The sequence below is a fragment of the Schistocerca nitens genome, chromosome 1, assembly GCF_023898315.1.
Source record: "Schistocerca nitens isolate TAMUIC-IGC-003100 chromosome 1, iqSchNite1.1, whole genome shotgun sequence".
NCBI lineage: Eukaryota > Metazoa > Arthropoda > Insecta > Orthoptera > Acrididae > Schistocerca > Schistocerca nitens.
Genome location: NC_064614.1, coordinates 560,831,314 through 561,067,804, shown reverse-complemented (window position 1 = coordinate 561,067,804; position 236,491 = coordinate 560,831,314). Strand labels below are relative to the sequence as shown.

General features: G+C 40.5%; 1 protein-coding gene across 3 annotated transcripts; it reads left to right on the top strand.

Moving 5' to 3' along the window:
• The first annotated feature begins 47,346 nt into the window (after positions 1–47,346).
• On the top strand, positions 47,347–232,177 carry LOC126254637 (dosage compensation regulator). 3 transcript variants are annotated; one of them, XM_049955329.1, is made up of 25 exons: positions 47,396–47,448; positions 47,534–47,699; positions 79,508–79,610; positions 82,962–83,131; positions 96,850–97,047; positions 115,906–116,045; positions 131,737–131,783; positions 146,985–147,214; positions 151,098–151,259; positions 163,016–163,213; positions 163,307–163,520; positions 163,676–163,915; positions 164,022–164,230; positions 173,729–173,843; positions 186,319–186,413; positions 187,333–187,545; positions 187,638–187,812; positions 189,928–190,104; positions 191,720–191,910; positions 194,309–194,470; positions 206,401–206,505; positions 207,602–207,717; positions 214,140–214,343; positions 217,051–217,151; positions 231,675–232,177. In XM_049955329.1, the coding sequence occupies exons 2-25, from the start codon at positions 47,643–47,645 to the stop codon at positions 231,797–231,799; spliced, it is 3,747 nt and encodes a 1,248-aa protein (XP_049811286.1). In that variant the 5' UTR covers positions 47,396–47,448; positions 47,534–47,642; the 3' UTR covers positions 231,800–232,177. The 3 variants fall into 3 exon arrangements, with proteins under 3 accessions (XP_049811287.1, XP_049811286.1, XP_049811288.1); XM_049955330.1 differs by lacking the exon at positions 47,534–47,699 and having other exon boundaries at positions 47,347–47,448; XM_049955331.1 differs by lacking the exons at positions 47,396–47,448; positions 47,534–47,699; positions 79,508–79,610; ... (1 more) ...; positions 96,850–97,047; positions 115,906–116,045 and adding an exon at positions 131,521–131,616.
• The last annotated feature ends 4,314 nt before the right edge of the window (positions 232,178–236,491 follow it).

Genomic DNA, 236,491 nt, shown 5'->3' with positions numbered 1-236,491 from the left:
ATACTTCAGTTGATGACTGAAAGAAAGAAGTACAAAAATGTTCAGGGAAATTCAGGAATACAGAAATATTAGTCACTGAGGAATTACATTAACAGGAAGTGCAGGGAAGCTAAGACGAAATGGCTGCATGAAAAATGTGAAGGAATCGAAAGAGAAATGATTGACGGAAGGACTGACTCAGCATACAGGAAAGTCAAAATAACCTTCGGTGACATTGAAAGTAGGGTGGTAACATTAAGAGTGGAATGGGAATTCTACTGTTAAATGCAGAGGAGAGAGCGGGTAAGTGGAAAGAGTACACTGAAGGCTTCTATGAGGGTGAAGATTTGTATGATGCGATAGAAGAAGAAACAGAAGTTGACTTAGAAGAGGTAGGTGATCCAGTATTACAATCAGAATTTAAGAGAGCTTTAGAGGACTTAAGATCAAATAAGGCAGAAGGAATAGATAACACTCCATCAGTATTTCTAATATCATTGGGGGAAGTTGGCAACAAATGTGTAGAATGTATGAGACGGGCGGAAAAATATCATGCACACAATTATGAAAACTGTAAGAGCCGACAAGTGCGAGAATTATCACACAATCAGCTTAACAGCTCATGCATCCAAGTTGCTGACAATAATAATATATAGAAAGTGGATGTGTTAAATGATGATCACTTTGGCTTCAAGAAAGGTAAAACCACCAGAGAGACAATACTGACGTTGCGGTTGATTATGGAACCAAGTCTAAAGAAGAATCAAGACTCGTTTATAGGATTTGTCGTCCTGGAAAAAGCGATGGACAAAGTAAATGTTCGAAATTCTGAGAAAAATAGGGGTAAGCTATAGGGACAGACGAGTAATATACAGGGTGAGAACAAAATCTTGTCCTGATTATAAAAATTTATAACAGAATGACCGTTTGACATAATAAGTTAGGTTTGATGCCGTTACATAGGTTAGTGTTACTAGTACTTTTTAAAGACCATTTACGTTAGTAAACCTCAACGTGTGCTACCTTGGTAGCTCGGAGAATGTCGGGGCGGTTTTCCAGTTCCCGCCTGGTGTTTCGTAACATGTGTTCTGTGACAGTACCCACAGCAGCTTGTATCCTAGCCTTCAGTTCGTCGACGTCAGCAACTGGTGTGATGAACACTCTGTTCTTGACATAGCTCCAGAAAAAAAGTCAAGGGGCGTAATGTCTGGAGAGCGGGGTGGTCAGGGTGTTGGACCGTTCCTTCCAATCCACCGATCTGGACATTACTCCCCTCTCCAGACATTACACCGCTTGACTTTTTTTTCTGGGGCTATATCAGGGACAGAGTCTTCGTCACGCCAGTTGCTGACGTCGACGAACTGAAGGCTAGGATACAAGCTGCTGTGGGTACTGTGACAGAACACATGTTACGAAACACCTGGCGGGAACCAGAATACCTCCTAGACATTGTCCCAGCTTTCAAGGGAGCACACGTTGAGGTTTACTAACGTAACTCATCTTTAAAAAAAACTAGTAACACTAACCTATGTAACGGCATCAAATGTAAATTACACTCCTGGAAATGGAAAAAAGAACACATTGACACCGGTGTGTCAGACCCACCATACTTGCTCCGGACACTGCGAGAGGGCTGTACAAGCAATGATCACACGCACGGCACAGCGGACACACCAGGAACCGCGGTGTTGGCCGTCGAATGGCGCTAGCTGCGCAGCATTTGTGCACCGCCGCCGTCAGTGTCAGCCAGTTTGCCGTGGCATACGGAGCTCCATCGCAGTCTTTAACACTGGTAGCATGCCGTGACAGCGTGGACGTGAACCGTATGTGCAGTTGACGGACTTTGAGCGAGGGCGTATAGTGGGCATGCGGGAGGCCGGGTGGACGTACCGCCGAATTGCTCAACACGTGGGGCGTGAGGTCTCCACAGTACATCGATGTTGTCGCCAGTGGTCGGCGGAAGGTGCACGTGCCCGTCGACCGGGGACCGGACCGCAGCGACGCACGGATGCACGCCAAGACCGTAGGATCCTACGCAGTGCCGTAGGGGACCGCACCGCCACTTCCCAGCAAATTAGGGACACTGTTGCTCCCGGGGTATCGGCGAGGACCATTCGCAACCGTCTCCATGAAGCTGGGCTACGGTCCCGCACACCGTTAGGCCGTCTTCCGCTCACGCCCCAACATCGTGCAGCCCGCCTCCAGTGGTATCGCGACAGGCGTGAATGGAGGGACGAATGGAGACGTGTCGTCTTCAGCGATGAGAGTCGCTTCTGCCTTGGTGCCAATGATGGTCGTATGCGTGTTTGGCGCCGTGCAGGTGAGCGCCACAATCAGGACTGCATACGACCGAGGCACACAGGGCCAACACCCGGCATCATGGTGTGGGGAGCGATCTCCTACACTGGCCGTACACCACTGGTGATCGTCGAGGGGACACTGAATAGTGCACGGTACATCCAAACCGTCATCGAACCCATCGTTCTACCATTCCTAGACCGGCAAGGGAACTTGCTGTTCCAACAGGACAATGCACGTCCGCATGTATCCCGTGCCACCCAACGTGCTCTAGAAGGTGTAAGTCAACTACCCTGGCCAGCAAGATCTCCGGATCTGTCCCCCATTGAGCATGTTTGGGACTGGATGAAGCGTCGTCTCACGCGGTCTGCACGTCCAGCACGAACGCTGGTCCAACTGAGGCGCCAGGTGGAAATGGCATGGCAAGCCGTTCCACAGGACTACATCCAGCATCTCTACGATCGTCTCCATGGAGAATAGCAGCCTGCATTGCTGCGAAAGGTGGATATACACTGTACTAGTGCCGACATTGTGCATGCTCTGTTGCCTGTGTCTATGTGCCTGTGGTTCTGTCAGTGTGATCATGTGATGTATCTGACCCCAGGAATGTGTCAATAAAGTTTCCCCTTCCTGGGACAATGAATTCACGGTGTTCTTATTTCAATTTCCAGGAGTGTATTATGTCAAACGGTTAATCTGTAATAAATTGTTAAAATCAGGGCAAGACTTTGTGCTCACCCTGTACAAGCACAAGAGCCAAGAGGGAGTAATAAGAGTGGACGACCAAGAACGAAGCCCTCCGATCAAAAAGGGTGTAAGAGAGGGATGTAGTCTTTCCCCCCTACTGTTCAATCTGTTCATCGAAGAAGCAATGATGGATATAAAAGATAGGTTCCGGAGTGGAATTAAAATTCAAGGTGAAAGGATATCAATGATACGGTTCACTGATGAATCCTGAGTGAAATTGAAGAAGAACTACATGATATGCTAAATGGAATGAACAATCTAGTCAGTACAGAATATAGATTGAGAGTAAATCGAAGAAAGACGAAAATAATGAGAAGTAGCAGAAATGAGAACATCGAGAAAATTAACAGCAGGATTGATGGTCACGAAGTAGATAGTTAAGGAATTCTGCTACCTAGGCAGCAAAATAACCAGTGACACAGACGGAGCAAGGAGGGCATCAAAAACAGAGTAGCACTGGCAAAAATGGCATTCCTGGCCAAGAGAATTCTACTAGTATCAAACATAGGCCCTAATTTGAGGATGAAATTTCTGAGAATGTACGTCTGGAGCACAGCATTGTAGGGCAGTGAAATATGGACTATGCGTAAAGTGGAACATAAGAGAATCAAAGCATTTGAGATGCGATGCTACAGACGAATGTTGAAAATTAGGCGGGGAACGAGGAGGCTCTGCATAGAATCGGAGAGGAAAGGAATATGTGGAAAAGACTGACAAGAAGAAGAGACAGGATGATAGGACATCTGTTAAGACATCAGGGAATGACTTCGATGGTACTAGAGGGAGCTGTAGAGGGCACAAACAGTAGAGGAAGACATAGAACGGATTCGACGCACAGTGAGCGGGAGCAAGCTGCAAGGTAAGGTAAAACGTCATGTCACAAAACGTGATCCTGAAAACACATCACTGCAGGTGAATTCACTGTCAAATATTAAAACAAGAAGATAATAGATCGACTTGTTCTTCAGAAAGCAAACAAACAGAGGTGTCTAGCAATCGGCAGAGGTACATAGCTGCAAACTTTATATGTATGCGTATCTATGAGTGGAAAATTTGTCTAGCCTATGGGAGACGACACATATACACTCCTGGAAATTGAAATAAGAACACCGTGAATTCATTGTCCCAGGAAGGGGAAACTTTATTGACACATTCCTGGGGTCAGATACATCACATGATCACACTGACAGAACCACAGGCACATAGACACAGGCAACAGAGCATGCACAATGTCGGCACTAGTACAGTGTATATCCACCTTTCGCAGCAATGCAGGCTGCTATTCTCCCATGGAGACGATCGTAGAGATGCTGGATGTAGTCCTGTGGAACGGCTTGCCATGCCATTTCCACCTGGCGCCTCAGTTGGACCTGCGTTCGTGCTGGACGTGCAGACCGCGTGAGACGACGCTTCATCCAGTCCCAAACATGCTCAATGGGGGACAGATCCGGAGATCTTGCTGGCCAGGGTAGTTGACTTACACCTTCTAGAGCACGTTGGGTGGCACGGGATACATGCGGACGTGCATTGTCCTGTTGGAACAGCAAGTTCCCTTGCCGGTCTAGGAATGGTAGAACGATGGGTTCGATGACGGTTTGGATGTACCGTGCACTATTCAGTGTCCCCTCGACGATCACCAGTGGTGTACGGCCAGTGTAGGAGATCGCTCCCCACACCATGATGCCGGGTGTTGGCCCTGTGTGCCTCGGTCGTATGCAGTCCCGATTGTGGCGCTCACCTGCACGGCGCCAAACACGCATACGACCATCATTGGCACCAAGGCAGAAGCGACTCTCATCGCTGAAGACGACACGTCTCCATTCGTCCCTCCATTCACGCCTGTCGCGACACCACTGGAGGCGGGCTGCACGATGTTGGGGCGTGAGCGGAAGACGGCCTAACGGTGTGCGGGACCGTAGCCCAGCTTCATGGAGACGGTTGCGAATGGTCCTCGCCGATACCCCAGGAGCAACAGTGTCCCTAATTTGCTGGGAAGTGGCGGTGCGGTCCCCTACGGCACTGCGTAGGATCCTACGGTCTTGGCGTGCATCCGTGCGTCGCTGCGGTCCGGTCCCAGGTCGACGGGCACGTGCACCTTCCGCCGACCACTGGCGACAACATCGATGTACTGTGGAGACCTCACGCCCCACGTGTTGAGCAATTCGGCGGTACGTCCACCCGGCCTCCCGCATGCCCACTATACGCCTTCGCTCAAAGTCCGTCAACTGCACATACGGTTCACGTCCACGCTGTCACGGCATGCTACCAGTGTTAAAGACTGCGATGGAGCTCCGTATGCCACGGCAAACTGGCTGACACTGACGGCGGCGGTGCACAAATGCTGCGCAGCTAGCGCCATTCGACGGCCAACACCGCGGTTCCTGGTGTGTCCGCTGTGCCGTGCGTGTGATCATTGCTTGTACAGCCCTCTCGCAGTGTCCGGAGCAAGTATGGTGGGTCTGACACACCGGTGTCAATGTGTTCTTTTTTCCATTTCCAGGAGTGTAGTTAAGAATTTACATGCATAGGGTATGATGCGATTGCACGACCCAATTGAAGTAAATATAAAGTGTACGCGGCAGCTAACCAAGAATGGGTACCCCTATTCTGTTAGTTTATATGCATTTATGTTTAGATAGTGTTCGAGTGGTAATGAGAATTCTCTAAGACAAGTACACTTTTTCTTTTATGCTGCAGCTGTGATGTTGAACCCTGCTGTATTGCTTCCAGAGGGAAAGAACGGATAAAAGTCACTAATGACAGCCTGCTTGATCAAATACTGACACAAAATCTTGACCACCAAACATAAGGATGATTAGGCTACTGTGGAAATCACTTGAAAGGAAGTATCGAAATATCCGTGTTCACGCGTTACATTAAATTATACATGATCTTAAATTCGTTAGTGAGTATTCTATTACTCTAAGGTACGAGATTACAAGTTCTTAGGAACATGATAAAATATATATCAGCACCAATGTGGGCTCAATGCAATAAAAGTTGAATAACTTTTGAAGATGAACGTAGCTATAGTTGAATTCTTTATCTTGGCGGCTCGCGCATGCCCGCCCAGACGCGGGAGATTGCTGCGTTGCCAGTTGCACACGACGCACGCGCCAATAGAAACAGCGCCATAGTATAGTATAGTTCGCAAGCTTACGTTTAGGGGGGAGCGCGCAGTTTATGAAGTAAAGCCACCACGGCCGCATTAACCCTTTCGCTGCTACAGAGACGTGCTACCCGCATTCCGCGCTGTGCGCGATTTTGTCACTGCACTGCTCGCCTGTGCTGACACATGGTGTTTCCGACTGCTTTGACACACTTATCATTCTATTCCACAAAAACTATTTGGCCCAAAAATTAGATTTTTACACATCTTCTTGACTGATACCTTCCCTCCACTTCCTTTGACTGATTAAACTGCTTTAAAATAAAGCCAAACGCGCCCGGTGTAAATAAAACTTTTATTACATTCGCGAAAGATGGAATATTTCTCAATATTACTTACGACACCTATGTGGTACTTACATTAAATGAAATATTGTTATACAGTAAATTTTATATGAAATTTAGGTACCTTGTCCACATTTCATTCTCAACATTGTGGCAACTAAAATCGACCATACGGAAAGTATACGCTATGGACTTTTACCTCTGCAAACTCTTCAAAATTTCGTGCAATGGTTTTCTACATTTAATGCTGCACAATAACTGGGTTGAACATCGGAACAAAATTACGTCATTTATGGGGAGAAGGTATCAGTCAAGAAGATGTGTAAAAATCTAATTTTTGGGACAAATAGTTTTTGTGAAATCGAATGATAAGTGTGTCAAAGCAGTGGGAACACCATGTGTCTGCACAGGCGAGCAGTGCAGTGATGACGAAATCGCGCACAGCGCGGAATGCGGGGAGCACGTGACTGCAGCAGCGAAAGGGTTAATGAAGAGACAAAGCACTAGAAATTTCAAAAAATTGCATTCAAACGAATAAAATTCGTGAAGTAAGACACTTCGATATTGTTTTTAAATAAAGAAAATATTTAGTATCGCACAAGGTTTGAACTCAACGCCTGAACCGTTATGCTAGCCCAGCTCGTCATGCTATGTCTCTCCATAAGGACTCTAACAGGTCACGCAAAATTCTGACAAACACTGTTGGTATGCCTATGAATTACTCGCACTTCGTCGAAGTACAATAGGAAATAAACAATTACCGCTGTTCTTTATTGCGAAAAAGCGGTTCGTGAAATTGATACAAACACCTTTCCTTGCTATCGCCTGAATTAGGAGCCTTATTGCTTGTTTGGTTTAATTAATTAATAGAAAATGAAGCAATTGGTATAAAGAATGGTTTTTCCAAACTTTCTATAAAACAAAGTCTGCTATCAAGACATAGCTTTTGTTCTATTACTTTATTTATGACTGAACGTTTCTAAAACTGAAGACACTGGTCCCTGCTCTGCTCTGCAGTGCCGGCCTGTGTGGCCGAGCGGTTCTAGGCGCTTCAGTCTGGAACCGCGTGACCGCTCCGGTCGCAGGTTCGAATCCTGCCTCGGGCATGGATGTGTGTGATGTCCTTAGGTTAGTTAGGTTTAAGTAGTTCCAAGTTCTAGGGGACTGATGACCACAGATGTTAAGTTCCATAGTGCTCAGAGCCATTTGAATTTGCTCTGCAGTCGAGATGTGGCAACGTCGTTCTCTGTTCATTGGCTGACTATTTTTTGACGTCAGATGCGCAGAACGAACCTAAACTCGGCCGCCAACATAAATGACGCGCACTTTAGTAATAGTCAAAATCTAACAAGCAGTTTGTCTACTAAGTTACTTAATGAATTCCTTTCCTATCCGCTTCTCGCGTGTGGTGGAAATGTTCTTTTATGTATGATGACAGTAACTCTGTAATGACATTTTCTCTTTGTCTGAAACAGAAAACTGTGATCAATAAACGGAAAAGGGGAAAGATTTTTAGGAAGTAAGTTTACCTCAACACTAGCTCGTAAGGTGATGCTAGATGGAACCTCTAATTTAAATGTTAAAAATACGTCCGATTTAAAAAACTTTAATCCTTGGTAGAAATGTCTGTATGTAAAGACTGTTTCCAACAATTTTGTTATTAGCTTTAAATTTCATGTGTTTGTATAAGTATGCAAATTTTCTACGTGAAGTGCAAACATGACTGATCAAAACGAGTGAATCAGAAAAGTCATGAAGCAATATAGCGGTAAAGTGCAACGCAATTGAAGTGTCACATTCCTGAAATCAATGAGGCACCCACCTAGTGAAAAATTTATGTGCTCTGCATCGTCAAAAGTACGCTCTTCGAGAGCACCAATTTTATCTGCAAACTGGGAGAAGGAGTCCATTGAATAATGCCGCCAAGACCAACTAGCGGAACAGTAAGGCGTTGATGGCGAGGGTATGCGGTACTCACCTCATACTGGGATAGTTACGTCGGGCGTGGATATTCCGGCGGGTTGTTAAGGCGACGCTGCCGTCGGAGTCTGCGTATTACATAGGCAACATTAAGAAGAACCGGTCTCGGACTCGGAGCTGTACAATATCAGTTGGTGTGCGGGCTCGCACGGTACCGTGTACGAGTAAAGACAATGCCACGACTACACAAACGGTGAACAATAGCTGGCCTTGGCAGTGGCAGTCAAATCCAGAAGTGTACCCAACCAACGGCGCCAACAAGAACAATCGATTTTTTCCTTTCTCCTGCAGCCAATAAAGACCTTGTGTAATCCCACATTATTAATAGCGAAATTTACACCAAAAAAATTACAATAAAGAAAGAACGAGAAACAAAAATGACCTTTACTGCTTTTTCTTATCTACTGACCGGAGAAAGGGAAGTGAAAATTTCACATGTATTTGTATGTCTAGGTACTGTAACATTAAGGTAGTTTTTCAAATATGTATCAGGTGGCGTGTAGAACTGTAACGAAACATCACACTTGCACAAGAATTGGATAATCTATTTATGTAACTAATATCTGATTCTCTTTTGTTTATTTTTGTCTTAATGGTAGAAAGCAATATTTAGAGTTAAGTTGTGATCAAAGAGGTTCCCATCATAATTAATTAAACATATCACCGGATGTTCCGATAGAACAGATTAAGATAACAAAAGGCTGAAAAATAAAGGCTCTGCCCGTATGACCTTAGCAATTATGACACACTGCCTACCCCGAAGTATCTGCATTCGTAAATTTTTAGTGATAATGAAAAACTTTATCTGTAAGTACAGTGTGCTGCATATCGTTGTAAATATTACACAGTATGAGGCAGATGTGGCAGTTATTTTTAAGTTGATTCAAAGACGCGTTCTCTGGCCGTTAGATAGCGATAACATCTATGACAACGATAAAAGAAAGCGAGACCCGAGATGATTGCAATGAACAATCCAGTACGGACTAATTAATTAGTAGCTGCTGTCTGTATGTCTGTGTCGAGATCTGAAAGGGACTAGAGGCATGTGTAAAAAATTTACGCACGCCAAGTATTATTAACCTTGTGAATGTATTACATACACTCCTGGAAATTGAAATAAGAACACCGTGAATTCATTGTCCCAGGGAGGGGAAACTTTATTGACACATTCCTGGGGTCAGATACATCACATGATCACACTGACAGAACCACAGGCACATAGACACAGGCAACAGAGCATGCACAATGTCGGCACTAGTACAGTGTATATCCACCTTTCGCAGCAATGCAGGCTGCTATTCTCCCATGGAGACGATCGTAGAGATGCTGGATGTAGTCCTGTGGAACGGCTTGCCATGCCATTTCCACCTGGCGCCTCAGTTGGACCAGTGTTCGTGCTGGACGTGCAGACCGCGTGAGACGACGCTTCATCCAGTTCCAAATATGCTCAATGGGGGACAGATCCGGAGATCTTGCTGGCCAGGGTAGTTGACTTACACCTTCTAGAGCACGTTGGGTGGCACGGGATACATGCGGACGTGCATTGTCCTGTTGGAACAGCAAGTTCCCTTGCCGGTCTAGGAATGGTAGAACGATGGGTTCGATGACGGTTTGGATGTACCGTGCACTATTCAGTGTCCCCTCGACGATCACCAGTGGTGTACGGCCAGTGTAGGAGATCGCTCCCCACACCATGATGCCGGGTGTTGGCCCTGTGTGCCTCGGTCGTATGCAGTCCTGATTGTGGCGCTCACCTGCACGGCGCCAAACACGCATACGACCATCATTGGCACCAAGGCAGAAGCGACTCTCATCGCTGAAGATGACACGTCTCCATTCGTCCCTCCATTCACGCCTGTCGCGACACCACTGGAGGCGGGCTGCACGATGTTGGGGCGTGAGCGGAAGACGGCCTAACGGTGTGCGGGACCGTAGCCCAGCTTCATGGAGACGGTTGCGAATGGTCCTCGCCGATACCCCAGGAGCAACAGTGTCCCTAATTTGCTGGGAAGTGGCGGTGCGGACCCCTACGGCACTGCGTAGGATCCTACAGTCTTGGCGTGCATCCGTGCGTCGCTGCGGTCCGGTCCCAGGTCGACGGGCACGTGCACCTTCCGCCGACCACTGGCGACAACATCGATGTACTGTGGAGACCTCACGCCCCACGTGTTGAGCAATTCGGCGGTACGTCCACCCGGCCTCCCGCATGCCCACTATACGCCCTCGCTCAAAGTCCGTCAACTGCACATACGGTTCACGTCCACGCTGTCGCGGCATGCTACCAGTGTTAAAGACTGCGATAGAGCCCCGTATGCCACGGCAAACTGGCTGACACTGACGGCGGCGGTGCACAAATGCTGCGCAGCTAGCGCCATTCGACGGCCAACACCGCGGTTCCTGGTGTGTCCGCTGTGCCGTGCGTGTGATCATTGCTTGTACAGCCCTCTCGCAGTGTCCGGAGCAAGTATGGTGGGTCTGACACACCGGTGTCAATGTGTTCTTTTTTCCATTTCCAGGAGTGTATAAAGGTTATGTGTGAAAATATGTTCAGGACAGTTTTAAGAAGTTGTTGAATATTTATTCATTAGTCCAAGAAAGTCTATCGTAACAAATGTTTGGACGCTCGTGACGACTTGCAGGAACACCTGTAATAATGGAGGGGGACACCGACGTGTCACCGCAGCTTTGAAGAGGTATAACAAATTATCTGAAGAAGATGCATAAGAATATTCTTAACTTTTATATCTGTTGTTGTTGTCGTGGTCTTCAATCCTGAGACTGGTTTGATGCAGCTCTCCATGCTACTCCATCCTGTGCAAGCTTCTTCATCTCCAAGTAACTACTGCAACCTACATCCTCCTCAATCTACTTAGTGTATTCATCTCATGGTCTCCCTCTCCGATTTTTACCCTTCACGCTGCCCTCCATTGCTAAAGTTGTAATCCCTCGATGCCTCAGAATATGTCCTACCTACCGGTCCCTTCTTCCTGTCAAGTTGTGCTAGAAACTCCTCTTCTTCCCAATTCTATTCAATACCTCCTCATTAGTTATGTGATCTACCCATCTAATCTTCAGCATTCTTCTGCAGCACCACATTTCGAAAGCTTCTATTCTCTTCTTGTCCAAACTAGTTATCGTCCATGTTTCACTTCCATACATGGCTACACTCCATACAAATACTTCCAGAAACGACTTCCTGACACTTAAATCTATACTGATGTTAACAAATTTCTCTTCTTCAGAAACGTTTTCCTTGCCATTGCCAGTCCACATTTTATATCCTCTCTACTTCGACCATCATCAGTTATTTTGCTCCCCAAATAGCAAAACTCCTTTACTACCTTAAGTGTCTCATTTCCTAATCTAATTCCCTCAGCATCACCCGACTTAATTCGACTACATTCCATTATCCTCGTTTTGATGTTCATCTTATATCCTCCTTTCAAGACCCTGTCCATTCCGTTCAACTGCTCTTCCAAGTCCGTTGCTGTCTCTGACAGAATTACAATGTCATCGGCGAACCTCAAAGTTTTTATTTCTTCTCCATGGATTTTAATACCTACTCCGAATTTTTCTTTTGTTTCCTTTACTGCTTGCTCAATATACAGATTGAATACATAGATATAAAAGTTGTTTTATTCAACTTTTATATCTATGTATTCATATCGAAAACTTATTACTCATTTTTTTCTGCATTAGCTACGGAGACTTCAGGTAACCGAAACCTCTCCTTTATCCGATAATATATTCCAGAATAATCTTACAAAAAACTCTTTAAATAATATTTCTCTTAACATTTCCAATAATTTTCCTACAAATGGCGACCGAACAGTGACCACGATCTCCAAAAATTTTACGTGTAAGAACAACAAAATTAGAAAGCAAACTGACAGAAATTCCGTGACGCTTTTTGCACAAACTTCACGTGTCTCTAATTTCGGTCTGTGGCGTTTTTAAATTATTCTGAACTCCGGTTATACTGTTAACCCTGTCCACGGTTTCCTTTTGATCTTAAATTGTGGACAAAAACTTCTGAGCTAGCTTATTTAAGTCAATAGACAAGTCTGTGCATAAATCTTTCGCCAAATCTCCACGCAGATCCGCGCGTAAGTTTGCGTTCAAATCGTCAAACTTCTCTGTTAAGTCATTCTGCAAGTCTATGGGCCAATTATGCATGTCCGGACAAATAGCTTTTAATATTACTGGCATTTCGGACATTGGTGACGCGCTAGCGCCTTGCGTATCTTTGAGATTTCGTTCGCTCGTGATTGGGTTCTGTACACGGCGACATCGAACAAATAGATTTTTCGGAATACACGGAAGCGCGTCTTCCGCTATTATCTTGGGAAAAAATGCTCCCTGGGGTCGCTTGTGAGTTGATTTCATCTACTTTGATAATGTTACATGGCCCATCAGTACATTTCCCTTCCCAAATGAGTTGAGTTTTAATAAAATTCATGACTAAAACTCAGTGGCGGATACAGAAAATCCTCAAGGAGGGGGCGCTAAATAGATTTTGAGTTCCTTTTACCGTAATAAAAAATAATCAAGTCACTTGCAAAGTTTAAGAAAGTTTTATTTAAACTGATTATACACATATACATGACAATGCCATCTTATGGTATAAAAAAGTTACAAATGTGGTTCTCTTCCTTAAATGATGAATTCTATGCGCCTATTCTTCCTGGCAAATTGGTTAATTAAGGCGATGGTGGCAAAGCGAGTGACCCCCACATGTATCTGCCACTGCTAAAACCGCGGATATCCGACAGCCTGTGGTTCACATGCATTTGTCGTCTGGCTATGCACAGCGAAATGTTCTACATCAATGAGTATTTCGCTATTCTGAACAACAACTTTACTGACTGGTTCCATATTGACATATTTAAAAAAAATTCTTCGTTAAAATATATTACAAGACTTTTAAAAACTATATCTGCAATTTACACTTTGTCCAGATGGCAACTAATTGTTGCCTGCCTTATGCTCCACGTAATATTGAAACAATTGTTTAGAACAACAACACTACTTCTGATAATAATAACAACCACAGTTCCACAATTTTTAGAACAGGGTATGGTCTGGATTTAGTACTGATAGAGACGGTGCCGAACGTAATCACGCCAGCTTAATAACTGGATGGTTCCTACCATTGTTGCAAAATAGTTGTCTGCATATTTTTCGCAGTTTACCTCCAGTACATTATTAGGATAATTTTCCTCTGTAGCATTTATTTATTTATTTATTTATTTTACGTACTCGCCTTTACTACTCGTCTCATTCATCCATAGTAGTTGCAAACATGAAACACAGAAATAAAGTACAATTAGTACACTTGCATTGTGTGCAATATTCACTTTTATCTACTCACTTATATGTTCATTCAGCACTATCCGGTCACTGGTAGCCAGATGAAGTTGAGGCGACGTCAACTATTTATTTTTTCCTCGCAGTTTGTACAAATAAGGACGTCTTTGAAGATATGTGGAAAGGGCGACAGACCGAACAGCTGCTATTGTTGCGTTCACCTGTAACACTATCAGTTAATGATTAATGTCTTGTAAAGTAATGTTCGCAGAAGTTACCGCTTTGCCTCGTTTCTTCTTAATAACAGGAACTTCGGAATCTTCTTCTGCGGCCTGCCTTTTACTATATAAATAAATTTCCTCTGAACGTGTCACGTCGATAAGCCATCGTCTTCTTGATACACAATTTGTGTAGAAGGAATGATAATGGATGTTGGTTTCTCCTTGTACTAAATAAAACTCCACCCCAAACTTGTAATAAACACTGTATTGAATATTTTTTGATAAAAGTTTGCACTTTTCTCTTCGCGTAAAAGACGGAGCGTCTCCAAAAAAACATCCTACCATGGATGCTTCCGAAACAAGAGAAGTGATTAATGAAAGAAAACTGTTAACAAATGAAGATAAAAAAATTGAAATTACTGAGATTACATTTATTCTATACCACATGTTATATGTATAATCTTGTTGGCTTATTTTCCTATAAATCATTAGAAAGAGGGAGACAAACAATTAAAAAAATTAGTCTTTTTGGTATCCCAGTTTATGTACACTACGAAACACAAACACATTGTAATCGGAGAAATGGATAAATGCCCACTTTGCAACGCGAAAAAAATGCGGTAGAAAAACGCCAGGATTCTGTTGCATGAATGGAAACATTCAATTAGCAGCACTGGAAGCTCCTTCGCAGGAATTTTTACATTACGTGACCGGTGAAATTCCAGAATCAGAACGATTTCTTCAAAATATGTAAACGTACAACGCCTACTTCCAAATGACATCTTTCGGTATCACTTCAATCAACACTAACAGAAACGAAATCGATTACGTTTTGTCTTTTTTTCCATTCAAGGACAAATCTATCACAACTTGGTCTATTACTACGACTACTCAACAAAGATCATAAATTTCTGCTACTACATTTCATCGGAAATGAAGAAACAGAAATTGATCAACGATGAACAAATACCAGTAGATTGAGATGAGTAGTAGTCCAAGGTGTACAGATGATCTTACACAAATACAATCAACTGATTCACATTTTCAAAACAGCACTAGACCTAATGATTTCTGATGACTATAAAGTTATAATTCGAGACGACAAAAGACCACCTGGAGAACACGAACGTCGATTTAATGCACCTCAGATAGACGAAGTCACCATCGTAATTGTGGGCAATGAAAACATAAGCCGTGATATAATTGTACAACGAAGAAGAGAACTACAACGCATTGCACAATCAAACCGTTCATATGATGCTCTCCAATACGTACGGAGATAGCGGATATCATTTTAATGTGAAACAAATCCAAGTGGAAACAGGCGTACAAACAATCAAAAACGTCACCTCCAAGGAGTTATATGTCTACCGCTTAATGATCAGAGGCAATGAAACATACAATTAAATTCTCAACACTCGCCGTTTATTCCAACAATTCTTGGTAGATACATATGCAAAAATAGAAGCGGACGGATGCTTTACATACGACTGAATCAGAAGAAATTACGCACGGAAGAATACATCCACCTTCGAGATGCAAACGTAAATTACGGAAACACCGACACATTGGAAAAATGATAATCTTGTTCTCAGCATACATAGGACGTCCGCGACACACGCACGAATACAGTCAAGATGCCATGACCTACACAAGAAAACATGGACGACCTCACCTCTTCATAACATTCACACGCAACTCAACTCGTCAAGGGCACAAATCGAAGAACAACTAAGATACGGACAGGGCTCCATGCATCGAAGCGTTGTAATATCCAGAATTTTCCGACAAAAGCAAGTGAGATTTATTGCAGTAATCACAGAATACCACATCTTTTGAACCGTTAGGTGCTGGATGTACACAATCGAATGGCAAAAAAGAGGACTCCCTCGCTCACACAATCTCATACGCCTACACGAGGAATTCATCCCCCGGATATCGACAAAATCATCCAGGCTGAATTTCCCAATCCACAAGAAGATCGGAACTGTACGACATTATAGTGAAAAACATGATTCACGGACAGTGCGGGCCATGTATGAGTGATAGTATATGTACAAAAACGTACACAAAACCATACTTGGACGACACACAAACCGGAGTTGATGGCTGTCCTAAATACAGAAGACGATCACCCGAAACGGTGGCTTCACAGCACATTTCCGAATACGAGGCAGCACTTAACTGTAAATAGATACTCAATGGATAATACCACATAACACACTACTTTCCAAAAGGTTCCAGGCACACATAAACGTATAATACTGCAATTCAGTGAAATCCACCAATTATGTAAGTATGTGAACAAAGGCAGTGCCAGGACAGTATTTCAAATAGCCAAGGACAGCGAACAACAAAAGAGAAATGACGAGATCCTTATGTACTAAACGGAAAGATACATCAACAATAACGAAACAGTGTGGTGGATTTCCTGTTTTCCTATACGCGAACACAAATCATATTTGCAACATCTAGCAATACATTTGGAGAATGGACAGAGAATTTACTTTACAAAAGACGCCGCCAGAAAAATTGCAAGCTAACCACCTCAGAACACAACATTAAAAGCTCTCTATCAACTGTGTCACACGGATCCGTTCGCGAAAACATTACTATAGTGTCGACGTCCCTAACTGTTATACGCGAAACACAACAAGAAAAATCTTTCAACTGCGAAAACAAGGAATTCCAGTAGAAGACCATCCAGGAATCATGAAACCTGGCGCACTGGGCCGAGGATATACCGTACAGCCAAATAACGCCGAATGTTTCTGTCTCCAGATGTTGCTACACGAAATACGTGGACCAACAAGTTTCACTGATCTCAAGAGTGTTGACAGTTATCTACGCCTGACGTACGGAGAAGCATTCCAACGCTTAGGATTACTGGAAAGCGACAACCACCGGGAATTAACACAAGAAGACTCACTCACACCCTCATTTGAACAATGAGAGATTTATTCGCCATAATTCTAACAACATGTAACCTACCGAATGCAAAACAGCTATGGGACTCCTTCAAAGAAACTATGATGACATCCTGTACCAAATCCGACCAACTCATCCTAAATGTTTAACAATAAACAACCAGACTTTAGTACAGCTTGGGATGCAAGCACCAAGAAAAGATGCCATCAGTATGTTAGCTTCGAAATTACAAAGGAAAAAACTGCACCGACGGACTACTTCAATACATTGTTTCCAACAAACCACTCCTGAATGGCAATCAAAAGGAAATTTACATCGTTATTATCAATCGGATCGACAACAACACTGTCGGAATTGCTCGAACAGTCCACGGGTATACTGCCGGTTCATAGTGTCCAACGGGCACAATATTTCGGCGATCTGACATGTCGCCATCGTCAGGTGCGCTGACAAACTGAGCTCTTGAGGGCGGGTGGCCGATTTAAATCCCCTCCCCCCGCGAGCCGCTCTCTTCGCCGACCGCGCCCGCTCGCCGGCGGTCGCGAAGACGTGGGCGTCGGAATCTGTCGTAGCGTCGATGTGGTTGCTATGTCCGCCCTGGTCGCCAGTTCGTACTTCTTGCTGAGAGTCTTGCCTGACGATGGCGAAATGTCTGATCGCCGAAATATTGTGCACGCTGGACAGAAGACTCTCAGCAAGAAGTACGAACTGGCGACCAGGGCGGACGTACCAAGTACATAAACGCTACGACAGATTCCGACGCCCAAGTCTTCGCGACCGCCGGCGCGCGGGCACGGACGGCGAAGAGAGCGGTCCGCGAGGGGAGGGGATTTACGAGGGCTATCCACAAAGTACATTACGCTTTCGTTGGTGTCATGGCATTCCGCCGCTCAGTCGGCATCCTGCCGTGCTAGTGAGAGGTTCGTGCTGTACTCCGTTCAGTTACTGTAACAGTTTGAAATGTCAGCGTTAATTGAAAATGCCGCGAAGTGTGAAGTGCGTGCTGTAATAAGGTTTCTGACTGCAAAAAACTGTACACCGATAGAAATCTATCGGCAGCTTTATGAAGCGTATGGGGACAACATAATCACTGAAGGTGGAGTGCGTCAATGGGTCATAAAATTTAAAAATGGCCGAACTAACGTTCACGACGAAGAGCGAAGTGGAAGACCCAGCATAGTGACTGCCGAACTTGTCGAAAAAGTCGATGCCGCGGTCCGTGAAAACCGTAATTTCACAATAACGGAACTCTCTATGAGTTTTCCACAAATTTCACGAAGTTTGTTGCACGAAATCATTACCGAAAAGCTTGGTTACCACAAGTTTTCTGCAAGATGGATACCAAAAATCTTGACAGAGATTCACAAAAATCAGCGAATGGCTGCAGCGTTAACGTTTTTGAACGCTTACGAGAAAGATGGCGACTCATTACTCAATCGCATCGTTACTGGTGACGAAACATGGGTTAAGCATGTGAACTGTGAGACAAAATTGCAATCAATGCAGTGGGGGCACACAAATTCCCCCCAAAAACCCAAGAAATGCATGCAGACAATGACGGCGAGGAAGGTGATGGCGACTGTCTTTTGGGACAGAAAAGGTGTGATTTTTGTGGATTTCCTGGAAAGAGGCACTACAATAAACTCTCAAAGGTATTGCCAAACTCTGCACAATACAAAACAAGCGCAGGGGAAAGTTGGGCTCAAAGATCTTGCTGATTCACGACAACACCCGGGCCCACTCGGCAAATGCCACTCGTGAAGTTCTCGAATCTTTTAAGTGGGAGTTGTTTCCTCATCCGCCGTACAGTCCCGACCAGGCACCGAGCGACTTCCACTTATTCCCAGCAATGAACAAGTGGTTGGCTATGCAGCATTTTGATGACGACGCACAACTTCAAGAAGAGGTAACCACGTGGTTGAAGGCGCAGGCGGCCGAATTTGACGACGAAGGAATTTCCAAGCTCGTCCATCGCTACGATAAGTGCCTTAATTTAAATGGCAACTATGTAGAAAAGTAGTATTTAAGTGTGGCTTTCATCTGCATATAATTTAAAAAAATTCCAATACTTTATTTATTTTTAATTCCAAAACGTAATGTACTTTGTGGATAGCCCTCGTAAATCGGCCGCCCGCCCTCAGGAGCTCAGTTCGTCAGCGCACCTGACGATGGCGACATGTCTGATCGCCGAAATATTGTGCCCGTTGGACACTATGAACCGGCAGTATACCCGTGGACTGTTCGAGCAAAAAATACGCCGGGAGAAACTGAAGAATCACACTGTCGGAGTTGTTTATTTTTACGCACAAGGCGGCACCTGGAAAACGTTTCTAATAAATCTATTGCTGGCGGAAATACATTCTAAACAACACATCGTACTTCCACTGACATTATCAGGCGTTGTTGCCACATTTATGGAAGGAGGACGGAAAGCCCATCCCGCCCTACAACTACCGCTGAATATCCGGAGAACAATTTCCGCGTATGTAAAATCTCAAGAGCATCAGGACGGGGTGAACTTATAAAGCAAGCTTAATTTATCTTCTGGGACAAATGCACAATGGCACATAAAAGTCACTCGAAGCCATTGACAGAACATTACTGGATTTGCGAGGAAACTCTCAAGTGACGGGAAGAGCTCTACTCATACTATCAAGAGATTTTCGACAAACACTTCCATCTATCCACAAGTCAACACACGCAGATGAGATCAATGCATGCTTTAAAAAATCATATCTCTGGCCAAACACACAACTACTGTGACTAACAAAAGATATGAGAGCTGAACTATCGAAAGGCGAAACAACAGTACATTTTGCTCAACATCTTCTACAAATAGGTGAAGGCACATATTCTACTGATCGGACGACCGGCCTCATTAAATTCAACAGCGATTTCTGCAACATAGTTGAGCCGTGGCGCTCGTTACTGGCGCGCCAGTCTCTTGGATGTCCATTATCGATCCTTCGATGTTTCTTATCTTTGCTTGCGTTGTTGTTTTCCGCATTCGCGGGGCGTTTGGCAGTCGACGTTTGCTCTGGCTACCTGCTGAGACGGCGCAAGGTACGAGGTGGGAAGCAACCACATATATGTGGAGTTGGTTGAACGCGGTCTGCCGGTTCAGGATGGACGATATGTGTTGGCTGCCTGCCTGTCTGCTCTCCTGATTTTGCTCGCCATGCCTTGTGACCTCCTAGCTTGGGTTGCTGCCTGGTGTATCCTACACGAGCCTACCGGACGTCCAGCAGAAGTTAAGCAGCCTTGTGTTTCTTTTAAAGAAAAGGAGCAAATGTATAAGACTTTTTGTAACCAATTTTGGTGGCCTCTTAAGTGTGGCCTTAGCGTTTACACTGCCTTTGGGGAGAGCTAATTCTTTTAAATTTAAATAGTTGGGGTTCCCTGTCCTTATAATCTTTTGGGGGTTTTATTTGAATTTTCTCTTTGGGGTTCCTTCCTTGTGCTTGGTTAAATGTTTACTTGTATAGTGGGAAGTGACACCTGACTAAAACTCGGAGAAGGTGTTTGATGTCACTGCCGCCTCTGGCATTCGTCTTTTCAATTAAGTGTTGTCATCCCTTCGAGCGACCTGGTGTCACTCCTCGTTAATTAATGCTGGTTTATGTGAACTTAATTTTGAATTGGCCATTTGAATTAATATTTTGGAGTGCAGTATAGCACTAAGGCAACCTCATTGTATACCACCTTGTGCCCCAGTCTAGTACCTTAATTTTCAGTGGCACGAGTTAGCTCCACTACCGGTTTTACTGATGTGCTCCCTTCAAAATCTTGTCTTGTATAAGTTTGCCCCATGTGTGTCTGGGAACATAGAGATGAGCTTTAGTGTGACTTCAGTGCTAGTCAGTTAATGGAATCTTCATTTTGGCTTGGCTTCCACTGAAGAGTTTGAGTGGAGCGTAGTGTGTTTGATTTGTTATTTATTTAATTACTGTAAGTTTGTTTAATAATGGGGAGCAAGACATTTAAAGACTGTTGGTATTAACTCCCCTAGTTGCTGGGTGTTGCTAATTCGTTCCAAATGGCCTACTACTTATTCAATGGCAAGGCTGTTCATTAGTTCGTTACTGTGAGTACAAATTCACGCTATTTATTTGTTGCCAAAATTGTTAAAGTGTCTGTGTCGTGATTCAATCACTAGCTACGTGTTTGAGCTAAATTGATATAAATCTTACATTGCCTCCTTAAAATTTGTTGCCAGCAGAAACCCTTAAGAGAACTAAGTTTTGTCACTGCTTATGTTAACCTTTACTGGGAACAATATTTCATGTAGCTAAATTTTGTCTTAAAATGTGTATTTCTCTGATGTAATAAACGAGTGATAAAAGAAAAAGCAAAGGGGCCTGATCCTTCCTATTGTGTCCGGTTTGTAACACGTATCAATAGTCACTGCTGGAAACGAATTCATCGACCAAATTTATCCAGACACTGTTCACAACCATACCAATCCAGACTGGCTATTTGAAAGAGTAATTTTGGCAACTAAAATAATATTGTCGATGATATCGGCTTTAATATTCAAATGAAACTTTCTGGTGAAGAGGGAATATACAAATCGATCGATGTGGTGGTAAACGTTGAAGGAAGTGTGCACTTCCCCATAGAATATCTTAAAAGATCGTAAATGTTCAAGAAAGTGTGAACTTCGATACAGAATACCTACATTCTTTGCAAGTACCAGAAACGCCATTACACTGTCTTCAACTTAAAATTGGGTCTCGATAATACTACTCAGAAATCTCAACTCAACAAAACTATGTAAAGGAACAAAGATGATCGTAAAACAGTTATTGAATGACACAGTCGAAGTCAAACTTATGACTGGAAGGTATGAAGAACTTATTATTTATATGCAGAATACCACTGATTGTTACTGAACTACCATTCCAATATAAAAGACTGCAAATTCCAATCAAATTATCCTACAGTTTTACAGTAACAAAGTGCAAGGACAAGCTTTAAAATACTGTGGCATCAATCTTAAAGACTCCTGCTTCTCTCATGGTAACTATACGCAGCATGCTCCTGAGTAGTAACTTCCTAAAATTTGTACATACATACTCCAGATAACAAAATGAAAAATGTTGTTCATAAACAGGTATTGTAAATACTCTGAAGTGCCAAAGAAACTGGTATAGGCATGTGTATTCAAATACAGGGACATGTAAAGAGGCAAAATACGGCACTGCGGTTGTCAACGCCTATATACAAGTTGTCAGACCGGTTACTGCTACTACAATGGCAGGTCATCAAGATTTAAGTGAGTTTGAACATGATGTTATAGCTGACGCATGAGTGATGGGACACAGTATCTCCGAGGTAGTGATGAAGTAGGGATTTTCCTGTATGTCCATTTCATGAGTGTACTGTCAATATCAGGAACCTGGTAAGACTTCAAATATCCGACATCGATGTGGCCAAAAATTATCCTGCAAGAACGGGACCAACCACGACTGAAGAAAATCGATCAACGTGACAGAAAAGCAACCCTTCCGCAAATTGCTGCAGATTTCAATGCTGGGCCATCACCAAGCGTCAGCGTGCGAACCATTCAAAGAAACATCATCGATATGGGCTTTTGGAGCCAAAGGCCCACTCGAGTACCCTTGATGACTGTACGACACAAAGCTTTATTCCTCACCTCTGCCCATCAACACCGACATTGGACTGTTGATGACTGGAAATATGTTGCCTGGTAGAACGAGTCTCGTTTCAGATTCTATCGAGCAGATTGACCTCTATGGGTATGGAGACAACTGTATGAATCCATAAACCCTGCTTCTCAGCAGGGAACTGTTCAAGCTGGTAAAGGCTTTGTAATGGTGTGGGGCATGTGCAATCGGGGTGATATGGGAAGCCTGACACATCTAGATATGACTCTGATGGGTGACACCTATGTAAGCATCCTTTCTGATCACCTGCATTCATTCACGTCCATTGTGCATTCCGATAGTCTTCAGCAATTCCAGTAGGACAATGCCACACCCCAGACGCCCAGAATTGCTACAGAGTGGCTCCGGGAACACTCCTCTGAGTGTTACTCCCCAGACATGATCATTATTGAGCATATCTGGAATGCATTGGAACATGCTGTTCAGAAGAGATCTCCACCCCTTTGTACTCTTACTGATTTATGGACAGCCCTGCAGGATTCATGGTGTCAGTTCCCTCCAGTACTACTTCAAACATTAGTTGAGCCCATGCCACATTATGTTGCTGCACTTCTGAATGCTCGCAGTGGCCCTACACGGTATAAGGGCGGTGTACCAGTTTCTTTGCCTCTTCAGTGTAGTTAGAAAATGTTTTCAATAAAATATTATTACCTCTTATACATTAACAAGTTCTGTAAATAGTTAGAATATGTTTTCAATAATTTTTTTACCTCTTATACTTTAAACTTTATCCTTTTATTTCAACTACCACACACCCTCATATCAACTCCTTGAATGAAGACAGGTACTCCAGCCAGTTTGTTATAAAAAAAGACACTTCCTACAATTACTCCCTATGCTGCCCATCTTCTGAGTAACCCATCCTACTCAAGTGTCCCACTTATAAAAGCTGGAGGTGTGGAGCAGGTGATCGATCCCCATTATGCCAGATGGTAGGGGAGAGGGAGAAGGGGTTTCTGCTATTTTTAGTACATGTAACACCTATAGAGTTATGTCATGACATTGAATATAAGTCTCACAATTGCCGATATGGATTCCCTTGGGTGATCTTGATTAATTCCCAGTGGTTCCCTGAGGTAGAGAGAGTGGGGTACCAATGAGTCCAAGTGTATAATCTGACACCAGGCATGTAAAATGACGCCAGATGTGATTAGAGTGTTATCTCATGCTGTACATTCATTGTCATCTATTAACAGCTGTCGTAGCTGTGATCACATTTTGGTCAACAACTTTTACAAATAGGCGATAGCACATATTCCACTGACCAGAAGACTGGCCTCATTAAACTCAACATTGATTTCTTAAACAGACAAACAAAACAGTATTGTAAAATACCTTCTTTCACAGTCTCTGTGTAAAGACAAGTTTTCAAGTTATAATTTCCTGACAGAGACAGGATCAGATGCTTCCTTTTACCCTCTCGTCATCCTATGAGTTCGAAGACAACCAACACCAGTACAGTTCTCTGCTGTCAACAATTCAGTAATTAAGACGTTTGGCGAGAAAACTCCATAACTATTATTTCAACTGAGTAAGAAGTATCAATTAAAGATCAGAAATGATGTCCATGTACTCGCCAGTGAGTCCTGTGACGTCACCTTGGAATTCGCCGACCCCCTATGCTTGTAAACTCGACTCATGAGTCTCTGCTGCAACCCAATTGTCACTAGAGTCTGTTGGTGGGTACAAATGAATTCCACTTGGTCATAAAGGAGAGTGAGTACACGAGTTTGCAATTGTAACTGCAGACTTACAGCATTCCTTCTGCATATGGAACCATTTTGAAAGAGATTTCCGCCATTAGATTAAATGACTATTCATTTGTTTCACAAAAACACGATTTCGGTTTACAGCCATTTTCAAGTGCAAGTTGAAATCTCGCAAAAGTCTGTTACACAAAATGACAGAATCAAATTATATACCAATGTAATGACTGATTGGTTAGCAATAAATATTTTTCTTTTTATATATACATCTACATAGAAAAACAGCTTTGAAGTCTGCTATAAATTTATTTTAATATTTAATATCTATTCAGAGAATGTAGAACAATAATTTTTACATTGAAAGGGTACACTACTGCCCGACATTGAAATTGGTACAACATTCTTCGTTATTCTTGTCAGAACAACATATTTTTTGTAATAATAACCGAATTTCACTTAATACACCAAAGCCAGTTACCAATGTAGGAAAGAAGGACAATTTATTTATTTAATTGATCACATGTGCACTTCCGCAAAATAAATCCCTACATCCAATTTGGTGAGATCTGTGAAATGAATGAATGTATGGTCATCTGCTAACTGCAGATAGTGAATGTGCAATATATGATCATCTTTGAGAAGGTCCTTTGGTCACCTTTGGTGGAACCAAAGAGATAAAATTTACCTGAGCTTTGAGCGCCTGAAATGTGGCTGACCAATATGGTAGCAAGGTGCTCCCCCACCTCGGCGGAGGTGCGAGAAGACCTGAAGAACGGCCATGTTTCAGCACTCTGGCGCTGGATCTTGTGTTGGTAAGACCTGTCTTAGGTGTGCTCCGTAAAGACAAAAGAGTGGAGACAATGGTATGCATGTGAAGTACTTAAGAGTAGTTTAGAATAATTATTTCTCTATTTCAGGAACTTTTGGGGGGAGAATTAAATGTCAGGCAGGTAATATTAAGGGAATAGTAGTAATCTTTGGAAGTGAGCAACGGTCACAATGAAACCATGTGTAGCAATAAGTTAAAATACTTGCGAGTGCTAGTACAAAGTTGAAATACTTCCGAGTGCTAGTACTAAGTTGAAATACTTCTGAGTGCTAGTACTAAGTTGAAATACTTCCGAGTGCTAAAATTCAGCTGAATTACTGGCGTGTGTACTATAAGTTGGAAATATTTAAGAAATGGGTGTACAGGACTTGAAATTAGAGATGAGCACTTCCACATTGTGAGTAATGCGTGAGTCTCAATCTGTATATGAGACAAAGGATAAAGAGAAGTACTCGTCCAAGGTATCAGTTGAGGACTTGCATGTGTGACGAATATGATCGTAATATTAGTTTGTGTGTTATGTTTCCGTGTGACACTAGATTCAAACTCTAATACTCTGAGAGAGAAGCAAGGTGAGCCAGCCGTCTATCCAGCAACGCCACTTGGCTTGCATTACACAGGAAGACGTGTATATATCCTCCAGAGTTCGCAGTAGGGAAGAAAAGTTACGAAGTGGGGCAGTGTCGTGCGAAACTGGGATGAATACTAATTGAAGTGGGAAAGCTGAAAGTGAAGTGATTCTAGCGTTGTGACTATTCTCTGTGATGTATTCTATATTGCCAGTGTGATGTATTTCATGTAACTTAAGTGTGTGTGGTTTGCATGGGAGAGTAGCAAGATAGGTTCAGAGGCAGTGGGTTATGCATGTTCCTTTTCGTACTGCTCGGTCTGGAGGAAATTTTCGTGATGACGGGTGTGAGAGTCGAAGCGTGAGATATAGCAAAAGATCCACCATCCTACCCAGAAAGTGCACTGTAGCATTACATAATTACGAGACCATAAGATAGAGAATCACCAGTGTAAAGCGATGCCCACTGGGAGGAGTTTCTCATGTGTAATTGTTGTATAAAATGTAATGGTGTGTTTAGGTTATCTTTGAATCATAACAGAATTTATCAGAATAAGAAAGATAGTGAAAAGAAAAAGTTTGGTGGCCTTGTTCTTCGAATAGTGTGTAGTAATGATATCCAGAATTTATAATGTGTGCGTCATTCATATTCAGTGCGATGGCCACGTGTTAAACAAAGCCGTTGGGTAAGAAAGAAAATATGGTATTGCCAGAGCGTAGTGGGCAATCAGAGTTGTGTAAATTACTAATAGTCAGATGTGCGTTGTCCATTTCCGTTGCATAACATTCAAACAGGAGAATAATTGGTAGCTTAATTGTGGGTACTAGAGCTCTTAATCAGTCATTGATGTTATTCGAAAAAAAAAAAATCCACTTGCTTGGCAGACCACTCATCTTGCAGGCCTGACTGCTTGATGCCACAGTATGTGCAAGGCATGTGGGTGCCTCTCAAAATTTCGACCCTGCCAGGATTGTGCTGTTAGAGTTTGCTGTTAAGATTTTTTTTAGGGGATTTGTCAAGATTTTTACGTATATTGTGATAGCGCTAAGAAGTAAAATTTTTTGTCTGCAATTTCTTTTTGGATTGATGAGAATCTTTATTTTTTTTAATGTAATTGATTGCTATGTCGTCCAAGGCTGCAAGATCGTTGTATAAATTTTTTTTGTGTAATGTCCGTAGTAACTAGGTCGCAGTCGAGAAGTGTAGTCACCATGGAGAAGAGGGACTGTGGGGTGAACGTAACAGGTGGCATAGTGGAGCAGGAAGTAGGTGTCGACCCTGGGTTAATGAGCGAGAACGGCCAACATTCAGAAGGGGCTGAACTGATCAGCAGACCGCGGCTAGGTGATTTGTTAGGCGGCGGGCTTTGCCCACAAACGGGGGTTTTTCCCGACCACATGGGCGAGCTGGGACTAGGTTAGGTATTCAGAGAAAGTGTAGCTACCCTTAGCGAAGCTACGGTTTCTCAGGCAAACGAGGTGAGCGCACCGAAAGTAGCAAATGACCATCTGCTACTGCAGTTTTTACAGAGAATGGATAGAGATGATAAGGAGAGAGATAGGGAGAATAAGGTAAGATTGGAAGCGATGGATAAAGATAATAAAGAAAGATTGGAAGCTAATAAGGAAAGATTGGAAGTGATGGATAAAGATAGTAAGGAAAGATTGGAGGCAATGGATAAGGGAAATGAAGAGGCAATGAGGAAGCTACACTCAGTTATCGATGATCATCTGTCCGCAGTTAATAATCGGTTAGATGACGGGGAGGAGAATCTGGGTGCACTGAAGCAAGTATGTGACGCCGTGAAAGAAAAAGTCAATAATTTGGAGGTACGAATAATTGCAATAGAGAGTGATAATACAGAAAGTAGGGACGTGTTGCCAGATGAGCGAATCAAAGAGGTAGTGGAGGACTTACTTGTAGATAAACAAGGGGCATTAGACAGCGTGGAAGCTCAAGTCACCTGGCAGGAAGTGACGCTAAATAAACACAGGAATGAAGTTGCGGAGGTTGTGGTCAGAATGAATACGATTAGTGCAGATGTAGGAAAGATCAGTATAACAGACGAGACAGGCTCTGACAGTATGCAGCGAGAGGTTTATGCCGACCAGGAGGAGATGCAATCACTATTACAGTTTAAAGAGGCACAATTAGAAATAAATAGGAAACATAGGGAAGAACTAGCACAGTTGGAATTAGCGTGCAGTAGCGAAGGTGAAACACCACCAGGTAGGTTGCAGAGGGAGAGTGAGGTAATTCAAAAAAATAAAATAGGCAGAAACAGGAAGACGAACTCAGAGAGTTAGAAGAACGGTTGTGTCGGATAAAACAGGTGGCAAACCCAACTGGGTATAGTCCAAGGTCGGAAAACATAAATGCTGAAGAAGAATGTAGGAGGCATTTCGTTTTGGTACAAATGTACACTTGTTTTCCGGATCCTGATAACTACCAACATCCTTGCCTGTGGCTGTCTCAATTTCAAGATTCATTACCTTCATCGTGGGGACCGCTCCTCAAAATGAAGTTTGTGTGTAACCATTTGAGGGACGAGGCTAGAGCGAAAATGCAGGAAGTTATTAAAGACTGTAGTACCCACAAGATATTTTTTGACAAGTTTTTAAATGAATTCTGGTCGAAAAGTAAGCAGGACCAGGTTAAGAAAAGCATATTGATGATGCCAAACTGTAACGAAGGTGGAATAAGAGATCCAGTGGCGTGCTATCAGGAAACGCTGAGACGAAATAGGTATTTGGATGTTCCATACAAACCTGGGGAGCTCATTAGGATCTGTATAATGAAGTTGCCGGTGAAATTGCGCAGAGATATAGCGATAGCAGGCAGAGGCTTAGACGATTCTGCGTCATTTCAGCACTTCTTACAGGAACTGGGTAATGAGAGCAACATTGTGAACGGAGACATGACTCATAGGTCAGAGAGAGTCGAGGATAGGAACAGTAGAAACTATGAGAATGACTGGAGAGCATGGAATCCTGGCATTTCATTCTTATCATAACGAATTGATGGATAGGAGAAATTAATCCAACATATCAGCCCTTAGCATGTTGCCTTAAAACACATGCCCCTGGCACTGAAAATTTTCTATGTAGCAAACATACTCTACTGATATGTAGGAATGCAAATACCATACTTCTGATCATAGAATAAAACACCAGTAATGGCATCTGTTAGGCTGGTCTCTCAGAGCAAAAAGACATTAAGGCTTACAAAAATTTGCGATTTTTGATTTGGAACACTAAAGTAAAAGGACTGTTTCCTCAAAAACCAGTGCTAAAAATGTTATGTAAAAATGTCAATGAGTCCAGTTTAATTAATGCGATTTGACTATTGCAGGTACTTAACACGTAATGTAAACAGTCAACATTGTGATCTGTATGGCATGGGGTACATTTACACTGCTGTTACAGGTAACATCAGCAATGTGATCGAATTTTTTAGATTAGCTGCCATCTGATCTATAGTATGTCATTGTCGTGGTGACAGTTATAATGAAGTGCTGCATATGGTTGTTCGGAATCTGGTGTTAGGAAAAGAGGCCACTGGCACCAAAGTTTCTAACACTTGTGCTGACCCTTTCTCCCAGCTATTATATTCTCTACACACATTTAATATTCATGTAAGCAAAGATTGCTAACTAGCAAATTCTTTACTGCGTAAAGTGGACCATTCAGAGTGAGGCGGATTGTCCATGAAAATGCTGTACTGATTGAGACGATCAAGGGAAAACAATTGCGTGGGTTTCATCACATTTCTAACATCAAATTATGGAAAAGTTAAGGATAGATCGAAAGTAAGCAAGTTAGGGTAGATAGTCAGTGTATTTATTTGTGGTGTGTAATATCAAGAGCTGAGATGGAAACCCAGTTCTAATCAAAGAAGAGAAAGCAGAAAGGTGGAAGGAGTATATAGAGGATCTATACAGGGCGATGTTCTTGAGAACAATATTATGGAAATGGAAGAGGAGGTAGATGAAGATGAAATGGGAGATACAATACTGCGTGAAGAGTTTGACAGAGCACTGAAAGACCGAAATTGATACAAGGCCCTGGGAGTAGACAACATTCCATTAGAACTACTGACAGCCTTGGGAGAGCCTGTCCTGACAAAACTCTACCATCTGGTGAGCAAGATGTATGGGACAGGCGAAATTCCCTCAGACTTCAAGAAGAATACAATAATTCCAATCCCAAAGAAAGTAGGTGTTGACAGATGTGAAACTTACCGAACTATCGCTTTAATAAGTCACAGCTGTAAAATAATAACGCGAATTCTTTACAGACGAATGGAAAAACTGGTAGAAGCGGACCTCGGGAAAGATCAGTTTGGATTCCGTAGAAATGTTGGAACACGTGAGGCAATACTGACCCTACAGCTTATCTTAAAAGCAAGATTAAGGGAAGGCAAACCTACGTTTCTAGCATTTGTAGACTTAGAGAAAGCTTTTGACAATGTTGACTGGAATACTCTCTTTCAAATTCTGAAGGTGGCAGGGGTAAAATACAGGGAGCGAAAGGCTATTTACAATTTGTACAGAAAGCAGAAGGCAGTTATAAGAGTCGAGGGGCATGAAAGGGAAGCAGTGGTTGGGAAGGGAGTGAGACAGGGTTGTAGCCTATCCCCAATGTTATTCAATCTGTATATTGAGCAAGCAGTAAAGGAAATGAAAGAAAAGTTCGGAGTAGGTATTAAAATCCATGGAGAAGAAATAAAAACTTTGAAGTTCGCCGATGACATTTTAATTCTGTCAGAGACAGCAACGGACTTGGAAGAACAGTTGAATGGAATGGACAGTCTCTTGAAAGGAGGATATAAGATGAACATCAACAAAGGCAAAACGAGAACAATGGAATGTAGTCGAATTAAGTTGGGTGATGCTGAGGGAATTAGATTAGGAAATGAGACACTTAAAGTAATAATGGAGTTTTGCTATTTGGGGAGCAAAATAACTGATGATGGTCGAAGTAGAGAGGATATAAAATGTAGACTGGCAATGGCAAGGAAAGCGTTTCCAAAGGAGAGAAATTTGTTAACATCGAGTTTAGATTTAAGTGTCAGGAAGTTGTTTCTGAAAGTATTTGTATGGAGTGTAGCCATGTACGGAAGTGAAACATGGACGATAACTAGTTTAGACAAGAAGAGAATAGAAGCTTTCGAAATGTGGTGCTACAGAATAATGCTGAAGATTAGATGGGTAGATCACATAACTAATGAGGAGGTATTGAATAGAATTGGGGAGAAGAGGAGTTTGCGGCACAACTTGACCAGAAGAAGGGATCGGTTGGTAGGACATGTTCTGAGGCATCAAGGGATCACCAATTTAGTACTGGAGGGCAGCGTGGAGGGTAAAAATCGTAGAGGGAGACCAAGAGATGAATACACTAAGCAAATTCAGAAGGATGTAGGCTGCAGTAGGTACTGGGAGATGAAGAAGCTTGCACAGGATGGAGTAGCATGGAGAGCTGCATCAAACCAGTCTCAGGACTGAAGGCCACAACAACAAAAACGTTGTGCAGGGTCAAATCGAACGTAAGAATTTTCAGGTGGGATATCAGGAAGTATGACGGAATAGACTGGTCGAATGAGTCATAAACAGGAGCCGAAAGAGTGGTGTATGTACGTATTTTTTGTCATATAAATAAGGATCAAGCAGAAACGACGTGATGATTAATGAGTGGATAAAGATGGTAGATAGAGAGAGAAGCGACTTGATAAATAGTGGTGGATAAAGGTGATATTTAAGGAGAGAAGTGACGTGAAGCAGTGTGATTAATAAACAGAGATTCGACGTGATGAAACACCGGTAAATAAAGGTGAGTAGAATTGAATAATGAGGAGATGTCTTAGATGTATGTTACAGAGAGACCTGTGTATGCTGCAATCGAGATTGATGCGAATGGCAAAGGAAGACTAGGAAATGATGGAGTAATGGACGGACGGAGAGCCGAAATACGAATGAAGAGATGAGGACAACTGCACAACGTGAAGGGACATAAAGGGAGTATGAGATTCAGATGGAGAACATTGTGGAATACTGACGTAAGATGTAATATAAGTGTAAATTTAATTCTTACCATAACATTTGCAATATGGCAAAAATAATATTTTTTGTTGTTGTTGAGGCCTGGTACCAGTATAACTAATCAATCCCAAGAATGTGTACAGTTATTTTGCAGGATGAATAATTTGTGTATTTTCTGTTCTTAGATGAAATGTCGCAATTCTAAGTTGATATTTAGCTGGATGAATAATTGGTTAAGTGAATGCAGAGGTAAGCCGATGGAGAGAGGTGCCGGAGTGAAAGGACGTAATTGGAGACTGGAATGCTATCTCCGAAACAACTCCACGAGTTATGTGGTTGAGTATAAGGGAGCAAAGGTAGGGTATGTTGTCGTGAGTGTGATGGTGTTAAGGTTAGCTGACTTCTAGACCTATTCTGTTGGTGTATTAACAGGTTGAATGAGAAGGAAAATGTGGTGTCAGTTGAGTAAGAGTCATAGAGTAGTGTGATCAATGCACACACCCCTGTAAAGGGGATGCTACCAATCCATAAGTAAAACGTTATTGTGCTTTATTGTTTGATTTGGATGTACCTCGATGATGAGTCAGGATATGACGTCATGTGGATGGTACATACATGTTCTAGAAATGTTGTCATATATAATAAAAGGTAAAATATGTAAAGAGATACAAATTTCTGTCTGTTACAAGCACAAAGGTGCATTGTATGTTGTAGATTTAGAATCAACAGTTTCTAATATGTTCTCTGTGATAGGATGTTAAAGTAGTCTACTATTTGATAGTGTGCGATGGGTAATCATGAGCTGTACAGATTGTTTCTTATTCCTTTTTTTTAACTCTTTCATGTTTTGTATGAGGTACGACAGGTACAATCAATAGCGCAAGTGTGGGTTGTGTATACAAAAGGGAAAATGTTGGGCTGTATAGATTGTTTCTTAATCCTTTTTTTTAACACTTTCATATTTTGTATGAGGTACGACAGGTACGATCAATAGCACAAGTGTGGGCCGTATATAGAAAAGGGATAAATGTTGATGTTGTATGTGTAGAAAACTAGGGTGTATGATTTTATGTTTTTTAGAACAAAGATTCTTTTATTACCAATGTATCTAATAGATCATACATGGAATCAATGAGTATTTAAATACTGTAAGAATATTCTTTTGTCTGTAATGTTGCGAGATGCACGGAAGGGTCTGACTGATTGGGTGTTGTAGCGCTGAGGTGCTCACGTAGAACGCGCCAGTACCTGCATAAGAATGCGGAAGGCCAAGCTGACGTCGGCATGGGAGAGGCGACAGGGCCGCTGCACTCCCCACTACACTATTGGTCGGGGTACACTCCACGCACCTGCTACAACAGGTCAACGGCCTGGGGCGACATGCACCTGCCACTGGCCATTCATAAGCTGCGCCACCCTTGTGACTGGAGACAGTATCCCACAGAGGCAACAGTGGGTAGTTTTTCTGCTCAACGGCTTGCGCAGCGGCGGCGCGACGGTAGAATGAACGACACGCGGCTGGGTCCGCGGGGATTTTTTAACAGCAGCTATTAACTAGTACTGGACTGTGGAGCCGTGAAAACAAGATGACTGCTTGTATGTCTCAATAAGTTGGAAAGTGGTGTTTCCACGTTGTGAGTGGAGGAAAAGATTTTGTCTTTAGCAGACAGGACGATTGTTTTGTTTTGTCTTGGCCACTGAACGGTGGGATCCATCAACTTTTGGGAGTGACGTGTTAAGTGTGCTTGGTATACTTAAAAGAGGACAGTTGTCGTTTGGTGACTAATTATTGTCTGAACGCAAAAACTAAAGTGGGACATTGACATCTGCATTTGTAGTAGGAGACATTTCTTTAATTGGTGTGGGAATAAGTACTGTTTGTTGGAACTTAAGACTTTTAATTACACCATGAACTGAAAGGACAGGACCGTGGGTAATAGCAGTTGTAGGGCGATTTCTGGACGACCAGATTCCTGTGGATGGCAATCTGGGAGTGACTATGACATTTGTGTTTAATGTGAGATACAGTTTACTTCTTCAGTGCATGTTCAAAATGCTGATTTGAGTGACCTAAAGACTTTCGTCTGGGTAACCATGGGAGAGCTTTGACACCGAGACAGTGTTTCTAGGGAAACTGTCAGCAACTTTTTGACCCCAAGAAAATCACAGAATGAAATGATTCCATGTGACTCGGAAGACAGGGAACAATTTATTTGTATTTGTAACTGTGTACATTTTTTAAAATGTTTTATTCCTGAACGGACAGCAAGTGTAATTGTATTTCATTAACATATGTGTTTAGAATAGTTAGCGTTTCTTTTTGTTTTTTCTGGGTGATCAAGTTCACGTAGCAGGTTTATTAGAATATTTGGTACAAGGATGCTTTAATTATTAGACAGTGTCGTAATACTAACGTAGTGGCTCTTGTTGTATTGGTTAGTAAGGTTGTCACAGGGGACAAGAGTTTGCATTGCACAACAAATATCGGAATTAACTGATGTATTTTGATGTCGTGGACAGTACTAATCTAGTTGGTGTGTTGACTGACGCCACTTATTTGCGTTATCACAGTGGTGATACTTCACATTGAAGTGTAATGGAGGCTAGTCGAAATGCAAGTTCTTGTCATCTAAATATGTAACAACAGAGAAATGAGCAGTAGAGTAAAATACGAGAGTTACTGGTGGATTCAAGCACTTATTGCTAACTATTTACTGCATGTATTGATCAAAGTTGATGGACTGACTAGCTCAGCAGCAGTTATTTGTACTGGTGGACAAGGATAAGGTTAAACTCACAGTCAAGTAGTGGTGGGAATTGCTTAAGTGATGATAGTTAATGAGGTATGACATGATGTCTTAGATGAAGTATATTACGTAACCAGTATGTTACTTGTGGTATATTTCATTGTTTTTTTTTCTCAGTTTTATTTCTCTGTAGGTTGGATGTACATTTTACAGTAATGGTATGGAGCCTGACATTATACATGTAACTAGTGTACGCAGTTTTTTTTACTTTTGTTGATTTTGTTTCATATTTAGACATTGCTATGTAAAGTTATCACCCCGCAATTTAGGAATGTCAGATTACTTGCTCTGTGTTTGGACGGTGAGCTATTTAAAATTTCATGAGTACAATTAGTATTTTTTATTTGTTATAGAACTAGTGAAGTTTGGATTACTACTAAAAATAGCGGAGATCCCAGTAACTAAGCAAATTTTTATCTCACCATTATTTTTTATTTGTATGATGTAATGTTTTATTTGTCATTTGCATAGTTGTAAATTTGTATGTGTACATTACTCCGGATTGTGGAGAGTACAATAACGCAACAACTGAGTGAATAATTTGGTAAAGTAACAGCATTTGGTTGTCTATCTGAGGTCACCAGGGGCTAAGGTCACCTCCTGGTTATTATAATGACTTGCTACGTTTGTTCTAATACAGATTTCTTTAAAAAAATGTTCGGAACAACCCTCGCATTGCAAGGATAGTAGCGTGCCATTTTTTTCTGCATGTGTAGCCGGTGGTGAAAGGGTACAGTACCGCCCGACATTGAAATTGGAACAACATTCTTCATTTTTCTTGTCAGAACAACATATTTTTTGTAAAAATAACACAATTTCACTTAATACACCGAAGCTGGATACCAATGTAGGGAAAAATGAATTTCAATTATTTAATTGATCACTTGTGCACTTCCACAAATAAATCCCTACATCCAATTTGGTGAGATCTGTGAAATGAATGAATGTATGGTCGTCTGCTAACTGCAGATAGTGAATGTGCAATATATGATCATCTTTGAGACGGTCCTCTGGTCACCTTTGGTGGAACCAAAGAGATAAAATTTACCTGAGCTTTGAGCGCCTGAAATGTGGCTGACCAGTACGGTTGCAAGGTGCTCCCCCACCTCAGCAGAGGTGCGAGATGAGCTGAAGAACGGCCATGTTTCAGCACTCTGGCGCTGGATCTTGTGTTGGTAAGACCTGTCTTAGGTGTGCTCCGTAAAGACAAAAGAGTGGAGACAATGGTATGCATGTGAAGTACTTAAGAGTAGTTTGGAATAATTATTTCTCTATTTCAGGAACTTTTGGGGGGAGAATTAAATGTCAGGCAGGTAATATTAAGGGAATAGTAGTAATCTTTGGAAGTGAGCAACGGTCACAATGAAACCATGTGTAGCAATAAGTTAAAATACTTGCGAGTGCTAGTACAAAGTTGAAATACTTCCGAGTGCTAGTACTAAGTTGAAATACTTCTGAGTGCTAGTACTAAGTTGAAATACTTCCGAGTGCTAAAATTCAGCTGAATTACTGGCGTGTGTACTATAAGTTGGAAATATTTAAGAAATGGGTGTACAGGACTTGAAATTAGAGATGAGCACTTCCACATTGTGAGTAATGCGTGAGTCTCAATCTGTATATGAGACAAAGGATAAAGAGAAGTACTCGTCCAAGGTATCAGTTGAGGACTTGCATGTGTGACGAATATGATCGTAATATTAGTTTGTGTGTTATGTTTCCGTGTGACACTAGATTCAAACTCTAATACTCTGAGAGAGAAGCAAGGTGAGCCAGCCGTCTATCCAGCAACGCCACTTGGCTTGCATTACACAGGAAGACGTGTATATATCCTCCAGAGTTCGTAGTAGGAAAGAAAAGTTACGAAGTGGGGCAGTGTCGTGCGAAACTGGGATGAATACTAATTGAAGTGGGAAAGCTGAAAGTGAAGTGATTCTAGCGTTGTGACTATTCTCTGTGATGTATTCTATATTGCCAGTGTTATGTATTTCATGTAATTTAAGTGTGTGTGGTTTGCATGGGAGAGTAGCAATAGAGGTTCAGTGGTTGTGGGTTATGCATGTTCCTTTTCGTACCGCTCAGTCTGGAGGAAGTTTTCATGATGACGGGTGTGAGAGTCGAAGCGTGAGATATAGCAAAAGATCCACCATCCTGCCCAGAAAGTGCACTGTAGCATTACATAATTACGAGACCATAAGATAGAGAATCACCAATGTAAAGCGATGCCCACTGGGAGGAGTTTCTCATGTGTAATTGTTGTATAAAATGTAATGGTGTGTTTAGGTTATCTTTGAATCATAACAGAATTTATCAGAATAAGAAAGATAGTGAAAATAAAAAGTTTGGTGGCCTTTTTCTTCGAATAGTGTGTAGTAATGATATCTAGAATTTATAATGTGTGCGTCATTCATATTCAGTGCAATGGCCACGTGTTGAAGAAAGCCGTTGGGTAAGAAAGAAAATGTGGTATTGCCAGAGCGTAGTGGGCAATCAGAGTTGTGTAAATTACTAATAGTCAGATGTGCGTTATCCGTTTCCGTTGCGTAATATTCTTGGTAGCTTAATTGTGGGTACCTGAGCTCATAATTAGTCATTGATGTTACTCGAGAAAAAAAAATCCACTCGCTTGGCAGACCACTCATCTTGCACCCCTGACTGCTTGATGCCACAGTATGTGCATGGCATGTCGGTGCCTCTCAACATATACACACTTTCGAGATGTTACCGAGTTTATTACCACCATAAAACATGACATGGGGATGAAATACAATCTCTAAGTGGTGGTTCACTATTAAAATAAAATATAGAAACGTATCATAAGCTATACAACTCGTCGTTAGTCCATAAAAGCAAGTTTGCATGACCAAATGAATATAGAAATAATGCACTTTTTTGTTGCAGTGATATAACAGTGACATTGCTCTGTGTCCACTATTTGCTTGTTGCAGCACATATGTTTTCTCGTGGTGGGGGTGGAATAAACAAGAATACAATTATGTTGTTTGCATTGGACGAAATTTGTATGCTTTCCATCTGTATCAAGAACTATAGTGTGGAACTTATTCCAGATATCTCTCCACCAGTTATGGAACACATTTGAATTTGTGTACATTGCGTCAATTAATTTTCATCTTACAAACTACAGTTTTGCAAAATAGCCTAATTCTATATTACTAAACCGTTGTAAAATTTGTGACTGCAGTTGGTACTGTAAACTTTGTGCCAAACACAGGAAAAAAAATAAATTATCTTCCTCCAGAAATTATGCTGAAGACGCTTAAAATCCAGGTGCTCTTTACTCTTTGCTAGTAATCTAAGTCGGTCACACTGTTTTCCAACTGTGTTTTCGTGTTGGGAGCATTGTTACAAGTAATACCCCCTCTCTTGTCATGGTAAAGTAGTGTAACAACTTTCTTGTCTGTGAATCACCTTTAAAATTCTAGTAAGTACCAGTTTCTTTCCGTTATTTAAAATAAAACAGCATTATCCCTTTAATAAAGCTTAATTTCTGTGTAGTTTTGTACAACATTTCGAACTTACATTTGATATTATGAATATGTTATCTTGGATAATTTTGTCCCATGTCAAAATTGTCCCAGATTCAATTAAATACAGTTAGGCACGGACTCATGATGCAAACTTCAAGTGGAGAATATTTTAAGACACTGCCTAAGGATGTGTTTCCAAGCTTGCTTCAAGGCAACGAAGAAAACATTTTAGAGTTTAGATGTGGTATATATCCTTTTGATACAAATGGAGTTCTGAAAAGATTGCCTGCTACTGAAATGTCTGTGAATGTTAAATGTAACAGTGAAGCACTCCTTGAAATGGTAATTAGTAAGAGAGCAAAGGATACACCTGCTGTAAGAAGAAAAATGATATTGGTAAGAGTGGAGTCTGAAAAAGAAATCACCCTTGCAAATTTGGAACTGCAAGTGCTTGACTCGCCTGTAAATAAGAAGAGGACAAAGGTAAGAAGGCTAAGAAGAAATCACTGGTGTATCAGCTCATTTAATGAGGAGTCTGACTTCAGTGTTCATAATTCTACAAGTGATGAAGTGGACTGTGGTGAGGAGGACTGTGACTGTAATGAGAACCCTACACAAAAAGCCTATGAATCATGGAAAGAAGACCTGAAAGAAAGTAGCTACATTGCTGTCAGAGGTATACTTAGTTGTTGGGGACCACCTGTCTGCTTTGACCCATGACTTAGTTGCACTGTGCCACAGTGTGTTGTACACTGTCATCGAGCCACAGTGTGTTTGTTTTCAAGTGGAAGTGAAATGTTGTAGAGAGCGCAGTGTACAAAGAGGTGGCATGGTCTAGCAGTTCAGTTATGTGGTGGCAATGTGTTTGTGAGGTATGTTATTTTGCCACTTAGTATGCTACAGTTGTCATGATGTGGAGTGCACGAAATTGTGTGGTAGCACAATGGAATATATTGTGCAGGATGTTATTATGTAAAACAGAATATTTTATAAAATTTTAAGTGTACTCTTAGGTGCCTGCATAACCATTGAGTAAGTGGATAAATGTTTTTAGTTAAATCGTGCTAGAAGGTAGGTGGATAAATGTTTATTAATATATCAAACATGTAACTCAATTATTAATAAACGGTGATTCACCTATCTTCACCCATTTTTAATAGAAACATCAATCCCTCTAGCTTCTCCCATGTTTTAATTAGAAACATTGATCCACTTACCTTCTCCCATGATTTAATTAGAAACATTGATCCACCTACCTTCTTCCATGATTTAATTAAAAAAACATTGAACCATTTGTCATGTTTTATAGAAAACTGCTTTTTCCTGGGTTCTGCCTTCTTGTACTACCCGATTCATCATTTCTCATATTAACTTCCCACCATTAACCATGCATACAATTTCTAACTGCAACACACAACAGAAAAGCCACCGACACCATAAATGCACTTTTACTGTACAGTTAAGGTATATAGGTGAACTGGAAATTGGAATACCATTTTTAGTAGCTGGGTGGGGAGGGGGGAAGAGGGGAGATTTACTGGCATCCTGGTGTAGGATTGAGCTATGGAGGTGAATTAGAGATGGGGATACTGGCTTTTGTAGCTGTGTGTGTGTGTGTGTGTGTGTGTGTGTGCGTTTTGAGTGTGATTATTGGTATCCTGGTCTAGGATATAGCTATGTATGTGAACTGGTGACCGGGATACCGGATTTTGTATTTGTGGGGAGGGTTTATTGGTGTCCTATTCTGTACTAGGGTTGAGATGTATAAGTGAACTGGAGATTAGGATACTAGATTTTTTAGTTGTGGAGGAGGGGGTTATTACTATTCTGATGTACGGTTGAGCTATATAGGTTAACTAGAGACTGGGATACTGTGTTCATATAATGTTTTTGTATGCTTTGTCGTTTTTTTCGCAATTTCGAAAATTTTGTTTTTTTTTTTAGAATGTTGCATCTTGAAAGGTGTTGTTTCTGTAAATGAATTTTTAGTTTTCCCCTGCCCATAACCCCATTTTTTCCTGCAGTTGTCCCGCAAATTTCATTGCATTTTGTCAGTGTGTTGGTTCACATGGTATTTTTGTAGGTGTTATGATCGATGTTTTGATTGCCATATTTGATATTTTTGAAATAGGGGTTTTTGGCATGGTGATGACATCATTGGTCAAGGCAGATGGATGGTTTTGTCACTGAAGATGGAACCAAGAAAGTTAGAGTGATGTGCATTGACATAACTACAGAGTTTTGGAAGTGGCCAGCAAAAGGGAAACAAGATGCAATGACAATGATTTTTCAGATATAAAAAGGAGAATAAATGAACCCAGACCAATTAGGAGAGGATATTACTCTGTTTTGGTACTGGCTAGCTTTATTCTTTACCAAACTCATAAAGGTATTTCCCCTGTTTATGTTACAATTCTATGTATAACATTTTCATTCAATAAAATATTCAGTGAAGTACCAGCACATGACATTAACTGTTCTTTTCCTGCTTTACCTTATCTTAAGGAAATTGCATTAATGTTACTTCCTTGTAACTTATGAATAATTTTGATGAATAGATCAAAAAATATTTTCCAAAAAATAAAAGTGTGAAAGTGCAAAAGTTGTGCTACAGTGGGACAGCATTTGCCCATTTAGGAAAAAATAGTTTTTTTCCAAACAATAATCATTAATCATGCCCTCTGTACAATACGTACACAGAAAACCATCATTTCTACCAAAGAATTTTTTGCATTTTTGGGAGCGAAAAGGAAGGACATAAAAACTTCACTATTTAAAAACCACAAAAAGTGGGCCAAAAGTCGCCTGGATTATGGCACCAGTTCACAGTTGTCACCAATCTGCTTTGTTAATACAGGGTGTAACACAGAACATGTAGTTATTTTGTAAGTGACATACTATCAGAAACTTTATAATATTAATCAACTAGAGCATAAGTTATAAAATATGACTTCGTTTGAATAAAATATAGAGTGGTAAAAGTTACGATGGTTTAGTAGTAATTTAACATTGTCTCCTTCCCTCTCAACCTTTAGTGTTCTAGGGTTAAAGGCCATCTGATCCCAATAATCAATCATTTCTCCTTGTCAGTGCTATTTCACTGCAGCAAGATCGTGTACTCATCTACAATACTAACAATAAGTCACGACTGCAGCAAGAACGAGTCGACGAGTATGAAGCAACTGCTTCGCCGCAGTTGTCAGACGCATCTTTCTCGCAGACTGAAGGGAATGTAGGAAGCATGTTCGCATTGCTGCAATAGCGGCGCCTTGATCTTTAAAGTATACAGCCCGAACATCAGACTTGTACTCTCTCCCTTTCTGATCTCTTATAACTAGAGTTCGGATTTTGCATATAATTTTATTACAGTACCTGGTGTTTTATCTCTACGAATTATGATATTTTGGAGGTACTAGGTTACTTTAAATTCAAATTTAAAAAGCATATATTTGCATATTTTTGGCGTTTGAGCATATTATTGTTATATTTAGAGGAAATGGCAGTAAAGATGCATATTTTTGACATTTAGAGGTCATAATGAGGTTCACTTTGTTCCCTGACAACCCAAGGACCTGCCAGAATATTAGGCCAATAAATTCCCAAAATGAGATAGTATGGGACAAGCCATCAGAATAAAAGCCTTTCAGGTAAACGTGGGTAGCTTATGGAGGGACATAGTCTTGTTTTTCCACTTAGGTAGTCTCTTGGATAAGGATGCTAAAGACTTGTGATGGTTCACTGTTGCAAGATGGATTATCAGAGTAGAAACATGCTTCTGTATTTGTTGCCCGCAGTTAATGTGTGTTCAGGTCGCTCATCTGATCTCTGCAGTGCGCCAACAATGTCCTACTAGTTACTGTTGACATTTCGGAATATGAATCATTCTTGCATGTGTTTCCGCGCTGTTCACATCGACTATTTTCTACCTTTTTCAAATTACGAATATACGCAGGCCAAAAACCAATAATTTATGGAAATGGATTGGGAGTGATTGTGCTTTCACAACAGATTGAAAAATAATATTCTGCCAACTATGTGAAAAGAGGTAAGTTCAATTTTGTTTTTTTCTTTTTCTATAATTTTTCCAAGAAATTAAAACAATTATTAAGTTCGTTTGTAAATTTTTGTGCACGTTTTCTATGTACAAAGGAGAAGGAACAAAAAAAACCTTTAGGACTTACTTTGGGCGTTCTTGCAAATTAAAAAAAAGAAATGTTGAATGTTGTGAGAGGAACGAAGTTCCAATTTTCAGAAACTTATTTGCAGTCTTAATTCACTTTTTTGAGAGACTATCTTGCAGGTACACACTGTTCTCTTACATTTTTGTGCTTATTGATGTTTATTCACTTCTCCAACACTTTACGTTGGAAAATTTTTTAACTGGATGAGCATAAAAAGAACAAAGTAACCAAGACACGGTTAAGAACTTCACAGCAACCATTGATCTCCTCATTTTCGAAGCATATGGACGACAAAAAATGAGTTCAATGGAGATCTTTGCAAGGCTTTAATAAAAGCAAACATCCCCTTGAATAAGCTGGAGGTCAATACACACGAAAAGATATTCCTCATGAGTCAACGCTCAGAATGAACTATGTGGACACATTGTATGAAAAGGTAAGGTTTTCGGTAATTTTTATGAATGTAGGTATGTGAAAGTCAATGGATATAATTTGGTATATACATGGGCCAAAATAATAGTCGTTTAATTTAAAAAAACTCGAAAAATAAATTTAAATTATGTCTGAGTGTTTATTTTGGTAAAATTAACACTGTTACTTGAATGTAAAAAAACTAAGTTTAAAGTGAGTGAAGTTTTTCAAGAAAGGAAAAGACAAATGAAGAAATGACTTAAGACGGAGCACGTCATAGTTGGAACACTCTCTGCTGACGAGGCTGCACGAGGACACCCTCGTACTGTGCAAAGAAGTGGAATGAACGACACACGCCACAACTGCATGCACAGTTCAGGAAGCAGTGTGTAAGTTACGCCAATATTGAATAGTTTCAAATAATAGTTTTTCACATCATATCTCGAGCCAGTAATTAGTTTTTCACGTCATGTCACAAGCCAATAATAAAATAACAAAAATTTTGTAAAATCTTTTGATTTTCTTTCAAGGTGCGCTCTGGAGAAGTGAAGATCAGAAACGTGGGGAGAACAAGGATTTGGCCATTGTGACAGATTGTATTGTATTGTATTGTATGGTAACCGAGGACCTAGAAACAACGGAGAGGCTTCGACCCCACCGCAGCCGCAGTGGTCCACAACCCCATGACGACTACCACAGTCCAATTCACCCCTCCTCCACCCCACACCGAACCCAGGTTTATTGTGTGGTTTGGCCACCAGTGGACCCCCCAGGGAACGTCTCACACCAGAAGAGTGTAATCCCCATGTTTGTGTGGTAGAGTAATGGTGGTGTATGCGTACATGGAGAACTTGTTTGTGCAGCAATTGCTGACATAGTGTAACTGAGGCGGAATAAGGGGAATTAGCCCGCATTTGCCGAGGTAGATGGAAAACTGCCTAAAAACCATCCACAGACTGGCCGGTTCACCAGACCTCAACACAAATCCGCCAGGCGGATTCGTGGACCACGTGCTCCTTCCTGCCCGGAAAGCCGTGCGTTAGACCACACAGCCAACAGGGCGGGCTATTGTGACAGATAGTGCTATATATGTGCTGAAGGCTGCGGAGTGTCTCTGGGTGTTTGGCCCTAAAATTATTCACCTCATGTGTCTGGCTTATGGCATCTATCGAGTCGCTGAAGAGTTCTGAGCCACATTGCAAGAGGTCAACAGCCTTATATCTTCGGCAAAGAAGGTTTTCATCAAGGCACCAAGTCGAGTGATAGTCTTCAAGACTTCTCACCTGACTGTCATCTGCCACCTGAACCAGTCTTGACAAGGTGGGGAACATGGATTTCAGCTGCAAACTATTATGCAGAAAACCACAGAAAAGTTGAAGAGGTGTGGATGTGTCTGTAGTTCTGGTTAAATTGAATAAGCAAAGAAAACAAACAACACAGAATTCCATTATTAAGCTTATTTCTCTGTACAGCAGTTTTCAGCTTGAAACCAACATTCACTAGATTACTACTTTCTTGTTCCAGTTCCTAAAGGGCTTTGAAGATAGCGTAAATTTAGCCATACAAAAAGCCAAGGATGCTCTGAAGAATTCCAGCCTATTTTTCATCCGAGCGCACTTGGGTGGCCTTCCAGACCTAATTGAGAAATGTGAGACTAGTAACATGGAAGGCAGTGGCTCTTGTCGAAGGAATCAGGACACAGAGGAAGAGTTGGCCAGGTCTCATTGCTGAGAGATTTAGAAGAAAATTGGACGCAGTTCTTCATAGAAATCCTGGTTGGCCTACCATTCGGAAGATCGCTCAGTTACTGGAAGGAGAGAAACACACTGAAAATCTAAATGATTTCACATCGTCTGATGCTGCTGCTCTTAAATTTCTATCTGTAGTGTCATGTGATGTTGACCGATCATTTTCAAGATTGAAAATATTATTATCTGACCCCAGAAAAAAATTCATGTAGAGAATATGGAAAAATGTCAGTAGGTCAAACAGATTCTAGTTTTTAGAGTTTACCAAACTGATCGTGGAAGTACATATGTTATACTTAATTTTATTTATTGATATATAGCCATTATTGAAAGTATATGATGGTTATTCGTTAATTTTCTCAAGTAAGATGCTTATTTTAAAGAATTTATCTAAGAGAAATTCATAATTAAAGAACTTTATCTGCATATTGAAAGACATATACTGGTAGTAAGAGCATATTTTAACGGCATATTTCGCGGAGTTTTGGCGCATATTTCGTGGGTGTTGAGCGCATATCGATCCGAACACTACTTATAATAATGCAAATTTACTGTAGCAGATAATCATTAGCAATATATCTAATGCTTATCTGAACGTCAGCTGTTCTGTCTCATGAAACGATATGACACTCTCTTTCCTCCTCACTATCACAATGGGTCTTCTGCATTTTATTTTGGAGGTGTTGGCCATTTTTCAGTTTCACCTTTGATATCTACACTCCTGGAAATGGAAAAAAGAACACATTGACACCGGTGTGTCAGACCCACCATACTTGCTCCGGACACTGCGAGAGGGCTGTACAAGCAATGATCACATGCACGGCACAGCGGACACACCAGGAACCGCGGTGTTGGCCGTCGAATGGCGCTAGCTGCGCAGCATTTGTGCACCGTCGCCGTCAGTGGCAGCCAGTTTGCCGTGGCATACGGAGCTCCATCGCAGTCTTTAACACTGGTAGCATGCCGCGACAGCGTGGACGTGAACCGTATGTGCAGTTGACGGACTTTGAGCGAGGGCGTATAGTGGGCATGCGGGAGGCCGGGTGGACGTACCGCCGAATTGCTCAACACGTGGGGCGTGAGGTCTCCACAGTACATCGATGTTGTCGCCAGTGGTCGGCGGAAGGTGCACGTGCCCGTCGACCTGGGACCGGACCGCAGCGACGCACGGATGCACGCCAAGACCGTAGGATCCTACGCAGTGCCGTAGGGGACCGCACCGCCACTTCCCAGCAAATTAGGGACACTGTTGCTCCTGGGGTATCGGCGAGGACCATTCGCAACCGTCTCCATGAAGCTGGGCCACGGTCCCGCACACCGTTAGGCCGTCTTCCGCTCACGCCCCAACATCGTGCAGCCCGCCTCCAGTGGTGTCGCGACAGGCGTGAATGGAGGGACGAATGGAGACTTGTCGTCTTCAGCGATGAGAGTCGCTTCTGCCTTGGTGCCAATGATGGTCGTATGCGTGTTTGGCGCCGTGCAGGTGAGCGCCACAATCAGGACTGCATACGACCGAGGCACACAGGGCCAACACCCGGCATCATGGTGTGGGGAGCGATCTCCTACACTGGCCGTACACCACTGGTGATCGTCGAGGGGACACTGAATAGTGCACGGTACATCCAAACCGTCATCGAACCCATCGTTCTACCATTCCTAGACCGGCAAGGGAACTTGCTGTTCCAACAGGACAATGCACGTCCGCATGTATCCTGTGCCACCCAACGTGCTCTAGAAGGTGTAAGTCAACTACCCTGGCCAGCAAGATCTCCGGATCTGTCCCCCATTGAGCATGTTTGGGACTGGATGAAGCGTCGCTCACGCGGTCTGCACGTCCAGCACGAACGCTGGTCCAACTGAGGCGCCAGGTGGAAATGGCATGGCAAGCCGTTCCACAGGACTACATCCAGCATCTCTACGATCGTCTCCATGGGAGAATAGCAGCCTGCATTACTGCGAAAGGTGGATATACACTGTACTAGTGCCGACATTGTGCATGCTCTGTTGCCTGTGTCTATGTGCCTGTGGTTCTGTCAGTGTGATCATGTGATGTATCTGACCCCAGGAATGTGTCAATAAAGTTTCCCCTTCCTGGGACAATGAATTCACGGTGTTCTTATTTCAATTTCCAGGAGTGTATGTCCAATAACGTTGATGATAACAGCGACAACAAATTTTTTCTAATGTCTATGTTTTGTATTTACAGTCACTTTAAAATTTTGTTTTTACCAGAGTGTGATTCATACCCATGATCAAAAATCTGAATTTCGAATGCCATGCTAAATCTGTGGTAGCTAATTTGGATTTGTCATTCGATCACTGTTAATAGAAAGGTGTATTGTACCTTGTGTCTGTTCTTGTGGGAAATTCATTTTGCTGTTAAATTTTATTAAAGTAGATTCCGAATGACATAAACTTACAGTAAGGAAAACGATATATTCGTCTTATTATTTCATTTCGTTCCGAAGACCTTCCTACGAAATTTTGTGTTAAATCTCATAACTTTCGGCATTTGACTTATTTATTATGTTTTACATTATGATTCAATGTGAGAGTACGACCTATGTTCAGTTCTGGAGATCTACGTTGATAAAGGTCAACAAAAACTGGCGTTACAAGGCGGGAAGCCGAATCTCGTTATTCCACTTTGCGACTGTTGTTTCAGCTTCTATTCGTAGCTTCATGTGCCGTTATATTTATCAAGTTGCCGTGTTTACATGCCTCCAGAAATAAACAAGTTATGAGTGTACAGAAAATTAAAATTTTACTTAATCGTCGTATGTTCTTCGTAAATACAAAGTTACGGTAGAGAAGTCGGGGTTACTGCGTTCGTATTATCGTTATTGTGCTGTAAGACTTTTGAACAAACAATTACTTTAACACTTGCACTACGAAATAAAAATAGGCGTTAAAGGTTTTTTCCTTGCTGTTTATCCTTAATTTCCACCAGTGATCTAGGTAGAGAACATTGGTGACGCATGCGTGTCATCTTTGTTTATGACCTCTTTGAAGTGTGGTGATGATTGCTGTAGCGTTTTTGCTTGTTAGGTACTGCGGCTTAAGATTGTGATTTGTGTAAGTATTATGTAATTGATATAAACAAATACATCTTTGTGATGGAAGCGGTATAATTATCATCTTATTAAGTTTATTATTTCAGCTTCTACCATATAAGTCGACAGGTTGTATTGTGAATAGCAGGATCTGCGGATCCGGTCTCCTGTACATTGCTTGATTATTGTTAAGTTACAGGTAAAAATAAACTGTAAATGAGTACATCAGAAGTAAGCAGCAATGAGGGTGCGCCCCAGAAACTTACATCTAAGGTAATTATGTCAGCATTGAGTGGAAGGAAAACAATTTGATGCTAGCCGCTTTCGTGGATTACTGTAGAGGCATTGGCATGACTAACCGAACAATAGCTTATTTTTTTCTGCCAGAAATTGTATTTCCTTATGCTGTAAAGATTGTCAATATTAGGTGCCGTTTTTTTTAACTATCAGACATTGTAAAAGGGAAGTCTTCCGCGTTGAAATTTAGAGATTTTTTTTACACTTTCGATTCCAATGTTTTACTGTGTGCCAAGCATTACATTTAAAATAATCAGCCAATTTGTTGTGTTTTTATTGGAATGGGTATATTGGTGGCGGGTACTACTTACAGGTTTTACCCGTTGGTCTAGTTCCAATTTGTACATAGGGCGAGGAAAAATGACTGTATATGCCTAAATCTCACGTCATCCTCCAGAAACTAGTATAGTGTATATCGGACAGACGGTAATTTGTGCATAATTTCACCTGTTCTCCAAATTTTACGAAAATGCCACATTCTTCCCAAAGATTTTATCTATCCGTCCTTTCACACTTTCGTATGATTTATATTATCTTGGTTTGTTTTCAGAACCATACTTAGTCATCTGCTATCATGCATGGTGGTTTAAGAATCCAAACACTGTAGTATTCTAGAATTGGTAGCACATGTGTCCAATGTGTAATTTAGCACTGATGCACTGCACTTTTCTAGAATATTCCCAATAAATTGAAGTCCTTGATTCATCTTCCACACTAACAATTTTACTCTTTCATACTATTCCATTTTTACTCTTTAATCTTATTCCGTGTAGTGTAGCATTGCATATATGAATCATGTCAAAATTTCGAAAAGTTAACTATTTCCAGTCTCATAATCGTGTAGGCCTATAATTGTCTTCCTAGATGAATAGTGGTTCATCAGATTAACGGCCTTCACCTTGTTTTTTGAAAATAAAATTATTTCTCACAAACATTTTCTATATAGACGATGTGTGTACTTGGAACATTTGCCGGAAGGTGTAATCTCAGATGTGGGCGTGTGTCTGCCAGCAACTATAGAATGCACTGAGTGGAACTGGATGCTTATTGTAGCTCTTGTTTGTATGAATCACGCTTGCCTCCTAGTTTCTGACACGATCTTAAATTCCTTTTTACCTATATTGGCAATAACTGTTATTAACAGATATTTGTTTAATAGACAGCTACCACAGCAGCAAACAATAAGACGTAAGCTTGGCCATGCCTTTTTGTGTTCAGTGAATTGTCATATCTCTCTGCTACCTCAAAAGCTGGTTACCATAGCCAGTTGCAGGCAACAGTAATGTAACAATGTGATTAGTTGTGATTGTGTTGTTTCTCTGTATGGTGTGTGTGTGTGTGTGTGTGTGTGTGTGTGTGTGTGTGTGTGTGTGTGTGTGTGTGTGTTTTGTACGAGGTAAAGCCTGAAGCTAGTTGCATAAATGTGCAACAGATTAATTTTGCTAGAACCTTCCTGGCAAGCAAACTTCATACTGCGCAGTGACAGGAAGCACGTGAATTTATACAGAACTGAAATCACAACTGTTACTGCTGCAACTGTATTGTGCTTACTGGTCAAGGCGAATATCAAACGTCGCCCACTTCCATGTTTGACTGCCAATTACTTTCTTTTAAGCAAGGGATAGAAAGATGGTTGAATGGGTGGTGGTAGCTAACGTCATATGGTTCACTGTTTATGGCATCACACTGTATCGAATATAGTCCTGTGGTTTGGAGATAAGTACATTGTAAAGAGGTTCAAATGATCTTGCGATTATATCGGATGCAATTTCTCAAAATGTGTAATTTTGAAGATCAGAGAAAGATTTGCCCTGTTACTCTTGGAAAAGAATGTATATTCTTGCAGATTGATATGATGTTGCGTTCTGTTACTGAAGGTAAATATGTTAAAGTAGGGGTAAACTGAATTGTTGTGATACAACCCATTGACTTTCACCAGTGATGTCATAGTTTACTTATGGATATTAATGTCTTTATTCCCGAGCTGTAGATGATAAATCGTTCATCTTCTGTGGTATAGCGTCATCATTGAAAATGTAAAAAATGAATGTGTTTTTAAAAGATAGGGCTAGGTGTTGTGTACAATTTTTGTTGCTTGTATTAAATCATTTGTTTGTTCCAATTCATTCGGTACTTATTTTCATTCTTAACGAGATTGAAATATTTTGGAAGAATTGTTTTTCATTCTGGACAATTTTTACTTTTGTGTTTTTGTTTGACAGTATGGGTTTATCCATTCCTATGAATATGGAAGACTTTAGAAGCATGGTTTGTCAACTGCACTATGGAATACAAATTTTACAGTTGTCACTTTTTTTCGCTGTCCCTAGCACTGCTATTGCTGAGATCTTTCAGTCGATACTAGTACTATTGGAGGCGAAAAGACCAACATACGAAAAGTTTGTATCCCATACTTCAGTCAACCTATATAGGTTGACAGAAGAATATGATACTAATGCTAGCAAAGATGAAAAAAGCGACATACGTAACATTGGCATCCTGTATCTTAGTTGAACTAAGAAGATAGTATCCTGTTCTTCATTTGACCTATACAGGTTAACTGAAGTACGAGACACAAATCTTACGTATGTCGCTACTTTCACCTTTGCTAGCAAGATGTAGGTCAACTGAAGTATGGGATACAAATTTTTCTTGCGTCGAATTTTTCACCTTCACTAAGACTAGTATCCTATTCTTCAGTTGATCCAAGTAGGTCAACAAATTTAAAATGTTTAAATTTAAATGTTTAAATACAAATTTAAATGTTGTAGGTTTTTATTTGCTGTCACTAGTACTACTATAATAATTTTCAGTTGATTCTATTAGTATCGAAGGTGAAAAAAAAAAAATTGTGATATACAAACTTTATGTATGTATGCCACACCCCCTCCCCCCCGCCGCCGCCTCCATTTAGTTCAACTGAGGTACAGGATGTCAGTGTTATGTACTTCAATTTTTTTTTCTTCGCTAACATTAGTATCCTATTCTTCAGTTGACCTATATAGGTCAACTGAAGTATGGGAGACAGATTTTACATATGTCCGTATTTTTGCCTTTTGTTAGTGCTAGTATCAACTGAAGAATATGGTGGTAGTAGTAGTAGAGGCCAAAAAAGCAACACCTGTAAAATTTGTATCCCATACTTCAGTTGACCTGGATAGGTCAAATGAAGAACAGGATACTAGCGCTTGCGAAGGCGAAAAAGTTGACATACGTTAAATTTGTATCCCGTGCTGCAGTTAACCTATAAACATCAGCTGAAGTATGGGATACAACTCATATGTGTCAACTAAGGCACACCATGCTAACATTACTTCTGTCCCTATTTTTTCTGTCTTATGTGCATTAATATCTCATTCTTAAATTGAGCTGTGTAGCTCAACTGAAGTATAGGATACTAGGACTCAAAGAAGCGATATATTTAGTGTTTAAAATATGAATGTACTTGATATGTTTCTACCATCTGATTTCTCTGTCCTGCGTTCTTTTGTTTCTCAGCATTCATCTTTGCTGTTAAATCTGTACAATACATCATCTGTGGTAACTTCTGACATCATTGGTAAAAGCCGATGGACTTTATCCAATTCTTCCGTAATCCGCAAAGTAGGATAGCAGTCGGAAAAGAAAGCAGGCTGAAACCAGAACTGAATAGCAGGTCTCATTCTTGCATTTCTTGGGACATGTGTAAGATCCTGGTTGGATTGTGGCTTCCTTGTTGATGGATCCACATGAGCCTCATACCTCAAGATGCTAGAAGCTGTATGTCATGAGAGTATCAGGTTGTGACATGTGGCCCACAGACTGGCCCAGTTTTGAATCTGTGAGCAGCAGTTGTGTAATCTCCACTCCAAATGTAGTGATACCTCCTCGTGGCAAGACAGGCCTCATAGATACTAGCATTACTTTAGTCATTGGAATCAGTTTGTCAATTGTTTAGGCTTTGAGCAGTTAAGGAATGGATCACATGTCACCAAGCCATTCAGGATCCGTACTAAAGAATATCTTGTGGATCGGGATTTATCAGACCTCAGGGTAAGGAGCCTGGGGTCGACAGAAGTGTCCGATCCCACGTGTCGGCTTTGACCCATGACGTAAGGGTGTTGTGGTGTGTGACGTCATGACGGCACGGAGTTTGGTTTGTGAGTGTGGCGTGTTTGTAGATGTCATCGTTTTGTGGTTTGTTGTGCCCTCTGGTGGTATGTTCAGGGCTTTCGTTTGTGTGGTGTAATGGGCTCAGTTTGCTCTTGGCTCATTATCCAGAACTGTTCGAGTGTTGGCTGTGTTTGTAGTGGAATTCGTTTCAGTGAGTTAACGATTTTGTGGTTTTGTGTGAAGGTTAATGTAGTGTTGTTCGCTGTACGTCGTGTGGTAATTTTAGTCAAATTAATTGGTTGTTGTTTTTGTTCAGGAATGGATATGACGGATAAAATTAATAGTGCATGTCTGAGGGATATGATGGGGAACAGTGCTTTGGAACTGAAAGTTTTTGCAGCTGTTTGATTTAATTGCCGAGGTCATGAAGTGCTCTATTTGTGGTCAAGAAATGAAGTTGGCTAAAGTTTCAGCATCTCGGACCAGGGGACGGTTATATGTGGCGCTGTCGAAAGGGTGACATTTGGCGTTCCATACAGCGTGTTTCCTGGTTTGAGAAGTCTAGGTTGGGCATGCGTGAGATTGTACTGGCGAATTATTTTTGTTATAGATGCTCACACAGTTTTTTCGCACATGAGACTCGTGTGAGTGAGAGGAGTGCGTTTGATTGGTTTTCTTTTTGCCGTGAAGTGTGTTCAGAGTTCATTAAGTACAGGGGTAAGCAGGGGGAGCATGGGGTTGTTGTGGACGAGTCGCATATTGGGAAAAGGAAGTATGGGAGGGGTAAGTCTGTGGTTGGTGTCTGCGGGGGGGCTGCTGTTCCGTGGGGTGGGTGTTCTGAATGTGTTTTTAGGGTTGTGGGAAGGAGGTCTAATGTGGAATTAGTGGAGTTCATTGAGGAGTACATAGAACCGGGGTCCACAGTAGTTTCAGATGCATTTTCTTCATATAGGGGGTTGGGTGAGAGGGGATTCAATCATTTAGTCATTAACCATAGCTTAGAGTTCAAAAATTATGAGATGGGGGCTTGCACAAATACAATAGAGGGGATGTGGGGGGCTGTTAAGTCAGTTCTTGGGAGGGGGAAGAGGCGCTCTTCCAACCTTCAGTCTCATTTAGATGGGTTCTGTTGGCGGAAGAGTGCCCCTGAGGGCTATTGTGTGTGTGTGTGTGTGTGTGTGTGTGTGTGTGTGGGGCTTCCCTTTTTTTTTTTTTAAAAAAAAGAAGGGCTGTTATGAAAATGTTTAGGCCGAAAGTGGTTGGTTGGGGTGGTTTGGGTAGGTGGGTGGGTGGTTTATTTCGAGTTAGTGTGTTTGTGGGAGGGGGGGGGGAGTGTGTTGGTTTGTGTTTTAGTTGTGAAGGATCTATTTTGTTGAAGTTTTTGTTGAGTTGTGTGTGATTGAGATTTTTTTTGTGTTGCATTTGGTTTTTGTTTGTGTGTTTTTTATTTTGGGGTGAGGGGGGAGGTTGGGTTGGTTGGGCAGGGGTTGAAGTGTGGGTGGGTCGGGTCTTTCTTTTGGTTGAGTATTTTTTTTGTTGTGTGTGTGTGTGTGTGTGTGTGTGTGTGTGTGTGTGTGTGTGTTCTAGGGAAGTGTTTTATCGAAATGTGTGGCTGTGAATGTTGGTATTGGTATCAGGAGATGTTTTTGAGCAACATAGGTTAAGGGAAGTGTTTGATCCTAATTTATGGGATCAGGAGCTGCTGTTGACCTATATAGGTCAGGGGAAATGTTCAATCCCAATTTATGGGATTGAGCTGTGTAGGTAAAGGGAAGTTTTGTGATGTCGGTTTTTTCGTCTTTTTGCGTGCTTTGGTATGGGGGTGGGTGTCAAAATTTGTTTGTATTTAGTTTGTCCCCACCCAAAAAAAAACCGTTAGTGTCATTAGGCTTTTTGTGGAACGTGTGTGTGTGTGTTTTTCTATGTATTTTCGTCCTCATAATGTGTACGTAACGTCTTTACATCCGCCATATTGGAATCGTGGTTTATGGTCGTTTCCGCCATATTTGTGATGTCATGGGTCAAAGCAGACGGGCGGGATCGGACCCTTCCGTATTTCCGTAGCCTGGGATGGAAAAAACTCTCATCTTCTTGTCTTCAGAGACCAGAAGTGATTTTTAAACTTGAAAGGGTGCAAGAAATTTTGTACTCCGGAATACATTTTTAAGCTACTTTTCTTCAATTGTAAGAGATTATCAAAAGTTAGTTACATGTACGGATGGGTCTAAGCAGGCGAATAGACTCATTTAGTCAGCTGTTTTCTCTGGTAGTGTTTTTCAAGAGTTTCCTCCCAGAACAGTAACACATGAGGAATTGTCACAGTGCAGATGAGGAGTCGTTACAATAGAAAGTTTCTCACCTTCTCTTAATTTTTGGGTACCCTGCAGTTTGTATTAAGATATACTCAGTAGAAAAAATTCAAACTCTCCAACTTGTCTAATGGCAGGTGCAAAACAAAGGCAAGGAGGTGGTCCTCTTCAGGGAACTGTGACTATCAGAATGTGAGGAATTGATGTAGCTAACAAAGCAGACAAGGAAGTGTGTAGTTAAGGTGTTTGTGATTCAGTGTCAACTGCTGGGACGCTGCCATCTCATTTTCTGAGAGAAGGATCATGCGTAGGGGTAAGAAACGTGGTTGGAGGTGGTAAACCACTAACTGCAGTCAGTCCAATTGACCGCGTGGATATGGTGAATTTAAGCCAGCCACACCAATGGATGTGATGCTTACCAGGTTGATTGTAGGACACTGTCCTTTGATAGTAGGGTGATTCACCAATGTGTGGAATACACTTCCTGTATAACATATTTTGACTGTTTCATATGCTGGCGCAACAGCAACCCTCAGCTTGCCTGGAGATCTGTCTACCATACTAAACAACAACAGAATAGTGTAAGAAATAATTCAAAATTTTGTGATGTGTTGAGTGTTCTGTTTAATGTGCAGAACAGAGGATGTACAAGAACCACGAGTAGGGGGCTAGGCCTCTGTTTTTTTTATTAAGTGGACAGCTATCTACATGTAACAAGTTGTTATAGCAGTTTTATGCCATTGATTTTTGTTCCAGTAAGTAGCATCTCATGTCAGATCAGTGCAGTTTTCTTCAGCAACAAAGACACTAGTGAGTGGAGACACTAATTAACTTCTGTGAAAAAGTGAGCTGAATATTTTCATTGTTACAAGGACATACATTTGAAATGTTTGGTGGTTACACGACGAGCTAACTGACAAATTGGTTTGATCAGTGATGAACCTCACATTCATGTCGACATAGCGTGGCATTGTGAAGGAAACAGCTTACATGTGCTTGTGGGGAATCGCAACAACAATTTGGCTTGCGAAAACAGCCACTGTTAAACTACAAGATCTGTCTGTTGATATCTGTAAGGACACTGACCATGCTCTAGAGCTGTCATCAGGTGAATAGTAACAAAATATTGAATTCATATTGGAATATACAGTGTGTCAGTGACTGTTGACACTGTACTATTGTGACATAGGTGAAATAAAGACGAACAAATTGATACATAATACTTGTGCTCTATCAAGCCAGGGAGACTGTCAAAAATTGGCCCACTAAAGCCACGGTTATGTTTAGATTGAATTGTAAATGTAATTAGTTTTTGTGTAATATTTACAAACATTATGTTTTCTTTCATTATACTCAGTGAACCTGTAGATGAATAATGTTAATGAAATAGCCAAAAAATCTGGTGGTGTAAGATAGCAAGAGGATATTGAAAATCTCACATGGCAAGTGTGCACTGTAGCTTAGGTGGCTTTTGCAGGTCAATGTGAGATTTGTTTCTCAACTCAATAGGTAGCAGGTAGTCATCATCATCAGTTTTCTGCTATATTAGCAGGTCCTTTGCCTCTCCATTCTCTGTGATCCATTGCTTCCTTCTTAAGGCTGCTGTATGTTGTACCGTCCATCACGTCATCCTGTCCCCCCTGCGGGTCCGGGGATTAGAATAGGCCCGAGGTATTCCTGCCTGTCGTAAGAGGCGACTAAAAGGAGTCCATCCCCCTCACGGGGGTAGTCAGCGCCTGCGTCCGGAGACGGACGGTTTCACGACCTATAATCGTGGTCTTTTTGGTTTTTCACTTCTCGTTTCTTCCCTCCTTTTGTTGGTTCCTTTCTTTGCTCTTCTCCACTTCACTGTCTTCCTTACTCTTTCCCTTGACTCCTCCTTGCCTTCTCATTGCCTTTTTCTCCTTGCCTTCTCATTGCCTTCTTCTCCTTGCCTTCTCCTTGCCTCCTTCTCCTTGCTTTCTCATTGCCTTCTTCTCCTTGCCTTCTCTGGTCTCCGCCTCGGCGTTTGAGACAGTCTGTCCTCTTTCTCCCTCTCTCTTCTTTTTCCTCTTCTTCCTTCCTCCCTGTGCGTGTCTGAAGGCCGACCCACGCGTTCGCACGCGTAGCCGGTGACGGGGTAACGCGTAAGTCCCCGCCCTGGGTAGACATGTAAGGCACGCGCGTACCCCCTGGTAAAGGCCAGGCCCGGGGAGGGGTGATTGCCTGAGCTGATACCTTCTGACCATGCCGATTGGTCCCTCCGTCTGTTTCTCGGGAGGTGTGACCTGAGGTGTAAACATTCACCTAAGGCGGGAGTGCCCTCTGAGAGGGTCCCCACAAGGAAGGAGCGCGCCATCGGAGACGCTGGCAATCATGGGGGATTCCTCCGCAATGGATTCTACTCCATCGCTTTCGACTTCGACCCACAAACGGAAACGTGACCAGCCAACAGTGACAAAAATACTACCGCCTGCCCCACAGTTCCTCGTAGTTTCTCGATCTGAGGACGGAAAGGATTTTTCCTCTGTCAACCCTTTCGTTATCCAGAAGGGCGTAGATGCCATAGCCGGATCTGTCAAATCTTGTACCAGGTTGCGTAACGGTACCTTATTACTAGAAACTGAGAGTGCCTTTCAGGCACAAAAACTGCTTCGGGCCACACTCTTGTACACGTTCCCTGTCCGGGTGGAGGCCCACCGAACTTTGAATTCGTCTCGTGGTGTAGTCTATAGTAGCTCTCTCGACGGATTGACTGACGAGGAGCTTCAATCTTTCCTCGCTGAGCAGGGCGTGACGGCTGTCCATCGGGTCATGAAAAAGGTCAACAATGACCTTGTACCGACCCGGACACTTTTCTTAACCTTCGATAGTGTTAAGCTGCCATCGCGCATCAAGGCGGGCTACGAGGTTATTTCTGTTCGCCCCTATGTCCCGACACCTACGCGCTGCTACCAGTGTCAGCGTTTCAATCACACTCGCCAGTCTTGTTCCAATGCGGCTAAATGTGTCACTTGTGGCAGGGATGCCCATGAGGGTGACTGTCCACCTCCGTCTCCTCGTTGTGTGAACTGTCAGGGTGACCATGCCGCATCCTCCCGCGACTGTCCTGTCTATAAGGAAGAACGCTGTATTCAGGAAATTAGAGTCAAAGAGAAAGTGTCCACCTCGGCTGCTCGCAAGCTATTGGCTAGTAGGAAGCCCACGCTGCTCCCAGCGGGGAAATACAGCACTGTCCTCGCCTCTCCTCGGACTACCCGGGAGGTAGCAACCCAGACATGCGATCTGACCTTCAGCACCACGGTCGTCCGTTCGGCCAGTGCTAAGATCGCGCGGTCGACGTCTCCTCTTCGTCCCATCACCCCACAGACACCAGCCCCTTCATCAGCTTCTGCTAAGACGAAGACCCAGAAGTCAGATGCACGGGCCTTCAAGAAGGAACCGTCCCGTGCAGACTTCCTACGTACCTCGACCTCTCAGCCTTCGTCCGGTACTTCCACCAAACGACCATCCAAGAAGGCTAATAGGAAGCACAGTTCTCCTTCTCCGCCACGGCGCATTTCTTCTCCTGCGCCACCCAGTGGTTGCCGCCCCAGGCCGTCATCCCTTTCGCCTGGCCGCACCGCTGGTAGCCGAACATCTGGCCGTTCACCGGCGGAGGAAGCTCCCCCTCCCGGCCATCTTCCCAAGATGGCCGATGAACCTATAGAACCAATGGACGATGACTGTCCGCCTACTGATAGCGGCGGCAGTGCTCGCTCGAAGCCAGGCCCTCAGCGGCCTTCGAGGTGACCCCTTCTCTCATCTTCCTTTTCTTCCGATGGCACTTATTAACTGGAATATTCGCAGCGTTCGCTCCAACCGAGAGGACTTGAAGTTGCTGCTCCGCTCGCATCGTCCGCTCGTCGTAGCCCTCCAGGAAACGAAGCTACGCCCATGCGATCAAATTGCCTTGGCACACTACACCTCTGTGCGTTTTGACCTACCCCCTGTGGTAGGTATCCCAGCTCATGGAGGGGTTATGTTGCTGGTCCGGGATGATATTTACTACGATCCCATCACGTTGTACACCGGCCTGCAGGCAGTTGCCATCCGCATTACTCTCCCCACTTTTACGTTTTCCTTTTGTACCGTTTACGCTCCATCGTCATCTGCCGTTACCAGGGCAGACATGACGCAACTTGTTGCTCAGCTACCTGCACCATTTTTGTTAACTGGAGACTTCAATGCCCACCATCCTCTTTGGGGCTCTCCAGCATCCTGCCCGAGGGGCTCCTTGTTAGCAGACCTTTTCAACCAGCTCAATCTTGTCTGCCTCAATACTGGCGCCCCTACTTTTCTTTCTGACACATCTCATACCTATTCCCATTTAGACCTCTCTATATGTACTCCCCAACTTGCACGCCGGTTTGAGTGGTATGCCCTTGCTGATACATATTCGAGCGACCACTTCCCGTGTATTATCCATCTCCTGCAGCATACTCCCTCTCCGTGCTCCTCTCGTTGGACCATCTCCAAGGCAGACTGGGGGCTCTTCTCTTCCAGGGCGACCTTTCAGGATCAAACCTTCACAAGCTGCGATCGTCAGGTCGCACACCTCACGGAAGTCATTCTCGCTGCTGCTGAATATTCCATCCCTCACCCTACCTCTTCTCCACGTCGCGTACCGGTCCCCTGGTGGACCGCAGCATGTAGGGACGCTATACGTGCTCGTCGACGTGCTTTACGCACCTTTCAACGCCACCCTACAGTGGCGAATTGTATTAATTATAAACGATTACGTGCTCAGTGTCGTCGTATTATTAAAGAAAGCAAGAAAGCCAGATGGGCTGCTTTCACCAGCACCTTCAACAGTTCTACTCCTTCTTCTGTTGTCTGGGGTAGCCTGCGCCGGCTATCTGGCACTAAGGTCCACTCCCCAATTTCTGGCTTGAAGGTCGCGAATGAAGTCCTTGTGGCCCCTGAGGCTGTCTCCAATGCCTTCGGCCGCTTTTTCGCCGAGGTTTCGAGCTCCGCTCATTACCACCCTGCCTTCCTCCCCCGCAAACAGGCCGAGGAGGCTAGGCCACGTGACTTCCGCTCCTCGAATTGTGAAAGTTATAATGCCCCATTCACCATGCGGGAACTCGAAACCGCACTTGGCCGATCACGGTCCTCCGCTCCAGGGCCTGATTCTATTCATATTCAGATGCTGAAGAACCTTTCTCCTGCAGGTAAAGGTTTTCTTCTTCGTACATACAATCGCATCTGGATTGAGGGACATGTTCCCGCATGCTGGCGCGAGTCTATTGTTGTCCCGATTCCTAAGCCGGGGAAGGACAAGCACTTGCCTTCCAGTTATCGACCTATCTCGCTTACCAGCTGTGTCTGTAAAGTGATGGAGCGCATGGTTAACTCTCGATTGGTTTGGCTGCTCGAGTCTCGCCGCCTACTTACCAATGTACAATGTGGATTTCGAAGGCGCCGCTCTGCTGTCGACCATCTGGTTACCTTGTCGACCTTCATCATGAATAACTTCTTGCGGAAGCGCCCGACCGCGGCTGTGTTCTTTGATTTGGAGAAGGCTTACGACACCTGTTGGAGGGCGGGCATTCTCCGCACCATGCATACGTGGGGCTTTCGCGGTCGCCTCCCTCTTTTTATTCGTTCCTTTTTAATGGATCGACAGTTTCGGATACGTGTGGGTTCTGTCCTGTCAGACACCTTTCGCCAGGAGAATGGGGTGCCACAGGGCTCAGTTTTGAGCGTCGCTCTCTTCGCCATCGCGATCAATCCAATAATGGATTGCCTCCCAGCTGATGTATCAGGCTCCCTTTTCGTGGACGATTTCACCATCTATTGCAGCGCGCAGTGTCCACGTGTCTTGGAGCGCTGTCTTCAGCGTTCTCTTGACCGTCTTTACTCCTGGAGTGTCGCCAATGGCTTCCGTTTTTCTGCCGAGAAGACGGTCTGTATTAACTTCTGGCGCTACAAAGAGTTTCTCCCACCGTCCTTACGACTCGGTCCCGTTGCTCTCCCACTCGTGGAGACAATCAAATTTTTAGGCCTTACCTTTGACAGGAAACTTAGCTGGTCTCCACATGTGTCATATTTGGCCGCCCGTTGTACCCGTTCTTTAAATGTCCTCCGTGTTCTCAGTGGTATGTCGTGGGGAGCGGATCGAACCGTCCTACTTCGTCTATATCGGTCGATCGTCCGCTCCAAGCTGGATTATGGGAGCTTCGTATACTCCTCTGCACGGCCATCCATCTTACGCCGCCTCAACTCCATACAACATCGGGGTTTACGACTTGCGATCGGAGCATTTTATACCAGTCCCGTAGAGAGTCTTCATGCTGACGCTGGCGAATTGCCACTCACCTACCGGCGCGATATACTGCTTTGTCGGTATGCATGTCGGCTACTGTCAATGCCCGACCATCCTTCTTATCGTTCCTTTTTTGACGACTCTCTTGACCTTCAATACGGGTTGTATGTCTCTGCCTTGCTACCCCCTGGAGTTCGCTTTCGTCGCCTCCTTCAACACCTTCATTTTTCACTCCCTGCAACCTTTCGAGTGGGCGAGAGCCGCACGCCACCTTGGCTCCAGGCTCAGGTCCGCGTTCACCTCGACCTCAGCTCGCTCCCAAAAGAGGTCACCCCCGGTTCGGTCTACCACTCCCGTTTTTTGGAACTTGGTTCGAAGTTCAACAACATGACTTTCATTTATACAGATGGCTCTAAGACCAATGACGGGGTCGGGTGTTCCTTTATTGTCGGGGCACAAAGTTTCCAATACCGGCTCCATGGCCATTGTTCGGTCTTCACAGCTGAGCTCTTTGCCCTCTACCAGGCTGTTCTGTACATCTGCCGCCACAGACATTCTGCTTATGTCATCTGCTCAGATTCCCTGAGCGCCATCCAGAGCCTCAGTGATCCGTACCCGGTTCACCCTTTCGTACACCGGATCCAACGCTCTCTTCAGCAGCTGGTGGACGTCGGTACGCCGGTTAGCTTTATGTGGGTTCCTGGCCATGTCGGTATCCCTGGGAACGAAGCTGCAGATGCCGCGGCCAAGGCTGCGGTCCTCCAGCCTCGGACAGCTTCTTGTTGTGTCCCTTCGTCCGATTTTAGCAGGGTCATTTGTCGGCGCGTTGTGTCGCTGTGGCATGCCGATTGGGCTGCACTTACCGACAACAAGCTTCGGGCCTTAAAACCTCTTCCCGTGGCTTGGACGTCCTCCTCACGCCCTTCTCGGCGGGAGGAGGTCGTTTTAGCAAGGTTAAGAATTGGACACTGCCGGTTCAGCCATCGCCATCTGCTGACGGCTGCGCCGGCGCCGTTCTGCCCATGTGGGCACTTGCTGACAGTTCGTCACATTTTAATGTCCTGTCCCGATCTTAAAACACTGCGCCTCGATCTTAACCTGCCTACTACTTTAGACGCCATTTTAGCGGATGACCCACGAGCAGCTGCTCGTGTTCTTTGTTTTATCAATTTGACAAACCTCGCTAAGGACATTTGATGATGTTTTTTAATCCTATGCCTGTCAGTCTGTCTTTTATTGTGTTTTCCCTTTTAGTTGTTGTTGTCAACTTGTGCCTCGCGGTGCATTCTTAGAGTAGTCAGGGCGCTAATGACCATTGAAGTTGTGCGCCCGAAAACCACAAAAAAAAAAAAAAAAAAAAAAAAAAAAAAAAAAACGTCATCCTGTATCTGAAATCTCTTCATTTACTCGCTTCCTTTTCCCTTTTACATAACCTTCTAAAACTCTTTTTATCAGTCCGTCGTTCTTTCTTAATATATGCGCAATCCAAATTCTTTTTCTCCTTTTTATTACATCTAGTAACTGTCTCTTCTCTCCCACTCTTCTCAGTACTTCTTCATTTTTTACTCTGTCCATCCAACTTATTCTTTCCATCCTCCACCATGTCCGCATCTCAGAAGTGCCCTGTATCAAATTGTTAACCTCAATTTATGCTACACCACGGTTTTTCATTGTAGATAAGTTATCTCTTACGTGCTGTATATCACTAGATACTATACAGGGTGGAGGAAACCACCTCGTAATATGGGCAAAGCAGGGAAGGGGATGTCAAAATATGCAAAATTTTCTTATGTCACAGAAATGAACTGTTACGGAGCTACTTCCATAAAACGACAGCCAATTTGCGATGAGTACTCAGAGGTGTGTGCATTTGAATCAAGTTGCTTAGGCTAATATCTATTGTGCTAAAGAGCATACTTGAAGATAATGGTTTCAGCTGAACAGTCAAGAGTAGGCAAATTTTAAATTCTCTGCACAGTTGGGTACATTAGACACAAATTTCTGCGGTGTTTACCAGTTGAAGCTATAAACACTGTAATGCCATTAATTTATCTCTATACAGGTTGTTTCCATAAGAGTATGCAAAAATTTAACAGGATGTAGAGGATGCTCCATTGAACAATTTGAGGCTGGGGACCAAGGGTTGGAGCAGCCAGCTTAAAGAGATAATAGGAATAAAATCACTTTACTGTGTACTTTTTTATTTATGTTAGTTACAGTTAACTGCAAATAACATCATTGACGCAATGAATGTACTGTTTGTGCTGTATCTTTCAAAATGTGCTGAAACTGATGGCCATCAACCTCAATGCAAGCATGACATTGCCAAACAAGATTCTGATTTACCCTGACAAATATCCCTGGTGTGCTTCATATCATATCACATGGAGCTGCCATACCAGCAATTAATTCCATATCCACTGGTTTATCATACACAAGTGACTTAAGATGTTCCCACAGGAAATAAAGGGGATTGAGGTCAGATGACCTTGCATGCCATGGAATAGGATCTCCCCTTCCAATCTAGTGACTAGGAGCTACAGCATTGAGATGGTTGCGGACATCCTCATTGAAGTGAGGGAGTGCACAGTCATGTTGTATCAACATCCTCTCGCAAACAGACAAGGGTGCATTCTCCAACTCAGATACAGCTCTCTGCACAAACTTCAAGTACAGGTGGCCATTTAGATGGTCAGGTAGAAGATAATGGCTCCGTGAGATTGTTGCCTACAAGGCCGGGCCAGATATTCACAGCAAAGCATGCTTGATGTTGTGACAAAAGTGAGAGGGTTTTCCTTATCCACCACATGGATATTCCTGCTATTAGAAATACCGTCACTATCAAATGAAGCCTTGTTGTTGGGTCCGCTGCAACATGTTCCAGCACCACCTCTTCAAAATCGAGTGTGCGAGTGGACCACATATGGCCAGGTCCATTGTTTCTTCTTTCCAATGAACCAGTCTCCCGCATTTATCAATAGAGAGAAATAAAAACTTGTGACAGATGATGCCTAAAAGGAAATCATTACCTGTGCACTCTCTTTCAGCAGCGAGAGCAGTCTTTCAGCAGTGAGTGTTGCGATGTGCTTCTCCATACACAAGGTGCATGTCATTGGGTTCTATGAACTGCGTCAGCATTGCTCCATCACATTGTACTCTACGTCTTTGAATAGCACTGAGTAATAACTGGGTCTGTCGTTGATTTGTAGCATGCTCTGTCATGGATGTAAACACGATACAACAGACCACTTTATGGACAAGTAAAGTAAACAAAACGTGCATCATGACTTCCTAGTAATCAAGTCGTCGTCCTTCTTTCTTGCGGGAAATAAAGAATGTACATGTAAATAAGCAGCACATGATGTGTTAACTTGTACGCATGTTTGTTGTAAATAAGCTGGAAAACAGTAATGCTAGACAAAACAGTAGACAAATTTACTTCCGTATCTCCTTAAGCCGGCTTTTCCAACGCCAGATTCCCCACCTCAGATTCCAGTGGCTCATTCTCTATGTCCTCTTACATTTTTATATGCTCTTGCAGAAATACACTGTATATAAAGGGCAATGTCCTGGACTGACTGACTCACTCACTCACTCACTCACTCACTGTTGCCAAGCTTGAACCACTAAGGGTAGAGACTTGAAATATGGAGAAGGTCTGGATTTTATACTGCAGACATTGTTAAAGAAGGGAAAAAAACCATTGCTATTAAGGCGATTTTGAAGCTAGACCTACAGAAATTGGTGTTTGGTTTCTTGGTAAGAAAAAAAGAAATACACATTTCAGCATTTTTGGAAGGTTAAACCCATGGGGATGAAATAGTGGAGAAACCTTTTTTTCTTTTTGGAATATATCATTATTAAAGAACTATTAAAGTATTTTTAAAGCTACATCTATGAACATTGGTTTTTACTGCTTGGTTACAAATTTAAAAAAAAAAGTGTTTTTGGGAACTGAAACCTGAAGGGGGTGAAATTTTTATGAAAATATGTTATTGTGAAAGCATTATAAAATCCAAATCTATGAACATTTAAATTTGGCTTCTCAGGTTGAAATTAAAAAAAGTGTTTCACTGTTTTTTGGAAATTTAACCCTTGTGGGGGTGAAGCTGGAGTTGAAAGTTTTTATGGAAATATTTCATTGTGATTGCATTTTTGAAGCTAAATCTGTGAACATTTGTATTTGGCTACTCTGTTAGAAATAAAATGTACACTTACTGTATTTGGAAAGGGGTGAAATAGGGTGTGAAACGTCTTATGAAAATATTTCATTGTGAAAGCATTTTCAAAGCTAAATCTTTGAAAATTGGTGTTTGGCTTCTCGGTTAGAGATGGAAAAAAAACTACTTCTCAGTTAGATATAAAGAAATATTTGTTACGAGAAGAAAGTTGCTGTGGAAATATCTCCACAAGAATGCAGAAGGCATGATTAACAAAAAGTTTGTACTCTAGCTACCAGAATGGTGTTTGCTCAGAAGTATATTCTGGAAAAGACCGTGCTTATTATGGCTTTAAATAGTGAGGTGTGGCAATTTGTGAACAACATAAAAACTTGATTAAATAAAAACAAAAATACCTCTTCAGGTTGTACAATCTACATGGCCGTAGCAGCAGGTGCCAATATAATTATGATAGGAAGTTGTATTGCAGAAACAATGCTCTAAGAAGATTGCTGACATTTGATACTGTAAGGTACAATGTAGTTGACAGTGAATTATTGTAATTTTCAGTGATGTACAAAGAGCATTAAAACAAGTGAAGATCCGTAAGTGTGAACTAAGACAATGATGGAAAAAGAAAACAAAAATTAAATTTTAAACATATACTTTCTCAAATCACATTTTTATAGCAAATGCTTGAAATTCCTACATCCAACATTTCTACATCTTTGAGAGAAATTACTGGCACACTCTCTTGAAAATTCTGCACTTGTAACATGCGCCCAAACATGTTTGCTTACTGGACAAACTTTTGCACGCTTGTTATTTTATGGCCATAGTTCCACAATGTTGCATTTCTAACCTGTGTTTATCGGAAAATTTCTCTCTTTCAAAGTCCTCTACTCTGCTGTAATAATTGTGTAAAGTTTTACATCTACATCTATACTCTGAAAACCACTGAGAGGTGCACAACGGGGGATGTCCCATTTTACCAGTTATTAAGGTTTATTCCTATTCCATTCATGTATGGAGTGTGGGAAGAATGATTAATTGAATGCCTCTGTGCATGCAGTAAATTACTCTAAGCTTTTCCTCATGATCCCTGTACGAGTGATACGTAAGGGGTCATAGTATATTCCTAGAGTAATCATTTAAAGCCAGTTCTTGAAACTTTATTAATAGACTTTCTTGGGATAGTTTACATCTGTTGTCAACAGTCTTCCATTTCAGTTCCTTCGGTATCTCTGTGACTCTTTCCCAGGGATTAAAAACAAACCTTTGACCATAGTGCTGCCTTTCTCTGTTTATGTTAAATATCCCTTGTTAGTCGTATGTGGTACAGGTCCCACTCACTTTGGCAATATTGTAGGATGGATCGCACAAGTGATGTGTAAGCAATCTCTTGTTTAGACTGATTGCACTTCCCCAGTATTCTACCAATAAACTGAAGTCTACAACCTGCTTTACCCATGACTGAGCCTATGTGATCATTCCATTTCATATCCATACAAAGTGTTACACACAGGTATTGGTATGAGCTGGCTGATTCCAACAGTGACTCATTGTTATTATAGGATATTATGTTTTTTTTTTTTTGTTTTGTGTAGTGCACAGTTTTACTTCTCTGAACATTTAGTGCAAGTTGCCAATATGTGCATCATGTTGAAATCATCTGACTGAATATTTATGCAGCTTCTTTCAGATAGTAATTGCATCATCTGTGGAAAGCCTGATTCTACTATTAATATTGTCTGCAAGGTCATTAATATTCAGCATGAACAGCAAGGGTTCCAACACACTTTGCTGGGGCACACCTGAAGTTACTTCTACATCTCACAATGACTCTCCATCCAAGGTAACATGCTGTGTCCTCCCTATGAAAAAGTCCTCAGTCCTGTCACAAATTTCACTTGATACCCCATATGATTGTACTTTTGGCAATAAGCGTAGGTGTGATACTGAGTCAGATGCTATTCAGAAATCAAGAAACACTTAAATTACCAGGTTGCCGTAATCCAAAGCTTTCAGTATGTCAAGTGCAAGTTGGATTTCACATGATCTATGTTTTTGAAAACGATGCTGGTTGGCATAGAGGAGGTCATTCTGTTAAAGATACCTCATTGTGTTTGAGCTCAGAAAATGCTCTTAAGATTCTACAACAAATTGATGTGAAGTGTACTGGATGGTAGTTTTGTGGACAGGGATTCAATTGGGGTGTGGAGTTTCATTCAGTTTTAATGATTTCAGCCGTTTCTCAACACTACTGAAACTAATGCTTATTTCATTCATTTTTTCAGTGCTACAAGGATTAAATTGGGGCAATTGTCCTGGGTTTTCCTTTGTAAAGGAACATTTGAAAAAGGAGTTAAGCATTTCAGGCTTTTGCTTTACTACACTCAATTTCAGTTCCTGTCTCATTTGCTAGGGATTCTACCCTAACTTTGGTGCCACTAACAGCCTTTACATACAACCAGAATTTCTTTGGATTTTGTGAAATGTCATTTGACAGTATTCTGCTGCAGTAGTCATTGAAGGCACCAAGCATTTCTCTCGTGATAGCCAAATGTGTTTCATTCAGCATCTCTATAGCCCTACACTTTGTTCTACACCTATTATACAGTAATCTCTGTTTCTGTAGAGGTTTCCTTACAGTGACTGTATACCGTGGAGATTCCTTTCCATTATGAGCTGTTCTACTGGTACATATCTGTCCAGTGCGTGGTCAGCTATTCTTTTAAACTTGTGCCAGAGTTCCTCTATGTGCTCCTGACCTGTGCTGAAAGTTTCAAACCCCTCATTGAGCTATGACATTACTGATTTTTTATTTAGTTTACTGAACATACATATCTTTCTGCTTGTTTTAGTTGACCTCCGTCATTGTTGCCCCAACTGCATCATGATCACTGTTACCAGTGTTGATGTGGACATCCTCAAATTTGTTACCATTAGATCCAATATATTTCCATCATGAGTTGGGTTCCTGTCTGTCTGTTCTAGTTTTCAGAGAAGGCATTTAGTAAAGCTTCGCAAGATGTCTTGTCATGCCCACCACTAACAAAATTATGATTTTCCCAATTAATTGTAGGATGATTAAAGCCTCCACTGATGATTACAGTATGATTGGAGAACTTGGGAACAGGTGAACGGAAGTTTTCTCTGTCACTTAGTTGCGAACACTTCGGCAGTTTATCATTATGATTTTAATACTCTGATCTGTGGAAGGCATTTCTTGCAATCTTACACTGATTCTCCTGGATTTTGTACAGCTATTGTTACATGAATTGGGTGGAGGGTCGCTTAATCTAAAACACCGTTATGTGCACCCAGCACTCGATCTGCTACCTGAGTAGCAGCATCTGATGGGTAGTGCACACCTGACCTATTTAGGGGGACCCTACAGTTCTCAACCCTATGACACAAGTTCAGGAAGTTGCAGCCTAGCTTTTCACAGAACTTTAGAAATCTCTGGTTCAGTCCTTCTACTCATCTCGGAACGAAAGGGCGACGATCACTTCTAGGGACAATGCTACAAATTTTGAGCTTGTTGAAACTCCACGCGCAAGGCTGATCTTCTCAAACTTCTCTGCCAGTTACTGGAATGACCCAAGAAAACTTTGGAGCCCAGATCCTTCTCCGTCAGTGGTTGCCAGAATAGCATCTTCAGCATGTTGAATGAGGGTGGGTGTACACACTGAGTGCACCTGGTGTCCTTTACTGTCCTTGTGCCATTTTCTTAACATTCGCCGTATGTTTGAACTGCCGACGATTAATAAACCACTACCTTTTTGCTTTTGCCGCCTCCTGGCAGCGGATAAAACAGGTTTCCCCCAAACAGGTGAAGTGAGTCCCACTGGCTCAGTTTCAGTGAAAGACATCACCTCAGATTTGTTGGTTAGGGGGTCGGTACAACACATTGAGTTCTCTCTGGTCCCTCTGCACCCTGTAAAGGACGCCTAGATCTACCAGTGACTCTCCACTCACAGTCAGTTGGATGAGTAATGACGGATCCTGTACTTTCTGCAGAGGAGACAGGATCCACAGGAGACGATAGTACTTGAGATATCCCTGGTACAGGTATCACAGGTACACGATTCTCGGGAGCTTTTCAAACATACCGATTCATAGCAGCTGTCAATTGTCTGACAGTAGCCAGGGAATTTCCAGCTGCTTATGAACATTAACCAACTCATTCCATGTTTGAGAACAGCATTAAGTTCTTTACGATAATACGTTGCTAACCAGTAGCATCTAGCCCAATGCTCATTGAACATTCTTGCTCAAGAGCCAGTACTGGCATTGTAGGGTGGCACCTCATGCCACATGTGTACCACTCTTTATTGGTAACTGTGATAAATTAGTGCTTTATGAACCCCCAATAGACTAGCTATAGTAAGGGCGCTCTAAGTTGGCCACTGACCCCCAAATGCTGATTGTTAAGTCAGCGCCATTCGCAACACTTTGCAAAAGTTGTGATACTGTAATTGCTTGATGGTGTGTTGTGTTGTTTGTGTGAGCCGATGGCTGATTAATAACAGTAAGTCTGCTTACATTTAAATGCATTATGAAATGTGACACAGAATTGTGTCATTTTTCGTCTACTAATTGTGTTTTATTATGTAACTATCTTTGTTTACAATTCCTTGGTATAGATAAGTACCACTCTTGAACATGACCATCTTGGCAAAGTGCATTTATGTATCTACGAGGGTGACTTTAAAAGTTCTCAGAACGGAATAGGAAAAAAGTACTTACATCACTGAAACTTTTTTATTTTTCAATGTAGTCTCCTTGTAGATTAATGCTCTTGGTGTCCAATGATGTTCCAGTGCCTTGATCCCACCTTGAAATGAGTTTCCTTCAGGCCTGCAAAATAGTTGTCAACTCTGGCTATCAATTCTTCGTTTGAAGAGAGTCTTCATCCACCAAGAAAAAACTCCAGTTTTGGGAAGAGACGAAGTCTGACAGAGCCATATCAGGTGAATACGGCAGGTGTGGCAACAATTCGTGCCTTAGTTCATGTAATTTTGCCATGGCGGCATCATGTGCTGGCACGTGTCAAATCCAAGACTCACGCACCCATCTTGCAGATAATTTTTTCATTTCCAATTCTTCAATTAAAATGTGATATACCCTTTTAGATGACATCTGGCAAGTGTGAGCAATTTCATGCACTTTCAGTTGGTGAGCCTCCATGGCACATTTTGTGCACTTTTACAATGATTTCTGGAATAGTGGCACATCATGGCTGACCACTGCGTGGATCATCATCTAAGCTCTCCTGACCAAATTTAAATTCATTTGTTCACTTGGCAACAGTTGAATATTAAGGAGCAGGGGCCTTCAGTGTATTCTGGAAATTGGTATGAATGTCCTCTGCTTTCGTACCTTTCTTTATGAAGTACTTAATCACTGCTTGAATCTTGATTTTTATTTTTTTATTTTATTTTTTAACAATCTTTGCAAATCACTACTTAGGAACAACAACAGAGCCAGCTCACTGCCACAGCTCTCTTCCAAGAGCACTGACGTGGCACGTGCTTAACAGGCAACAGTCCAGTGAATATCACATAAACAACTCGTTGCGCTAGTGCTGACCTTTCATAGGGATTCTGAGAACTTTTCAAACCGCCATTTTGTATAAAGTGCAAAATTTTATACCACAGCAGCTGAATACTATGATTTGCACACACCCGTGAATTATTGGTACTGGAAGACAAACAATAAAATATTCCCTCTCTCATATCCTCTAAGCTCGCAGTGGCTGTACTGCTTACCCTTCTGTCCCTGAGGTAACTTTACTTGGCTCATGGCTGAATCACCAATGTCAATGAAAATTAAGCACGTCTTAAAATACACTGCTGGAAAATGAAAATTTTATCAACCCGCCAGAAATTGTATTGAAGATGTATACAGCAAATGATCACACCGACATTCATATGCATCTGAGTACAGTCGATAGTGCATATGAAATATCAGTGCTAGTAACCTGTGTATCCTCCTTTGCAATACTGCAGTAATGCGGGATACACTTCTCCAATGGAGACAATCATAGTATGACAAATGTAGTCTTGCATAATTGCTTGCAATGCTATTTTCACCTGGTGCCTCAATTGGACCCGATCTCGTCTGTCTGTCTTGCATATGTTTCATGCAGTCCCAAACAAGCTCAATGGATACACGGATTTGGGGATTGTGATGGACAGGGTAGTTCACACACACCTTGGAGAGCATGTTGGGTGGCATGGAATACCTGTGGACATGCAATGTCCTCTTGGAAAAGTATCTCTCCTTGTTGCTGCATGAATGGTAGCGTGATGGGTTGAAGGACATTTTTGATGTACCATGCACTGTTCAAGGTTCCCTCTGATCACCAGAGGAGAGGGACCATTTTAAGATACGGCTTCTGATGCTGGGCATTGAATCTTTGTGCTTCTGTCGTATACACTCCGGATGATGGTGCCACACACATGTACAATCATTATAGCACCAAGGCAAGGAATAACTCTCATCACTGAAGACAATTAGTCTCCATTTGTCCTTCCATAAGCACCTATTGTGACACCACTGGAGGCAGGCTACACTATGTTGGAGAGTGAGTGGAAGATGCCTTGATGGCATGCAGGATCATAGCCCTGCTTCATGGAAATGGTTGAGAATTGTCCCCCCTGGTACTGCACAAAAAGCACAAGAAGGCAGCATAGCTGTGTGTTAAATTACCAATTCCTGGCTGAATTTGCCCACAAAATTATGATTTATTGCTGGTTATAAATGACCTCTTCAATGAATTTTCTTCCATTTTAAAGATGTACAACTGTCACCAGATGCATTTGAAAATCTAAACAATAATATATTATTATTATTCAGCACAAAAGCTGTGTAAGGATACACAAGCAGTGGCTTGTAAGTTAAGAATACCTTTCATAAAAGTTATCCGAAGTTCAAAGTTTGGTTAGGGCTGAGGAGGTACAAACTTGGGGCCCATATCTCCTACAGGCTGTATAAATAGAACCAAAGGAGATATCAAGCAGGAACTTTGTACATGTCCATTCAAGACATTGTGGAACCTTACCATAAAATTTAATTAGTTTCAGAAATGGTCAAGTGGGAACCCCAGGTCCACTTGCATGGAATGACCCTAATGTCACGATTTCGGGAAAACAAATTTAGTAAACTCAGACTTCTTAGGATTTCTGGTCAGATTAGTTAGTTAAATTTTACTTTTGAATTCACTGAACATTTTTCACACTCTGTCCTTTTCTGTGAAAATGTATGCACCTGCAGATTTGATGAAAACATTTTGAGTGGTTCTGGGGGCCCATATCTCAACTGTGTGTTCTTTCATCTTATATCCTGAAAGAGAATGCTTTAAGCTTCAGTAAATAGTTAAATTTTAAACGCCTGCCTATTTATGGATGACATTACCCCCAAATGGTTTTGTAAATTCATTATTGAATTTTTTTACATTTACAGTGTTGAAAACATTGCCAAAACATTTTTACGCCATTGTTGAAGGAATGTGTGTTTTCTTTGAACTTCCAAATCCTCTCTGGCGTTCATGTGATTAGATTGCTCTTAGGAAGTTTTAAGTGTGAACTAATTTGTGTATTGTCGGTTTTGCAAAATGAATGGAGAAGTGCTGGATGCTTGTTCTTTGGTGGTCAAGGTGGCACTGTCATAAGTCTTTGGCATTTTACTGTGTTGCATGAAAATGCAGAGGCAATTTCCAAAGTGAGTTGGATGTTGGCGTGCTATAGATTGAGGTGACAGTGGATGTTGTACATCTCTTCTTCACTCTTTGAAAAGGTAACAAAAATTGCATCTACCTACTGAAGACAGCATTTGGGGCAAAACAATACGAGCTGGTGGTGTACTGATCCTTCAGCTACTTCCCCAAGGATTTCTACTGCTACTGGTGGGAATGGTGATTCCATAGTTCCACCATTTCTCTGTTCATAAAAATTTTGTTTCCCACTTGAAATAGGTTGTTGCAAGGCAGTGATGCTCAGTCTCACAGATGTCAGAGGTCATAAATTACTGTGGAGTATTGACAGTCTCCTCTACTGGTACATTTCTGAACATGGATGTGATGGTGAAGCAAACTATCAAACCAGGATTATAGTGGAGTGGCACAACTTAGCAGATGAAAGCTGTGAGTTGGCAGGTGCCACAGTGCTGCTTTGTGCCCAGTTATAGTGGGGTCATGGAGCAGTGTGGCAGCCAGCAAGTTCAATCACTGCATGGATGGCAAATGTGCAAGCCGGCCAATCAGTGGCCTTTCTCAAACGATATTAATGACACTGCATGATCAAAAAATTAGTTTCTCATAGCTTTATTCATTAGCCTGCACGATGAACTGCGTATCATTTTGTTAATCATCATAGTTACATTAAACTATTGCAAGAAAGCCAAATAGTTTGCAATGAAAAATAGAGGTTGGTGTGAATTTGCGTGTGGTGCTCATTACATCATATGTTGCAGTGTACCAAATGTATTTGAGATATTGAACCTATTCTTTAAACTGTGGATGAAATCTACAACTCACTCCATTCTGGAGAAAATGGATTGCATATAGCACTCCATTCCACTCACATGCCCACACAGTAACACAAGAATGAAATAATCATAACACTTTTGTATCTCATAAATGGTTTGAGGTACTGAAACAAGATTTTGGCAAATGATAACACGCAGTAAGGAGAGTAGGTTGCCGTATGGTCACCTAGTGCAGTAAAATGCAAGGTGCTGCAGATGTATTTCAGGATAATGCATTTTTCTAAGGGTCATTGACAGCTGGTGAAATGAAAATTGTTACAGGTTCTTAGAAAGATTCACAATAGGATTCACAGCTGTTGTAAGAATTGTGGAGTCAATTACCAAAGCTTAGGATTGCCTCCACCCACTTCACATGGGAGTGTCTTCTAAAAATTGTTTTTCAAATGTTGTAAATTATTTATGTAGCATACAGAACTTTCCAGATGCAGTCAGTGAAGTTGACAGAAAATACATTTGTCTAAAATGCCCAGAAGATTCTGGTACAATGTTTTATAGTTATAAATGCTTTCAGTCGTATTACAAGTAGTTGCAGGTTCCCACAGGAAATTCATTATAATTGATGTTGGGGGAAGGAAAGCGAAAGTGGTAGATTTCAGTTTAGTGTGTATCATGTGATGCAAGAAGGGGAACTTTAAATATATAGCCAGACTCCCCACTACTAAAGGCATCAGGTGTGTTGCCTTTTGTATACATTAGAGGTAAGGCATATCCAGAGATTAGGCAATCCATTGTTGAGGCATTTGTTTCAAATATTACAGTCGATATGGTTTAGATCTATGAAAGACCATCTCAGCAAATGATTTTCCATACTCCTATAATTAATTGAATGTCCCTTTGGACTAATGAGCGCTAAGTGGAGCATATTTTGGAAGCCAGTAGAAACTTCACCAAATTTGCTGCTGATATTGTAATTCGTGCATGTTCTCCATTACAGTGTCATTGACCTAGAAGGATCTGTCAGTGTTGATGAGCAACATACGGTTGAAATCGAGCATGCTATGCAAGGCACTTACCAGACAGAATGAAACTTTTAACGGGGCTTCTATGAAGCTGTCAGAATGAGATGATTTTGAAAACTTTTTCTCAGATAATGAAACATGATTTTCATGTGCATGTCAGCTATGTACTGCAACTTTGTTACCACCTCTCGTTTTAAAACAATGAAAGAAATGAGAGAGTAAGGAAATGTATGTGATTGTAGTTTGTAATTTCGCTGCACCTCATTACATAACTTGTCCAGAATGAATTAGTTGATAATTTTTTCATGGGTTGCACAAAGGATGCCAAGTAAAAGCAGCTGCTATCAAGGCTTCTGCTGATTGCATTTTTTTCAGCAGTGCAACAAAAGAAACATGAGTGCCACAATGGTACTGACTTCAGCAAGAGCTGAATGCTGCCGTTGTTGCCCAAATGCAACCAGAGTAGCCCAAACCCTCTGATCACCACTCTCAGAACTGCACCGCTCTGCTTACAGCACTACTGTAATAATGCACACTTAATAGCACTGATTTGTTATGCCAGTGCTGCACTGGTAGTGCCATGCCTCTCCACTATAACCACAGCGTAAGGTCCATAGAGGTGACATGCTTGTCTCGTAGAATTAAAATGCAGTGGAGTCCCTAACAAAATGAATTTGTCGCCTACAGACCAAGAAATGCATTTCTGCAGGGAAGGATCCATCGTATACACTCCAATAATGATGTCAAAAACAGATGCACTTTTTCATCACAGGAAGATGAAGCAGCAAAGTACTAAAGTTAGACAAGCATTGGACGGTGGTGTTAACCTTTGTAGCTATACTCCTAGTTACATTGCCACAGAAATCCTGTCCAAGGGTGAGAGTTTCACCATAGCATCTAAATGTTTTTCTAAACATGATGATATGTTACCAACTGAATCTTCATTAAACCACCTCTGAAGCTGAGGTAGAAATCTTCCAAAGCTAGCCTCACAAAAGGAGGTCAAAATGCTAATGTGAAACTGATAGACAACTGTGAACAATATAAGGAAAAGATAAATTGCCACTTACCATAAAAATGACATGTTAAATTGCAGGCAGTCACAATGAAAAGACACTCCCGCATCAGCTTTTGGTGGAAGTCTTTGTCTGAAAAGGAAACACACACACACACACACACACACACACACACACACACACACACACCTTCATTCAAATAAGCAGGGACACCTCACGCACACAGGACCGACATCTCCGGACCGGAATCCATTATGGTCAGAGTTGCTGGAGATAGTGGTCATTTATGTGTAAGGTGTACTTGCTTGTGTGTGTGTGTCTTTTCATTGTGCCTGTTCGCAACTTAATCTGTCATCTTTGCAGTAAGTAGAAATCTATCTTTCCCTTATATTGTTGATATTCTGACCTGTCATTTACATTTTTTGATATACAACTGTGGTATAGTTATGATGCAAGCAGACAAGGGCAACTCTGCCATTGTAATGGGCATGACTGATTACAACATAATTGGGCCTGGTGGTCTAGTGGTAGTGTGCGCTGGAAACCAAAAGGTCTCTGGATCGAATCCCAGTTGGACCACTTTTTTTTGTCTGCCTTTAACCTAGCATTCACTTCTCAATAATCTGGAGATTTGCCAGAAAGGACATATGGTTCAAATTCCATGTTAAAACTGCAGGGCCCCTCTCCTCAAATGGTGACTGGGGTAGATTAGGGAAATGCAAGTCGCAAAAGGGAGACTTGCAACATGCCATTGACCTGCATGAAATTATTGTTAGACGACATAATGCGGGATCTACTCTGTGAACCTATTTGCAAGCAACTTAAGGGAGATCCCAAGGTTGAGATGACCAGTGCAACACAGTGACTTCTAATGGAGTACAGAATATGGCATAACCAGAAGACTCATACCACAGATTCTGACAGTATTTGATTATGAATACTCAAGGTACACAAATAAGTTTATGTTCTAAGCCCATAAATTTACAGTTGCATTAATTGGAATAGAACAGGTCTTAACAATCACTGCGCTGATGGTAAAATTTAAACTCCATTGCTGGATCAGGAGGCACCATGTAGAATATTGAACTAAAATCCAAAAACAAGAACACAGTAAGGTATTGGTGGCAGAATGATGTTTTAAGAGAAATTCTGTAATATTGGGCTTGAAAAAGAAACAGATTGAACTCATGTTAGGTCTAATGACAAGCCATGGGCACTCGACACTTTAGAGAAATAAGCTGGTAAATGCAGATTATGTGGTGTAGGGGGTGAAATTGCACCACATTTAATCTTCCAATGTCAAAAACTGGAGGTCAAAAGACAAAGGAATATTTTGGTCACTAATTCCTGAATAGAATGTGTCTAATAAAGACCTAGTATTGGGTTTCCTACTACTATTAAAGGATACTGGCTGGTTTTAGTAGAATGGCAGTGAGTGATACCGTACAATAAACATAATTTTTGTGCAGGCAACATGGGGCAGAGACCACTGAAGACTGTTTTGTGTCCTTGATTAAATTTAACCAAACAAATTTATCACATACATGTGGAGACCTACCTGCTGATGATAACACTAACTAAAAAACTCTATCATCTGGTAGGCCTCAATTATTTGTCTGGAAGTCGGTTTACTTCATCGCACTTTTGTGATGAAAAGATATGAGAGGTGTTAGAAATTGTAAAGAAACCTCTCAGCATGAGTCTTGTCAACTGGTATTGGCACCAGTCATCTTGGTTGCCAGCAGTAGCACGCCTGTGGACCAACAACATTCGTGAGGTGCCCCACCAATTGCCGTAGTATACATAGCATCCAAAGGCACATAACATACGAAGTTGTTTCAGATGCCAGCTGCCACCACATTTGTAACACAGTAGTTCAGTGTGGTTGTAGACTTGCGGCTACCAGCCAATAAAAATTAAAATAAAAGTCACTATCAATTAAAGTTGCCAATTCCTGCCTCCGTACAAGTCATCCAATCAAAATAATCCAGTTATCTTCCTGACAAACTGACTCTACCAGAGGAATGAAATTACTCCTATATAAGATGAGCCTGGCACTGACCCAGCAGTAAAAAAATCCTGATGAAGGCCACTTGCATGAGTGGCCAGTATGTTAGTTTTATAGACATGACATAATTACCTACCTGGAAATGTTTTATTCAAGGTAACACATAATTTTGTGTTGGAGGTCAAGGATCTGTTTCTCATTCCTCATTTTCATGTTGACAATGTGAACTCACCAGTCGTTATAAATTTTTTCTTCTACATAGATAACAGGGTATTCCAAACTGCATAAAATATGCCATTCTTTGACCTCATGCATGTTGCTGGGTCACTAGAAAATAAATTATTTCAAAACAGCATCACTTTAATGAAATGTTCTTTCATGGCTGTAGTTGCCCTTGTTTGTGTAAATACATACCTTCCAAAATTCTAGGAGGATCATTTTTTCACGCCAGTTAGAATTAATGGAAAATGGTCTCTTGAACATTTTAATATTGCAACCTGTCAATAAGATATGAGCACAGTTGCTGTTTCGTAGACCTTAGCATTGCTGCCTTTTTCTATGCTTTATAATAGATGCCTGTTTCTAACTAAATCAAGATTTTTTTTGTGGCATGAGTTAGGATCTTGTTGTGGTATTTTTTAAGTTTTTATAAGTCTATGAAAATTTTAAGGTTTACAGTTTGAAAAGTGTTCTTCGGAGGTGGATATTGTATTAGTAAAGTACCTATGTTTGCCAACAATGTGTTTGATTTAAAGCTGTGACTCTTAAAACGCTAATGTATTAACAAGTTCTGTTATGGCCATTACAGATTTTTATGAAGTTTTGTATGAACAATCACACATGTTCACTATAAACATTGGTAAAGTTTCATGATCATTAATTCAATACTCACAGATACATAGTCATTTGTTTGACCCCATAGTGCAGCCTATCAGCATTGAACCCACAAATTTTCAGCCACTGTGAAACATGATGTCTCCAGTAATTTTTTTTATAAATAAACAAAACTAGGTAGTCTTTTACAACTTTTTACACTCCATTAAGCAAAATAATGACAAATATTCCCTGAGCAATGTGCATAGGGATAATTTGAAGCAAAGTAGGCCACGAAATAATCACTTGAAAAAAATGTGAAATGTAGCTTTTCCATCTCAGGAAGTGATTGTGGGATAAACCTGAAACTTTGCACACTTGTAGAGCTGAATGCTGTTGAGATGTCATAAAAAAAACTCAAGCTCGTATTCCAGTCATCAGACCTTTGATATTGCCTTCCTCACCTCGGAGTACTAAAGAGTTGCAGAAAATAATAAAAAATTTCAGATTTGAGTACCTACGGAATGTGGGCCCACTTTCAGCACACCTCCATGGTGGTGGTCTTTTTATTTGGGGGGGGGGGACTTCCATTCTTGCATTGCAAAACCAAGTAGCTTTTTAGGTGTTGTAGAACATGGTCTTTCTAATGAAAACTGTTTATAAGAGTTTCCAGAAGACTATTATTTGTAAAAAATGGGCTAAAAACTGTCATTTGTGACAATTTTTAGAAAACTGTCATTTTTACCTTCCAGTTTGTAAACTATTGAAAAACAGTGGGAGAATGAAATTTTATATTCTAAGACCGTGTATCAGTAAGTTATTATATACAAAGTTTCATGTGTCTCCCACAATTACTTCCAGAGATATAAAAAGCTTAAGTTCTCAGGTTTTTAGAATGTCTGTTTTTTTCAGCCGACTTTGCTTCAAATTATCCGTATGCAAATTGCTCATGAAATATTTATTATTTTGCTTAAGAGAGTGCAAAAAGTTGTACAAGATTACGTAATTTTGTTTCAAGAAAATACTACCGGAGATATTATGTCTCAAAACTCACGGGGGCACTGCTGATAGCTGCGTTTTATAGTAAAAAAATGGCTATATCTTAACTGATATGAAATTGGTGAATGTAAAACTTTTCTAGTGTTCATTGGGAACAGGTGCGAATGTTCATACAAAATTTCATCAAAATTTGTGATGGTTATGTGGGAACTGTCCCGAAATTATATCACTTGTCATGTAATGGCCTGGTTGGTTGATAATGATAATAGTCATTGAATTTGTGTCACCAGGCTGTAGACATAATTCAGTTTGAAGACTGCTAAATGTCTCACTCTTTAGAGCATTTGCTATGTTCAGCAGTAGACAGATTAAAACTGTGATATGTATGCTTATAGATCTTTAAAAATCACATTAGTGCTAGTATTGAATATCAACTTGGTGAAAAATTATTTTCTGTGTTTAAAGTTATTCATTTATCTGTATGATGCATGTTTATGCATGTTAGTGTATGTGACATATAAGAACAGCTGCTGGAACAGCTACATAATTTGGGTCATGATCATTTCTAATTGTGCTGTCTCTCTTTTAGGCACTTAAGGCATCTGCAATTGCAACAATGGACATAAAATCCTTTCTTCATCATTTGTGCAACAAGCGAAAAACTGAACCTCAGTTTGAGGTTAGGTTAACAGGTACATACACTCTTACATTTACGTTGCTTGTTGAAATTTGCAGAAGTACTTTGATTTGATATACAGTAACAAAATAGATCATATGTTGCGTTTTACAGGTAAAGTCTCCTTGCTGCCTAGTAGTTTTATGTAATATCTTTGTTAATTTGACTCTGTTATATTGGTGTAAATCTGAGGAAGGGTTGCTCGTAAGCAAGTTGGGTGGAGGACACAGGTGATTGCTTAATTTGAACGTTAGTGTTACGTCTATACTAGTGATCAGAAGACTGAGAATGCATTAAAACAACTACTGCAAATAAAATGAAATGTGGGAAGAATAACATTCAAAATGCAGAAAAACATGCATATGTTTAATAAATACAGCGGTAGTGTGACCTCCATGTGACCAGATCAGGGGAAACATCGATGCCAACTAAGAACAGGAACAACCATCCCACTGACCATGCCTTAAAGTAACAAAGGCGAAAAACATCCGGGAAAATAAAACAAAGTACAGAGAAAAAAGGCGTTTTTATTTCCAAACAACCAACAATCAAATTTATACCATAGAGCACAAGCTGGTTTGGTTTGTCAGTTCAGTTTGAGGGCGCTATTTGAGGCCCAACAATATGATAAATATAATTATAAATTTTCTCACAAAATTTACCCCCTCAAGTGCACTGTACACCTCCATACCTCCCCCCTCCGTACCTACCCCCCTCTCCATACCTTCCCCCCCCTCCGCACCTGCCCCCCTCCGTACCTCGCCAACCCACTCCCCAACTCCCCCCCTCCATACCTGCCCTGTACCTACCCCTCACTCAGTACCTCCTCCCCCCTCCGAACTTCATCCCTACCTCATCCCCCCATCTGTACCTCCAACCCCCTCCGTACTCCACCCCCCATACCTCGAGCCCAATCTGTACTGGATCCCCCCCAGTACCTTATCCCCTCCAGTACAGGTTCCCCTCTCCCACCCCGTCTGCTGCCCAGTCTGCACCACCCCTCCTACCCCTTGCACCTTGCACCTCCCTTCCATACCTCCGTCCTCCTCCGCCACCACTCCATCAGACCCGTGCCCTCCCCCATCCCTTGCGCCCCCCATGCCGCATCCTGCTCCCCCCACATCTCCCCTCGTTCACGCCTCCATTGCTCCCCCCACATCTCCCCTCGTTCACGCCTCCATTGCTCCCCCCACATCTCCCCTCGTTCACGCCTCCATTGCTCCCCCCACATCTCCCCTCGTTCACGCCTCCATTGCTCCCCCCCACATCTCCCCTCGTTCACGCCTCCATTGCTCCCCCAACATCTCCCCTCGTTCACGCCTCCATTGCTCCCCCGACACCTCCCCTCGTTCACGCCCCCTTGCTCCCCCCCACATCGCCCCTCGCTCCCACGCCCCCCTTGCTCTCCCCACATCTCCCCTCGCTCCCACTCCCCCCTTGCTCTCCCCACATCTCCCCTCGCTCCCACACCCCCCTCGCTCCCCCCAAATCTCCCCTCGCTCCCCCCAAATCTCCCCTCGCTCCCCCCAAATCTCCCCTCGCTCCCACACCCCCCTCGCTCCCCCCAAATCACCCCTCACTCCCAACCCCCCCCGTGCCCCCGTCGCCCCGCCCCATCGTCCCCCCCCCTGTGGCCCCGTCGCCCCCCCCTGTGGCCCCGTCATCCCCCCCCTGTGGCCCCGTCGCCCCCCCCCCCTTTGGCCCCCGTCGCCCCCCCCCCCCCTGTGGCCCCGTCGCCCCCCCCCTGTGGCCCCGACGCCCCCCACCTGTGGCCCCGTCGCCCCCCCCCTGTGGCCCCGTCGCCCCCCCCCCCTGTGGCCCCGTCGCCCCCCCCCCTGTGGCCCCGTCGCCCCCCCCCCCTGTGGCCCCGTCGCCCCCCCCCCTGTGGCCCCGTCGCCCCCCCCCCTGTGGCTCCGTCGCCCCCGCCCCTGTGGCCCCGTCGCCCCGCCCCTGTGGCGCCGTCGCCACCCCCCTGTGGCGCCGTCGCCACCCCCCTGTGGCGCCGTCGCCACCCCCTGTGGCGCCGTCGCCACCCCCTGTGGCGCCGTCGCCACCCCCTGTGGCGCCGTCGCCACCCCCTGTGGCGCCGTCGCCACCCCCTGTGGCGCCGTCGCCACCCCCTGTGGCGCCGTCGCCACCCCCTGTGGCGCCGTCGCCACCCCCTGTGGCGCCGTCGCCACCCCCTGTGGCGCCGTCGCCACCCCCCTGTGGCGCCGTCGCCACCCCCCTGTGGCGCCGTCGCCACCCCCTGTGGCGCCGTCGCCACCCCCTGTGGCGCCGTCGCCACCCCCTGTGGCGCCGACGCCACCCCCTGTGGCGCCGTCGCCACCCCCTGTGGCGCCGTCGCCACCCCCTGTGGCGCCGTCGCCACCCCCTGTGGCGCCGTCGCCACCCCCTGTGGCGCCGTCGCCACCCCCTGTGGCGCCGTCGCCACCCCCTGTGGCGCCGTCGCCACCCCCCTGTGCCGCCGTCGCCACCCCCCCCCCCCGCGGCCCCGTCGCCTCCCACCCCCCCCGCGGCCCCGTCGCCTCCCCCCCCCCCGCGGCCACGTCGCAACCCCCCCCCCCCCCGCGGCCACGTCGCAACCCCCCCCCCCCCCCGCGGCCACGTCGCAACCCCCCCCCCCGCGGCCACGTCGCAACCCCCCCCCCCGCGGCCACGTCGCAACCCCCGCCACGTGGCCCCCCCCGCCCCACCACTGTGGCCCCGTCGCAACCCCCCCCCCGTGGCCCCGTCGCCTCCCCCCCCCGTGCCCCCGTCGCCTCCCCCCCCCGTGCCCCCGTCGCCTCCCCCCCCCCCCCGTGCCCCCGTCGCCTAACCCCCTCCCCGTGTTCCCGTGGCCCCCCCCATTCCCCTGTCGCCTCCCCTCCCCGTGAACCCCCCCCTCCCCCCCCCGTGGCCCCATCGCTTCCCTTCCTCCCGTGTCCCCATCGCTCCCCTCCCCCCGTGCCCCCATCACTTTTTGGTAGGCAGCTCCTCCTACTCTATAGATGAATATCTCGACAGCAACTCTTAGACCAACTTAAGTAAAAATGTCTGTTGGATATCAGTTTTGACAGCCCTTGGTCACAACAGTCAAGATTAGGTATTTTGTGTATGATAAATTTATTGAAAGTGCATAACTGTGTTTTATTGTGATGATGTATTACCTCTGTAAATATTAGCAGTTCCAGTTTACGGTAATGTATTCACATATCTTTACTATCTCCTGATCAATGACCAGGGAAGTGTGTATTATATTCAGATGTTTTAAGTTTTTTCTGTTATACTTTCTGATGTTCCACAACCATACGAATCCTCTCACTTTTGGGTCTATAGAATTGAAACTGAATCGAATCTAATCTGCTTGATGTTTGATGTCTTCCAGGACCTAGGCACCGGCAAAGGTTTCTTTGTGAAGTCCGTGTTGAGGGATTTGATTATGTTGGTGCTGGAAACTCAACAAACAAGAAAGATGCACAAGTTAACGCTGCAAGAGACTTTGTACAGTACTTAGTACGTCAAGGAATTGTAAATGCAAAGGATGTACCTGCAGATGTAAGTATGAGAGCTCACCATGATATTCTTATAAAGAAATAATGAAACAGAGATCAGAGTTTAACAACAACGTTTAAGAACAAGCACATGCATGCCATTCAGGAGGTGGTAAGAATGAAACGAGAGAAGCATTGGTGCAGTGCCTTATTATAATGTGTGTAAACACCACCATTCCTCCAAAACTAAAGTAGCATTAGATAATACCTGGCAAAAGAAATTGAAGACATGGTGTGTTTACACTCTCAAAACAGGGAAGGGAACTAGTAATAGCATATGAGCCCACATTTTTGCAAGTGGAACAGTTTCGCATGCACACATTTACATGCCAATGCCGTACACAACTAATTGTAGATGGATACTTTAGTTTTACAATACTCACAGTATTACTTTGTCAGCATTTGCTGTGCATTAAGTGGGAATCCACATTTTATCTGAATAAACCACTGACAATTTTAAATTTTATGCTTAATTTTTGATACATATCTGATGTAGTTTGCCTTCTTTAAAACTGATTCCTCATTCATACATGAAAAACTGTGTATTCTGGCACCTTTGAATAATTTTTTCTTACAATGGGGGGAAAACAACTCGATTCAGGGGATTAGAGGAAGAACTTATTGGTGGTTGGCTATCTCTCAGTAAAACCATTTACTGTGGTGGACCTTCATACAGGGGACATTCTCAAAAAGCAGACACAATGGTTTACTGACCATCTGTTAAAATGTATTGATCTTTGGAAAGATGAGATAGCCATGAAAGCACGGTATTAGACTGGCATGCTAGGGATGTTGGGTTCGGCACAAATCGTGTGGCAATTTTTACTTCTGTCAGTTGTGAAGGTATAAGGGCATTTGATGAAATAAACAAAATTTTGGACAGCAGTAGTTCCCTCATTGGGTTTTATAATTGAGCAAGTGTATCGAGTTCAAATTAGGATTCATCACAGTGAAGTTACTTTTTATTAATTGAAATAGTAGTAAGATTCTGGTTTCAGCTGGTCGTATATTTTATGTTTGAGGTATTCCGGGAGCTTACTGTGACAACGCAAAGTTTCTATTCGACATGCTTGCATCATCACCAGTACTTCCTTAGTCTGCAATGCCTAATGCTTTGTCATGGAGACCCTTGTGAAATTCTGTGGTTTGGGCTTCCCAACAATAATCAACATGTCTTTGATGTATGTCCCAAGACATGAGACAGTCTGCATAGAGACTGTACAGAATCACCAGATTGTAAAATCTAGTGTAATACTATAAATGAGTTCTCCTGTTGATAGTAAATCCAGTCAGTGTTTGACATTTGGCCTTTCACGTTGTAGTCAATTTTATGCTATGGAGTCTGTTCAAAAAATTCTGGAATATCCGTAATTTTGCACCAGTGGTGTGTTGGAGGGAAATACGGTTGGCATCCCTGCACATGCCTGTGTTTAATGTATTAGTGCTGGAAATTTCATTGTTGTATGCTGTTAGTTATTGTTCAGTGCTGTATTGAGTAGAATGTTGTGTTGCACTGTTTGTGAATTTAGAGTTGACAGAGTTAGAGGAGCAGTGTGTCTGCATTATGTTTTGTGTAAAACTCAATAAAACCTTTACAGGGACACGCCAAATGATGCAGAAAGCCTACAGTGATGAGTTCTTAAGGTGTACTCTGTATTAAAATGGCTGGACATAAGTTACAGATGCTCCTCATTCAGGACCCCCTTTAGACGTCTACCGATGATGCTTATTCAGGAATGTCAACAAAATTGAGGATTTCACTGTCAAAGAGATTGCAGAAGAATGTAACATTTCAGTTGGATCATGTCATGAAATCCGGATACAGCATCTAAGAATGCATTGTGTTGCTGCCAATTTCGTCCCATGGTTCATGAGTCAAGGCCCTGTTGGTGTGTGACTAATGAAAACAAAACAAAATCACTGTGCTGCCTCATCCTCTGAACTCTTCAGACGTGGCCCCTACGGACTTTTTTTTATTTCCAAAGTTGGAGAGCATGAAGATTTGCAACCATAGATGAGATAAAAGAAAATTTGTGTACAGTGGCTAGCATAATCCAGCAAGAGGTGTACCAAGACTGCTTATGGAAGTGGAAATGGCATTGGGAGTGGGATATCATTTGTGGAAGAGATAATTTTGAAGTAGACTATGCACAGTAAGTAAAAGGTGAGGATAGAAAAATTTTATAGACAAAGACCCAGAAGTTTTTTAACAGACCTCATATGAAGATTATCTGGTATTTGCGGAGGTCTTGTCAGACTCAAGCTGCAGTCAGACTTCAGGAAATTTTAAAGGAAGATGGGACTTGTACAGTGTTAAAAAGCATTGGTGTATATGATCAAAAAGAAGGCAGAAGACAGTTGAATGTAGAGAAGAGTTTGATTTGTGGCAGCAGAATTAACGTATGAAAAAAATTACAGAACGTTAATGACATCTGTTTCATTTTAAATTAATTGAAAATGAAGTGCCACTCTGACAAGGCGTCCTCCATGCATTGTTCATGGTACAAGAATAGTTTAGGTTTCTAGTGTTTCTGTGACAGCTGGCACTCTAAAAATTACAAGTTACGATATAATAAATAATTAGTCACCTGCTGCTAATTCAATGTGAAATAAATTGTATTTTATTTCCGTGTCAGTTATTTTGTAACCACTATTATGAAAGTGATTATTAGCTGTTACCAAAAGTGAAAATAGAGCAAGAATAAAGATAAAGAATAAAAACAAAATTTTCCTTAGACAGTGTGATTTTACGCCCCTGATAATCCTCGTGTTTGGAATTTGGGGTTGGGGGGGGGGGGGGGGTGCAGTGCGCATGCCCTTGTTGTGTAGGCTCAGCAAATTGTTGAGAACACATGTACTACACCACAATGCCTTGCTGCAAGTTCACACAAAAGTTCAATAATATTCATTTAAAGCATTGAAATGCAGTAAATAAAATTTACAACCAGTGGTTTATTTTGCCAAATATTTACATTCATAAATGATGGCTTTTACAAAACATAAGTTGCTCTGCACTGGTATGTCCTAATACTGACTATGTCCTGCCATTCACTGCTAAAGCCATGCTCCAAGTCGGTTGCAAATTATAAATGTAGTAGAATCAATACATAAGAGGGGTTGTGATAAGCGTGGTGAAAAGTAAGAAAAAAATGTTTGTTTCATAAACAACTCAACATACTTCTTGACATAGTGTTTAAGGGATGTACGCTTAATCCAGTGATCCTCCGGCTTTTTCATCCCATCTGAAAAATAGTTTCTGTTAACTCGCAAAATACTCATTGGTTGCTACTATCACTAATTCATTTAATGCAAATTTCTTCTCAGGAAGCCAAAGTTTCAAGTTTGGAAACACGAAGTAGTCACTTGGGGGCAGAGTGTGTTCAGTTCAGTGGGTGAGGAACCCGTTAATGCACTTTTCACCATTGTTATTGCTGATGTATGGGATGGTGCATTATCCTGGTGAAAAGTACTTTTTTGTGTGCCAACCTTGGTCCTTTTCTTCCCCTCCAGCCAGTGCAAGTTTCAAATGCTCCAACAGTGTAGCTTAATAGGGTCCAATAATTGTTCTATCTTTTCCCAAGGAATTTGTAAGGATTATTCTTTGGGACTCCCAAGAAACAGTGGCCATCACCTTAGCAGCTGACAAAATGGGCTTTGCATTCTTCAGTACACTTTCATCGGCCTTTGTCCGTTGTTTTGATTGTCGTTTTGAGTCTGGTGTGTAGTGATGGATCCAGGTTTTACCAACAGTCACAAATTGGCTGGAAAAGTCCTGTGGATCGCAAGTAAACATTGCTGACCATAGTGTTGAAATGTTGTCCTGAATGAGCGTTTGGTTTACTGTTAACAAACACGGCAGCCACATAACGCACACAGCTTCTTTGTAGCCAATTGTCTGTGCAGGGTATTATGCACTTGGATTAGTTAAGATGCCTACTTTCTTAATAATCAGACAAATTTTTATTCGATGGTGTTACATTACCATATCATGGATTTTGTGAATGGTTTCCTATGTGGTGACCGCAATTGGATGGCCAGTATGGGCTTAGTCTTCAGTCCTTGTCTGACCTCATTTAAGTTCATTAACCCAAAAGTAAATGATGCAGAGTTGCACAAACTTCATCCAATTTCCAATTAAAATGTTTAATAACAGCACAAAACTGTTTCTCCATTTTCACTTGCAGTCGACCCACTGACCAACTCATATGGTTGTCAATGAACTGTATGCTGTACATTGTTGAAATTCTTTATACTATCCTAGGATTAATCAAGCTTGCAGAACAGAAGACACAACAAAAATGCTCCATTCTTTCTTAACACAGTTACTGAGCCATCCTCGTGACTAAAAAGTCCACCTCATGAAACATAGTGACACAGTTCCTTCACCAATGAAGTTACGTTAGTGACAGACCTAGGTCTGGAACCTTTAATTGCATCACCAATCAGTCTGTTCTCCAATTCCCATGATCAGTGTCATTTGCTCCCGATGTCAGAGTTTATTTGCTAGCCTTGAAGTCATGTTCTATATGACAATCTGTGCATTTTTTGCAAAGTTAATATTTCCTTGCATTGTTATAATATCATAGAAATTGCTGCCTAGTAACACATTTATTTTTCTCATCAATGGCATATTTATTGTGTGCACTTAGCTGCTTTTCAGTTCTACTCATCTCAGCACCATGTCTCTCCTACTGTAATTTGAGGAACATCAACTTACTCAGGTTTAACATTTTGCTTGCATGTTCCACTTGGATTCCCATTTGCATTGTCATTGTTTTCTCCTTATAATTACCAATAAATTTATGTTCATTATCAGCAGGAGATGGGACTTGGATAAACTGACTAAACCAGAGGTTGTACAGAGTTTTGAGGAGAGCATTAGGGAACACTTGACAGGAATTGGGGAAAGAAGTACAGTAGAAGAAGAATGAGTAGCTCTGAGGGATGAAGTAGTGAAGGCAGCAGAGGATCAACTAGGTAAAAAGACGAGGGCTAGTAGAAATCCTTGGGTAACAGAAGAAATATTGAATTTAATTGATGAAAGGAGACAATATAAAAATGCAGTAAATGAAGGAGACAAAAAGGAATACAAACACCTCAAAAATGAGATCGACAGGACGTGCAAAATGGCTAAATGGGGATGTCTGGAGGACACATGTAAGGATGTAGAGGCTTATCTCACTAGGGGTAAGATAGATACTGCCTACAGGAAAATTAGAGAGACCTTTGGAGAAAAGAGAGCCACTTGCATGAATATCAAGAGCTCAGATGGAAACCCAGTTCTAAGCAAAGAAGGGAAAGCAGAAAGGTGGAAGGAGTATATAGAGGGTCTATACAAGGGCGATGTACTTGAGGACAATTTTATGGAAATGAAAGAGGATGTAGATGAAGATGAAATGGGAGATATGATACTGCTTGAAGAGTTTGTCAGAGCACTGAAAGACCTGAGTTGAAACAAGGCCCCAGGAGTAGACAACATTCCATTAGAACTACTGATGGCCTTGGGAGAGCCAGTCCTGACAAAACTCTACCATCTGGTGAGCAAGATGTATGAGGCAGGCGAAATACCCTCAGACTTCAAGAAGAATATAATAATTACAATCCGAAAGAAGGCAGGTTGTTGACTGTTACCCAACTATCAGTTTAGTTAGTCACAGCCGCAAAATACTAACAAGAATTATTTACAGACAAATGGAAAAACTGGTAGAAGCCGACCTCGGGGAAGATCAGTTTGGATTCCGTAGAAATATTGGAACACGAGAGGCAATACTGATCTTACAACTTATCTTAGAAGAAAGATTAAGGAAAGGCAAACCTACGTTTCCAGCATTTGTAGACTTAGAGAAAGCTTTTGACAATGTTGACTGGAATACTCTCTTTCAAATTCTGAAGGTGGCAGGGGTAAAATACAGGGAGCGAAAGGCAATTTACAATTTGTACAGAAACCAGATGGCAGTTATGAGTCGAGGGGCATGAAAGGGAAGCAGTGGTTGTGAAGGGAGTGCTACAGGGTTGTAGCCTGTCCCCGATGTTATTCAATCTGTATATTCAGCAAGCTGTAAAGGAAACAAAAGAAAAATTCGGAGTAGGTATTAAAATTCATGGAGAAGATAAAAAACTTTGAGGTTCGCCGATGACATTGTAATTCTGTGAAAGACAGCAAAGGACTTCGAAGAGCAGTTGAACGGAATGGATGGTGTCTTGAAGGGAGGATATGAGATGAACATCAACAAAAGCAAAATGAGGATAATGGAATGTAGTCGAATTAAGTCAGGTGATGCTGAGGGAATTAGATTAGGAAATGAGACACTTAAAGTAGTAAAGAAGTTTTGCTATTTGGGGAGCAAAATAACTGATGATGGTCGAAGTGGAGAAGATATAAAATGTAGACGTGCAATGGCAAGGAAAGCGTTTCTGAAGAAGTGAAATTTGTTAACATCGAGTATAGATTTAAGTGTTAGGAAGTTGTTTCTGAAAGTATTTGTATGGAGTGTAGCCATGTATGAAAGTGAAACATGGACGATAACTAGTTTGGACAAGAAGAGAATAGAAGCTTTCGAAATGTGGTGCTACAGAAGAATGCTGAATATTGGATGGGTAGATCACATAACTAATGAGGAGGTACTGAATAGAATTGGGGAGAAGAGGAGTTTGTGGCACAACTTGACAAGAAGAAGAGACCGATTGGTAGAACATGTTCTGAGGCATCAAGGGATCACAAATTTAGCATTGGAGGGCAGTGTGGAGGGTAAAAATTGTAGAGGGAGACCAAGAGATGAGTACACTAAGCAGATCAGAAGAATGTAGGTTGCAGTATGTACTGGAGATGAAGAAGCTTGCACAGGATAGGGTAGCTTAGAGAGCTGCGCAAACCAGTCTCAGGACTGAAGACCACAACAACAACAACAGGCTACTGCAATTGCCGATGAAGGTATTTTCCCATGATCACGTTTCATACTTAGTGTCACATACATAACAGTACACATGACTTTGAACTGGAATGAGGCTGTTGAGCAACTGGATAAGTATCCACTACAGCTGAATATTCAGTTTGCTTTATTGAGTAATGCAGGATGTTCATAAATTGCCTTTACATACAGTTTTTGTTTAAATAACTTTAAGACTATACGAGGCAGTAACTGGCTGTCAACATGAGACAACTTAACTCACAGTTTTTTGCTGTCATTCATTACATGTCAGTGCATGCACTCTCAAGTGACATGGACAAAACCTTGTTGGTGTTAGATTTTGTCTGTTTGTGACCCTGGAATTTCATGGCAAAAAATGTGCAAATGCATTGCAAGTATACATAATGTCATTTATGTCTGTAACTTTGCTTTGGTTCATCTGATACTTCACCCCATAGTGACTAGTCTAGTCGGCAGCCAACAAATCAGACATCTTGTCCGATAACGTGACATTCAGAAATTGATTCTTAGAGACCAGTGGTGTGGTCCCCATTCAGTCTGAATATGTCAGGTTGCTCGTGTAGTTATGACACAGCAAACTCTTGCAAGATAGACCTGCTGAAAAAGAGTGGACCAGTGATACTGTACAAAAGTCTAACAACGCAAGGATCTTTGGACTATTTTTCCATGTAATGAGTAACATGAGAACACACTGGTCCGCATATGCAGACTTCGAGGGCTGAGTTTCCTGGTTTCCTGGATACTCGAAAAGTTGGCTCATCGGAGAAACTTATCTTCCCAAAAAGTCATTGTTCCTATTAATTGTGGCTAGCACACTTTTTGCATTGAGTCTTACCTGTTGGATTTAGTGCATGCTGCAGCTGCATCTTGTAGAAATAAAATGTGTGACTTTGTGCACTGTTCCTTATGACATTTATAATACTGTGGCTGCCATATACACTGATTTTGATAAGCTGCACTCAAATCTCTGCTGCATCTTGTCCACATTGCCATCCGAAACTGTTCATATGTGATCGGAGGCTTTCCCGGCCTATATGTTGTTTCCAGGGCTCTCGGTTGTCCAGCCGGATGCGTTCATTGAAGTCTCACGATATTTCGGCAAATCTAATGATGGCAGAAAGGTTATTTCGTCGAAATATTGTGGGGACTTCAACGATCGCATCTGACAGGCCACCCGATAGCCCTCGGAAACATGTTTCATGTTCGTTGTTCATGGAGAACACTACCTGTTTTCATAAATGTTGTGTGATAAGCTTTGAAGTTGGCTGGGATTGGGGTCCCATCCTTTCTCTGTCTGAATAAGTGAAGTGCTTAGGTATCAGAGACTTTTAACACTGGACACTTGAGCTTCCTCCTGTGGCATCCACCTTTTTAGTCAAATCATGGTACCTCTTAAAAAAAAGAAAGTTCCCACTGTTGTAACCCAGTTAATTCCTTCCTCTACCCTGTTTTTCTTCACCTCCCCTCTTTTTCCCTCACCTCCACTCTTTTCCCTTCACTTTTCGATCCCTTCAACCTCCCTCTTTTTCGTTCCCTTCACCTCACACTCTTTTTCGGGGGTTACCCTCACCTCCCTCTTTTTCGTTCCCCCCCTCTTTTTCGTTTCCCCCTCCCACCCCTCTTTATCGTTCCCTCCCCTCCCCACGTTATAGTTCCACTCCCCTCCCCGCCCCTCTTTATCGTTCCCCTCCCCGCCCCTCTTTATCTTCCCCTCCCCGCCCCTCTTTATCGTTCCCCTCCCCCGCCCCTCCTTTATCGTTCCCTCCCCGCCCCTCTTATCGTTCCCCTCCCCGCCCCTCTTTATCGTTCCCCTCCCGCCCCTCTTTCATCGTTCCCTCCCGCCCCTCTTTATCGTTCCCCTCCCCTCCCCTATTTATCGTTCCCTCCCCTCCCCCTCCCTCTTTTCGTTCCCCTCCCCTTCCCCTCCCTCTATTTCGTTCCCTTCCCCTCCCCTCCCCACTTTTTCGTTCCCTTCCCCCCCCGCCCCTCTTTTTGTTCCTTCCCTCCCGCCCCTCTTTTTCGTTCACCCTCCTCCTCGCCCCTCTTTTTCGTTCCCTTCCCCTCCCCTCTTTCTTCGTTCCCTTCCCCCTCCCCTTCCCCTCTTTTTCGTTCCCTTCCCCTCCCCTCTTTTTCGTTCCCTTCCCCTCCCCTCCACACTTTTTCGTTCCCTTCCCCTCCCCTCCCCTCTTTTTCGTTCCCTTCCCCTCCCCTCTTTCTCGTTCCCTTCCCCTCCCCTCTTTCTCGTTCCCTTCCCCTCCCCTCCCCTCCCCTCCCTTCTTTTTCGTTCCCTTCCCCTCCCCTCTTCTTCGTTCCCTTCCCTCCCCTCTTTTTCGTTCCCTTCCACTCCCCTCTTTTTCGTTCCCTTCCACTCCCCTCTTTTTCGTTCTCTTCCACTCCCCTCTTTTTCGTTCTCTTCCCCTCCCCTCTTTTTCGTTCTCTTCCCCTCCCCTCTTTTTCGTTCTCTTCCCCTCCCCTCTTTTTCGTTCTCTTCCCCTCCCCTCTTTTTCGTTCTCTTCCCCTTCACTTACCTTTCCTACCCCTCTCTTTCTCGTTCTTCCCCTCTCTTTCTCTTTCTTCCCCTCTCTTTCTCTTTCTTCCCCTCTCTTTCTCTTTCTTCCCTCTCTTTCTCTTTCTTCCCCTCTCTTTCTCTTTCTTCCCCTCTCTTTCTCTTTCTTCCCCTCTCTTTCTCTTTCTTCCCCTCTCTTTCTCTTTCTTCCCCTCTCTTTCTCTTTCTTCCCCTCTCTTTCTCTTTCTTCCCCTCTCTTTCTCTTTCTTCCCCTCTCTTTCTCTTTCTTCCCCTCTCTTTCTCTTTCTTCCCCTCTCTTTCTCTTCCTCCCCCCTCTCTTTCTCTTCCTCCCCCCTCTCTTTCTCTTCCTCCCCCCTCTCTTTCTCTTCCTCCCCCCTCTCTTTCTCTTCCTCCCCCCTCTCTTTCTCTTCCTCCCCCCTCTCTTTCTCTTCCTCCCCCCTCTCTTTCTCTTCCTCCCCCCTCTCTTTCTCTTCCTCCCCCCTCTCTTTCTCTTCCTCCCCCCTCTCTTTCTCTTCCTCCCCCCTCTCTTTCTCTTCCTCCCCCCTCTCTTTCTCTTCCTCCCCCCTCTCTTTCTCTTCCTCCCCCCTCTCTTTCTCTTCCTCCCCCCTCTCTTTCTCTTCCTCCCCCCTCTCTTTCTCTTCCTCCCCCCTCTCTTTCTCTTCCTCCCCCCTCTCTTTCTCTTCCTCCCCCTCTCTTTCTCTTCCTCCCCCCTCTCTTTCTCTTCCTCCCCCTTCTCTTTCTCTTCCTCCCCCTCTCTTTCTCTTCCTCCCCCCTCTCTTTCTCTTCCTCCCCCCTCTCTTTCTCTTCCTCCCCCTCTCTTTCTCTTCCTCCCCCCTCTCTTTCTCTTCCTCCCCCTCTCTTTCTCTTCCTCCCCCTCTCTTTCTCTTCCTCCCCCCTCTCTTTCTCTTCCTCCCCCCTCTCTTTCTCTTCCTCCCCCCTCTCTTTCTCTTCCTTCCCCCTCTCTTTCTCATTCCTTCCCCCTCTCTTTCTCATTCCTTCCCCCTCTCTTTCTCATTCCTTCCCCCTCTCTTCCTCATTCCTTCCCCTCTCTATCTCATTCCTTCCCCTCTCTTTCTCATTCCTTCTGCTCTCTAACTTTACCTTCGCCTCCCCTCTTTCTCTTTCCTTTGCCTCGCCTCCCCTCCCCGTGTTTCCTATCGCTCCCTGCCTATCTTTTTCCTTTACCTCCCCTCCCCTGCCCCTCTTTTTCCTCAATCCCCTCCCCTCCCCCGCCCCTCTTTTTCCTCTATCCCCTCCCCTCCCCCGCCCCTCTTTTTCCTCTATCCCCTCCCCTCCCCCGCCCCTCTTTTTCCTCTATCCCCTCCCCTCCCCCGCCCCTCTTTTTCCTCTATCCCCTCCCCTCCCCCGCCCCTCTTTTTCCTCTATCCTGTCCCCTCCCCCGCCCCTCTTTTTCCTCTATCCCGTCCCCTCCCCCACCCCTCTTTTTCCTCTATCTCCTCCCCTCCCCCGCCCCTCTTTTTCCTCTATCCCCTCCCCTCCCCTGCCCCTCTTTTTCCTCTATCCCCTCCCCTCCCCTGCCCCTCTTTTTCCTCTATTCCCCTCCCCTGCCTCGCCCCTCTTTTTCTTCTACTTCCCCTCCCCTGCCTCGCCCCTCTTTTTCTTCTACTTCCCCTCCCCTGCCCCGCCCCTCTTTTTCTTCTACTTCCCCTCCCCTGCCCCGCCCCTCTTTTTCCTCTACTTCCCCTCCCCTGCCCCGCCCCTCTTTTTCCTCTACTTCCCCTCCCCTGCCCCGCCCCTCTTTTTCCTCTACTTCCCCTCCCCTGCCCCGCCCCTCTTTTTCCTCTACTTCTCCTCCCTTGCCCCGCCCCTCTTTTTCCTCTACTTCCCCTCCCTTGCCCCGCCCCTCTTTTTCCTCCACTTCCCATCCCCTGCCCTGCCCCTCTGTTTCCTCTACTTCCCCTCCCCTGCCCCTCTTTTCGTTCCCCTGCCCCACCCCTTTTTTCCTTATGTTTTTTCCTCTCACTTCCTCCCTTTTGTGATTTAATGATATGTAAACTTCCACAATTGATAAAATGTTCAGATATATTATGCCGTGTTTGAACGGATTTTGTTTAAAACCCAACATTTCGTCCCATCTATAGAAAAGGATGAAATATTGAGTTTTAATGTGAAATCAATTTAATTGTGTCATTTGCGATGGTGCAAGTTTCCATTTTATACGTAAACTTCCTGCATTAATTCATTGCCTCATGGACACCTCACTTTAGAACACAAAATGTTGGTATACTCATAGAATTCTTTATTTCTCTTGATCTCTGTGATAAGCATGATTTATGTTTGTTGTGCAACATGCATGTCAGTTCACAATGCATGAGAAAATTAAGGAACCCAGAATACAGAAAATGACAAATATCTTACACCATAAGGCTGTCACTGACAAATGCTTAAATTCTAACAAAATCTACATGTGTGGTTTTTTACTGCATTCAGTTACATGCTAATATTTTCCCCCTTGAAACATTGCCAGATTACTTGGTTCTGAATATTACATACATAATAAAAATCAAGGTTTTTCATTTTTCTTTAAGTTAGATGTTTTAGAAAGTTCATTGTACGAGGGCAGTTCAATAAGTAATGCAACACATTTTTTTCTCGGCCAATTTTGGTTGAAAAAACCGGAAATTTCTTGTGGAATATTTTCAAACATTCCCGCTTCGTCTCGTATAGTTTCATTGACTTCCGACAGGTGGCAGCGCTGTACGGAGCTGTTAAAATGGCATCTGTAACGGATGTGCGTTGCAAACAACGGGCAGTGATCGAGTTTCTTTTGGCGGAAAACCAGGGCATCTCAGATATTCATAGGCGCTTGCAGAATGTCTACGGTGATCTGGCAGTGGACAAAAGCACGGTGAGTCGTTGGGCAAAGCGTGTGTCATCATCGCCGCAAGGTCAAGCAAGACTGTCTGATCTCCCGCGTGCGGGCCGGCCGTGCACAGCTGTGACTCCTGCAATGGCGGAGCATGCGAACACACTCGTTCGAAATGATCGATGGATCACCATCAAACAACTCAGTGCTCAACTTGACATCTCTGTTGGTAGTGCTGTCACAATTGTTCACCAGTTGGGATATTCAAAGGTTTGTTCCCACTGGGTCCCTTGTTGTCTAACCGAACACCATAAAGAGCAAAGGAGAACCATCTGTGCGGAATTGCTTGCTCGTCATGTGGCTGAGGGTGACAATTTCTTGTCAAAGATTGTTACAGGCGATGAAACATGGGTTCATCACTTCGAACCTGAAACAAAACGGCAATCAATGGAGTGGCGCCACACCCACTCCCCTACCAAGAAAAAGTTTAAAGCCATACCCTCAGCCGGTAAAGTCATGGTTACAGTCTTCTGGGACGCTGAAGGGGTTATTCTGTTCGATGTCCTTCCCCATGGTCAAACGATCAACTCTGAAGTGTATTGTGCTACTCTTCAGAAATTGAAGAAACGACTTCAGCGTGTTCGTAGGCACAAAAATCAGAACGAACTTCTCCTTCTTCATGACAACGCAAGACCTCACACAAGTCTTCGCACCCGAGAGGAGCTCACAAAACTTCAGTGGACTGTTCTTCCTCATGCACCCTACAGCCCCGATCTCGCACCGTCGGATTTCCATATGTTTGGCCCAATGAAGGACGCAATCCGTGGGACGCACTACGCAGATGATGAAGTAGTTATTGATGCAGTACGACATTGGCTCCGACATCGACCAGTGGAATGGTACCGTGCAGGCATACAGGCCCTCATTTCAAGGTGGCGTAAGGCCGTAGCATTGAATGGAGATTACGTTGAAAAATAGTGTTGTGTAGCTAAAAGATTGGGGAATAACCTGGTGTATTTCAATGCTGAATAAAACAACCCCTGTTTCAGAAAAAAAATGTGTTGCATTACTTATTGAACTGCCCTCGTAATTTCTGAATTCACATTTTAATATTTTCAGTAAAGTAGAAACTACACACAGTACTGATTACCACAAAGTTAATTTGGTTGATGACATATAAACTACCAGAATCATCTTCAAAATTTATTTTGAATAAAAAAATTAATGTATTCAAATATTAATGGGACACACTTTTATTGGTAAAGACATTTCAGAATAATTCTTTTAATTTCACATACCAGAAATACCATCTCCTTTTTTGTTACTCGTATGTCTTATTTCAAACACTCAAAAATATAATGATGCTCTTCAATGAACTGTAAATTTCATCATTTAACTTTGTATTCTAATAGCTTTGACAATTTATTGATCAACTTTAGGTTGGCCTTCCTGCAGCAGCAGCAGCTGCAGAAGTGAAGGATGACGCTGATGGACAGAAGCAGCCTGCTGGTCCAGTTCACCAAGTTTTCCAGCCAGGAATGGGTCCAAGTGAGTTTGGAGAGGCTTACAGGCCTTACAACAGGGAAGGTCCTTTCACTGTCATTGACAGGATAGCTGAGCAGAAAAAAGTTGAAGAGGTGAGTTCATTTTTTCCATTGTTATGAAATAATTTTCAAGTGTCACACACAATTTTATAAGAACCATTATTATTTTGACAAAAGTTTACAGCACAGTTATTCTACACACATTGCAGTGAGTGATAATGTAATGATAGTTACTTAACAATGTGTGGTCACTATTGTGTGTGGAGGATGAAAAGACAAAGGATTTGCCAGCTCATGTGGAGCATGCGTCAGTTTCAAGTAAAAGAGGCCTCATGTTAGGGGAGTTAATATATATGATGGTAAACAACAGTCTTACAAGATTGTGAGGGTGTCACAGGCTAGGCTGTGCTGAGAAATAATATTACGAAAAAAATTTGATACATTGTGCCATTTCCAAGCTGAAGTTGCTTAGTCACATGTGCAAATTCATGTGGCTCTCCAGATACATATGATGTCAGGTGTTATCATAGCATAGATGATAGCATACTTGACTTTTCAGCATCTGGTTCAGGTGTGATCCTTGTCATCGTCCACTGTCCAATTTTTGCATCTTTTCTTGTTTGGTTTTAGAAAGCCAAGTACAGAACTTATTTGACGACACTTTCTCTGATAGGTTGCTTCTATCACAAGAGTACAGTCCACCATCCTACAATATCTGTCAGACTGTTAACAAGAATGGCTATTCAGATAGCAAGTACAATGTGTTCTCCTGACAAATAGAAGATTACAGCGTAAGGCAAACATAACATTAAGATTATATTCTTTGTTAAAGACCTATAAAGTCAACTGGCAACTTACATTTACAGTATTGGATACAAACATGACTCCCAGTACATATGCCACACAAAACACTTCTAACTGATGAGTAGTGCATCAGTGAACAATATGGTTTGCAGAAACACCCCTCTCACCCACTACCACATCCCAACCACTAATTATGACAGTCACTTTTGAAAGCAAGGTATACTCCATCTGCAACTCCCTTGAAAAGAAGGGATGTGATCCAGAGTCCACATAAATGACAACCCACAGATTCAGCTGAATGTAACAAGTAAAAAAAACTTGCTGGAATAGTGCTTGGCAAAGACACTCACTTGGGTAATATCCAGAGTGATTGCATCAACTGTTATTTGTTCTTAGATCAGACTTAGCTTGATGCTTCAACAGAACATGAACATAGAGATGATATTTTTGTTGTGCAACTGTATAGAAAATTGAGTGTAAATAAGATATTGACATGGAAGTTAAATATCTCGAAATAGAAATGTGGCTTGTTATTAAAATACAATCAGAAATATCCATGAAAAATGCATTTCAGAACTATCAATTCCAATGAAAAACAAATTAAAGAAGTCATTTCATAAGAATTAATGGGTTTAGACAGGCACAGGTAATATAGTCACTAGTTCTCTACCAGTAGTCCATGTTAAGTGTTATCTCAGTAACTTTAAATCATTTCATTACTTCAGTGAAATGAGATAAATGAAATGAGTCTCCTTATTCAAGATCAAATCAAAACTTGAAAAAGAAAAAAATTAGCAGTTATTCACTGTGCATTGGGCTTTTAATTTCACAGTCTGTAGTGAACTGGTTATCAAAAGTTATAAGAGGAAAAAATGTTCCAAAAATGAACTCAAGCCAGTTGTTCTCTGCTACATACATATGAGTTTTAATAAAAATATGTTGCTGTTATGGTCTTCAGTCCTCAAACTGGTTTGATGCAGCTCTCCATGCTACTATATCCTGTGCAAGCTCCATCATCTCCCAGTACCTCCTGCAACCTACATCCTTCTGAATCTGCCTAGTGTTTTCGTCTCTTGGTCTCCCTCTTTGATTTTTACCCTCCACACTGCCCTTCAATACTAAATTGGTGATCCCTCGATGTCTCATAACATGTCCTACCAACCGATCCCTTCTTCTAGTCAAGTTGTGCCACAAGCTCCTCTTCTCCCTAATTCTACTCAATACCTCCTCATTAGTTGCGTGATCTACCCATCTAATCTTCAGCATTCTTTTGTAGCACCACATTTCGAAAGCTTCTATTCTCTTCTTGCCCGAACTATTTATCGTCTGTGTTTCACTTCAATACATGGCTACACTCCATACAAATAATTTCAGAAACAACTTTCTAACACTTAAATCTATACTCGATGTTAACAAATTTCTCTTCTTCAGAAACGCTTTCCTTGCTATTGCCAGTCGACATTTTATATCTTCTCTACTTCGACCATCATCAGTTATTTTGCTCCCAAATAGCAAAACTCCTTTACTACTTTAAGTGTCTCATTTCCTAATCTAATTCCCTCAGCACCACCACCTTTCAAGACACTGTCCATTCCATTCAACTGCTCTTCCAGGTCCTTTGCTGTCTCTGGCAGAATTATAATGTCATCGGCGAACCTCAAAGTTTTTATTTCTTCTACATGGATTTCAATTCCTACTCCAAATTTTTCTTTTGTTTCCTTTACTGCTTTCTCAATATACAGATTGAATAACATCAGGCCTAGACTACAACCCTGTCTCACTCCCTTCCCAACCACTTTAATGTGCCTCGACTCTTATAACTGCCATCTGGTTTCTGTACAAATTGTAAATAGCCTTTCGCTCCCTCTATTTTACCCCTGCCACCTTTAGAATTTGAAAGAGAGTACTCCAGTCAACATTGTCAAAAGCTTTCTCTAAGTCTACAAATGCTAGAAATGTAGGTTTGCCTTTCCTTAAACTTTCTTCTAAGATAAGTCGTAATGTCAGTATTGCCTCTCGTGTTCCAATATTTCTACGGAATCCAAACTGATCTTCCCCGAGGTTGGCTTCTACCAGTTTTTCCATTCGTCTGTAAAGAATTTGTGTGAGTATTTTGCAGCTGTGACTTATTAAACTGATAGGTCGGTCATTTTCACATCTATCAACACCTGCTTTCTTTGGTATTGGAATTATTATATTCTTCTTGAAGTCTGTGGGTATTTCGCCTGTCTCATACATCTTGCTCACCAGATGGTAGAGTTTTGTCATGACTGGCTCTCCCAAGGCCATCAGTAGTTCTAATGGGATGTTGTCTGCTCCCGGGGCCTTGTTTCAACTAGGTCTTTCAGTGCTCTGTCAAACTTTTCACGCAGTATCATATCTTCTATTTCATCTTCATCTACATTCTCTTCCATTTCTATAATATTGTCCTCAAGTACGAGGGCTATCCACAAAGTACATTAAGTGTTCGTTTGTGTCCGTTAGGGGCGGGCTAGCGCGGCCATCTTGGTGTCGTGGCGTTCCGCCGCTCAGTCGGCATCCTGCCGTGCTAGTGAGAGGTTCGTGCTGTACTCAGTTGAGTTACTGTGACAGTTTGAAATGTCAGCGTTAATTGAAAATGCCGTGAAGTGTGAAGTGCGTGCTGTAATAAGGTTTCTGACTGCAAAAAACTGTACACCGATAGAAATCTATCGGCAGCTTTGTGAAGTGTATGGGGACAACATAATCACTGAAGGTGGAGTGCGTCAATGGGTCATAAAATTTAAAAATGGCCGAACTAACGTTCATGACGAAGAGCGAAGTGGAAGACCCAGCATAGTGACTGCCGAACTTGTCGAAAAAGTCTATGCCTCGGTCCGTGAAAACCATAATTTCACAATAATGAGTTTTCCACAAATTTCATGAAGTTTGTTGCATGAAATCATTACCGAAAAGCTTGGTTACCACAAGTTTTGTGCAAGATGGATACCAAAAATCTTGACAGAGATTCACAAAAATCAGCGAATGGCTGCAGCGTTAACGTTTTTGGATGCTTACGAGAAAGATGGCGGCTCATTACTCGATCGCATCGTTACTGGTGACGAAACATGGTTTAAGCATGTGAACTGCGAGACAAAATTGCAGTCAATGCAGTGGGGGCACACAAATTCCCCCCAAAAACCCAAAAAATGCATGCAGACAATGTCGGCAAGGAAGGTGATGGCGACTGTCTTTTGGGACAGAAAAGGTGTGATTTTTGTGGATTTCCTGGAAAGAGGCACTACAATAAACTCAAAGGTATTGCCAAACTCTGCACGACCTCAGAAGAGCAATACAAAACAAGCGCAGAGGAAAGTTGGGCTCAAAGATCTTTCTGATTCACGACAATGCCCGGGCCCACTCGGCAAATGCCACTTGTGAAGTTCTCGAATCTTTTAAGTGGGATTGTTTCCTCATCCGCCGTACAGTCCCAACCTGGCACCGAGCGACTTCCACTTATTCCCAGCAATGAAGAAGTGGTTGGCTATGCAGCGTTTTGATGAGGACACACAGCTTCAAGAAGAGGTAACCACGTGGTTGAAGGAGCAGGCGGCCGAATTTTACGACGAAGGAATTTCCAAGCTCGTCCATCGCTACGATAAATGCCTTAATTTAAATGGCAACTATGTGGAAAAGTAGTATTTAAGTGTGGCTTTCATCTGTATATAATAAAAAAATTGTCCAATACTTTATTTATTTTTAATTCCAAAACGTAATGTACTTTGCCCCCCAATGAACCATGGACCTTGCCGTTGGTGGGGAGGCTTGCGTGCCTCAGCGATACAGATAGTCGTACCGTAGGTACAACCACAACGGAGGGGTATCTGTTGAGAGGCCAGACAAACGTGTGGTTCCTGAAGAGGGGCAGCAGCCTTTTCAGTAGTTGCAAGGGCAACAGTCTGGATGATTGACTGATCTGGCCTTGTAACAATAACCAAAACGGCCTTGCTGTGCTGGTACTGCGAACGGCTGAAAGCAAGGGGAAACTACGGCCGTAATTTTTCCCGAGGGCATGCAGCTTTACTGTATGATTAAATGATGATGGCGTCCTCTTGGGTAAAATATTCCGGAGGTAAAATAGTCCCCCATTCGGATCTCCGGGCGGGGACTACTCAAGAGGGTGTCGTTATCAGGAGAAAGAAAACTGGGCGTTCTACGGATCGGAGCGTGGAATGTCAGGTCCCTTAACCGGGCAGGTAGGTTAGAAAATTTGAAAAGGGAAACGGATAGATTAAAGTTAGATATAGTGGGAATTAGTGATGTTCGGTGGCAGGAGGAACAAGACTTCTGGTCAGGTGACTACAGGGTTATAAACACAAAGTCAAATAGGGGTAATGCAGGAGTAGGTTTAATAATGAATAGGAAAATAGGAACGCGGGTAAGCCACTACAAACAGCTTAGTGAACGCATTATTGTGGCCAAGATAGATACGAAGCCCACACCTACTACAGTAGTACAAGTTTATATGCCAACTAGCTGTGCAGATGACGAAGAAATTGAAGAAATGTATGATGAAATAAAAGAAATTATTCAGATAGTGAAGGGAGACGAAAATTTAATAGTCATGGGTGACTGGAATTCGAGTGTAGGAAAAGGGAGAGAAGGAAACATAGTAGGAGAATATGGATTGGGGCTAAGAAATGAAAGAGGAAGCCGCCTGGTAGAATTTTGCACAGAGCACAACTTAATCATAGCTAACACTTGGTTTAAGAATCATGATAGAAGGTTGTATACATGGAAGAACCCTGGAGATACTAAAAGGTATCAGATAGATTATATAATGGTAAGACAGAGATTTAGGAACCAGGTTTTAAATTGTAAGACATTTCCAGGGGCAGATGTGGACTCTGACCACAATCTATTGGTTATGACCTGTAGATTAAAACTGAAGAAACTGCAAAAAGGTGGGAATTTAAGGAGATGGGACCTGGATAAACTGAAAGAACCAGAGGTTGTAGAGTGTTTCAGGGAGAGCGTAAGGGAACAATTGACAGGAATGGGGGAAAGAAATACAGTAGAAGAAGAATGGGTAGCTTTGAGGGATGAAGTAGTGAAAACAGCAGAGGATCAAGTAGGTAAAAAGTACGAGGGCTAGTAGAAGTCCTTGGGTAACAAAAGAAATATTGAATTTAATTGATGAAAGAAGAAAATATAAAAATGCAGTAAATGAAGCAGGCAAAAAGGAATACAAACGTCTCAAAAATGAGATCGACAGGAAGTGCAAAATGGCTAAACAGGGATGGCTAGAGGACAAATGTAAGGATGTAGAGGCTTATCTCACTAGGGGTAAGATAGATACTGCCTACAGGAAAATTAGAGAGACCTTTGGAGAAAAGAGAACCACTTGTATGAACATCAAGAGCTCAGATGGAAACCCAGTTCTAAGCAAAGAAGGGAAAGCAGAAAGATGGAAGGAGTATATAGAGGGTCTATACAAGGGCGCTGTACTTGAGGACAATATTATGGAAATGGAAGAGGATGTAGATGAAGATCAAATGGGAGATAAGATCCTGCTTGAAGAGTTTGGCAGAGCAATGAAAGACCTGAGTCGAAACAAGGCCCCCGGAGTAGACAACATTCCATTGGAACTACTGACGGCCTTGGGAGAGCCAGTCCTGACAAAACTCTACCATCTGGTGAGCAAGATATATGAAACAGGCGAAATACCCTCAGACTTCAAGAAGAATATAATAATTCCAATCCCAAAGAAAGCAGGTGTTGACAGATGTGAGAATTACCGAACAATCAGTTTAATAAGCCACAGCTGCAAAATACTAACACGAATTCTTTACCGACGAATGGAAAAACTAGTAGGAGCCGACCTCGGGGAAGATCAGTTTGGATTCCGTAGAAATACTGGAACACGTGAGGCAATACTGACCTTACGACTTATCTTAGAAGAAAGATTAAGGAAAGGCAAACCTACGCTTCTAGCATTTGTAGACTTAGAGAAAGCTTTTGACAATGTTGACTGGAATACTCTCTTTCAAATTCTAAAGGTGGCAGGGGTAAAATACAGGGAGCGAAAGGCTATTTACAATTTGTACAGAAACCAGATGGCAGTTATAAGAGTCGAGGGACATGAAAGGGAAGCAGTGGTTGGGAAGGGAGTAAGACAGGGTTGTAGCCTCTCCCCGATGTTATTCAATCTGTATATTGAGCAAGCAGTAAAGGAAACAAAAGAAAAATTCGGAATAGGTATTAAAATCCAGGGAGAAGAAATAAAAATTTTGAGGTTCGCCGATGACATTGTAATTCTGTCAGAGACAGCAAAGGACTTGGAAGAGCAGTTGAACGGAATGGATAGTGTCTTTAAAGGAGGGTATAAGATGAACATCAACAAAAGCAAAACGAGGATAATGGAATGTAGTCGAATTAAGTCGGGTGATGCTGAGGGTATTAGACTAGGAAATGAGACACTTAAAGTAGTAAAGGAGTTTTGCTATTTGGGGAGCAAAATAACTGATGACGGTTGAAGTAGAGAGGATATAAAATGTAGACTGGCAATGGCAAGGAAATCGTTTCTGAGGAAGAGAAATTTGTTAACATTGGGTATAGATTGAAGTGTGAGGAAGTCGTTTCTGAAAGTATTTGTATGGAGTGTAGCCATGTATGGAAGTGAAACATGGACGGTAAATAGTTTGGACAAGAAGAGAATAGAAGCTTTCGAAATGTGGTGCTGCGGAAGAATGCTGAAGATTAGATGGGTAGATCACATAACTAATGAGGAGGTACTGAATAGGATTGGGGAGAAGAGGAGTTTGTGGCACAACTTGACCAGAAGAAGGGATCGGTTGGTAGGACATGTTCTGAGGCATCAAGGGATCACCAATTTAGTATTGGAGGGCAGCGTGGAGGGTAAAAATAGTAGAGGGAGACCAAGAGATGAATACACTAAGCAGATTCAGAAGGATGTATGTTGCGGTAGGTACTGGGAGATGAAGAAGCTTGCACAGGATAGGGTAGCATGGAGAGCTGCATCAAACCAGTCTCAGGACTGAAGACAACAACAACAACAACAATGTACTTTGTGGATAGCCCTCGTACATCGCCCTTGTATAGACCCTCTACATACTCCTTCCACCTTTCTGCTTTCCGTTCTTTGCTTGGAACTGGGTTTCCATCCAAGCTCTTGATATTCATACAAGTGCTTCTCTTTACTCCAAAGGGCTCTTTAATTTTCCTTTAGGCAGTATCTATCTTACCGTAGTGATATATGCCTCTACATCCTGACTTGTGTCCTATTGCCGTCCCTGCTTAGCCATTTTGCACTTCCTGTCGATCTCATTTTTGAGGCGTTTGTATTCCTTTTTGTCTCCTTCATTTACTGCATTTTTATATTGTCTCCTTTCATCAATTAAATTCGATATATTTTCTGCTACCCAAGGATTTCTACTAGCCCTCGTCTTTTTACCTAGTTTGATACTCTGCTGCCTTTACTATTTCATCTCTCAAAGCTACCCATTCTTCTTCTACTGTAGTTCTTGCCTCCATTCTTGTCAAGTGTTCCCTAATGCTCTCTCTGAAACTCTCTACTGCCTCTAGTTCTGTGAGTTTTTCCAGGTCTCATCTCCTTAAATTCCCACCTTTTTGCAGTTTCTTCACTTTTAATCTGCAGTTCGTGACCAAAAGATTGTGGTCAGAGTACACATCTGCCCCTGGAAATGTCTTACAAGTTTAAACCTGGTTCCTAAATCTCTGTCTTACCATTATATAATCTATCTGAAACCTGCTTATATCTCCACGCCTCTTCCATGTATGCAACCTTCTTTCATGATTCTTGAACGAAGTGTTAGTTATGATTAAGTTGTGCTCTGTGCAAAATTCTACCAGGCGGCTTCCTCTTTCATTCCTTACCGTCACTCCATATTCACCTACTACGTTTCCTGTTCTTCCTTTTCCTACTACCGAATTCCAGTCACCCATGACAACTAAATTTTCGTCTTCCTTCACCATCTGAATAATTTCTTTTATCTCATTATACATTTCATCAATCTCTTCGTCATCTGCGGAGCTAGTTGTCATATATACTTGTAATACTGTGGTAGGCATGGGCTTCGTATCTATCTTGGCTACAATAATGCGTTCACTATGCTGTTTGTAGCAGCATACCCGCATTCATATTTTTTTATTCATTGTTAAGCTTACTCCTGAATTACCCCTATTTGATTTTGTATTTATAACCCTGTATTCACCTGACCAGAACTCTTATTCCTCCTACCACCGAACTTCATGAATTGCCACTATATCCAACTTGAACCTATCCGTTTCCCTTTTTAAATTTTCTAACCTACCTGCCTGATTAAGGGATCTGACATTCCACACTCCGATTTGTAGAACGCCAGTTTTCTTTCTCGTGATGACGTGGTCTTGAGTAGTCCCCACCCGGAGATCCGAATGGGGGACTATTTTATCTCAGGAATATTTTACCCAAGAGGACACCATCATCATTTAATCATATAGTAAAGTTGCATGCCCTCAGGAAAAATAACGGCTGTAGTTTCCCCTTGCTTTCAGCCGTTCGCAGTACCAGCACAGCAAGGCCGTTTTGGTTAGTGTTACAAGGTCAGATCAGTCAATCATCCAGACTGTTGCCGCTACAAAAACGAATAGGAATAAAACTAAGGAGCACATAGAGTGGTGCAATCAAAAGTTATTGATAAATCAATAATCACAAGACATGCCATGTGAATATATACTGGGTGATCAGAAACAGTCTTAAAAGCTGATGAGCGTTGCAGGCTTGGTTGTGTTGAGAAGTAATTGTTAAGAAAAAAAAATGTGGTGTGTTGCACCATTTCCGAGTTAATTAGCATTGAAGTTAGCCTATCAGGCCGTTGTGTACTCAAATACAAGCGACCTGCCAGAGACAGTGTCGCCAAACATGTTCTGTAAACTGCATCACCACCATCAGTTATGCACCTCATCACACCTACAGCGCCTGTGTGAAACTGGTGTCAGTAATGATTGCGTGGAGATAACAGTGTAATGTCATAGCCAAATAGTACTGTCATTCTTACTGTATACAATACTATGGAAGAACAAAATTGCTAAGACCCTGGATTAACACATCATTGACAATATTTCACTGAGAGTGCAAGATCAAGGACAGCACCACATGGAAAACACAAGAAACATCTGCTTTTGCCAGATGGAGCTTGCAGTAGCAGAGTACACCATGACAAAAGGCGTGTTTGAACTGGTTAAGGTAGTTTGTCATGACTGGGGTATGGAAGTCTGTGATTAAACAGGCTGTGGAAATAATGACAAACCTATATCTTATCAAGGCAGCAATTTCCTCAAGAGTTCAACATACATAGCTGCATTGTCACATTTTTAACACCACTCCTACCTTACAATGCCCTCAAGGCATGACACCACTAGAAGTCAATGTCCATTTCCCCCTGTTCACCACCACCACCACCACCACACTTGTTGAAACAAACATTTCCAAAGGCTTGCAGTTGGTATGCCTGCTGCTGTATCATGAGATAGGGGCCTTGGACCAGGTTATGTAAAGGGTAACTTCCCAAAAATTCCCAGTACTTGAAGAAAAAACATTATGTTGAAGTGCCAATATTACTTGACTGATTACGTAATAAGATTTCGGAAGTAAAATTCAAACAGGAAGCCATCATTCTTGTTAATTTCATTGTTGTCTGTAGTAACTGAACTGTGCTTCTGTATAGCGTTTTGAAGTCACTTCCATAATACACACAAAACAGCATATTGAATAAATTGTTTACTTAAGCCACAAATAAGAAAATATGCATGTAAGGTGACTTGGGCGTCATAAGACTAAAGAAATGGGAGTCTGTTTTTATTCAGTAACATTCTGTGGTCTTTTTCCGATTCTAAAAATGAATTCTGCGTGTATGTTCCTTCATCGTTTTCATGTTTAAATGTTTTTTTAAAGCAGACACAGTGCAGATATTCTGTGTATGATAGATCTTCCACTGCCACCTATCAAGTTGGAGGTGTATTATTAAACGTATGCATAATTCCCTAAGAGAAGTCGCTGAAGCATTTGTGCAGAAAAAATGGGCTGTAGGTATGTCATTCTGCTGATACTGCTGCTGCATTGGGGGTTTCTTTGCAGAAGAGGCTATACGTATCTGAATGGAGGTGCTGGTCTATCAGTGGCTGATAAACCGCTGCCACAGTTATTCCAAGAAGGTAAATGAACACAAATGTGACAAAACTTTGAAGGTTTCAGTGGTGATATTGAAAGCAATGGGCAGTCTCTTTTGGTGTGTGATGCATTCTGTGCCTTTTGGTGTGTGATGCATTCTGTGCCTTGACTGGTGTCTCTAAAGACTTTAATAGTGTCTGCTAAACCATATGGTGAAACTGATTTTATTTTATATATATATATATATTTTTTAATGTGCCAAATAGAATGGGGGAAGACTTGGAAAACTATACAAGGGTATGACTGGAATAAAATTCTCTGGTGGGAAAGCAACTGGTGAACAAGACACTCACCAAATCAGAAATAGAAAACCTCACAGATTGTTATGGTCTGGCTGTCAGGAGAAACAGTGAAAATGTCTGTGAGAAGAGAAAAGTTATTTGAGAAGCTCTGTTTCACAGAATATCCACTGAAGAGCATCCACAGCATGGTGTCTGCCCAAAAGGAAATACTTTATGGTGCAAGTAAAATAGCTGTGAATCAAGTAGACAAAAACAGACACATGCACTCGACTGTGCCAGAAACTTCATGATAGAACTAATGCCAATGTATAGAGATGTTTCACATTCCAAACATCTGTAAAAATGTTTACATGGCAAAACACAGAATCCAAATGAAAGTTTCAATAGTTGCATTTGAGAGCATTTGCCAAAAAATGTTTTTGTTGACATGTCAGCTTTTCAGATTGGTGTGATGGATATTGTAATATTTTTTAATGATAGATTAATAAGCAGACTAGAAACCATGAACAGACTAGGCATCAAAAATGGGCTTCTATGAGTGGACAGGCAACATGTTGCTGAAGCTGAAAAAGCTGCTGAAAGCACGACAAAGGAGGCCAGAATAGCAAAATAAAGAAACCCGAAGAAGATGAAAAGGACACTTAAAATCAACAAGATTATGGAACTGGAATGTTTTGACGTGTTTTTATTTAGAAGAAAATGATATGAGAGTCTGGTTTGTTTCCCATTCCAGTGTTTTTACATTCTTCCATATTAAACAACATTTTTGCATACTTACATATCATTATCTCATCCAATATTAGAACCATAAAAACAAAATTTTCCATGAATAATAATAAAGTTTTGGCCTACACAGTGCACCAGATTATTCAACAGTGTATTAAATATGTCTTAAATTATTATGAGAAAAAAATTGACTTTCATAAAAATACACGAAACAAGATACTTGTAACTATTCCTGCTCTATTCTGTTAATGAGCTAATAATTAAAAGAATAAAATTCATTTTGAACTTTTATTTTGAACAGTACGGAATGACAGTGCACATAACTAAACTTATCCCCAATTCAGTGTGTAAGATAAAAATCAGTTTCCATTCATTTATAAATTCCACAGTAGGTAATTTTTGTCACGTAGAGGTCACAATGTACTGATTAACAATATTATGAAAGGGACAGATTGCTACTTAGCATAAAGATGACAGGTAGGCACTATGAAAAGACAGTTACTCTCGTGCATGTCTAGGGCAGGTGGTTGGTTACTGGGGTGGGGGGGGGGGGGGGCAAGGCTACACCAGATGCAACACTGGGAGGGGAAGGGAGTGGTAAAGGTGAGGAGCACAGAAGGGAAAAGATTGATGGATGTGTTGGAAGGGAGCAATGTACAATGAGGGTGAGGGGACATGAATTGGGAGGAGGTGATAGGACAGAGGGGGTGGAAACTATTGGATGGAAATGATGGGGATTGTAGGTTACTCTAGGTTGAAACTGGGATAATTTCAGGTACAGGGATGTGTCATAAGGATCAGTCCTGTCTGCACAGTTCAGAAAAGCTGGTAGTGGAGGGGAGGATGCAGATGGCCTGGGTTCAGAAGCAGCCATGGAAATCAAGCATGTTGCGGTTAGTTGCATGTTGAACCACAAGTTGGTCCACTTTGCATTTGGCCACAGTTCAGCAATGGCCATTCATCCTGGTGGATGGCCTATTGCTAGTCTCTTCAGTACAAAAAGCTGTGCAACGATAGCAGCGGACCTGGTATATGATATGGCTTTACATGTGGCACTGCCGGTGATGGGGTTCGAAATGTTAAAATTTATTTGTAGTTCTTTTTATGAATCTGTGAAATTTAAATAATAAACTAGGAAGATTGTGTCAGGACTGGAATAGGAAGTGCTGGGTGGGTAGATTGTGCCGGTCTTGCACGTCGGTCTTCCATAGGGATATGATCCTTGTGGCAATGATTTGGGATTGGGGGTGGTGTAGCAATGGACTAGGATGTTGTGGAGGTTGCTTGAGCAATGGAAGACCACTTTAGGAGAGGTGGTAAGTTTCTTTGGCAAATATCCCCCATGTAAATCAAAGCCCTGATGAAGTATGTGGTTCAGTTGTTTCAGTGTGGTGTGTTACATTGTGTCATAGGGGGCGCTCCTTTGCGGCTGGTTCTTGGCGGTGTGTGGGGACTATGTTTGTGGACTAGATCTGAGGTATAGTGCCTGTCTGTGAAGGCCTTGGTGAGACCTTCAGCATATTGGGTGAGGGAGTTTTTGTCACTGCAGATTTATTGTCCCCAGGTGGACAGACTGTATGGGAGGGACTTCTTTGGTATGGAAGGAATGGAAACTGCCACAATCCAGTTACTGTTGATGGTTGGTGGGTTTAATGTGGACAAAGCTGTGAATGGAGCCATCAGAGTGGAGATGGTCAACATCCTGGAAGGGGGCACACTGGGTTGAGGAGAATTAGGTGAATGGGATGGGAGAACAGGTGTTGTGGTTGTGAAGGAATGCAGATAAGATGTCTTTTCCTTGAGTCCAGATCACGAAGATATCAGTAGACCTGAACAAGATTGGGGTTTTGGGAGGGTAGGAAGATTTTCTCTAGATGGCCCATAAATAGGTTGGTATAGGAGGGATTGCTGTAGGGTGCCCATGGCAGTACAGTATGGTGTACGTGAGGAATGATGTAGTGGCTTTGGAGTCTGAAGGACATTGGCAGAGGTATTGTTCAACATTGTGAGCATGAACAGTGTTGGTGTCCAGGTAGTAAAGGGGTGGAGATTCAGTGGAGGAAGTGCTTGGAATCTTTGGCATATTTGTGCGTGTTCTTACATATTTGTGCATTTTTATGTATTTGTACATATTTCTGCATGTCTGTACGTATTTTTACATGTCTTTTTCTGTTATCCAGCTCCCCTCACAACCACCTAATTCTTTCATTTGCACATTTCCTAGGTAATTTCCCTTTTCCCCGGTGCCATACCTGCCACAATGGACGTCTGCTCCAGCTTTCTGCACCAGTTCAGAAAAGGATCCCTTTCAATGGCTAAAACCAGCTCCACATTCTGTTCTGTTAATGCTGCCTTAACTGTTGTTAACCTTCTTACCAAAATCCTAGGGCCCCAGAAGTTTGTCATATTCAAAGGCCTCACTTTCAGTCCTACACCCAAATTTATGCATATTGAATTTGTCAAAGACATATCCTTCTCCTGGTCCTTGCAGTGAAAACTTCTTTGCCACCAATACCTCCAACCAAAGCCAACTTAATCCCAATATTAACCCCTGCCTGTCATAGTTCATACACCACCAGTCAACTGTGATTCTCTTCCATCCCACATGACAAATTCCTTATCACATTCCACTAATTCCTTACCTCCATCTTGTTCTCATCCTTTCCTGGGTCATGCGACCGAACTGCCGGATTGCTCTGTTAGTAAAACAGGTATATTTTCAACCGACTCTGTTGTTTTGCCCCTTCCACTGACAGAATGACCTGCTTCCTAATTCTGTATGTATATCACAAATACGGACTTGTAGCTATCAAGCTTTTGTGCTTACTGCTACGTGTATTAACAGTAATTAGCATGGTCCTAATGGTAAGAGATAGTAGTGAATTCAAGTTGTTAATATTTGAATACAGCAGAGCTGCCACACTCTCAGTTCACTTTTACTCCGCTACTACCCTCGCCATTGTGCAACATTAACTATGTGCCGCTTGGACCTTGCTGTTGTTGTTGTGGTCTTCAGTCCTGAGACTGGTTTGATGCAGCTCTCCACGCTACTCTATCCTGTGCAAGCTCCATCATCTCCCAGTACCTACTGCAGCCTGCATCCTTCTGAATCTGCTTAGTGTAGTCATCTCTTGGTCTCCCTCTACGATTTTCACCCTCCACGCTGCCCTCCAATACTAAATTGGTGATCCCTCGATGTCTCATAACATGTCCTACCAACCGATCCCTTCTTCTAGTCAAGTTATGCCACAAACTCCTCTTCTCCCCAATTCTATTCAATACCTCCTCATTAGTTACGTGATCTACCCATCTAATCTTCATCATTCTTCTGTAGCACCACATTTTGAAAGCTTCTATTCTCTTCCTGTCTAAACTATTTATCGTCCATGTTTCACTTCCATACATGGCTACACTCCATACAAATACTTTCAGAAACGACTTCCTCACATTTAAATCTATACTCGATGTTAACAAATTTTTCTTCTCCAGAAACGCTTTTCTTGCCATTGCCAGTCTACATTTTATATCCTCTCTACTTCGAGCATCATCAGTTATTTTGCTCCCCAAATAGCAAAACTCCTTTACTACCTTAAGTGTCTCATTTCCTAATCTAATTCCCTCAGCATCACCCGACTTAATTCGACTACATTCCATTATCCTCGTTTTGCTTTTTGTTGATGTTCATCTTATATCCTCCTTTCAAGACACTGTCCATTCCATTCAACTGCTCTCCCAAGTCCTTTGCTGTCTCTGACAGAATTTCAATGTCATCGGCGAACCTCTAAATTCACTTGCATGTACTTTTCGACCGTTACTCGCCAGTATTTACCTAAGGATTAAAGCACACTTCTAACCAAACTATGACCCAAAGAGCTGTGATGATTGAATGTGTTCGATCCACGGCCTACAGCGCCCTACAGTTCACATGGAAACACTGCCTACCTGACCCACTTAACTTTGTAGTGAGCTTAAGTATCCAATCATCACTGCTAGCAGCAGTGGGTAATCCTTCAAGCACGACGAGAGCAGCAGACTTACCGTCAAAGCCTCCTGAAAATATATAAAACTACGGTCGCCAGTTCTGAAGGAGCAAAAGAATAAATCAATTTTATGCTCGTTTCAAAGTGAAACGGCTTGAGTTAAATTTAAACATAATTTTGAATATTTCTATTACTAATCAATCAAGATGAATCAACAAAGCAAATACTCTCTCAATTTCTGCTTGTTGACTTGATAATTACTACCATGGAAATTTATACAGCTTGGCTTAGCAAAATTCTATCTTTCAATTTTATGTAATGATTTTGGATATTACTCTTGGAACAGTTAATATAGAATTATTTAAGAAAAGTTGCTTGAAAAGTTACTCGGAAAAATTTAAGTTAACTATAAAGTGGCAACTACGGTTTACCCTTCCACAAATTTATCAAAATCATTTAGTGTTTAAGCAAATTATATCTATTACCCTGGAGTTAATACCAGTCGTAATGATTCACCAACTAGTGCTTAACATCATTAAATTATATAGTAATAACTTACAATTAACAACAAAAAGAATACATTTAAGTCTGAGAGCTTACCGCATTTACTCGAATCTAAGCTGCACTCGAATCTAAGCTGCACCTGAAAAATGAGACTCGAAATCAAGGAAAAAATATTTTCCCGAATCTAAGCCACACCTGAAATTTGAGACTCGAGATTCAAGGGGGAGAGAAAAGTTCTAGGCCGCACCTCCAAATCGAAACAAAGTTGGTCCATTGTAAACTGACACACAATTTAGGTCGAATGAATGACGATGGAGCTACAGTAGTTTGCTTAGAGTCGTGAGCTTAGCAGTTAAGCTTTACCAGGTAGCCATTGCTATGTGTCAGGCGCTCCATCTGTATTTTTACGGGTACTCTTCCTTTTTCACGTGCTTTGTCTGGTTTGAATTGATTGCTTATTTTTCGTTGATCCGATAAGTGCCGTTGTCTTTGTTATAGGTGTTAGTCACTCTAAGCTGAAAATGCATTACTGTACTGTGTCATGCATTGTTTGTCGCATTCTGATAATGAGTGTTTACGGCCTGTCGCCGCTCGTGGCATGGCTTGCTTTTGTGCGCGCTACCGCCGCTTACAATAAAAAAAGAGAGGAATTGTCTCATGAGCGAAACAATGGCAAGAGACTGCTATTTGTTGTTACTGCTTTCTTTGATAATGATCAACAAGAACCAAGTACTAGCCTGTGTATGCTAGAAGATGTTCTGAACGAGTTCAGGGAAATTTTTTCTCTGTTCGAAAATCTTTGCAAACGCCTCTTTAGTACATTACATTCTGCACAGGAATTAGTCATCTCAGATTTAAAAATCTTGTCAATTGCCGTGCTTCATTTCTGGCTGTATCACTATTAGGCATAAGAATAATACGAATATAAACATGACATGATATGTATATTCTTCCACGTTTGCTGTTGTCTCACTCTATAGTTTCGTAGCTTATTAGGCAGACAGAATTTAAATGAGATAGCAGCAAACACGAAAGAATACATGGCAAAATGTTTATATTCGTATTATTCTTATGATGAAGAGAATACTGCATGTGATTCACAATTCATAAAATTTCCTATTAGCAACCATCTCTTCTCACAGGTAGGAAAAAATTCAGAACATAGAGTTGGCCATATTGACAAACATCCCAAACAGTCTTGCCAGTCGGATTTTCGTAGTACAATGAAATGCTGCTACATTCGAAGATGGACAATATGGAATTTGTATTTACTTCTTCAGATAATGTATGAAAATGCAGTGGTCGATACTCAGGGCGGAGAAAAAAGGCTCGTCTTCCACCTTTTTTTTTTTAATTTATTTACTGACGCAGAGTTTTTGGCGCCAGTATTTATCTTTGTGCCTGCAAAGCATGCCTGTGTAGCGCTACATATATTCGACGGCAGAAGTTAGTTGTGGCGGCACCTATCAACATTTTTTAGAACTTTCGCTTACTTTGCACTCGATTCTAAGCTGCAGGCGGTTTCTTGGATTACAAAAACCGGAAAAAATGTGCGGCTTAGATTAGAGTAAATACGGTAGTGTGTTGGCTGACAGATAGCATGGCAATGCTTTTTTGCTCGTTCTCGCTGGCCTCAGCTCGCACTAATTCCAGGTTTTGCCAAGAGATAGCATCAGGATGCACGCCCTGGCTGTCTCACGCCAGCGCACTCGCTTTCGACACGCGAGACTCCAAATTACTGGCAGTCTAAGATCATTTCAGTTCTGTTAGTCACTTCATAAGAATGCCAACCTTTCAGTACAAGAAAGGACAGTCATACGCAGCCTGAAAATAGATCCTGACCCAATCATCCTAACTGCAGACAAAAGTTCCAGCACTGTAATTATGAATCACAGTGACTACCTGGTTGTAAGAATATTTTAACTTTGGTGATTAATATCAGTTTGGTTGTGAACTTTAAAAATCACAGTGCCTGCAGTTACAAACAGATCATTTAATGGCAACATTTTATGGATATTCAATCTCAGGTTTACTTTGTTTACTCTTTCTTTCTTCTCAATATTAATTTGTGGATCTTTCTTTTACTTTTCTCGTTGTTCATTTTATGGTGTAGGCTCTCAATTTAAAATTATTCAAATCATTATTAATTCAAATAGAGCCACACTATTCATATTTGCCAGCTAATTTTATGTTTCTTGGGAATTCAAACTACCATGGCAACACATGTGCCAGTTCTGGATGGCAGATAAAAGCCAACTCTTCGTGTTACTAAACAAAGGAACAACACTTTTTTTTTCCTCTTTACAAATAATGTTTAATGTTAGAATTTTACACTTTAATGGCTTCGGGAAATGTTTTATTTGCCAGCTTTTAAGTCGTCAGTTTTTAAATTATGTAAATAATATTTTCATTTTTATTGTTAGGTATATTTGTAGGAAAACTTATTGCATTGAATAGTGCTGAAAACCATATTTGTATGTCACAGGCCGAGGAATTGGATGTCAATGCAAGCATACATGGAAACTGGACTCTGGAAAATGCAAAATCAAAACTTCATCAGTTTTTGCAAATGAATCGACTTCAAGCAGACTATAAATATACTCCTGTAGGACCAGATCATACAAGGTAATACATACATTATTTCAAGTTTTTCCCTACATAGTGTTCAGCAGGTTCAGGACTCCTTAATGACTAACTGCAGTGCAACACCATGATAACAAATTTATTCAAACATAATCCAGCAAGTGTAGAACTGCTGGGTCATGTTGCAATTTGTATGACATACTCATTGCATTTCCAGCCCTTCAGCAGAGTCGCTGGAGGGATGGAAACAGTCTCATAGATGTGTTAATTCTGTTTATTAGCATGCAATGTAAATGAAAATTTTTCAATTGACACATGATGTTAATCGTACACAATTTCTGAGCCTATAATGATCAGCTGTGACCATCTTTTAATTTTGATAGACCAGACATTAGTTCATTAAAAATTTGTGTTTGATTTGTCATTTGCTTCTCTCTCTATCTCTATCTCTCTCTAGCATTACTCAAACACCGTATCACAACACATTGATAACTAACAAATAAATAGTAGGTGTGTCATGAGAGTTGTTTTATGTTCCTGCAAGAGTAAGTTTCTTTTATTTCCTGGCCTATGTTCATAAGTTCCTAGTCAAGAGTCTTACATAATAAATTTGAAAAATTTGTTTATCATACTCATTCCACAATAAAAAATGTACATAATTCATGTGTTTGCTTTTTGCGTCTAGGGAAAAAATCACATGTAGGGGTGTCGAGAAAATTTGAATCATACTTTCGTGTGCCTTAAAGGGGAAAAATTGAGAAATTTGGCACTAACTATTGCACTAAAAAGAGGAAAGAAATCTCCTACTAACAAACTTAAGTAGAAGCTGATTAAGGATCTTTGCTGATGACATTACAATGTTTACATTGGGTATTAGTTTAGTGAGTAATAAATGCAACTCTAAAGGTTTGTGTTTTAATCTCATGTAGGTGCTATGATTTTTTTGTCTTTTATTGCTTCTTTGATATGACAATAATTTGTTAATACAAAAAAGCCAGGTTGCACAATGGTTTGGTCTTCTCTACTTGTAGGTGGGTGAGCAGTCAGTTCAAAAGATTTAAAGGAGAGAGGGAGGCAAAGGCATACTATCTCCAATAGGATCATGTGTAGTAAAACTCTGCATTGTTCAAAAAAGTATTGGATTTAGGTCAGCTTTACTGTTACTTAATAGTAGTCAATTTATTGAAGTGTAGTTCATTGAACATAATAAAACTTTGAAACCAAATAATTACATTTCAGCAGTATATGTGATCATGTTATGTCTCATACAGTTTATTATACTGCCTACCATACGATCACAATTAACAAAAGCATGAAGTAGTCCTTAAACAATGTGTGTATATTTCAAAACCACTGGAACTGATTTGACAGCAGTTGAGAATATTGCATCATCAGTACTTGCGTCATATACAAAGGTCACATAATTACTTGAAATCACCTTTATGTATATTAGGGGGCTGATGTGACTCTAGCCACGTATCACAATTCGGTGCTCATATTATCTGTATTATTTTTCACTTTTCTTTGCAAAAGGTTTCACTTGTAGCAGAACAGCAGAGAGAAAAACTTGACAGAAAACAGCATTCGCACTACCTTTTGACCACTAGCTTTTTTCTAGCAATAGTGGTACACACACACACACACACACACACTACCATGGCCATGATAAGACTGAAGTACATGTATTTTACTAGTAGTGCTTACAGAAATTGAGTTTTTTTATTGTTGGTAGAAAGCAGTCTTGAAAGTTTCTTGACTCTTCTCAGTAGTAAGTTGAACAAGCAATCACATTAAATAATACAAAAACATGAATCCTAGTTCTTTGATTATCTACTTGGGAGAATTATTCATTGTAGAATATTTTGACAACTCTGGTTTTTCCTGTACAGTCCGTGTTTTAAACTGGCTATAGTTTTTTACTTTTTCATGTTCTTTTCTGCATGGAATAGTTGCTGTTGGATCATAAATTGTGTTTGATACTTTCATATGTTGTTGCCTTTGTGATGTGTAGTCTCCAGAGTACTAAATGTGCACCCATCCAGCAAGAAGCGTTCATTAAGTTGCTCGATTGCTTGATATACGATATGTAGCTTCCAACCATTGCATACTTACAGTTGTGTTCTTTCCATTCTCATTATTAGAAAAAAAATTGATTGCATTGAAATGAAATTTAGTTGGCCATTAAATCTGTGACAAAGTTGTGAAGGATATCAATGGTACAGTCTGTATGTGTTCATAACTACCCGTAATCTTTCCACTGCTTCATGCCTTATGTGAAATTCATCACCACAGAGCTGGATATATACTGAGATATCAATAATAAAAATGCTGCATGCTGTTGCACAATAATGGTTTTATATTGCAATTATTCCACATGGATTGCAGCTGCAAAATATTTGTGTACAAGTAATCAGTAAAATATTTGCTCCAGTTTATCTTCACTATCAGTATTTTTGCTTGGTGAAGTGGTGCAATACTTCATTACGCAAATCTACACTGCTGCAATTCTTGCAGTTCTTGTGCTTAAATGATGTATTTTCTTTGCTGTTTGGTAGCTAATTTTCTTGTTATTAAATGATCATCTTTGTGAGGTAGTTCTCTCCTAAATATGTTCACATGACTCCATAAAAAGATATTCTGTTGTCTATATTAGTTTATTTCAGTTTCTCTTTCCATTTTTAAGTGAGTATTTTTCCTAGGTAATTCCATTGATAATGATTGTGATAGTGATGATTTTGATCAGTGAATGATCTGTGAGCCAGCAAAAACGTTGTCAAGAACTTTTCTTTCTGTATGTTGCCAAAAAATTAGGTAGTTCTTTGTACAAGATAATATTAACATGGTAATGTAAAGCTATCGTCAACCTGAACATCTGTTTGAACTGTGCAGTGCTTTACTAGGTCTAATCCCATTAGAGGTTGTGATGCTACCGCTTCTTTCCTGTTGTTTCATTCATTCCAAATTAGTAATGATGTTGACTAGACCGTGGGGCATCAGATAGAAACACCAGTAATCACAGGTTGAAATGTCATGCTACAGTATGTATCGTATGTTAGACTATAACAATATTGTGAAAAGGAAAATTGCATGTCACCATATAGTGGAGATGCCAAGTCACAGAGAGACACAACAGAGATACACTCTCAATATAAGCTTTCAGCCAACAAGGCCTTTGCCCATTCAACAATGCCCCCCCCCCCCACATTCTCTCTCTCTCTCTCTCTCTCTCTCTCTCTCCCCCCCCCCCATCCCCCCCCCTCTCTCTCTCTCTGTGTGTGTGTGTGTGTGTGTGTGTGTGTGTGTGTGTGTGTGTCACATTGTCCTGCTGGAATTGCCCAAGTCTGTAGGAATGCACAATCGAATGAATGGATGCAGGTGATCAGACAGGATGCTTATGTATGTGTCACCTGTCAGAGCCATATCTAGACTTATCAGGGATTCCATATCGCTCCAGCTGCACACTCCATGCACCATTACAGAGCTTCCACCAGCTTGAACAGTCCCCTGCTGACATGCAGGGTCCAGTGAATTATGAGGTTGTCTCCATAGACATACACGTCCACCCACTCAATACAATTTGAAACGAGACTTGTCCAACCAGGCAATATGTTTCCAGTCATCAACAGTCCAAAGTCAGTGTTGATGGGCCGAGGCGAGGCATAAAGTTTTGTGTCGTGCAGTCATCAAGGGTACACAAGCGGGCCTTTGGCTCCAAAAGCCCACATCGATGATGTTTTGTTGAATGGTTTGCATGCTGAAACTTGTTGACGGGCCAGGATTGAACTCTGCAGCAATTTGCAGAAGGGTTGCACTTCTGTCACAGAGAACAATTCTCTTCAGTCGTCTTTGGTCCCATTCTTGCAGGATCTTCTCCCACCTGCAGTGATGTCGGAGATTTGATGTTCTACCAGATTCCTGATATTCACGTTACACTGGTGAAATGGTCGTATAGGAAAATCCTCATTTCATTGCTACCTTGGAGATGCTGTGTCCACCGCTCGTGCGCCGACTATAACACCACGTTTAAACCCACTTAAATCTTGATAACCAGCCATTGCAGCACCAGTAACCAATCTAACTCCACCAGACACTTGTCTTGTAGAAGCGTTGCTGACCACAGTACCGTATTCTGCCTGTTTACATATCTCTGTGTTTGAATACGCATGCCTTACCAGTTTCTTTGTTGCTTTAGTGTAGAATATAGTCCAGGCAGAGGATTGAGATTAGTTCACTAATTGAAGAATACAGTCTGTTAAGTAAAATCGTGGTGAGATTAATCTGTAGAAAAAATGTATTTGACAACAAACTAAAATGTATACATAACGTCATATAGGAATAAAAGAAAAATACAATCACAGTAAATAGTACATCCAGTCAGCAGCAGCATCAATAATAGCTGACACCTCTGAGGGGTGCTTGAAACCAAGTTTTCCCCATATTTACATGGAAGAGACCTTCAAATGCCTCAAATTTACAGTGACAGCAGTTTCATAGCGAATTTTGCTTGTGTTCATTTTTTCCACATTTGGAGTCAATTTACTGATTGAGCCACATTCTTCAAAAAATCATCCACATTTTTAACCAGTTTATAGCGTGTTACCAACTTTTATACAAATGACTTTGATTCCCCATATGTTTGGACACGGTGGCATGACTCAATTTTGGATCTTTGGGGTGGTTACAGAGAAACACAATCTCAAAATGCAATGCATAAGCTGCGCTCGTATGTTTTCTTGTGTATCTCAGTCAAGGATTCAAAGTAAGCTAATGCTTTATGGATATCGCAAGAACAACAAAGTTTCCCTCTATTGGACTGTGAAAGAACTAAGGCGATATCTGTTACCATCTGTGTGTAATACCAACCACACTCTTACTTGACAGGTTGTAAGAACACATAGCAGAAGCACTTTTCACATAAATAACAGTGGTCTGTAAAAAAGTTAATTGGCTCATTTACAAAAATAGTTTCAACCAAATTGTCTGTTGTTTTAGTGCATGTTAGATATAGTGTGTGTGTGTGTGTGTGTGTGTGTGTGTGTGTGTGTGTGTGTGTTTGGTCAGTTTGAATGCATGCAATTTTATCCGCATTCATTTGTTTCAGTGCATGTGAGGGCACTGATAACATCGCTGTTGTGTGCCCATAAGCTTTACACACACACACACACACACACACACACACACACACACACACACACACACCAAATTGAGTTTGAAAAACGAGAATATGACACCAGGAATTGTGTGTTAGTTCTTGATTCAAAATCATTTATATTTACACATTCATGTTTATAACATCTTGCCTTGGTCTCTTACCTATTTAGTTATTCACTTGAGTGTTTCTGTGTTTTGTTTTTGTTTGTAATCTACTTCTGAGACATCTCTTACCACATACCAAACATGTCTGCTAGTATAGGTGAGTTCCACTTGTCTTGATATCCTCTTCCCACCAGTGAAATGTTGTGACGAAAGTGCTCTTCATGTGCATTTTTCACAGCCTACAATTGCATGGAAAGAAGTAAAGATGAGAGTTCAAGAAGTGGATCTTGAGTGACTTATTACAACCTAGCTCATGGTACATCCTCAGAAGTTCATTAATAGCTGAAATGTAATTTTCAGTTCTTCGACTTTCCAAGAAATTGTGAACAACATTTTTGAAGGCTTGCCGAGCTGCTTTATTTTGTCCTTCAGTGACCCTATTAAAAATTCTATCTTTAGGTAGTTCTCGGATCTGTGGTCCAACGAAGATTCCCTCTTCGGTTTTAGCATCTCTGAAATTTGGAAATTTTCTCTTTAGTACTTAAGAGCATCTCCTTGATTCATCACTTTAAGTACATTCTTCGAAGTCTTAATTGCATGTGTGAAGGTGGCAAGATTTTGTCATGGGAAAGGGAGTGTAGTGTATATTCTTTTGCCCAGACTCCATCATTTTCCTTCCAGGCAGATTTTTTGTTTGTGGTGTGATTTTCTGTCACTACTGTCCCACTCACAAATTAATCAGGAATGTTTGGTATGTCCTAACCACATTTTGAGTATGATATTAATGACCTTTAGATCCCCACATTTCTGCTGTTGATAGATTTTATAATTTAATTTTTAAGAAGCAGTTTTACATTTTCACATCTCTTCTTCCTATGTACAGTTTGAGGTACAGGAACAGGTGTCACTGTTTATCCATTGTGTAACAAAACAGCTTTCAAGCTTCACTTAGAGGAGTCAGTGAAAAGTCTCCAGTCTTTCAGATTATCCTCCAGTCTCAAAGATGCTATAAGACCATTTTCATCATTGCACGCAAAAAGGTTGTTTTCCACTTCAAAGAAGGGTGTTACATCTCTCGCTCGATGTCTATATACAAGCATTTCACATTTTTTCCTAGGAGTTTCCACTGCTGACACCTGGAGCCAAGAAGTTTACCTTGCTTTTTGGTAACTCCAGATCATGAATTAAATCATTAAGTTGTTTTTGAGAAATTTTGTTTGGTCTACGGGGCAAGATCGATGCTGATCTATAGTCCGGATTTTGCTGTAGACTCAGGCTGTTATTTGCATTTACCCTGCACACCTTAATCACATTCTTGGACATAACGTCACAGAGGGATGGAAAGAGAGATCTGCTCCATGTGGTACTGATCATGTAGCTTATGTCAAACTTGGATATGCTGTGGTCCACTTCTTATTTCTTGATATCTCATTTTAAATAAGAGGCACCCCCACTCAAAAACAACATTCACTGATACGGTTCTCACTAAATCATGAGTACTGTGAGTGGTATGTCATGAGTACTGTGAGTGGCACTGAGTTTACTGTTTTGTTTAACTAACAACAGAGATTTGAGGCACATGTATTACAGCAAATATTAGGTGCCCAGGATTTATCCTCATTTATTTTACATTAAAAATAATAGTAATGTGCTGTTTGTATTGATGGAGTAAATTCACGTAATTGAGAAGCAAGTCGCTTCTGTGCACGTATAGCAAAAGTTATTCGCACTGTTAACATATGTATGTGGCATGTTAAAGTTGAATTAACCTGAAATGTTAACTAAGTAAATTTGTTTAAGAAAATTAAGATTATGAATATGTCCTTTGCACCCATGAAGGTAAATGAATGTTTGTGTTTTAGTTCTTACTTAGCAGTGGAAATTTAACTGCAGACACAGAAAATAGCTAGGAAGTTGAGCAGATAGGTTCTTGAAGCACAACAAGGGATATTTTTGTAAACGCTGTGGCTTCTCTAGGAACAAAATATGGCACACTCAGTATTGATAGCCTTTATATGTAACAATAAAGAAATTATCAACATTGCAAAATTTCTGTCTACCATAAAATTAATCCCCCCCCCCCTCTCTCTCTCTCTCTCTCTCTCTCTCTCTCTCTCTCTCTCTCTCTCTCTCTCTCTCTCTCTCTCTCCCACCCCTGTTTTTTTATGAAATGAGAGCTAAGTAAACATTTCAAAAATTATATTTGTTCATTTCACATCAAAATGAATAATTGTATTTTTAACTTGGATAGATTTTGAATTTAACCAGTGTAATTACTGAAACCAGGATACACATGTTAGAGAGAGCTTGGCTTTACAATTCAGAAGTACTTAACTTTGCGTAGTAATATTCCGTGAACACTTCACCTTTCAACACTATTTTTATTATAATAATACTGGAGACCTGTTACCTTTTTATCTTGCACTACAAAAATCTACCTGCTGCATCAGCTTCAACATTTATGAGTCCAGTATATGTGATTCCACAAAAGTCAATGCTTCATTTGTATGGTTAACCAGTAACTTTACCAGCACAATCTGTGGCGTCCATATCAGCATTGTGGAAGTTGGGTATTAAGTAATTGTAGGATACTTGGTCACTGTTATATGCAAGGATGACATAATTCTGCATCACTTCTAGTGGTACGAAAGTAGCATTTTACACAACTTTAGGTAAGATGATTCCTCCAAGAGCCATCTCCATAATTGCATAATACACACACACACACACACACACACACACACACACACAATGCCTGCCCTGCCCCTGCCATCCCCCCCCCCCTCCTCTCTCTCTCTCTCTCTCTCTTTCTCTCTCTCTAACACATTTAGGTGCTTTTACAACAATATTTATTTGTTTCCACCACAATTTAAGTACTAAATCATTTCTCAGTTAATAAACATACTATCATGCATAATAGTCTTTATGTAATAATGTTAATTTTAAGATGTGTACCTAGACTCAAAATTGGCAGTTTATCATTTACAGCAGTCGCTCATAGGTGTCACCAGCTTACAAGAGCTTAGAGCTCTCGTTTCAGACATTTGCACATAGTGTCTATTGTGGTACAGTAACTCGGTGGTTATGAATTTTATAGCATTGCAAATTTCGTATATTATTAATGGGCTATTAAGTATCTTCTTTTAAGGTGGTATGCCATTGTCCTTTATCTGACTCAACCATCCATTTACAGGGACCTACAGTTCAACATGGACTCTGAACCAAGGTGCAAATACAAACACCCAATAGATTGTTGAAGTGGGGGCTATGGGGCACAATCTTCCTTCGGATTTAGAAAAACATTAACACACAAGGAGAATGCAAGGATGTGATGGGGATAGGATAGTGGGCTGCTAAGTGCATTGTTGGCAAGCAGGCTGTACTGGGGGAGGGGAGGGCCCCTATTCTGTATCGTTCATACCGATCGGTGTAGTAGGTTAGTCTCGGTAGTGACGTCATTTTTGGTTCTTTACCGAAATATCCTATTCAGTAAGCTTCTGAGACCCATTACGGAACAGTCCTCCTCCCGATTTTACGACAATTGTACCGAGAGATTTTGGAGTCAGAAGGGGTGTGTGTGTGTGTGCGTGTGTGTGTGTGTGTGTGAGAGAGAGAGAGAGAGAGAGAGAGAGAGAGAGAGAGAGAGAGAGAGAGTTAGGAAGAATCTGTACAGCAGGGGCTGTGAAGCAGTCATTAAAGTGAAGCACACTATGACACTAACTATTCCCTCTGCTGACTCTCCACAGTTCTCATCCCTGTACGTCCCGGTGCTTTGCTTGTCACTGTTGATGCCATGTCTCTTTGTCCTAACGTCTATAATATCCATGACGCTGCCACCCTAAGCACTGCCTTTCCCATGCTAGTTTAATGTATGTGTAAAATATACAAGTAACTGGTAACCAAACATTGCTTAGTGTTGGCATGTATTTGACTTCAGTGAATTCAGTAGCATCATATAGTCTTAAGGGGTACTTCAGCAATTTCTGTCTCTGCAATATGTGAGGGTTATTTGGATAGTAAGATATTAAACTAACCGAACGACGCACACACACTGAAATGTGCATGCGTACAGACTTCCGGCATGCCTTGCTTGTCAATGCCATTTGCATTGGTATTGTAGCAGTGTGCTGTTCACAATGTCAGTTCAGTATATTTAAAACTATTGATCAACCCATTGACTGTGAAATTTGCTCAGTAATCTGAGTTTTGGCTGTGGAGAATGTTGCAACAGCAGAAATTGACAGATTAGTTAGGTGTATGGCACCATTGCGATGACAGAGCAAAGTGCTTAAGTGAGTGAGAGTTTCCAAGGGCAGACAGGAAAATGTGCATGATGAACAGCAATCAGTGACCTCAGAATATTTGGTCAAAGATGTGAAAACAGACAATTTGCAATATCAGCTTCAGCACTGGAATATCTGAATGTGGGTAGAACAACATTACACAAAATTGTCTCAGAAAAGTTGCATTTCCACAATTGTGTGCACTTCGTGTTCCCAGGCTACTTATTGAAAAACGCAAAATGGAAAGAACAACTTGTGCTCTTGATTATTTAGACCCAAATCATAAGGAAGGTGATAAATTTTTAGAGAATATAATCATAGGGGACAAGACATCGGTTTCCCACATGACTGCAGAGTCTTAAATGTCATCAGTGGAATAGTCACACAACATCATCAAAGTCAAGGTCAAGGTCAAGCAAACAATCACAACACACAAAGTTATCACAATGAAGTTTTGTGATGGACATGGAGTCTAGTTAGTAGAGTTTATGCTGCAAAGGATAACAATACCATTTCGCTTACTGCACTGCATTGATTAAACTTACTTGTGCAATACGGAATAAGCAACATGGCCTGCTGATGTCTGGAATTTGTTTGCTGTATGAAAATGCCAGATCCCATTCTAACATTAACACTCAAAATCTTATCAGATGTTTTGCATGGGAACAGATTGTTCACCGATTGTAGAATCCAGACTTGGTGTTGAGTGATTTTCACTTGTTCTCCTGCTTAAGGAAGGTTCTCAGCAGCAAGTGCTTTGCAACAGATGACGAATGAAAGAAGCAGTTACAGACTGGTTATCCTCACAAGAGAGAGACATCTATGACTTACAGATACAAAAGCTTGTAGAATGCTATGACAAATGTTTAAGCAATCATAGAAATTGGAACTACGTAGAGAAATGAAGATGTAAGGCATTAAATAAAAACTTTTTTTGAAAAAATCTGTGGTGGTTTATGTTTTATAAGAAATTGGATCTTACTTTCTGAATAGCCCTTGTAGTTTATTATTATACTCTGCCAGTGGTTTGTTTTTATCCAGCCCCCACCCCCTCCTCCATAGCATTTTAAGATATTGTGGTCATGGGGCTGAAATGAGAGGTGAGTTGTTGAGATTAAAGTTAATTCTTCACAAGAACATTGGTCTGGCAGGTTCATTAAAAAATTATACCTTGGATCTGTATTATAAAATCTGTTTTAAATAAACACTGTTGTGACCCTGTATGTCAACCAAACTTATAAGTACAGAAATTTACTGCATATAGCAATAGTAAGTGCTGTATTATGCTCATTTCTGTTTGCAGTAACACGCTAACCAGGTCAGAATTTGTGACAGATTAGTAAGACAACTGTGTCTGGTTAACAAGCTACTAGGAGGAACACAAAGTATGGTAAATAGCTGGCTCTATTTTTATGTAATGCAAATAAGACCTTTGAGTGGATCTTTCCAGTTAAAAGATCTAATAATGTTAGCTCATTTTGTGAATTCAGTAAATGTCTGCTGCTCTTGTTTGCCTGTATAAACATACATTACAATTGCCTGTATAAAAGTATATTACAATTGCCTGTATCTGTAATAGGTTCCATTCAGCCACTTGCGTATGTGCAGTGTTACAGGTAACACAAGGAAATCTGTTCAACTTGTTGCTGAAGATAGCAATTAACATTTTTGTTCATACCAAAACAACAAACAAAAAAGTTACCTTGGAGCCAGTAGATAACACAAAATAAAAGTGTCTAATAACTGTATAATGAAAATGGCACTTAAGAAATGGACCAATAAAAGTATAGAACCCAAAGGTTTTGAGCAAACTATGACTTCCAAAACAGTTCAGACTTCCATTGTGAGCTAAAGATAATGGCTGGAAGAGAGTGGTAATGTACTGCATAATACTAAAGTGAGTGAAAGTAAATTAGAGCTTGGTCTCGACACCAGTACAAGAAACACAATTTTGGAGAGAAGAAAGATTGCTTCTTGTAATAGTATCCATTTGTGTGTGAGAGCTATAGTCAACACCTACTCAGTTAACGCTCTACACTCTTGTGAGACCAAGATAGGAAGACATGGCTCTTCCTCTAGAGCTATATTTTGCACTAAAGCCCTCTTACATAATTGCTGTAAAGCAGTCATTGTTGCTACCAGTGCTTCAAAGTTTTTGAAGTCTGTGTCTCACACATTGCCAGTAATGACACACATTTACTTTGGTTCTCACTTCGTAATTATGTGAAATTTTTTCATACAGCCAGTCATAAAGTGTGATGGATGAACTCCACTAATATTGGAAACAGTATGCCATTCTGTGGTATTTATGAATTACTTACCATATTTAATCGAATCTAAGCCGCATCTAAAAAATGAGACTCGAAATAAAGGAAACAAAATTTCCCGAATCTAAGCCGCACCTGAAATTTGAGACTCGAAATTCAAGGGGAGAGAAAAGTTTTAGGCCGCACCTCCAAATCTAAACAAAGTTGGTCCATTGTAATATGAGACACAATTTAGGTCAAATGAATGACGATACAGCTACAGTAGTTTGGTTCGAGTCGTAAGCTTAGCAGTTCAGCTTTACCAGGTAGCCTTTGCTCTGTGTCAGGCACTCCGTCCGTATTTATACGGGTACCCTTCCTTTTTCTCGTGCTTCGACTGGTTTGAATTGATTGCTTATTTTTCTTTGATCTGATAAGTGCCGTTCTCTTTGTATTAGGTGTTGGCGTCACTCTAAGCTGAAAATGCATAACTGTACTGTGTCATGCATTGTTTGTCGCATTCTGATAATGAGTGTTTACGGCCTGTCGCCGCTCGCGGCATGGCTTGCTTTTGTGCGTGCTACCGCCGCTTTAAAAAAAAGAGGGGGGGAGGGGGAATCGTCTCATTAGCGAAACAATGGCAAGAGACTGCTATTTGTTGTTACTTACACTGCTGCTTTCATTGATAATGATCAACAAGAACCAAATAATAGACTGCGTATGATAGATGTTCTGAACGAGAGTTTAGCGAAAATTTTTCTCCGTTTGAAAATCTTTACAGACGCCTCTTTAGTACATTAAATTCTGCACAGAAATTACGAGTCATCTTAGATTTAAAAATCTAGTCAATTGCCGTGCTTCATTTCTGAATGTATCACTATTACGCATAAGAAAAATACGAATATAAACATGACACGGTATGTATATTCTTCCGCGTTTGCTGTTGTCTCACTCTAGTTTCGTAGTTTATTAGGCAGACAGAATTTAAATGAGATAACAGCAATCACGAAAGAATACGTGGAAAAATGTGTATATTCGTATTATTCTTATGGTGAAGAGAATACTGCATGTGATTCACAGTTCATAAAAGTTCCTATTAGCAACCATCTCTTCTCACAGGTAGGAAAAAATTCAAAACGTAGAGTTGGCCATATTGACAAACATCCCTAACAGTCTTACCAGTTGGATTTTCGTAGTACATTGAAACGTTGCAACATTCGAAGGTGAACAATACGGAATTTGTATTTACGTCAATGGATACCGGTAATGTATGAAAATGCAGTGGTCGAAACTCGGGGTGGAGGAAAAAAAGCTCGTCTTCCACCTTTTTTTTTTTTTTTTTTTTTTTTTTTTTTTTTTTTTTTTTTTTTTTTTTTTTATGTCGCAGAAGTTTTGGCGCCAGTATTTATCTTTGTGCCTGCAAAGCGTGCCTGTGTAGCGCTACATATATTCGATGACAGAAGTTAGTTGTGGCAGCACCTATGAACATTTTTCAGAACTTCCGCTTACTTTGCACTCGATTCTAAGCCACGGGTGGTTTTTTATTACAAAAACCGGAAAAAAAGTGCGGCTTAGATTCGAGTAAATACGGTAGTTAGTTTTTTCAAAGATAAACATTTACTTCTCTGAAATAATCACCACCACCTGTGTGTTTTTAAACTTTTGTCTGTTTTCACAGATTTTCCATGAATTTCTCTAACCTCAGTTTATTATTATAAAATTTTCCTACCAAAATTTTTTCACATCTTATAGTTCAATTTTCTAGTGAGCAATTCTTGCTCACTCATTATCTCTTCTCTTCACTTGTCTGTAATCATGATTTTCATTAGAATTTTTCTACTTTTTCCCATTTTTTTGCTTGGCTTCCTTTTTTCACCTTCTGCTTTATTTTTGCTGCTGCAACCATCTCTAACACTCCAAACCTCCTCTCTTGCCACAATAGTTCTTCCTTCTCATCCCATCTGGTTAGTGTCCTTTTACGTAGAGTCCTGGGTGACTCTTCCAAACTCTCTCCATTTCCGGAACGTTGCCAGTCTTCTTCTTCCCTCCCTTACTTCAACCCTCGTGCCAGAAAAAGAAGCCACTGGCTCTGAAAGATTGCAAATTTCCTTAACTTTTATACACTGAAGCGCCAAAGAAAGTGGTACATGTTCCTAATATTGTGTAGACCCCCTGCGATCATGCAGAAGTGCCACAACGCAACGTGGCATAGACTTGAGTAATGTCTGAAGGGACACCATAGATCCGCAAGAGTATGAGGGGGTGGAGATCTCTTCTGAACAGCACATTGCAAGGCATCCCAGATATGCTCAATAATGTTCATGTCTGGGGAGTCCACTCTGTAGCAACTCTGGACGTGTGGGATGTGATGCAGGTGATAAGACAGGATGCTTATTTATGTGTCACTTGTCAGAGTCGTATCTAGACATATCAGGGGTCCCATATAACTCCAACTGTACACGCCCCATATCATTACAGAGCCTCCACCAGCTTGAACAGTCCTCTGCTTACACTCAGGGTCCAGGGAGTCAAGAGGTTGCCTTTATTCACTTACACGTTCATACACTCAATACAATTTGAAACTAGACTTGTCCGACCAGGAAACATGTTTCCAGTAATCAACAGTCCAATGTCAGTGTTGATGGGCCACGCAAGGTATAAAGTTTTGTGTCGTGCAGTCATCAAGGGCACAAGAGTGGGCCTTTGGCTCCAAAAGCCCATATCGATGATGTTTTGTTGAATGGTTCGCATGCTCATACTTGTTAATGGCCCAGCATTGAAAACTGCAGCAATTTGCAGAAGGGTTGCACTTCCGTCACATTGAACGATTCTCTTCAGTTGTTGTTGGTCCCATTCTCGCAGGATCTTTTTCCGGCCGCAGTGAAGTCAGAGATTTGATGTTTTACTGGATTCTTGATATTCATGGTACACTCGTCAAATGGTTATGCGGAAAAATCCCCACTTCATCGCTACCTAGGAGATGCTGTGTCTCATTGCTCGTGCGCTGACTATAACACCGTGTTCAAACTCACTTAAATCTTGATAACCAGCCATTGCAGCATTAGTAACTGTGCCAGACACTTGTTGTCTTTGGCATTACTAACTGCAGTGTCATATTCTGCCTGTTGACATCTCTCTGTATTTGAATACGCATGCATATACCAGTTTCTTTGACACTTCAGTGTATATATGTGTTTTTTCCTGCTGCGGCTTTGTGTGTAGATTTTTTATCTATCCAGTTACATTTATTTTCACTGTACCATGAAATATTTGGTATTGCAGCAATGTTTTGTAGCAAGTGTGTAGGATTCACTTCAGAATAATCACTGTAGCAATGCGAAAGATACTAGAGAGTAAGTATTGTACTTAATGTCAAAAGAAAAGAATTTCTTGAACAGCTAGTACAGATTTTTTTGTGTATTAATAGTAACAGTGCCCAGTTATGAATTTAGAATGCACGCTTGCATGTGCGCGCGCGCGTGCCCACACACACACACACACACACACACACACACACACACACACACACACACATTTTGCAGCATCTTAAATTAACCAGTTGTCATACATTTGATATGAATCTGACAAGTTACATATTGCAGAAACCACACAGAATATTTCTTTATAAGTAAAACTTGTACCAATAAATGTTATTTTGAAATTGCAGTTAACTTGTAACTTCATTCTCTTTTTAAGTACAGTTAAATTTTCCAATGTTATCCGTATGAAGATATACCAAGTATTTTCATGGTGTTGCACTGCAGTGATCAGGAGCTTCAGTGCTATACAGCCTGAACCTGGCTACTGATAACCACTCCAAAATTTATGGTAAGTGTTTTGTTTTCACTATATTTCTTCAGATGTTCATTCTTTCTTCAAAACTTTATTTCATCCCATTACAAATTATGAACCTGAATAAAGTATTAATTGCATTTTTCTATTTTTTAGGAGTTTCGTTGCTGAGATGAGCTTTTACGTGAAGCAGCTTGGCCGAAGTAAGTTCATTAAATTCTATTGGCTTAACTGTGTTTGCACCTGGGAGTGAGGCGCTTTGGTTGGCTTATCATTATTAGTCAGTGCGTAATTGGGGTTGGTAGCATATGCACTGCAGGTCTGAAAGCATTGACAGTGTGATGTGTTTTCCTTGTTCACCACTGTGCTTGTTTACTGTAACCACAGAATGTTTCCGAAAATGGATGAGGGGGAATAGTATCATGGTTGAGTGGTAAATGACACCTATTTTGTTATCAATTTTTGTTGATACTGCTAAGGTAGTTGATATTTCTGTGGTATTACTAATAGGTATTGAGTCTGAAGCACACTTTCATTTTAAGTGGCTGAGAAAGTTTTATGTTGAATTTTTACATTTCTTAACACAAGTAATGTTTGATGAAAAGTTCAGACATATTGCCACAACACATTTTGAGTTCCAACTTTCCAGTATTAAACCTGAAAAACTTGCTATTGAGTAATGTCAGTGATAGTGGTGAACCATATTAAGACTGGACTATAGTGAAAAATCCCCTTTTTCACTTTTCAAGGGACTTTTAAAAATGGTGTAAATATAGGAACATATGATTGGTGGAAATTAATTTTTAAGCGTGTCCTTTTTAAATTATATAAATGTGGTTGACATTTAATTTGAAACCCGTGGTCTTATATAAGTGTTACACTTTATGACTACATGGTTAGTTCATACTTTTTTACCAAAAATCCTAGACATGTAGTTTTTCAATTTCCTGTGGTAATTGTATTCCAGTTTCTGTTTGTCGAGATGAGAAGTGTGGCCTTATCTTCAAATACCTGCATGCCTTCACCGAAGGTGCATATCAAAAGTTTTTGGTACTTATGTCTCATGTGTTACCTATAGTTCCTAAACGTATTCTAAAGATGCCTCAATAAGGCGGAAGGTGTCAATAAAGGTTCTGCTGTAATTATTGCAACCTAGACTGTTTTTCCAACTGAAAACTTAATGTTTATCATTGGCAACTTACCACCTGTTCAGACTAAGCCCTACCCAACACCTTGGTCAGTGATGTAACTACGAACCACACTACACACAACAGTTGTTGCCAGTGATGCAACTATGATCCACGCTACACACAACATAGTTATTGTTAGATATACAGTGTAAGAAGACAAAGCACTAATGGCGTGAATTGTTCTGACGTTTAATGACTTCTAATGGTTCAGAACTAGGGAGCCCAGGGTTCAAGAAAGTTAATTACATGATGTTTGTAAACACTAATTGAAAGCCAATATCTTGCCAGTGTCAGTTTAAGTCAGTTAGATTGTTCTTGTTTTCCTGTTCTCCATTAGAATTGTTTCATTAAGTGTAAATGGCAGCAAATTTATAATTGTCATAATGCTGAAACATGTATGAATTAACATTATGAATATAGATGATTTGAATGGACTGCTAGAAGGAAAACATCAATTTTAACATTGTAAAAGCGAGTTCATTCTTTTTTCCCTCATCAAAACAGTTGGAAGGCATTGACTATTACCAAGCATCCAATTCATTAATTTGTTAACTCATTTTGTAGCATTACAGATATGAGAGAACTGCATAATTGCAGCAAAAGAATCCATTAGCAGTAACAGTACTTCTGCTTGTTGGTGGGGCTGTGTTTTATTTGGGACAGGGGAGAGTGTTAGCAAGTACAAATCAGTTTAATTGGACTGTGTCAGTGGTACAACTGCTAAGGCTGTTTTCCTATGAAAAACTTTTATGTGTTATATTGTAAAATAAGTATAACTGCTCAACCTGTAGGTATGTTGTTTGTATTTCACAGAGCTGTACTAGGGTAGTTCTATTGGAGGTAGTATGCCATTGTCTGCCTCAGTCCTTAGAACTGACTGATGCAACATAAGTAGGGGTGTCTACAGTTTCACATGAACATGGAAAATTACTGTAGGCATAGTGAATAGAAGAGAAAGTGTGCACACCCCTAGTACACCAGTTCTACTGTAAGATGTCAGTTACTCTGCTTGTGACCTGTGTTACGCAGCACACAGACTGACTCATTCTTGAAAATTATATAATGAAATGAAAAGTATGTGGACTTAATTAGCTTACCACATGGACATCAGTTGTCAGCTAGTTTAGATAATTTCTGCACAGTTTTGGAAGTTTTTGAAGATTTTGGCTCCTTTTGAATTTTTTTAATGCCCATGAAAAAACAGAATTTCATGTAATGAAGAATCAGTTCGGGAACAGTGTCCGATATACGATCTGTGCAGCATCCAGTGTTTGATATTTCCAAACTATTCGAATGTTCATAAAAGATGTTGCCCCATAAACTGCCATCAAGGAGCTTACAGTGCCAATATTTTCCACCTGCCTAAGAACATGGAAGGTGGTTACATGAGCAATTTCTTTCATATAGAATAGCCATAATCTATAACAGATGTAAGCAAAGATGTTGGCACGTGAGATGAATTGCCACTTCAAAGGCACGAACATTTGGGGCATTTTGTGACTCATCATACTTTGTGTACCACATAACCTGTCAGATATAAAATAAATATTACATTGCTGAGATGCTTCCAAGACTCTGCAGCATCCATTGGGTTGAGCCTGTGTGATGTTATGTTGGCCACAGAATTTTTTCAATTAGGTCTTCCAGTTCCAAAACACTCTTCTTTTGGTGCAAATCTCCATCTAACACAGTGTTTGGCTTATGTATGATGTCGAGGAAAATCCATTTATGTTCAGAGTTTCCGTAGAAGATAATGAAAGCTTAACAGGAACGTAAACACACTGTAACGTGCAAACTGAGGAAGTCTGTTACTGATGGATGGTCATTGCAACTCAGAGATTTTGTGATGCTGAAGTGACATTCAGGTTTCTCCTGATTAAATTTTTCTGAAACCTCTTTCTCCACTCGTATTCAGATATTACTAATGTACTTTCAATGGTTAGTCTTAGAGACTGGAGAGTTCTTTTGGAAGCAAAGCTGTTAGTTTTCTCGGCATGAATGCATCTCCATTTCAGCAGCTTGTAGTGTGCCTCTGAGTTTTTGTGCAAAATATCCTTCGGAAATGAAGAGTTAAGTCCATCCACTAAATTGTTCATACATCTAGAAATGATTCCATTGATTCATTGCATTTGCATTCTATCCCTTAAATTTTTCTGAAAAATTTTATGCCTTTGGGTACTGTGTTACTGAATAACTGCAGAACTAATCTTACATTCATTTGTTAAAATGACATCAGATCCAAGTGGGTGGAAGTTAACATATGGCAAAATTTTAATCTGGTTACTTCTGGGGAATTATCTAGTTGAGCGGCTTTTTTTGTAGTTGATCTCATCATTATAAAATACAGCACGAGTTTTATCACAAACATTATTTCTTATTCATTTTATTACATGGATAGCAACTGAAAATGCCCAAATCCTTGAGGTTCGTCAGCTGGATTCGATTTAGAGCAAGTAACTTGACTTTTATGCCACTAATTCCTAGACTTTGCCAGACCTTTATATTTGGTGGACTGCCATTAGAAATGAATTGCGATAATTCTTGTTCAGGCTTGCCCTAGCTGGATAATTGCTTGAGATATCTGCGTGATGGTGTCACCAGGAGTTGCATTGCAAGTTGCACACACAGCGGCAGGTTGGATCCAGTTACGCAGCAGAGGAACAAACATAAGCACAAGAGCATGGATTGCAAATTTATTCTTTTTGTCTGGAATATATTTTCCTAAATAGATGAACCCATCAACCTCCAGTGAAGTGTTATTGAAATGCAGTTCTTCTTGGAGCTTAATTATCTACATCAAAAATCATCACACCTAATTGTTTTTTATTTTGTTCATTCCAAAAATAATTATTAATTACTTTCACAGTGTGCATATTCATTCCACATGAGCATTTGAGGTTTTTATTAAGTTCGAAAATTTTTCGGAAGGCAACAACAGTATCCTTTGGATGACTTAATTTTTAAGAGCACATTCTCCGTAAGAAGCTTGTTACTGTACCACATTCCTCTATTATTTTTCAATGGGCATTTCTGTATCATAGTGTCTTCTACTTTTTTCTGTTTCTTACTGAGTTGAGTGATGATGTGGGGGATTTGATCAAACTCGTACAGTTTTTGTCTGAGAGCTGCTTTCACAGCAGATTGATTTCATAATTTTCTGTTCTTCATTTATTATGTAATTACACAATTTCCAGTTTCTTACAACTCAATGCTCTCTTCAATGAAATTACTGCTGCATCCATTATAAATTAATTTCGTACATTTTCCTTGACAGAAGAAACACTGGGAGATGTTGTAACTTTTTGTTTGTTGTTTTGTCAGGACTTCAGTGACTGCTTTACTGGTGATTTTCTTTCTTGTAATATTTTTAATCGATATTTTGGTAAATTGGGAAATAATGACAAAACCACTATTGCTTTGAGAGAATTTTAACTTGTTCATCATTGATGACAAACAGGTCTGCTCACCAAAATGTGAATGGCACAGAAAACAGTGGAGTCAGATCTCTGTCTTTCCAAGGAATAGCTGTCACCAATTTTTAAAATTCTACTTTGTTTTTATGGAGTTCTAAAAAATGGTTATTGCATTTATTATTGTTCTTATTATGCCTTAAATATTAGTCATACTTCTCACTGCAGGCTTCAACTCTTCAAGATTTACCCACATTGTCATAATCAAACTCACAAAATAAGCTAAGACAATAGCAACACACACCTTCCGATGCAGCAAAATCATGTCAAATTGAGTCTCAAATGACAGACGTTCATAGTTCATGGGAACACCACCTGTCCTATGCCATCTGCGTTAATATGTCAGGCTTCAGCACACTTTGTCTCCTGCTTGTTATGCCATAAGTGAAAGAAGTGATAAGTGACAGAAAAAAATGTGCACCAACCAGAGATCGGACCACAGATATTAGTATGTAGGCAGGCACTTGTACAATGAGCCACCAAGCCACAGTTACGTGTAAAGCATTATTAAATTATTTATGAAACACAAACCACATTGAGCGACAGGAACAAACAGTTCTTACACGCAAGAGAATGCCAGTCAAGAAGTAAACAAGAATGTGCAGTGGTAGTCTGCGTTATTCATTAGTTAAAATTACTAATAAAGAATAATAAATAATTATGTTCATAAAGATGAATAAGACCTTTATTTTTGAATAAAGTTTTTAGATTTAACTATTTATTCAAATAATCTCCTACATAAAATTTTATTGGATAATGCCCCTACCTGTTGGTGTGCCGTTGTGTATACAACCTGATCATTTTTGGTTTGCTTAGCTCTTAGTTTAAATAGCAGCCACTTCATTTCATGTTTTGTAGGCCATTGGATGTCCTCTACCTTACAGGCAGGACTCTGGGCCATTACCTTTAGCAACATAACACAGTGTTGCCTGTAATGTCCTGACCTATCTTAACACAGTGTGTGCTTCACTGTTACCTTGGCAAGCAAGTTGTCCAGATCGCTCGCCCATTGAAAACATTTGGTCATGGATTGCTGAGAGACTATCACATCACGCCCACTCACTACTGCATGTGAAAAATTCTGGCACGAAGCGGCATGGATTAATTCAACAATTTGTCGTGTAAGTTCAGTTTTACTCAGTGCCAGGTGGGCTAGAGCCATTAGTGGTGCCTTAGGTAACAGCTCTGTGTACTAAATTTCATACCTGGTCTACTTCAAATCACCTACAAATTTAATCATGTATTCTTCCTACTATATTGTATATGCACAGTAAGTAATATTTTGTTACTTGCTATCCTTCCTGGTGTTGTAATTTTAAGATCCAGCAGTGTACTTCCAGTAATTACTCAAAAATATTGCAGTCCATGTCGTAAAAATTAAGAAGCACAGCTATCTGGGATTATGACCCCCACATACGTACTCTTCTCACAGGCTATTTGAAAAGCTTTAAATTTAAATAATTTAGCTGTTTCCAGAATGAGATTTTCACTCTGCAGCGGAGTGTACGCTGATATGAAACTTCCTGGCAGATTAAAACTGTGTGCCCGACCGAGACTCGAAGTCGGGACCTTTGCCTTTCGCGGGCAAGTGCTTTACCATCTGAGCTACTGAAGCATGACTCATGCCCGGTCCTCACAGCTTTACTTCTGCCAGTATCTCGTCTCCTACCTTCCAAACTTTACAGAAGCTCTCCTGCGAACCTGTAAAGTTTGGAATGTAGGAGACGAGATACTGGCAGAAGTAAATCTGTGAGGACCGGGCGTGAGTCGTGCTTCGGTAGCTCAGATGGTGGAGCACTTGCCCGCGAAAGGCAAAGGTCCCGAGTTCGAGTCTCGGTCGGGCACACAGTTTTAATCTGCCAGGAAGTTTCAATTTAGCTGTTATTTGATTGCTTAGATTGTCAACATGTTGAGTATTCTTTCTGCAACTTTTTGAGACAAATAGTTGGAAAAGGCTCCACATTTTTGAGGGAAAAAATTGCTCCAGTTCTAATCAAATATTCTTTAATGCTCCCCAATGAACCATGGACCTTGCTGTAGGTGGGGTATATGTTGAGAGTTCAGACGTGTGGTTCCTGAAGAGGGGAGTAGCCTTTTTGGTAGTTGCAGGAGCAACTGTCTGGATTATTAACTGGTCTGCTCTTGCAACATCAACCAAAATGGTCTTGCTATGTTTGTACTGCAAACAGCTGAAAGCAAGGGGAAGCTGCATCAGTAATTTTTCCCAAGGGCATACAGCTCTAGTGTGTGTTTAAGTGATGGAGGCATTCTCTTAGGTAAAGTATTCTGGAGGTAAAAGAGTCCCCATTTGGATCTCCAGTTGGGGACTACTCAGGACTACCATGGCCATGAGACCTGGATAAGCTGAAAGAACCTGAGTTTGTTTAGAGTTTCAGGAGGAGCATTAAGCAGCAACTGACTAGAACAGGGGAAAGGAACACAGTAGAAGACAAATGGGTAGCTTTATGAGATGAAATACCAGATGTAGAAAAATGAATCAGGAATTTGGTTGCAATAATTACACATCTGTTTGAAATTGATCAACAATATTTAATTCAAAATAATCTCCATTGCAATTTATACATTTCTCCCAACTCTCTGGCAGGCTATGAATGCCATGCCCTAAAAACAGTTGTTGTTTTGAAGCGAACCAGTCAGTGAGCCTTTTTGTACATTTTTATATGAATTGAAGCACTTATCAAGAGAGCATGTCCCAATGATGCAAATACACTCCTGGAAATTGAAATAAGAACACCGTGAATTCATTGTCCCAGGAAGGGGAAACTTTATTGACACATTCCTGGAGTCAGATACATCACATGATCACACTGACAGAACCACAGGCACATAGACACAGGCAACAGAGCATGCACAATGTCGGCACTAGTACAGTGTATATCCACCTTTCGCAGCAATGCAGGCTGCTATTCTCCCATGGAGACGATCGTAGAGATGCTGGATGTAGTCCTGTGGAACGGCTTGCCATGCCATTTCCACCTGGCGCCTCAGTTGGACCAGCGTTCGTGCTGGACGTGCAGACCACGTGAGACGACGCTTCATCCAGTCCCAAACATGCTCAATGGGGGACAGATCCGGAGATCTTGCTGGCCAGGGTAGTTGACTTACACCTTCTAGAGCACGTTGGGTGGCACGGGATACATGCGGACGTGCATTGTCCTGTTGGAACAGCAAGTTCCCTTGCCGGTCTAGGAATGGTAGAACGATGGGTTCGATGACGGTTTGGATGTACCGTGCACTATTCAGTGTCCCCTCGACGATCACCAGTGGTGTACGGCCAGTGTAGGAGATCGCTCCCCACACCATGATGCCGGGTGTTGGCCCTGTGTGCCTCGGTCGTATGCAGTCCTGATTGTGGCGCTCACCTGCACGGCGCCAAACACGCATACGACCATCATTGGCACCAAGGCAGAAGCGACTCTCATCGCTGAAGACGACACGTCTCCATTCGTCCCTCCATTCACGCCTGTCGCGACACCACTGGAGGCGGGCTGCACAATGTTGGGGCGTGAGCGGGAGACGGCCTAACGGTGTGCGGGACCGTAGCCCAGCTTCATGGAGACGGTTGCGAATGGTCCTCGCCGATACCCCAGGAGCAACAGTGTCCCTAATTTGCTGGGAAGTGGCGGTGCGGTCCCCTACGGCACTGCGTAGGATCCTACGGTCTTGGCGTGCATCCATGCGTCGCTGCGGTCCGGTCCCAGGTCGACGGGCACGTGCACCTTCCGCCGACCACTGGCGACAACATCGATGTACTGTGGAGACCTCACGCCCCACGTGTTGAGCAATTCGGTGGTACGTCCACCCGGCCTCCCGCATGCCCACTATACGCCCTCGCTCAAAGTGCGTCAACTGCACATACGGTTCACGTCCACGCTGTCGCGGCATGCTACCAGTGTTAAAGACTGCGATGGAGCTCCGTATGCCACGGCAAACTGCTGACACTGACGGCGGCGGTGCACAAATGCTGCGCAGCTAGCGCCATTCGACGGCCAACACCGCGGTTCCTGGTGTGTCCGCTGTGCCGTGCGTGTGATCATTGCTTGTACAGCGCTCTCGCAGTGTCCGGAGCAAGTATGGTGGGTCTGACACACCGGTGTCAATGTGTTCTTTTTTCCATTTCCAGGAGTGTAGATGATAATCAGGTGGAGCCAAGTCTAGAAAATAAGCTGAATGCTGTAGGATTTCCCAACTGAACTCCTCAATCATTTCCATGACTCGTTTTGCTGTGTATGATGGGGCATTATCATGGAGCAATATGCCTTTGTGTTGCCTTTTTGCATATTCCACTCATTTTTCATGTAATACTCAATTTCAATCAATCATTTGCTGTTGGTAGTGATCAGTGTTAATAGTTTCACCAGGTTTTAGCAGCTCGTAATTGATGACACCCTTCTGATCCCACCAAACACAGAGCAGTGTCTTCTTTCCAAAGTGGTTTGGTCTTGTAGTGGATGTCAGTGGTTTGCCAGGATTCACCCATTGTTTACGAAGCTTGGGATTCTCAAAATATATCCAGTTTTCACCACCTGTCACTATTCAACGGAGAAATGACTTTCTTTTGTGTCTGACATGCAGTATTTCACAAGTGGTCTTTCGATTTGCTTCCTGTCTTTCATTCATTTCATGCAGAACCCATTTTCCCACTTTCTGTATCTTTCCGATAGCTTTCAATGGAAGAGAAACGGCCTTCTGTGTCACATTCAAGTGTTCCACAAGTTCCTGTTGAGTTTCAGTATCATCTTCCTCCAGTAAGGCCTGCAATGTGTTGTCTTCAAACTTCTTGGTGGTTTCCCACACTAGTAGTTTGTGACGTCAAAATCACCAGTTTTGAATTTTTTGAATCACTCGAAACACTGTCTTTTCCCAAGAGCGTGTTTGCTGAAAGCTTCAATAAGCATTCAATGCAATTCTGCAGCAGTTTTCTTCAAATGATAACAGAAAAGCAATGCTGTCCGCAAATCGTAGTTCCTAGACACAAAACTCATGTTTACAGATTTGAAACAGATACCAATGTATGGAACGTGGGGTACTGTGTGTTGTCATTTGTAATCAGGCATTACAGGAAGCAGATGGTGCTGCAGACAGTCTCACAGGCCCTACTCAGATGGCTAGCACCACCTATGGGATCAAATACGTAAAAAGACAAGGTCTAGTAGAGAACCTTGGAGAACAAAAGAGAGAGTGAATTTAATTGATGAAAGGAGAAAATTTAAAAATGCAGTATATGAAGCAGGTGAAAGGGAATAAAACTGTTCAAAAATGAGATTGACAGGAAGAGCAAAATGGCTAAACAGAAAAGCCTAGAGGACAAATGTAAAGATTCGGAAGCGTATTTCAGTAGGGGGAAGATACATACTGCCTACAGGAAAATTACAAGAGGCCTTTGGGGAAAAGAGAAGCAGCTGTATGAATATCAAGCACTCAGATGGAAAACCAGACCTAAGCAAAGAAGGGAAAACGAAAAGGTGGAAGGAGAATATAGAGGGTCTATGCAAGGGAGATGAACTTGAAGGCAATATTATAGAAAGTGAAGATGAGATGGGAGAAATTATACAGTGAGAAGAATTTGTCCTAGCTCTGAAAGATCTAAGTCGAAACAAGGTCTCAGAGGTAGACGATATTCCGTCAGAACTACTGATAGCCTCGGGAGAGCCAGCCATTGACAAAACCCTTCTGTCTGGTGTGCAAGATGTATAAGACAGGCGAAATACTTTAAGAAGAATGTAGTAATTCAAATTCCAAAGAAAGCAGTTACTGACAGGTGTGAAAATTCCCGAACTATCAGTTTAATAAATCATGGTTGCAAAATAATGATACAAATTCTTTACAGAAGAATGGAAAAACTGGTGGAAGCCAAACTTGGGGAAGATCAGTTTGGATTGTGGAGAAATGTAGGCACATGCAAGGTAATACCGACCCTACAACTTATGTTAGAAGCACAACAAGAATAATGGAATGCAATCTAATTAAACCAGGGGAAATGAGACACTTAAAGTGGTAGATGAGTTTTGCTATTTGGGCAGCAAAATAACTGATGATGGTCAAAGTAGAGAGGATATAAAACATAGACAGTGAATGGCTAAAAAAGCATTTCTACAGAAGAAAAATTTGTTAACATCGGATATAGATTTAAGTGTTAGGAAGTCTTTTCTGAAGATATTTGTATGGAGTGTTGCCATGTACAGAAGTGAAATGTGGACGACAAAATAGTTTAGACAAAAAGAGAATAGAAGCTTTTGAAATGTGGTGCTATAGAAGAATGTTGAAGATTAGATGGGTTGATCAAGTAACTAATGACAAGATACTGAATGGGTTTGGCTAGACAAGAAATTTGTGGCACAACTTGGCTAAAAGAAGGAATCAGTTGGTAGGACACATTCTGAGACATCAAGCATCAAGGGCTTCCCAATTTAGTATTGGAGGGAAGAGTTGAACTGCTCCCATAACTATCAGACTCAATGATATTCGTTATCATACTACACTAATTATTTTGATAGATCACCTGTGAACAACAAGGTCTTTTGGGAGTGTATAAAACATTATCTCATGGCACTTTTTTTTTTATTTAGTATATCTATCTTACAGCAAGGATTGACTGGACACTCCCCACTCTGTGTAGTTTGGTAACTTGGATCTTTTTTAATGTCATACAGCATTCAAAATCTTACTCTTTGTCTTATTTTGACTATTCATTGGAGGTGATTTCTTTGCAGTACTTGCCATAGTTATTTTCCTCATTCTTATCATTTTTTATATCTGGCATTCCCAGAAATACTCTTCATTCAACACTCTGTCAGTCCGTTTCATTTTAAACATTTTCCTCCACAACCACATTTCAGAAGTACCCAAGTATTTCTCCTCTTTCTGTCAGTGTATGGTTCACTGTTGTATAATACTGCACTATAGACAAAATATTCACAAAATGTCTTTCTTATTTCTGTTGGAATTCCTTTTGCTCTAAACAGATCTCTCACCCCCTCAAAAGCTCCTTTATCCGTATACAGAGGGTGTACAAAATACGAAAACACCAAAACCAAAACACAACACATGACGATGCCTGTTACAGTGTAGGAAACCCGCTAGCATTCAAAATCTTGGAATGGATAAATACAGGCACTGTATGGTTCTCAAGAAAATCTTACACCATTCTTCCTGAAAAACTGTGGTAAGTTCAGGTAACAATGATGGAGGTGGATAGTGATCACACATCTTTTTCTCCAAAGTAAACCACAAAGGCTCAATAACATTGAGATCTGGGGTAGAAGCAACAATGTACACTCATGCTCACAAAGTCAGTCCGGTACGATGTGAGCTGTATGAACAGAGGCCATATTGCCTTGGAAGACTAGAGTCACAATTAAAGAACAAACATTGTACCATGGTATAGACCTGATCAGCCAGAATGGTCACATAATTGATGGCAGTAATGCAACCTTGCAGCGCAACAATGAGGCCCATAGAATACTGTGATATGGCTACCCAAAACATCACCGAACGCCCACAATGTTTCACTCTTGGGACATAAACTCAGCCAGAAGTTGGAAACAGTGTGAAACAAAACTCATCCAACCAAATATGACTTCCTTCCATTACTCCACAGTCCATGTTTTATGGCTTAGGTACCACATTTTCCCATTATAGACATTTTCATCACTGGTGAGTTGTTTTGGGATTCCAGCTCGTCCTGCATTTCCCTGCTTATGGAGGTTCTTGCATGTTGTTTTGGTGCCGACAAGGTTCCATAGTGCAATATTCAATACTGCAGTGACTCTTGCAGCTGCCATCCCCTTATTTTTCATTACAATCCTCTTCAATGTCCAACCCTCATGCTCACTCATAAGAGACTTCCGTCTGTGTTGTGGCTTGGTAGATTTTTTTTTTTTTTTTTTTTTTTTTTTTTTTTTTTTTTCTTTCCCTGCCTGTAGTTTAATTCTTTGATTTAGTGTCTCTTGAAACACCAAACACTTGGGCTACCTTGGTTACAGAAGCACCCCCAATATTGGCTCTGACAATTAGCCCATATTCAAATTCAATTAGCACTAACATAATGCACTCACAAAGACACATAACACTATTCCAATAATGAAAGACACTTGCAACGTCTTTAGGGCATTGCACAGGTGTAGTTTGTGTTGTGAACAGTGAATCCGGAAGGCTTGGCTTGCATCTGTGTATAAAGTTCAGTTACAGGAGTAAAGGGGAACATACTACAGCCTGTTGGAAGTCACTGTTTTATTGAGAATTGCAGTTACATGAAGATATGCACGAGTTCACGCCTGACGACATTCTTGGCTGGTCTGGGTTTTTTCCCCAGTTGTCCTGAAGATCCAGTTAGCAGACGAATTAAGCATGGCTGACAGTCAGACATTTGTAGGAAGACTGGAGTGGAAGAGATGTATTCATGGAACAAATTTCCACTATTCAATTCTTGAGTGTGCTTAAAGCTATATATAATTCATTAACCCAGACCCAGAGAAACACAGCCAGCCTTCTCAGTCTGAGAAAGGACAGAGTATTGAAATGTGTAGAAATTCAGTGAAAATAATTATGTGACAGCTAATGGATAGTTTGGAATCCATGTTGTTGTGCAATTTACTGTCCCTCTAAATGCAGTGATATTGCTGTTGATGTGTATGGCCATGTGTCATTGGGAGTGTGAGTTGCTGAAAGTATGGGACTGAAGGCTGAAGATGATGTGAAGCTAACAGCCCAGCAATGACAAACCTTCTTTCAGGCCCCCCTATGGTGAGATTAAAAGTCTTCTCTCAATAGGTACTGTACCTTGAAGTCTGTCTCCCAACAAAAGGATCCACCAATGTACGAAGTTTGTATAACACTTTGGTATGCTAAACTTTGGTTGAATACAATTGGGGATCAAAAGTATCTGGACACGTGGCTGAAAATAACTTAAAAGTTCATGGTGCCCTCCATTGGTAATGCTGGAATTCAACATAGTGTTGGCCCACCCTTATCCTTGATGACAGCTTCCACCCTCGCAGGCATACATTCAATCAGGTGCTGGAAGGTTTCTTGGGGAATGGCAGCCCATTCTTCACAGAATGCTGCACTGAGGAGAGGTTTCGATGTCGGTCGGCGAGGCCTGGCCCGAAGTCGGTGTTCCGAAACATCCCAAAGGTGTTCTATAGGATTCAGGTCAGGACTCTGTGCAGGCCAGTCAATTACAGGGATGTTATTGTCGTGTAACCCCTCCGCCATAGGCCGTGCATTATGAACAGGTGCTCGATCATGTTGAAAGATGCAGTCGCCACCCCCGAATTGCTCTTCAACTGTAGGAGGTAAGAAGGTGCTTAAAACATCAATGTAGGCTTGTTCTGTGATAGTGCCATGCAAAACAATAAGGGGTGCAAGCCCCCTCCATGAAAAACATGACAGCACCACCGCCTACAAATTTTTCTGTTGGTCCTACATACACTGGCAGATGATGTTCACTGAGCATCCATCATACCCACACCCTGCCATCAGATCGCCACCTTGAATACCGTGATTCGTCATTCCACACAATATTTTTCCACAGTTCAATTGTCCAATGTTCACACTCCTTACACAGAGTGAGGTGTCATTTGGCATTTACCGGCATGATGTGTGGCTTAAGAGCAGCCAGTTGACCATGAAATCCATGTTGTCTCACCTCCTGCCTAAATTGCAGTGGATCCCAATGCAGTTTCGAATTCCTGTGTGATGATCTGGATAGATGTTAGCCTATTACACATTATGGCCCTCTTCAACTGTCGGCCGTCTCTGTCAGTCAACAGATGAGGTCGACCTGTATGCTTTTGTGCTGTACATGTCCCTTCACTTTTCCACTTCACTATCACATCAGAAGCAGTGGACCTGGGGATGTTTAGGGAGCGTGGAAATCTCGTGTACAGACATATGACACAAGTGACACCCGATCACGTGACCCTGTTCGAAGTCCGTGAGTTCTGTGGAGTGCCTCATTCTCGTCTTTCACGATTTCTAATGACTACTGAGGTCGCTGATATGGAATACCTGGCATTGGGTGACAGCACAATGCACCTTATATGAAAAAGTATGATTTTTGGGGTGTCCGGATACTTTTGATAACATGGTGTATAAAAATCCTAGGCTGTCACACTTCCAGGAGCTGCATGAACAGAAATACAATTTTTCTTTATACATCATGATGTGGCCTCACACCAAGAATTATGTCACGAAATGCCAATTGGTGGCCAGTCCATAGGTACTTAGGGACTAGTTATTTCAGATGGCAGCACAGTTATGACAAGTATGTTATAAATAGTAAGTAATACAAATACAACGGCATGTAGGGTTTTCTCTCTTAATATCATTTAATAAAGGAAGAAGTAATACATTTATAATAACAACGGAGAATTCATGCTAGAACATATTACATGTGTGAAGATAGATTGATCCTTCTCACCAAATAGAAAAAGTTCTGTGTGGTGGATGGACAGCAATGTTTGTTTTGTTATTGGACAAAAGTTGTCTTGAATCAAATTAATTTGTCATTTATACAAACCGGGTGTGTCTGCAGCACTTCTTCAATTTCGTGACTGCTGATCTATCCTCACACACTTTACAGTCATTAATAATTGTGTATACTCATTATAATTCTATTAAATGTTTTAGTCAACATCTTTATTATGAATTAAGTCAAAATAACATCAAGTTGTAGTGCAAGAATGTAAAAAGGGTTTTAATAAACTGATGTGTATTTTAGCTGTTACAGGAAGAGAGACAGGATCAAACAAACAGTCAGCTTCCAAAAGCTGTGCCTTGTCTATTGTGCGGCAGCTATTCCATTTGGGTGTGATCGAAGCATTCAGTGGGACACTTAAAAGAAATAAAGAAACAGAACAATTACCACCATATGAAGTTAATATCAGTCCTGAGCTGGAATCTCAGATCTTTGATGTTCTTGATGGATTAAATATAAAACCAGTTAATTTAGTAAGTACTCATTATTTATTTGGTGACGAATTAATTACTACACAGAAAACTGTGAACTAGTATGAGCAGCATATTAAAGCATTATCATAGCCAAGATAGCTTATACACTTATTAGCTCCACAGATGAAGAAATTAGCAGCCTTACCTATTCTGCTTCGCATTTTATAGTTTCTTTTTGACAAAATGGACCAAACAACACACATCCAACATGTCATTTACTTCAATGATGTTAGTTCTACACACTATAAATGCTTTAAGAAATTTGTGAATTTGTGACATCACAACCAAGATCATGAGATAATTGAAGAATGAAATTTTTTTGCAACTAGTCACCGCAAAAATGTGTGTGATGGAGTTGGTCGTCCTGTTAAAAGTTTAGCAACAAGTTCAAGTTTACCTTATCTAAATGATGATCACATTTTAAGCCCAAAAGATCTGTTTACATTTGTCACAACTCGTGTTCCAGGAATACAAACGTTTGTTCCTGGAATACAAACATTTTATGTTAAGACAAAGATGATGACAGAATTTAACAAACAGGTTCTACCATTCCTGGGACAAGATTGATCTCTCTCTCTCTTTTTTTTTTTTTTTTTTTTTTTTTTTTTTTTTTTTTTTTGAGTCACTGAATGAAATTAGGTTGGTGAAAAATGTTTCATCATCTACTTAATCCATAAAAATTTGTCTTGAGCTTCAAAACGAAACCTTCATTACGCATAAAGAATAAATGTTCATTGCCGCTATCTGCAATAACCAATTCTGCTGTTGGAAATTTCTTGAGATCACTGAAAATATAGAGATGCAAAGATCAAATCCCTGAGACGAAGTGGACTTTTATTAGTTTGTGGTTATTTCCTGGTGATGGGTGCTGGATTCCATCTGAAAGTATTTTAATGACTTTGCCTGATTGTAGCACAAGCACTAATCATTTATATACTTTCGGATCAGATTCTGTATTCTCCATTGATAACTTCTTTAAAACAATGAACACTTCTTAGGATGTTACGGATATATTTTATGTGAACTGAAAGTAATTTCTTGTACACTAGCTAAGAGTCACAAAATGAAATGAATATTCTTTTATTTATGTTCTTTGTTTGAAATTACTAAACAGAACAAACAACTTTCTCATATTTCTATGTTGAAAATGGCAGTAGGCATTATGTGAAACAGAAATTAAGATGGTGAAACTCGGCAAAAAAATTCCTGAAATTTGCAAAAAAAAAAAGGGGGGGGGGGCTCAGAAAGAAATTTTAGAAACCAACCCACCTTTTCTACCAACGCCAGTTCATGAAGACAAATTCAGGAAAAAATACTTTTAACTTTCATTACTTCTTACACCAATTTTTCAAAAACATCTGTGGTGTGAGGGCAACAAGATTTCCTTATATGCAATGATTTTATATGAAATGAGCTGGAATGGAGCATGGCTCCCATTGTGGTGCCACATTACAATTCATTCTCCTCTTTCTTGATAAGTCCCCATGTGCACATCTCTGTTGCTCACTGAATAAACCTCGGTTATTTAATATTTCTTGCATTTAAATGTTTTACAACCACAAATCAAAACTGCTTACACTAATCATGTAAGCTTTCTTTTTCAACCACATCATAAACTTAGCTTTGAAAATCGTGTTCAGTTATCCAAAAGTACTGCATGCTATATTTACTCTTCCAGTTAACTCTGTAACTGCCCCTGTAGGGGCTGATTGAAATGACATAAAAGTAGATGCTCATCAATTTATCTATGAATACCTTGTTAACTTGTACATATTTTATTTTTGTGTGTTAGCTATAAATTACTTTAGTGTTACTGTAATTGATTTGCAGATATGCTTTCAAAACTGATTTATTCAGTTTTGGATATATTGTTGAAAGTTTTTCTGCAGTAGATGTAAACAGTAAAATGTTACCAGCAAAACAAAGGTAGTTCAGGCATATTCCATTAAGATGAATTCCTTCTTTTTTTCCAGCTAAAAGGTCTGCAAAATTCATTTACAACTGCTGCAAATAGTTTTCATGGTGGAACCTCTTAGTCTGACTGCTCTTTCAGTTCTAAATTTCTCATAATTTTTTCATTTATCAGTGCAAAACAATACAATATAATCTTAAAACTATGATCTAATATTAATGATTAAGAGAATTCACACTTTGTGAGTCAAATGTTCAGCAGTCAGAATGACATGGTCATTCACTGAAAACGATTCTTCCAAATCATAGGCTTCCCTTTGATTACTGCAAACCAACAAGTGTTCACAGTCCTGCCTTGCCCCACATTCACAAAGTTCATTACTGATACCCCATTACTTCAAAGTTAATTTTACACTTTATCACTCCTATTGTCAGTCTGTCGAGGGTCTTTCAAGTCCCTTATTACAGATGACAGCTGGTTGGTTGCTTCCTTTTTGCTGTCTGTAATCCTTCACAAGACATTGTCTCCACATCTCAGTTTGATGGGGTTCTGCTATAGTTGGAATTAGTGCTGTTGTAAGCAGGAAGCTTTTTCTGGGTATCAGGCATGATACGAAAGCAAGAGTTCTGCTGTGAATCTGTTTCTTGCTACTTCCTTTTGATCTCTAATGCTACGTGACGTCATACGTCTTGAAGTGCTACCACCAATTGAAAGATATTATTGAGGGGACTTCGTCTTAGGCACTCTGCGACTATGTAGCCTTTCTCATAGAGAGCCATAACAACTTGACTAGAATGGGCAGAGTTCCTCCAGACAGGAGCGACATACTCATTCTTATTGTCTAATGAAACTCTTGCCATCTGTTTAATAGCTGCCTCGTTCTGTTCAGTGTTTTATTTTACTTTTCTCTCTGTATATGTACATCATTTTTGGCTGTTTGCACCAATGCAGGGTATTTATAAATTACTTATACAAAAGTAACCATTAATTGTGAAAAAAGGTAAATAACTTGCAGAAATGTTTGGTACAGCACTGAATGTAGCATATCTTCAAGTTTTATTTACAAATATTGTATGTGGCTACCTTTTGTAACACAATAAATATCCAATCTGTGATCAGTTTCCTTCCATATCCCAAGAAGCAAGTCTTGATGTATGATGACAACTGCTTGTGTTACCCATTGTCACAGCTTATCGATATTTTCCAGAAGTTGAGGAACAAACACACTGTCTTTAATGTAACCCCCTACACAGAAGTCCATTGGGTTTAAACCAGGTGATCATGGTTGCCAGGATGTTATTCCACCATGTCCAGTCAAAGTTGGCACGTCCCTGTGGAGATACATGACAACTTGATGGTGATGACGTCATTAATAACAGTTTGTCTTTGAGCTGGTGGCTTGTGATATGTAGTCCTGAATCGTCTATAAACTGTAGTAGTGGATTTGGATTCATGAAACTATAAACAACACTGAGCACCTCTGCATCATACCTATTTCTCAATTAAAGGCTTCTATTGTGTAACTAATTTAGAAACACACTGTGCTTCTGTTCAGTAGTAAACCTTTTGTTGTGTGTCTCTCTAGATATTGAACTTGTTGTTGAATATAATCTGGTACACCTCCCAACATTTAAATTCTACACTTCTGATTTCCCAACTGATTAGTTTGATCTTTTGCACTTTAAAAATGATTTGGGATCATCTAATTTTGTACAGTTTCTGTATTATTTGAAAATATGTATTAAGTTACATTTGTAGTTCTATTATATCTTGACGAAGTTCATGTGCGTAACATATGACCTCAGTTATTTCTGGTGTGATATATGTTTCCCACTGAAATATCGTTCTCACTTAAGTATGCACAGTAGAAATAAGCACCAAGTGCCAGGTTCAGTTACAACTAGAAATAGAATAATACTATATTTCATAACTTTCTAGGTCTGAATTTAATAAATCTGTAATAACTTACAGCCTGCAAGTTCAGAAAATCCTGTGTCCTTGGTTACTGATCATGTTCTTGAAGAATTCATTACTGCAAAACCTCAGTCTGCTGGTGTAGTGCCTTGGTCTCCACCACAACCAAATTGGAATGCCTGGACCAGCTGTAATATTGATGAAGGACCCTTAGCAACTGTAAGTAGTGTTGTTAAACTGTTACTTTAGCAAAATAGAAATAATGAATTCTGTTTTGACTAAAGAACTATTTTGATGTAAGTTTACAAGCATTTACTCGTGCATACCAAGGTTTTCATTCATCTGCATTATAAATTCCTTATAGTCACGACACGAGATGGTGCACAATCGATCTGCGCGACCACATAGCAGATTGTGTCTCACAAATGAGACCGTTGATCCAGTTTGGCTTGGAAATCAGTATGTGCTGTTTATAAGGTGACAGTAAAACATTGGAAAGAAGAGAAAGAAAAGGATGACATTGAGTAAAGTAATGCATTAGAGAATAGAAACAAAGGAAAACTGAGATAGTTTATGGAGTGGAGGAAAAAGTGTTAGACAAAATCAAACCTCATACAATAACTAAATTTATCACACCCTCTGAAACTCACTCCCACCAACATCTAAAGAGACCTGAAACCCAGTCATGAACCTGTCCTCCAAAAGCCTCAGTCCCACAGAAGGGTCAGCTCTTTTCAAAGGCCATACCTTTTGCCCCACTCCCAAATTCAAATATGCTTAGAGACTCTCTCTCCTTCTCCCTGCAGTGGAAACACTTTTTTACCACCAACTGTCAATTGGATTCAACCCAAAGCCAATATTGAACCCTGCCTGACTCGGTTCACTCCTCCGCCCAACTTTAATCCACCCTTTGTGTGCACAAATCACTCCCTGTTAACATTCCAAAATTTCTTAACCTCAAACCTTGCCTCACCATCATTTACCAAACATCTGAAGAAAGAACTACACTCCACCACTTACATACTGATCCCAACCTTGTAATCCTACCTGCTGACAAAGGCTCCACCGTTGTGGTTATGAACAACAGGGAGTACATGGCAGTGGGACTCTGCCAGCTGTGAGATATGTCCACCTACAAATCATGCTACAGTGACCTTAAAGCCCATTAACCCTACCACTCAGGACACCCCATTGTGACTGGCTACAGTGATCCCACTGAGAGAATCCCTCCTCTCATGGATCAACACCTTCAGCCTATTGCCCATAACTTATCCTCCTGCATAAGAGACTCCAACTATTTCCTACACAGATTCTTCACAGTTCTGTTCCTTTACCACCTGGCACCATGCTGGTCACTATAAAAGCAGTCTCCCTCTACACTATCATCCATAATGCCCATGGCCTTTGTGCTGTTGAACACTAACTTTCACAGTACCAAACTGACTCCAAACCTACAACCTCCTTCCTGCCCACCATAATGAGCTATATCCTCACCCACCGTTATTTCACCTTTGAAAGCATCACCCACAAACAAATCTATGGCTCCGTAATGGGCACCAGCATGGCACCAACTTATGCCATCCTCTTCATGGCTTATCTACAGGAATCCTTCCTAACTACACCAAATCCCAAACCCCTCGCCTGGTTCACATTCACTGATGACACCTTTGTGATCTTGACCAAAGGTGAGAACACCCTATACACTTTCCACCAGAACCTCAACACCTACTACTCCATTCACTTCACCTGGTCCTCAACCCAACATGCCAGCTTCTCATTGTTAACCCCCACCTCAAGGATGACTACATCAATACCTCTAACCACATCAAACCTACTAACCTCCAATACCACCTCCACTTCAACAGCTGCCATCCATTCCAAAGTCCTTACATACATTTTAGCCATCCGAAGTTGTCACATCCGTAAAGATGAGCAGTCCCTGCCCAAATATGTCAGTGGGTCTTACTGAGGCCATCACAGACTGAAATTACTCTCCCAACCCTGTCCAGAAACAATCTCCCATGCACTGCCACCTCCCACATTCACACTGTAAGTCACAAAGGGGCATTTCCCTCGTGACTCAGTACCACCCAGGACTGGAGCAACTGAAACACTTTCTGTGCCAGGTTTTCGACTACCTCTTGTCATGCCTTGAAATGAGTAATATCCTGCTCACTATCCTCCCCATCCCACCCTCAGTGGTATTCTGTCGTCCACTGGATGCATGCAGTATGCTTATCCATCTCTATTCCGACCCCGTTCCCAACCCCTTGACCGAGCAAGGTGGCGCAGTGGCTACCACACTGGACTAGCATTCGGGAGGACGGTGGTTCAATCCCGCATCCGGCCATCTTGATTTAGGTTTTCCGTGATTTCCCTAAATCGCTCTAGGCAAATGCTGGGATGGTTCCTTTGAAAGGGCACGGCCGACTTCGTTCCCCATCCTTCTCTAATCCCATGAGACCGGTGATCTCCCTGTCTGGTCTCCTCCTCCTCCTCCTCCTCCTCCCCCCCCCAAACAACCCAACCCAACCTCTTGGTTCATGGCTCATATCCGTTTAACAGATTTAGATGCAAGACGTACCACGTATATCCTCCCACTATCTCCTACAACAATCTGGTCACAGTCTTCTCCTATCTCATCAAAGGCAGGACTATCTGTGAAAGCAGTCATATGATCTGCACACTAAATTACAACCACTGTGCTGCTCTCTGGGCAGGACAACTAACAAGCTATCTGTCCACATAAATGGCCTCTGCAAACTGTGGCCGGCAGACATCAGGACTACCCAGTTGCCGAACATGCTGCCCAACACAGTGTGCTTAACTTCAATGGGTACTTCACAGCCTGTGTTGTCTGGATCCTTCATAGCAGCACCAGTTTCTTTAATATGCACAGGTGGGGACTGTCCCTACAACATATTCTTCAGATGCATAACACCTGGCCTCTGCCTTCGCTAGTCTCTGCCCTCACCGTACCTATCTGCAATTCCTTAGTTGCTATAAAAGTTCTGGCAGCTGCAGCAGTAAAGTGGCTAGGAACATGAACTGCCATTTAGGAACATGAACTGCCATTTTCACATTCATTTTGTGGAACAAACAGGGAGGCAAATGACTGTCAGTGAGTTTTAACGGAATTATGCCCCCCCCCCCCTTCTCCAAAAGAAAAACAGCTGAAATAAGGTCTTTAAATAGTAGTCTGGAAATGCTTGACTACACTTTGATTACTAGCTCCCTGATAACATTCAAGAGACTATCCTACATTACATTTCAGTCACTTATGAGGTCTGTATTATAAGAATATATTAAGCCTGATTAACACTGAGCGTACAAACATCACCACAGTTATAAAATGCATTCTCTCGTGAGTGGATGGTAGGCGGGTGTGAGCTAACGACATTGTCATGTTTGGTTTGTAGGAGCTCACTTGCTGTTCAGTGTGTGTCTTAACATTCCTGAAATTGATCTTCTCTTTGAAGTGTTTTTTCTTCGTAAGGGTAACATATTATCTCTATAATGTTGCTTCCCCTTCAGTGCTTTGCCTCCTCAGTGAGAAAAATTTTAGTGGTGAATGCATAATCTCAATGTCTGCAAGATAAAATACTTGTTCTGTTATGTTCCCTTCCATTCATGACTGTGTAAATGCTCTTCTAACAGGCAGTAAGTAATAGAAATGATTAGCAGAGGGCACTAACCAGTTGCTTGCTTAAGTCTGGTATGCAGTGGAGTGAACACAGGTGAACATGAGTTCTCTCATGTAAGTAGTGGGCCAGTAAAAGCAGAGAATATTTGGTCATGTTTGGTATGCAGTGGTTGGTGCTCACTCGTGTTCAGGTGGTGGTTGGTCTTCCAGTGAAGTGTCGAAAGGAGCTAATGCCCTCTCCATTTTGACGCTAACAGCACAGAGACCATTTGTCCGCTGTTTTGCATGCCAACTGCTTTACATTGATTGTCAGTAATTAATGCTTTGCTTTTAAATTTCCTCCTCAAGTGTAAGAGGAGCCAGTGAAAGGCATCAACAGCCAAGTTTGAAGTTGTTTTCGAATTGTTCTAAAGAATGCCATAACTGCAATTTTGTATTAAGTGCGCTACTTCCTCACATTTCACTCTTCGATACAAATTCAGACCCCTACATTCTTATTTTTCTGCTCCATTTCGCTTACTTAGTAAAAAACAGCAGGAAAAATAATCCAATATCAGTAACAAATATTTGTAGCTACATATAGTGTTTTTATGGAGTTAGGATAAACACCACAATTTTTTTTTAATGCAACATCCATAATGTTAGCACTCTAAAACACATTATCTCATTTTTTTCCCTTCCCTTCGTTGTGATTGCTTGTTCACAGGTAAAAACAAATTGTAATGAAGTCTGGTGAATTGTCAGTCAAAGCTCATTTGCTTGTATTTGCTTCCATTCGCTGCAGTGTAGATGAGGCTTTACACTTACTCACCCATTTTTGTTTCTGTTCTTTTGAGTATGTAGCATGCTTTTAGAACCTGGAAATGGTATCATGTGAAGATTTTCTCTTTTTCGAAACATCTGTCTTAATAGACTCTTTAAATGAAATTATTGCCACCATTTGACTGAAACTTTTTATTATTTACTTACTTCAGTATAGCAATGTAGACTGTAGAGCCATTTTCAAGCACAAGGTGAAAACTGAAGTAATTTTCGTTAAATTGCATTTATCAAATGTTATTACACTATGCTTTGCAATTCATTATCCATATTTTATATTGGTTTCAATTTTCACTTTGTACTAGAAGATGGCTTTACAACCAAAATCATAAAAAAATAACTTTGAGGTTTGCCAATGACATTGTAATTCTGTCAGAGAAAGCAAAGACTTAGAAGAGCAGTTGAACGGAATGGGAAATATCTTGAAAGGAGGGTATCAGATGGGTATCAACAAAAGCAAAACAAGGGTAATGGAATGTAGTCGAATTAAATTGGGCAACGCCAAGGGAATTAGATTAAGGAATGAAATACTTAAAGTAGTAGATGAGTTTTGCTGTTTGGGCAGCAAAAGAACTGATGATGGTAAAAGAAGAGGGGATATAAATTTTAGACTGGCAATGGCAAGGAAAGCATTTCTGAAAAAGGGAAAATGTAGTGCTACAGAAGATTAGATTGGCATGTCGTGTAACCAATGAAGAGGTACTGAATAGAATCTGGGGGACAGATTTATGGCTTAACTTAACTAAAAGAAGGGAGTGATTGAGATGATGCATTCTGAGACATCAAGGGATCACCAGTTGGAGTGAAGTGAAGTGAAGTGCAGGGGGTAAAAATTGTAGTGAGGGAGACCAAGAGATGAATACAGTAAGCAGGTCCAAAACAATGGAGGTTGCAGTAGTCATTAAGAGATGAAGACGCTTGCATGGGGTAGAGTAGCATGGAGAGTTGGATACAACAATGGGTAAAGAATCTTTTCATATTAGTTCCACATAGACGAAAGTCTCTCTCTTGTTGTAGATTTATGCTTACCAATTAATAATACCACATCCGATCGCCGTATCCACTTACAAAGTATTGACCGTGCCCATCATTCCTTCTGTAATCTTATCTAATAACTCCAAAGTACACGGGTGAGTTTCTTGGATTTTTATATATTATGTACTGCCTGGAATAACAACTCAGTTTTTCACTGGTGAATTACTACAATATTATTTCTTCTACGCACATAAAATATAGACTTTTTACTTATTCCCACGACCAAAATGGCTACTGCCAATTTCGCTGTAAAATAACGTGTCTGCCTTCATTCATTAACAGAGAGCGAGATCTTTCTCTTACCGAAAAACAAGAAAAACATCTAAAGTTTTTTAACATTTGAAAATCAAAACTACATTGCTCTACGCTGGGCTACCGCTTTACCTTTTCTCTTTGCCTTTGAAAAAAAAATGAAAACATAAAAGCAAGGAATGCAAAAGGTACGTCATAGCTTCCTGTGCAGGAAGCACAGTTACCCTGTTATGCCTGCATCTAACAGCTACAAAATATAGAGAGGATCCCATACTTAGGATTCTTTATTAATTCTTAATTGCAATTTATGTATTCTTTCATCTGAGTTCAAGCTGCACTTCTGTAACCTTTCTTCATGTTTGACAAGAAATCGGAACATTTTTAGTTCAGATGTTCTGTGTCTGTTCTTTTCACAGTTCATATACCTGCAGGCACTCAGCATGATGATCCGATTCACAGGTCCCACTGCCTCAGAAACAGTTGTTCTTCACAGATTCGAGACAGTGGCAAGACACATTGGGCTGCTTGTCAGAGGAATTGGACAGGCAGTCTGTTTCTGATGTGATCTAGAGTACTAGTCTTGAATCTGTTATTTGTTGCAGTAGGTAAAGCATCAGGATGCTTGACTACAGAATCAGTAGCTCTGTAACTTAAACTGTCAGACGCTTTCAACATTGCAACATGTCTCTGTCACTGATTTTTGTCTAATTTGCTGAAAATGTATTTTGAAGTGCGCCAAGATAATCTGTCACTAAATTCGGTTACTAAACGCTATCAAAAAATAATCAGTTCTGTGAGTGGTTTTCTTGACTCACCATTGTTCACAAAATGCAAGTGATACCCTTTTACAATGTTTTCATATTGCTTATACATGCAAAACTACCGACCCAGCCCAGCTTCACACAGGTACCACTATCTATCTGTGGCCAGACAACTTATCTGGTGTAGCATATTTTGTTTGCAGGACACTGCTTAGAGTTATGAATGAAATTCATAGAACAACTTTAATTAAAGGAATATCACCATTTCCTAACAACTTACGGCGTGTGAACAGCTCACACCAGGAAATTTGTCCAGTGGCATGAATGTTTCGTGTTCTATATAGGTTAAAAATATTTGATTATTTCAAATTATAAGTCTTAAATTGCAGTGGAATGATGAGGTGGTTATCTTTTCATTATTGGTCATATTTATTACAATACTTCAAAATTTAGTAACTCACTGTCCACTGTTGTAAGAATCTGCAGTGAATTTAGAGTGTGAATAGAGATTGTTAATCTTAGGGAAACAGAAATTGGCAGTCGTAAATTGTCGTCATATTTCAAAATGCGTTACTCTGCTGTCTATGGAACCATTTTGAAATCCTGTCTGTTCATCCGTAATAAATATCTGAGTCTCATTCAGAAAGATTGTGCCCATGTGTTTATGATCTTTAAAAGGCCTAAATGCCTTTCTCGCCAAGTGGAGATTCATTTACCAATCTACTGTACAACAAATAATCTGTTTCCCCCACCACACAATGAATCATATTCACCCCTATGTTTAAAGGAAAGCAGGAAGTTGAAGTCATCTGTCACACTGCTTTAAAACTTTCTTTATATAAATGAAGCAAACCTGCATCTCACACTGACGTACATTTTCGCAAAATTATTTACTTAATGCATAAAGAATTGCATTATTTACTTAATGCATAAAGAATGCCCTCCCCCAATGAACCATGGACCTTGCCATTGGTGGCTAGCCTTGCGTGCCTCAGCGATACAGATGGCCGTACCGTAGGTACAACCACAATGGAGGGGTATCTGTTGGGAGACCAGACAAACATGTGGTTCCTGAAGAGTGGCAGCAGCCTTTTCAGTAGTTGCAGGGGCAACAGTCTGGATGATTGACTGATCTGGCCTTGTAACACTAACCAAAACTGACTTGCTGTGCTGGTACTGCGAACGGCTGAAAGCAAGGGGAAACTACAGCCGTAATTTTTCCCAGGGGCATGAAGCTTTACTGTATGGTTAAATGATCATGCCGTCCTCTTGGGTAAAATATTCCAAAGGTAATATAGTTCCCCATTCGGATCTCCGGGCAGGGACTACTCAAGAGGACGTCGTTATCAGGAGAAAGAAAACTGGTGTTCTGCGGATCGGAGTGTGGAATGTCAGATCCCTTAATCGGGCAGGTAGGTTAGAAAACTTAAAAAGGGAAATGGATATGTTAAAGTTAGATATAGTGGGAATTAGTGATGTTCGGTGGAAGGAGGAACAAGACTTTTGGTCAGGTGAACACAGGGTTATAAATACAAAATCAAATAGGGGTAATGCAGGAGTAGGTTTAATAATGAATAAAAAAATAGGAATGCGGGTAAGCTATTACAAACAGCATAGTGAATGCATTATTGTGGCCAAGACAGACACGAAGCCCACACCTACTACAGTAGTACAAGTTTATATGCCAACTAGCTCTGCAGATGATGAAGAAATTGATGAAATGTATGAAGCGATAAAAGAAATTATTCAGGTAGTGAAGGGAGACGAAAATTTAATAGCCATGGCTGACTGGAATTCGAGAGTAGGAAAAGGGATAGAAGGAAACATAGTAGGTGAATATGGATTGGGGGAAAGAAATGAAAGAGGAAGCCGTCTGGCAGAATTTTGCACAGAGCATAACTTAATCATAGCTAAAACGTGGTTCAAGAATCATAAAAGAAGGTTGTATACATGGAAGAACCCTGAGGATACTAAAAGGTTTCAGATAGATTATATAATGGTAAGACAGAGATTTAGGAACCAGATTTTAAATTGTAAGACATTTCCAGGTGCAGATGTGGACTCTGACCACAATCTATTGGTTATGAACTGCAGATTAAAACTGAAGAAACTGCAAAAAGGTGGGAAATTAAGGAGATAGGACCTGGATAAACTGAAAAAACCAAAGGTTGTACAGAGTTTCAAGAAGAGCATAAGGGAACAATTGTCACAAATGGGGGAAAGAAATACAGTAGAAGAAGAATGGGTAGCTCTGAGGGATGAAGTAGTGAAGGCAGCAGAGGATCAAGTAGGTAAAAAGTACGAGGGCTAGTAGAAATCCTTGGGTAACAGAAGAAATATTGAATTTAATTGATGAAAGGAGAAAATATAAAAATGCAGTAAATGAAGCAGGCAAAAAGGAATACAAACGTCTCAAAAATGAGATCTACAGGAAGTGCAAAATGGCTAAGCAGGGATGGCTAGAGGACAAATGTAAGGATGTAGAGGCTTATCTCACTAGGCATAAGATGGATACTGCTTACAGAAAATTAAAGAGACCTTTGGAGAAAAGAGAACCTCTTGCATGAATATCAAGAGCTCGGATGGAAACCCAGTTCTAAGCAAAGAAGGGAAAGCAGAAAGGTGGAAGGAGTATATAGAGGGTCTACACAAGGACGATGTACTTGAGGACGATATTATGGAAATGGAAGAGGATGTAGATGAAGATGAAATGGGAGATACGATACTACGTGAAGAGTTTGACAGAGCACTGAAATACCTGAGTCGAAACAAGGCCCCAGGAATGGACAACATTCCATTAGAACTACTGACGGCCTTGGGAGAGCCAGTCCTGACAAAACTCTACCATCTAGTGAGCAAGATGTATGAGACAGGTGAAATACCTTCAGACTTCAAGAAGAATATAATAATTCCAAGCCCAAAGAAAGCAGGTATTGACAGATGTGAAAATAACCGAACTATCAGTTTAATAAGCCACAGCTGCAAAATACTAACACGAATTCTTTAGAGACAAATGGAAAAACTGATAGAAGCTGACCTCGGGGGAGATCAGTTTGGATTCCGTAGAAATATTGGAATACGAGAGGCAATACTGATCTTACGACTTACCTTAGAAGAAAGATTAAGGAAAGGCAAACCTACGTTTCTAGCATTTGTAGACTTAGAGAAAGCTTTTGACAATGCTGACTGGAATACTCTCTTTCAAATTCTAAAGGTGGCAGGGGTAAAATACAGGGAGCGAAAGGCTATTTACAATTTGTACAGAAACCAGATGGCAGTTATAAGAGTTGAGGGACATGAAATGGAAGCAGCGGTTGGGAAGGGAGTGAGACAGGGTTGTAGCCTGTCCCCGATGTTATTCAATCTGTATATTGAGCAATCAGTAAAGGAAACAAAAATTCGGAGTAGGTATTAAAGTCCATGGAGAAGAAATAAAAACGTTGAGGTTCGCCGATGACATTGTAATTCTGCCAGAGACAGCAAAGGACTTGGAAGAGCAGTTGAACGGAATGGACAGTGTCTTGAAAGGAGGATATAAGATGAACATCAACAAAAGTAAAACGAGGATAATGGAAAGTAGTGAAATTAAATTGGGTGATGCTGAGGGAATTAGATTAGGAAATGAGACACTTAAAGTAGTAAAGGAGTTTTGCTATTTAGGGAGTAAAATAACTGATGATGGTCGAAGTAGAGAGGATATAAAATGTAGACTGGCAATGGCAAGGAAAGAATTTCTGAAGAACAGAAATTTGTTAACATGGAGTATAGATTTAAGTGTCAGGAAGTCGTTTCTGAAAGTATTTGTATGGAGTGTATCCATGTACGGAAGTGAAACATGGATGATAAATAGTTTGGACAAGAAGAGAACAGAAGCTTTCGAAATGTGGTGCTACTTTCGAAATGTGGTGCTTCAGAAGAATGCTGAACATTAGATGGGTAGATCACATAGCTAATGATGAGGTATTGAATTGAATTGGGGAGAAGAGTAGTTTGTGGCACAACTTGGCAAGAAGAAGGGACCGGTTGGTAGGACATGTTCTGAGGCATCAAGGGATCACAAATTTAGCATTGAAGGGCAGCGTGGAGGGTAAAAATCGTAGAGGGAGACCAAGAGATGAATACACTAAGCAGATTCAGAAGGATGTAGGTTGCAGTAAGTACTGGGAAATGAAGAAGCTTGCAAAGGATAGAGTATCATCAAACTAATCTCAGGACTGAAGACCACAACAAGAACAACATAAAGAATTGAAAACCAAAGGTTTTGAATGCACATTTTACGCTATCCATTTGTGTTCTGAAATGATTGCACGTGGGTGGCTTGCATATCTCTAATCACTTATCCAACTGGGGAACGTGGTGGTACAGTGTAATGTGGAATATGAGTCACATTTAGTTTCTAGCGAGTCTCCACATCCAGCCACATACTGTATCCTTAGAGCACCATACCAGTTGCAAATCTGGTCATACTTGAAGCATCTGAAGTCACTGCTGTTCTCTATAGAGTTAGGATGGCTGTTTGCTAGGTGGCAATGGCATTATTTTCTCAACGTAACTTCAGTTCATTATACTTCAGCCAATTTGTGTAAAATAGTTACAAATTATGCACACAAACCTTCCTCGTAAAACAGTGTATCTATTAGTGAAAAGGTGACTTCAATTTATTTATGTAGAAATAACTCAAGGCAGGATATATACACAATGGAGCAGCTATTGGTACACAAGTGTGATCAAGATGCTGATTGTGGAATTGATACAATAATATAAAGCTGGAAAAAAAATCCAGAATATTTATGTAAATTTTATGTGGTAACATATAACTAGTGAATACATTGTATATAAAACTTGTTAAAGTTACTGGCAGAGCATCTGCTTTTGATAAACTATGGCAGTCAAGAGTAGTTCATAGACATCACATGTTGTGCTACAGATTGTAAACAGGATATCATAAAAAAATGTACTGACAGCGTAACTTCACGAGTTAGTCCAACTTTGTTGCAGCATGATTGGAGGAAGAAATGGATCAAATCGGCAACTCCGTGTGCTGTAGGGTTAAGCCCCTGCACTGTGTGTGTGCGTGTGTGTGCAAGTGTGTGTGTGTGTGCGCGCGCGCGCATGTGCGTGCGTTTGCGCTTGCTGTCCATCAGTCAGCTATATGTGAGTGTGTGTTATTCCGAACTTATCACCATCTTGGAATGACTGTATTTTTAGCAGTGTAAAACCACACTCATGTGTGCCCCAAATCCCTGTTCACAATGGATACTGGTTTTGGCCAAGCAGCTGACACAAAATCTGTTGAAGTTTTTATTTTTCTTCTCACTAGGATACAGAGGCTCAGTCTGAACCCCAAACAAGGAAGCAAATTCTATGTGAATTTTTTTAGTGATTGTGCAGATTACAATTAAGTCAAGTTAATTTCTGTTATTGGCAAGAAACATAGAGTAAATTTTATGTTCTTGGCATTACAGGCTAACATGGATGGAGTGAGTGAAGACCTACAGAAAAGTTTTCGGGAAAGAATGCAAAATGATACTGCTCTACAGAATATGGTAAAAGAACGTAACACATTGCCTGTTGCGTCATGTAAATCTCAGATAATGGAGGCCATTAATGAACATCCTGTGGTCATTATTAGGGGCAACACAGGTTGTGGAAAGACCACACAGGTGAAACGTTTTTTACTTATTGTCGCATTCATAAGTTTTTTCCTTCTAATTGAATATTGTATAACAGGTTTCCTCATTACCATTTTATTTCAGGTTTGTCAGTATATTCTGGATGACTATATTCAGGCAGGTCAGGGAGCATATTGTAATATAGTTATAACCCAGCCTCGTCGAATTTCTGCTGTTTCTGTAGCAGATCGTGTTTCTAATGAACGAGGAGAACCGTTGGGAAATAGTGTTGGCTATAGTGTGAGATTTGAATCCTGTCTGCCTCGTCCATATGGAGCAATTATGTTCTGTACAGTTGGTAAGTTTACTTCACTGAGTTTCATCAATGTTGGTGTTTTCATCTACATAATAGCAGTATTTACCTACAATGTTTAATATAACATTCCATCCTGGTTTTTCCATTGTTTGATATGTAATATATGTAATATTTAAAGACTCTGTTTCCATCAACAGGAGTTCTGCTAAGGAAGCTGGAAAATGGCCTGCGAGGTGTATCTCATGTGATTGTTGATGAAATTCATGAAAGAGATGTCAACTCAGACTTCATAATGGTTGTGTTAAGGGACATGATCCATACATACCCTGATCTCAGACTTATTCTCATGTCAGCAACGATTGATACAACACTTTTTAGCGAGTATTTCAACAACTGTCCAGTAATTGAAATTCCTGGGCGAGCTTACCCAGTACAAGGTAATATTAAAATATGATAAGATGGCTGCTAAGACATTTTGAAATAGTTTGAACTCGTAGAACCTGTGGGGGAGACAGTTTCTGATAGTTGCATTGCTTTTTTCAGAGTATTTCCTTGAGGATAGCATACAAATGTTAAATTTTGTTCCACCACTGGACAATCGCAAGAAACGTAAAGACAAAGATGATTCTGAATTAACTGGCGAGGATCAGGATGAAAACTTAAATAAAGTGATATCAAATGAATACTCACCGCAGACACGGAATGCTATGGCACAGCTTAGTGAAAAGGAAATAAGTTTTGAACTTATAGAGGTATGTTGGTTCTTTCATGATGTAGTTGTAACTGTACTTAATGTTTCTGTGAACTGCTTAGAAAATTTAGTACTGCTTTGAGGATTACAGGGTAAGTGTAAGCTTATTGCTGTGTGGGAACTGCAGAATGATAATTACTGTCTTCCTACTGACTCACTTTTTTTTTTCTTTTTTCACTTGTAGGAACAAAATTATACATCATTATACTGTTATATGAGGAGAAGTCGAAAAGTGAAGGGACCTTTGAGAAAATGAATATTTATTCTAATGATAGAAAACTGAAACGCACAGTATTTTTCTAAGTAATCTCTCTGCATTAAACGCTCTCCAGTGTTTCACAAATTTTTGATCTCGTCTGAACAAAAGTTTTTTGGTTTCACCTGTAACCAATTTTATACTGCATCAGTGATTTCTGCATCGGTTGCAAATCTTCTTCCCCCCGAGTGCTTCCTTCAGTGGTCCATACATGTGGAAATCGCTTGGCCTTCAGTGGTCCATACATGTGGAAATCGCTTGGAGCCAGGCCTGGACTGTATGGTGGTGTTCCAGCAATTCGAATCCCAACTCCTTGATTGTTTCAGCCATACCTTTGGCAGAATGTGGCTGAACATTATGTTGCTGCAGGGTGACACCTTTTCACAGTTTTCCATGACATTTGGATGTGATTGCAGGTTTCAGATTAGTTTGCAGCACATTACAATAGTTCTCACTGTTCACAGTTTCACAGGTTGAACACCTTCTGCAACCAAAAAGTGAATCACTGCCCTCATTTTCTTCTTTTTGGTGCAAATTGACAACGGAGCTGCAGTGTTTTGTGGTCTGCTACAGTAGGGTGACTAACATGGGAATAAGAATATGTTACATAGAATTGTTGTAGACAACTGTACTTAAGTCTTGGATACCAGCAGTGTTACCAAGCCCTACAGGGAGAAATTGCCAAAGCCCCTTTACATTTTGCTTTCCCCTCATATATTGGTTGTGTTTTCCATGCTGCATAGATTTTACTTTTAGTTCATTGTTCATCCTTTGGTAGTGATATGTATGACTTGCAAGACCCACTGTTTTGAGGGCTATCTTGTCTTCAGTGTATAATGTTGGATCCACTCTGTAGTCACATGAAGGCACCAGAGATGCTTTGGATTATGCTTTGCCTTTTCCAGGCACTGCAAATTCCTTATGTGGTGCAAGACCTCAGATTTGTTACTTGGCAGGAGGTGGCAGCTAGAATATGTGGCTTGTATGTATTTGGGGGGGGGGGGGGGTGTTAATCTTTGCAGTGGTGGACTCATGTTGTCAGGCATGTGTTTAATTGCATCTGCATAGAGGTGTGTGGTTTGAAATTGATAGGAATTAGACTTTGAAGATAGCAACTTACAGTCCTGATAGATGAGGAAAACTACGTTCAAGAAAGAATTTTTGGGGAGGTCAGGCAAGGAATGTTTGAAAGAAATTAGTGGGCACTTCCATTCAGGTTTTAGTTGAAAGTTCTTTCAGTGTGCCAGTTCAAAGTAGTTTTGTTTTCAAACAAGCTTTCATTCCAGAATGAGATTTTCACTCTGCAGCGGAGTGTGCGCTGATATGAAACTTCCTGGCAGATTAAAACTGTGTGCCCGACCGAGACTCGAACTCGGGACCTTTGCCTTTCGCGGGCAAGTGCTCTACCAACTGAGCTACCGAAGCACGACTCACGCCCGGTACTCACAGCTTTACTTCTGCCAGTACCTCGTCTCCTACCTTCCAAACTTTACAGAAGCTCTCCTGCGAACCTTGCAGAACTAGCACTCCTGAAAGAAAGGATATTGCGGAGACATGGCTTAGCCACAGCCTGGGGGATGTTTCCAGGCTGTGGCTAAGCCATGTCTCCGCAATATCCTTTCTTTCAGGAGTGCTAGTTCTGCAAGGTTCGCAGGAGAGCTTCTGTAAAGTTTGGAAGGTAGGAGACGAGGTACTGGCAGAAGTAAAGCTGTGAGTACCGGGCGTGAGTCGTGCTTCGGTAGCTCAGTTGGTAGAGCACTTGCCCGCGAAAGGCGAAGGTCCCGAGTTCGAGTCTCGGTCGGGCACACAGTTTTAATCTGCCAGGAAGTTTCAAGCTTTCATTGTTGAGTCAGTGTGTTACTTCAAGGACAAGGAATGATGTCATTGCCTTGGATATCACATTTCAGTGCAGAAGACTTAGGATGAGGGCAGACTGAAGAAGTCTGAATGACCACAGATCATATTCCATATACTGATGTACATGAAGAAGAATCCAAACATGTAATTGTAGATGAGAACATTTCACCTCAAGAATATTATTTGTTCTTTCTAACATATTCTGTGATGAAAACATGAAGAAACAAGCTAATCTGTATTGCCAGCATTGCATAAGGAAGTTACTAAGCATGAAATCCCCTTTCCTTCATGTACATTGAACGCGCTTTATGCTTCGTGGTGAAACATTTTGTGAAAAAGAATTGTTGCTATCTCACAAATTTTGTTCCTGTAGACCAATTTTTCTTCTTTTTTTTTTTTAAAAAAAAATGAGGTTATATAAACATTGCTTTATCGAAGTATATATTAAGTTGAGAACAATATTTTTAACCAGTTCACTTTACCTGCTTCATTGCTTTCAGCAGTTGACACCTCTTCCTTTGATTGTTGTAACTGGCTGAAAATGAGATGCTGGTAGAAGGATAATTCCATTAATGTAGCCCACACAGTATATAGAGTTGAATTTTTCACTTTTGATGTGATTAAAAGTTATTGTTAATGGCTAGTTACAGACACACTAGATTCTTTTAAATGCAAGCCAACGAATAGTTGCATACTGCACTTATTCGTAGTTATTGCTGTAAAGTTATAGTGCAGTAAACCTAACCTCAACCACATAATTAGTAATGTTTAGTATGGAATGATGACGATGATGATCATGATCTTCATAGATCCAGAGTTAAATGCTATGTAAAGTGGCAGCACTGCCCCACTGGAATAACACAGTGATTTCCAAGTTGAGCAGACACACCAAAATTAAAGAATATTACACTGTAAACATACGTTCTCATTGATTATTGCTGTCCTGGTAGGTCATTGTTGAGATCTAACACAGTCAACCACATGACATGAAGATTCGCAATAAGAAGTAACTAGAATGTAGTGCCACTGAGTTACTAAGCAACAAATGACTGGACATACCCGACTTCGGCATGGTACATTCTGTTGAACTGTTCCATCTACTGGATGGGCTGCAGTGAACTTTGCTGTACCAATCAACAGAGTTGTAAGAACAAACTGTCTTATGTAAACTTCGTAATACTCTCAAAATGGGCTTGATTGGTTTTGACTTGTTTTGAATGAACTGCAACCTTTAACTAAAATCTGGCTTATGAAAATGTTGCTGGTTAGAAATTTAGAAAAATTTATAGATACTATTAGGCTTGTGGGATGTGAATCCCCTTGTTTGGATGTATAAGTGCCATATTGAAAATCATAGTAAATTAAATGAAACTATTAATTAGTGCCATGCATTATATTGTACAGAAAAATTAAGTTAAAAGTAGGTAATTAAAGAGTAGAATCTAACAGTGGTTAGGGAAAAACTGCAATGAAAATTGGTAATAGCTCAGAACTTAAAAGTTTAATTATTTCTGAAGGTAATCAGTTTCAGGTAATTTAGAATGTTGCTGGAAGATTGAAATTTTGAATGGTGTTGGCCACTGTATTGGATTCTGCTTATTAGGCACTTACTGAGATGTGGTATTAATTTCAGTGAACTATAACTTTTAATCAACATAATCTATAATCAAACTAAATGATATTAGTGGAATCAGTACAGTGAGAAGAATAAACTGAACAATGAATTTAAATTGAACCTTGGTTGATAATTGATTTGCAGGTTTTCATGTACCTGCAACATCTTACATAAACTGTATCAGAGAGATAACGAAGTTCAAAAAAGAAAAAGAAAAAATTGATAGTTATTGGGAGCCGATGACATAACATAGGGAGGTACCCACTCATTTCATCTCAACTTTAAAGAAGGAAGTACAAATTGTTCCTTAACGTAAATATTATTAATATACTGTAAACATGCTTAAGATTTTCTGCAGCTGGAAATGTTGTTAAGCAGCTGATTTTCTCTGTAACATTTAGAACTATTCAGTATTAACCAGAGCTGCTGCAATTTTTTTCAGTTGGTGGAAATTTTGGCATTTCCTCTTGATTATCTGCCAACAATACTTTCCCGTAGTTCATCAGCGAGTGATATTATGGTGCTACCGACAGCATCTGATAAATAAGTTAACGTATTTCGAGATTCTAGGGGGATTATACTATGCTTCCTCTGGGTACACTCAGTAACAGAGCATTGGTCATCCAGTGTAACATACTATTAGCCAAATATTCACTGAGCCAACAGCATAGCTGCAAAGAGACTTTGTGATCATAACTTGGCTGTTAATCAAGAATGTGCTACTGTGGTTGAATGCCTTCCGGAAATCTAGGAAAATGTAATTTAAATTTCACATGCCTCTACTGTTTACAAGATATATAGAAAAGGGCAATCAGTGTTTTGTGTAAGTATTATTATTATTATTATTATTATTATTATTATTATTATTATTATTATTTTCCCCTCTCAGGCACATCACAATATTTGAACTTGGAATATGCTCAAGGATCCTGCAGTGGGCAGATTTTAGTGATTTTATTCTGCATGTCCGTGACATTTCCCAGATAATTCTTTTCATATTTTGGGAAACAGGAGAGGTGTACTATTTTTTTTTTTTTTTAGTAATGTGGGACTGTTTGCTGTTTATGCGAGATACATACAAACTTGGAAAGTGGCTAACTCCAGAGTGTAACCAGTATAAAATGTAAATGGAATTCTATCAGTGCCTCTTTCGCTTGTTCACTTCAAATAGTATAGATCATTTTTCAACACCAGTCATGCTTATAATCAATATGTAATTTTTTGGTCTGTGTAATGTTCACATTGCTTTGGTGGTATTCAAATACAGGTTTTAAAAAGTTTTCGATGGTGTCGAGCCTCAGTCATGCAGTACTTCTTAAAAGAGTAAACTGTCGTTTGACTTTGTATTACTATATTTATCTGCTGTACTATCTAGATTTTTGCTTGTATGCCATTATCAATAAATTGGTAGATCATTATGATGTCATATCTGTTAAGGCAGTCCAAAGCAGGCGAACTAGACTAACACATCTTAATCATGGACTACCTTAACAGATATGACGTAATAGTGGTCTAGTGAATTTAGCATTGTACTTGGTACAATTACATTACATCTTAGATATGTTAGGCTTGATTACCTGCTTTGGACTGCCTTAACAAATATGACACAATAATGGCCCAATAGCTTTTAGCATTGTTCTTGATAATGGCAGAAAAGCCAAAAATCTAAATAGTACAGAAATGTAATAATACAGTCAAATGGCTGTTTACTCTTTCAAAGAACATGTTGTAAAGTGAATTTAGTATGTCTGCTTTCTGTCTGCTGGCTGCAGTTTTATCACCACACTGTGATTCACACTCCTTACCTGTATAGTGCAACTTTCCAAGTCTCCACTGAATAATATATATTGAGGAGTCTACAGCTGAACTTAATTATAGAATCAGTGAAATCTCTGGTTTAGACGCTCCACTCAGCTCCAGGTCAGAGGGTTCTAATCAGTGCTCAGAATGATGATGCAAATCGACAGATGTGCTGAGACTGCACAAATGAAGCTAGCTGTCATCACCAATTCTCTGGATAGAACCAAGAATGACATCAGAACGCAAGCAAAGGTCACTGGTGGTGACATCAGCAACTGATGGCAACCAGTGCTTCCAGTAGATCATGGGATGGTCTCTTCCAATCAGTAGGCACTCCTCCCGAGATACACACTGAGTACACATTTGATTCATCGTCCTCTCATGGCACAATTGCTGTAGGAGGGCCCATAATGGGTCGAACATTGGTACAGTCTACTGCTAAAAGCCCCTTTCTCTCATCTTTTGGTGCCCTGTCTTTGACAGAGGAGAGACTGTTAAACTAGCAGGAGATGCAAATCTAAATGACTCTGTCTCATCTTTGGGAGACAATGCCTCAGATCTGTTTGTTAAAAGTGTAAGACTGTCTTGTTGGACATTGGCCACAACCTTACTTGCAAAATAGCTTCATGTCTTGGAACAGTTCACCACCCACTATTGGTGTGATGACTTGGTGCCAGACCAACGTTCTCTGTGGAACATGACAGCTGGCAAGCTCTCTGGCATATTCGCAACAGGAGTTTGTTCTTTCCATCACCAGTACAATTGGTCAATGTAGCTTCCATCTATTTGCGAACAGCAAACGAAGCTTTCATCGCAATCCCTCAGTGGCCACAACTGTAGCTATATCTGCTTGTGCACTGAGCTCTTTCAAAGAGAAAAGTAGAGGATTTAAAGCCAAAACCAGATAATGCTTAAAAATGAGCACTACTAATAAATATTTCACCACGTAATCCTAAATTATCCTGTAGGCAATAATTTTTGTTCTTCGTGACACTGCTAAACAATATGTAGCAACAACAGTAATCTAAACCTGTTAAACTTCCACTGAGGCTCTGCCATATGTCATACCTCAATTTGACATATGTTTCAGCAGTTGATTTGCACCAAGAAATAACCAGTTCCAGCAAGTAATGGTGTGGCATGGTCTCTTGGTTCCCATCATGTAATTGTAACTGCAAATCAAAAGGCTTATTATTCATTTTTGACTGGTTAGTGAGGGTTTATTGCATACATAGCATGCGTCGAATGTCACCCATGATTCAGTCTGGTACTAAGATTACTTCTAGACTGTAAGAAATACACACTATGTACTCAAAAGTGCCCAGACACCCCTATATAATGTGGAATTTAGCATTATGTGTCATGAGAGGTGTAGCCAGCAATATAAATGGAAGTGGAGAGAATTATGTCATTAATAGAGAAGCAGTAACAGCAGAATAAATTGGTCCGCAGAGTTCAGTGACTTCGAACATTGACTTGTCATTGGATACTGCCCGAGTAACATATCCATAACATTTTTGAATCCTTCTAAAACTATCCAAGTTGACTGTTGATAGTATGATTGGGAACTGAAAATTAAAGAAAAACCACAGGTAAACAATACCAGGCAGACCTTACGTACAGAAGAAAGGGGCATGGAGGTTCTAAAAATTATCACATGAAATCAGGGGGAAGAATCACTCACGAGTGCCAGAGTGCTACCAGCAGTCTATCTAGCACAGTAATAGTGTGTATGGTGTGAAAAATACTGGGGTACCAAGGTCAAGCATTTCCTTAAAAAGCCACAAATTTCCTTATTAGTTGTAAGCAAAGTTTGAGAGGGTTTAAAGGGTGATGCTACTGGACAGTGAAGACTGGAAATGAGTGATTTAGTGAGATACCATGTCACAAACATTAATAATTTAAGGTATATGTAAATTGCAGTTGAAGTTGCTGTTAAGAAATGTTTTAATTTTTACTGCCAGTTACATTCTGTGAACACCCGTAAGTGGAAAGTCTTTGAGGACCTTGCTGAGACTGTTGATACATGTGAACAGTTTCAGTAGCATGTGGTTTTTGGTAGGGAATAGTAGCACTGTCTTCCCCAATTGTTGATCACAATGCTGTTGAACTGTTGTCTCAAAAACTAACATTCCTTTCCATTTTTATCAGTTAATTCTGGTCACTTCTGGTAACATGGATGGGCATACTCTGTAGGACCTCTGGAATTGTCATGTGTTAAAGACAGTGTGTGAACCAACCATTATACCATGATGTCTGATTTGAAGACTGACGAGATATTTTCATAATTCACTCTTTGTCAGCTGGTGAAATGGTTACATAGTAGTCAGTGAAAGATCACCTCCCACAGCTGGCAGCGCTGTTGTCAGCTTTCAGCTGTGAATTGCAAATGGGGGCAGGCAAGGTGAAAGAATAGTCTTACAGAATTATGAAGATACTGAGGCAGTGCCATAGAGACTTATACAAGTTTGGTTGATTGCTTAAGGTAGACACAGGACACGGCCACTTCAAGCCCACTGCTAGTGTCGTGGATATTCTTTCACCACCTGTGCTACAGAAAGCTTTAGTAGAGTTGAAGTAGTAGTAGTAGTAGTAGTAGTAGTAAAGATCAGTAAAATAAAAAATAAAAATAGTTGAGGCATTGGTCTTTGCATTGACAAACCCATGCTTCGATACAGTTTCTTACCTGCCCTTTTCCATAGATTCACTGCTGTATAACATTAGCAAGATTCTGCCTCCAGTTCTTATAAAATTTTTGTCATATTAAGATTCTGTTTTATTCATAGTTACAAAAACTGTAAATGCTTTTCTGAAGTAATAAAAAATTTGGATGTTGTAGAACCAAATGCATTGAGCTAAAGGATCTTTGGAGAAATTTTTGTTTTTGTAAAAGATATTTTCCATACTTTAACAAAACTTATCAATCCATCTTCGCACCAGCACAGCCATAGAAACTACATTTTTATAATGAGTTTTTCTTGTATTACAATAAGAACCCTGATTGGAATATTGGAATGGGTATACAAGGGGTCGCAGGAAAGATAGTCAATATTCAGGGATATGATACAAACAATAATTTGGAACAGAAAACTTCATATGGCATATGCCCTGTTCCGAATGGTTTCAGATATAGAAAACATTAACTGGGATATACGTTTTTGTTTATTTTCTGTATTACTCAATACATTTTCAGGTGTACACATGTAAATTAGTGAGTAAACATTATAGCGTGTGTTTTGCAAAGTATAAATAGAAAAATACAAATCTTCAACATATTCACCTCAAAGCATTATCATACTCTTCACGTTACAGCTGTTTTACAGTTAATGATAAATGTTCAAATATCCCACTGACAACTTCAGTGCATATGTGCACTCTACGAATTTGCAAAATCAAGTAAGTAACATTTAGTATGTTGTGTGGCGTGTGTTCCATCTGTGACTTTGACTGAGTGTTGTCTGTTTCCTTGTTTGCATTCTGCTGCCGCTACGGGGTCAGGGATTTTCTCTGCCTCGTGATGACTGGGTGTTGTGTGATGTCCTTAGGTTAGTTAGGTTTAAGTACTTCTAAGTTCTAGCCGACTGATGACCTCAGATGTTTAAGTCCCATAGTGCTCAGAGCCATTTTTAGCATTCGTGTCGTATCCTTGAATATTGACCATTCCTCCTGGGATACTGTATAGAGACAAAACACAGACAGTATTATTGATCAAACAGTGGGCATATAAATAAGGAGGGTTTGTGTACTCAGTGCTCTCAGAAGTAATTTAAAACTGAAGTTGTGCTTGTTTGTAAGACTGTCATTTGCTTAATATTTCAACAGAAAGAATTTTTTTCTGTTATGACATACAGTTGCTGATTGAGTGTAACTTGGTACCAATGAATCCTCACAAAGAAATTTAAATTAATGCTTTGGATTGTATGATAATGTCATGTTATGTTAAAAATTGCTGTTTCACTTTTCACGAACAGGGACTGCTGAAATACATTAAAGGACTGGATATTCCTGGAGCTGTATTAATTTTTCTTCCTGGATGGAATTTAATATTTGCTCTGATGCGGCATTTGCAGCAGCATCCTGTGTTCGGTAAGTGTCTTGAAATAAGCATTACATTTTAATCAATTTACAGCAATTAAAATGTTTCACAGTAAACATTTTTACAAGTACAAATAAAAATGTCAGTGGCAGAAGAGTAATGTGATAAAGGTGCAGAAGCTTATGTTAACTTTGACATCTCAGAAATTGATGAATTTTCTTAGAGTTCAGAAGGGAAAGCTAACCTGTGGAGCTGGTCAAGCTAGAGCACACGGATCTGGTGTGGTAAGCGGCTAAGCACAGTAACTGAATATTTATTGGTTTACTTAGTTTACACTGGTGTACAGAAAATTCATATTTTCTTTTTCTTAAAATATTAAAACCAATAATCCTTAAAACATTAATATCATGCAAAAATATTATAACATAACATCTTTTAAAATATTTAAAAGTAATTTCTGAAATTCTAAATTAACCAAAATTACCCTTCATTTTAACTTTAGAACTAATAACCTTTAAACAAAATATTATAGTGATCCAAGGTATTTAGAATAATCATCAAAACTGTAGGTTGCCCAGGTTTCCTTTTTGTTTAAACATTAAAGCCAATATACTCAAATATTTAAAACCATCCAAGGTGTTCTTTCTAAACCTATTAAGCTTAAGTTCAGAAACTCTTTCACTTAGTGCCCCATAACTGGCCACAGGGATACTCAGTTGTGAATGACTTCATGCAAAGTCAAGCAATATGGTTGTGAGAAAGCAAAGGTTAAAGTAGTTACAGAATAACTAATAACAAATTTAATTGTAATTTTCTGAAGCATACACATCTCCTTTCATCAGTATATGGCTCACTTTACTGCAGTCCCAAGCTAAGGACAAACTCATAAACAACAAATTATCACTTTCAGTCTTAACTAACTTTATGTTCACCGTGCCACTTGAACATGATGCAATTAGGAGCAAATACAGTTTAACACCTTGATAGGATTGATTGTAATCACAGAAATTAACTAACTCCCTCAATTGCAAATTTCGGCCAGTGGAACCTGCAAACTTGTACCCACATCACGAAGTGCCCTGAAGCTCACATCACTTCTCAAGAATATCATGCACACAGTTCAACATGATTTACACACCCGGATAGTCTAAATCAGAAAGGCATCCAATTAACCACATATACATGGAAATTTGCAGATCAGTGCCACGGTACAATTTTGTGACACTACAGTCAATGAGTAGCCCAACTCGCTCTTCGGCACAACATCCCACATGGCGTGTCCCATAGGAAATAGGAAAAATGCTCCCGAGACTTGCTAACCGAAAACAGCTCAATTTACAGAATAAACCTGCATACAATTGGAGCCGATCAGACAGATGAATTGCTACATCTAGCCAAGGCGAATGGCCCAGTTTAAATTCAAATTTGAATGCTGACACTGACCAAAATCTGAAAGAGTCCAAAGCACTAATACCAATGTGATGTGCTCCTTGCCATCCACTGAGTAAACAGCAACTGGGCCGCTGACCCATCATTCGGTTAATGCTGTAGCATTCCCGCGCTTGCAATCCACAACTAGCATGTGCCCAACTGTTGCTACATGGCTTACTCTGCCCTCTGTCATCCAGTCCAACAGTCACCACAGGATCGCCTGGTGCACACGTAGAACTGCTCTCCACGTTTGGCATCTCTGACCACAGAACAATTTTTCTTTGTGTAAAGGCGTGCTGATGCCAGAAATTGATAGTCACATGTATACTTCGCAGAAGTAGAAACTGAAAATCATATGGCCGTATTAGATAATGTGCATTTGACAGCGTTGTATGCATTATTTATCTGGTGGATTTTAGTACCACCTTTTATGCGTGACGCTCAGTTGTGTCAAAAATCTTAGCAACAAATTAATGTTAATTGTGTTGACTAATCTGTGATCTGTGCAATGCTGGTAGTGTCCATGGCAAAGTTTTTGGAATCATCACAAGTTCTTCAACATGTGAGAGAACGAGTGTCTAGGCTACAGAATAATAGATATACAGTAACAAAAAGCGGTATGAAAATTTTGAATGTTTGAAGTGGTTAGACATTCTCTAAAACCCAACAGGTTTAGCGCTGATCACTCTGTAAAAATAAATGGAAGATTATCTTTTTAAACAAATGGTCAAAACATTCTGTTTGCACAACCAACCATTTTTCTTAAATTGACGACAGATTGCTGTGCCAAGTAGAGTGCTCTTTCGGACATTCTTTTCTATGTGCAACTGCCGCTGCAACATTGCTACTTCTCAGCTCGTCAGTTCACTGCCATATGTGTAATTTTCCAGCTTTTGGCTAATAGTCAAGTTTCATTGTATGTCTCAAATATTTCTCACATTAGAAAATAATTAAAAAAAAAAAAACACCCAGGTGCGAGTAGCACTTGTGCACTGAGGGTTCCATACAAACTTAATTGTACACATACACAGTTCATCCATTCTGGGAATGGGAGAATGGAAGAATATCCTTCTGTTTGGCCTATTATTGATATTTATACTGGCAAGATATCGGTCCCAGAATTTTCAAGACTTGAGTATGTATTAATGTCAATAATACAGATAAAGTCATGTGAAATGCAGGCAACACTTATTATTGTAATCAGTAGTTTTGAATTCAATTGGGACCCAGTCAGCCTGAATGCAGAACTACCGATTTTTTATTTCAAGTTTGGCATCAGATACCAAATGAGAAAAGAAATTGTGTGTGTGTGTGTGTGTGTGTGTGTGTGTGCGTGTGCGTGCGCGCGCGCGCGCGTGTGCGTGCGTGCAATGGATCTCAACAGATGGACAAATTCAGTCAGTTAACAAAGGACCGCCCATGTGCGATATAATTACAGATTTACAGTTTTCAGATTCTTTGCCTTTGGTTGTAATGTGAATCCTACTTTTTGCCAAATTTCTTGATTCTAGACCAAAGGGAAGTACCCTACACTTTTCAATGAGTGAGTTTGCGAGTATCAAAATATGTGACATAAATGGCCATATCCTTTGATTGCATTGACTTAGAAGCTTCAGTTTGTTACACCACCAAGGGACTATAGACATCAGAATGTGACACAAATGTCAACTTGGTATGTCTTCCATTCATGAGAAAAGGATTTTTAAGTCGGACAGAAAGACAGGCAGATGGACAACAAGGTGATCCTATAATGGTTCCATTTTTTTCCAATTGAGGTTTGTAACACTAATAAGTGAAAGTTGAGTGTCTGTCTCTAATTCTCACATATTGTTCAGTAATGAGGCGTGTTACAAATGTTAACACCTGTTACAGCATGCCTCATAGGCATTGAGCAGGATTGAGAAGGGTAATTGTTCAAGCACACACACACACACACACACACACGAGCACGCATATATGTGCAAGTTTCTGTACCCGTATATAGTGCTGGCTGGACTCAAGATTCCAGCATTCAGCACGTGGACTGGATTGAGATTGGTAGAGGGGAGAGAGGCAGGAGACAGGAAAAAGGATTGCAAATGGGAGCTCAGAGAGAGGCAGCCAGTTTGCTGGCAGGGAATGTGAGAGGGAGGGGTGGCGGGTGCACAAGCCAGGCATGTGATGCACTGGTGTAAATGCCATTGGGGAGCAGTGCACAATAAAGGTGACATAGAGGCATGAATTGATAGGGATGATGGGACACAGAAATGGGAAACTGTTGGGTGGAGGAACAGAGGGTTAAAGCAGATTGAGACCAGGAGAGTTACGGGGGCAAAGGACATGTGCAAGGATAACTCCCATCTGCATAGTTCAGAAAAGCTGGAAGTGGAGTGAAGGATCAAGATGGCCCGGGTTGCAAAGCACTCATTGAAACTGAGCATCTTGTGCTCAGCTGCCTGTTGAGTGTCCGGGTGGTCAATTTTATCCTTGACCACAGTTTGGTGGTGGCCATCCACTCTGATGGACAGCTGGTTGGTTGTCCAGTGACTGCGACAGAGTCAGTGTATGACGACTGCTTTCACAGATAGCCCTATCACTGATGGAGTGGGATAAGCCTGTGACAAAGCTGGAGTAGGAACTGCTGGGTGGATGGATTAGGCAGGTCTTGGGCCTTGGTCTCCCACAGGGATATGATCCCATTGGCAAGTGGTTGGGAGCGGGAGTGACATGTGGATGGTCTAGAAGTTGCATAGATTGGGTGGGGAGGATAGTATTGGATCTCAGTCATTTCGGGGTATGATGATACTAAGCTCTGGCTAAGGATATGATTCAGTTGCTCCAGCCCAGTGTGTGATACTGGGTGATGAGAGGGACGCTGCTTTGTGACTGATTCTCGGGAGTGATGGGGCTATTAGGGAGTAGTGCCTGTCTGTGAAGGCCCTCGTGCGACCTTCAGCATACTGGGCTTGGTAATTCTCATTACATGCTGTTCCCAGGTGGTCAGGCTGTATTTAAGTGATTTCTTGGTGTGAAAGAGATGGTAGCTGTCAACATGCAGATAGTGTTGGTGGTTAGTGGCTTTAGTATAGACAGATCTGTTGATGAAGCCATCTGAAAGATGGAGCACAGTGTCCAGAAACATGGTGTGGAGGGATTGAGGAGGACCGGTTGAAGCAGATTTGAGAGAAGGTGTTCGGGTTGTGAAGGACTGAGTAGAGGGTATCTTGGCCCTGAGTCCATATTGTGAAGATATCAATGAACCTGATTCAGACAAGGGGATTGGGTTTTGGGAAGCTAGAAAGGTTTCCTCTAGAAGGTCCATATAAGGGTGCAATGTGGGTGCACAGGGTATGGCAAATTGAGAGAGAGAGAGAGAGAGAGAGAGAGAGAAGTGATGATAAACATTTCTCTTTTTCGTACGTCTACAGACGTTAAAGTATCCTCTGGCGTGCCACAAGGGAGTGTTATGGGACCATTGCTTTTAACAATATATATAAATGACCTAGTAGATGGTGTCAGAAGTTCCATGCGGCTTTTCGCGGATGATGCTGTAGTATACAGAGAAGTTGCACCATTAGAAAATTGCAGCTAAATGCAGGAAGATCTGCAGCGGATAGGCACTTGGTGCAGGGAGTGGCAACTGGCCCTTAACATAGACAAATGTAATGTATTGCGAATACATAGAAAGAAGGATCCTTTATTGTATGATTATATGATAGCGGAACAAACACTGGTAGCAGTTACTTCTGTAAAATATCTGGGAGTATGCGTGCGGAACGATTTGAAGTGAAATAATCATATAAAATTAATTGTTGGTAAGCGGGTGCCAGGTTGAGATTCATTGGGAGAGTCCTTAGAAAATGTAGTCCATCAACAAAGGAGGTGGGTTACAAAACACTGGTTCGACCTATACTTGAGTATAGCTCATCAGTGTGGGATCCGTACCGGGTCGGGTTGACAGAGGAGATGGAGAAGATCCAAAGAAGAGCGACGCGTTTCGTCACATGGTTATTTGATAAGCATGATAGCGTTACTGAGATGTTTAGCAAACTCAAGTGGCAGACTCTGCAAGAGAGGCACTCTGCGTCGCAGTGTAGCTTGCCGTCCAGGTTTCGAGAGGGGGCATTTCTGGATGAGGTATCGAATATATTGCTTCCCCCTACTTATACCTCCCAAGGAGATCACGAATGTAAAATTAGAGATATTCTAGCATGCACGGAGGCTTTCCGGCAGTCGTTCTTCCCGCAAACCATACACGACTGGAACAGGAAAGGGAGGTAATGACAGTGTCATGTAAAGTGCCCTCCACCACACACCGTTGGGTGGCTTGCGGAGTATAAATGTAGGTAGATAGACAGCTCCCCATACATAAATACCTCCTCTGTGTTATCACAGGTGACGTGTCACTGATCTCATTTGTGCTAAGATTGCAGTACACTTGAGGTGCCTATTTGGTAAGAAACTCTTAGCATAAAACTGTTACTTTAGAAATAATTAAATTTCCAATCAGTTTGTTTATATGGGATGCCACTCGCTTTTTATTGGCAGAACACGAAAAACTGCAGAATTACCTTCCGCTTTAGAGCCACAGATACTTTCCATTCTTCAACAAAATAATTAACTGTGTACTTCTGTAATTACAGTCACACTGTTCTCAACTAGACGTTGTAAGTTAAGTCTTAACGGATATAGCGGCAGACAACATGTTCATTCTCAGAGACTGCCGAATGAGCTCTAATCATGGAGCCGAACCATTTCGCTTGCCATCCAAGTTGGACACCATCCGAAGATCACCAAAAGTGCTTAGTCTGCCTTTTTGTTTTGCAGTTTATTATTCTGCTGGTTATTAATACTTATGAAATAATGGAATGCTAACACACTATTGAAAGATGCTTTAATTTGAAATTCAAGTAAATATGCTGTTTAATTTTTCAGATATCAATAATAGAAGGTTGCCATTTTGGTGCCCAACTTCCGAACACAGCAGCCAATCGTGGAGCAGGGCGACAGTTTAGGCAGTCTTTCTCACTATACCTATACCAAACAAACCATATGTCATTAGTACCTCACACCAACTGCTGCCTTCTCAGCTGCTCTAAAAAGAGCTGCTTGTGGCCGAATATGATGGCTGCAAAGCCAGAAATATTACAATGCTCGAAGGAGAATTTTTCAAGATAGAGTCGGTAAAATGTATGAAGAAAGGGTGATGTGGTTTGGTGTCTGAAGTGCATTGGGGAGGTAGTGTTCGATTGTTGCAAGTTCATGGCCACAAGGGATTTCCTAGTATAGGGAGAGGCAGGGTGTATACATGGAGAAGGAAAAAAAATTACCAGATTTTCCGGTTGAAAATACACTTTCTCCCAGGTGAAAATACATTTTTTTTTCCGTTTTAAGTGACAGTATATTTTTCCTTGGCACTGTAAAACTTATCAATCCTTGGAATGTTTATGGTTTTCTACACAGAGGTAGAAATTGCTGGCATTTTAGAAAACGAAACCCAGGGGGAAAGAAACACGTTTTGGAAAGATCTTTGATATGCAGCAACATGTACGGTGCATTTTTTCGTGTTACAGAGGTATAAATTGGAATTCCACCAAACAGTGCATGTTACTTTCCGAAGCAATGAAATAGAGATTGTGATGCGCTTTTGTAAGCCACTCATGGCTCATGTCACGTGATCTCGCCAGCTGATGACAGCATAGGACACATGATGACCAATAGCAAGATCACTCTTACGTAGCACGAACACACAAAAAGAAAAGTTAATGGTTTAAATTAACATACATAGTGTTGCTACAAGAAAAACAAAGCTTTCACAAATGATATTGGTCTCGAAGATTAAGCTGCAAGAGAAGCTAAGCTTCCACATGTAATGCTGATCTTTTTGCGCGTGTTACACTTTAAGATACATCACACAAATGTGCCAGTAAAATTTTTAATAACAACATAAATGTCTGATCTTCTGGGCTCAAAATTCTTCTAGATGGTTTTCCTCAAAGAGTTGATTTTTAAATGAGAGTTAAACGCTCTGTGATTTAAGAAATTCATCGTACATTCTCACGCATAGTTCATCTTGTGTAAAAGGAAATTTACTTTGAAAGTAAAACGTTTCAAACCACCATTCACAATATTTACTAGTGACCTGTTAGCAATTGGTTCGTTTCAGCAGTTGCCAGAGAGCGCCAGATAACAGGCGTCACTGCGCCTGTGCAGCTACGATGACGCAGGAAGCCCGCATCTTCGTACATGTAAAATGTTAAAAGATCTTGCATTATGTCATAAAAGAAACAAGATATCAAAGGATACTTCAAGAGCATCGGAATTTCGTGAACCATACTAAAATGCATAATTCAGCTTAAAGTCCACAATCGTTATGTCCAGGTTCGGATGTAAATTTTCTTGAGTACCAGTACTGTATTATCTCATGTTTGGTTCTTTATTATGGAAGATGGAAAACATGCTCTTGAAATGCAGCGAACAGTTTAAACTAGCCAACAGTGTGAAATTAAACACTTTGTTTCAAATAAATTGACTGCCTCTGCGCAAAAGATTAATAAAAGCCAAATCTCTTTAGCAAACCGACAAAAATAACTTCATTGTTCTGCAAGGCGATTAATGCTTGACTGTTAGAAAGGTGGAAATAAAATCTGAAACTAACAACATATTTTAGCCTTTTGTAATTATGCAAATGTATTTTAATTCATGGGTAGCTCCTGGCCACAAAAGTCAGTTTTGTTTTCATTTAATGTGAGAGCAAAAATCGAAGAGGAAACAGCAAAATCACTAAACGTAAACACAGGTCACGTGGAGACTACCCACCTCCCCACTACAACTCGGACTGCTCTAGTGCTCTGTGGATCAGCCCTGGATCTACGATATTTCCGAACCGGAGAAATTTAGACAGTGGCGCCCAGCCACACATCTGTAGCCAGAAGCGGGAGAAGGTACTACTCATACAAGACTCAACTGCGCATGCACAAGAGCCCGACCGCAACTGCTCAAATGAATCTAATGTAAACAGCTGTCACGTCATGCTCATCGGGGGCAATTTGTTGTTAGGAAGCACTGCATATTCTTCCTAAAGCCTTTGACACTTTGGTTGACAGACGCTTGTATGAGCACTGTATTTTGTTGTTGTATATGGCGCATTTCCTTTGTGATTTAAGGTTTTCTTCCCCCCCCCCCCCCCCCCCCCCTGCAGTGTTATTTTGCAGAAGCAGGATACAGTAATATCCTTCGTTAGAGTATTGGTTCTTACCAGTCAAAATCACAAAAATTTAACTGGTAACTAAAACAATGAAAAATTCCCGTGTCGTATACACCCTGGAGATGGCATCAGCAGTATTGAGAAGGGATCCAGATGGTAAAAGCTTCAAGATGGTGTAGAGTTGGCATTGCAATATGCTGGACCAAGTACATTAGTGTAAATAGCTGCAACCACTGAACTGGTTTTCATGTCGATATGACAACTATCTATCTGTCCATCAGAGTGGATGGCCACGACCAAACTGCAGTCAAGAACAAAATTGACCAGCCAGTCACACAATATGTAGCTGAGCACAAGATGCTCAGTTTCAGTGAGTGCTTTCCAACCTGGGCCATTTGGATCCATCACCAGCTTTTCTGAACTACACAAATGAAAATTATCCTTACAACACATTCTTTGCTCCCATAGCCCTCTTGGCCTCAATCTCCATTAATCATCTGTTCCTCCAGACAACTGTTTCCCATTCCTGTGTCCCACCACCCCTCCCAATTTGTGTCCCCATGTCACCTTTATTATGCGCTGCTCCCCACTGGCATTTATACCAGTGCATCTGTGCATCTGCCACCCATCCCTCCCACTTTCCTAGTCCGCAAACTGGCTGCCTCTCTGTGAGCTGCCATCTACGCACCTGCAATCCGTTTTCCTATCTCCTGCTCTCTCTCCCTCTACCAATCTCACTCTGGTTCACCTGCTGAATGCTCCAACTGTGAATACAGCCAGCACCATATAGGGGCATAGGAATAAGGATGTGTGCATGCGTGTATGTACTTTAGCACAAGAAAGGATTCCTTCCAGAAGATACCAAGTTTTCTTGTGAGCCTGTCTACGACTCAACGCTTCTGCTTTTTGGTGACTGGTTCAGTTGCCATCTTTGCTCCTGCATTCCTAGCTGGCAAATGGCGCCCCACCCTCCCTCCAATCCACTAGTTACCCACCTCAAAGCCCTTCTTCTTGCCTCCAACTGCTCTCCCCCTGTACCCACCTCACCCCCAGCCCACCTGCCGAACTGCAATTCTGGTGCTGGGAGTTCAGCTGGCACCTTGTGTGTGTGTGTGTGTGCGTGCGTGTGTGTGTGTGTGTGTGTTTTTCCCACTGTGTGGTCTCCTTTGCTTGTAAATTATTGAAAAGGGTAGTGATTATGTCATAACCGACCTGGTGCTGTCGTTATGTTCTCACGTCTAGAGGTCCTTAAACCGGTATTATGTGGCACGTCCTTCACTCTCATAACCTTCCTGGCTTCAGTCTCCATTAATCCACTGTCCTTCCTCCCAACAGTTTCCCCTTCCTCTGCCCTGTCTCCCCGTCCTACTTCACATCTGCACATCACCTTCATCATGCACCACTCCCCACCTGTTGTGACATCCATAAATCACATACCTAACTGTTGCAGTTGTCACCATACCTCATGCATTCCTAGCTAGCTAATAGGCTACCTCCGTCCAACCCACTAGCTGCCCACCCCAAACCCTTCTATCTGCCACCCACCACTCTCCCCCTGTACACACCCAAACCCCTCCTACCCCAGTTCACCTGCCGAAGTTCAATCCTGGCACTGAGAGTCCAGCTGCTGCCACCACATAAGGGAACAAGTGTGTGTGTGTGTGTGTGTGTTTTACTTTTGTTTTTCAGTGAGTAGTCTTCTTTACTCCTAAATTATTCAGAAGGATATTGATTCTGTCATAACTGACCTGATGCTGTCATTATGTTGTCACATATCTGAAGGTACTTAAAGCCAGTATTAGACAACAGACTTACTGTATACAAGTCTACACCAGCATCCCAAGAGTAAGTACTCGGAACCACAGACTAGTTAGTTTACATTGGTTATGTAATTGGGTGTGAAAGTTGATTTTTTTGTAAAACTGCTATTTACTCACATTGAAACTCCTAAGAGGTTTACCGTCTTACTTAAGCAGTTATTGTTGTTTTTGTGCAGTTATAATGAAATTACGTTATGATTGTACAGAATTATTGACTGATGTATTTATTTTATGTCATACTGGTACAAGCAAATTAGTATCGAATTTTACATTGCACAGTGTTTTAGACATGGATGTAATTATTTATGCTGCATTTGTCATGACAGTGTCTGCCTTAGTTGTTAGGAGAACGGAAGAGTGACGACGTAATGCCAGGAAGGAATTGGATGACCCTGGCTGAAAAAAAGGGACAAAGGCAGGGACGTATACACGCCATTAATGAAGGAGTTGAGGCTTGAAGATCCACAGGAAAATAGGAAGTTCGTCAGAATGATTGCACCTTGCCGATCATATATGATGGGTTGTGACTGTGATGACACAGTAATGAGGGAAACTGTTTCACAGTAGTGTGACTTCAAAGATGGAAAATTGATTTTACAGTCCTCACTGGTTGTGGCCGACACAGCTGCCCTGGCTCTTGCAGCTATTCTGTCAATGCTATGTAAAACAAAAGATGCAGTCAAATCAAGCACATGCAGTACTTTCACCAATTGAGCTGATACATACACATAATGAAAGTAAAATTGTGCACACAAATACATGAAACATACAGACTCAGTATAAAACATTTGTAGACATACTTTATAGTGGAACAGAGTATCTAAAGGTTCTGATTTAAGATTAAACATCTTTCCTTGCTGTAAATCTCAATAAGCACGTTTGTACTTTCTTTGTTTTATTCTATTTCTAAAGATAAGTACCTATTATCAGATGGACAGCTTTTCTCGCGGGCAATGCAAAAAACGAGAATTTTTGTTTTTTTGTTGCCGTGTTTATAAAAATGTACAGAAAAAATGTAGATTATATCTGTCAATAGCCAAAAGTGTCTTCAAGACTTGTCTGCTGAGTATAAGTAAAAACAATAACAAACAGAAAGCCTGCACAAAATACTGCTTTCTGGGCATGCACTCGTACACCTCTTCTACTGGTCATGCGCAGATCCACGACAGAATAGAATGGCTTCTGTTTCTCGCCAATGGATAAACAGTCTGCTGAAATGGCAAATTTTCCAGTTCACTCATTCTGCCACCAGGTGCCAGAAAATCTACACATGACTTGTACATAATAGGTGTGTCATGTAATACCAGCTTAACCCCTTATCTGACTTCAGAAATATTCTAAGTGGTGGTATTGTTATTATTATTATTATTATTATTATTATTATTATTATTTCATATATAATACTGTAAGAAAAAGCAACTATATTCACAAATTTCTGTGTGTTTTATTTTCTTTTCATGTATTCATTGTTAAGAGATTTTTACTGTGTGGTATTTCCTGAAGTAACGTGTTATCCAAATAGGAACGTTGGAGGCTTCACACAAATTCTGTGTTTCTCTCCGTGTACACTTCTTGTCAAATTGTCTTGCGTTTGAGCAAGTATTTCATTGTTCCATCAAGTAAGAGATTTTCTCCATTGACAGAATGGTTTTTGGGAAATGACATGCCAATAGCTAAATGTGTTGCAGATTTTGTTGTAGCTGCATGTAGGAGAACAGTAAGTACAATCATGCACTTTAAATACCAGCATATTTTCCAACAGTATGATGAAGACAGTAATTGTACAGTCAAACATAGGTATGTCGAGTTGATGAGAAACACTAGCTCAGAAAATTGCACAAAAATTGATGTGAACGAAATGTATACGCCCAATATGGAAGTTAGGTAAACTGCAGATGAAAAACTGGCTGACAGATTACGAAACACAGAAAGATATATCTGTGCACTAGTTAACCAGGGATATAAGGGGCTTAATCCTTTGGTATGTGAGATATGTATCCTTCACAGCAAGGTTGACCCTGTTGTGACATGCTACATATAATATTGTGTTGGGATGTTGCATTAATGTCATAATATTTTGTTTTCCAGGAGGCTCTGCATATTCAATAATACCATTGCACTCACAGCTGCCAAGAGAAGACCAGCGGCGTGTATTTGAGCCTGTTCCAGATGGTGTTACAAAGGTAAGAAAAACATTTTCTGTGCCTAATTTTTGGGGAGCTTAGAGAGAGGTGTGGAGGCTGCAGCAGATAGAGTGGGTTTTATAATTAGTGTTTAACAGATCAGTTCATTGTGAGTGAAAGTGGCTAAATAACTAAAGAAGCTTTTTAGGAAAAGCATAGATGGCTACTCACCATAAAGATGACAAGTTGGTTTGCAGACAGAGACAATGAAGAGGCTGTTACAGATTGAGCTTTTGGTCAAAGCCGCCTTCAGAAAGGAAACACACATACACGCATGTGCGCGCGCCCACATACGCACATGCACACACAAGCAAGCAAGAACACTTCATGTGTCTGGTCAGAAGCTGACCAGAGATAGCAGTCGTGTGTGTTTGCGTGGGTCCGTGCACTCGTGTGTTCGCGCGAGACCGCGATCGCGTGTTAGAGCGCGCGCGTGTTCTTCCCATAATGTTGTTGATATCCCAACCTGAACTTTTCATTGTTTTAAGTAGCTCATTAACAGTTAAATTGGCTGAGAAATTGTAATCAAGAACAACAAAGGACATAGCGAAATTAAAAACTAGTGCAATAACAGACAATAACAAATGTGTGAAACTAAGTCCCCATCAAGTGGCTTAATTTTTATGCAACATACCTGTGCAACCTTGTGGACTCCCTTCCTAACCTAGTCCAAGGGTGGAATTACATGGTATTAAATGAAGCTTGTTATGATTTCTCTAGGATGACTAATTATTTGTCCAGTGAGCTTAATAATGTGAAAAGATACACCCTGAAGAGGATACAGAAACAACAATTCATTGATAAACCTCATCACGACTATTACTCATACTGTAAAGTGTGTGTAAATATTTATATCAACTATGCAGGTGTCATCAGGTCACACACACAGTAAATAATGTGTTCTTTTTTCTGTCTGCAGATAATTCTTTCAACAAATATAGCAGAGACGTCAATCACCATTAATGATGTCGTATTTGTGATTGACAGTGGCAAAGCAAAAATGAAGTTATTTACGTCACATAATAATATGACTAACTATGCAACTGTTTGGGCATCGAAAACTAATTTGGAGCAACGAAAGGGAAGAGCTGGTCGTGTTCGACCTGGCTTCTGCTTTCATTTATTGAGCAAGGTAATTACTAAATTTTTCTACAGAATTTAGTCTCATTCACTAATTGTCAATATTTTTGTTATTAATTCAGTTTCTCTTTTAAAATGATAAAGGCTCGCTTTGAAAAATTGGATGAGCATATGACACCAGAAATGTTCCGTACTCCTTTACACGAGTTGGCACTGTCAATAAAACTACTACGTTTGGGAGCAATAGCACAGTTTCTTAGCAAGGCAATTCAGCCTCCACCTATTGATGCTGTAATTGAAGCTGAAGTCTTGCTTAGAGGTTGGTAATAAATATTATAAATATAGTATAGGAAAAATATGTTCAGAATATTTTGATAACTGTCTATGATGTAGTTCCACAAGGCTATGAACTTCTCACTGTAAGTGCAGAGATGATCTTGTTTCTTTAACTAATAAGTGAAATGTTCACCCTTTCATGTTTTGTCATTGTTCACATTTTGTGAAGTCTTTTCCATATTATCCCCTGGAGAAAAATCTGAGAAATACTGACAAAAGCATATCATCTGATGAGCATCAAAATTGTGAAAACTTCCAGTTGTGAGTTATAAGAATTGTATTACTACCACCATTGTAGCTAGTATGAGGGGTAATCATAAATCTTAAATGATGACCTCAAAAGAAAATAAACATACATAATTAAGGTTTTGTTTGCAAGTACATGCCTGCAGTCCTGGTAACATTGAAATCTCCATGCCACAGTACCATAGCACACTTTTACAGGGGCAAAAACAAAATGGCACTACCCATTGATAAAGTGGATTATCGTGTGATAGTTCATTTTTGGCAGCAGCAGAAATGTTGTTGTCATGTTATTAAGGCCAATCTGTTTGGGTAAAGGCATGATTTGAATTGATCTAACTCAGTTACAACGTTTTTGCTACTCCTGAAAACTAATTGCTCCACAATACAGCACTATATCGGTAGGTTGTGCAGTTTTATTTTGGTTTCTTGAGTGGCATGCTTCGTACTGCAGCATGTAGGATTCATTGTGCAGCAGGACTACAAAAAGTTAACTTGAAACAAACAAAAAATTCATTGTGTAACTTCAGTTGTACATGTGATAATTAAAACATTAGAGAAGATAAACTTCTTTGCCAAGATCTCTAATAATAACGTTTATTCTTGATAACCGGTTTCGGTAATCAGTGTTACCATCTTCAGATCTGGATAGTGTTTATACAGTGTGACTACATACAAAGCAATTGTAATACACAGTATTAGATACAGTATGAAAGAAAACAACAGAATAACCTATACCTATCTCATGAATTGGCAGGTATGTAACAGATGAGAAGGCTGATTCACTGGCATGTCAAAATTAAAACAACTATACACACAGTTATTAATCACATACAACTATATTGTGTCACTTACAACAGAGTACACCATTGCAGCCAGGGTGCTGTTGGACTGGCAAGCGGTTATCAATGAAGGATAGGCATTGACAAGTGGACTGACAGGTGTCGCTAGTGTAACATGTATTCCTTACTTAAAATCATTTACGTGATTAGCTTACAATGTGCTAGCTAGGATAAAAATAAATCTAAAAACACGTTTACAAAATTATTGCCAATTTATAATTAAAACAGACTAAAACTTACTCCTGTAGCACTAGTTTTACAATGTCCCTATGTAGAAACTGAATTTGTTTGGTACAGTTACCACAAACTGATATACAATAGGTTACTTAACACAAGATTTAAGAGTTTACTAAAACGACAGACACAAGTACAAAGCCATTAAAATATTTAAATTTTACATATCTTAAAAATTTAAATGTAAAATTCAATCTGTAGCAGTGTATGCTATGGTTACATTCAAAGTAACAGGAGTGTACTCAAATAGCAACGTAGTAAAAATAAAAATACGAAGTTTTAAAAAATTATAAAGAGCAGTTATCAGCATGGCTTACTCACTTCTTTTGGGTAACCATCCATGCTGTAGAAAAACATAAATGAAAACCACATGAACCAAAAAAGTAATGATAACAGCAATAGTGGCAACACACTGATTTCAGCCACTGTAATTACATTATTATGTGAATGCTATTAATGTGGAAAAGGTTTAAAGGCATGTTTAAAAAACATGTATATTGCCAAATATTTATTATTTTCAGAAGCTAAAAGATTATTCTTATTGCACTTATCAAGTAATGTATCTATAAAGAGGCTGGATTAATATTTGATGCAGTTACCACAACTGATATCCAATTGATTGCTCCTCGAGATGAGTAAATGAAATGATGAGTAAAACTTTGACTACTTTCATAGCCAGTGTAGTTTTCACTATACTATTAAGTAAAAATATGTTGTAGCAAGTCCCTTATTTCCTCACAGTATGCTCATCTTAAAAAGAGGCCATATTTTTGTTCCAGAAATGAAGTGCTTGGATAAAAATGATGAACTTACTCCATTGGGCCGAATACTGGCTAAGTTGCCTATTGAGCCAAGACTTGGTAAGATGATGATACTGGGGAATATGTTTTTCTGTGGTGATGCACTAGCAACCATGGCTGCCAACAGCTCGACCTTCCCAGAAGTGTTTGTTACTGGTGAGCTCCTCTTTTTTATTTTTTTTTTAGTGTTAACTGATGTTACCTGTTGATGTGTTGTTTAAGGACCCATTAAAGTTTCATTATAACTTACATTCTCTTCTAATATTCACTAGAACTTCATCTAGCTTATTCAGAAGATTTAATTTACAAATCCTTGTTCAGTTATACTAATGTAGATATATTACAGTTTCCTCAAATCAGTGAAAAATGCCAGAATTACTTCTCCATTACAGACCTGCCAATTATCTGCTCGTCCAGTTGAGCTGTTTCCGTTGACTGTGATGTTGAGAGTCTAAGATTTTGTCTTTAATGCTTTCTCTTGCAATACTTTGTCTACGCTTATTCACTTGCATGGTGCTGCTTATCAAGTTCATTGGGAAGCTGAATGAGCAGTGGCTCTACTCGGCTTTGGTTAAATCGTAATTGCAGCACTGTTACAAAGAAAAAAACATTGTGGATGTAAGAGAGTGAGGTCTTTAATTTCATTATGCAAGTTTTAGGAATGGTGGAGAGCTGTATAAAATGTGTAGTTCCAATGGGGAGCCCTTTGCCACCTATTATTGCCAATCTCTTTATGGAAGATATCAAAGACTGTGCACTGGAGTCACTGCCATTGAAACCTGTGTGTTGTTTGACATCATGGAAGTGAGAATTTAAACAGACTTTTGGAAAATTTGAATTGAATCCACCCAAACATTCACTTCATGATGCAGGTGGGAAAGTATGGCTGCCTTGCCTTCCTTGTAGTGTTGATCAGGAGGAAGGTTGACGGGCCATTTATAAGAATCCATCTCACACTGATTTGTATCTTCTGGCCGATAATTGTCACCATCAAGCTCAGCATGACAAGATAACTACTATCATGATTTCCAGCAGAAAGTGGTTTTCATTGTTTCTTGTGAAATTTAGTCTGTAGTTTGGGATTTACTATTCAGTGTAAATGTCTTATCACAATTAATTAAAATTTAAGAGGGAATAGGTTTACATATGTGACAAGTCATATTTTCACAACCGTAGCTTGTGGATGTTCAGTTAGCATCACTGTGACAATGAGTCCACAAGAATATATGACAAGAATGAAAATATGTATATCCTGTATAGTAATAAACTTGGCTTTACACTTGTTGCAAAGAAACTGCAAAATTTATTCAGGAAGTAATAAGGTGACCTCTGTCTGTATAGATATTCAATTGAGTAAGAAGTTAGTTCAGTCTGCACAGTTGAAAGAAAACTATTCAACAGAGTTTTAGAAAGAAGTGGATGAGGATGCCAAACTCCATGGAATTTTAGGGACTAGTTCAATGAGTAACAACCTTTATGAAGTGTGTGCTTCTGTTTTGTTGACTTTTGTGCCTCATAAGTAATTAAATAGCTCTAAAAATGTGATGAAATTACATGTTTCTTGTATACAGTAATAATTTAGAAAGGGGATGCAACAAGTACTTTCTAATGCTTAGTATTTTTTAATGAAATGTTTCTGTTCATGATAGTTGGTAGAGAAAGTATGAGTTATCATGTATTACAGATAAATTTTGTATGCTGTAAAAGTATTAAATAATGTGCAGTTTCTTATTACTGGCAGCGTCTCAGATTAATGGTCTTATACTTTCAGGCATGGACAATCGCCGTTTGACATATCAACAAAAAGCATTTGCTGGTGGTAGGCATTCAGATCATATTGCTATGCTCAATGCATTCCAAGCATGGGAAGATGTACGCATGAATGGTGAACAAGCTGAAATCGCTTTTTGTGAGCACAAGTTGTTATCAATGCCCACATTGCGTGTAACGTGGGAGGCAAAGGTGAGTGTCTCTCTCTCTCTCTCTCTCTCTCTCTCTCTCTCTCTTCTCTCTCTCTCTCTCTCTCTCTCTCTCTCACACACACACACACACCACCACCATCATCAAATTGAAAGCCATCTATGAGACCAATAGATGTGTATCAACTGTTGGCATGACAAATTCTGAGCTGTGTGTAAGACAGAGAATGTGGACAGTGGTTGCACACGTGTGTGTGTGTGGGGGGGGGGGGGGGTGCGCGCACGCTAGTGTTGTATGTGAGTTGCGCTAGTGGGAATGGTGTGTGTGTGTGTGTGTGTGTGTGTGTGTGTGTGTGTGTGTGTGTGTGTGTGTGCGCGCTTGAGAAGCAGATCCTTTGCCCAAAAGCTAAAATGTATAGCCCCTCCCCCTTACACACACACACACACACACACACACACACACACACACACACACTGCAATCTCAGGCAACTAAAACACACACTGCCCTGTGTGTGTGTGTGTTGTTGATGAAGGCTTTAATTGTGAGAGTCTTCTTGTTGTCCTATCTGTGACTTAGCATCTCTGTTATATGGTGAGTAGAAACTTTCCTTCTTGTAATATTGTTATTTTCCATCTTAGATTTTCCATTGTTTGACTTTATTCAGTTAATTTTTTTAAATAGTTTTTTATTTTTCTTTCTTTGTCATGTAATTATAATCATCATATTAACTTTCCATTTGCTCTCATTTTTCTATCATTCTTTTTCCACATGGAATTTTTGTTCATGTGATTTTAATTATTTTTATGTGTTAACATTGATTTAATTTTATTTGTTTCATCATCTTGTATTTTCATCCATGTAATTGCTTTATTTATTTCTATTTCTCATATTGCTTGAATTTCATTTTGCTTATAATGCATTCTTTTGGTTGAGTATTCATCTGCATTATTTTGTCCCTAGTGCAATAGGAATTTGTTTTAAGTGTTTGTATGATGATTACCATCCAAAAAAACATACATATTGTAACTAAAAATAAATTTTGGCACCATTGCTTTGTCAGTATAGATAGGTTATTTGATCTTTGTGTTTTTGGCTGATAGAGCAGCATTATTAAGTGTTTAAATATTATGATAGGTAAGTAAAAATAATGAAATTCACATGCACAAAACTTCCAAGTGGAAAATAATTCTAGGAATAAAAATGAGGGCAGGTGAAAAAGTTAATATGATGATTAAAATATTCTGCATGCAAGAACTATAGTTAATCCATTACTCTATACAATCAGTCCTTACAGCATTCCTTCTTTTAAAGCTGTAGAGCATCATGCAAAATTCTGATTTTTTAAAAATTATTTGTAAATGAGGGCCCACGAGAGTGAGCAGCTGCAAGATGTGACACATGGGGGCCTTAACCTGCATAACTGTAAAGATGGTTTCAAAACATCGATGGCACCACTGGGAAGTTCCCTGTTTAAGAAGGCAAGAAGAAGCAAATGGCACTGAGGATACAATTATTGTATAGGGAAGTGTAAGTTGTTTATGACTGTTGGAGGGAAGAGAACAGGATGGTGGAAGTGGACAAATGGTCTGAAACAAGGAAGTGCTCTATCTTTGTTACTTTCCATAGCCATGGAGTATGGTGTAATGACACAAGGGGGCAGGAGAGATGGGAAGCAGCTTTGTTTCTGCCTAATTTATGGGTCAATATAGAAAAAATTGATGTTTGGTAAGAAGTGCAAGGGTGTGGCCTAAATTTTAACACGACAAGGAAAAAAGGACAGACCTACAGTAAACGTGACATTGAAGGCGAGCAGCTGAAAATGGTGGAAAATTTAAAGTACTTGAGTAAGATAAAGTAGGAAAACAAAAGAAATGGCAAAAGTGAGTGAGTTTGCAAGGCAAGTTGAAATCTTTATGAAGAGTTTGAGAGGAATTACATGGGACAAATAAGCAAAGTAAAATATTCAAGAAGTCAGAAATGTGTAACAAAATAGAAAAGATGAGACATGAAAATGTTAGGAAGAGAACACATAAGGATCACCAGCAAGGTAATATTGAGTGAAAAAGTTAAAATTATTTGGGGATGTAAAGAGTGTTTGAGAAGAGGATGGCTAGAAAAATGTGTAAGATGAAGATGGAAGGCAAGAGACCAAAGGGAAGGCCAAGTTATAAAGTGAATGAAAAGAGTAGAAGGGGAAGCGTTCATAAGAGAGAGGACTGGGCCATAAGATTGTTAAAGATGTGGTCGTGAGGGCAGAGAAGGTGGCGAGTCTTGGGTTCCCAGCAAGCTCCCCCACTATTGGGGAAATTTGTTAGGATGATGTAGGTTTGACTTTTCTATTACATGTTTGTTTAACTCTAAACATGCCAAAACATTTTTTTAGAATTCTAATTTACTTCAGTGTATTTGCTATTCATCAATCACTTACTAAATTTCCAGAATCAGCTTAGGGATTTACTACAGTCAATTGGGTTTCCAGAGGAATCAATGGCCCCTCAGCCTCTGAACTTCAGTGGACCTGACCCAAAACTTGATATGGTAACAGCCCTGATGTGTATGGGACTGTACCCAAATGTATGCTATCATAAGGATAAGAGGAAGGTATGTTTAATTTGATTCACTTTCTGATGTCTGAAAAATAATTTAAATACATTGTCTAGATAAGAGGAAAACTACCAAATGTGAATTCTCAATATATACACACACATTTGCTTGAAACAGTATTAGTCTTAGTCCATCAAACTTATTGGTACTATTGTATTTCTACATTACCAGTAGCTCTATATGTTCCTGGAAGTTGGAAGTAACATTGAAATGGATTTAGAAATGAAAAACTTGACACTTCCAATGTCATATGTATTTTGTAATGGCTCTAATTATCTTACTTCAACCAGTATCTCACCAGGATTTAGAGTTCCTGATTACATTTACATGGGATGCAGTAAAGGTACTGCAATTCACTATTTGTGATTTGATGCTTGTTTTTCTATAGGAATAAAATGTGTCCTTTAGTAATTAAAATACACCATCATAGGGGTACTCCCATACAAAAAGTTTTCTGTGAAAAATGCGTTTTTGATTATAGACCCTAAAAGCTTCCACAAGGTGTTTTGTTTTCTCTGTCTCTTTAAGTATTGCTCATTTAAAGTGCCTTTTTGCCGCATGGATGTACCGCCTCTTTGTCACAAGTTTACATGAAGATTCAGATGGGTAGAGGACCAATTACCGTGTAGTTTGTCCGCTTTAACCCCCACAACCTAATCTTTCCTCTTAAAATAAGAGTTCAGAAAACTGCATAATTTATGTGTTGCCAAACAAACTTGTATTTTATTGCACTAATTTAACTAATTTTGTATTTATATTACTTCTTGCAGAAGTTGCTGTAATGATGCCAGAAATTGCTTCCCATTTAAGACTTTTCCCATTAATACATTCCTTACTCATGACCACCTCAAGAATGTTTTGGCAAGATGTTACAATATTGCTCATTCTTGTATTGCCCATAGTGCTCACACACTTCTGGTTATTTAACTACATTAATTCTGATGGTTACCTTGCACTCCAATTCAGATTTTTAAAGTACCTAAAAGTTCATCATGAGCATTAATAAAAATAATTTCTGCTAATACAAATAATAGCTGTCTAAGCTCGTTTACAAAATAATTGACATTATTCTTATGGTCACTTTTACAATCTTCAAATTACATTTGAGTCTTCTCATGGTGAACCTCCTTTATATTCTCTTTCTTCATGGGTGTGTGTCTCCACCTTCATCACTGTGTTCTCTTATCTCTGTCACACAGAGGCTTTATTTCATTTCTGTACACAATAAATCCCATTAATCTCACTCTGTTGACAGACCATTCCCACTCCAAGAGGGACAACACATTCCAGACTGGACGGGCAATCTGTTCCATCCTAGTTAGTAATGCTTTTTGTGCAACGGTGTGCCTGTGGAATAATGACACTAGTTTTTTTTTTTTATTTTCCTAGTAATCCATCTTCCTCCTACATATAAATACAACCTGATGCCACCATGTTCTCATACTGAAGCCACTGTTACTCATTTCCTCCAACTATTTGAGTTCATCCTCTGTTCTTACAGAATTGCTATTAAGGAACATTGTTTTACTACATCTGTGGAGCACTCAAATGTTATACACTCAGTAGAACCAATCTCAGGATCACAAATATATGGCACTGTACCTAATCCCATATATATTGTAAATGTGAAAGTTTATGTGTGAGAATGTTTGTTAGCCCTTCACCCAACACCCAGGCTACCTTTTATTCGAAAAAGAAAAACTGTCTCTGTGGGAAGGGTAATACGAATAAAACATAATCACTGAAACCTAACTGCCAAATGAATGCATTAGCGAAGAGATAAGTTTTTAAAAGTTTTGACAAATAAAATGTATTGGATTGATATTATTGTGATTCTTAAACAGTGACTTGGCTTTTCTATTTGCATTTGAATAATTTATAATTTTTTTGTGGATTTTATTTGCTTCTAGTTCAGAAGAATTAATGTTGAGAACTTGGATTGTGGAAGTGTTTTGGATTGTGATTTTTGAAAATTGCTTTTTTCCCCTTTGGATTTCAATAATTTGTAGTTTCTTTAGTGATTTCAACTTTTTCTACATATCGAAAGTGAGCTTTTCATGCATTGAAGTGGCTTTTCTGTTACATTTGAGTTATTCACAGTCTTTTTGGTGATTTTGTTGGTTTGTAGGATCTCGGTAGTTTGTTTCTGAGTTATTTTGTTGTTTCTTTCCTTGATTCAATTGGGCATTTGTTTTGGATTACTGAATGTGCCATCTATTTGGTTGTGTTTTTGCCGGTGTAGTTACTTATTAAATTAGGTTGTTTAGATCAAATCTCTTTCGACATCAGTTTCTGTTTAACAGTTGCTGTTTGAATTTCTAATTGCTGGCAAACACAAGTCTAATATCTCACATAGCTCAAAAAGAGCTCAAGCTGTGAAGATAGCTAGACAGCAACCATCATTTGTTCATGTTGAACAGCAGAGAATTGAGCAGGCGGAGCATCAGGAAAAAAAGCGGCTGAAACCTTGGAGTAGGCTGATGTTTGACATCAGTAGAATGCTAAACGCATTTGCATCTCAGCGTGCACCTGAGGCATCAGAGCAGTCCTATCCTCAACGCCAGTATACAGCAGAATGCGTAGCATCTTGGATGCTTTGAGACAGCTGAAGATCCAGCTTCTCGGTGTCGGGAGAATGAAACATGCATGGCAGTGCGTGCCACTGAAACAGTCGAAGAGGCATACGCACGTTCACTCGCTGTTGCCCAACGAAAAGTTGAGTGTCTGCAAATATTCGCAGTGAGTACCTGGGGATTTTTAAAAAATGTGCTTTTGACTTTGATCCAACTGTAGATTACACTAACCATAGGCTCATCAAAATTGACTATATGAACAAGGCACACAAATTTTGTGGAGAGGAAATGGTGGGAATGTGTTGCTCGGGTGGGGGGGGGGGGGGGGGGGAAGATACCCATTCCCACATCATTCTGGTCTATCCTTTAAAGGAGTTATGTTTTGGCAAGTCTGATGTGTCACTGAGGTTCCTAGCTTTATAATAAAATACAATTCATTTTTTCACATGACCTCCTGAGAGACAGGTAGAATTTTCACCATGCTTGGGTTTTCACTGACCTTTGCAGTTCAAGGGTAAGTATACCATGAAATATGATCCCTTTTACCTCCAACCAATGGTCAAGCACAAGTTCTGCAGGTTAACTTTATTTTACTTTATGGAAGATGATGAGGCAGAGACTGACAGACATTACCAAATTATTCAGGGAGTTGAATGGGTAACAGTACTGAAAATACACAAAAGTTATGCATCATCACATTGTATTGATGTATGAGTTTAATACAGCTCTTGAGAGCATGCCCATGAGAGCTGCAAGGTGGTGATCCATGAGGATCACATGCTGAGTGAGCAGCACGCACGCCACTACAATGTGCCAGCCGCAGCTGAAGTTGTGGCTGCGTTTGCGAGTGTCGACTAGTATCCCATTATGTTTTGGAAATGAAAAGGAGGATATCATTTCTCAAACACACATGGGAACTGGGCAACCAAACCCGAACAGAAAAGTGACGTGCAGGGATTTCTACATGTTTCACCTGATGGTCTGTGAACACTGTTTCATCTTACCTCCACGAATATACGCAGGATTCATTCTCCTTTGTCTGGCGCTATGGCCAATCAGACTTAATCATCTTCACATACAAACCAGCCTCTACCAATATCAGGGAAGGACTGATGGACATGCAGAAACAGACTGACTGCCATATCATAGTGTGACTTTGAGCAGCAGTGAAGTGGCATGACGGATATTGAGCTTGCTGCTTCACTAGAGGCATGGAACAGTGACACATTTATTTACAGCCAGGATCGTGTATTGTATTCACAGCAGAGCTACTAGCTATCAACAGGACCCTACATTTTGTTTCTCAGGCCTCCTCCCACAGTTTTTTAAAATGTACCTGCTCAGTGAGCTGCCTGCAGGCTATCAAGCAATCCTTCTCTCGTCACCCTTTGATCTCCGTTATCCATGACTTCTCTGCCCTTGGCCATACTGCCTACTCAGTTGTCTTTCCTGGGTCCCCAGTAATGGGGTCATCCGAGGGAACGAATTGGCTGACCATTTGGCTAGAGATGCAGATACTTATCCCCATTCCCTTCCATGAATCCAACTGCAGATATGCGGACCTATGTCAGATCTCTCTTTGCCGAAAAGTGACATGACATTCGGCGCGCTACCGCTCTCAGTAATAAACTCCACACAATCAAGGAGTCTACTGTGATTTGATGCTCTTCTTTCCACTCCTCTCGGAAGGAGTCCACTCTCTTATGCTGTCTGTGCATTGGTCATACCAGGTTCACTCAGTGTTTCCTGTTGCATACTGAACCACCCCTACAATGTGGTTGTGGAGTCCGACTAACAGTATCCCATATATTGGTGGAATGTCCCCTTCTTTTGGCCCTTCGTACTAAGTGTAGCCTTCCAGATTCCTTAAATTTAATATCAGCAATGATTCACATATGGTTGAACTGGTCCTCAATTTCCTCCGTAAAAGTGGTTTTCATTTCAGATATAAGGTCAGCTTTACTCCTGAAGTGGGGTCAGTGTGGTTGTGGTTGGGACCTCTCAGTCTGGGACCCATCACAACTCCCCCTTGCAAAGACCACTCTTTTATCCCTCTGTTTTCCCAGTTTCTAACTTTGAGCTGCCCTTTAATACCTTCTACTGTGTGTATTTTAACTCACTCATTTTATAGTTTGACTCCTCTGATTGGATCTGTCCAGTTTTAGGAGACCCTCTTTCTTCTGTGTGTAACTTTGGAATTGCAGGACTGATGACCTTACTGTTTGGTTCCATAACCCCCCCTCAATTAATTAATCAATTAGTCAGTTCCCAATGGTGAGTACATGTACTGTATGGAGGCCAGTTTACGCACTCGAGTAGTGGCACGACTCTGTCATCCTAACTGCATTTTTGGGCCTGTGCCAGACGGAAGACTTTACCGAAGCTGTGTTGTACGGAGAAGTGCAAAAATACAGCGTGTGTAAATAAAGTTTCAACACTGATTTTTTCCTGAGTAGCAGTGCGCACGCACACTGGTCTTATCGCCTGCACCAGGCAGTGGTGGATGTTGGCTAAGCAAGCCAAGCATCGTCATTCGCCAGCGAAATGCTGGAGTGAAAACATCATGAGTGCAGGGAGTGTCTGTTCCTAAATGTCATTGAGAAATTGGAGTGTCCAAAATGCAGTGCCTCTTGGAGCAGCGGTGTTCGATTAAATTTTGTGTAAACTGAACAAGACCGATACGGAAACATTCAAAATGATTCAAGAGGCCTATAAAGAATACACCATGTCACGTGCCATGGTTTTCATGTGGTGCAAAAGGTTCAAAAATGGCCGCGAGGACTTGGAGGGTGATGAGCACTCTGGAAAACCTTTCAACGGGCAGTACTGATGAAAATTCGGGCAAAGTGCGTCAAGTTTTAAACAGTGACCGACATCTCAACATCAGAATGATTCCAGATGAGGTGAGTCTGCCCAGAGAAGAAAGACGACTGGGTGCTCCACCATGACAATGCAACCGTTCACACCTGCTTCACCATAACTGAAGTGTTGACCCGGTTCAATGTGACAGTGCTGCTGCAGCCACCCTACAGCCCTGACCTCACACCCAGTGACTTCTTTTTGTTGCCCAGGATGAAGAGAGACCTGAAAGAGTAGCGGTTTGATAGCATCACAGTGACCCAAAAGGCTTCAACGAGGGTTTTGAACAGCATTCCAGTTAAGGAGTTCCAGGGAGCTTACCAGCCATGGGAATCTTGTTGGCAGCAGTGTGTAGATTCTCAAGGCATCTATTTTGTAGAATTTTAGTCTGATATATGAAAATATTCAATAAATTTTGTTTTCTGAGACCAGCATTGAAACTTCATTTACTCACCCTGTATTATGCACGAAACATGTCACGGAAAGAGTGTTATCTTTGTGTGTAAGGCTTCCGTGTCAAAGAGAGACTTGGACAGAATTTACACTGTGCATTGCTGTGGTATATGGTTGCTGTTTTACCTGTGTCAGGACAGTTTTCAGGCCCTGAAAACAGTCGATGGATAGGAAAAAGCCACGTTCCAGGAAGCACATGGGGCAGTAGGACTTTTTTAAGATGACCACTCAGATGCTATGATGGAGATGCCATATAGTGTTGGTCGTCAGCCAAGATGAGAGAGCACTTTGCTATCATGTTGAGCATCTGCAGTCTCTCAGATCCCATTACACTTTGGAACAAATATAAAACCACATTATCTGAAGAGATCACACCAGTACTGAGGGACAGCACAAGCCAATGACGACATACACTGACCAACCAGAACATTACGACCACCTACCTAATAGCTGGTACATCTGTCTATGGCATGGATAACAGTGGTGACGCATTGTGGCATGGAAGCAAAATGTCCTGGGTTTCCTCTACAGTTGCTACCCTCTACAGCTTCCTCTAGTTCCGTGGAAGTTAACCTCTGATGTCTTAATAGATGTCCTATCAGGTCTCTTCTTCTTGTTGTCGATTCTCTGAAAACCACCTCATTCCTTACCTTACCAGTTCCTCTAATATTCCAACATTTGTCTGTAGCACCACATCTCAATTGCTTTGATTCTCTTCTGTTCCAGATTTCCTGTACTCAGACTCACTGCCATACAATGCCGTGCTCCAAACATACATTCTCAGAAGTTTCTTCCACAAATTAAGGCCTATGTTTGATACTAGTAGACTGGATCAGGAATGCAATTTTTGCCAGTGATAGTCTGCTTTTTATGTCCTCCTTACTCCATCCATCATATGTTATTTTCTCCATCCATCATATGTTATTTTGCCTAGGTGGCAGAATTCCTTAACTTTGTCTACTTTGTGATCCCCAAATCTGATTAGTTTCAGACTTCTCTTTTTTGCTACATGTCATTAGCCTGCTTTCATCTTTCTTTGATTTATTCTCAATCCATATTCTGTACTCATAAGACTGTTCATTCTGTTCAACAGATCATGTAATTCTACTTCACATTCACTAAGGGTAGCAATGTCACCAGCGAATCATTGGTGTTCTTTCACCTTGCATTTTAATCTCATTCTCCAGTTTCGCTTTTATTTCTATTGTTGCTTCTTTGATGTATAGATTGAACAGTAGGAGCAAAAGGTTACATCCATGTTTACACCCTTTTTAATCCAAGCACTTGTTCATGGTCTTCCAGTCTTATCGTTTACATCTTTGTTCATGTGCATATTGTATATTACCGGCCTTTCTCTGTATCTTCCCCTATCTTTCTTGGAATTTTGAACATCTTGCACCATTTGCATTGTCGAACGCTTGTTCCATGTCGACAAATCCTCTGAACATGTCTTGAATTTTCTTTAGCCTTGCTTCTATCATCAACCACATCATCAGAACTGCCACTCTGGTGCTTTTACCTTCCCTAAAACCAAACTGATTGTCATTTAACATATACTCAATTTTCTTTGCCAGTCTTCTATATATTATTCTTGTCAGCAACTTGGATATGTGAGCTGTTAAACTGATTGTGCAATAATTCTAGCACTTGTTGGCTCTTGCAATCGTAAGAATTTTTTGTGGGTGATGTTTTTCCAAAATTTTGATGGTATATTGGCAGTCTCATACATTCTACACTCCAACTTGAATAGTTGTTTTGTTGCCACTTCCCACAATGATTTTAGAAATTCTAATGGAATGTTACCTATTCCTTATGCCTTACTTGATCTTAAGTTGTCAAAAGCTCTTTTAAACTCTGACTGATCCCCTGTTGACTTCTGTTTCTACTTCCATCACTTCATCTGACAGCCCTCACCTCATAGAGGCCTCTAATGTACTGTTTTAATTTATTAAGGCAAAATGGCATAAGGGAACAATTGACAGGAATGAGGGAAAGAAATACTGTAGAAGAAGAATGGGTAGCTTTGAGGGATGAAATAGTGAAGGCAGCAGAGGATCAAATCGGTAAAAAGACGAGGGCTAGTAGAAACCCGTGGGTAACAGAAGAAATATTGAATTTAATTGATGAAAGGAGAAAGTATAAAAATGCAGTAAATGAAGCAGGCAAAAAGGAATACAAACGTCTCAAAAATGAGATCAACAGGAAGTGCAAAATGGCTAAGCAGGGATGGCTAGAGGACAAATGTATGGATGTAGAGGCTTATCTCACTAGGGGTAAGATAAGATACTGCCTATAGGAAAATTAAAGAGACCTTTGGAGAACAGAGAACCACTTGTATGAATATCAAGAGCTTGGATGGAAACCCAGTTCTAAGCAAAGAATGGAAAGCAGAAAGGTGGAAGGAGTATATTGAGGGTCTATAGAAGGGCAATGTACTTGAGGACAATATTATGGTGAGCAAGATGTATGAGACAGGCGAAATACCCTCAGACTTCAAGAAGAATATAATAATTCCAATCCCAAAGAAAGCAGGTGTTGACAGATGTGAAAATTACCGAACTATCTGTTTAATAAATCACAGCTGCAAAATACTCACACAAATTCTTTACAGACGAATGGAAAAACTGATAGAAGCCGTCCTTGGGGAAGATCAGTTCGGATTCCGTAGAAATGTTGGAATACGTGAGGCAATATTGACCCTACGACTTATCTTAGAAGAAAGATTAAGGAAAGGCAAACCTACGTTTCTAGCATTTGTAGACTTAGAGAAAGCTTTTGACAATGTTGATTGGAATACTCTCTTTCAAATTCTGAAGGTGGCAGGGGTAAAATACAGGGAGTGAAAGGCTATTTACAATTTGCACAGAAAGCAGAAGGCAGTTATAAGAGTCGAGGGACATGAAAGGGAAGCAGTGGTTGGGAAGGGAGTAAGACAGGGTTGTAGCCTATCCCCAATGTTATTCAATCTGTATATTGAGCAAGCAGTAAAGGAAATGAAAGAAAAGTTCGGAGTAGGTATTAAAATCCATGGAGAAGAAATAAAAACTTTGAAGTTCGCCGATGACATTTTAATTCTGTCAGAGACAGCAAAGGACTTGGAAGAGCAGTTGAATGGAATGGACAGTGTCTTGAAAGGAGGATATAAGATGAACATCAACAAAAGCAAAACGAGGATAATGGAATATAGTCGAATTAAGTCGGGTGATGTTGAGGGAATTAGATTAGGAAATGAGACACTTAAAGCAGTAAAGGAGTTTTGCTATTTGGGGAGCAAAATAACTGATGATGCCCGAAGTAGAGGGTATATAAAATGTAGACTGGCAATGGCAAGGAAAGCGTTTCTGAGGAAGAGGAATTTGTTAACATCGAGTATAGATTTAAGTGTCAGGAAGTTGTTTCTGAAAGTATTTGTATGGAGTGTAGCCATGTATGGAAGTGAAACGTGGACGTAAATAGTTTAGACAAGAGAATAGAAGCTTTTGAAATGTGGTGCTACAGAAGAATGCTGAAGATTAGATGGGTAGATCACATAACTAATGAGGAGGTATTAAATAGAATTGGGGAGAAGAGGAGTTTGTGGCATAACTTGACTAGAAGAAGGGATCGGTTGGTAGGACATGTTATGAGACATAGAGGGATCACCAATTTAGTATTGGAGGGCAGCGTGGAGGGTAAAAACCGTAGAGGGAGACCAAGAGATGACTACACTAAGCAGATTCAGAAGGATGTAGGCTGCAGTAGGTACTGGGAGATGAAGAAGCTTGCACAGGATAGAGTAGTGTGGAGAGCTGCATCAAACCAGTCTCAGGACTGAAGACCACAACAACAACAACAACAACAACAACAACAACAAGATAAAATGAGTCTGGGTGCACAACATAAACAATAAAACTTAATGTGCAACTTGCAAAAGGTGTTTTTCCTTTGAACTAATGTAATTTATTTCTTCTTCACATTTTGCATTCAGCCATTTCACATTAGCTTCTCTGCCCTACCTATTTATTTCATTTGTAAGTTTCTTGTTTTTCTGTGTTGCTGAATTTCCCTGAACATTTTTACCTCCCTCTTTCATCAGTCAGTTGAAATATTTCTTCTGTTACTCATAGTCTCTTTGCAGTTACCTTCCTTGTACCTATGTTGTTCTTTCCAACATCTGTGACTGCCTTTTTAGAGATGTCCATTTGTCTCATATTGATCCACCTACAGAAAATTCATTATCTCAGTATCTAAAATCTCCAAGCACCTCAAGCATCCCTCTTCATCCCTTAGTACTTCCGAATCCCACTTCTTTACACAGTGATTCTTCCTGACTAATCCCCGGCCGCGGTGGCCGAGCGGTTCTAGGCGCTTCAGTCCGGAACCGCGCGACTGCTATGGTCGCAGGTTCGAATCCTGCCTCAGTCATGGATGTGTGTGACGTCCTTAGGTTAGTTAGGCGACTGATGACCTAAGATGTTCAATCCCATAGTGCTCAGAGCCATTTGAACCCGACTAATTGCCGGCCGGTGTGGCCGTGCGGTCTAGGCGCTTCAGTCTGGAACCGCGTGACCGCTCTGGTCGCAGGTTCGAATCGTGCCTCGGGCATGGATGTGTGTGATGTCCTTAGGTTAGTTAGGTTTAAGTAGTTCTAAGTTCTAGATGACTGATGACCACAGATGTTAAGTCCCATAGTGCTCAGAGCCATTTGAACCTGACTAATTTCTTAATCTTCAGCCAACTCTTCGTCACTACTAAATTGTGACCTGAGTCTATATCTGCTCCTGGGTACACCTTACAATTGAATATCTGACTTCAGAAACTCTGCCTGACCATGGAGTAATGTAACTGGAATTTTCCCATATTTGCTTTTACCAGCTGAAATTTATTGCAGAACTCACTTAGTCTTTCTCCTCTCATTCCTGCTACCAAACCTATATTCTCCCATAATCCTTTCTTCTACTATTTCCCCTGCAACTGCATTCCAATACCTCATGACTATTAGATTTACATCTCCATCTATGTGCTGAATATCTGTTCGATATTTTCATATACTTTCTCTCTCTTTTCATCTTCTATTTGAGACATCTGCATGTATACCTGAACTATTGTTGTCGCTCTTGGTTCTGATGAGAACAACCTATCACCGAACTGTTCACAATAATTCACTATCTGCCCTACCTTCGTGTTCATAATAAATCCTCCTCGTGTTGTACCTTTTCTGCTGCTGTTCATATTACCTTATATTCGTCTGACCAGAAATCCCTGTCTTCTTTCCATTTCGATTTGCTGACCACCTCTATATCTAGACCGAGCCATAGCCTTTCCGTTTTCAGATTTTGTGGTTTTCCTACCACGTTCAGACTTATGACATCCCATGCCCTTCTGTTGGTTATTTAGTCCCCCCCCTCACACACACACACACACACACACACACACACACACACACACACACACACACACACACACAGTCGTGCAGTTTGGTGTACCATAAGTGGGCCTGCCTCAATACCTCAGAGAGATGACTTTTGAGATGGTGCATACACATGGATGGTGAGTTTCACCATTAACGTTGCGGGGCGCAACTAGTTCTTCATAAATTTCCGTTTTTGGTCTTTTAGTAAGTGAATAGGACACTCTTCCCACTCATCTGGCTGTTAAAAATATATTATTTGTGATCTTATTTTCATGTCTGGACATGCACTAATTGCTTTCTTACCAAGTTTCAAGGATTCTATATTGTTGACCAGGTTATTGTTTTATTATTTTCCATAGCAACAAAACATTATGGAAATTAAGTAATGGATGTAGCAGATTGTTGACACACAGACGAGAGATAGAATATTGAAATGAGAGTCTTTCACTCCTTTTGTAAGAAAAAATGCTGGTATGAGGTTATTATTTTGTGTATAGTGTTTCAGGACTCCCAGCCAGTGTGGACTTGCATATGCTTTACAGTGTTAGTGTAGTGCTAAATTCTCACTAGTCATGTCATTAAGATTCTGTAATGTACTGTTTTGTATTTCACATGATAATTAAATTACATTGTTCTCATTTATTTTGCAGGTGCTGACAACTGAATCCAAAGCTGCTCTTATCCATAAGACGTCTGTAAACTGCAGCAACTTTGAACAGAAATTTCCTTTCCCTTTCTTTGTATTTGGAGAAAAGGTATGTGAGTGCACTGGCATTGAATGATTTGTTTCTAAATACCATTGTACCTTACCATAGATGATCTGAGTTAATCTTGCATGTAATCATTACAGCATATCAGTCATTACATCAGCAAATCATCGTGAGTGGTCCAATTTACTTTTGCTTCCATGAGAGTGCTGATTAACTGACCAATTGGTGCAGCCAAGTATTATTTAATTCGTATATGTTAAACATATATAAGAAATTGGTATTTTAATAGAGTATGGCCAAATAGTGAAAAATGGAAGATCTACAATGCCAGCAATTGTATAGCAACAATAGGGAATGGATAGCATTTGTTTTCTTTGTGCCTCTAAGTGGTGAATAGCGATCTTTCCATACTGTTACCCCATCCTGGATTTTACCTTGGGATGGTTTTCATAAACAGATTCTCAATCTTTACACAATACAAACAAGCAGTTAACCAATAATTCTACTTGCAGTGTTATGAAAAGGATAGATTGCTACTCACCATATAGAGGAGACGTTGAGTAGCAAACAGGCACAACAAAAAGACTGGTACATGTTTAAGCTTTTGGCAAAAAGGCCTTCTTCTAAAATTGAAAATACATAAGTGCAACTCTCACATGTGGCCACTGTCTCAGGCTGCTGAGGCCTTGGCAGCTAGAGACTTTACTTTACTTTTTTTTTCTCCCTACTTTAGAAGGAGGCCATTTGGACGAAAACTTTAGTGTATAGCAGTCTTTTTGATGTGTGTGTCTGCGATTCAACATATCCTTTATATGCTGAGTAGACAATCTATCCTTTTCATAATGTTGTCGCTATTCCATCGTGAATTTTCCATTGTTTAAATTTACTTGCATTTTTACTGCATGTAACAATTAAACCTTTAGACTTAGTAAATAGTGCTTATGAAATCATGTCTCATTATTTGCGGAAACTTCATTTAAATATAAATTTTGATGCACTTTTCATCAAATGGAACTGGTACTTCCTGCTTTAAGTTGCCAAATCTGATCTTTTCTCTTAATTATTTCAGTATTGCTGGAAGAACTTGTAGCACAAATAGAAGATAAAATTTGATAACATTGTATTTATTTTTAATTGGCAGATTCGAACAAGGGCTGTTTCATGTAAACAGACGACCATGGTGACACCTATTCACTTGCTGTTATTTGGATCCAGAAAGGTTGAATTCGTCGAGAACATCATACGCTTAGACAACTGGTAAGTTTTGTGTCCATCATTGTAAAACTTCCTGACAGATTTCAACTGTGATCTGGACAGCTACTTGACTGTGGATCCAATCCTATCACAGGTAATTCTGTTAGAACATCTCTTCTATTTTTCGAACTTTATAGATGCTGTCAAACTTATCTGTGAAGTTTGGTGATGGTGAATGCAATGACGAGCTTGGCATATAATTTTAATCAGTAGCACCTACCCAGCTGCATAGTAAAAGATTCATTCTGGAAACAGTTTGCAGTGCAGATGTTAATCATGTTTATTAAACTTTGACATCAAAATTTATTTCTATTAAGTATGTAATGTTAACATAATTTTTTCTTGAAGGTAAAATAAATATTGTTTGGAACTGTTTTCTTCTAGCATTATAGTGGGCATCATAAAGATTTTCTTTCTTATATTTAATGTTGTGCTGTGCCCATGTAGTATTTTGTCTCCCATTGGAAGCTCGAAAGAGTCAGATGATGGCAAACCTATAGCAGTAGATGCTAGATTAATGGAACTTCATGGATTGTGGTAATTACACAAATTGTGCTGGAAGTTATAAAAAAAAAATAATAGCTCACCCACATTCCAAAATATTTCATTGGCTTGCAGTCTTTAATCTACATATCCCGTTAATTCTTTTAGGAGATCCTCATTAATTCTTCTTTGATTATTTTATTACACCCTGTCATGATAAATGCTGTAGTTGTTAAAGTTAGTTTATCCAACACAGTGAAATTTCAGATTTGTTCATGTGTAATACTGGTAGTATCATTTGAATGGGTTACATTATCTACATTTGCACTGCTGTATAGGAATAATCGTTTCTTTTATTTTTGTATACTACTCTCAAGACATGATTTGTACTGAAGAATGATAGAAGCGGTGTCATATTTCGAGTGACTGTATAATCTTCTCATAACTTGCATTATAAGCAAACCGATTCCGTGTCTTTGCCTAACAAGGCTTGGCTTTATCGATGACTGCACAGAACTATACTTGATGCACTGGCAGATGAGAATAATTGACTAATGTAAGCTCATCATTAGGTTGAGGGGATGGCTACATATCAATTTCCGTAAATTTGATGCTGAAGTTAAAATTATAAACAGTTTATGTCACCAAAAGTGAATGCCAACTTCCTGACTGAGGAATGATGACAGTGAAATAGTTTAATCTCTCATATAAATAATTTAGAAATATGACTGCTTTGTCACATAGCAGATCATAAAACCCTGTCAATCATAGTTCAGAAAGTCCCCCCTAAAGTTTTGTAACAATTCCAATGGCCAATGCATGAAAAATGAATCAAGTTTGTAACACTAATTAATAAATAATAAAATTAAAATCTCCACACACAAAATTAATCACAAAAATAATCAGTCCAGTGGCGAGCTGCCCAAAACTTATAATTCCAATCTTCGCTCCAAAGAATCATAAGTTCATGTTGTCTGATGCAAAATTTTCTTAGTCTGTAATCAACAAACCACTCTTTCTCTGAGTATTCTGAATGCGCTGCATAAATAAATGAATCGCTGTACTGCCAAAGTGCCATTCATACCTACAGAGTCCACGCCATTAAATGATTACTATTGTTCTACAGGACCAAACTGTTTGGTCATTGGTCCCTTTGACTGTGAAGTGCTCAAAATTTGTTGATGGTGTGAAGGAAAAGGAATAGCTATTTTTCATTCTAGGAAACTGCCTGTGGTGGCTATATGTTTGAAGCAGGTCCACTGAGCAGAGGGATAAGTAGGATGCCATAAAACTGTGAAAACTGAACTGTCATAAGTGCTATCCTCCACCTGTTACTATTTACAAAGACAAACCTCATCAGTTCACTCAGGTTCTAACTGGCCAGTCAAAATTTTAGCCCAATCGGAATTCATTACCTGAGAAGTCAAGTGCCACAAGTCCTATTTCTTCAGATTTGATGTAAAAACATATTTTTAATAGATATTACATCATTTGTAAAAGTAAGACTGGTCCTGCTCCAGCCATGACCAATTTAGACATGTTCAATAGACATGTACTCTCTTAACACTCCGTAAATCATACGTGAGCTAGTGCAGGACTGATGCCCATTTTCCATAAATTAAGCAGTGTCTTTATATTTAAAATACGCTTTTAAGTCAAAATTGCAGAAATTGAACTTTGCCCCTTTACTTTACATCTGAGGTACGGAATTATTTCTTGTAGCTCAGTACATTTTTGTAAAGCAAGTAATACATGTTGTACTCCTTTCGGCAAGTATTAGTATGTTAAATAAGAAGCTTGAAAACAAACATCAAATGTATGTCATGTCATTCTGCGTTGTTTCTTCATTTGTTCCTAATAAGTGTGAAATCCTTATCTCTTGTAACATTCGAGCTTGATTTGTACAAAATGGTTCCAGCACTACTTAACTCGAGTTAGTGTGATTTTACTTGCAAGCATATTAATTCTAGACTAATTAATTAGTTTTACTGACAGCAATAGTAGCTTTATATGAGAGCACTCCTAATACCTTGTTTGTCATACCTCATGACTAAGGACCAGAAAAATTCACATTTTGCAATAAATGCTAAAGGGATGCGAATTCTGCCTCAAAATATGAAAATATGAAATACCTAATATATGCTATATCACAGCGAATTGAATCCAGGTGAACAATTTTTTCAGAGATAGAAATAGCTTTATTTTCTGCTTATAAATATTGAAAGTGTAACCAATTGTTGATTACTGGTACTGGTTCACCCAGTTTGGAAAAATAAAGTGCATAATAACCCGTTTGCAAAATGAAAAGTGTACGAACACAGTGACACATCTGTGCATTCGAAGCTCTGGTAGTGCCACACCAATTGTGGGTGGTTGAATGATCTATTTAAGGTTCTCACAATGCGATAGAAGTAGTACTCAGCTGTGGGACCTTGCATTTTATAACAAAGAAACATGTACATATGTTATCTACAATTAAAAAGTTGGTATAATGTGGATACTTCTAACATGGGGAATGTTTTGAACTAGGGTTGTCTAGAATGCCACTAGATTCCTGAATGCTTTGTGTTGCATGTTTCACATTGTTTTCTTATTTTGAAATAACTGAAGAGACATCCTGAGCCTTCATGAATTTTGGTTATGACCATAAAACAATGGAAAATAGCAGTGATTCATGTGACAGTGTGTCAGTTCTGATTTCTTAGGACACAGTTGAAGGTAGGTGCCCTGCGAAAGGGAAGCATGACTTGTTTCACCACACTGCTCCTCACTCCTCTGATGGTCAAAAGCCTACTTGCAACTGTCTGCCACTATATAGCACTCTGTGCTGTAGCAATTTCAAACACAAAGTTCTTTCCCTAAAATTGCAAGAATCACTGTAGACATAGTGGAGATGTTGAGTCACAGATAGACACAACAAAAATACTCTAAAAAATTAAACTTTCATCCAAAAGGCCTCCTCCTGAAATAGCGGACGCGTGCCGCCGCCGCCCCCCCTCCCCCAACACACACACACACACACACACACACACACACACACACACACCTGTTTCAGTGGCCAGTGTGTGTGGTCTTGTGCGCCCGCACATTTGTGTGTGTGTGTGTGTGTGTGTGTGGGTGGGTGGGTGGGTGTGGTCGTGGTCTATCTGTCCCTTCTCATAAGATTGTCATTATTCCATTGTTTAATAGTCACTTTAGGTTCTACTTCTACACTACGTGCCTTTCCAGTTGTGCCTGTAGGCTGTCGAGCATAGATCGCACAACAACAAATGCCCACAAAAGGTTAAAATTAATATTTTTGCAGATTCTGTGATCATTGGATTGGGTAGGAAAAGGCAAATGATGACCAGAAACATCTTAAATCAGACATATATTTTGTTCAGCAATGGGAAAAGTCAGAACAATGATTTGTTGAAAGCGTAAATGCAGCTGAACAAAAATGCAAAGATCATTTCGGGCTAAAAGAAGCTGTTGAAGCTCCAGTCAAAAGTTCCCACTCAGCACTTTTTTTAACAGCCAATTTCAAGGAGCTAAGGCGTCTTTAGTCACTCGCATAGTGTGACAATCTTTGAAATTTGCACTTCTAATCATTAACAATAAAAATAGTGTGTATTTCAACAAAAATTTATGCAAATTTCGCAAAAAAATACAAATTTTACCAAAAATAATACTGGATTTTCTGGTCCCTGCTCACGACATTACTGAGAAATATCAGTTCCACTGTTTTGTTAATTGCTCTATCACTGATGATATTTATAGTAATTGTAGCACAAAATAGACCAATGCAGGAAAAATCTTTAAAATTATATATTTGAGTTTTCAGTAGCTTATATGGATCTGTACATGTCTTTGTCGTGAATAGTTATTTAAGATCAATTAGCCATCTTTCCCACCAAGCTCAGCAGTCATCTCTTCAGTCATCGTTAATGATACAAAATCTATTCGCCATATGATGGTGCGCTCTTCACGTCTTGTGTTGCATTCTTTACAACTACCCACAGAGCCCACTTGAGGTGACACTCATACCTATTGTGCACTGACATGCTGTGTCGCAGAGGCACATACCACCTTTATCTGCCTAAATCCTCCATAATTTCAGACATCCAGTAACAGTATTCTGGCCATGTATAATCTAGTGGAATAGAAAGAAAGACACAACACTCTGATAGGTTTTTAAGAAAACTTTCGTGAAGGAAATAAAAGAAACTTGACCAGATTTTTATCATTGAGTGTAGCTGCATTTAGTTAAACCAGTTACCGTTGTGATACAGATTTTGAAGGCCATGGACAAATTTCATCCATACTTTGTTGAAATTATGCAAATGCTTGCTCTGAAATACTTAAGTGTCCGGAAGTCTAATCCGGAGACTATATGGTATTCTGATAAAATAATAAGGATGATCAAAGGTTGTTGCTGTTACAGTTGAGAAGTGGAATGTAGAAACACAGTGATGTTAAAAGAAATACACCTTTCCACGAAGAAATCTATAGTTACTTCCATGTCTTGATAAATCAAAAAGTTAAGAGTATTAATCATATGGCAAAATACACACCTCATTGTGTGCTATCATTTGCAAAAAGCCTTATTTTGTTATCTTTGCCCAGAACACTAGATGCACTGCATGCAACCCTCCCATATATATAAAAGTAAATCTTGAGATCGGTGATTGATATTTTTCTGCTCTCAGCTTTCAATACAATCTTTATATGTTGACTACATTTCATACACAGCAGTGGATGACCTAAAATGAACCACATGTACAGTCTATGCATGTTTTCGTCACTGCAAAATTCTTTAACTTTTGTGCACTGCTTCACTTAATTTGATGCAGCACAATAAATATAATGGAAAACAAAAAAAATTCCTGTGACTCATTGAGCAAAGATATCAGGCTGTAAGGTGTGGAAGAATCAATTTTTTTCACCAAATAATTTCTTTAAAATCGGGGGATAAGTATTTCATAGCAGCCAATGCTTCGGCGCTTCACTGACAGTTCGAATGACACGGTTGTGCTGCGCACACAGAACAGCATTATCATATCACACCACTTATCATTAGATCATTTATCAATCTGACCTCCTGTGACCAAAGGTTCAGTTGGTTATTGTATACGAAACAAATACATGAAATTATCAAAGCCGTCTCACAAACAGAATCAACAAACTTGGAGCAAAGAAAGTTATTACTACCTTTTCCAACTACTATCAGCATATGAGAGCTATAACACAGATGATTCAGCCTTCCCTTGAGTTGTTATGGTTATGAATATATGGAAGACAGCAGTTATAATGGAAGAGTAACTATTAAAGAACCCATTAATTTACTGAGGTGATTCCAGAGTGGCACCTCGCTATTGTCATAGGCTTCTAAAATTGTACTTAAACTCATGGAAAGATGTAAATCTTGATCGTGAAACAATATTTACATGACTGCATTTGTCTACGCAGTAATTCATTTTTAGAACAGCTTTAAAGTGAAACAAAAACTTGTCAGTGTTTATTTTCTGTGGGGGTGGTGGGACCCAGAGCAGCAGATGAAGTCGTCACATGCAGCGCTCCAAGAATGTTAAGGACAGGTGAGGCTAGACAGTGAAGCTAAACAAATACACAGATTGCAGCCGCTACTTCATGCCTTGTCGCAGGTATAAGGTGGTGGTAAAGCTGTGCTCACTATGGAATGCGGTAGCAGCCAGAGGGTTAAAATTGTGCTCTTCCAGGATTGATGTTACAATGCTGTATTCATTCCATAGTACACTCAAGTGTGTCCACATTTTGTCGTTTGTTACTGTATTGTTCAAAGAGAACATAATGCCAGTTTGGGAAATTGTTGAGTTACAGTTGAATTGCTAAGATACTATTACTGTAATGTAGCAGGTCTGCGATTGATTGCTCTTTATATATTGAGTATAGTTCTTTTTTTTTTCTTTTTGTTTCTGTTCTAGGATTAATTTGAAGATAAAACCAGAGATAGCTGCTGCAATTGTTGCACTGCGGCCGGCATTGGAAGCCCTAGTGGTAAGAGCTGCTAAAGATCCAGAAACAATTACAGAATTGTCACCACTTGATGAGAAGGTGATGAATGTACTTAAGCAGCTGTGTAGGATGAATGCTGGTCGTCACAACATGGATCAAGTGTCAACTGGCGGGTATGTTTATCCTATTTTTCCTTGCCTCAGACACAGACGTGTCAGCTTGTATTCATACATAATTAAAGGAAAAAATTCGAGTTCGTCTTCATGCAATATTTTGCAGTGAACAGAGTAAAAGATGTGATTTCACTTTTCTGATTCTGTAATACAGTTTTAAGATTCTGATGTTGAACTGTGTTCTCTGTCTCCCACACATTATTTTAAAATCCTGTATTGTAAAGCAAAACTTGTATTGCCCACTAGATCTTGAGCTTATCCATGAAACAACCATGCCTGTTTTGAAGATCATTGTAATAGTTGTCAAAAATATGTAATTTCCCAGTGCATTATACAGTTTCTGTTGGATGCATACTGTTGACAATGGCAGTGCCCAAAATCAGTCATGGAATCATGGTAATAGTTTTTCCCTTTAAAACTTGCTGCGCACATCCTTTCCCCCTTCCAACTATCGTTCTTTGATACCTAGTATGAGGGCAACCATTCCGGATGTGATGTGATGTGTCCAGTTCTGTGTTGTAACTGTCAAAATTGAGGAGCAGCGCTTTTGATGGTTAACCATACTAGTTGATTCATTGTTAGTCAGCTGTAAATTCCATTACATTTGCTTTCTTCCAGAAAGTTTGTAGTAAACCAAGACATTTCGAAATCCTTTGTGTATAATGCCCAGCTTGTGCAATATTTAATTGAGGGTTTTTAATAAACTGGGCAGTAATCACAATATAGCATCTTAATTCACAATGTACTGCTATTTTACACGGATGTCCAGGCACTCTGGAAGCTGAGTATGTTTACATCACAGGTAACACTTAACACTGTATCCAATTGCATTTCACATCATTTGTAGCAGTTTGTTAGTTCTCCCTGCCTAAATTACGGTACTGTTCTTGCCATCTAGATGTTTGTGGTGTTTAGTGTGTTGCAAAAAATTTTAAGCTCAACCAAATCAGTTAAATATGATGGCCGAAGGTAAATTTAACAAAAGGATTAAGAGAAACTGAACACGATTTTAGGAAAGGCTCCTCAAAATCATTTGCCATATGTGATATGAAGCATAGACCCTACAGTATTAATGAAATTGTTCCTATATCTATCACTGTGTTGGACAGAATCTCATGAACTGGTAAGTGATAAACAGGAAACTCATGGTTTCAGAGATATAACTAAAAGTATCTTACAGTCATACCTAAAGACAGGTATCAGACTGCAAAAGTCACATATGGCATGATGTAGTCTGGTGTGATTCTCATCTGTGGTTATCATTGGTGGAGTACATTTTCCATAAGTACCCGACAAGCCACAATCGTTTTACATCATTCATACATTTGAGTCATTGAAAGGTTTTCTTCCTCAAACTGTGTGCAGATCCTCATGAAAATTTCTGAGGGTTTGGTCCTTGTTGCATTAGCAACTTAATGAGTATGTGCAGTGTAACAGACTTCTGTACTTCTTGCTAGCACAAAGTGGCCTGACTATAGTGTTCGCATCACACTATAGTGGGGTACAGGCAAGATGGTGGCTGAGTGAAGTGTTCTGTGCAGAGTGAAAAGGAGAATGCTTGCTACACTGCCAGTTTGCCCTTTCAATGCTGTCAGCAGTAAACTGTCGTGTAAGCTGAGTGAGCTTCTAAACATTCACACACCTAGCGGTATTGTTATTTGTAAGAGTTTAACCATTCCAGTACATGATGTGCACCTGGTAAGGAATATTCTACTTGTACTGTAATTGCACATTTCTGTAATGCATTCTGGGTAGTTCATCTCACTATTTTCATGGATTCCAGTCTGTTTATGATCTACTGATTTTGATACTGTCTTCATGATGATAGAAGTAATGCATTTGTTATTCGTATATGCGATGATTTTTGTCGAGACAAAACAGTGTCAGTGGTGACATTTCCTAAATGAAGAACCATTGTCTTCAACTTGAGGTAGAGATGAACTGGAAATATTTGACAAGACATCATTAAATTTTTCGTTAATATTTCATGAATACGCAGTTGCTGCACAGATTAATGTGTGTAGCAAGCAGTTTTGTAGCCACCTAAATGAGGAATATACTACTGATTTTGTAGACAATGAAATTGTCTGCACCACTTCAGAAAGAGCGTGGACAGCTCATACATATATACATACATACATACATACATAGTTTCATTTAGCTTCAGTAGTCTGTTGGAAGATACCCACTAGTTCCATAGTCGATAGAGCTTTGTGTACCACACTATGGGCTTTATTTCATACTTACCTAGAAGGATGAAGACAGTGTGACGCTTCTTGCCAGTAGGCACAGTTATTCCAGAGTCTTCACTAATCTTTTCAGCTACATCACTCGCTGTGTACTCTTCTAGATCCCCTTTGCAATGGTGTCTCCCTGAAGATTTGTATTGCTTCTCTGATCGTATTTGCTCCATTACATACTCATAGTGTAGTGATGATGATAACAAATTCATTACAGAATATTTACAATTTACAAAACTTTATAATGTAAATAAACAAATACATTAATTTCTAGTGAAAATACGCAATACCTGTGTGTCATATATATAAATTCTGCTCTCAGACAATATTAAAGCTTACCAACAATGTCTTCATTGGCTCATATTGTTAACTAGAATTCTGGGCTCATGTGGAATGTACTCTTAACAAGACACAAGCCTAATGTTATGCAGAGAAAAAGCCTTAGTAATTATTTTTCTTTTTTCCAGGATGCCTTCTAGAAGACCACCTCGTGGTCACACATTTGGTTTTGATGGGCCACCACCAAAAATGATGCGTGGTAATTTCAACAATGGTGGCATGTCTAGAGGTAGGTTTCAAAATATAGCTTGTTTACATGCTTTAATACAACATCCATCTGAATCCATAAGAATGTATTACATACGTAGACTTCTTCTGTTGTGAAATCCCAAATTCCTTTATCTCATCTCTCACACTGAAACTCTTGAGGAACTAAAGCAGCATGCGCATCACCATCTCAAAAGTGTCTCCAAACTGTTCACCACCTATTCCCACCTTGGTCTACCACTGTCCACCTTTACAATAGCCTTATTACATTTATCACACTCTCAGAAACACTCTCCCACCACCATAGAGAATCCAGTACCTAAACAGACCCAAAACACAGTTATGAACTTTTCCTCCAAAAGCTTTACTCCCACAGAAGTATCAGTCCATTCTAAAGGCCTTATCTTTTATCCCATTCCCATATTCAATCATACTGGACTTATTAAAGACCTTCTCTCCTCCTTCCAGTCTCTACAGTGGAAACACTTTCCCACTGCAAACTGTACTAATCAATGCAATCCAAAGCCAATGTTAAAGTCCAAAGTTTCACTTCACGTGGTCCTCCTCAACACAACAAGCCACCTACTTCAATGTAGACCTCTACTTCAGAGATAGCTACATCAGTATCAACATTTGTCTCAACCCTATCAACCACCAGGAATACCTCCACTTTGACAGCTGCCATTCATTTCATACCAAGAAGTCACTTCATACATCCCAGCCACCTGTGGCCATTGCATTTGTAGTGACAAACAGTCCATCTCCAAATATATCAAAGATCTCACCGAGGCCTTCACAGACCGAAACTGCCCTCCCAACCATGTACAGAAACTGATATCCTGTGCATTCTCTCTCCAGTCACCTACTATGTCCCCCAATCCCACCGCCCAATATCCTTCCCACCCCTCCCACTTTGGTAGTCTGCATCCCACTGATTCTGTATAATATCCTTGTCCACCCTTACTCCACTCCTGCTCGTAACCCCTTGCTTTATAGCTCACATTCTTGCTATAGACCTAGATGAAAACCTGTCCCATACCTCCTCCCTGTCCCTGAGTGGCCCCACAAGCAGCAATACACACACAAGCAATTAAAACAAACGTGTTTCTCACTGCGGCAGGATCTTCTGACTAAGTTTCAATCACCATATTTCTCCTCCAAATGTGAAGATATTTTGTTGATGCTGACCTACATAGGAAGAAGCGATCATCACAATAAAATAAGGGAAATCAGAGCGCACGTGGAAAGATATAGATGTGCGTTTTATCTGTGTGCTGTTCGGGAATAAAATAATAGAGAATTATTGTGAATGTGGTTTGATGAACCCTCTGGCAGGTGCTTGTGTGTGGTTTATAGTGTGTCGATGTAGATGAGTATTGGTTTAGCTGATAATTTACATTATTTTTTAGGAGATGAGGTACAGGTAGTCGGAAAATATCACATTTCTGAAGAGGATATATGCTCTGTTGTAAATGAATCTGCTGCCGAGATGTTAGTTCTCTGGCTTGAATTCATAATGCTTTGCTATTGCTATTTGTAAACTAGAAAATCATATGAGAACTGCTAAGAATCAAATGTGCGTCACTTACAAACAAATTGTTGCTAATTCTCTTTTGAGAGAACTGTTATGTTTTCTCTTTTCCTTTAATGAATTGTTAATCACAAAGATAAATGATTAATCATTATATCAAAAGTAGTATGAGGGTACTTCAAAAATAAGATGTGCGTTATTATGGCTGGCCAAGAAACTATTATTAAATGCTGCACTGAACTCCAAATTGACACAGGCACATGACACTATTTTTCAGCGTATTCACAAATTCTCTTTAAACAACAGTCGTTCATCAATGATTGATATTTGCATCTTGGTCATTGAGCCACTGAAGAACTATTGTGAGAATGTCGTCATCTTCAGAAAATGTGATTTTTGCAAACCAGTTCACTGATTTCATGGACATTGTTGTCTGTGTTCAATGTTGATGACCTTTTTTCCCCAATCAGCATCACCCATGTCTGTGTAGCCGTGATCAAATTGTTGGCACCATTTTACTATGCCTGGATCTGACATTGCAGTTGATCCCTATGCCAACTGAGTTTCATGGTGAATGTGTGTGCAATTCTGACATTTTGCTCCCAAGAATTGTACTGTCTCACATACTTTAAAATTGGAGCAAGTTTCCAGTTGCTACATTGTTTTATCACTTATTGTGAAGTGCCTTTTAGCCGTACCACAGCACAACTGTCTCTACAGGAAACTCGGAACACATGCTCTCTTCTGACAGTGCACTATTCTTTTTGTGCAGTGACCTTAGCATGGGAAGACAAATGTAACTTAATTTTTGACTTTCCCTCCTGTGTGTGGCATTTCTCTCTGTAACTGCTTAAAGTTTGAAAATACCAGCATCTACAACTTCAAATTGATTATTTTTATAGTTACATGATTTTTCTACTTTGTGGCAGTTTATATCATGACCACATAAATTCTAGGTCAGCATCACATTGTGTGTAACTTTATGGCATAAATTAAATTGCTGCCATAATTTACTTTTTGCAGATTTAGTTGAGTAAACATTTGATCCACATTCAACTGGAACTGGGAAACTAAGAAAGGAAAAAGTGTAGGGACACACAGGAATTCAGAAACAGTATGCTACTTGTATCTGATGACTGTCATATGTGGTAGGGGGTTTTGTGGTCAGAATGCACCTGAATGTAGGGAGGTTTTCCCAAGTTTGTTGACAGTAAATTTATTTTGATTCAGGTTTGAAGTTTGGACTGAAGTTGTTTGGAATAAGTCTGTGGACTGGCTGAAGATAATTGTGTAACAAAATTCTAGTACAATCAGCAAACACAGTGAACTGCCTTTTATGCAAGTCAAATGTAAATATAAATATTTGAGAAACAGCAGGGAATTGAGGACATATCCTTGAGGTACTCCATGATGTGTTGGTTCCCAGCCATTCAACCCTGCCCTCCACACACACACACACACACACACACACACACACACACACACACACACACACACACACAAAATCCATTTTCTATTATGAATATCAAATTGTAATTTGCTTATGTGAAAATTATAAACATAGCTCCTAACTTGAGGACTTGGAGAATGTAGTTAAGAGATTTGTACATTCTCTCCATTTTATGGAGCTTCACAACAGATGATTTTCTTCTGTCTGCAAAGATACAATGATTCGAAGAACTTTAAATATTTTGGGCAAAGTTTTGCTTAATGTATCTATGACGATAGTATTTTCGCGCGCGCGCGCGCGAGAGAGAGAGAGAGAGAGAGGGGGGGGGGGGGGTCATGGCATTTTCTTTAACCCTTTAGCTTTACATTTTTAACCTAAGGAAAAATAATCGTCCCAACAGTAATAAATAGGTAAAACGCATTCTTTTTCCATAATTTCAGCACTTGCTTTTGGACCTGGAGAAACTTTTAGGGTGTTCTTGGCCTTGGTTTTAGGAGAAGAAGGAAGTGGTTTACTGATACAAATAGTTTCTTTATCTTTTCCTATGTAAAATCGGTAATCCTCTGTTTGTTGTCCCCCATCTTCAGCCAGGTGGTCATCTGTTTCCTCTGTTGATTGTTCAGAGTCACTGCTGTGGTTTTCTTATTCAATAACTTCCCCTTCCGACTCAGATTCACATAAATCTGACAATTCTTGTAATTCTTCTTCTGACAATTCTTGCAGTACTTTCTCAGGATGTACAATTAGACGGTGCCTGTCAAATGCCTTCTTTTTCTCTATTTCCACACTTTTATGAGACCTAATGAAACATGTTTTTGTAAAAGTAATATATTGTAGCAAATCAATATCCAAGACTGTGAAAAGTAATGAAAATTGCATGTGGGAACCTTGATTCAATTCGAATATTCAGTATATACAGTAGAGCGTCGATTATCTGAACGTCGGTCAACCAAACGACCGCTTAACCGAACTGTGTACTCGCTTGCACCTGTTACTCTCCCACCCTACCGTCCATCATCCCCCTCACTCCCAAACCAAGTTTCCCACAGTAGTCGCCGCACTGGTCCACCGCTGGCGGACATTGCTTCTGATGAGGCCTTCACAAGGCCGAAATTCTCGGTATGCTAAAAGAAATAGATTGCCACGAATGTGATGAAGAAGACATTCATGAATGGATGAATATCGATGATGCAGATCCAGGACACGCAAATCATGCAGGACAGCGAGATTGTAAACGTTGTCACTGATAAAGATGGCGCCGCCAGCATCTCATCAATCAGTGCTCCAGAAAGTGAAGATGAAAGTATACCAACAGCTTCTGAGGCGTTCACTTGTTTAGATACTGCCTTGCGATGGTTTGGAGCCCAACATGAAAGTGACCAGTTTCAGATATCTGTAATGAAAAAAGTACGTGACTTAGCTGCTCGTAAGCGTGTAGGCTTGCTTGGACAGACCAAAATAAAGGATTTTTTTAAACGTTAATTTTGTATACTGCGTGTATTGTTCATGCAAAATGCGTATGTAATATGTATATATTGTTGTTTAATAGACTATGCCACATACTAGCCATTTTGATTTGACTATGCCACATACTATATATTCCTAGTGAAGTTACCTTTGTATGTTACTTTGTAATACTAAAAGAGATTCCTGTTTTTATGAATAAATTTACTGTACAGTTCGATTATCCGAACAAACCAGTTTTCTGAACACCCATGTCCCCCCAATTACTTCGGATAATCGATGCTCTACTGTACTAATATAAAAGAGAGATTGCTCTGAGGTGAAAGAAAAACCCAAGTAAAGAAAATACTTAAATCACAAGGTGCGTAGCGGCAAACGAGACACTCACATTTCAAACAACAATAGCGACCAAACTGCTGAAAGCATGAATAGCACAAATGTAGTAAGTGGTGACATCCGTTGAGAACAACAGATACGTATCTGGATGTGGACGCAACTGTAACGCTATCTGTGATACTAATAGAAAACTAAATCTTGCGGCTATCTGCCACAGGCGCGCCCACCGGAGGGGTTAAAAAAAAGAAAGAAAAAGAGAGAGGCCATGGACTATTTGCTCAGTATAATTTTTTTTCCAAACATTTTAGGTTAGGCTTTACTGTGACTGTTATTGACATTAAATGAAACAACAAGTTTACTGTTACTAGTCACTGTTTATTTATCTCCACAATGCATTCCAAGGGTTTAAACCTCCATCATCAGGTGGATTTACATTTGTTAGTATGACGTGTGTGTGTGTGTGTGTGTGTGTGTGTGTGTGTGTGTGTGTGTGTGATGTTAAGATTTTTTGAAGAAACTTGTGGCACTGTCTCCAGTCACAGTGAAAGGAACCTGTGTCCACTAGAGGCAGTCCCACAAGTTCCTCCAAAAAATTGTAACGTAACACACACACACACACACAAATTTCATACTAACAAGTGTAAATCCACCTGATGATGTAGGTTTAAACCTTTTAAATGTGTCATGGAGGTAAACAAACAGTGACTGGTTACAGTAGACTTGTTGTTTCATTTAATTACCAGTTTTTAGTGTTCTGTGATCAATTCATGGGAGCACATTTGTTTATCACCATTTAAAACAATGCATATGGTTCTGTTTGTACCTACCTCATTCCCTATTATACCCCAAATTTTCAATATCATTGCAGGGCTTTGAAATCTAAAATATTTGAGGTTTCATGATTACTTTACATAATTCTTATAAAGTTGTTTCCTTACCAGCATTAGAAGCCATTAATCCCTAGTATAACATTGTATGCCTGTCCCAGTGTAAATATGTTGAACTTTTTACCTTATTAGCTAGCTCCAGGAAGAGGGTAGGATGCTTTAAATTGATGGCCAACCCTACTTGATTGAGTAGCACCTGTGTGTGGTTTTAAGGATGAAAGAGAAGATTTTTGCTGTTTTCAATATCTTGTACTGTTATTTGAGTTTACCTCACTGAAGTACTTGTGAGTATCACAGTAGCGCACAGGAAAAAAGGTATAAAGATCACAATGAGTGGCGCACAGTTATTGCATTCGAGTCGTATAACTTACACACTTGGCTAGACTGTCATGGGTCAGTGGAAACTTTGCACTTCTGTGCAAGATCAGTTTCTGCAACTGTCCGATACAGCACAGCATTTCACAGACAAATCTGGAATTGTGTTTCTTGGAGTTTTCTTTGCAGATAGGATATTCCATCACCTTTTGAGTAGGAATCTGGAACAGCAGTATTTCATCTTGTGATATTTCAATTGATTACCACGACTGAAATACAACCAGTAGGTGCGGTGGTATACTACGGAGTAAGTGTGCATACATAAGTTAGTTACCACACAAGTGTCAGTTGTAGATAAAACTTCATGCATCTGAGAATAAAACATTGCAATTGCTGTGTCAACAAATCTACAGTGCTTAACGATTACGTGGTTATACCCAAGTCATTGAATGTATCATTTGACAGCTCAGGTGTAATTGGCTACACTGCAGTTGTGCAGTTGAGGCTACAATACCTTTCACTGCACACACCCACAACTGATAGCTCCCATGTTTGTTTTGTAAATGTAGGATATAGTCACCATGTACACAGCTCGTTACATCACAATGTATATGTAAGCATAACAAAATACGTGTTCTGACTGTGGAGAAAACTACTACAGGGAAAAATAGGGCAAAATAGCTGCATATAAAACCTCATAACATAAATGTAAATCTAACATGCTATTGACAGTTGTAGAATGAAATAAACAGTTAGGCATATACTCTGTTGCAGAGTAAAAGAATTAATTCTTGAAACATGCTCTGGACAATAAGCAAATTTGTGGTGACAATGGCACAATTCCATCCAGTTCCCCATCACCACTATCATCCAGATCACTGCCAAAACTCGTCTTCGTCACCACCACCACATCATCATCATTGTCAACAGAAATCATTAGTTGGTCATTCTCATTTATAAAACCATCTGTAGTCTGCCTTTCTCTAATAAGCTTACCAACATAGTCAGCTCGCTTCTCCCGTGAGGTGACATCTACAGTAGGAAGACCTTAATGTAATAGTCTTTTCTGTTACAGTAAAAGGCTTGTTATTATTTTTAAAGTTTTCCACACTGAGCCATGTACACAAATTTTGTCTCTGTGAACTGACACTTCTCAACTAATTTTCTAGATTTTTGTTTAAAGAAGTCATGAAAAAAATATAAAAACTGTTTACATTAAACGTTGGACCTTCCTTGTTCTAATGTTTTTATTCATTTTTTTCTGAAAATAAATGGTATTTTCTCTACAGTTTTGAAAGTGGAACACTTTTCCAGAAAATAAAAACTTAACTTCCAAAACTCATTCCTGTGAATATTTGCAAGAAGTAAGCATGTTCAGAAGAACATATTTTACAAATATAAGCATACCAAAAAAATTCAATACAGAAATGCAGTTTTTGTTTTATCAAGCAGCATTTATTCGAACATGATACTCCTTGAAGCTGTCGTGTACACAGAGACCCACCTCACTCTGTTTACACCACTATTGCGTTTCTTTTCTTACTAATTTTCCCAGTTTCCTTTTTTCCCCTTATCTGCCCACAGACTTTACAGTACCAAGCTACATTTCGTTCAAATGCTGTAGCTGGGATCTTTTCTGGGAAGTGCCTTTCAAACACTGTCTACTCTTGGTGATGGTCCAACTTTTGAATACTGGAGCCCCTCCACACCACCACGACTATCTAGCTGTTTGCCTAAGGCCTTGATGAAGCAAACCAGAGACTCTTTTACACACACAACCCAACTGTTCACAACTGCTAAAAGAAGCAAGTAAAAGAAAACCTCCTTCCACCATTTCAGTGTCTTCCAACAGAAAGCAAAATAGTTTGATAGCTGGTCAACCCTGTCTACTCCAGTTTTACCCTTGCTGTTGCAGGGGCAACAGTCTGGATGATTGACTGATCTGGCCTTGTAACATTAACCAAAACAGCCTTGCTGTGCTGGTACTGCGAACGGCTGAAAGCAAGGGGAAACTACAGCCGTAATTTTTCCCCGAGGGCATGCAGCTTTACTGTATGATTAAATGATGATGGCGTCCTCTTGGGTAAAATATTCCGGAGGTATAATAGTCCCCCATTCGGATCTCCGGGCGGGGACTACTCAAGAGGACGTCGTTATCAGGAGAAAGAAAACTGGCATTCTACGGATCAGAGCGTGGAATGTCAGATCCCTTAATCGGGCAGGTAGGTTAGAAAATTTAAAAAGGGAAATGGATAGGTTAAAGTTAGATATAGTGGGAATTAGTGAAGTTCGGTGGCAGGAGGAACAAGACTTTTGGTCAGGTGATTACAGGGTTATAAATACAAAATCAAATAGGGGTAATGCAGGAGTAGGTTTAATAATGAATAAAAAAATAGGAGTACGGGTTAGCTACTACAAACAGCATAGTGAACGCATTATTGTGGCCAAGATAGACACAAAGCCCATGCCTACCACAGTAGTACAAGTTTATATGCCAACTGGCTCTGCAGATAATGAAGAAATTGATGAAATGTATGACGAGATAAAAGAAATTATTCAGGTAGTGAAGGGAGACGAAAATTTAATAGTCATGGGTGACTGGAATTCATCAGTAGGAAAAGGGAGAGAAGGAAACATAGTAGGTGAATATGGATTGGGGGGAAGAAATGAAAGAGGAAGCCGCCTTGTAGAATTTTGCACAGAGCATAACTTAATCATAGCTAACACTTGGTTCAAGAATCATAAAAGAAGGTTGTATACCTGGAAGAATCCTGGAGATACTAATAGGTATCAGATAGATTATATAATGGTAAGACAGAGATTTAGGAACCAGGTTTTAAATTGTAAGACATTTCCAGGGGCAGATGTGGATTCTGACCACAATCTATTGGTTATGAACTGCAGATTGAAACTGAAGAAACTGCAAAAAGGTGGGAATTTAAGGAGATTGGACCTGGATAAACTGAAAGAACCAGAGGTTGTACAGAGTTTCAGGGAGAGCATAAGGGAACAATTGACAGGAATGGGGGAAAGAAATACAGTAGAAGAAGAATGGGTAGCTCTGAGGGATGAAGTAGTGAAGGCAGCAGAGGATCAAGTAGGTAAAAAGACGAGGGCTAATAGAAATCCTTGGGTAACAGAAGAAATATTGAATTTAATTGATGAAAGGAGAAAATATAAAAATGCAGTACATGAAGCAGGCAAAAGGGAATACAAACGTCTCAAAAATGAGATCGACAGAAAGTGCAAAATGGCTAAGCAGGGATGGCTAGAGGACAAATGTAAGGATGTAGAGGCTTGTCTCACTAGGGGTAAGATAGATACTGCCTACAGGAAAATTAAAGAGACCTTTGGAGATAAGAGAACCACTTGTATGAATATCAAGAGCTCAGATGGAAACCCAGTTCTAAGCAAAGAAGGGAAAGCAGAAAGGTGGAAGGAGTATATAGAGGGTTTATACAAGGGCGATGTACTTGAGGACAGTATTATGGAAATGGAAGAGGATGTAGATGAAGATGAAATGGGAGATAAGATACTGCGTGAAGAGTTTGACAGAGCACTGAAAGACCTGATTCGAAACAAGGCCCCGGGAGTAGACAACATTCCATTAGAACTACTGATGGCCTTGGGAGAGCCAGTCATGACAAAACTCTACCATCTGGTGAGCAAGATGTATGAGACAGGCGAAATACCCACAGACTTCAAGAAGAATATAATAATTCCAATCCCAAAGAAAGCAGGTGTTGACAGGTGTGAAAATTACCGAACTATCAGTTTAATAAGTCACAGCTGCAAAATACTAACGCGAATTCTTTACAGACGAATGGAAAAACTGGTAGAAGCGGACCTCGGGGAAGATCAGTTTGGATTCCGTAGAAATGTTGGAACACGTGAGGCAATACTAACCTTACGACTTATCTTAGAAGAAAGATTAAGAAAAGGCAAACCTATGTTTCTAGCATTTGTAGACTTAGAGAAAGCTTTTGACAAAGTTAAGTGGAATACTCTCTTTCAAATTCTGAAGGTGGCAGGGGTAAAATACAGGGAGCGAAAGGCTATTTACAATTTGTACAGAAAGCAGATAGCAGTTATAAGAGTCGAGGGGCATGAAAGGGAAGCAGTGGTTGGGAAAGGAGTGAGACAGGGTTGTAGCCTGTCCCCGATGTTATTCAATCTGTATATTGAGCAAGCAGTAAAGGAAACAAAAGAAAAATCCGGAGTAGGTATTAAAATTCATGGAGAAGAAGTAAAAACTTTGAGGTTCGCCGATGACATTGTAATTCTGTCAGAGACAGCAAAGGACTTGGAAGAGCAGTTGAACGGAATGGACAGTGTCTTGAAAGGAGGATATAAGATGAACATCAACAGAAGCAAAACGAGGATAATGGAATGTAGTCAAATTAAATCGGGTGATGCTGAGGGGATTAGATTAGGAAATGAGACACTTAAAGTAGTAAAGGAGTTTTGCTATTTAGGGAGTAAAATAACTGATGATGGTCGAAGTAGAGAGGATATAAAATGTAGACTGGCAATGGCAAGGAAATCGTTTCTGAAGAAGAGAAATTTGTTAACATCGAGTATAGATTTAAGTGTCAGGAAGTCGTTTCTGAAAGTATTTGTATGGAGTGTAGCCATGTACGGAAGTGAAACATGGACGATAACCAGTTTGGACAAGAAGAGAATAGAAGCTTTCGAAATGTGGTGCTACAGAAGAATGCTGAAGATAAGGTGGGTAGATCACGTAACTAATGAGGAGGTATTGAATAGGATTGGGGAGAAGAGAAGTTTGTGGCACAACTTGACTAGAAGAAGGGATCGGTTGGTAGGACATGTTTTGAGGCATCAAGGGATCACAAATTTAGCATTGGAGGGCAGCGTGGAGGGTAAAAATCGTAGAGGGAGACCAAGAGATGAATACACTAAGCAGATTCAGAAGGATGTAGGTTGCAGTAGGTACTGGGAGATGAAGAAGCTTGCACAGGATAGAGTAGCATGGAGAGCTGCATCAAACCAGTCTCAGGACTGAAGACCACAACAACAACAACAGTCTCTTACAACATCTGGTTTACATATACTTGTTCTTTGCTTGTGGTACTAATTACAATTGAATTTGCTTGATATGTGGTTGAAAGACAATACACATCCCTGGTTGATTTCCATTTTACAAGAAGTAAATGTTCCATCCTCCAAAACATCATTTCCCATTCCCTAAGCTTCACAGTCTTTATTTCATTAGGTAGACCCTCCCTGGCTTTCATTACAGTGGCTATGCCCAAGATTTTATTCTGCCACAGATAGTCCAACTCGGCAGGACGTGTGCAGAACCTGTTAATGTAAATGCTGTGCGCTTTGCCATAATGACGTCAACACTGCCTTCCAATTACAGACAAGACAGTTGTCTATGTTGTTGCTTTACTTGTGTAAATTTCATAATTAAAAGCATAAACTGTTGTTCAGTCACATAGTAAATGAAGTTAGATTACATATTTATTTGGTTTGTTTTCCATGTAAGCTCTAAATCCTCTTCAGCCTCTACGTTGCATATTCCTTAATCAGTTGAGAGATTCAAGTATGGTTGAAATTATTCATACACTTTGTGACAAAAGAATGAAGAAATGTCTGATTTCGTGCAGGGGTGATGTCCTAGCTGACCTAGCTTTATGAATTTCATGTTGTCATTCAAGAGCAACATAAACAAAATGGAAGTGAATCTGTCTCAACTCATCATCATGTTTGGTGATGTCAGAACAAGCAGGAGTACTCGAACCCTCACCTTCATCTGTTCATGTATAAAAAAAAATTAAAAAAAAAACCACACATATAAACAGTCAAAAGAACAGTATAAAATATTTTAGGCAATATTTACTTTTATAGTAACATACATGTAATATTGTAGCGCTATTTTTCAATTATATAAACCCATGTTTGTTGCCTGAACTGTTGGAATGTTCACAAAATACATCTGAAGGTTTGTAAACAATGTAGTCTCAGTTTTCCTCCTCTTATCCATAAGAACAATCAAAAAATCCATGTTGCTAAAGCAACACAAAGATGAAAACTTAGCCACAAAGTGAACTAAGCCCAAGTCAGAGGTGATCGATCACGGTCACACAAATTGATTGTGTGTTTGGTGCACTCAAGCTACAAACTTGCAGTGATCTCTTCTGGAAAATACATAAACTACGCTTGCTGCCAGTTTGAATGAAGAAATGTATAGCGTACCTTTGTATTAAAAGTGTGGGAAACAGAGGAATGTACGAAATACGGGCTTTGTTCGAAGGGCTGTATTTGCAAAAATGTATTGCGTACAGTCTTGGTGTAGAAAGTGTTAACAGTACCCCCAAGCCAGTTCAGTTTGCTTGAAAATGGTAATTATAAGGCAGTAGTGTAATTACAATGTGAACCTGTTCGTTTGCAACTTCACTTACAACATACATAGGTGTCATAGGCTTATTTTGTTTCAAAAATGAATGTCTGCAGCATTGCCTCTTGCCAACAATCACTGGACCATTATTTCTTTGCAGTCATTAGTTATAAGAGTTCATTAGCCAGTAGAATCACTGTTGGAACCCTAAACTGGAGCAACAAGTTTTCAAACCATTGCAGAAATCGTGGATGGTCCATATCTTCATGACAGATGCAGCTCTTTTAAATTGAAAAACTAGAAATCCATCCTGCCCAAGACCATTTGAAGAACATGTAGAGGCCATAATTAATCTGGCTCCTCTTCCCATTGGCTGACAACCACTGCTGTTCGGAGTCTCCGCTTTCCAGCATTTATCATCTCTCTCTCCAGCATTGACCCAGGTTTCATGTAACCATGTTATTGAAATGATATCTTTTCCTATAATTTTATTTAAGAAGGTGCTACAAGCCATAGCAACATGAACTTTTTTGAGCAACAGTCATTGTCTAACTTTTTAAAGCAGAAGTCCATAGTTTTTGACACCATTGTAAGCGATATTTTCCGCCTGAGAAAAGTTAAAAGAAATAACAAAATAAACAAACAACTTTGCTAATGTGGGATATTCTTTCCTGCTGTAATATCCATAAATATGCTAACAAAATGAATTGGTTTGGAAAGAATAAAGATCTGTAAGTGGGCGAGGCAGCTTTTTTCTTTCCAGGAGTATTTAAAAATACTCAGTTTTCTCTGCAGGGGCATTTTTCCTCACTGGTTACTTCAGTGTCTTGTAACTCTTGAAGTAGCACCACTTTCCTTATTATAGTCACTGGGTCCTAGAGTTTTTGAGGTACACTCTAAAACTTATTTGTGGACATGGAAACCAGCAACATGAAAATTATGTTGGAACTGACTTACGTTGCTATGCTGTAATTAGTTCAAAAGATGCAGCACATCGTGTTCCTTGTTTTTCAATCATAATGTGAACTTAAAGGCGTTTGTAAAGTGAGCTTGAAGTAACGTGTTTCAGTGGCCCAGCTATAGTAATCAAAATTGATGACATCTTGGTATGACAGGCAGTGAAGACACAGAACAACAATTGCACTGAGAGCATGGACGTGAAATGAGTAGTTTATATGATTAGATAAGCTGGAAATCCTTGTCTTGATTGAGAAAGTAGTGTACTGATTTCCACAGCTTCTTTGACCACTGTATCCCAATAGGATGAGGCAGTGCTTGGTATCTTGAACTTTCCCATAATCCATGGAGTGGTCAGCCACTGCAAATTTGTTGAGGAGGTGTTAGAGGAAGGACTATAATATGCGCAAAGAATTATTGAAGGTCTGCCCAGTGTACAAATCTCAGATTAAAGAAAAATTAAAACATCAGATTTTCCCAACCATGCCAGTTAATCAGTTTACTTGTTGTACGAAACCCCCTGAAACTGATGTTAAATTTAATTTTAAGGAAACAGTAAGAGCTATGGTGTGAAAGTCAAAGCCTCCACAGAAGTGCTTCTGTGTACATTAGCTACTCACTAAAAGCTGACATTGCCCTTTAGCAGCTTCATTTGTAAAGTTACAAACTGACTAAAAATAGAATTGAAAGATGTTTTTAAATATCTAGCATACTTTGACAAATATTTGTAATATGATAAGTGTTCTTCCAGAATATAAAATTTTAGAAGAAAGCGTAAACCTTACATTTGAAACTGCATGCAGTAAAACAATGGTAAGTTAGAAGTATTAATGAGGAATGTAATTACATCTTTTGCACTGTAATATTTAATAAAGTAATGAGAGACCTTGGGTTGAGTATAAACAGTGGTATGGCGAAGCAATCATTCATCATATAGAGGCAGTGTTAAGTAGTAGATACTTTGCATGAGTGTGGGTGTTTGCAGAATTTTATCTATAATGATCAATTCTTTGTGCATGTGCTTTGTTTCTGTTCAGATCTTACTTCTGTACTGTGAGTAGTTTTCTTATCGACCTTTTGAAACATTGTTTGTGGCCCATTGAAAATGATAAATGTTACATCTCCCTGTGTGCAAAAAGTATTAAGTTTTGCTAAATGTTTCTACTGTAAAAACTATGCAGTTTTCGTGTGTTGGTGTGTGTAAATAAATCGGTTTGTTCACTTTCTATTTATTTCCATAGGTGGTCCGTATGGAGGTGGCTACAGAGGTAGCGGTGGTGGTTTCAGAGGTCGTGGCTATGGGTTCCAAGGCCCAGACAGAGGGGGCTTCAGAGGTGGCCGAGGAGGATATTTTGGAAATCGCTGATCAGACACCTGATGTAAACCAGCCAATCCATGTTTCGAAAATCAGATGTCAAGAATATTCTAAAATAAACATTCCCATGGATTCTTCCTCCCTCATGCTAATGCTGTTAAAGCTGCATTGCCCTTCGGTGAGGGGAAAGTGACTTCCAATTATCATTGTGTTGTCTGTATACAATAATAGTGTAAATGTTCATCATGACATTTCAAGAATTAACTGTGCTGTATCTGAACTTTAAGTTAAACTAAATTGCTCCATTGTGATGTAGGTTACTTAAAAATAATTTTTAACTGCAAGTTCCCATGAAAATTATATTTTATTTATTGACATTAATATCATGTAATATGACATTTAATTGTAATAAAAAACTACCTAATTTCATATTGTACCAAGTCTATAAAATTACCATATTTTCCACTGAGGTTATTAACACAAATTGCTTTTAAACTATATATAATGATTACATGCTATATACATGTTCTTAATTACAGTCTGTAACACACACCTGACACCTATTTTGACAAACTAACAACTGTTTTTGCCTCTCAATCTCCCCATTTTAGACTTTATTTATTTAATCCACTACTACTAAATATGTAATATGCATATATTTGTACTATTCTCACAACATTATTTCGTATTACTAGACCATTAACATATAAATAATATTTTTTCAGCTGTTGTAGCGGAATGATAAACCAAAAGAAATTGTTATTGACTCATCTTTGATGATTTATGTGAAGCTTGAACAAAGGATAGTTGAACATGGGGTAAAATCTCATGCAGAGTAAGATTAATTGTAAGCTTGCTTTCTGGCTTTTGTGGTGGTTCCATTGCGGGCTCTGTCATCTGCTAGCTGGTTGTGATATCTCCAGTGCTGTTTTCTTTGTGAGTCTTTGTAAAGTTCCCTAAATGCTACATGTACTGGCCAATCAGGAGTTCTATTTGGCATCTGAAGTCAGTCTGCTGGGCAGGAGCTCTCAGACAACTCCAATAAACTCTAGAGATGAAATGGAATGTTACATGCCTGCCAAGCGATGTGCAATCTTTCTCATACAATTTTAAAATCTGATTCTCACACATCTTGTAGCTTCATTTGTCAACTTCATGAAGAACTACCTATCATTTCACTAATGGTCACAGTCACTGTTATGTTTTGAGACTTTCCAGTACTGCAAAAAACTGTTGAAGTTCACAGTGGAAAATAAGGGTCACTATGAATTTGTGTTTGGTGCATGTTAGGTCATATGTCATCGTGTATGAGACATAGCCAACATACAGAATTGTTCTTTAAACTTGGAAGGATATTGCTGACTGTCTCCAGTCTTGAGAAAATGGATAGTGTGTACAGGACCCCAGTGAAAAATTAGTAGTTTCTTGGATATCACGCTAAATATGGAAGTTTTGCATATTACTCGTATCCCAAAATATTGTTTAGATATCTTAAACCATTTGAGATATGAGGAATGGTATGAATATTTCATTCTGAATTTTTCCCTGGTGCATTAGTTCGGAATAAAACGCTTTACCTACAAACCATTTTTTCTGGAGACAGGTGATAGTGATATCAGTCCAAGTTTAAAGAATAATTCAGTATGTTAACTGCATTTGAGACATTACAACATATGACCTAACACACACCAAATGCAAATTCATAGCGACCCTTATTTTTCACTGCAAGCTTTAAGAATTTCTTGCATGACTTTAACTTATCTTTCACAATAACAATGATCATTAATGAAATGATAAGCAGTTCATCATAAAACTGATGAACGAAGCTACAAGCTGTGTGACAACCAGATTTTATTGCTGAATAGTTTCTTTACAATCGTTTAAGAAGATTGCAGATCAGCCAGAAGGGGCATCTTGTCATCCATGCAATCAAGTGAGCCTGCTTTCCTGTGCCAACCTATACACCATGTGAGAGGTTCAACAAGCTGATTTCTATGGCCAGGAGCTATCAAGTGAATTAAAATACCTCCACATAATTGTGGAAGGCTAAACAATGTTGTTAGTTTTTCTGGTTTTATTTTAGTCCCACGTTTTTGGCAGTCAAGCATTAATCGCCTTACAGAACAATGAAGTTATTTTTGCTGATTTTCAAAAAACTTGTACACAGACGCAGTCAATTTATTTGTAACCAAGTGTTTCATTCCACACTATTGGCTTCTTTCAACAGTTTGCTGGATTTAAAGTGCACATTTTCGTTGTCTGCCACGTGTGGCTTTATACCATAATAAAGAATGAAACGAGATGGTACAGTACTGGTACTCGAAGAAAATTTTCATCCCAAAAACCACACTTAGAAGCTTAGTATCAGGTTGAGGCCTACTTTTTTGTGAATCTGGGAATATGAATGTGCACTTTAAGCTGAATTATGCATTTTAGTATGGTTTACGAAATTCCAATGCTCATGGAGTATCCTGTGATATCCTGTTTCATTTGTGACGTAATATAAGATGTCTTAATGCTATATAAGTACGAACATACGGGCTTCCTACGTTATTGTAGCTACGTGCACAGTAACGCCTGTTTTCTGGCACAGCGACAACTGCTGAAATGAATTCTAACAGGTCGTGGGACAATATTGCTAGTGGTGGTTTGAAAAGAATTACGTACAAAGTCAACTGCATTTTACGGAAGATGAATTACGTTACGTATGAGAATGTGCTTCGAATTTCTTAAATCGCAGAGTGTTTGACTCTCATTTAAAACTCAACACTTTGAGGGGCAGCAACTGAGAAGTATTTAGAGACCGGACATTTATGTCATTACTTAAAATTTTACTGGCACTTTTGTGTTATGTATCTTAAAGTGTAACACACACACAAAAGATCAACATTATATGTGAAAGCTTAGCTTTTCTCGAAGATACTCTTATGTATATTAATTTAAACTATAAACTTTTCCTATTTGTGTGTTCATGCTACTGAACACTGATATTGCTGTTGGCTGACTACACCACGTGTCCTATGGTCTGAATATGTGCTATCATCACCTGGTGAGATAACATGACATGAACTATGACTGGCTTACGAAACCCCATCACGATCTTGATTTCAGTGCTTCAGAAATTAATGTGCTGTGTTTGATGGAGTTTGAATATACACTTTTGTAATACGAAAATATGCAGGGGACATGTTGTTGCACATCAAAAAATTTTCCAAAACGCCCCCCGCCCCAATGAGCCGGAATGTTCTATACCGGTGTATTAAACCTTAACCATACAAAGAATTTATAAGTTTTACAGTTCCGAGGGAAAGTATGCTGTCAGTTAACATAGAAAAAGTGTATTTTCATCCGGGAAAAAGTTATTTTTAACTGAGGAACATGGGAATTTTTTCCGTTGCCTGTGTATACACCCTGTATTATTATTATTATTATTATTATTATTATTATTACTACTACCACTACTACTACTACCACCACCACCACCATCAGTCCTTGTAATCAATGATTATTAGCAGAATGAGATTTTCTCTCTGCAGCGGAGTGTGCGCTGATATGAAACTTCCTGGCAGATTAAAACTGTGTTTTAATCTGCCAGGAAGTTTCATGTCAGCGCACACTCCGCTGCAGAGTGAAAATCTCATTCTGGAAACATCCCCCAGGCTGTGGCTAAGCCATGTCTCCGCAGTATCCTTTCTTTCAGGAGTGCTAGTTCTGCAAGTTTCGCAAGAGAGCTTCTGTAAAGTTTGGAAGGTAGGAGACGAGGTACTGGCAGAAGTAAAGCTGTGAGTACCGGGCTTGAGACGTGCTTCGGTAGCTCAGTTGGTAGAGCACTTGCCCGCGAAAGGCAAAGGTCCCGAGTTCGAGTCTCGGTCGGGCACACAGTTTTAATCTGCCAGGAAGTTTCAATGATTATTAGGTTTCCCATGATAAACTTGACAGTTATCGCTCAAAGTGCTTCTTCTATATCTATTTGTGCGCAGTACAAGAATCACTTTCACTATTCCTTTTCTACATAACATATTTTGACTCATCATTTCTTACGTACACTTTCTTTTTTCAAAATAGCTCTTGCCTTTGCACTTTCTCTTTAGAAAAATATTTATCACATCAGTTAGCATGTTTAGATAAGACAGTGTCTCTTTAACCCTAGGACTCACTCTGCTAAAATTTCCTTAGTACTCCATCTGGGGTCATACATGACCCCAATCAATATATAATTGACTGTGTGTACTAATCATTCAGAGAACAACGTACTGTCGTTTAATACTGTTTGTTTACATTTTATTTATTATTTAGACACATTTCACAGATTTTTAACAGGTATGTACGTAGTAGAATTAAATTACACATGACAGAGTAATTACATATCAGAAGTTACAATATTACTCTTAAGTCATAATTTGTTTCACTCATAAATGTTTCACAATGGCTTAAAATTTACAGAAAATGTGATGAAGAACTCAACAGGAAACATAATTCTAACCCGATCCCTGCTTACTGGTACTGCACTTTCATCTTCTCCACTGTCATCATTTTCAGCAAGAATATCATTTTCTTCTAATTCATGTAAACAAATTTCATCACTTTGGTCTACCTGTGTCTTCGGCGTCACTACCTCCTGAATCACTACTGCTACGAAATAAGTCTTCCGTAGCTTGTTCTACACTATAGCCAGGAGCAAAACGTATTCCATCCATGCTGAAATTACACTGCAACAACAAACGTACAAACGAACTTCCAGTT

Bases quoted from the DNA above. Each gene is read 5' to 3' on its own strand.
- LOC126254637 (XM_049955329.1), top strand. From the start codon at position 47,643: ATGAGTACATCAGAAGTAAGCAGCAATGAGGGTGCGCCCCAGAAACTT. The intron at 163,521-163,675 runs GTAAGTTTACTT...TTCCATCAACAG, and splicing joins AATTATGTTCTGTACAGTTG to GAGTTCTGCTAAGGAAGCTG. The intron at 190,105-191,719 runs GTGAGCTCCTCT...TTATACTTTCAG, and splicing joins CCCAGAAGTGTTTGTTACTG to GCATGGACAATCGCCGTTTG.